Here is a 243793-nt window from a genome sequence, read left to right as displayed (position 1 = left end):
GTCTGTGTTTACCGAATGGTACCCATAATTGACAAATTTGCGTTTTTCCGTACAGATTTTCTTGTACGTCGTACACATCTTAAAATGCATAATAAACGTACTTTGTACGGCAAAAACGTACAGGTTGACAGGTATGCATTATCAAGGGCAGCGCGGTGGCTGAGTCAGCGTTGTCCCCAGGTAGGAAAGAGCTTATGAAAGCTTGGATGTCTCCATGTGCAACCGATACAGGGTGTCCCCTGCCCATTGCCAGGAGATAGCTGGAATGACTCCAGCACCCCGCAACCCTAGTGAGGATAAAGCGCTGCAGAAAATGGATGATATAACATTATTAATACATTATTATTTTGTTAATAGTAATAACTGTTGATCAATTGTCATTATCATTATTGATCCAAGATTCGATCTGTAACCTCAGTGGAATTGTTTAAATCTAGGCTTAAAACACACTTCTATTCTATAGCTTATGAATGAACTATATTTAATGTTGACAATATCTATGTTTTGTTTGTTAATGCTACATCCATTGCAACCTGGTCATGCTTTGGATTTGATTTTAATTATATATTACACTTCAATTGTTTTATATTTTATTTTGAATTGTTTTGTTTGTTAATGCATCCATTGCAGCCTGGTCATCCTGGAAGGGGGATATTACCTCATGTGCGGTCCCTTCTCAAGTTTTCTTCATTTTCCTCATGCTGGGATTTTTGAGTGTTTCCTTGCTCTCATGTAGAGTAGGTTTTCGATCATGGGATGGTGTAATAATAAATAGTCTGTAGTTAGCAATAGTCTGTGGTCTGCACAGCCTTTTGAGACTACATGTAATTAAGAGCTATACAAATAAACTTTACTTGACTTGATCCAACCAATGCTAACATCCATGGATGGATGGCTTGAACCCGCCTCAAAAATACATTGTGTAATATTTGACCACTAGGTGGCAATATATTGTCTAACGCAAATGAAAACCATTGACAAATGTATACAGGTTGCTTTGTTTTGGGTCATTTGCAGCGCCTCCGTTTGAATCTAGCCAAGTAATAAAATAGGACTGAAATAAAATATTATCTACCATAAAAATATGATACAATCCGTTCTAAAGTTAACCAGGGAAATTTGGACGGAACCTGTTTTTTTTTTAGTTGCCAATTTCCTGGGACTGTTTTCTGGCATGTACGCAGTCGCATAGTGGGGTCCTTGCAAAAGCTCGGCGGGTCTCCCGGGTAGTAATATCTAAAGTCAAGATTTTTGAAGAAATATTTTTTCAAACCGAGGTCTTTCTTACTGCTTGACTGATTTTCGATCTACAATGAATCTTGAACTACTAGGTAACTAAAGGAAATGCTTACTTTTTTGTGTGATCTGTCTTCGGAATGGCTGTTGTTGTTGTCAGCTAGCTTAGCACGTAAAGGTGTTGCTAAAGCTAGTGTCAGAAATCCCGAGTTTTTAGATATTTTACCCAAATAATCGACGTAACTGATTTGAACTTAAAATGCAACAATAATCGTGATATGTAACGTTAGAATGCATAGTGGTATGCTGTATTAGTTTCGTTAATCTAATGCTATTAGTGGTTGGTTAGTTGGATCCCTTACAGTGACAATATAAAATTGTGAAAGTTATCAAAACGTGTTTCAAACACAGTTGTTAATATAGAGACTCACTGCTGGTTTAAAAAAATATATTAGTACATTGTAAATTGTGACCATGTTCCCTGTTAAATAAATCCAGTGATATAGAAATTATTTAGTTTGTTTCGTGTATCCACCGGTCCAGGCCTTTATCACAAAATGTCTCAAAGGACTGCACAGATTACAATTACTCCATTCCCTGATCTTTAACCAAAATGCATACTTACTTTTTTCTCTCCTCGCTAGAATCTTTTGGGCAGAATTATCCCGAGGTAAGCAAACAGACTGGAATGAAATGTTGCGTCTGTGTTTATAACTACACACTGACTCCCATCTTGTTTACATTTGCTAGGAGGCAGATGGAACATTGGACTGCATTAGCATGGCTCTCACCTGCACCTTCAACCGCTGGGGAACACTCCTGGCGGTAGGCTGCAACGATGGGCGAATTGTCATCTGGGACTTTCTGACACGTGGAATTGCAAAAATTATCAGCGCTCATATTCACCCTGTCTGCTCCTTATGGTGAGACCTGCAACCGGACCCTCGTTTTTCTCAATTTGTTTAATGGCAACATTGTGGAAAAGTCGTAGAGCTGCTGCAACATTAGCTACCCTGCTGAATAAAATAGATGGTCAATGGTGAAGTTATGGTATATTGGAGAATGACAATACTGTATGTGGTCAGCAGCTATGTCAAGTCAAGTCATGTTTATTTGTATAGCCCTTAATCACAATGAGTCTCAAAGGGCTGCACAAACCACAGATTATTGCAAACCACAGACTATTGTGACACCATCCCCTGATCTAAAACCTACATGAGGGCAAATAATACACAGATATTGTCAACATAAAATATAGGTTATTCATATGCTATAGACCAGTAGTGTGTTTTAAGCTTAGATTTAAACATTTCCACTGAGGTTGCAGATCGAATCTCAGGGGGAAGAGCATTCCACAGCACCGGGGCCCGACTGGAGAATGCTCTCGAACCTGCGGCTCTCTTCTTGGCTCTTGGGATCACGAGTAGACCAACATTTTCAGAGCGAAGGCTCCGGACCAGACCATAGGGGAAATTAAATCGGAATTACAAGTTTGCCGATGCAGTGGGCCGCAACCTTTTCTGTACCACAGACTATTTAACAGTTGACTACAGTGGGACCTCACTACTTTGCGGTTCCACGTTCGCGGGTTCAGAGCTTCGCGGGTCTAAAAAAAAATAATGATAAAATAAAATAATTGATAATAATAAATAAATTAAGCATTTCTTAAGGGGCGTCGCTACTTCGTGAATTTTCACTTTTCGCGGGTGGTTTTGGTCCTCATTAACCTGGTCTAAAAAAATAATAATAAAATTAAAAAAAAAAAAAAAAAAAATATTTATATATATATATATATATATATATATAGATGTATATATCTCATCTCATTAGCCGTAGCGCTTATCCTCATTAGGGTCGCGGGGAAAAACAAAAATATATATACATATATATATTTTTGAAAGCATTTTTGAAGGGGCGTCGCTACTTCACGGATTTTCACTTTTCGCTGGTCGTTTTGGTCCCCATTAACCGCGATAACCGAGGGATTACTGTATATTCTTGCAGCCCGGTCCAGTAATACCTTTAGTAATAATAACATGATAAACACAAATCAAGTGTGTAATCGCTCAACCACAACAGATCAAAATGTCATGGGAACAGGCATTCAATTTTCTTTCATCATACCACTATTTTACTTACCTTACCACATTGTACAACGCTGTTTTGGCAGAACTCTACAGAACTTTACAACGTGGCACCGTGAGTCAAAGTAGTTTGACAAGGAGAAAAAAATCTATAGGGTTCATACGGGTGCTTGAAATACAGGAAATGGCTAAATTTTAATGTTCTCAAAGTTAAATTGCCTGAAATCCTTGCCATGTTTCTCGGCACTCGGGCTCTACTCACAAAGCATTGAAGGAAGAAAAATAAGGAAGTCTGCTTAAAAATGACACTGACATGGCAGCATCCATTGCAGTAGTTTGTCATGGGAAGCATCATTGCCCTCTACAGGTGCATTAGGACAGGTGCATCAGACCAAGATGCTGGTGTTGTGCCTAATTCTGACTCCCCCGCAGAAACCCACTCTCTTCCACATGAATGTGCACTCGGTTTTTCCTATGCTTCTCAGTGCTGTGCTTCGGGCAGTACGAGTTTCTCAATTGTAGTTTGTATTATGTGTACCGTATTTTCCGCACTATAAGGCGCACCTAAAAGCATTTATTTTTTTTAAAAGCTGACCATGCGCCTTATAATACAGTGCGCCTTATATATGCATCAATATTAAGTCGCAAAGTCTTGCAACTAAGGCGAGCAGCCGCCGACTAGATTTTCCCCCGAAGGCAAAGTAGTCCGCGGTGTATGCTGGGATTTATATACCGGCGTTTAATTTCTTAACCAATGTGTCAATCATCATTTGAATCAGTCACTATTGGCTAAAGTTATTAGGAGGTAAAGGGGGCGGATCCTTTTTATCATTTTCAGGCTCGCATAGGCTAAAGGGGCGAAACAAAGCCTGCAATTGGCCGAAAAAGATGAATGTGAATCCCACGTTGGGTTGCACTACGGCATAGAGAAAACATTTTTTTACTATTCTGTATTTGTAAATATTTTACTCTCCTGGATTTACTACACTCACGGTTGTAAGAAGACCATGGTTACGTATCATTATTGAACGTGATGGCTGCAAGAGAACTTAGGTGAGCTATGCGGCTTTATATTTTCCTGGTATCTTGTTTTGGAACGATCTTGATGTTTCTGTGATGAGTCTATTTTTAAACTAAATTCAATTCAAAGTGTTTATTGTCATATGCACAGTAAAGAACCCCGTTTCCCTGTACAATAAAATTCTTACTTTGCTGTACACACAATTGCCAGAAAAAAAAAATGGAAACTAAGAAATGTTTGGCATTTCTTGAATCCCAAGACTTTAACCTTCCGAATGATATTTGCATTTGAGTGATTGGTGACATCGTACAGACACTGTTTCCGTACATGTCTGAGACACGTATTTGCTTCTTGGAAAGCTTTCGGAATGTTAAGGGGGCAATAAGTTTGACTGAACTATCTGACTGTTTTGTCGACGTTCCCATTGTAGCGCCTTATAATCCGGTGCGCCTTATGTATGGAAAATATAGGACCAAAAACTATTTTTTGGGGGTGCGCCCTATAACCTGGTGCGCCTTGTAGTGCAGAAAATGCTGTAATTAAAGAATATATGTTGGCATGATTAAAACAAGGGCGGCACTGCGGCTGGATGGTTAGCTTGGATGGTGCTCGATTCCAGCTACCGCTGCCTCCTGTGCGGAATTTGCATGTTTTGCCCGTGCCTGTATATGTTTCCTCTGGTCAAAATCATGCATATTGGGTTAATGGGCCAGTCCAAATTGTCCCTAGGTGTGAATAAGCAAGTGTGAATTGTCTGTGTCATGCGACTGGCAGAAAATGGGTGGATGGATGATTAAAACAAAAAAGCAATCATAGTCTTCATAATGAGTTTATTAGGACATATTAATGTGAATGCTTCCTGGCGGGCCAAAGGTGGTATTGGAGCTGTAAATACTGCAGCTGCTAGTAGAGGAGAAAAATTCACTTGGTGAGCTGCTATTTCCGGCGTGGATCAATCGTTCTGCAGTTTGAAGTCATTGAGTGTCTGCCGTGGTGAAGATAATAGGAATGTTTGATACAACATGAACCAAACAGAGATGAAATGAAATTGCAGCGAACACTAATAAAATGGGGCACAGAAACTCTGTTTCATTTTCTATGCCCCATGGCGCTGCTGGTATAATTTTTGGCTTGGGATTTTTCAGGTTTTTTTTTTTTTTTTTTTGTGGGTAGCGCTCCCTCACCTCAAACAGCAGGGCTATGGTTTGATTTTAATGGTACTGGAGAAATTGAGCAGTCAGCCTTTAAAGTGCTTAAAAAGTGCTTGAATTTATCCATGAAAAAGGTGTATGAATCCTGAATCTAATGCCTTTTCATTTATCATCTACAATCATAGTGTCCTGGTGGTGTCCGGACTCAATTCCCATTGTACAAAATGCTTAGCAAATGTGGTCAGCGATAATTGTTGACTGATCACTCACTGCTCAATTATGGTGATATATCACATTAGAACCTCGGTATTACACGCAGCCTAACATTGAGAGTCTTAATGGAAAAAACAAGCCTGTATACACTAATAAATACGTATATGCAGGGTTGGGTAGGGCAACTTTAACTTGATTAATTTCAATTACTTTTGGATTACTTCAATACCAAATATGATAATAAATGACTAAATAAACTAAATATGAATAAAATTACTAAATTTTGTGCAGGCTTGGGGAGTAACGGAATACATGGAACGGCAAAAATGATGTTGGCAAGCTGTTTGGATTTATTTTCATTTTGTTTGTCAACCCTGCGTATATGCATAACATATGGCCTGGTACTGGTCTGCTGACCGCTGCTAATGTACCAATTTTAAAACTTTATCTTCAAAAACACCAAATTCCCCCCAAAAATATGTTTCTTGGGGATTTTATTGCGAAATAAAACTTAGGAAAAAATATTTTCAGTTGGAGCCGAGATGGCCACAAGCTGGTGAGCGCTTCTACAGACAACATTGTGTCGCAGTGGGACGTGCTAACAGGTGACTGTGACCAGCGGTTTCGCTTTCCCTCACCTATCCTCAAGCTTCAGTGTCACCCCAGAGACATGTAAGTTTTTAATTTAATGTTTGAGAACCACCGAAACAGCTAAAGGTGAATTATTCTGAAACAATCTCAACAGCCATACATACTCAGATGCCACAAACACAAGTTAAACATCTGCATTTCTTTTTTAGGGACAAAGTGCTTGTCTGTCCAATGAAATCTGCCCCTGTGCTGCTCACGCTTTCGGACTCCAAGCATGTAGTCCTGCCAGTAGACGATGACTCTGATCTCAATGTGGTGGCAGCGTTTGATAGGCGGGGCGAGTACGTCTACACTGGCAACGCCAAAGGAAAGGTCAGCTTGTAGAGTCATGTTGGCGAGTGGATTTGTTTAATTGGCTATCGACGTGTGTGTTGAGAAGAACATATTTGTGTTGTGCAGATTCTGGTTTTGAACACAAACACTCAGGAGCTAGTGGCGTCATTCCGAGTGACCACAGGCACCAGCAACACCACAGCGATCAAATCTATTGAATTTGCACGCAAAGGCAGGTGAGAGGAAGCCCAACTGTAAGTCAAAACGTGTTTTTTTTTATTAATAAACTTTAGTGTTGTGTTTTCTTTCACTAAAGAAAAATGGTTTTATTTTTCATATTTTTCCAAAATATTGATCAATTACACTTTCTACCCCTTAAAATTCAAACCAAAAATAAATCACAAGCTGCTTGTTACAACAAATTACAACAAGAAAAACAGAATATACAGCTATATGAAAAAGGTTTTGGCATCCCTGATCATGTTCAAGATTTTCCTTTATAGATCATTTGTTGTTTCATCAAGTTCAGTTAAATGTACCCTATACAGACACATATTTGAGAAATTCAATGAAGTTTATGGGATTTACTTAAACAGAAGTAGACAGCTGCGTACATTTGGGCTTGTTGTTTTATTGATTTTAATTTGTTGTAGTTGCTTCCTCATCAACACGGCGGACCGCATCATCAGAGTTTACGATGGCAGGGAAATTCTTACTTGTGGCCGTGATGGCGAGCCTGAACCTATGCAGAAGCTCCAAGACCTGGTCAACAGGTACCCCTTGAACGTCACAAACCTGACCGTCAGAAGCCCTCAGGTAACTGAACGCCACGTTATTGTGTCTTACTACCTTTTTGATTTGGCCCCATCATCCAGGACCCCTTGGAAGCGCTGCTGCTTCTCTGGAGATGGTGAGTACATTGTTGCAGGTTCGGCCCGCCAACACGCCCTGTACATCTGGGAGAAGAGCATCGGCAACCTGGTGAAGATCCTGCACGGCACTCGAGGGGAGCTTTTGCTGGATGTGGCTGTAAGGACTTATTGGCGGTTTTGTTGCGGTTCACTCATTTTGGTCATGTTACATTTATGTTTTCCAAATGTACAGTGGCATCCTGTGCGACCCATTATTGCGTCCATCTCAAGTGGCGTGGTATCGATCTGGGCCCAAAACCAAGTGGTTAGTAGTATATTGTGCATATATTGACATTTTTCAGAAATGCATTTAGGTAACTGGTCCATTTATTCGGTCCCAAATACTATTTTAATTGATCTTTGATAAAGTAATAAACCCGACAAACATTGATTCACTAAAACTTAAATTCCATTTTCTACGGTGCACTTGAACATAATTATGAAGTCATTTTTGCTGCATTTCCAGGGATGAAAGAAGGGATGTCCCAATACATTGTTTTCACTTTGGACACAGATATTCAGACGAGATATTATCTGATCCAATTTAGCTCCATTTTTTTTTAGATATATGAATTGGTCACACTACAGTTTTAATATTAACATTGCAATTCTTGCATTCTGTTTAACATTGTGAATGTGTATTTTAAAAAAAAATATACCTGCCCTCAATTTCACTATATAGCAAGAGTTTCAAATTTATAATTTTTAAAGTGGAGAGTTCATCAAGTTTATAATCTCAAAATGGCCCCTTGACTCAGTAGTCCTCCACTACAAAAGGTGGTCCTTTTTCTATTTTGGCCTGTTTAAATACCAATCTAGAAATTTTATAGCAAAAAACAAAGATAAACAGGAATGACACAATGTAATCAGATCACCATATATAATTCAGATTTTCTTACAATACTCAACAGCTGTGACTGTAAAATTGTCCCACTTAAGTCCATTTAGTTTTTGTGATGATAGTTAAGAATTATACATCTCAAGTATTTCTATACAACTGTTACGCTCCTTTTAAGTCTAATTTATGCTCTCTTTTCACTCGCAGGAAAATTGGAGCGCTTTTGCTCCAGACTTCAAAGAGCTGGACGAGAATGTTGAATATGAGGAGCGAGAGTCTGAGTTTGACATTGAAGATGAGGACAAGAGTGAACCTGAGCAGACAGGTACAACAGTATTTTGTAGGAAAAAGACCTGTTAAACAGTATTTCACCCATTTTAAGTTTTATACATCAGATCAAATTACATTACTTTAGAGTTGTGTAAAGTCAATTGAAATCAATTATAAGTTTCTGATGTAAAAATAGCACAAGTGGCACAATAACTTGTTATTTTCCTACCGATAACTGCTTTTAGAGCTTGTAGAGCTCGAAACACTTTTTTTTCCAACAAATTAAAAACATACACAAGGTGCTACTCAATTATTCTGTCACTATATTTTGTATGTTTAAGGTTTGTATAAGTATGTTTAAGGATTGTTTAAGTAACCTGTATTTTGTACTAAAAATTAAACATTTCATAAAATAATATGCGCTATAAAGATAAGGTTGAGTTTAACTTACTTATGGAAGATGCGCTTCAAGAGGTCCTCCTGCGTCGTAAAGTGGCCCGAAAAAGCGTCCTGACCATTTTCTCAACCGCATCAAGCTTTCTCATTCCACTTTCATTTCAAAAGAAACGGATCGCCTCTTTACACTTTACACCAACCATATTGAATGAATACACGAGATATTAAATAATAAAACTGTCAAAGTTCTTTGCGGGCTGGAGATGCAGTATAGAATGTTTACACATGAACTAGGAAGAGGAAGCGGATTTTTTTCCTTTGGGTGGATGTTGGGTGACCTCTCACAGCGCCACACGCCGGTAGCGGCTGAAAGAAGCACTACAGTAATGTCCTGTACTCGGAAAAATGTGCACGCAATACAAAATCCAATTTACAGCAATGTCCGGATATTTTTCGACATTCTGATTATTTATTTTTTTGTATCTACTGTTTTACATACAGTGCTCCGGAAAGTATTCACAGCGCTTCCCTTTTTCCACATTTTGTTATGTTACAGCCTCATTCCAAATTGTATTAATTTAATCTCTTATCTCAAAATTATACACAAAATACTCCATTATGACAATGTGAAAAAGTTTTTTTGAATTTATTAAAAATAGAAAACTAAGAAATGACATTTACATAAGTATTCACAGCCTTTGCCATGAAGCTCAAAATTGAGCTCAGGTGCATCTTTTTTCCACTGATCATCCTTGAGATCTTTTTACAGCTTAATTTGAGTCCACCTGCAGTAAATTCAGTTGATTGGACATGATTTGGAAAGGCACACACCTGTCTATAAGGTCCCACAGTTGACTGTGCATGTCAGAGCACAAACTACCTCTGTAGACCTGTGAGACAGGATTGTCTTGAGGCACAAATCTGGGGAAGGATACAGAAAAATTTCTGCTGCTTTGAAGGTCCCAATGAGCACAGTGGCCTCCATTATTCGTAAATGGAAGACATTTGGAACCACCAGGACTCTTCCTAGAGCTAGCCGGCCTTCTAAACTGAGCGATGGGGGAAGAAGGGCCTTAGTCAGGGAGGTGACCAATACCCGATGGTCACTCTGTCAGAGCTCCAGCGTTCCTCTGAGGAGAGAGGAGAGCCTTCCAGAAGGACAACCATCTCTGCAGCAATCCACCAATCAGGCCTGTATGGTAGAGTGGCCAGACGAAAGCCACTCCTTAGTAAAAGGAACATGGAAGCCCGTCTGGAATTTGCCAAAAAGCACCTGAATGACTCTCAGACCATGAGAAACAAAATTCTCTGGTCTGATGAGACAAAGATTGAACTCTTTGGTGTGAATGCCAGGCGCCATGTTTGGAGGAAACCAGGCACCGCTCATCACCAGGCCAATACCATCCCTACAGTGAAGCATGGTGGTGGCAGCATCATGCTGTGGGGATGTTTTTCATCAGCAGGAACTGGCAGACTAGTCAGGATAGAAGGAAAAATGAATGCAGCAATATATAGAGATATCCTGGATGAAAACCTGCTCCAGAGCGCTCTTGACCTCAGGCTGGGGCGAAGGTTCATTTTTCAGCAGGACAACGACCCAAAGCACACAGCCAAGATCTCAAAAGATTGGCTTCAGAACCACTCCGTGAATGTTCTGAAGTGGCCCAGCCAGAGTCCAGACTTGAATCCGATCGACCATCTCTGGAGAGATCTGAAAATGGCTGTGCACAAACGTCTCCCATCCAACCTGATTGAGTTTGAGACTTATTGCATAGAACATAGGGCAAAACTGCCTAAAGATAGGTGTGCTAAACTTGTGGGATCATATTCAAAATGACTTGAGGCTGTATTTGCTGCCAAAGGTGGATCAACAAAGTATTAAGCAAAGGCTGTGAATACTTATGTAAATGTGATTTCTTAGTTTTCTATTTTTAATAAATTCAAAAAAAGTAAAAAAAAAAAAACTTTTCACATTGTCATAATGGAGTATTTTGTGTAGAATTTTGACATAAGAGATTAAATTAATACAATTTGGAATGAGGCTGTAACATAACAAAATGTGGAAAAAGTGAAGCGCTGTGAATACTTTCCGGATGCACTGTAAGTCGGGGAGCGTCTGTATATGCGAAGCCAAACGACGTGTTCCCCGAGGTCACACACTTAAAATAACATTTTATAGTTTTGGTAAATATGTCTGAAAAATGTTGGGCATCGACTTGGCAGCTGACAACATGATGATTGCCTATCGTTCTCCCACAGCAAACTTGCGCGTCGATTTGCACGGGTGGTAATGAATGGGACATTTGCTTCACACCATTTGGCCAGATGAGGAAGTCGATTGTTTCATTTTCAGTAAAATTGAGACTTTGCCTACTATTTGCAAATATAAATCTATCCAGATGGGCAGATTACTTTATATATTTTTAGTGAGACAGATAAAGCACATGTCATCCAGTGACGGACCTTGCGGTATGTATAAGCCCTAAAATGATAGTGGTACAAGCAAGGGTATATTCCCCAATTTTATTTGACCTATTTTCCATATGAGTAAAGGATTAGATCGGCTTTGGTTGATTAACATTCATGTACTGTATATGGAGAAGAAGCCTTAACCTTTAGCATGTTCACAGGTGGAGACGCGGCTGAAGACGAGGAGGTGGATGTCACCACAGTAGACCCCATCGTGGCGTTTTGCAGCAGGTGGGGAAAGACGTCTGGAGTGTTGATAGGTCCAACAGTTTCAGCATCTTACCACACATGGCGCGCTTGTAGTATGTTCATGGACAATGACAATGGCAAAATGCAGAAATCTGCCAAGTCTCAGTAACTGAATTTAAAGCCTTATAGTATAGCCGCTGTAAATTACTTTCATACCCTGGTGTCTATTCCATACAGTGACGAAGAGCTGGAGGACTACAAGGCACTCTTATACCTTCCAATTGCCCCTGAGGTAGAAGACCCAGAGGAGAATCCATTCGGACCCCCGCCCGAGTCCACAACACAGACGGGGCCAACTGAGGAGATCCAGGCAGGCAGCGACAAGAAGCAGCGGCTACCGTCTTCTGACGGAGCTCAGGCCAAGAAGAAAGCACGCACTACCAACATCGAACTGCAGGGGGTGCCGGTTGATGGTGAGACGGTTGCCTTCAAGATGCGTTAATTGCCAAAAAACAGCTTTTGCAGTATGCAGAAGTCTGAATTTTAGTGTGTGTGGATACATGCTTACAAATATTGTCATGTATTCTATACATAGCAATTGCTTGTTATTCAAAATTACACTGTCCATAGGTCAGGGGTGTCAAACTCATTTTAACCCGGGGACCACATGGTAGAAAAAAACATTCTCATGGGGGTTGAACTATAAATGAATGGCAAAAAGGTGGGCCCTAATTGGAAGGCTAGGGGTCTTTTCAGAGTCTCACAATTATTTATGATTCAGGATATTAGATTTTAATACAAATTGATTATTGTTCCCTTCACTAAGATTTAATCTCTTGTAGTGTTTATCAACTCTGAATTAAAAAACATCAAAAATCAAAATAACAATTGAAATCATTTCCATAGAGTTTATCAAGGAAACTCATGAAGGGTGCAAAGTGACAAAAATAGTGTACAATCATAAATTCTAATGATAAAGGATTTAAAACTCAGTTTTTTTGAATAATAAAAACGTTTACCTGATTATTTGGACTTTGCTGTTAGATTTCATCTATTTTAGAATGAACCTAAAGCTTCCTTGAACTTCTGCAAAGACGCCCAGGTGCTCTTTTTGACAGTGCGCCATTACTTTAAGTGAAATGACTTTGGAATTTGGTACCTCAAAGTTCTCCGATGATTAAGGGTGGTCAGCAAATACTGCTAAAGTGGGCGCTTTGGGAGTGGTGCCAGGGTTTGGTGACATACAGTGGACATATTTTAAACTGCAAGTCCTTGTTCGACGTGATGCAGCTAATTTCTCTAGTGCGTGTCTCAGCATATTCACGCGGGCCACATTTGGCCATGTTTGACCCACTTTAAGTAACAATTATACTTGCCTAAAATTCTTTCATGAGATAAATGAACACTTTTTGAGGCAAGCATACATGACTTTTCCTTCAAAAAGTAAGTGTGAAAGAAGAGAAACTAAAGAACTTTATAAATGTGTTTTCACGGACATTTGAGTGGCAACACTTTAGTTTCTTGAAACAGATCCACCTCTTAAAACTGTCTTGCCTTACTGATTCGACACTCGATTACTTACACAGGGTTTGAAGAAGTTTTTATGGTGCTTACCAAAACAATCACAATTTCCAGTCAAGTATTTTGAATCCTCACATGAAGTTATTCCTTTCTATCTTATTTAGAAGTGCACCCCCTGCTGGGTGTGAAAGGTGATGGAAAGTCAAAGAAGAAGACTGCAGGCAGGCCTAAAGGTTCCAAAGGTAAAGACAAAGACTTCTCCTTCAGGCCCAAGCCCTACAGGGGGGGCGAGCGGGCGTCTTTCGCCATGGATGTCCTGGGCAACTCTGGCCCGGGAGGCGGCGGAGGAGTAGGAGGGATGAAGGGCAGGGCAGAGGGGGGCCTGTCTGTAGGTAAGCGTGTCCTTGTCTCTGATGCTGACAGGGTGCACTCTACTGCTTTACTAAGCTTTGCTGATTGACAGCTCAATCTGTCTCCTTTGTGCTGCTTCCCTCCCAGTTCAGAAAGTAGTCTGCCCTCTTTAATGCAGTTGTTCTCAAACTGGGGTCCAATACAAAAAAAACAAAGAGCAAAAATTGTACATTTGAAAATGTGTCCACACATAATATTTTTATGGGCAGATGTGGACACACAGAGAACAACCCTTCAAGGAGAAGTATCCTCCAACACAACGGCAATGCATTTTCTTACCCAGATAAGTCATTTTGATTCTCACATGAAAATTAGACGCTTGATTGATAAAAACCATATCCTTCCCAGACCAAGTAAGCTTTTGCCTTTTTGCGCCTTTTGTTTTCAAATACCAGCAATGCATTCGGAACTTTTAAATATTCAAAGAAACTCGCTGTTTTTTTTCCCAGTTACTGTACGTCCCAGGTCTTTGATGTTGAAACACTTCTTTTAAACAGTATTTTTAAATTGGCTTCACTTGATGCTAAATGTACTATTGTACAATATTGAGAAAACAAGCTTACAGTGAAGTCTTCACTCTCAGAGGGGAAAAGGGGCCTCTTTGTATTGCAGGATTCTGCTGAAATTACGGATGGGTGATTAGATATTGGCTGAACTTTCCTAAAAATAATTGAGCCTGATTTGTCTCCTTGAAGTGCCACTAGATGGCACTGTGTTATCTGGTTTTAGTTTGGGCTAGTGATACACGGCACAGCATGGCGGCAGGAGGCCGGACCAACATGGTGCCAATCCAGGGTGGATTCCATGGTGACACATTTCTTATGATTTTTTAAAAATTAAAATTAACATAGGTATGATAGTTCATGTACTTTTGCCTCGTATTCAAGTTAATGTTTTTTTTAAGTGGATGAAAGGTTTTTTGTACCGCTAGAAGGCACTAAACATTACACACTGTCCCTATAATTGTTCAAAAAGAATTAGGGACTTACAAAAAAATACAGAAAGAAAGGAATAAAATATGCTTTTAGATGTTTTGGTAGCAACATTATTTTAAATGAAACGGAAAAGTGTATTAAAACTGTGTTTCTAATTCATTCACTTTTAACTTATAAAATCATTTTATTCTGGTAAAGATCAAATTTTTGTATCTAGAAAATTCAAGTTCAATCTTATACTTTGGACCTCAGAAGTTTGAAAACTCTGTCTAGTATAAAGGCCCGTTGTGGTTGAGGGGTGTCCCGAAACAACTTTTTTATTTCTGAAAAGCACCAATTGTAGCCAAACAGATATCTGTGGGCAAAGTGCATATTGTTGTTTGGCATTTCTTTTCTAATTCAAATTGAGCACAACCCAGTTTGAATTTTGTTCTAATTCCGGTTCCCCGGGTGGATTCATATGGTTTGATTTTAGTTCTGCTCTTCTTAATTTTAGGTTATCCCTTGATAACCCAATAAGCTTATTTCTTCAGAATAACCGTTGTTTTGATCATGTAGTCTCGGCCTACTTCATCAAATGGTGCTGGATCAAATAGCAGGAATGGAAACTGGAATTTGCCACTCGTATATGAGCTCTAATATAAGAGCCAGTATCCGAGATCTGGGATGAAATCTGATAAAATACAGTTAGGTTTTTTTGGGCTCATATTGGACAGACATACATGATGGATCGGGACACCCCTACATTGGGACACTGGACACTTTATTTGTAACACATGCATGGTTTCATTACATCAAATATGTGCAAACCTGTTCATAAAACATTCAATTCATTTCTGTAATTTAACTATGTTCATCGGATTCCAAATCTAGCGGGCGTGTTTGGTTGAGTGTTTGCAAAATTTGACCACTGTGTAGAAATGAAGTGTCCAGGTGTATGTAATGGATTGCCCACATTTACAGGCTTGTGGTCCCCAACCTTTTCTGTGCCACGACCTGGACCAAGGTGGCATTAAATGTTTGTACTGTATTTAAATTAATAATAGCAATAACTATGATTTCAATAATAACACCGACCTCATTGATGACTATGATGAGCGTAAATACACTGTGTAATCATTTGCAATGTTTGGATGCCCTCATAACATCACACATCCCAGGATATGGACATGGCTGAGCCAGATCAATTCAACAGACTCTGGTCGCTAGATGAAAGCACAAGGAAGGTAGCACAAGTAAGAACTACAGACGCTCCCCTACTTACCGACCATTCGACTTACATAAAACGATAGATGCGATCATTTTTGGGGGATGTCGAAAAGTATCCAGACATTGCTGTCAGTTAGATTTTGTATAGTGTGAACCTTTTTCCGAGTACAGGACGTTACTGTAGTGCTTCTTTCCGTCGCTACCAGCGTGAGGTGGCGCTGTGAGAGCTCACCCAGCATCCATCCCGAAGGAGAAATCCGGCTTTTACTTCCTAGTTAGTGTGTAAAAATACAGTACTACGTGTACTGTATCTTTAGCGTGCTAAAAACTTTGACGTTTTTATTGTTTAATATCTCGTGGATCCATTCAATATGGTTGATGTAAAGTATAAAGAAGAGGCGAGCCGTTTCTTTTGAAATGAAAGTGGAATAAAAAATCTTGATGCGGTTGAGAAAATGGTCGGAACGCTTTTTTTCGGACACTTTTTACCACAAAGGAAGATCTCTTGAAGCGCATCTTCCAAAAGAAAGTTCAACTCAACTTGATTATCTTTATAGAGCATATTATTTTATGAAACGTTTTTTTGTAGTACAAAACACTACAGTTTATATATACAAGGGTTAAACATACTTATATAAACCTTTGACATACAAAATATAGCACTGAAGCAACTTACGGACAAATTCAACTTACAAGCGATCGTCCGGAACCTATTTCTTTCGTAAGTAGTGCAGCGCCTGTACCTGAATGGCGTGTCCGCCTGACTCGCCACCACCTGTGCCAAATGAGAGGGGTAAATGCAGGGTCATCCGCTGAGAACCACACTTCCGTGATGTTTAGCTCCATTAATCCCTGAACATCTCCTGGTGGCAGAGCAACTGCAGGGACGTCTTCCTCTGCCCCTCTTCCCCCCACGACCTGTCGTTCCTTCCCAGCCCCAGCCAGAAGCTGGCTCTTTCCACTTCTGCCAGGTCCCTGATTGCCCTATTAATTTTTGCTCAAATCATTCCAATCTTCCTGAGGAGGCATTGCATGTATCTTCTAACAAACCCCCAGCAGTCAACCTCAACAGGGTAAATAGATGTTGCCCAACCGGGTTCTTGACACTCTCCTACTACCTCTGTGTATTTACCCCTCTTTCATATGCAGCATCCTCTCTCAGGAAGTGATTTGCTAGCTTTGAGTGTAGCTTGAAATAAAGGCGGCAAAGGCCCCCAGAGTTATAAGTCCCATTAAGTTATGGGAATCATAGAAATATGCACTCCTAATTATTTACAAAGTTTCTATCACACATCCGTGCACCCCTGCCTCGTCTGTACCATGTGAAAGAGTTTCCTCAATAGTAGGTGATATTATCTGGGAAAAAAACGCCTAGGTCCAAAAACTTTGGAAAAAATATTGTTTTTGAATGAAAATGAATGAGCACTTTATCTCCCTTTTCCTCTTTGCATAAGCACAGAGTAACACTGAACAACTCACGATACACTCTTACTCTGTTACTCTCTTAATGCACTCTTCAAATAGATTTTTTGAGATTCAGATTTCAGAGTGTATTTTAAACAAGATTGTTTTTTAATTTTCTGTCCACATAATGGCGTAGTCAAAGTAATGAATCATCTCGAAGCCCCTATGTGTGTGTGGAGCATTTCCCTCGAGGGCTTCACTGCTCTATTCGGTTTCAGTTTACCATCACAATTGTGTGGTGTCCGTGCAATGCTTTTCTTGTTAACGTAGGGATTACATGTAACCTCCAAATGCTTTGATCGCTCCTTTTTGCCAAATGTTTTTATTGGCCACCTGTTTGTTTTGAAGACACATCCAGTATCCACAACATGATTTAATGAGTTAGTTGCCCATCCTCCACCCTGATTGACTATAAGTGCAGAAAATTGGTTTGATTCATCTCTTGCTGTATCTTGTCGGTGGGGATCTTTGTTTCCAATGTACAAACAGCACTGATTTTAATTCAAGTAGCCGCCTTGCTGGTTCAAGTTCAGTGTGACTGTAGCGGTGTTATTAAAAATATAAGCAAAAAAAAATGGGCACTTATTTTTCTTTCTGTGCGACCCAGTACCGGTCCGCGGCTCAGTGGTTGGGGATCACTGGTTTTCATGCAATATGTGTCCAGCCTGTGGTTTTATAATTCTTAAAAAACGATGATAGACCTTATTGATATAAATTATGACTGGCTGCTCCTGTTCTTGCTTGGCCCTCCTGCTCCCGCCTTGCTCCTTGCCTTGTTTCGCGTGCTGCTCACTTTTAGTGCTTTTTGTCCTCTACAGTAGACTAACTCCATCCTTATCACGTTTTCTCCCCTACATTTTGGCAACAATTGATCCTTTTTATGCAGTAATGTGTGCTTGTGTTTTAGTGCTTTGGTGTGCACTGATGTATCATCAAACAATGTCGATAATGCCCATGTTTTGCCAATTTTGTATTTCCAACTATTAACTTCTACAGAAATAAATTAACAAAAATATATTTGAGCGATTATTTGGAAATCAAGGAACATTTAAAACGATGTTTTTTTTTAACTTTCAATAATACATGCATCAGTCACCACATTAATTGTAAAGATGAAAAAAAAATAGTTTTGTTAACTACGATTCTTTAACGGGGCATTTATAAATGTGCTCACTGGTTTGCACTGTAGCAAATGAAACATTTTAGCAGTTTTTGTAAAATAATAAATATTGACACGTTGATGAATTATCAAGCTTCAAATAAGTCATTAGAATAAAAATAAATTGGTTTTGCCTTATCACCCAAACAATTATATAACAGACAAAAATGGTCACTCCCAGCCAGGACTTCAGGATTACATCAAATAGTGTGCATTAATACACTTGAGAGCTGCTATCATTCAGACCATGGGTGTTAACATTCATGAAAACTACAGTACTTTGAAAGTCTGACTGTTGAACTGGTGCCTGAAACGTGTCATTTTCTTTTTGAAGGGACATTGGTGACTCAGGCGTACAAGCAACAAGACATGGGAAGCATGGACTGAAAGGACAAGACGAGGAGTCATGCAAAATCCAGCTGTCATGTAAAGACTGTGAGCAAGTCAAAATGTGTTCTTTCTACTTATTACACATGTGTGAAACTCCCACATATTGGACCCACCAACAACAGTAGAGTTGACATGTCCACTGTACGGTTTGTGTTGTATAGATTTTTTTTCATTTTGTGTATATGTGAGGGAAAGCGGGTGTCAGGGTTGAATGAATTGTAGGCTTGCCTTGTTTTTATACATATTAAAACATTTTCAAATCATAAATGATTAGGGGCCAAGTATTCAGATTATTTGTTTATTTATTTATAGCCCTGTATCACAAGGAGTTTCAAAGGGCTGCACAGACCACAGATTATTGCAAACCGTCCCGCATGACTGAACAGTTACTTTATACGTTATACTGTATCAATAATCACGCAACACGAAAGTCTTTTTTTATTTAATAAGTTAACCGCTCTTGGAGGCCCCCCTAGTGGTTGCAGAGCCCTGAGCAGCCGCTCAGTTCGCTAATGCTTCGGGGCGGCTCTGCTTGCTAATGTTCTCTAAGATCAAGCATTTTATTTAAAAGAATAAACGTGTATACATACATTATCTTTTTTTGATCCTTCATAGTCTGTGTTGCTGGGGGTAAATAGGTACTGCGTTTTGTCTGAGGGTTTATTGCAGCATAATAAAGACGTAATGCAATCATTTAAAGGGGAGCAGTTGACTGAGGTCAATAAGTATATGTGCAGTAAAGTAACCATATAAAATTTAAATAATCATTTTTTTCTAGGGATTTGTTACCACACATAAGTAAAAAAGTGACGAAAACATTTCGAATGGAATTCATCCAACTCATGGGCAAACACAATTCATCGATCATATGATCAACTCGACGTTTCTACTTCAGGATTACGGCAGAAAAAACTCCTAACATCCGTCTGTGTACTATACGGTGGCCTATCAGAGTCGGGTAAGGCGGGGTTATCATCCAGGTGACGCCGATTTGCCAGTACACTTGTCAATCAAAGTAAGTCAAGTTACCTAAGTTTTATTTTGAAGAAAGAGCGGAAGCGTCTTGTTTCCGCGTTTTACGAGTTGCCATAATTAGGGTATGTACATGAAATGTTTGCATTAAATGTAACATTATGACTAATAATTACTTGCTTAGATCCTACATGGACGTAAATTTGATGTATCTTAATCATTTATCAATAGTGCTGTTTAAAGTCTACCCAGGTTACCAGTACGTCAAGGTATTATGTTTTTTACTTTGAAAACTTAGACGGAAGTACTTGTGTACTAGCAAGCGCGAGTCGGCGGATTGACGCCAATGGGGATATGTGAATGAGCTGCTAAGTAACTCAACTAGTTGGAAGACTTGGAAGCGGCCGCCTCGCCAGCGTGCGAACTCCCCGGGCGCGACCCTCAAACCTGGGCCAGCAACGTTGGCCGCGATGGAGCTTGACAAAATGGACGAAAACGACTGGCGGTATCACGGCGAGGGCAACAAGAGCTTGGTTCTATCCCACGTACAGGTGAGTCGGCTAAGCTAACGCAGTGAAAAGAGTTAGTCTGAACCCCGTCAACCTCTTGACACCTATTTCACCTTGATTCGGCCTCGACTTGTCCGGGATAGTTGTCTTAAAATATCCCGGGGGAAGTGTTTTGAAAGCTGATGGCGAAGGTGTCACGCGCTGGAAAATTTCCAATTAGCGTCCTGTTTTGCTAGCTTGGCTACAATCAATGAGCAAATGTGTGAATTAGTGGTAACGTTACAAAATACAATTTGTACGTACTGGCCCAAGAGGGGAGAGGGGGTAATTTGGGAGAGCATCCCGAAGGTGTTTCAATTCTTGTTCGTTGCAGTCTTAACCAGCCAGTGCCAAATCAATGTGAAACTGAGGGCGCGTTCACGGGCACTCATCCGCTCCCGCCCATCTCTTAAAGACGGTGAACCTTTCCGAACATGTTAATGTTGAGCAACAAGTGGTGACGGCAGGAAATCGTGTCCTCACTCCCCCCAAGGCGCCACACTCTCTTGCTTTGTTTTTTGTTTGTTCGCTTGATGGCTGTCTTACTTATCTGAACAGAAAGAGCAGGGCTCCGGTTTCTTTTCACCCCACACCCTTATGAACGACAAGTACTGTACTTTCTAAATCAAACTTGACAAACTCCGGTTCGCGGGCCACTTGCGATCCGACAGACTTTCTCATCCGGCCCACCAAACGACTAAGTACTACTAAATAAAACATGTTTTTTTTTTATTCTAGCGTTGTCCCCATTGTCCATGCACAGCTACTGTGAATTACTACAAAACTAAACATCAAATGTAGTGCTTAAAAAAAGGGTCTTCATATTATTTTGCTTTCGTTCTGAAAAAGAAACACTATAGAAATGCTACAAAAATACCACTACAGTAATACTATAATACCAAAACAGTACTACAAAAATATTACGACAGAGATATTAAAAAAATGCTACGATGGAAATAATCAAAACAGAAATACTAAAATATACCACTACAGTAACACTATAAGACAAAAACAACACTATAACATATTATGACATCTATATTACAAAAATACCACTACAGGAATTTAAAGACAGGAATACTACAAAATACAACTACTGTAATACTACAAGTATTTGTATACAAATATACGTACGAAAATTCTATTGTGGAAAAATTACATTAATACTACAGAAATATTAGCAAATACTACTATGGAAATACTAAAAAAATATGAATGGAGAAATGCAAAAAATACCTCCTAAAATAAAACTACAATACAGCTACAAAAATACTACAAATCTATAATCTGCCTGCAACGAAATGTCGATACACCTGACCCGTTGTAGCAAGTCGATGCAGCCGCAGCCAACAGAGGGCGCCGCCATTATACCAATTAGGTATGTCTCGGCCGAGGCGCGAACCAGCGACCTCCCAGTCTCAAATAGCCTAGATGGTAGTGTGCCCGCTTTGAGACTGGGAGGTCGCTGGTTCGCGCCTCGACCGAGACATACCTAATTGGTATAATGGCGGCGCCCTCTGGCTGCGGCTGCATCGACTCGCTACAACGGGTCAGATGTATCGACATTTCGTTCTGTGTACATTGTTACAAAGAATGACAATACAAAGGAAATTATTATTATTATTATTATTATAAATACTCCAATTATATAAAAAAAACCAATTAGAATCACTAAAAAATTAAATATCAAATTCAGTGCTTAAAACGGGGACCTAATATATATTTGTTCTTAAATTGTGAGCACTTCAAAACCAATTTGATGAGACCATTCATATTAAAAACAAATATGAAAAGGAATATACCATGTATATTTATTGTTAAAAAAAAGTAAACGTCTCAGTATCGTCCCCACTGCCATTTTTTTTTACCCAATGTGAATTGGCCGGTCCAAATTGTCCCTAGGTGTGAATGAGCGAATGAGTTGTCTGTCCCTGTGTGCCCTGCGATTGGCTGGCAACCAGTTCAGGGTGTCCCCTGCCCACTGCCTGATGATTGCTGGGATGGGCTCCAGCCCCCCCGCGACCCTAATGAGGATAAGCGGTACGGCTGATGAGATGAGGTGACCCCCCCCCCCCATCAAAATCGTTTCCTACAGTTGTTCTAAACCAGGGGTTTCAAACTCATTTAGTTCGGGGGGAAGCATGATAGAAAAAAAAAACTTTTTCACTGGGGCAGGAATTGTGAATGAATGGCATAAAAAGTGTACCCAAGCTTTAGGACTCAGTAGACTCACGATTAAATTGTAATTCATGGACGTAGATTTGATTATGAAAGATTTATTGATGGTTTTTTTTTTTTTCAATGTTTTTTTTTCCCCTTTTACTAGTCTAGTCAAGTCATTTTTATTTGTATAGCCCTTAATCACAAAGAGTCTCAAAGGGCTTCACAGGTTATTACACAGACTATTTTTTCAGACTATTATTACACTATTCCCTGATCTGGAACCAACATGAGGGCAAGGAAAAACTCAAAAACCTCAACATGAGGAAAATGAAGAAACCTTGAGAAGGGACTGCACATGTGGTATCCCCCTTCCAGGATTACCAGGATTACTAAAATGTAATATTTTATCAACTGTTCATCTAAATCTAATCTATTAACAACCCCTTTTAACATGAATCTCTTGAAATGAAGGCCCTTCCATAATATCAAATTGGCAATGCAGAAGGTTCACAAACTGATTATGACTAAGGTACTGAGCTTTTCTACATAATTATGTCAGATAGAGTTGCTTGTTCTTTTTGATTGAAAACATATTTGTGAGAGAAAAGAATGGCTGAAGTGGAACAAAACACAAAATCGGTCCTGGTGTTTTTGGCTTACCTGCCTTAATAATTATGTGTGTACTAGAAGCCCGAATTTTCAGCAGACATGTTGTCCAATTGTATTTGCCAAGGAGAATAGTGTATGCAAGGTGTGTCCCCCAAACATTCAAAACTGGTGCCAAAAGCATTTGCCTCAAAATTGCAAAGAATGTTTGGCCTCAATTAAGTGGAAGCACTATTTGTGATAAGAGAACTTGCCAATGTTGACATGTAGACAGATATAACAAATCCCATGAATAATATTCGTACCTGTTAAACAGTTTGTCAGTCTATAATGCAAACAAAAGAAGGAACAAAACAGCATTGTCAAATACTATTTCCCTGACTTGTATAATCATAAAAGCCTGTTGGGGGAATTCAATTTTTTTCATTCAATTTAGAGTCTAACTTTATGAACATGAATGGAACTTTTCTGAACATGGCTTTCCGTGAAATGATTCATTGTAAAATGAAGTTCTACCTGCACATTAGTGGGTGCAAGCGGCAGCGGGCACACAAGTCAGACTCTTGTAACATTTGATGACACGACAGATGCAAAATATGAAGTTGGTTTTGATAACCAAGGTTAAGCAGAAAAAACACGTTTAACATACTTGGCTCAAAGGAAGAAACTCACACAGTTACATGTAAGATGCAGCCTTTGTCTTTAAGTTTCAGTTCTACTGAAGTGACCATATATTGCCCTGCTCCGTCCCCCGCCGTCCCTTGTTTTGGAGACAGATATTAGCTCTTATTATAACACTATATTAGATAGATAGATAGATACTTTATTCATTCCCTAAGGGAAATTCACATTTCCAGCAGCATCCCTGAGCTGAGAACAGTACAATAATAAAGCCAAAAGAATACAATATACAAATACCCAGTGTGACGTGCAAATGCCCACTGTAGCGTGTTATATAGAGTAACTAAATAGTGCTACACAGAATACATATTGCATTAAGATTCGGTAATATCCAATGTAGGTGGTGTGGTTTAATGTGGGCCTTTACTCTGCCGGGTGGAGTTAAAGAGCCTCATGGCATGAGGAAGAAAAGATCTCTTCAGTCTGTCCGTAGTACAAGACAGTGACAGCAGTCTGTCGCTGAAACTGCTCTTCTGTCTGGAGATAATGCTGTGTAGTGGATGCGATGGATTGTCCATGATTGACCTCAGCTTTTAATCATGTTAGTTGTGTTGAAATTGTAATTTATTTACTGTAAAATGTTTTATAGAACTATTAAAGTTTTATCTGAATTTATAATAGATGTTCTTTGTTTATTTTTGGTTTATTAAAAATGTCTTACGCCAATTTTAAGCTTCTTCAGCAAATGAATATCGGCTCCAAATATCGTTTTTTAGCCTCTTTGTAATACTAATAATCAGTATCGGCCCTAAAAACCCTATGTCAGTCGAATATTACTTTAAAGCAACATTGTCCATCTTTTGTGACAACTGTGCTGACATATTTCTGACACACCGTGATTAATTATCATCAGGTACGTATTGATTGTGTCTTCTCTGTTGGCCAATGCCATTGTCACAATCTTTTTTTTTCAAGGACCTTTTTTCGTAATGTTTGCAATTTTCTTAGAATAAGACTGTTATTACTATTCTTTTTTTTACTTTTCTCCTAGATTTATATAATATTTAAAATTAGTTTAGTTTAATCACTAAGTAACCCTTGAACAAAAAAAATCCCTTTTGTTTAAGTGCACTTTCTTATAAACTTTATAAACTTTAATCTTATAAACTTTATTTCACTTCTCAAATATCACTGTGTCCTTTTATACAATATAGTTAACTGAAGTTGTTAGATTGTACAAACAATCCTTTGTAAAGGTAAACCGTACATGATCATGGTGCCAAAACTTTTTTATGCTTGACTGTAAATGCACTGGGAATTGATGAAATGCTTAAGGGCCAATTCTCTTTTTTGGTGTCAAGTGTTAATATTTCTAACCAGTGATGAGCTTGACACTTTTTTTTGTGTTTATGTCCTTTCTTGCAGCTCTCTAAAGTACTTCGACTGCTCAAATATCCTGCAGATGATTCAGAAAACCCACCCCAGGTAAACTTTACTTTTCGTACTCTCATTTATTTTTCAACTTTCCATGGAACGTGAAGTGTCACACATACCGTATGTAATCGGGCATGTGGGAGTTTGAATTGAAAGGGTTTACAAACAAAAAGTTATCCAAATGTGGGGAAGCTGGTTTGCACATAAACACGTCTTTATTCTTGATTATGCATGCAAATATTGGTTCTCCGGCTTGGGAACTAGAATTGCATTTTATTAAGAGGTGATTACCTTTAAATGGCCTAATATTAATAATTCCTGGCTCAGCTGTGCTTTCGCAAAAGGTTACATGAGTTCATTGAGAAGCTAAAGATTACCATTTGTCTGCATGTGACGACGCTAAAACCTACCCCACCCAATGCCAATTTGCATACTTGTGCCCTTGTTTCCTACGTGTGTGTAATATGGTTGTGCATGTGTGTGTTCTAGACTGCAGAGCAGGCCTTCAGGCAGATCCAGAACATTGTTGACTTCAGCTCCTACGTGATGAACAGCCTACTGGGTGACAAGTTCATCCACAGCGGGGTAGGACTCGCACTCGGATGTTCATATTTACTTCCTTGCACACTCCCACTCGCTTACACCTTTTATACTCCTGCACACACAAAACATTTACAATACAACAAATAGGGAATTGCATTACAAGCATTTACCAACAATAATGGACATGACATCGACATATTTTCAAACTTTCGGGTATTCGGTTTAGAGATCAGGTTACGGATCATTAAGATTGGGTTTATATTGGTTTTAAAACGTTGGGTTCAGTTTGCTCATATTGTAGTCCATCATATGGCCCCCTAAAAATGTGGTCTATAAATCAATACTAGGGCTGCAACTAATGATTATTTCAATAGTCGACTAGTCCCCGACTATTGAAGCGATTAGTCGAATAATCAATAACCAGATAACTATTAATTTTTTCATACATTTTGCATGAGGTTGATTTTATTATGTGAAAAAAAAGTTAACAAACACGAGAAAATAGTACAGTGAAAATGCATCTTTATGAACATACTGCAGATTCATACATAAATTAAGTCAAACCCAAAACCAATTAGGCGCAGTGCTTGGTAAAGAGACATAAATACCTCGATAAACCTCTATCCATTTTTTTACAGACGGCAAGTAAATCATAATTAAAAATAAGTTTTTTATTATCCCTGTCAACATAGAACATAGTTCATTATCAGCAGTAGAACAGTAATTAAAATAAATATATGTGTTTTATGAAGTACATTCAGTGGTCAAAAGAACAAAAGAACTTGATTCTTTAGCAGTTTTGAATCAAATTGTTCCAACGACTGACATTTGTCTTTCAGGCTGGACGTATTTAATTTCAAATATGTTTGTCAGGCACAGTCTAGCATCATGCTTAAGCTTTCTTTTATAGTGAAATATACACATATAAAATGTACAATTAGAGGTAAGATCTTAAGCCCGAGCCAGAAGCCAAATTTCCGCTCAAGTTCGGGCCTAAAATGTCAATCATTACTTGAGTTTCGCGTCAGACCGGACTTTAGTCACTGTCTTTTTAAAAATTTTTGAAATTTCCAAGCATGTCACGTTTCTGGTATACTTCATTGTTTATTTTTCTTTGTGGAGGACTCCTGTAGCAAAGGAGCCCTTATCCACGTGCTTGGTGCGTGTTCCTTAATTGTTTTTATTTGATTTTCTCTGTGGAAGATCTGCGTAGTGGACTCCTTCCCCCTTTTGCACAACACATCCCTCGTCCACACGCTTGGCGCGTTTCCGGTGTAGTTCTTAGTTTATTTTTCTTTGTGGTAGATCAGCAGAGCGGATTCTGTCCCCTTTTTCGCAGCCCATTCTACGTTCGCACGCTTGGCTCAGCGCGTCCACCAGTTGGCGCGCCCCTGTCTGCGGTTTGTGTTGCACAAAAGGGGGACGGAATCTATCGTGTAGATCCTAAACCAATAACAATTACATGTAGATCATTTATTTTAAAAAAACTTGATGAGAGAGAAGCATTCCTTCTCCCACAAAAAATGAAAATTCGTTTGTTCCGGAAGAGTTTCCTCAAATCAAGTTAATTTGTCGGGCTCAGGCTGGGTCGAGCTTTAATACCCACCGGCCCGATCGGGCCGGGCTGGACTTTTATAGGCCCAATCTTACGTTTATCCAAAACTGATTTGCTTGAATTTTACTTAAAACTTACCGGGGCAAGTGAGAATCAACTGTCCGACTTGTTTTGAAATGTAGGCGCGTCATTGAGCTACTGCTATGATATGCAAGGTCTGTGGTACGCGTAATTGTTGTTGTTAATGCCATTACTGGAGGGTTTATGTTACTGCTAGAGACAGAGACACTATTGCGCATGTGAGACTCTCAGTAGAGATTATATACATGTATAGATGCCTCAGTCTTTTAGAAAAGTGTCTCTGCCGACAATAGTCGACAATAAATTCCATTGTTGACCATTTCTATTTTCGATTCTGCATAGACTAATTGTTGTAGCCCTAATCAATACGAAATATTGAAACTGAATTTGTCTGAGTCGCAAAACCTTTTACACCACAGTCACACTACGAGCTCCTGTAGTGTCTTGATGAACTTGTGTCTTAAATAAGCTTTGTTTTAAAAAAAAGGGGCTCATGGAAGTACAAGAGATGGCAATGTTCTCATTTTCAAGCCAGTCAGCTGACGTCCTTGGTGGATGAAACACAATATTGTTTCTTCTATTAGCTGCGAAAGGGGCCACACATTACAGATAAGAGCCTGTCGTCATGTTGACCCCATGTGGGTCCTCATCACGTATCATGGTGATGATGTCACTACCAGGGTTCGTACGGGTGCTTAAAATCCTTGCAGTGTTTTCAAGGTTTGAACAGTTTTTATTTTCTGGGTGAAGTGGTTGTAAATGCCTAAAGTTTTTGCCAAGTTTCTTGGTAGTCTGAGTCGATATACTGCACTTTAAATTAAGAAATATAACAAGTCTACTTAAAAATGACACCGACATGCCTGCTCACGGGGCTTCGCTTTGCCAATGCATTTCTTCTTCCCTCGTGATTAACGGCAGTTGGTATTAGTTTGCATGACATTGTCCTATGAAGTGTCATCTCGTCCTACGCGTTGTTCCCAGGTGCATGCTACACCCAAACAGGGCAAGATGAAATGTGTATTGGTGCAATGATTAAAATTCAAATATGTACATTTATCATAGGCCATGCAAAAAAATTAAGAAAGCCTTTGCCAGTGGTAAATTGTGATGGGAAGACCTTCCTGCAACTGAAAATGTAAGCTACATATTACTGTCATTTTTACCCAACACTTATATGAGGAAAGACATGTCTCAAAAATATTTACACACCTATCCACGATTTACTCGATATCTAAAAATCAATTGTCTCAGTAAATAGACCGCAAGGTTTAAAATCGCTTATGCAAACTGCAGATATTTTTGTATATCTGCAAAATACAGGATTCCCATCGGATTTTGTCTTTTAATGCTTCGATAGCGTTATCCATTCGGCCTCTGGTGCTGTGGAATGCTCTTCCCCCTGAGATTCGAACTGCAACCTCAGTGGAACTGTTTAAATCCAGGCTTAAAACACACTTCTATTCTATAGCATATGAATAACCTATATTTTATGTTGACAATATCTGTGTATTATTTATTATTGCAAAATCCATTGCAGCCTGGTTATCCTGGAAGGGGGATGGCCTCATGTGCGATCCCTTTTCAAGGTTTCTTCATTTTCCTCATGTTGAGGTTTTGGAGTTTTTCCTTTCCCTCATGTAGGTTTTAGATCAGGGGGTGGCGTAATAATAGTGTTGTTTACAATAATCTGTGGTCTGTGCAGCCCTTTGAGACTCTTGGTGATTAAGGACTATACAAATAAACATGACTTGACTACTGGAGAAATTGGAAAATTGGCATTGAAAGTCCTTAAAATTGCTTGAATCCGCCAGGAAAATGGTGTACCGACCCTGTACTACATTTGTTTTTTAGCCATTGCAGGCCTTAAAAAAGCTGTGCTGCTTTAAATTGGCAGCACATTGAAAGTAGGAAGGTGTTTAACAACAAATGTAATGAGACTAATGCTGATGAGTAATATTCCAATTAAAAAAATAAGATAACCATATTTTCCGCACTATAAGACGCACCACATTTTAAGGCGAACCCCCCAAAAATAGTCTTTTGTGATGTATTTTTCTTGTATAGGACTTGAAGAAATGAAACTACAGTAAAAGTGTTCTAATTAGACTAAAAATAGCTAATGTTGTGCCGATGCTGTACAAATAAGATATACTATCGTTGAGTAAACAGACCAAATCACCGATATGAGTTTTAAATTTAATTAAATTTAATACTCAAATTAGTGATTTGGTAAATTTCAGTTTTAAATATCTGTACCTCTACTATGACAGGATGCTGGTTCCTCTTTGATGGTTTACAGGAGGTTATTGCATACTTGTCAACCTCAACCAATTGCTCCTCCTATTCATGATTGCAATTACCCTTTTTAAGCGATAATAAACCTTACAAGCACAATGCGGCACCTATTTACTCACAGCAGGACACAGTATGTAAAACAAAAAAAAAGTTATTTTAGTTTTATTTTTTTTTCAAAACTAACTTTTCTAATTTTTAGAGTATTATTTTTAAAATTATTTAAAACGATTTGTCGCTATTACTTTGCAATAATACTTAAATAAAAGAAACTCCCAAGAAGATTCCTCTTCATTTTTTATTAAGGAGCCCAGTTTTAGTCATCTATGATTTGTCATGTATCATCATTGTTCCTTTTTTTGTAGTATGAGGCGACAAAAAAATTCCGATGGAAATGTAAAAGATATATATTGATACAAAGTAAAGATGTTAAATTAAAATGAAAGCTGACCCTAACACTGATTACGAATGAACACAGTTGTTCTTGTCCTTCTAGGAAGTAGTCAAATTGCCACTGGAATTTGTGCGTCAGTTGTCAATCAAAGTTCAGCATCAACGGCCCGGTAAGATGCAAATTCTGTGAACATTATGGAAATTTTGCACGGACGAGACTGTGGAGTGTGTGTGTGTGTGTGTGTTCATTAGTGTGGCGCTGTGACAAAGTGATGGACATCTACAGCGGCTGTGCTTTGTGTCTGCCCAACTTGACTTGGCCCATCCTCCTGCCGCACTCGCACACACCTCCGCTCTGTGTGGAAATCAAGGTCAGTGCTCAAAAAAACAAAAACAACCTCATCATATGCTTGAGTGTGGTATCTGATGCATATATTTCCCCTCAACCCTAAAATTTATGGAGAATTAAATGCAAAAAGTTCAGTATTTTCCAGGCTACAAGTCTCTCCGGACAATACGTTGCACCAGCCAATAAATGCATAATTAGGTTGGACAAAACATGCAAGTCACATCTAGAGTCACATTTTTGGGGGAATATCATTTGATAAAACCCGACACCAAAAACATACTTGTCATCTTGAAAGGCAATTGAAAATAAAAATAAAATGGAGATCGAGTTAGTAGTATACGTTATACTTATGTTTATATTCAGGACAAGCTCGAATACGGTACGTATACGGTACCGATGTAACAGTTATTCAGACATCTAGCATAAAAAATATGCTTACCAAACTATCAGCGTAATTCCACGTAACGAAATCCAATTAAATCCTTCATCCTTGGAGTCACTTTTACTGGTAAACAACTCCTCCAACTCTGAACGATAAGCAGCTTTCGTCGTCCAGTCCGGAAAATGTCCACCCAAAACAGGGCAAGGTTGAAATTGTCAACACAGGCCTAGAGCACCCGCTTGCGGTTTAGTGTGAAAATAAGATGTGAAAATCGCATCCCCGGCCAAATAATGTTTTTCGATGAATATAGATAGATAGTTTGTTTTTTCTTTCTTATGAGGCCTGTATGAGGCTTTTCATTTTTTGCCAATTTTTTTTGTTTTCGTCCAAGATGTTTTTTGTGTTTTGCCGACCGTAAGGTAAATGCAGTTTTGTGGCGACTAAGTATCATGTAAAGTGAAGTGGTTTGTGTGCCTAATCAATACAGTTGTGGAATAAAATGGCACTATTATTTTTAAAATTATAATTTGACAGTCCTGAAGTTATCTGTAAAAAATACTTATACAGTATTTTTATTTGTTAAACCTACCTGAGCCTGCAAATTGGGTTTCTTTTAATACATAGATAAATAAATTCAGGTTTCTATCTAAGATTTAGAATTGTAAAACAACTTGAGCGCAAGATTTAAAGGCACACCGTAATAATTGACAACTAGTTGTCGTTGTATCGAATAGTACAACCAAAACTGGGTACTACAAAGCACAAGGAAGAATACGGTCTACGGATACTCAGTGACCATACGGCACTCTTTTTTTTGCCTTGATTTTCACAGTTTTGTGTGTATTTTTCCAGGCTTAAAACACACTTCTATTCTATTGCATATGAATAACTTATATTTTATGTTGACAATATCTGTGTATTATTTAATATTGCAACATCCATTGAAGTCTGGTCATCCTGGAAGGGGGATGACCTCATGTGCGGTCCATTCTCGAGGTTTCTTCATTTTCCTCATGTTAAGGTTTTTGAGCTTTTCCTTGCCCTCATGTAGGTTTTTAGATCAGGGGATGGCGTAATAATAGTGTTGTTTACAATAATCTGTGGTCTGTACAGCCCTTTGAGATTCTTGGTGATTAAGGACTATACAAATAAACATGACTTGACTATTATTCAAATTGATATTGTCTTTCTAATGATTAAATTTAGGTGTTTTTTTACCACTAGGAGGCGCTAAATAATATACATTCTCTTTTAAGCAGCTCCAAGGTTGCTCAAGAGATAAATTGTCTTTAAAATACAACTTGAGAATAGCTGATATTAGTTACTAAGCTAATATTAAGCTAAAAGAATAATTCAAAATAATAACTTATAAGGTAAAATACAAAACATATTGGAATTATTTTGTATTGTATTTTATTATCTTATTTTAAGTATGGTTGAACTATGTTTGTTTATTATAAACCTGATTTTTTTTTTTTTTTTGCCTCCACTGTTGAAACTAAATGTTAAAGATAATTGTCAGAGAGTGTAGCACTTGATGTGCCCAGATTTGCCAATATAAAACAAAACGTTCCCAATCCTAAGAGAAAGTCCAAGATTGCGCAACAAGGTGTGTCGCTCATATTTTAATGTTGTCCTTTTTTAGACTTGGAATGTTCCACGACCGGGAACGCCCAGTTTTAAGCATCAAGCTTAGAAGAAGGAAGTGACTAAAACAAAAACCCATCCCAGGTTCATATAGGTTGTAATTTATATCACTGATATTTTAAAAGCAACTAGTATTTAGATGGATTAACAACTATGGGGTTTTCAGGACCAATAGTGATACCGATTATTAGCATTAAGAGGATGCCAATAACTGATAATTGAAGCCAATCATACTTTGCTGTAAAAGCTCAAAAATTAGTGTAATATTTTTTTTAATAATGCAGGAAGAAACAAAGATCATTGGTTATAAATTCAAATAAAACTTTAACAGCTCTTTTCAGGAGTAAATTTAGATCTAAACACAACTAACGCAACTAATCTTTCACTCAAACCCAAAACTAACAGTGCAAGATATAAAATTGGGTATAGCAGCAACTCGGATTAAGGTACATAAAAACTTGAACAGCTCCCTGATTTTTCGACAATGAAAAAATATGTTAATACAAACAAAACTTAACTTAAAACCAAAAGTGCAGCGAACTTTCAACTGAGCTCGCAAATTGAAAAGTGTTTTAGAGCCTGATTGGCAAACCAATTTTATGGTAACCGCTAATGACTCAGCCTTCAACTTTAGCGTGCTATTTATGCTCTCACTTAATCAGAAACACACACATGCTTGATTGATTCTCCCTGCTTTAATATCTTCGCTCCCGGTTGCTTATCCAATCAGAAGGCGTAGGGTGTGTAGCCTCGGAGACAGAGGGAGGAAAGAGGGAGAGCAGCTCGGCTGCATCCGAGCCTAAATAATCGGACGGTAATAAAAAAAATACATGCAGATACCGATATCAGTCGAATTCCCTAATAATGGTGCCTATAATTGTTTGACCAAATCACTATTAAATTCTAGTAAGAGGACCTCAATGTTAAATAATGTTTACCTGTCTTGTCTGTGCATTTCAGCCCAAATGTGGCTTCTTGCCGTCCGCCAAGCACATCAGCAGAGACATCAAGAGCAAAGTGTGTCGCTTCTGCATGCACCAACACTACAAGGTAAAGGCCAAAACAACACAAATGACCCAAACTAATTCCAACATAAACGTTTGTGTCCATCAACTCATGCAGGTGGCCAGCGGGCGCTGGAAGAGGCGCAGCTTGTACTGTCCACTCGACTTGTTCTCAGGGTGAGAACTGGCATTGAATTATGACGACCGTATTTTCCGAACTACAAGTCAGTTTTTTTCCATAGTTTGGCCGAGGGTGCAACTTATACTCAGCACAAAATACGTCACTCGCGCAAACGTCACTAAAATGACTTTGTATCTCATTTTTAGGGCTAACTTAATCGAATAAGAGATAGATAATTTGCACCTTGTATAGAAATCACATGTGAGAAAGTTGAAAGTATTTACTTTGACAAAATGACACCACCTTTTCTTACAAATCTTGGACACTATTTAGAAGACAAGGCGTCAATTGGTCAAAGTAAATATTTTCAACTTTCTCAAAAGGGATTTCTATAGAAGGTGCAAATGCTCTGTGCTTTACTGTTTTCTAACATTCCCCCAGAAAATGAGACGTATGCGCGCTCCTACTAGGGGGGGACATTTCTTGCGGGGGCACCATTTTCTGCAACATTTTCAAAACATCTGAACAAAAATGTCACCGAAAGGAAAATCACATTCTGCAGATTACAAGCTGCAAATTGTAAAATATGCAGCCGAAAAGCAGAAAGAGGAGTTGACTATGAGTCTGATGTAAGTACGTAGAAGGAGAAGCCTTAAGTGGCGTTTTTTTTACTGTGATAGTGACACAGAAATAAAATGTCATTGGATTTAGTGGAGTGAAAATTAGTTTGGTGAGCATATTCTTTATGCTAGAGTTATCTGAGTAACTCTTCATATGTTACTTCATTGCTGAAATCAACTGGCCTGTCAATCTTGTAAATTTCGTATACTGTACGAACATATTCAGCCCGTTGTTTTTTTTTTTTTAATTGCCTTTTAAGATGACATGTATATTTTTGGTTCAGGGATTTATCAAATAAATTTCCCCACAAAATTTGACTTATAATCCAGGTGCGATTTGTATGTTTTTTTTCTTCTTATTGTGCCTTTTTTTGGCCCATGTTACTTATACTCTAGAGCAGGGGTCGGGAACCTTTTTGACTCAAAGAGCCATAAAAGCAAAATATATTAATTTTATTTTGGGAAAGAGCCACACCATATATTATGAGACAAATTTACTAAATTGCTAAACCCACGCCCCAGACAAAAGCTTAGTCTTCAGCACATTTATTTTTGATGATTTGATAAAAATTATGAAAAGAGAATAATGCCACAGCCCTTGTCCCAAAATCAACAAACATACCACTTTACACTTGTCTCTTTCTTGCAATTACTCAAGATCGGTTAAACTCATTTTGACCCTTTTTTTCATACATATTGGTTTCAAAACCAGATGCAAGCAGTTATTTTGTATAAACGTCACAACATTCTGCAAACAGGGACCCCGATGTGCTTACCTTTGGCGCAGACTGCGTAGGCCGAGAGATGGGAGGAAGTGCTTGCACTTTTTGCATAGCTCCACCCATCACTCCCACTCACCCAATCAAATAACTTTAAGTTCTCTGCCGGTGTTTTGGCGTATTTACAGTTTGTTCTGTGGATTCATCATAAGGTATCTGAACACTGAACACAGATTATATAGTGAGCTTTTATTTAAAGGATTCTTTAGCGTTGTACAGCCAAAACGATTTTTTTTAATTCTGCGAAGTACTGCTTTGTAACTTTTGTTTGGCTTTGCGTGTATCTGAACAGGATTAATGGCTCAAGTTTTGAACGAGATGGAGAAAATTTGCATGCAATCAAATTTGTCTCTGAGCCACAGGTACTCATAGAAAGAGCCATATATGCCTCGCGAGCCATAGGTTTCCGACCCCTGCTCTAAAGTGACTTATAGTCAGGAAAATAGGATTGATAGCTGATGCCTCGGCTTGTTCACGCAGAAGCAGACAAAGGATGTTCTTTGCTATCCGACAGCTCATTGAAGAACCTCAGAACAACTTCAAAATCTTCAAGGTGTGTGTCATGGTTTATTCAGTCAACCTGATTAGTTTGCTTTTATTTGTTGTGTTAAAGCAGTGGTTTTCAACTGGTCTGACTTGAGGGACCACCGACCGAAATCAAGAAAAATATTTCCACTCCTCAAATGTATTGAATAAAAGGATAGTATAGTTTAAACCTGAGATAGTAAAATATATTCATATTTTTATATGACCAGCAAAACCAAAACGATTTCAAGTAATAATGTTCCCTTTAATGTTCAAATAGCTGCATTTTGAATTAAATCCATCTCATATAATCAATACTGCAGACATTATGCATCAAAAAGGAGAGAAAACATCATTTTTGAACTTGCAAGGAGAAAAGGAGAGGACCCAAACCTCAGATAAAAAAATTCCAACCTGTTCTAAAAGCCCTGCCCCAAGCCCTGCCTTTTTATTAAACTTCTTAGTTACTAAAACTGATCTGCTCTAAGAGGTTTGCTTATCAAAGAACAGCAATAAACAACAATGCCAAATAGTCAGATGCACAGGAGTAGTCCTAACCCTAAAGTAAAATAAAAGTGCTAGTGAGCTTAAGGCTACTACTTGGGTAATACAACTGTCATACATTAAACAGGTAGCAGCAGTAGCAATAATATAATGGTAAAAAATGAACAATGTAAAAAATAAAATGGATAAAATAATACAAGCAGGATGTGTGTGCAAGTCCATATTCTTCGTTTTATCGGGTGTGGAGAGAGTTCAGCAGTCTCACTGCTTGGTGGATGAAGCTGTTGGTGAGACAAGTAGTGCGGGAGTGGAGGCTTCTGCATCTCTTTCCAGAGGGTAGGAGGATGAACAGACTGTGTACATGGTGGGTTTCATCATTCGCAGTAGAGATGTCTTTGCAGGTTAGACTGGTGCTATTGATGTCTTGCAGGGAGGGGAGTGATGTACCAATTATTCTCTCTGCGGTTCTCACAATGCATTGTAGGGCTTTCCTGTTTTAGTCAGTGCAGTTACCACCCCAAACAGTTAGGCAGCATTTACTGTATTTGTCATCTACATGCATGATATTATTGAATTTATTTACTATTCAAGAACTAGTTTCTGGGTGGATTAAAGTCCCCTTAAATTTTAATTTAAAGATTTTTACCAAGCAGTGAATTGAACACATTTCTTATTTGAGTTGTTTCATTTCAGGGTGGCCAGTGTATATATGCCAGCAAAGAGGGCATTGGCTGCGGCGAGGATTCATCAGACCTCAACTCTCTGCTCCACCACCTCCGTCCTTACTTTCGTTATGCCAACAACCGCATTAACGGTCACATGAGCAGCAAAACCGTCCTCAGCGACTTCATCCAGGTAAGCGCCGTTTACGTCCGTCCAATGGGGGACACCGTGCCTAATGCTCTTAAATTACGCCACGCAGGTACTGGTTAACACCCTACTAAACGGCGGCGGGGACGGCGGTGGGGTGCTGACCGACCGACGAGATGAGTGTCGGAGTTTCTGCGAGGCCAGTCTCTTCAACAGGGATAGAAGCCGTCACGGTTAGACCAGACAATGCCCCTTCTGTTTGATTGTTCAGGGGTGGGCAACTACCGTATTTTCCGCACTATAGGGCGCACCCCCAAAAAATAGTTTTTGGTCCTATATCTTCCATAGATAAGGCGCACCTGATTATAAGGCGCTACAATGGGAACGTCGACAAAACAGTCAGATGATTCAGTCAAACTGATTACCCCCTTAACATTCCCAAAGCTTGCAAAGAAGCAAATACGTGTCGTAGACACGTGCGGATGCGGTGTTCGTACGATGTCACTTAAATGCGTCATTTCAAATATCATTCGGAAGGTTAAAGTCTTGGAATTCAAGAAATGCCAACCATTCCTTAGTTTCTATTTTCTTTTTCGCTCGTAACTTTACTGTGCATATGACAATAAACACTTGGAATTTAGTTTAATTCACTCAACTCATCACAGCAACATCAAGATTGTTCTAAAACAAGATACCGGGAAAATATAAAGCCGCATAACTCACCTAAGTTCTCACGTTCAATAATGATACGCAATCATGGTCTTCTTACAACTGTGAGTGTAGTAAATCCAGGAGAGTAAAATGTTTACTAATACAGACTAATAAAACATGTTTCTTTATGGCCTAGCTTTGCAAGCTTGCTATTCAGTCATCTTTTTCGGCCAATTGCAGGGTTTGTTTTGGCCCTCTAGCGTATCCGAGGCTCCGAATAACTTCAGCCAATAGCGATCGATTTAACGGATGATTGGCACATCTTTTTCGGCCAATTGCAGGGTTTGTTTTGGCCCTCTAGCGTATCCAAGGCTCTGAATAACTTCAGCCAATAGCGATCGATTTAACGGATGATTGACACATCTTTTTCGGCCAATTGCAGGGTTTGTTTTGGCCCTCTAGCCAATCCGAGGCTCCGAACAGCTTTAGCCAATAGCGATCGATTCAAATGATGATTGACACATTGGTTAGCCAATGAAACGCCGGTATATAAATCACAGCATACACCGCGGACTACTCCACGTTCGGGGGAAAATCGAGTCGGCGGCTGTTGCGTAAGTTGCGAGACCTTGCGAATTTAATATTGAGCCATATATAAGGCGCACTGTATTATAAGGCGCATGGTCAGCTTTTGAAAAAAATTAAGACTTTTAAGTGCGCCTTATAGTGCGGAAAATACGGTAATTTGGAGCCGCGGGCCACATTGGGTTAAAAAAAAAAAAAATTGGTCCATTTTTATATTTAAGATTAAAAATACATGCAGACATCTCAAAGTTATATTTCCATATACATGTTTTAAATAGATGAGTTTCATAAAATAGGTTATAAAACTCTTAACAATTAAAGCAAAATAATATGTTAGGTTCCTGTTTAAAGCACTTCATTTGAAATTTTGAAGTTTGAAGTTTTATAGAATTATTGTGGTTGTATCTGTATTATCTTGTAGTATTTTTGCAGTAGTATTAATGTAGTATTTACATAGCAGAATTTTCTTGGAGTAATTTTGTAGTATTTTTGTAGTACTTTAATTTTATTTTTCTAGGTTTTTATCTCATAGTAATATTTACATATACCTGGAGATGGATTGGCGCCACCAGGCTGTAATTGCCCAAGACTATTCACAGGAAATGGTGCCCCTACGACCTCAGGGGTTTAGGGATCCAACCAACCATATCTGGAGTATTTTTGTAGTATTACGGTTGGTGTATTTTGTGGTATTTTTGTGGTAATATTTATGTTGTAGCCTTTTTGTAGTATTTCTGTCGTAAAATGTCTTTAGTAGTATTTTTTATTATAGTATATAATAATAGTATATTTGTAGTATTTCTGTAAAACATTTTCTCAGTTCATAGTAGTATTTTTGTAGAATTTACGTAGTATAATTTTCTTTTGTATTTGTGTAGTATTTACATAGCAGTATTTTTTTGTAGTGTTTTGTAGTACAGTGGTTGTTCTACCTACAAATGTCTTTACATACAAAATTATCAGGTTATTAAGTACCTGAAAGGTAAAATATTGCCTCTAGTTACAAAGGCGTTTCAGGATACAACGTCAAAAATACATTACAGTACGCGTTGCCATTCACCGCTACCACAGTTCTACCTAACAACTGGTGCGAATGCGTGAATCCTAGCATCCTCATCGTGTCCCCTTCCCAGCATGCTCTCTGTGTCCGATTCCCGCCCTGTAAACGGTCTACTGTATTATACCACTACTGGCCATGGAAACAAAGTAAGAGATAATAAAGGTATGAAAACAGGAGGAGTTCAGAGACAATAAAGAGGAGGATGCAGCCATCATTCCATCAGCCCAAGTTAAAGACATTTTGGCAAAACTTCATGAAGTCTAAAAATTCATGGAAAGAAATAACCCAGAAAAACTTTTGACAATTTTTTTTTTTTTTTTTTTTTTTTTTTTTTTTGACAAGTTGGGTTCGTTATGATGACGTTTGCCTCGCGCATTTCCAGAGGATCAGCAAAAGCTGGCAAGCAGACGTCAATTGGATCATTTTTTTAAGAAACCACTGCTGAGGACCAGTAAACAAAGAGGCCAGTTAAAAGGTCTTTTATTTTAAGTTTGTTTTACAACATGTGCCTCTCGTTTTATGTTTATTGTGCAGGAATCTATTTTTAATATGTCTTTGTTTCATGTGCTGATGCTACTTATGAACTTAATTGGTTCTGAGAGTAGCTTTGTAACCTGAGGGGAGGGAGAGGCACCTTTTAAATGTAAATGTGCTAATCCATTCGAAGCCTGCAAAAGTATGCTCTTTAAAAAAAAAAAAAAAAAAAAGATCATAAAACAAATACATGTTGAAAATTAGATGCTGCACAATAAATGTGAAACGAGAGGGACGTAATGTAAATAAACAAAAAATAAAGGAAATAATAAAAATATTCATCTACCTTCGACTTGGCCTCTTGACTATCCTTCGGAAACGTGCGAAGCAGATGTCATCATAATGAGCCGTAGCCCGAATTGTCAAAAGTTTTTCTGGGTGACCTCTTTCCTCTAATTCCAAAACATTGTGGAATTTTGCCAAAGTATATTTGATACGTGCTGTTGAAATGATGGCTTAGTCCTCATCGATGTTGACACAAACACTTCCCTTTTTCATACATTTCTTCTTATCCTTTGCTTTGTTTTGATGGCCATACATAGTCCCTTGCTCTCTTTCTCCTTGCCCACTTTTCTTCTCGTCTTTAGTGGGGTCAATTGCGAATACTAGCCCTTTGCAGTAGTGACACACAGTAGAAGCTGGAAGGGGAAACTTAAAGCATGTCAGGATTCACGCCTACGCATCGGGTTGTCTGGTGGAACTCTGGGAGCGGCAAATAGCAGCGTGTACTGTACTGTATTTTAGACTTTGTATCCAAAAAACACCTTTGTAACTAGAGGCAAATATTTTCCCTTTCATGTACTTTGTAACCTGAAACTTCCGTATGTAAAGACATTTATAAGTAGAGGTTACAGTCCCATCCCTAAGGTTTTAGAATTAAAACATTTTCCCTTGTACTGCCCCCAGTTTTTAACTGTTGGCCGGCCTGACACAGCTTAAGCCGACTTTGTTTTGCACCCCTGTGTTATTTGGTTGGCCCCGTATAGCAACACTTAAGGTTAATTTCAGCAGTACAATATACTAGACACTGACTCAAGAATGAAGTGTCTTTGTGAATGCATGGCATCATGTGAATGTTGCCGAGCAACGGAATGTATGCAACAAAAGCAAGTTTGTGTCTTCATCTGTGCCGTGAATGAGGCTGACTAAATGCCTGTAATATATTTTACTCAGGACGACACTGACCCATTTTAATGTCAGGTGTTTTTTTTTTTAAACTGTAGGAGTCATTGCCAGTTAATTTAAGCTATTTTACCTCCTATTTGAAGGCCTACAGAAAAAAATGTTTTGTAGCTTTATTGGTATGGGACATATCGAGAAGGCTTGTACCCTCACCCTTCATTAGACAGTAAGTATGTTTCTAGCTTTTACCATTGTTAAGAAAACAAGAGTTGATAATACCCGTTTCTAAGAAAACTCGGATAAACAGCTTTTTGTTAAAGGATGCATTTTAAGCATAACTTTCACTTCTGTGAATTTTTCTTCTTTTACATTTTGTTGCAAGAACACTTAACTTATGCATGAACTTTGTTATAATTTTTATTGTCAGATTTTGGTCACCGTGGCAATTGCGTTCCCTCAGGGAAGCACAAAACATCATCCCTCCTGACCAGACTAAGACTTTGTCATATACGTATTTTTTATTAATTGCCCATTTTGTCTATGCTAGGGGTCGGCAACTCTAAATGTTCCATGAGCCATATTGGACCAAAACAATAAAAAACAAATTTGTCTGGATCTGCAAAAAATTCAAAGCTTTATGTATTGTAAGCCTTATATTCTCTATTAGCTTTATTAGCCTACTATCAAAATGACAAAGTTTAATGCAGCGCATCCTGTGGAGAATGTTGTGACTATCGTGACTATTCTATTGAATTATACCTCCTCATGTCACTACAATACTAATAAATTACAGTATATTTCATTTCTTCGATCAAATTAAAAAAATGCAATATACAAATCCAATTTTTGATGTCATTTTCATTGTGGGCATTCGAAAAAACAAAACAAAATGAAATGTGCATAACAAGCCTCTTATCTGGGCAACAAAAAGAGTTCGATAAAACATACAATCCATGTATAAAAACGAAATGGCAGCCTTTTGATACAGTAAAGTAAATAAAGTCACATTGTTGCAGTTTAAGTGTGATTTCTGTGCCAATGTCAAAAAACAAGTCAGTGAATGGGTAATATAGTGACAAAAATCAGAAATCACTTAAAAAACTTTGTTACTAAAGAAGTGCTTATGACAGCATTGTGCTCTTACCTGTTTAATGTGACTTCTGTGTAAAAATTAAGAGTGCAATTTCAAATTGTGATGCTCCTACTTTAAAAGGGGCGGAGCTTGCACTCTTCTTGTCTCTAACAGGAAAGACTGGCGAGAGAATTTCAAGCAAAGGAACTGATTTACCTTTTGTCTTATAGTTGCGTAGTAAAACCTGGAGTTAATGTAATAATTATTCTAGACATTTATAGGGCATTGGAAAATTGTAGTTTGTGACATGTTTGCTGCGGCTGCATCGACTCGCTACAACGGGTCAGGTGCAATCGACATTTCGTTCTGTGTACATTGTTACACAGAATGACAATACAAGGAAATTATTATTATTATTATTATTATTATGTTTGCCCACTCACAAAAAACATATTAAAAGAGTAATGTATTTCCCTCCCTTTTTTCCAATTTGTAAACATTTATGGAAAAATTCCAGGGAGCCATTCCGCACCGCTCAAGGCTCCTGATGTCTTGCCATTCTCACCAGACCGCTTCAGTATGCCTACTTGCTGAGTAGTGGGTCTGCCTACACACACTCATTCTTAGGAAAAAGGAAGTGGGGGCCGCCTCGATGTGTGGACAAAGATCTGCCATCCAACAGTGATTTATCATACAGAAATCATTTCCAGAACCTTGATATTTACTGATGAGCAGCGCCAAGCCCTCTGTAATAGTTTTTTTTTTAAACAGACAAAAAATACACATATATATATATATATATATATATATATATACACATGTATATATATATATATATATATATATATATATACATGTATATAAAACATTTTGGCACTCAGGGTCAATGCTTCTGAAAATATATTCATACCTTGTGGCACTGAAAGAGTTAAAGCTCCGGTTGTCGGCCCGACTGAACACTCCAAACATAATCGCGTCACGTTTCCGATGTTAATTGTGTACGTTTGTTCAGGTTCTCAAGGTCTGCCCAGCGACAGCGTCCTATCCCGCATCCTCCATACTCAAATGTTGGACAACTTGAACATTGAAGGCCTTTATCCTCTTTATCGGCGTGTGGAGCAACATCTGCGTGAATTTCCCAAAGAAAGGTAAAGAACTTCTGCTGTGACTAATTCCGTGGCTGCTTATTTTTTGTGATGCGAGAGTGTTTTTGTTATTTTTGTCTACCAATTGATCCCTCGTGTGAGTGAGCGCAAGATTATTAGAGCATCACATCTCAAATTTTGAAAAAACCTTTTATTTTGGGCCCAGGAGAGGATCACCATCGTTTAAACTGTTTAACATACTTTGATACTGTGAAAGGAAAAAAACAGAATTGTATCTGAGAGTTTTTCTGTATTGTTTGTAAAAGTGTTTCTGTAAACTCCGAAAAGGTCATTGTTTTCATATTAGCAAAATAGTTGACATGAGTGTTTTTACAGTTTGAAAGCGCATTGTAGTAGTGTCGGTACTGTATGTAGTACTGTATGAGTAAAAATTATTTTTTAAGTAACGTGTTTTCAAAGTAAGTGATAACGTTAAGCAGTTTATGCAGGGGCGTTACCAGGGGGCTGCTGCTTACCCACAGACAAGCTCTGCCCACTCAAAGAAAAGTGGATGTAGTACTGACTGCATTTATGCTGCGCATTTGCTTTCTCATTCATATTATGTATGTCAAAGGACACTAGTGTAGACCCTCCTTACACCTACGGCACACAGTGTGTGTATGTGTGTGTCAGTCCCCAAGGAGCAGCCCCTCCCAGCATTTCCGTTTGTGGTAGTGATGGGAATAACAGTTGTACTAGAAACACTACAAAATAAATACTAAAATAAAAATATGAAAAAATGAATAATGTAATATATTTAAGTATGACATGATTTATTTACACATTCATTTATTTTTAAGGCATATATTTGCAGGTATTCCTTTATTTATACACTTGACAGTATTGGTCCCTCCTTACGTATTAATAGTTACGGTAGTGTGTTTTTATCCTTTGAGATTGGTAAGAGAAAGGAATATCAGCACTGTAAAAATTATGATCGTTGGTTAGGACGAGAGGGTTATATTAGTGAGCGCAGGGGAAAAAACCACTGTCTGCCATTACCTGAGAAGCAATTTGGCATTGTGAACATGTTTAACACTTTCTGTGGGTCATCATCATTTCCTGTGTACCCCACCCCCGATAGAAGCCGGCTCCAAGTGGACGGACCTTACAACGCGGCCTTCCTAGAGCGTCTACAAAAGTGTCCCACGGAGGACGATGGTTCCCTCGACTACGCCATGTCCAAGGTGAGACCATCCGGATACTCTGCTTGCATCGCCACCTGACTCACTTACGTGTGATGCGTTCAGGTGCATCAGTATAGAGTCGCCATGACGGCCAAGGACTGCTCTATTATGGTCGCTCTCGTGCCCAACAGCGACGAAGACCAAGACGACCAACAAGATGTGTGAGTTAGACTGCTCTCATGCAAACACAACACACCACTGCTTCTTAACCCATCGACAGGCCGGCAATCTGTTGAGAAAGAAAATTTGTGTCTTCTCAATCACAAACAGCCCTAAACAAGATTACCCAAAAACTATAAAGCTGGTGTAGCTCATCAATAAAGTGCTCTAGTAATCAGCTGAAGAAGCTATTCTCCATATACATTGTTTGCCTACACTCACGAGAGTCTAGTGAATCTACCCGTGTAAAATATTTACTCCAAAACACCCGATAATGCAGACGGGGAAAAAAAACGCCTAAAAGCATTTCTGCATCGTTTAACATTCCTTGTTGTAGTCTGTCAGTTTTTTCCTCATAATTCATTTTTACAGGTAAACAAACTTCGTCAGAGCTAAGGGCCATGTTGGAAATCCTCCTACATTGATTACATTGACAACACACTCGACATATTGCAAGGTTTTGTTTTATGCCCCTTAGCCTGCAACAGCCTTTGAGGGCGTATATTGGAAAAAACAGACATGCATTACCGTATTTTCCGCACTATAAGGCGCACCGGGTTATAGGGCGCACCCCGAAAAAAATCGTTTTTGGTCCTATTTTTGACATACATAAGACGCACCGGATTATAAGGCGCTACAATGGGAACGTCGACAAAACAGTCAGATAGTTCAGTCAAACTTATTACCCCCTTAACATTCCCAAAGCTTGCAAAGACGCAAATACGTGTCGAGAACACATGCGGATGCAGTGTCCGTACAATGTCACTCAAATGCATCGTTCCATCATTCGGAAGGTTAAAGTCTTGGGATTCAAGAAATGCCACACATTCCTTAGTTTCTATTTTCTTTTTTGCTCGCAACTTTACTGTGCATATGACAATAAACACTTGGAATTTAGTTGAATTTAAAAATAGACACTCCATTCCATCCATTATCTGCACCGCTTATCACAGAAACATCGAGTTCAGTCTGAAACAAGATACAGGGACAATAGAAAACCCGGAGTAGCTCACTGAAGTCGTTGTGTTCATAAAAATGTGCAGCCAATGTCCTCTTATATCCGTGAGTGCAGTAAATCCAGGAGAATAACATATTTACAAATACAGAATAGAAAAAAATGCTTTCTGTGTGCTGTCAGCCACGTGCTATACGCATTCATCTTTTTCGGTCAATTGCAGGCTTTGTTTTGCCGTTCAAGCTAATGCCAGCCTGTAAATGATAAAAAGGATCCGCCTCTTGACTTCCGAATAACTTTAGCCAATAGTGATCGATTCAACTGATGATTGACACATCTTTTTTGGCCAATTGCAGCCTTTGTTTTGCTGTTTAAGCCAATGCCAGCCTGTAAATGATAAAAAGGATCCGCCCATTGACCTCTGAATAACTTTAGCCTATAGTGATCGATTCAAATGATGATTGACACATTGGTTAGCCAATGAAACCGCCGGTAAATAAATCCCAGCATACACCGTGTACTACTTGGCGTTCGGGGGAAAATCTAGTCGGCGGCTGCAAGTTAGTTGGAAAACTTAATGTTGATCCATAAATAAGGTGCACTGTATTATAAGGCGCATGGTCAGCTTTTGAAAAAAATAAAGGCTTTTAGGTGCGCCTTATAGTGCGGAAAATACGGTACTTTAGCTCCAAATACCTTTAGCCAGTAGTTACCGATTCAGATGATGTTTGACGTAATGGTTAGCCAATGAAATTCTAAAAATCAAGATATGTATCTCTACTGGGTGTATTCAAATCAGACCCCAAGTAAACGTGTGTAATTCCACCTTTTAGAATTGTCTTTTTGGACGGTCTTTTTTTGGAGTCTCCAAATAGCCAGTTTTGGAAACGCCTATACATACCCGGAGAAAAATGTGTAAAATATCAATGTTTAGTTTTTCAGATAGTGATCAACATTGACTTGGAACCAGGTAAGGCTTCAGGCTTTTGTCCCAGCTATTTTCCAGTTAAGATGGCCAAGCTACACCTAACTGCAGGCATGTGATTTAAAAAAAAAAAAAAAAAAAAAATCAGGCGAGGATAACAATCTCCTATTTTGTGTGCCTAACATAGATTTTAAGTAGCACTTGCAATGATTATTTCATCCACCCACCCATCCATCCATTATCTGCACGGCTTATCCTCAGTAGGGTCGCGGGGGTGCTGGAGCCCATCCCAGCCATCCTCAGGCAGTGGGCAGGGGACAAAGACAGACAACTCACTCGCTCATTCACACCTAGGGACAACTTGGACTGACCAATTAACCTGACATGCATGATTTTGGAATGTGGGAAGAAACCGAAGTGCCCGCAGGAAACCCACGCAAGCACGGGGAGAATATGCAAACTCCATACAGGAGGTTCGATCTCATGACCTCAGAACTGTGCCGCACACGCGCTAACCAATGCGCCGCCGTGCTGCCCATGATTATTTCAGTTGGGAAAAAAACATCAGAGTGTTACCTTTCAAAAGAGACTAAAAGCTTACAGATTCTCCAAAACTCAACATTCAATTTACTTTTTATACATCTTGAATTTGGATTTTAGGCAATTTTACACAATCGTCAAGGTTACTCGAGATTTGGTTCAGGCCTAAAATATCGATGTGTCTCTCGCTGGCTTTTTGAAAAAAAGAAAAAAAAACAATTAATCACCTGTTATCGTTTCTTGATTCTTTATCTTTGTGTTGTGCAGTGCCATTAACACGATGGATTCGGTACTCCTTCACCCCCTTCTATACCCCTTTTTGAGAAATGCAGTCCGCGTCGTAGGACCCTCGGCCGCGCTAGAGCTGCATGAATCTGATTCCCCACCGCACCACACAACATAAAGAACAATGTCGGGTGGATATTTATTCATCCACTTGTCGCATGGTGGAGGGTCTAGGCGATTAAAAAAACAATTAAAAAAAGGCACAGAGAGAGAGAAGCCCGTCCCAGTCCTCACAATTATAAAAATTCGGGTTTGCATCGGGCTCAGTCCCTCAAAGCAAGTCAATTGGTCGGGCTTGGGCTGGGTCAGGCTTTGATACCTGTGGGCCTGGGTTGGGCTGAATTTTTTGCCCGATCTTACCTCTATTGTTAATATAGTACAATGAAGTTTAAAAAGGTATTAACCAAAAACAACTTCTTTATGAAGTAACTTACAGTCAAAATAAAGAATACACAAAGATACTTGGTGTATAAAACAGTGAATTTAAAAACAGACCGAAGAAAACCAGATTTCTTCTGCCTGCCTCGACTTTGACACACGTGATCTAAGGACAATCCATGACTTCAAAGTCCAATATTCTCGTACAACAATGTCAATACGTTGTGCTACCCGAAAAGCTATTTTTTGAATGATTCAGATCATGCATCAAACTTGTGACCCATGAGCCAAATGTGGCTCCAATCATTTTAGGTGGCCCACAAGTCAATGCGGAGAGAAGCACAAGACAAAAATGAGCCGCCCCGCATCAAACAATGAGTTTTTTATATGTCCACTGGATGTCCCTGAAGCCCACTGTGTCTGATTTTACTGACTACCATTAATGAACTACAGATCATTGAGGAAACCGATCCCGATGTTATTAAGTAAAAGACAGACTTGTTGTTTAAGGCCTTACAAAAAAATACAATTTACATTTACTCAAATATATATCACAAAACATTCCAGTAATTTAGTCCCAAAACTGACCCATTTAGCTGTGACGTCATTTAAGGAACACAAAACTTTCAAAAAAGTGAATACCATTACCACATCATGTGAGGCCAGCTTCCAAACAATTAGAGATTTTAGTGAAGAACAATTGCATACCGCATATTTCTGCTTCGTGTTAGGCGATTATGGCTTTTCATTTGTGTTGTCAGTATGATTTTATCCGGCTAGTTCCCTGTTTGTGCGAGGCTGCCAAAGGCTTTCCTGTTTTGTTTGCTCCTGGTTGGCGCTAGTTGGCTGCCCACCGTGTGTTTGCTTGGCTGATTCGCCTGCGTTAACGCCGGCTTTGCAGTGTTCCTTGGTTTGTTTATTCCTGAGCATTTGTCGCTATAGCTCTTGACTCTTTTCGCCGTCGATTTTTATTCGGCCGGTCTTGGGTTTTTACGCGGCGGTTGCCTTTCCTTGATTTGCCCCTGCTGCTGTTGGTGGCTCACTCTGTTCTTTTTGACTGTTAGCCCCTTTTTGGCTGCTTGATGTAAAAGACAAGACATGCTGTCTTCAAAATATAGTATCTTGGAAAATAACGGTAATATATCGGTGGAATATATATGTTTAGATTTTGATGCCAAACCATATACTATTCCTCACATTTTGACTGTTATAGAATTAAAATTATCTTTTAACAACTACCAATGTTGAACTTGTCCCTTACTTTTTGTGGACAGGTTGTGCAATCAGCGCCGCCTTCGGGACTTCCTGTCCTCCAGACGGCCCACCTTCTCCTACTCTGTGTCCATCTTGGACCTGGACCCCAAGCCCCTGGACAGCATCCCCCTGCAGCTGGCCCTGGACCACAAGATCGTGTCGTGCTACACCAGGACTGTGGCAACCGCCTGTGAGCGAGACGATCGCTCGGTTCTCTTTAGGCCCATCTGAGCCTTCGCTTCCTTTTTGGATGACTTTTGCAAATGGGGACTGGTTTCGGAGTTGTGCCCCTAAACGGTGGGTGGTGAATTTTGGGTGTCGCCAAGGGAATGCTGCTTATGTGGGTAGTGCCAAGAGAGCCTATAGATGCATCTTTTGCAGAGATGCTGAGGACCTGAAACACATTTTTTAGTTTGACTAACGTGACCCTGCCTGTGTGTCTGTGTGTAAAATCCCCTTTCACCAAGAGATCCTTCAAACTCACAAATGGTTTAGAAGTAAGATCGAGCCTAAAAAAAAAAAACAACCCGAACCAGTCCGAGCCTGACCAATTGACTTGATTTGCAGGACTGAGCTGGAAGCAAACCTTTAACATCAAATTTCTTAGTCAGGACTCGAGAGGAGAGCAGATTTGTGATAACTACTTAAAGCCTTTCTTTTGTAACGAAATGTAAGTTAAGCACGACTGTACAAACATTTACATCTTTAACATTTCCGGACTGAGAGTTTACATCAACCGTCAACCATCATTGACGGATATTTACAAGAATTGGAAGAAACATTTTAAGGCTGTCCGTCTATTTGGCGAGTTAAAAATTGAGCCATAAGCCAAAGCAGGAGTACATCCTTAAGACAGAGACGGAGAGCAATTGAGTGAGTAGCAATGGTGGGTGGAGAAACCTGACTGGCTTATATTCGGGAGGGGTTAGGTTCTTTTTAGTCTGGAAAATACTGTGTATTTTGAGGGGAAAATATTTTAATCATGCACAATTACTATGTTACTTTAATCAAATTCGTTCATTTTAAAGGCTTTAAAAGTGTTTAGCAACAATTTTCTCTCCCTTATGAATTGTGAAAACAACTTGATTAATCTTGGATGCACAAATTGTGTGACATACAGGACATTTTGGCTTTAAACTCTGTAGTGAGAATCAACCCCTTTTACTGGGAGGTGTTCCGTTCTGCCTTTGTTAGGAAAAACAACAAAAATACTGCAAGCGAGATGGCAAAAATGCTGACTTTTTCAGGTGGTTACTGTGATGTCACTTATTGGTATTTGCCCGTATGCTCATTTTCCGGATGTATGTGCGTGCGTGTGTCTGGTGTGGTGCAAAATCAGGATGAATTCTCTACTAAATTAAGGTTGCCTCACTTATTGTATGGATGAATGGATAACACAATATCTAAAATGGTTTTAGAAAATGGGATGCATGGACCTCAGAGGTGGACCACTCCTATGTTTGTGTTTGGGCAGCGGGTCTTAAACTATTTACAAATGGAAAAAAGGCTGCTTATTCGCCGTTTTGTATGTAAATTATTTATTTTTCTAGGTTTTTGACCAATGAACTCTGCTGTCACAATTTATACTGGAGCAAGATATTAAATACTTTGAAACACAATAGAGCTTTGGGTCTTTTTTTCCTCCATGTGTTATTTACCCTCTATTTTGTCACCCATAGCAAGTTGTATGGTCGTCTACTTTTCTTTCAGTGTGTATTTAGTGCCTCCAGCAAACTAGTTCTAAAAAATAGCTCAGTGATGTGTCAGTGATTTTCTAGGATATGTGCTTATTTTAACCACAGTTCTAACAGTTACAACCTGGTAATAACTGAGTGTTCTGTCCTCTGTATATATGCAAATAGACTTTAACAGTACGGTAAACACCTTTGGCTCATCAAAACTGAAAACTGTTTTGGTCCATAGGTTTGATTTGAAAACAATTTAAAAATGAACAGAAAAAGCATTCTTACTAATATCAAGCCATCCGTCCATCATCTGCACCGTTTATCCTCAGTAGGGTCGCGCGGGATGCTGGAGCCCATCTGGCAGTGGACACCCTAAACCGGTTACCAGCCAGTTGCAGGGCACACGGAGACGGACAACTCACTCGCTTGTTCACACCTAGGGACAAATTGGACTAGCCAATTAACCTGACATGAATGTTTTTAGACTGTGGGGGGAAACCGGAGTGCCCGGAGGAAACCCACGCAAGCACGGGGGGAACATGCAAACTCCACACAGGAAGGTTTGATCCCATGACCTCAGAACTGTGCTGCACACGCGCTAACCACTGCGCTGCCCCTCTTACTAATTTTATATATTTATATATAAAATTATATTTTTTTAATTGGAGTCTATCATACATAATATAAATTATAGTACTCCTTAGTGCACTTCTGCACACTTATTAAATGCCCATTTACTCTGTGTTGCGTAACAAAACCTCCAGTTCCCTTTAATATGGAGAACTATTTTATCTTCAAAGTCTCATTGTTTGTACATGATTCAGATTGAATCGTTTCTTGTACATGATTCAATTGTTTGTTTGTTTGTACATGATTCAAATTGAATCGTTTCTCCGGCGCCGTCACGAATGGCAGCCACTCCAGCAGCTCCCGTGTTATTTTCGATTGTTCTCAGTTATTTTCGATTGTTCTCAGCTTAGGGATGCTGCTGGAAAAGTGAATTTTCCTTCGGGGATGAATAAAGTATCTATCTATCTATCTATCTATTTGCTTGAATAAGCCATCAAGCAAGTTTGACAAACAGCTGTTCCAACACAAATACCAAAACATTGGAAAAATTAATATAGAAGGGATTACATTCGGACGATGATTCGTATGATAAAAAATGAGTGCAGATGTTTCTGGACTGAAACAGGCGTTTCGGACCCTGATTTGATGTGTTTCTACTTCCTGGTTTACATCTGCCTTAACAAAACTTGTATTCTCTTAAATGACTGGTGACATCCTAAGTCTCTTAAAAGACCAGTGCTATCAAACTAGGGTTTTTACAGCCTAAGACAAGTTATTCAAAACATTTTAAGGCTTTTTTGTAATCAAATTTAAGACTAAATTGACGAAAAAACAATTGAAACAAACAACTATTTCTTGCACACAACACATCATGCCTCGTACACATTATTTATTCTGGTCACTCCATGTTGCCACGAAAGTAAATCGTAGAATTAATAAAAAATACAATTGATAAATGTTACAAAATATTTTTCAAAAAAACATCCCAACTAAAAACGAATACCAGCACAAATAACATAGTATATTATTTTCACGTCCTCAGGTTTTATTCAAGATGTAGGGCGCACCATATCAGTCAGTGCACCGTGTCTCTTATGCAAAGTGGCAGTCAGAGACCAGCTCAGGGGCCTTAGGGTGCCTGCTCCCAAGAATGGCAGGTCACAGTTCCAAGCCTTGGCCGAGGCAAGCCTTACAACATTTTGAGGTGAAATATTTTTTGTGAGATCGTAAACATTTCCAACTAAACGCGACTTCTCTGTGTCAACAGACACTTTTAATTGTCTCTTGTTTGATTGCCACTATAATCCTGCTTGCGTGGAAGATGACGCCTGATGTCACACGCAACGCATTGTTAGCGGAAGAACTCATGGATGCTACACGCCAGCGTTTCTAGAAATCTGAAAGTTATTGTGCGACCGTAATTGTCCCCCCAAATATGAATTAAACCCAAAACCTCGCTTTCCTTCCATTGAATGCTTTCTGTGTTTCCGTCCGCCATGGTGTGTTGATTTCTACGCTATGCGGAAGAACCTAGAAACCGAGCAGCCGCCAGCGAATTGAAGATAGATGAATCGAAAGTTTGCAAGTTGGAGGAAGCTAAAAAGCGAACTCCAACAAGTTTTTATCCATGTGTTTTACTTTGCAATGAATACTTAAACCACAACCAAACCCAGTTTTGCTCCTTGTTTTTTTTTTTTTAAATGCGCACACTTGTCTATGTGGTTGTGCGGCACTCTCGCCCAATGAGTCCGAAAAAGAACCCGCCACGGCGAGTGCGCTTCATGAGCCCAAAAATACGATAACAGTAATATGTTGATATTTTAGAAATGCATTTAATACTGATAGCTCTTTGCGCTAATCCGTCACAAAAAAGTAGCTCTCACCTTTAAAATGGTTGGCGACCCCTGCACTACACCATACAGCGATATCTAGTGGTCAAGTGATACACACTGTCCCTTTAAAAATCACAGTAGTTGTGAAACTCCTCTATTCGCATAAATGTATTATATTGCATCTGGTGGCCAAGTAAATCACACTGAACAACTTTTACAATGACAAGTTTAATCGTAAATACGGTATGCTTTAAACAAATATACTCCAATTACTTTTCTTGATTCCCCCAAGAAACTACAAAAATTGTACGAGTTTTAGGAGCCGATGGATGGCCTTGCGTTTAATCAGTAATGAGTCCCACAGCTCTGATGACCTCCTCCAAGGCAGCTTCTCGGCCAAGCAGCCTTACCAAGCTGTCGAATGCCTTGTCTGCGCCGCCAATCGCCAGAGATGGGAAAAGCTGCAAAACTGTTTGAAAAAAAATAAAAATAAATCATGAATGGATGCTATCAAGTTTCTTCCATGCGTAGAGAGGAGCATCTGACCTCTGTCTGGGATCTTTGTGAGCAGGTTCAGTTTTGGTGTCACTACGCCTTCCTTGGACACATCCACAGACCAGTTCAGCAAGAAGGTGCAACTGAAAAATAAGGAAGAAAAATGATTAGCACCATCAAAATATGGGTGCCCTCTTTGATATTTCCTTCTGTTTTCTTTTACCCTGGAAGACGAGGATGATGAAGAGTCAGCAATGGACTATTGCAACTCTCTGTAGCATGCACCACACCTTCATATTTGGCCTAAAACCAACACACGCGAGTAATTATTACTGCACACAACTTAGATAAAATATATAATACAAGGAATAATATATAGATCAGGGATCTCCAAAATGGAGCTCGTGTGGACAAGGGTGCCCCCTAAGGACAGTTGAGGTGCCCGCGGACCTGTTTTGAAAATAGCTCATCAGTGCTGGGTCATTGTGATTTTTTTTTATTGGTTGACAGAGTCTATTTAATCCTCATTCAAATAATGAACCTGGTAATAACAGCGTAACAACCTAGTAATAACATGATCAAATGTTATTTTAGAAATTCAAATATATAAATTCCAGTTCGTGGGCTTCAGGGAATAAATACATTTATTCAAGTATTGAGATTGGGCAGCACGGCAGAGCAGTGGTTAGCGCGTGTGCGGCACAGTTCTGAGGTCATGAGACCGAACCTCCTGTGTGGAGTTTGCATGTTCTCCCCGTGCTTGCGTGGGTTTCCTCCGGGCACTCCGGTTTCCTCCCACATTCCAAAAACATGCATGTCAGGTGAATTGGCTTGTCTAAATTGTTCCTAGATGTGAATGAGCGAGTGAATTGTCTGTCCCTGTGGGCCCTAAGTTTGCTGGCAACCAGTTCAGGGTGTCCCCTGCCCACTGCCTCAAGATAGCTGGGGTGGGCTCCAGCACCCCCGTAACCCTACTGAGAATAAGGATAATAGATGGATGGATGGAATTATTGAGATTTATTTTTAAGCATTAACGGAATAGAATAAGAATCTAATCAATTATCAAACAAATGTATCCATTCAACTTATTATTGATTTATTTTACAGGAAATACAACAAACTAATTTCCAATTCATAGTCCTTATAAAGCAAATTAGCAAAAATGTGCTGTTTTTTTAGCTAGCTATCTGGCAACCTTTTTAGCTTTGTTGCTAGCTATCGTGCTACCCTTTCAGCTATTTAGCAAGGTACAGTATCTAGCAAGCTTTTTTAATTTTTTGCGAGATATCTAACTAATACTTTACATTTTTTGCTAGTTATCAAGCTAAATTTTGTTTTCCTTTCTAGCTAGCTATCTAGCTTATTTTTTTGCTTTCTATGTGGCTATTTAGTTATTGTTTTATTCTCTTAGCTAGCTATCTAGCCCTCTTTATGTTTTTTACCTGTTTACATTTCTAGCTAATTATCAAGCTACCTTTTCAGCTATTTGGCCATCCATCTAGTTGAGTTGCTGTTTAAGAAATGCATAGCAAACTGGGTGCCATTTGTGCTAATTGGTAACAAAATGGTAGCTCTCAGCTTGAAAAGGTTGAAAAGCCCTGCTATAGATTTTGAACTAAAACCTACCTATGCCCCTAAAAAATCTGCTAAGTCTTTAACTTGTACAATTAATATGCTGCTGTTGGTAAACAATTAGGGGTGGGTGGATCGATCCAAATATTAATATTATATTATATTAAGCAGGAACTTAGATCGGATCGATACAATTGCCCTGGGATCGATCCTTTGCTTCTCTACCAATTTCCTCAAAGCACCGCTTTTGTACACAAATAGTGTATTTTTTTTATACTGTTGAAGTTTATAATGTAGTTATTGTTGGTGGAGACAAACCTTGTCTCGTCACGTGTTCGAGTATTTGGATGAAGAAAACAAAACTGAAGAGAGCAGTTCAGTTGAGGACTTTAATGACAAAGTTCTAAAATAAAAATAAAACAGTGTATTCTGTGCCTATGACCAGCACAAAGTCCTCCCTTAAAAAGCAACGAAAAATGGCTCGCCACTTTTTAATAGGAAAGAGGAAAGGGGTGTGAATTTGACAAAACGGAAAATGAAAGTTAACCAAGCAAAGTAAGGAAGTCACATCTTCACAAGAGACCTTTTGTTAAAACTGGACCCAGCTGGATTTTGAAAGTTGTATTAACAGATTCAAGGACTTACAAGAACACCTCAAAGAAACACAGAAGAAAATAAAAGGATACATTGAACAAATAAGGTAGCAAGTAAATACTTATGTATGTATGTAAACTAAATGAGCATTTATAACAACTGAATTCATAAATTAATCAAAGTTATCATTTAATGATTAAATAAATAATGATTAAATAATAAAACTAATGTAACTCGAAAACCCATGAAATTATCAATACATATTCAGTGATACATTTGAATAATCAAACATCTATCCATCCATTATCTGCACCGCTTATCCTTAGTAAGGTTGCGAGGGTGCCAGAGCCAATACTAGCTATCTTCAGGCAGTGGGTAGAAGACACCCTGAACTGGGACACAGGGACAGAGAACTCACTCGCTCATTCACACATAGACAATTTGGACCGTTCAATTACAGGCACAGTGAGAACATGCAAACTCTGCACAGGGAGGCTGATAGCTGGATTTGAACTCATGACCTCAGAACTATGCTGTGGATGCACTAACCACTCATCTGCCGTGCTGCCTCATCTAACTAATTATTAAATACTAATTATTCCCCAAAAAAAAAAAAAAAAAAATAGTCCCGAAAATCTTTGTGTTTTTATCATAATTCTAAACTCAACCAGCAAAGGGTTCAATCATTCAATGATGATGACATTTCCAGTAGTAGTATTAGTAGCATATTTCTAGTATTTCCATTGCAATTTGTGTAGTACTCTTGCGGTATTTCTATAATTGTATTTTCGCAGTAATGTCATAGTAGAATTTTTGTAGTATATCAGTAGTACTTTTTAGCTTAAAGTTTTCCATCAAATCTGGTGTGATAGTTTGTTGAAGTATAAAGCGGCCCTGGCCTCTGCAAAATCAGCCTACCTTTCGAAGGTGATTGCGTCACAAAAGAACAATCCCAAGGTCCTTTTCGACACTGTAGCATCGCTCACAAGGCAACAGACTATCCCAGATAGCCCCACTCATTCTGCCCACGACACAATGGTCTTCTTTACTAAGAAGATCCAAAGCATACAGGAAGAAATTGCTAAAGACAGTACAGGTATTAATTCAACACATACTAAAGCACTCAAATCTATAGATGCACGACATGGTGGCTGTCCAGGGATTTTGTCCCGTTTTAGTGAACTGTCACTCGATAATCTTAAACAGATGGTGAATACGGCCAAACCGACGACTTGCCAGTTCGACCCACTTCCAGGTTCACTTATTAAAGGTCTCTTTGGCGTTCTTGCACCTTCAGTTCTAAATATTTTAAACATATCACTCTCCTCAGGTGTAGTTCCAGCTGCTTTTAAGTCCGCCGTCATTAAACCCACACTGAAACGACCCAACCTTGATCCAGAAAACTTATGTAATTATAGACCTGTGTCAAACCTACCGTTTCTTTCTAAAATACTTGAAAAAGTAGTGGCACAGCAGCTGAATGATTTCATGTCCGAGAACAATCTCTTTGAATCAATGCAATCAGGATTCAGGGCTAACCACTCTACTGAGACAGCACTGATTAAGGTAACGAATGATCTCCTACGGGCAATGGACTCTGGCGCATCATCACTTTTGCTGCTGCTGGACCTTAGTGCTGCATTTGACACAGTGGACCATAATATCTTGCTAGAACGGTTGGAAAAATGGATTGGTCTCTCAGGAAACGTCCTCTTATGGTTCAGATCCTACCTCTCAGATAGGACACACTGCGTTAAATATGGCGAATTGACATCTGAGCCATTTAGTGATACTTGTGGTATTCCGCAGGGTTCAGTGCTTGGCCCCCTTCTCTTCAGCATTTATATGCTTCCACTAGGTGATATTATTCGTAAGTATAATATCAGTTTCCAATGCTACGCAGATGACACTCAACTCTATCTCCCGATGGAGGAATCTGCCACACTAAACTGTGGAAATTTGGAGGCCTGCCTCACTGAGTTAAAAGAGTGGATGTCACTCAATTTCCTGCGTCTTAACTCTGAAAAGATTGAAATGTTAGTTATTGGTCCATCTAAGTCCCGTGACTTATTCTCTAAAACCGCTGTGAACATAGACAATTGCCACATCACACAGAGCGACTCACTTAAAAATTTAGGTGTCATTTTCGACCCCGATCTGTCCTTTCAAACACATGTGAAGAAAATTACTAGAAACGCTTTCTTCCATCTCCGTAACATTGCTAAAATTCGTCCTATACTTTCTCAGTCAAATGCGGAAATCATAATTCACGCGTTTGTTACCTCCCGTCTCGACTACTGCAATGCACTACTTTCCGGTCTTCCGATGACCAGACTCAAGAGTCTTCAGCTGGTACAAAATGCTGCAGCGAGGCTTTTAACAAGGACAAAAAAGTACGATCACATCACCCCAATTTTGGCTAACCTGCATTGGCTCCCTGTTAGCCTAAGATGCGAATTTAAGGTTCTCCTATTACTATACAAAATCATACATGGACTTTCCCCCTCATATCTTTCAGATCTGATTTCCCCCTATGTCCCGGCCCGAAGCCTTCGTTCCGAGAGCGCCGGTCTCCTGGTGATCCCAAGAGCCAAGAAGTGTTCCGCTGGTTCGAGAGCGTTCTCCATCCGGGCACCGGTGTTGTGGAATGATCTTCCCCCTGAGATCCGATCTGCAACCTCAGTGGAAATGTTTAAATCTAAGCTTAAAACTCACTTCTACTCTATAGCATACGAATAACCTAAACTTCTTATATGTACCTGTAATAACTTGTGAAGCCCTTAAAGACTATTTGTGATTAAGGGCTATACAAATAAAAATGACTTGACTTTTTAGTAATACTGTATTTTGTAATTTGTTTTAGTATTTCTGTAGTTAAGTTTCTGTAGTTGCACTCATCACTACTAACCCTAAACCGTTGCAAATTTTGACCAAAACATTCTGAAAATCTTTTTAAATTAGAAAATATAAATCATGGTTTTGGTAATCATGAAAACCAGTACTATTTGTTTTGACACACGTTTGATGGGTTAACGTGATCTGGTATGTGTTAAGTGCTAGTCACCAGGAGAGGGCGACCCAAGCTAGTTTGAGGGCAGTCAAATGGCAGAAAGGGGAAAAACGTAACTATGTTTGAATGGACGTTGAGGGGTGATAGAATGATCTACATCACATTAAACATGATGTATTAAGGGTGGGCAACTATTTGTCGGGGGCCGGATTGGGTCCAACAAAAATTTAGCTAAGAAGCTGATCCTAGAAACCTATCCAATTATTTCACTTTTGTAGTATTTCACCAGTTGGATTTTTGTAGTAAAGTTTTTTGCATGTAGTTTTATTTTTGTAGTATATTTGTAGAATTTCCATTGTAAATAATAAATGGTCTGCATTTACATAAAGGTTTTCATAGAGGTATTTTAGTAGTGTTGCCATAGTAGCATTTTTGTAGTATACTGTATTTGTATTTTTGTAGTATTTCTGTCGCAAATTTTCTATGGTTGTATTTTGGTATTATGTATTACTGTTGTGGTATTATGTAGGGTTTCTGAAGAAGTATATTTAAATAATTCCAGTTGTATTTTTGTACCATTTCTGTGGTACTTATTCTGTACTAGTATTTTATATTATAGTATTGATGTAGTAATATTTTTGTACTAAGTACTATAAATATTGTATTGGTTCCCTGTTTTAAGCACTAAATATAATATTTAGTTTTGTAGTCATTTTGCAGTAGTATATTTGTTGTATACACACAACAGGGACAAAGTTGGCATCAATATAAAAAGTATAAGTAGTACATTATATATTATTATATATATTTTAATTATATTTTGATCGTTTTTGTCCGGCACGCCAGATGAAAAAGCCTGGTGGACTGCATGGGCCAGCAAGCAGTAGTCTGCCCACCCCTGTATTAAGGTAACTTTAACCACCCAGGTCTGAACTTTGTGGGTATTTTTTTTAAATAGTTTAAAATATTGAAAGGTGAAATTATGGCTACTGTACTGTCAACAAAACAAGCAGCTTGTTTTTCCTGCATATTAAACAATGTGGCTTCTGCACTAATGCAGGGGTCTTCAATGTGGCGCCCCCTTCAGACAGCTGAGGTACCCGCAGACCTGTTCTGAAAATAGCTCACCAGTGCTAGGTCATTGGGATTTTCCTTTTTTTTTTTTTTTGGTTGACCACTCAGTTACCCTGCTTCCAATAATTAACCTGGTAATATCATAGTAAAAACATAGTGTTAACATGACAAGTTATTATTTTAGAAATGGCGTGCTCCTTTGGCCCGTCTAACTTAAGACACATGGTCGCTTTCCATTATCCCTGGTTGACTTTTGCTGTTTCCACTCCACCAGTTTTTCCTTTTCTTTATCACTCACAAGCACAGCCACTCCTTCTCTAGCATGTTGACCCGTAACTCCAGACTTGCTACCATACATAATTCCAAGCATTAATTTACCCTTTCCTTTCATCTTTGTTTCACTCAAGGCTAACACATCAACCTTCCTTTTAGTCATCATCCTTCCGATCTCCTCTTTCTTCCACTCAGTTGCTTTACTTCCACATCCTCTCACATTTAGTGACCCTATTACTAGGGTTTGCGAGACCTTTCTTTGTCTTGCTGTCTCTTAGGGAGTAGAGATAGAGAGGAGAGGATCCCCAGTCCCCTCGCTCCCTCCACTTTAGTTGCCTCTTACGACACGCAGCGGACCACCTTGGGAGAATTCTCTTACCTCTCACGAGAAGAGGGCCCCTCACCACAAGGTCTATTTCTCGAGTGACAAGATTGGATTGATTGAGAAGTGAAATTGTGAGGGACATAACTGGAGTAGTAGTGGAACTGATCAAGCGTGTGGATAAGAGAGTACTTGGAAGGTTTGGACACATGGAGAGGATGGATGAGGAGCGAATGTTGAAGAGGATCTACAGAGCAGAAGTAAATGGAAGGAGACCAAGAGGAAGGTCCCGATTGACGTGGATGGATGGTGTCATGAGTGCACTGCAGGAAAAAGGTCTAAATATAGTGGAAGCTAGAGCTCTTGTTGGTGATAGGAATGAGCGGAGAGGTGTTGTAAAAGGATAGTTGGATGTTTGGACGCGTTCTAAGGGATGGGCAGGGCACCTGTATGATGTGGCAGGGGTAAACCAGTGAAAGCTGTCGGGCCATGCTGTTGAACAAAAAAGTGTGTTGTGTCACCCTGACCCGAGTGACATGGCCGCTTTCTTTTGTCCCCTTTTATCTGGAGGGACAAAAGCATGACCAACTTAGGTGGAGCGTCGTGCCGTCGCGACCAGTCCGGGACGTCAGGCAGGTGAGCCCGTGACGGAGCTCTGCGCCCGACTGCCTTCCTTATCCCGCCGTGCCTGACGCCCACGCTGTGACAGGTTCCAGATGTCAGTTAGGCGACCATGGGGCAGACTGTCCGAGCCCAACTGCTGCCATAACCTCACCGCGCAGAACAATAGGGGCACTGCCGCTCAAAGGGTTTGGGCATCAGCTAAGCGATCCCATGTACCCATTCCCTGCTACAGCCAGATCCCAGTCCTATTTTAATCACTCAACCACAACCATTTAAACCAACAGGTTCCCATCCCTAAGTTACTCCGACGACGACAGCGGTTTAAAGACTGACCGTAAAACGTAAAAATCTGCATTTTCAGATGGACATATTGTATTTATCGGAAAATATTTATGACACAACATTCCATACTTTTTTTTAGCTTACTTATTATACAGTTATTAGCTATATCACACAGACAAAAGTAAGAGTTAAATCTAAGACTTGTAGACAAAATTTGAGACCTTTTCAATGACTTAATTAGTGTTTATCAAATTTAAGACTTTTTCAAGTTTTTAAGACCTTGACTGTAAAACTAAACAACCAATCCCAGTGGAAACGTGTTCTCTCTGAGATTACACCAGCAGTTTCCTGTCTCTGATTGGTCAAATAGGGAAGAACAACCAATTTTCAAATTGAAAGGAGCCATTTAGCACTCTCCTGTTAGTTTCATTTACATTTTCTTCTGTTTACTGACACCACAGTGAGTATTTGGCTTTCCTGTGAACTCTGACCTCTTTTCAGACCCAAATTCTGCGACTCTTTCCGTTTATTTTTCTCCGTCTCTCACTCTTTTTTTCTCTGTCTCTATTGCACTCTCTCTCCTTGCTTGCATGAATGCTGTTGCACTAAACTCGCTCACTTGCAAAATCCCGACCAGATATTCGCACAAAATTTTTTGACAAGACTCACACTCTGAACTAACGCACAACAGACCCACACACATACTTCAAGAGGATTCCACATCGGGAGGAGGAAAAGCAAGTACAAGAGGAGGAATTTGCCCAACAAAGATCCAGTAAGTACCACTTCCTATCCGTCTGACATTTGCTCCGCCCCCCACTCACTTTTCTTGCATTTCACCTGATATCGTATTTGGACAACTCATCATGTTAAAGATGCCGAGAAAATATCTCATTGTTGGAAGTCGTCATCAGCGTTTATGTAACATTTTTCCCTTTGAGCAGGCAAGCACCATATTTGGTCATCGGAGCCAAAATGGACGCCAGCAGGCCTCACTTGAAGCCAGCAGACCTTGAAGCCACTTGGACGTAGACGCATGAAATTTAGTTAACAGACTTTAATGTGAAGGAGCCTGCAAAATGACAGAAGTAATCCGCCAAAGTTTAAAGTACTCCAATCTATTTGTTTCTCCAAGCTTAGAAATCGAAATGCTTACGTAAGATTGTTTTTCAACACTACATTTAGGAGACATAATCAGCAGACCCACCAAAAAGTCTGAATAAGCCAAAGACTTTGAACTTGGTTAAAAGTAGCTCTATTACAGTTGTTTATTTAAATCAGGGGTCTCCAACATGCAGCTCACATCCCAGGTAGCGCACTAAGACACCCTGAGGAGCACCTTAACTGGTTCTGAAAATACAATATAATGTGGGCCAAGCCAAAATGTTGAGAATGAAAAAGGACTGTAGCCCCCAAACTGAAAGAGTTGGTGAAACGTATCTATATATATATGTATATACAGTGAAGAAAAAAAGTATTTAAACACCCTGCTATTTTGCTATTTCTTCCACTTAGTAATCATGGTGGGGTCTGAAATTTTCATCATAGGTGCATGTCCCCTGTGAGAAAGATAAACTAAAAAGAAAAATCCAGAAATCACAATGCATCATTTTTTAACGATTAATATGTGTGATGTAGCTGCAAATAAGTATTTGAACACCTGAGAAAATGAATGTTAATATTTGATACAGTGGCTTGTGTTTGCAGAGGTCAAAGTTTCCTGTAGTCTTTCGCCAGGTTTGTACCTTCTGCAGGAAGGATCTCGGCCCACTCCTCCACACATATCTTCTCTAGATCAGTCAGATTTCTGGGCTGTCACTGAGAAACATGGAGTTTTTCGATTGGGTTCAGGCCTGGAGACTGGCCGGGCCAAGCTAGAACCTTGATATGCTTCTTATGGAGCCACAACTTGGTTTTCCTGTCTGTGTTCTTAGGAATGTTGTGGTGTTGGAAGACCCAGCCAAGACCCATCTTCTATGCTCTGACTTAGGGAAGGAGGTTGTTCCCCAAAATCTCACAATACACGGCCCCAGTCATCCTCTCTTTAATGCAGTGCACTCGTCCTGTCCCATGTGCAGAAAAACACCCCAAAGCACCCAATGCTTCACATTAGGGATGGTGTTCTTCAGATTGTACCCTTCATTCTTCTTCCTCCAAACGTGCTTAGTGGAATTATGACCCCCAAAATTCTATTTTGGTCTTTTCTGACCACAAAACTTTCTCCCATTACTCCTCTGTATCATCCAAATGGTCATATGCAAACTTAAGATGGGCCTTGACATATCCTGGTTTAAACAGAGGAACATTTCATGCCATGCACGATTTCAAACCATGATGTCTTACTGTTTAACCAACAGAAACTTTGGAAACGGTGGTCCCTGCTCTTTTTAGGTCATTGACAAACTCCTGTCGTGTAGTACCGGGCTGATTCCTCACCTTTCTTAGAATCATTGAGACCCCACGAGGTGATATCTTGCAAGGAGCTCCACTCAGATTGAGATTGACCGTCATGTTTAGCTTCTTCTATTTTCTAATGATTGCTACAACAGTGGACCTTTTTTCACCCAGCTGCTTGGGAATTGTTCAGAAGCCCTTTCCAGCATGTGGAGGTGTACAATTTTGACTCTGGTGTCTTTGGACAGCTCTTAGGTCTTCGTCATGTTACAAGTTAAAGTCTTACTGATAGTATGGGGTGGACAGGTGTCGTTATGCAGCTAACGACCTCAAATAGGTTCATCTGATTCAGGATGATAAAAAAAATAAAATCAAATCAGGATGGAGGGCAGGTGGACCTCCAATGGGCGGACTAACTGGTCTTTCAGAGTTTTAGATGATACACAGGTGTTCAAATACTTATTTGCAACTGTATCACACAAATAAATTGTTAAAAATCATGCATTGTAATTTCTGGATTTGTCTTTTTAGTTTCTCTCTCTCACAGTGGACATGCACCTACAATGAAAATATCAGAGCCTTCCATGATTTCTAAGTGGGAGAAATAGCAAAATAGCAGGGTGGTCAAATACTTTATATATTATATATCTCCATCCATCCATCCATTATCTTCCGCTTATCCGTGGTCGAGTCGCGGGGGCAGCAGCCTTAAATGGGAAGCCCAGACGTTCCTATCCCCAGCCACCTCCTCCAGCTCATCCGACGGGACCCCGAAGCGTTCCCAAGCCAGCCGAGAGACATAGTCTCTCCAACGTGTCCTGGGACTCCCCCGGGGCCTCCTGCCGGTGGGACATGCCCGGAACACCTCCCGAGGGAGGCGTCCAGGAGGCATCCTTATCTGATGCCCGAGCCACCTCAACTGGCTCCTCTCAACGTGGAGGAGCAGTGGCTCTACACAGAGTCCCTCCCAGGTGACTGAGCTTCTCACCTTATCTCTAAGGGAGAACCCAGCCACCCTGCGGAGGAAACTCATTTCGGCCACTTGTATCCGGGATCGTGTTCTTTCGATCATGACCCAAAGTTCATAACCATAGGCGAGGGTAGAAACGTAGATCGACCGGTAGATCGAGAGCTTTGCCTTTCAGCTCCCTCTTCACCACGACGGACCGGTACAGGGTCCGAATGACGGCAGACGCTGCACCGACCCGTCTGTCGATCTCCCGTTCCATCCTACCCTCATTCGTGAACAAAACCCCAAGATACTTGAACTCCTCCGCTTGGGGCAAGACCTCCTCCCCGACCCGGAGGGAGCATACCAACCTCTTCCGACTGAGTACCATGGCCTCGGATTTGGAGGTGCTGATCCTCATCCCGGCCGCTTCACATTCGGCTGCGAATCGCTCCAGCGAGAGCTGAAGATCACGGCATGAGGAAGCCAACAGTACCACGTCATCTGCAAAAAGCAGTGACGCAATGCTGAGGCCCCCAAACTGGACTCCATCCCCACCAAGGCTGCGCCTAGAAATTCTGTCCATAAAAGTTATGAACAGAATCGGTGACAAAGGGCAGCCCTGGCGGAGCCCGACCCTCACCGGGAACGAATCCGACTTACTGCCGGCAATGCGGACCAAATTCTGGTACCGGGCATACAGGGACCGAACAGCCCGGATAAGACTGTGCGGTACCCCATACTCCCGAAGCACCCCCCATAGGGCCTCCCGAGGAACACGGTCGAATGCCTTCTCCAAGTCCACAAAACACATGTAGACCGGACAGGCAAACTCCCATGCACCATCAAAGACCCTGCAGAGTGTATAGAGCTGGTTCAGTGTTCCACGGCCAGGACGAAAACCACACTGTTCCTCCTGAATCAGAGATTCGACTTCCTGGCGGACCCTCCTCTCCAGTACCCCTGAATAGACCTTACCAGGGAGGCTGAGAAGTGCGATTCCCCTGTAGTTGGAATACACTCTCCGGTCCCCCTTCTAAAAGACAGGAACCACCACCCCAGTCTGCCAGTCCAGAGGCACTGTCCCCGATGTCCACGCGATGTTGCAGAGGCGTGTCAACCATGACACGCCCACAACATCCAGAGCCTTAATGAACTCTGGGCGGATCTCATCGACCCCCGGGGCCTTGCTACAGAGGAGTTTTTTGACCACCTCGGTGACTTCAACCCCAGAGATACGAGAACCCAACCCAGAGTCCTCAGGCTCTGCTTCCTCAGAGGAGGACGTGTCGGTGGGATTAAGAAGGTCTTTGAAGTACTCCGCCCACCGATTCACAACGTCCCGGGTCGAGGTCAGCAGCGCCCCATCGGCACTATACACAGTGTCGACGGCACACCGCTTCCCCCCCAAGACGCCGGATGGTGGACCAGAATTTCCTCGAAGCCGTTCGGAAGTCGGCTTCCATGGCCTCGCCAAACTCCTCCCGTGCCCGAGTTTTGGACTCGGCAACCGCCGAAGCTGCATTCTGCCTGGCCAGCCGATACCTATTAGCTGCTTCCTGAGTCCCACAGGCCAGGAAGGCCCGATAAGACTCCTTCTTCAGCTTGACGGCATCCCTCACCGCCGGTGACCACCAACGGGTCTGAGGGTTTCCGCCACGGCAGGCACCGACTACCTTACGGCCACAGCTCCGATCAGCCGCTTCGACAATGGAGGCGCGGAACATGGTCCACTCGGACTCAATGTCCCCCGCCTCCCTCGGGACATGGGCAAAGTTCTGCCGGAGGTGTGAATTGAAACTTCTTCCGATAGTAGATTCTGCCAGCCGTTCCCAACAGACCCTCACAAGACGCTTGGGTTTGCCAGGTCGGGGCGGCATCTTCCCCCACCATCGAAGCCAACTCACCACCAGGTGGTGATCAGTTGACAGCTCCGCCCCTCTCTTCACCCGAGTGTCCACTACATGCGGCCGCAGGTCCGACGAAACGACGACAAAGTATATTAATCGGAAAATATTAAGAATGTTTGTCGTGTTTGTTCAACTACAGAAACCATATCATTTTCCATTATCAAACATTTTGAAAAAGCGCCAAGGAGCCAATAGACCCGGATTGCGCTCCAGAGCTACCTATTACTGACCCCTGGTTTAGCCAATCAGAATGCAGAACAGAATGCATGATGAAAAGTAAGCACGATACAGAAACGGATTATTGTATTTTTCTTTAAGACAACACTGATATTCTTAATTGAAAATTGGCCATGAAATGAAGAATCGACCTCATGGATTTTGCCTATGACGGGTTCTTTTTTAAACGTAACCTTGGCAAAGTAGTTTTAGACTAGCCTGGCTGGATCTAGTTTCTCCAATAACTAATCTGATTGTTAAGAGATAGGTAAAATAGATACATGAGATGGACAGGACAACAAAATCGGTAAAAGATGCATTTTTGCTCATAAATGTGGGTGGAGCATGGCAGCAAATTTCGAGTACTAAATCCACTTTCGAAGGGTTTGGCGGGGAATCAAGCCCAGATGAGACAAGAGTTTTCCAACCATTAGTTAAAGTGTAAATACATGTCTTTTGAATCGTGAATTATACATTGTTAGATGATTATCGTTGCAAACTCATTTGTGCTTTTTTGTCCTTTAGTGGTAAGTGTTTTGATTAAAATACATGTAAAAGGTCGTAAACTTTCAAATGAAGGCCACTCATATGATTGTCTGGCTTTCATTAGCGTGCACACACTACAGAGCTGTTTGGTTTCAGTGTTGGAGCGCCATGTGAGCCTGTATATCCAGGATCTTCATGGAAAAACGATTTTCCACAGTCCCCCCACCCCCCTTTTTCTTCTATGTGAGCCCACGCAATGCTCAAAACATTAGGTACTCACTTTCCTTTTTGAATCTTAGGAAAAAGAATTAACCCTTCCTTTGACATGACAGCACAGTTTTGTCTGGGAAGTGAGGGACTTTCACTTATCCACATGGGGGCAGCAAAAACGATATTTAAGACCACAATCAACTACAGTACAAATATCATCGGGGCTCAATTCTTTTAGGCATGCAACACTATATGAGATATGTCCTGAATGCATCGAATGCAGTGTTTCCCAACCTTTTTCTAGCCATGGCACATTTTTTTCATTCAAATATCTCCAGGCACACAGTGTGTCAAAAATGTTTCAAAATGAATTCCTGGCACAATTTTAACGGTTTTGTTTTTTTAGCTTGAATCATTGTGATAACTTAAATGACAGAATAAAGTTATTATTTGTGGTCACTGTCGTTCAGGGGGGTAATACAAGTGATTTATTTTGGTAATTCGCTGTGAGTTTGTTTTTGTTATAATGTGACGTTTAATTTCAAAACTTTAGTAGACACTCAAATAAGGAGAAAACATACATTTTAAATATTAAACTTGCAAGGAGAAACAAGGTGAGGAGCCTTCAGATAGGAAAATTCCATTCCCCGTTTCTATGAGTATTTAAAAAAACTGCTATGTTTTATGATAGTTCATGTATTTTGGCTCATTATTGTTGTTTATTTAATCACTAGGAGGCACTATTAAAAAAGAGGTCGGGATTCTTTTTGAATCACTTTTCTTTTTGGGAGAGCCACGCTATATAGTTTAGGACACGAATTCAACAAAATCGCCAAACCCGAACTCCAGAAGAACGCTAAATTATCAGCACATTTTATTTCACTGTGTGACATTTGATGACTTGATAAAATAGATTAAATAATAATAATGACAGAACTTGTATCCCATATCAACAAATCTACGAAAGCCATCCCATATATTTTAGGAAATTTAGCAAAACCGCCAAACCCGCTTTCAAAACAAGGAGTAATTATTCAGTGCATTTTTTCACTGTGTGACGTTAGGTGACTTATCAAAATTTGCGAAATGATAAAATGCCAGAGACTGTGACCCATATCAACAAATACACCACTTTAAACTAGTCTCCCTCACAACAATTACTTAAGATTGTTGAGGGTCATTTTGACCTTTATTTTTTTTCCCGGAAGTAATGATTTTCAAAACAAGATGCAAGCAGACTTCTTTTGAAAAAGTGTTACAAAAACTACAAACGAAAAGAATACGGTTGCATTCCCTTCAGTGCGTTTGAGAGAGAGGGAAACGTACTGTGTGTGCATAGCTCCGCCCACCCCTACCGTTTCCCCAATCAGCTTTGTATTCGGATGTCGATTTTGGATCTTTACAGTTTGTTTGTGGGTTTTCATCTTAAGGTTAAAAAAATCATTCGATAAACTTCCATATAAAGTATTCCATTGCGATGTACAATCAAAACGGGGTCTGTTAGTGTGACACCATGACTGTAAACTGTAGTTAAAACTTGTCCTAAATATACTGGACTAAACTTCTTATGTTATCAGCATTGCTTGAATGGAGCTTGTCAAAATTCAAACGATTCGGAGGATCTTTGGATGAGTAGCACTTGATCTCCGAGCCATATGTACTCATGAAAAGAGCGATATCTCGGTCGTTAGCCATAGCTTCCGGACCTCTGATACATACCTGTCAACCTCCACGGTTCCATGCCCTTACAAAGTGTCGTATTTTCCCTTACAAAATACAAAATAATCTTACACGATATATTTTTTTTCCAAACGTGTTTATTTATGTAATTTAACATGTTATATTAACATGTTATATTGTACATGTGTTTCATTATATCGTTCTGTACATATTCTTAATAATAAAGTAAAAAAATCAGGAACAATTGTTATCAGCGTAGCTAAAATATCCATTGATAAATCTTTAAATTTAAATTTGTAAATAAATATTTTTTGGGAGGAAAAAATTAGTTGGCATTTCTAATTTGTAAACCAAACCACAATGTCAACCATTGATGCTTGTATTTTAAACTTCAATCAGACTATTTAACAAGGACAGAAAATACAAACCTTTGCAGCCTTGTGACTGGGAAACATGTTTTTTATAAGCCTTGTGAAGTGATCGGCAACTGTGACGTATGTTGTGCTCTGCGATGAAATGGCAAAACATCACTTCTGCAGCTGTTGAGGAGTCTTCCGGTGTTGTGCCTAATTTCGACTCCCCTGCAAAATCCTCCCCCCCTGGAGTGAACGCGCATTCTGCTGCGCTTCCGACAATAGCCTTATTGTTTTAATAAGCTTATTATATATAATACGATCGCTATTGTCGGAAGCGCAGCAGAATGCGCGTTCACGCAAGGGGCAAAGGATTTTGCAGGGGAGTCGAAATTAAGCACTCCAGCGGCAGACGCATGCGCACAGTAGCATCAAACGCTCGCTTCGTTTGCAACGAAAAAAAACGATACCGAGATAGAGGCTACCGCGGCGAACTTGTTTGACTTGATTCATTTGCCGTTTCGTGATAGTCGGTGTACCCATAATTGACAAATTTGTGTTTTTCCGTGCAGATTTTCTTGTACGTCGTACACATCTTAAAATGCATGATAAACGTACTTTGTACGGCAAAAACGTACAGGTTGACAGGTATGTTGATATAAAGGAGACGTACAGCCAAAACAGTCTGTTAGTGTAACACAGTGAGTGTAAACTGTAGTTGAAACTGTGCCCTATATATTTTGGACCAGACAATTGGCATACTTAGCTGTTTTTGGCTTTGCATACACCAAAATTGGAAAGTCAGACAAATTTGATCTCCGGGCCAGATATACTTGTGAAAAGAAACCAGATCTGGCTCGTGACCCATAAGTCCTTGACCCCTGCTTTAAAAGAAAAAAAAGAACATAGTTCTAACTTGCACACACCTACAAAGCATGGTTGGAACAGGGAAGTGCGTCTATGTCACTGTATACAGACTAAACTATAAGGTGTGTGAAACGACGGATCCTCTGATAATGACAAGGACCGCAGACTACCCATTAAACAAGCAGACACACACACAGGCACACACACAAAAGGTTACTACAGTATATGATGGCCAGCAGCAGTCTGTTGCGTTCAGGTGCTGCAGGTACAAAAGTAAAAAAAAATTAGGTTTCTTTTCCGTCAGTTTGGGGGAATACCAGAAACGGTTGTGTGTGTTTCTGTATGTTAAGGTATGAGGACAGGACTGCTGCTGGCGACTCTGTGGCTGCTTCTGGTTTTCAGCCTGACGGACGGGCAGAATGGTCAAGATAAGACCCCCAAGATGTTTGGCAGAACGAGACGGATGAAGAGGAAACGGGACGGGAAAGGTACGCTGTTTTTTACTTAGCAAAAATGTAACAAAAAATACTCAGAGATATGAGTTCTGAATTCAACAAAAGGGATAGCAAGTGTAAGGAGGCGTTAAATCACTCAAGGTTTATTCTTTAATCTCAAACAGGACAACAACATCTCATATAATTTCAATGTCACATTGGCTATTCCATGCCTACAAATATATATATATATATATATATATATATATATATATATATATATATATATATATATATATATATATATATAGATACATAATGTATGTATGTATGTATGCAGTGTCTGAAATTACGTCTGCCCGGACGGCGGGGGCTTGCATCTTTTAAGTCTAGCGTACAACTTACACAACGTCTCTGCCCGGGTGGCCGAAAACCTTTTCAAGAAAGGAAAAAAAAAAATCTTTTGTTTTTATTTTTATTTATTTATTTATTTTTTTTTTTTTCAAATCAAACGTTTGCTTTATTCCGATTTTGAAATCTTCGTTCGGTTTGGAAAATTGTGAATTTCGGTTCGTTTGGCAATTTGCAAACTGAGCGTCATAAGGTCGCGCATTTGCATATCATTTTCCAAAGTAGATGCACAAAGAACACAAAAAAAATGGATAAGTGGTTAGGAATCAAGCCTAAAACACCTCAGTCCCAGAAGAAAGATTCGAAAGAAGCTAACAAAATTTATGACGCTACAAAACGTAGACGTACATTAAAAGCATAGTGGAAAGAGGATTTCACGTGGCTTATAGCACACGACACAATGCAAAAATTGCATGAATGAAGATGAGTAAATACAGGTACATACTGATGGCAGATGGAAAAACAGCGATGTCATATACATGCAATGAATGTTACAAGTAGATTTATAATAAACTTAATTATAAAGTGTTGTTGTGTTATATATTCTGATTAGATAGATAGATAGATAGATAGATAGATAGATAGATAGATAGATAGATAGATAGATAGTTAGATAGATAGATAGATAGATAGATACTTTATTCATCCCCGGAGGGAAATTCACATTTCCAGCAGCATCCCTGAGCTGAGAACAGTACAATAATAAAGCCAAAAGAATACAATATACAAATACCCAGTGTGACGTGCAAATGCCCACTGTAGCGTGTTATATAGAGTAACTAAATAGTGCTACACAGAATACATATTGCAGTAAGATTCGGTAATATCCAATGTAGGTGGTGTGGTTTAATGTGGGCCTTTACTCTGCTGGGTGGAGTTAAAGAGCCTCATGGCATGAGGAAGAAAGGATCTCTTCAGTCTGTCCGTAGTACAAGACAGTGACAGCAGTCTGTCGCTGAAACTGCTCTTCTGTCTGGAGATAATGCTGTGTAGTGGATGCGATGGATTGTCCATGATTGAGCTCAGCTTTTTCAGTGCTCGTCTCTCAGCTACTGTTGTTAGGCTGTCCAGCTCTTTGCCCACAACAGAGCTCGCTTTCCTAGCCAGTTTATTGAGACGAGAGGCATCCTTCTTCTTGACGCTGCCTCCCCAACTCGCTGCCGCATAGAAGAGGGCGCTTGCCACTACTGTCTCATAGAATATTTTCAGGAGCTTTTTGCAGATGTTGAAGGAGGCCAGCCTTCTGAGGAAGTAAAGTCGGCTTTGCCCTTTCCTACATAGAGCTTCTGTGTTGGCAGTCCAGTCCAGTTTGTTGTCCAGTTGCACACCCAGGTATTTGTAGGTCTGGACAAATTCTACACATTCTCCCTTGATGGTTACAGGAACCGGGTGAGTTCTGGTTCTCCTGAAGTCCACCACCATCTCTCTGGTCTTGGTGGTGTTTAGGTGCAGGTGGTTTGCGTCGCTCCATTGGAAAAAGTCCTGAATCAATGTCCTGTACTCCTCCTCCTGCCCGTTTCTGATACATCCCACGATTGCAGTGTCGTCGGCAAACTTTTGCACATGGCAGGACTCAGAGTTGTACTTAAAGTCCGATGTATATAGAGTGAATAGGAACGGAGAGAGAACAGTCCCCTGCGGAGATCCTGTGCTGCTAACCACGGTGTCCGATGTACAGCCCCCCTGTTTCACATACTGGGGTCTGCCTGTCAGGTAGTCAGTAATCCATTCTACAAGGTGTGAGCTAACTCCCATCTCTGTCAGTTTCCTACTCAGTAGCAGAGGCTGTATGGTATTGAAGGCACTGGAGAAGTCCAAAAATGTAATCCTCACAGCCCTATCAATCCTTAATACTTTGCAACAATTCGTTTTTTTTGCAATTAGTCGTCTTATTGTGTTTCAAGTTGGGAAAAATGGGGAAGGCAACTTTATGGCTGGGCAGGCAACTTTTCAGAGTTGTCTGCCCTGGTGTCCGCTAACCTTTTGTCATAAGTTTCATACACTGATGTATGTATGTATGTATGTATGTATGTATGTATGTATGTATGTATGTATGTATGTATGTATGTATGTATGTATGTGTGTATGTGTGTATGTGTGTATGTGTGTATGTGTGTGTGTGTGTGTGTGTGTGTGTATGTATGTATGTATAGGTGAAAAGCAGGAGACCTGATGACTTGACAGACTTGAAATCCTAAATATTAAATTATAAAATGTTTGGTCTATTTTGGTGAAACTTTTTTGTAAACATTTGACAGTTTTGGTGTTCACAAAGTCATCAGAATATTGAACAAAAACAATATATCTATAATAGAGCTGGGTAGAAAAAAATAGATTATTTACAGAGTTGCCAAATATTGAAAATTGTACATCGGAATCAATAAAGAGAAGTTTTAGATTTGTTATTTTTTCCCCGGTAGGAATTGAAAGCACCATTTTCTACTTTGAAAATGTAATTTTAGACAGTTTTATCACTTAAAATAATGAGGTAGGGATCGTTTATACATTTATAGTACACATTTAGTATGAATGGAACGGTATCATATTTATTACACTCAACGTATTTATATAAAAGAACGAATCAACATTTGCGATAAAAAAATGACTGTAGCGTGGTTTTCTTTCAATTTTCGTAGCTTTCATAGAAAATTTGTATTTAATTATTTGCTATAAACTGGCTGTAGTAAATTACAAAACATTTTTAGTATTTGGTAGCTCTTTATTTACATTTATTTAATTTTCCTTTATGTCTGTACTTGCCCAAGACACACCACAGGTAGTGGTGCCCTAAAAATCCAGGCGGTTAGGTGATCTGATTACATACAGTATATGATAATCCTCAATGTACAACGCACATTTTTGTCATTTCTGGTTGCGGCTCAAACGCAATGGTGAGCTCATACACCGTTTTGGAATCTGTGTAAGAGTAAGACTAAGAGTAAATTTCGAGAACCTATCATCCTCTTACCATGTAAATTGTTGGGTTGAATTGCTGTTATCTCAAAAAGTCCCATCCAAAACATCTTTAAGATTTTGAAAAGTGAAAGTAAAAAAAAAAAAAAAAAGAACAATTCAAAACGTTGAAAAGACGACGTTTTAATGGCTAAATTTGGACTGCATTAGACGAGGTAAACACAATGACTACATGCCTGTCCACTTATGTATATTCCATGTATTTTATACTTTTTTTGTCCATTTCAACTTCTGTATGACGTATAACCATTTCTATTAAGGACAAAAAAAAGAACAATTGTTTATTTTGGTTAGACTGATAATGTCTTGCCCATATTGACTCTAGTCCTGATCGTCTCGGTCACTGGAAGCAGATGATGTCATCGCAGATGCTAATATTGTTCTTGGATTCTTCATTGTCTGACTTGCTGTGAGTAAATAGGTGCCGCGTTGTGTTTTTAAGGTATATTATCGCTTAATAAGGGGAATAACAATCATTAATAAGGGGATACATTGGCTGAGGTTGACAGGTATGAGACTATTTTTGGACTTAATTTGTTCCATGTTGAATGGGCTAAACACAACCTATTTCTAGACTTGCATTTTTCTAAAACAGACCAGTACGCAGTTAGCTGATATTACTACGTCCAAATGACATCATATGCTAGGTGGGTCTCCACCACGGGATGCGGGGTTTCTGAATGAAAGGGGGCCAATGATACGGGGAGATGAATCAGTCTCCAGTGAGGAACGTCACGAGAACCTCATAAACCGAGTGGTTGCCAAAACGGTATGAAGTTTTGGGCGTTTTCTGCTTTTTGCAGGTCAGGCCGGGGTCAGATCAGGGCGCTTAAAACCAGCTCGGAGCAGAAACATTACCCAAAGTCCCCGCATTCCGCCAGAGACTTTTCATGGGAATGTGGTTTTGCTGGAGTCCTACAGAAACGGACCAGGGCATCACTCAGGCTACAACGTTCTAAATGGTAGGCCTCTGACAGGAAAAGAGCACTTTAATTAGCTGTACGCATGCTAAATTGCTGGACTTGAGCTAGGGGGCTAGCTAGCCTCTAACTTCAGGTTGTCTAATACATTCTTGTCAACTTATTGATTTTTGTCATATTTCATAAAATTGTTTTCGATAAAAACTATTTCCATATATCTTATACAATACAATAGTACAATTTTCATTCACCATCCTATTTTTTGCCTCCTGAGCAGATTTCCCAGCTTTTAAACATGCTGTGCCTTTAAGAGACAGTTTGAGTAGGTCACTACTGTTAGCCACATGCATTGTATCTTGACATGTTCAGTCGGGACACAAGTGCCACGGCATGTTTCATGCACTTTGCTTGAAAGCTTTTGTTGTGTGCAACTTCATATCATAGTCCTGTGTTAGTTCTCATCTCATCTCATCAGCTGCACCGCTTAACCTCAGTAGGGTCGCGGGGGTGCTGGAGCCCATCGCAGCAATCATCGGGCAGTGGGCAGGGGACACCCTGAACTGGTTGCCAGCCAATCGCAGGGCACACGGGGACAGACAACTCACTCGCTCAGTCACACCTAGGGACAATTTGGACCGGCCAATTCACCTGAAATGCATGTCTTTGGAATGTGGGAGGAAACTGGAGTGCCCGGAGGAAACCCACGCAAGCACGGGGAGAACATACAAACTCCGCAGAGTAAGGCCGGGAGCTGGATTTGAACCCACGCAGGAGGTTCCCACGACCTCAGAACTGTGCCGCACGCGCGCTAACCACTGCGCCGCCGTGCTGCCCCCTGTGTTAGTTATTTTCTTGAAAAAAAAAAAACGTTCCTACTTTGATAGGTTTAATGTGTCACTCTGGATTTGTTGTTATTCAGCACACCCTAGTGGACATTCAGTGTAAAATGCTCTTGCAGTATTTTGTGGTATATAAGGCTCACCGGGTTATAAAGCGCAAATTAAAATTTCTTACCAAATTAGGGTTTTTAGGTGCGCCTTAAAGTCTCAAAAATACGGTACTAAAATGTTTTTGGCAGTGTAGTGCAAGTGCTGTGATTTTGCATTGATGTTGCTCTTTTTCAAAACGTACCCATAGGTACACGTACCCCATTTTGAAAACCACTGAGGTAGACTTGCAAATAACAGCAGGCACATGTCACAGAAGATGACAGGGTAAGCCGAACAAGAGGAAAGCCTCCTAAAAACCACTTGCACATTGTGCTTAGTTCGCAACAAAGCAGCCAAGAAGTGTAAGATTAGCAGCATCAATGACAAAGGGCCCACACTTTAAAAAAAAAACTCCTTGCTGTTGGTTGCCGACTGACTCAGCAACCCCTACATGCCCGTACACAGAGTCTACTGCTTTTCTGTTGAAAGGCGGACTTAAGCACAGGGCAGAGATGATTGCGGCTTTGTCATCATGCTTGAAAAGAAGACAAGATACCGTCAATTTCAGACGACAGAGTGCACCTGATAAAAGCCGCATGACGAAATTTAAGAACGGAACTCAATTTTGTCGACGCTTTAGGCTGCAGAATGCCAACTGAGCTGTGCTCCCCGCAGACCTGTACTCCTTTTCAGCTGCACCGTGTTTACCTTCTGCTAAGTGCCAGGGCAACTATACTGTGGAGAATATAGCCAGATTGAAATACAGACGTGTCTTTTTAAGTTGTCATTGCTGTTAGTGGACCAATTTTTTTTTGCTAGTCTGCGTTCCACGACGATTAAAGAAAACTTCAGCGACCTGACATTGATGCCAACGATACAGAAAGAGAAGTGTAGCATTTTTAACTTCCTGCTGTATAAATTGAGGACTTGAATTATTGCTGAAAAAGTTTAAATATCATAGTACAGTAAATATTCAATAAAGTACTATTAAACCTCCTGTTATGTATAATATGAATAATGTTGGGAAAAAAAATCTACTAATTTCTCTTGGTGTCATAAATGTTTCCAGACGTCAAAGTAATGTGCATGCGTTGTGGAAAACAGTAGCACGCCATTTTCTTCAATGCCACCACGGGAAAAAAATGCATAGGTCTCAATGTATTTAAAACCGCAGTGTTCAAAATTTATCAAAAAAGGAGCAGTTTGTAGCCCGGAATTAACGGTACATCAATTAGACAGACGACACCATATGGCTGTATTATCTTATCAGCGAAAAATGCTGGCTGGTGTTTGGTGTTGTGAAGATCAACTTGGCAAGATTAACACAAGCCAGGCTGCTAAATATTTATATTAACACCCTGTATTTGAATACGATACCTAGAGAGAGCGACATGATTGTCCGCCATCTTGCTGCTACAGGTGCCCACAAAAACAAAAACCTTGTGAAAGACTGGGGGGAAAAAATAACAAAATTAATGCGCTTTTGTTACTTTAAGGCTCTGTAGTATTTATATTTCCTTGTGCTTTGTAGCACTCCTTTTTGGTTGCACTACACAAAACAGCTACATCTAAATAATAGAAACCGCCCTGTTAAAAAACTAATTCAAAAAGAGATTTTTGTCAAGGTAGACTAAATATCAGGCCTAGTGTAAAACTTGTAGATGACACTCAACTGAAAACGATTTGAGAACAAATTACGCTTTTGATGTCAGTTTTATGAAAGAAATGAAAAACCAGAGGTGCCATGTTTTATCTCGTTGCATACAGTGTTCACTATGTTATTATCAATGACAAAAGACAATTCTAATTGTAAGATAATTAATTCTCTCTCTCTCTCTCTCTCTCTCTCTCTCTCTCTCTCTCTCTCTCTCTCTCTCTCTCTCTCTCTCTCTCTCTCTCTCTCTCTCTCTCTCTCTCTCTCTCTCTCTCTCTATATATATATATATATATTTATATATATATATATATATATATATATATATATATATATAAATATATATATATATGTGTGACTGGCTGGCAACCAGTTCAAGGTGTCCCCTGCCCATTGCCTGAAGATAGCTGGGATGGGCTCCAGCACCCCGCAACCCTACGAAGCGGTGCAGATAATTGATATATATATCTCATTATCTCTCATTAGCTGCACTGCTTATCCTCAGTAGGGTCGCGGGGGTGCTGGAGCCCATCCCAGCAATCATCGGGCAGTGGGATGTGTGTGTGTGTATATATATATATATATATATATATATATATATATATATATATATATATATATATATATATATATATATATATATAATATATAAAATGGTAAACAAGAAAAAGTGCTACAGATAAAAAGTGTTGAATTTGTGCCACTCTTCTCCCCAGTGTCTCAACATTCATAAAGCTGGGTAGATTTTTCTTTACATAATACATATTTTTTTTTAGCTCGTATTCATTTTATCCATCAAGATACTTCTTAGTTACGTGTATTAAATTTTGAGTTTTTCAATGCATATTATCAAATTCAGTGCTTATAAAAAGGACGTACTAAATGACATTGGATTATTTCCTTCATCCATTATCTGCACCACTCATCCACAATAGGGTTGCGGGGATGCTGGAGCCCATCCCAGGTATCTTCATGCAGTGAGCAGGGGACACCTTTAACTAGTTGCCAGCCAGTCGCAGGGAACACATAGAGACAGAACTCACTCACTCATTACAACCTAGGGACTCTTTGTACAAGCCAATTAACCTGACATGCATGTTTTTGAAACATGGGAGAGCCCAGAGGACACCCAAGCATGCACAGTAAGAACATGCAAACTCTGCACAGGAAGGCTGGTAGCTGGATTTGCACCCATGACCTCAGAACTTTGCCGCGGACATGTTTATCACTCAGCTGCCGTGCCACCCTTTGGATTTGTTTATAATTCAGTGTTTCAAAATAAATTTGATGAAATGGTCCATTTATAGATTAAAAAAAATATATATATATATTAAGAACATGTTTATTTATTCATAAATGCATTACATGGCTGCCATTATGAAAACGATTGTGTTTGGTGTTTTTTTTGTATGATGGAATGTTTACAGTAAAAGTAATGCTTATAAAGTGAGATATTGGTTAACCCTACCAGGAAATCCATGTCTAACAATTCAATGTGTCAATGTGACGGACTAAGATCACTCATATAAGTTAAAAATGGTAAAATCCTTCACTTTCTGTCTACCATTATTTAGAAGATAATGCGACAAAATTAGATCACTAACATAAGTGAAAAATGGTAAAAGTTTTTTTGACCATTGTTTTGGGAAATGTGAATGAATAAATGGCTACTTCCCTTTGTCATTACTTAAACCTAACGTACTGTATACTCTTACCAGTCGTATTAACTTGTCATATCAATGCTGCTTTTTTTTTTATAAACACAATCAGTATAATGCAGAACGGAGGTCACTATTTTTAACAATATTTTCTGTTTTTCATGTGGCTCCCTCGAAAAAATAATTGCCCACCGCCGATCTTAAGGAATGCCCTCAAGCTATACCAAGATCAGTAGCTCCTCTAATGACAACAATTGTGCCCTTGTGTAGGTAAGCAGGGTCAATGCGTGTTCCAAGGCATGACCATGTTCAACCAAGCCGTTTGGTCTCCTTCCCCGTGTATCACGTGCTTATGCACGGATGGTCGAGTAGTTTGCGACAAGCTGTCCTGTCCTGCTGTGCCATGCAGCTTCCCGCTCGTGCCCACCACCGTTGCCGGAGAGTGCTGCCCTGCCTGCGTGGACTCAGGTACCAAAACATAACAACGAGTCCATAGTGCAACTTGCGATGCCAGAACTGGTCTTGCTTTTGCTTTGATGATGTGTGTGTACTACATTTGGGGCTGGAGCACATTTGAGTCAATATAAAAGAAATATTGGCATACAGCACTGGCGTGGGTGACATGGTCAGTACGTGTGCATTCTGGGGTAAAAATAGAAGCATAATGAAACTATCCAAAAATTAACATCATCAATTGTTTGTATAATGAACGTCTTATTATAAATAGCATGCATGGCAAGCTGGTGCAAATTGTATCATATTTGCAAGTAATCTTATTGTTCCTTGGCCTATTGTAGTGACCAGCTTTGAGCATATTAATTGTAATAGACTTGTAAGAGGTGGACAATGTTGGCGTGGATCTTGGCATTGGATTGGACTAATTTCATACCGTGCATACATGCATGATATGGTTGCCACTAAATGTTCATGTATAATGTACGTATACATGTGATGTGGGATTGGTTTGTCTGTCCACCAAACTAACACATAACTTTCTACCTGTCCGTATTTTCCCTGCCTCTCTATCCTGCTATATTTTTCGGTCTTCCGAAATGTTCTTCCCTTCCCGCCTCCTCCTTCTCTCCTTTCCTGTGATTGGCTGTTCGTCCCCTCGACTAAGATCCCAACCTCAGCCTTGAACTTTCTGGTGACTCCCCAGTGCCCCGTAACCATGACAACCACCATTCCATCATCAGCACCACTTCACTGCTCAGCCAAGAGGAAATTCAGCGCATCCTTTGGCTGGATGAGGAGATGCAGATGCAGGAAGAGGAGCAATTGAGGAAGCAGGAGGAACTAAAGAAAAAGAAGCAAAGAAAGGAGCAGGAGGAGAGGCAGCTGAGAATAGTTGAGGAGGGGACGAGAAGGAAAGAAGAGGAAGAGAGGAAGAAGATGGAGGAAGAAGAAAGGAGGAGAAAAGTGCAAGAAGAGCATAGGAGGAGAAAAATGGAGGAAAGGAGGCGGGAGGAGGAGAAAAAAGCATGGGAGAGAGAGAAAAGGTTGAGGGAAGAAATCTTGCGGGAGGAAGAAGAGGAAGAAGTTTGGCTGAGAGGGGATGTTTTCCAAATGTTACCCAAAGAAAACGAGGAGCCTGAAAAATCGCATCTCCTCCCCTTGCCTATTCCGAGACCTCCTGCAGCCAAAGAAGATCAAGTGAGGGAAGAGGACAAAAAACATGAGGCTGTACAGAAGGAACGAGGCCTTCCTCGCGGATGCAAGCTTTCCGACGACACACTGAATTGTGACAATGCCAATTTATCGTACTTCCCTCCTCTCCTAATGCCACAACTTAAGTCTCTCAGCCTGGAAGGTGAGTGATACATTTTCTCATTCATTACAATACTTTGACGGAAACGCACAGCAAGTCGATAACAACAAATATTTAATATCTATACTTTGCATTAAGGTCATGCAATGAATTTGACATTCTAGGTACATTTGTCTGAAAAATACATAACAACAATAACAAACTTAAAGCTGAGGATCTCAAAAAAATTATTAAATTAGACGATGTAGGAAAATAATTGTGTTTTGAGAATGATACTCTAGTGATTTAGGGTAGATGTCCTGGATAGGTGATATAAATGCCATAGCTTCCCCCAGAAATCTTTGTCATATGTTCTACTGCGGCCCCCAACCTGTGTGACTTTTGAAAGGGCTATTTTGACACCATGTCAACATTCCCCATTGATAGCAATATTTAGTGTATTTGCATTGAATTCTGTTAAGGCGTGGTTGTTCATAATGGACCCATGTGGGGGAGGCAGAAGCTGAGGGCAAAACAAGAATGGAACTCATTTAACTAATAACAAAGTAGCTAACAAAGAAGTGGGCACAAAGCACCAAAAAAAATGTCCAGACAAGAAACCATAAACAAAAAACAAACCTGACATAGTACAAACTCAAAATAAGGAAGGAAACTAGAAACGGAAACTGCAATGAGCAGAGTAACAAGGAAACAAAAAATGACAAAACAACTCAAAATGAACCGACCAAGTATAGTGTTCAAAAATGTCCGTTTTGAAGGATTCCGGACAATTTGGCACAGGTGTGTAGTGATTGGACACACCTGTGCCCAGTTCAAACGCCATTCGGGGCCCTCTAGTGTTAGGAGGCATACTATGTCTCAGACCCTAAAAGAATTCCACCAAAAAGGATATTACTCCTTTCACATTGTTCCTATCAAGGCAATGTTTATTACTGGATTGGAAGTCCCCAAGGTACTTTTTCTTTTCTCTGTGTATTTTCTCAAGTATAAAATGTTCTGTATGAGACTTGGAAAGATCAAGTACACTTGAGAGGGTAGACCCAGGGTTGGGTAGGGTTACTTTAACTGGATTACTTTCAATTACTTTTGGATTACTCCAATACCAAATATGCTAAAAAAGAATAAAAGAAAATAAATATGAATACAATTATGACTCACAACACGTGGTAAGTTTTCTCTCCTGGCTTTGATCTCTTTGATCTCCGGCAAAACTAACAAAAAATGCGACAGAAACAAAATTAAAATAAATCCAAACAGCTTGCCGACATCATTTTTGCCGTTCCATGTATTTCGTTACTCCCCAAGCCTGCACAAAATTTTGTAATTTTATTCATATTTAGTTTCTTTTGTCTTTTATTAGCATATTTGGTATTGGAGTAATCCAAAAGTAATTCAAAGTAATCCAGTTAAAGTAACCCTACCCAACCCTGGGTAGACTACGCAATTTTTCCAAAAGTGGCAACCCTTAATCATGTTCTTCCAAAACTTGAAGCTGTTGCCCTCCTTGCTTGATGCATGTCTGATGCTGTTACCGTATTTTCCGCACTATAAGGCGCACCTAAAAGCCTTTATTTTTTTTCAAAAGCTGACCATGCGCCTTATAATACAGTGCACCTTATTTGTGGATCAATTTTAAAATTGCAAAGTTTTTCAACTAACTTGCAGCCGCCGACTAGATGTTCCCCCGAACGCCAAGTAGTACGCGGTGTATGCTGGGATTTATTTACCGGCGTTTCATTGGCTAACCAATGTGTCAATCATCATTTGAATCGATCACTATTGGCTAAAGTTATTCGGAGGTCAAGGGGCGGATCCTTTTTATCATTTACAGGCTGGCATTGGCTTAAACGGCGAAACAAAGCCTGCAATTGGCCGAAAAAGATGAATGTGTATAGCACGTGGCTGACGGCATAGAGAAAGCATTTTTTTCTATTCTGTATTTGTAAAAATTTTACTCTCCTGGATTTACTACCCTCATGGATAAAAGAGGACATTGGCTGCACATTATTATGAACACAACGACTTTGGTGAGCTACTCCGGGTTTTATATTGTCCCTGTATCTTGTTTCAGACTGAACTCGATGTTTCTGTGATAAGCGGTGCAGATAATGGATAAAATGGAGTGTCTATTTTTAAATTAAACTCAATTCCAAGTGTTTATTGTCATATGCACAGTAAAGTTGCGAGCGAAAAAGAAAATAGATACTAAGGAATGGTTGGCATTTCTTGAATCCCAAGACTTTAACGTTCCGAATGATGGAACGATGCATTTGAGTGACATCGTACGGACACCGCATCCGCAAATGTTCTCGACACGTATTTGCGTCTTAGCAAGCTTTCGGAATGTTAAGGGGGTAATACGTTGGACTGAACTATCTGACTGTTTTGTCGATGTTCCCATTGTAGCGCCTTATAATCCTGTGCGTCTTATGTTTGTCAAAAATAGGACCAAAAACTATTTTTTCGGGGTGCGCCCTATAACCCGGTGCGCCTTATAGTGCGGAAAATACGGTACTTTTTTATTGTGTGTATATTTTTGAGGACTGCACACCACCCAAAAATAGTATTTTGTCATAGTTTTCCCATAACTGTATGAAAGGTGCACTGGAAAATAAGGAGTATAGACTATAAACTACAGTAAAAGTTAGGGTTGCATATAAAATAAAAAGGACAGTATTTGTGCATTGATTGATCAGTCGAAATATATCACTTATCACAATTGCAGAATATTAGAGGCAACGGGAATCAAACCCGGGGAGGCAGCCCTGTCCTATCCACCAGTCGACAAGGATACTGACGACACAAGGCATTAGGTTTTATATCATAATCACAGTATTTTTAGTTAGCATGCCGAATTGTCGATGTTATTTTGTGGCTGGGCCGCGAGAATATTACCAAAAATTAAACTGGTCCGTGGTACAAAAAATGCTGGGGACCACTGAAATACAGAAGTGGATTGCCTATGTGCGAAGTCTTTACGAAGCGCGCACGATTAAAACTGATTGACAACAAGAGCATTGTGGGAAGTATTCTGTCGTTTCGAACTGATTAATGTGAAGGCATTGTGGGAATTCCGTTCTCCTGAAATATATAAATAGGCCCATGGCCGCACGTAATCAAAATATATGTCACTTAGTTCGAACTGAAAAAAGGGAAACAACTTTCTATCAACTCTAACGAATCTGGTATTCTGAATAGAAACCTTGTGATAATAATATAGGAACTAATGCTTTTTCATGTATTGTCTGTATCCCTAGTGTTTTAGTGGATAAGAACCGAGACACTCTATGCCGCGACCAGGGTTTTATTCCCATTGTGAACACACTATTTTGTTTATCAACAGTCTGAACGTTAATGGCTCAGTTATGCATTTTTTGGCTGGTGTGACTTATACTCCGGAGAGACTAATAGTTCAGAAAATATGGTATGCATGTATAAAGGTATTTTGGAGTATTGTAAGGTGATTAAATGCGAGTTATGAAGGTGATTGAGGTTTTGCAGTGCTGAGAAAAAAAAAAACACACACACTTGTCTGGAAATGTTGCCAAGGCTTTGCATTCATACATTTTTTTTTGCAGGCAACAACATCAGCAGCATCCAGGCGCAGACCTTTAATGGCATTCCCAACCTGGAATGGATCAACATGAGGAAGAACAAATTAACATCCACAGGGATCGATCATAGAGCTTTTAAAGTAAGACACGGCAGCAAATCCAACAAATGCCATTGCAGCCTTTCTATTAACCAACGACATATACAGGAGCAATTGTATGACCGTGTGTCTGCTAGGGTCTGAAAACGTTGCAGCGACTCTACTTGGACGGAAACCTTCTGGAGGTAGTTCCCTCCAACCTTCCGCCAAGCCTACAGGAGTTAAAAATCAATGAAAACCGATTGCAGAAAATCCACGCTAACACATTCCAAGGTGATGCCAACCACATCCAACTTAACAACAGAATAGCATGCTTCCTCCCAACAAAATACAAACACCTTCTTGTTATAAGCACACTTTGTTTAAGTATTGTGACATTGATGCCACGGCATGCGCGATGATGAGACATGCTAAACCAGAGTTGGCCAATTTAGCGCCCGCGGGGCACTTTTAATTATTGTTACTATCATCATTTATTGCTTTATGGTGGTGTCCATTGTTTGAAGTGTCCTTAAAAAGTCTAAAGTAGAATATTTTCTCTACTAAGTATGTATTAATAATGCCCAACTGAGTTCAAAGAGCTTTTATACTTTTTCCCTACTGCGCCTATCTAGTTTTATCTTACTTTTAGCACCACTTTTCCGTGAGGAGGGGGTGTGTAAAAGGATTTCCTGCTATTCCTTGTTTTTTTGTTTTGTTAATGTAGCCTAAAAATGGTAAAAGTAAGAAAAGGCATGCTTCAAATACATGAGGAATAAGCTGACTTAGGCACACCACCTTTAAGGATAGTCATTTGAGAAGCAACATCTAATTTTTTAGGAGGACCTTAAAATAATAATAATAATAATTCATATGTATAAGGCTTTACGTAACCAAACACCACTCCCCCCAATTCCAACACTAAATTCTGTGTGCCCAGCACGGAGGCGATGGATCTTTGGTATGACTACCAGAAGCCCACTGAGCAATTATTCAGGAATCTAAAACTAAAGTATTTTTAAATTGGGTTAAATACGTGTAATGTTAAGGAAACCGGCTTTGTTGAGATTATAAAATATTTATTTGAGAATATCAATCACTTTTTGCAGCAGGAATGTGTATTTATCCTATACCGGTCTGAAAAAAATTAGGTATTGAATATTCTTAGTCGTAATAGATCGGTTATGTATTGTACAGCATCTTAGCTGAATTTTACAGAGAGGTGTGAAATACAGTAACTAGTAGTACTGCAAAGTCTAACCAACAATTTCAACCTGTATGTAGGTCTTGGTGGTTTAGTGATTCTGGAACTAGAGGCTAACCTTCTAAGCGAGGTTGATGTAGACCCCGAGGCCTTCACCCCCCTGGTCCAGCTGTCCTACCTGCGACTGGGACGAAACCACTTCAGAACTATTCCACAAGGCCTGCCCGCCTTTCTTCTGGTACAGACTCATCTCCACATCATCTGATACCTTTTAACTATGTGACATTTTGATGGCTGTTTGGAAACTTTTGGGAAATTTATGCTACAGTGAAAAAAAGTTCCAACAGGCCACATCGAGATCTGCCAAACAAACTCAACTGACACCACTAAGTGTGGGACGATATGAATAACCAAACTCATTTGCGGTGTTATTTCTTTCATACCAAAAGAAACGTGCACCAAATATTGAAATACAATAAACGGAGATCTGAAAATGGTTCTGCTTCTATCAGGAGTTATACCTGGAGAACAACCTAATTGAGGAAATCCCAGCGGGCATCTTCAACCACAGCAACGACCTCAATGTGCTTTCCCTGAGACACAACAGGCTGGAGGAGAACAGGATCGCCCCCCTGGCCTGGATCCACCACAGGTCTGGCACTTTGAATCCTTCATACAATAATTTTTCAATTTTGAAAAAAAAAAAAAAAAAAAAAAAAAGCTCTTCAGAAAAATTCTGAAAATAATTCTCTTTCGACACAGATTAGGAATATAGCATATCTTTTAAAGATGATTTTTTTAATGATGATTTGATGTTCGGCATCTGGAAATCAAATATTCAGATTACTGTTCAGGGTATTCAAGGTCGAAAATACAACACTGATTTTACATCCTACGCTGAAGTCCCTTAAAACTAAGGTAAATACGGTATGGCAACCACTACGGTTTTACATCATATCCTGTAGTGAAAGGATGGATCAAATATTGTTAGCCTAATAAAATTAAAAAAAACTTATTAGTATTCGATGTTTTAAAATAATTTCGGGTAGATATAGCAGAACAGAGGCTTATGTCATACGATCTGTGTGAAATTCAGTACATTTTACAAAGTATCACCAAAATGTGGAACTATTAGTTGAAAGACAGGCAGACACACCAGTTGTTGACTTGCTGAACTCTAATTTTGAGTACCTCAACTACTTGGGTAACAATGTCGCACAGGTGCATTTTACATTTTACATTGGTAAGCTTGCTAATATGCTAATAGTAAGACAATCCATTCCCAAGTGCACGGGCGCCCACATCTTAATGAAGAATCCAGAATAATGGCACGCTAACAGTTGCTAAATTCAACAAGAAGACAAAGCGCTCAGACAGAGCCATAAGGAATTTACATCAAGCCTACTCGTAAGCTAGTATTTCAAATCTTTCGTTTCAAGAGCTTCAGCATCATGCATGAGTGACAGCTGACCTGTTGCTTTTGGCTGCCGTGCACGCCTGGGTGTTTTGTAAATCTGTGATGTCTACCAGTGTAAAAAGTCCTCCATCTTTAACCGTTTTTCCCTGCTGCAGGAGTCTGGAGTCCATTGACCTTTCTCACAACAGGCTGTACCTGGTACCTTCCTACCTGCCAAGGTCGCTAGTTCACCTTGTGCTTGTGGGAAATCACATTGAGAGAATACCTGGTGAGTGTGAGCACATGCTGTATGACACATCGCAAGTAATTGATCAGCCTTAGCCCTGACTAGAACAGACTAAAAGGAGGTAGAGTATCTTGGTTCTCGATGACCAATGTTATGCCTGCTTTTAATGCGTCCATCCCATTTTTTAAATTGTTATAAACTTTTCTACAGTGCTGAACTGAAGCTGTGTTGAACCAGGGAGACATGGAAACAGTCTGGATTATGGTTTTTAAAGACCAATATTGTGCACCCTAGTCAAAGATAATCGTCTCAATTGCAAGTCCCTGAAGGCCACAGTCCTGCACTTTCTGAACATTTTCCTCTTTCAACACACTTAAAAATCACGAAGATTGAAACACTAAACAAGGCTTAAGACCCAACATTGAAGCTACTATTTTAAGACCTTTTGGGGTGTTAAGCTCCAAAGCATGAATCCCTAACCCTGACTGGAAATCCAGACATTCTTAAGAAAGGAGGACTCGCTTAGAAGGTTAACCCCCGGAAAAAAAAAAAAATTCCAAAACCATAATGAAATTCTGTCTTCTGACCTAAACCTTTTTAACCATAAAATGAACCTTTAACTATGGCTTGAAATTAATGTTTGAAACCCTGACCTGAAACCACAATCCAGGCTTGAAACCCCCAAATAAGCCAGATGGGTAACTTAAAAACCATAATAAAACCCGAATACTCTTTTTTCAAATCTTCAACTTACCCCAACACTGTATTACAGCCCTATCATAGGTTGAAACCCTTGTTTAGCATACAACCAGTGGTAGAAAAGTAGATTTACAGCACTCTTTTTGAACCCTATCGCCGTCTTGGAACCCTGTAGTTTTGTGACCAGTAAAAATGATGATGGGAACCTAATAACGTCATAAATAAACTTCAGGGTTCGTGTTCGCTCACATGGAGCCAGGGCTGGAGTACCTATACCTCTCCTATAACAAGCTAGACGGGGAGGCCATTGAACCAGAGTCTTTCTTTGGCTCTTACCACACTATGGTAGAGCTGTGTCTTGACCACAACCAGCTGCTCACCGTGCCTTCTGGCATCAACGAGATGACTAACTTGCACTTCCTCAGGCTGAACAACAACAAGATCAGGTATAGTTGGGACCCATTCCATACTTTAAGACTTATTTTATATCTACCCCCACAAAAATGTTGGCTGTTTTCCAGGAGCATTCCTGACGAGAGCATCTGCGATCCAGAGCACAGAGGCGATTCAACATTGGTGGCCGTCAGACTGGAAAACAACATGATTGGCAAGGTTTCACCCACTGCCTTTTCCTGCGTGCGCTCGTCGTCAAGCGTGGTTATCAAACCCCAGAGAACAAAATGACTAAAACTTGTGTGTAACCTCGTTTGTTGTTTTTTATTAGCAAGTACAGACACCCAAATATTGACATTAAAACCAAACCCGTTTTGTGTGACTAGAGGATTACTGTTGCTTCTTTTAAATTGCTATTCAAAAGCCTGTTTTATACCCGAATGAAAAAGTACTGAAATTGTGAGTCCTATGCAAACAGACTGAAGTTTGGTCGCCCCTCTAACACGGCCACTGGGACACTTCTTGTCGTATTTTTTCAGTTTTAGCAAAGCTACTTCTGCGTTCATAATAGCTCCAATCAAATTCAACCTCACATACCCATCCTGGTGACATTCACTCTCAATATGAACACAAATGGGTCAGGAATAAACAGGGGGGAAACGGCTGAAGAGGTGAAACATGTAAAGTTTTTTTTTTGTCAGTTCCATTTTTATTTTAATAGTGTAGTATATTTGCACAACATGCTTAGAATAGTGATATTGGAATGGAACCAAAACCTCAAACATCTGCATGAAATTAAATGACAAACGTAAAAAAATAAATAATGCATTTTACTTATAATCGCTTTTGAAATTTTTCAAGAAATTCTTAAAAATACATTATGAACATTTTTGTGTCAACTTTAGAACAAAATTAGACGCTTTGTATACACTGTTATTTTCTATAGAGTACTGTTTAGAAGTCAAAGGTGTACATTAAGGATCGGTTCAGTAAAAACCTTCTTTTCAGTAAAACACATGTCCGATCGATAGTACAAATACCTTTGCACTCACCCCCACCTCATCATTAAGTTATGGCATTCTGTCATTTTTGATGGCTAAATACATGCTTAAGTATGTTATCAGTCTCTGCTTTTGGAGAAACTTGAGGTCTGTGTAAATTACAAGTTTTTCTTCTCAATAAATACATTCAACATTAAGTCTTTGACTTGCTCTCACCTGAACTTATTATCTTTGTATAGCTAACAAAGGGCCAGTTGGGCAATGATAGTCTTGTCTCTTGACCAGTGTTGAGCACGTTACTTAAAAAAAGCAATTCGTTACAATTACTCATTATTTTATCCTAACACCTTTATCTGAGTAAGTGAATTACTCTATAGTAAAAGTTACCAGGTAAAGTAACTATTTCTGTTACTTTAATAAAGTTGTATGTCAAAGAATTATAACATTTCTGAGTATTTAATTCAGTTGAATACAGAAAAAAAACTACAGGTACTTGATGCGTTGATCTACTACTCTTGACCACAAGTCATCGTCACGTGAGCCATATAGTTATTCTTTACGGTGTTTTTTGCCAATAAACATATTGCCAGCCACAACAAAACAAAAAAACTAGAAGAGAAGATGAGAGAGCATTTACCAGCATTCACAACTTTATCCTTACAAACACTAGATCAGGGGTCGGGAACAAACGGCTCCTGAGCCAGGTATGGCTCTTTTCATGAGTACATCAGGGGTAAAACTCACTATTTTAATGCATTTAGGCCTAGAGTGCAGTACTGTATCGTATTTTTTATCACTAGTGGCAGGTGTGCTGTAGCGCTTCTCTACATTTGAGGCTTGTTTGAAGGAAAGTCAGTAAGATTTCTTTTGTGTCACTTACCTAAAAGGATGCATTAGAATACGCAGAGAGTGTGACGTCCGCGTTCTATAGTTTTTTTGATATTGCGTATCGTGCACGCAAAATGACAAATGATAAACGACGCGCTTGAGGACTTTAAAGACGAATATTTGTAGATGTCGAAGATTTGCATTTATGAAATGGAATGGAGGACAAATAATGACTTGATTCCAAATCTTAACCATTAGATGCATAAGTGGGGTCAGAAATGACTCCATGGGATGTTATTCTTTGAATTCTTTATAAGTAAAAAAATATTTGTAATATTGTCATATTCCAGGTATTCCTCATTAAAACATGTTTATGACATGATGCCATAATTATTTTCACTTTTTCCCCCACTAATTGAAGAGTGTATGTACTGGCAGGTCGTGCATTCAAGGGTTTAAATACTGTGACCACGGCACAAAGCTGAAGGTAAATACCATCCGTATGATTTTTGTTTGGAGTATTTTGTGACACTTTTACAAAAGAACTCTGTTCGCACCTTGTTTTGAAACCAGCATTTACAAAAAAGAGGGTCAAAATGAGCATCATCGATCTTAAGTAACTGCGGTAAGGGCACTAATTGTAAGTGGAACATTTGTTGGTTTTCAGCAATACACAACTGAAATAGGAAAAAACAATTTCAAAATTTCCAATTATTGGGTTATTTAGAGGTGAACTGATCGAGAATAGGCAATCATCACATTTAGGGTTGCGCAATTATTTACAAATACTACGTAATCAGAGAGTGAAAGACCATGATCACGTCATTGTAAGAATTGCAAACTAAATCCTCTGTAATTGTCATGAATTTTTAACTGCAGTTGTGTTGAATGTTGTGTGAAGACAGCACACGTCTGCTCCACGGACCACCCCAACTGTTTGATTCCTCATCTAAAATCGAAGTGTAGACAGCTGGTGTCAAAATGTACCTGTCGTTATACGGGGTCGTTCCATAAGGTGCTATGCAAATGCCGCTAAAGTAGCGACAGAAAGTTGGCAGGATGCTTGATGCACTCTTTGCATCTGTTAGGAATTTCAACAAAATATTCGTTCAATATGACTTATATTCAAGGTTCATACACCTTTTCTATGCGCAAATTCAAGCAATTTTCAAGGACTTTCAAAGCCAATTTTTCATTTATTTGGTACGATTAAGAGAAGAAATTCGCTGTGAATTATGTATTTTCTAGATCCAAAAATATCTGATTTTCAATGTGATTTTTATACTTGCATGTGCATTTATCAAGACTTACGGTTTTTAGATTTTAAAGATTTTAAAATATATTTGTGAATCTGAACAATAGGTGTGTAAATATTTTTGAGACAAATCTCTCCCCCAATAGGTGTTGGGTAAAATGACACTAATATAGAGCTTACATTTTCAGTTGCAGGAAGTTCTTTCTATTACAATTTACCACTGGGAAACGGAGCCTTAATTCTTTGCATGTTTCATTATAAAAGTCCATAATTGATACCTAATCCTTGCACTAATTTGCAACAATTTTGGGCAATTACAAGCACCTTACCCACAATTCAAGCACGTTCCAGTCCTTGAAAACACAATAGTAAAATTCAAGCGTTTTAATGGATTTCAAGCACCCAAACAAACTGGGCTAGCTAACAGTCTAGCAGTTTAGCTAACAAAATGTATACGTTGTAGTTACTCATTATAGACAAGGATGGATCAAACAATAACAAGCACTGGGTGTGTTAACCAGCCTGGATTCTAGCACATACAAGAATACGTATTTTGTAAAGCACACTTTCAGGTCTCATTATTCCTATGATTCATTATTCCTATGATTTTAACATTATTTTAATTTCTTCCTGATTTACAGTATAAATTACATAATAAAATCACATTTCTGTTGCAAAAATATATAATCATGATTAATTCTTACAAGACAATATGTATTTAGTGACCTGAATACATCATAATCCTTTTTTAATGATCCTTCAGACATAATAATATTCATGGAAAACAACAAATTTGTTTAACCAAAAATTGTCCAAATCCTTTCAGCTTCTTTCATTAAGATGATTTATCCATCATTTTATTTTTGTCATTAATCAAGAGACCAGATGTCGGTGCAAAATCAACACAAGGCATTTGGAAACATCTGCTTTTACTCGACAATGATTTTTTTGACATATTACAGATGTTCACGTCCATATCTTGGAAAGTTCACCTTTTCAACAACACAGCGTATCAAGTCCTCAAAGCAGACAAATTATTTTCCCTTTGAGGGACGCAAATAAACAAACAAGGACAAACTTTTTTGCACAGTACCAATTTGATGTCTCACTTTACCCCACTTCTTTTTGGGGTTGTGTTGGCGTTTGGACTGTATTTGAAACAGGCCTTTTTTTAGTTTTACCATTTTTATGATACACCAACAAAAAACGCGGGAATGAGCATGAAATCACACAATTGATCTCCCCGATATTACTGTTTGTTTGGGTTCAGTGAGTTAAGTTTGTCTGCCACGCCATCCCGCACCTTCAGATCATCTTCATTCCTCCATTTCACTATACCCCCTGTCCGCCTCAGCTCCATGGGGAGTAGAGCTTTCAGCCGCTCTGACCCCCAGGTCTGGAACTCATTGCCGCCTGACCTCCGAAATTCTGCGACCCTGTCCACCTTCCAATCCGGACTCAAATCTCACCTCTTCAGACTTGCCTTTTCTTGACCATCTGCCTCACACACTGCCGCTTTTAACTCTAAGGTGTTTTATTTGCTATTTATTACTTGCTTTTTTTACTCTTGCTTTATTGTTGTGTCCTACTATATGTACAGCGACCTTGGGTGTCCCGAACGGCGCTTCGAAATAAAATGCACTATTATAATTATTATTGAAATTATACTATTTTGAGTTTTTTTTAAACATATACAGTATATCTTAGTAGTCATAAATAATAATTACTGAAAGTCGTTTTAGTTTTGCTGGAGATTGTGAGTTATTTATTTAACTGAACAAATTCTACCATGTCTGATTCAAACTGCACAATCCTTTAATACAACTGAGAAGTGGATTTTTTCCCCTTGATTTGGGTCATGGCTGGTAATTAAGGGTGAAGTCCTTAAAAAATTATATATTTTCTCTATTAAGTATGTGTTAACAATGCCCAACTAAATTTGAAGAGCCTTTTTCCCACTACCCTTATCTGCTTTTATTTACGAAGCGCATTACACTGAAGGGAAGTAGGCTGCGGTGTTGGGGGGGACAGAGTGGTATCACACGGGTGGTTTCGGTTTTAATTTATTCCAGGATGAAATCGGTGAAAGTAAGAAAAGGACCATTTCAAATACAGTACAAAGCCAACCCAAACACCCAAAAAGATTAAAAAAAGAAGTTTATTTAAGTGCGTCAAAGAATTTCACATACTTGCACGCACAACAAAACGAGCTGCAAGGAGGAATTCAGCCAGACAATGACGACAGCAAGTAGAAAATTTTGAAGCTACATACACCACCAAGGTGGCATGGTGGGTCCTTAAGTCGAGAACCACTGCTTTGATAAAAGAAGCACAAGACGTACTTAATGCACTCTTGATCTCCAGAAAACAAGGAGATGGAACTCCTACTCCGGTTTCCTTGGCAACGAAGAAACTTTGCATCCATTCAAAAATTTGCCAATGCTTCCTGTCTCCAAAACAGCCAGCAAGGCCAGACGGCAGACGCTGCATTTTTTTTCCTCCCGCTGAACTTGGAAAGTATGAGCGACTGCAAGAGACATGCAGACTCCAAGCTCCACCGGAAACTCGTTTCTCAAGTTGCAACGCCGCTGCTGTGGCAAAAATGTAGAATGAAAAGAATCAATGTTGTCATTGCGACACAGCTGAGAGCTTCTTTTGGGAGGGTATCGAAAACCAAATGTGTGAACCATGTCAAGATGTCAGCAGTTGGAAGAGAGCAAATTTAATTTGACGGTTGGCACTTCAACTCAAAGGTTCAGTGCTTATATTGTCAGAAAATTAAATATATTGCAGCCCTTGAAATGTCGATTAAAAGGCTCAAATGCAGGCATGTCAAACTCAGTTTTGCTCGAGGGCTGCACCCAGACTTTATATTCTCAAGTGGGCTGGTTCAGTAAAATATTTAAGGTTAGGTTTTTAGTACAATGGTTTATCATTCCGCCAACATCCGGGGCTTACCCCACATATTATAAACGCGGATGATAAGAGATATTTTCTAAGCACAACACATTTATTCAAAAACAATGGAAGAAATGGGTTCCATGTTTGGTATTGAATGTGTTAACAATCGGTTTTTATTTTAACAGTTGAATACATGAATCTTTAAACCAACTCACCATAAACATCACACACATAAACAAACACAAGTGGGAGCTGTAAATAAAAATATGCTTACCTCAATTGTCATTATAGTTTTAAATAAATCAACAACAAATACAAAATACTTTCAGCAGTGAACGGGCAATAACATCAGGCTGGGTGAACTGAAGCTAAGATAAGATGCCACAATATTATCTTTTAACATGAAATCAGAATGGACAACAGCTCTTTTGCACCTTTGCAGAAATGGGAAGGAGCGTTTGGTTTGTATTTACTAAAAAAAAATCATAGCTTTTGATATAATTGAGCTAAAGTGTTGCCTTGATCAGCAATTTACGACGGGCCAGATTAAATCACCAAACAGGCTGGATCCAGTCTGTGGGCCGTATGTTATCAACATTATGGAGCTCTTTACTTCGAGAACAGCTAATCGTCAATGAATTATGCCTAAGGACACTTTACAAACAATTATTGGCAATGTCATGATTTTAATGGGAATTCATGTAGTGTGGATTATTTTAATTTAAGGGATTTAGATATTCAAAGGGATGCTTTAGAGTCATAAAATACAGTACCATATATCACACAACTAACTGCTTTTTATGTCTTCATGTTTGTGACAAAGACGCTCTGACATGTGGAAACGTTTTCCTTTCCCGTAATAATAAAGTCAGAGCCATTGCCGGCAGATAAAGTGCTGCTCCTGAAGCATCTAAAGAAGAAAAGATACGAGAGCAGATTGAATTTGACCAAACTCACATCGGGCTCTTATTAGATACTGTTTGGAAAAATTGCATCCTTTAACCTCGGAATCTGGCATGAGGAAAAGTCATCTGAGGAAGCAAACTGCTAAGTGAGGCCTGAATTTGAAATACTTTGTCATCATATTCATGATTTGATTTGCATTCTATATGTTATAAACTGCAATTTATCACATCATCCATAAGGAGACACACTTCTGTAAATAACATCAGATTTCTTCAATTGTTGATTGCCATGTCATGAGTGTTCACACCTGGAAGAATTTCCCTTTAAAATTGTTCAATACATTTAAATTACACATAATCTCCAAGATCATTCAATATCATGACATACTTAATTTAAGGGTATTCCAAAACAGAACTTTTTTTCAATTACGCACATAATGTGTAGTGTTCCTCACCACGATTGTGCAAATATGTTGCAGAATATGCCACGTGCTGGGGGATTTGAACATTTTTGTCTCAAAGTTGACCCATCTGGCTTCTTTCATGTAGACCTATGACATCATTGTAGGAAGACTTTCAAAATGGTGAATCCCATTAAAAAAAAAAATCATATATATATATATATATATATATATATATATATATATATATATATATATACATATATATACATATATATACATATACATATATATACATATACGTATACATATATATACATATACAGTGGAACCTTGGTTTTCGAACGCCTCTCAGTTCGACCAAAAATTTTGAGAAATTCTTGCTTCGCTGTTCGGTCAAAAAATCGGAGTTCGAACGCCGGTACGCTAGGGTGCGATACTGAGCGGCGTACGGGTGTTTTAGCCCCTAATTATGCCTCCGAAGAAGGTCGGTGCAAGCAGGACAGGTGAAAAAAGACAAGTTGTTCGTCCAACTATTGCCTTTAAGAAAGACATAATAGCTAAATATGAAAGAGGTATACGAATTTCCGATCTTGCTAGTGAATACAGCATGGCTAAATCTACTATCAGTACGATAGTAAAGAATAAGGAGGCTGTGAAATCGAGTGTTGCGGCTAAGGAAGTTAGCGCTATAAGCAAGCAACTGCCGGAAGTTTTGGAAGAGGTTGAAAAACTTTTGATGATTTTTCTCTCCCTACCGTCCACCACAAAGGTAAGAAATCCTATTCCTAATCATTTTTTTAAATTTTTTACACGTTCATGTTAGCGTAATCTTTCGTACGGAAGATTAAGCTAACGCACGATTAGCCAGGGTTAGCTTCATGTTTATGCTCTTGCTAAAAATTCAGTATGGTGGAACGGATTAAAATGATTTTACATTACTTTTAATGGGAAAAACGATTTTCCGTGATCGACCAAATCGGTTTTCGGACAGGGTTCTGGATTGGATTATGGTCGAGAACCGAGGTTCCACTGTATATATAAATATATACATACATATATACTGTATATATAAAGGGAGTTCTGAAACAGACAGTGATTGTAGTGAACAGCATTTGCAAACTGCTCATTGCTGATTTGAGAAGTTGGGACTTTTCCTAAATTGTTGTCCGGCCTAACTGTTTTGTTGCGATCATCAAAAGCTGCATGGGCTAAGTTTACCTGCCACCGTTACAGTATGTTTTCCTTGTTTGGCTTCGCCTCCTTCTAGGTAGGGCATCGTGGCTTTTTGTTTGTGTTTTCCACCACGTGTGTCGCGGTTGGTATAATTTTGTCTGGCTTGCTCCCTGTTGGCGTCGAGGCTGCCGGGGGCTTTCCTGTTTTGTTTGCTCTAGGTTGGTGCTTCTTGGCTGCCCACTATGCATTTTTTGGCCAAATAACCTAGTGTTAGCGCCAATTTTTCCATGTCCGTTGGTTTAGTCCTGGACAGCTTGGCGTTTGTCGCAGTAGCCGTTACAGCTTTTTGTTGTGGGTTCCCGGTTAGCCCTGCTGATAACTGTGTGTTTTTTTTGGTCGGATAACTTCGCCTTTTTTTACCAAGGTTCTGGCTGACTTTTATTGATTGGTAGCGATTAGGTCCCTAGTGGTGGCTCTCTGTGTTTTCGCCAGTTAGCCCCTTTTTGTCAGCTCACCCTTTGTCGGACCATTATTGCATCCAACTAAGATCCGCGTAGGCATTCGCCACAAAAACTACCACAACTTGGCTTAAAACACTCGTAACCTCTACTACCAATCAACACGAAAAACAAGCTGGTGAATGGCTTGCGAGGGTGCTGGCATTCCTCTGATGAGGTCACAGCTCAGAATGACAAAAACAGGACAATGCTGTCTTCAAAAGGCATTACCTCAGAAAAAAAATTGGAATATACAAATATACAGATTTTATGTATTACTTCCTCACATTTTGCATGTTAAAGAATTTGGAAATACCTTTTTGCACAGAAAATCCGCACAAGGTTTTTGGCAGCCAATCTCCACTCATACCACACAGCAGCAGCTGCTTTGCTAATGTTGGGCCAGTCCTGTGCTGTTTTATTCAGTCATACGTCCTGTTTTGCTTATTTCAACTTATATATGTTGCGTGTTCATAGGATCTGTGTCTTAATTGGTTGAAATACAGTTGCAAATAGTTTTTTTTTCTACATTTGTTTATAGCACTGAAGAGTTAATTTTTTTATCTTTGACTTTATTGTTTTACATTTCAAGGGATTTTGTGATGTTCAACATTGAGTCGTTTTTTATTTTACTTTTTTTTCAATTTATTATTGATTCATAGCACAGAGGTAATGATTTTAATTTTTATTTTATTGTTTTGCATTTTCAGGGATTTTGTTATTTGACATTAAATGTGTTCAGCTAAAATTGTTTTGTTTCTTTCAAATTCTTTTTGTAAATAATAAATCTGCGACTATTTTAATTTATGTCTCAGGTGTTTTTTAGGGATCCCCTGAAAACATATGAAATTATTTTTTACAAAAATAAAATTGGTACATAATGTTTTATTATTATTTATAATATGTCATTACAACAACAACAAATGTTAGGAGCCGTTTGGCTGCCGGAAAAGACGGTTTTCCAAATTGAGCTGTCCTCTTTGGTGTGACCAGTAGGGGGCGCTGATGCTACACATACAGGATAATGACAAGCCACTGGAGCAGGTGTGTCGGCATCATTTTCAGTGACTTTTTTTTTCTTCATGTACTGCGTGGTCTATAGAGTCAGACTGCCAAGAAACATGGCATTGGCAACATTGTCATGCATTTTTAAGCACGTCACCCCCAATTCAAGCATTATCCTGACCTTGAAAACACATCATTAATATTCAAGCATTTTCAAAAACCCTGATAAATTGTAGTAAGCAGACTGGATAAAAACCACACTTACTTTTGTCCCTTTTTCGGCTTTCCGGCATTAACATAGTCGCTGTCTATATACAGTGGTACCTCTACTTATGAATTTAGTTTGTTTTGAGAGTTGCTTTGTAACCTGAAACATGTACAAATATAGAGACACTTTTTGAATGTAAATGCGCGAATCCATTCCAAGCCCCGAAAAAGTATGATTTTTTTTTTTTGATAAATCAAAAAAGACCACTAAAAGAACATACATACAATACATACAATACATATTAAAGTTAGATTAGGCACAATAAACATCAAACGATAATGTAAAAAAAAAAAAAAGAATAAAAGAAATAATCAACTGTTTCAATGACGTCTGCTTTAGCATGCTTTTGATAATCAGTCGGAAATGGACGAACCAGACGACATATAATCAGCGATAGCCCGACCTGTCAACACTTTTTCTGATTGATCGTTTGACTTTGTATCCTTTGCATCAAAAGCCAAAGCCGCAACATTATGTCATAGTGCCATCACGACTCCTGCTTTACAATGCAGTATTAATTATCCCAAAAGTTGCTTGAACTTTGGCAATCTTTTCACATTGTATTTAAGTGTCTAATAGAACTTATGTCAAGTGACCTGCCCACCCTGTACACTACAACCACCAACTGTTACGACTAATAACTACTTTCTCCTTTTAGCTTATTTTTGTCTTTTAAGTCTTCATTACGTGTTTATCCTGGAGTGCCATATGTCATATCGTTGCAAACAATGTTCATGTTGTTATCAATGACAATAAACACAACTCTAATCTAATGTACTGATAATCTGTCAAATCTGTGTGGTTTTTAGTGAGTATTTTTTTTCTCAAAACAAAGTTGTAACAATATTTGCAGTTTGCTTTTGTGAAGCATTAAATGTTTCCCTGAACTGGCAATAAAAACATTTCCTTGTAGTACTAATCCTATCTAGGTGCCGTAAAACCTTTACATTTCCTCTCAAGCAAAGTCTGTCAAAACGATTATCTGAAAATGCTTCACACTCCTGTCAAATCTTCCAGATGTCCCATTTTGAAAGATGTACGTTGTTATCTATCTTGGTCAGGTATATGTCACACTTTGGGCTGATCACAGTTGAGGCTTGCATTGAGTATCAGTTGATGCTACCACATCAGCTGCAACAACATCTGATACAAACCAGTACATGCATATAATTGATACTAGGGAATTCCAAAAGACATTAAATTGTTTGTCTGCAACTTGATTGATCTAACAAAAGCCCTTTCCACTACCTGCAAAGCATCTTGGTCCCGAGTTGCTTCAACGTATTGCCTACTTCCTGTCACCTCATTGTAAGATAGGGAGGGGACTTGTAAAAGAAAACATTCTTGGTCCACCAGAGTAAAGCAAGGCCTGCCAAATTCCAGAATAACTGGACTTGTCCTAATGTGAATTTAAGATGCACCACTTTTTACATCAAGCTAAAGATGCGGTTTACAAAAAGAAAGCATGGAATTGGTGCAATTCCAAGACAATATTTCACAAAATATAAGATATATTTTAATCATCTATATAAAAAAAAATTTGTTTTGTGTTTTTTTCCATTTGATTGCTTTCTTTCGCATCACACGATAACTCGTAATAATTACTCAAAGTTTAACAACTGAGTAAAGGAAAAAAATACAAACGTAGAAGAAAAAAATTGGCCACAAAAAACAAAATGTCAAACAACAAGAAGAGCATTGATTGGCAATAAGACTTTTTTTCTACAAGTCTTCAGCAGTGTTTCCCCTCTAACTTTGGTTCGGTTCACACTGCAGAGCTTAATTTTTGATGATTCCGTGAGATACTTTAAGTTTCAAATTAAATGTGACTTGTATGCAATTTTCTGTGATTATTTTGAGTCTGGGGCAGCACGGCAGCGGAGTGGTTAGCGCGCCCGGGGCACAGTTCAAAGCTTCCTGTGTGGAGTTTGTATGGTCTCCCCATGCTTGTATGGGTCTGTCTCAGTGTGCCCTGAGGTACAAAAAAAAATGTATTCCGTAAAAAAACAAAACATTGAGTTAAATACCAGGCAAAATATATAAACTATTATACCAATGTTAACTTTTGTTAAAAAATAACATAGGAAGTTTGTAATTGTATTTTTTTTTACAGCGTGGAATCCCCATTTAAGTCAGCGCCATTTATATCAGGCATCCTGTTGCCACGCTGTGAAGTGTATCGCTGGCCCTCGCTCGTACCAGATGAAACAGTGCTATCTATTCGTCAAATAGTACACAATGGGGTTTTAATTAAATCCAAAACCTCACTTTCCCTCTATTAGATGCTTTTCATGTTTTCCTCCGCCACAGCTGAGTCCTCCCGCCTCTTGATGACGTACTTAGTTCAACAGTAAATCTTCCAGTCGCAATAGTTGGGCTAGTCCTTTCATTTTCAGATTGCGGTTGCGTTATACAAATTTGGGCAAACAGATTGGTTGTGCGCACTGTTGGACTTATAGTACAGAGACGAACAATACACACAAACTCTGGCCCTCTCGCTAAAAAAGACTCGTATAGTTCTACCGGACATTTACATTTTATTTTCTGCTTCGGATCAAAAATACCTCAAGTGTATCCATCTGTATGTAGTATATGCCAGAGTTGTATCACCCATAAATAGTGTAAAGCTATGCTTTGAGCTAGGCACATCCGCAACAATGGCGGTCACTGTTGGAGCGAGGAGGAAACAAGCAGAGTATTTTGTTGAATTAAGTGAGTGACATGAATAAAATCATCATCTTATTTAGTGTCTAAACAAATGCTGAACATCTATTTGCATCATGGCATCACTCGTGCTTGAACCCCACTTCCTCAATTGGATTATTACGAACATGTATGTATGCAGGGTTATTCACTCATTTCCAGTCATACAACGATTCATTTGGATAACTCCAAAAATCGAAATTTCCAAATCCAATTGGGTTATTGTCACATGTAAATATACCCACCGTCTGTCGACAAGTCTATCAATGACCATCTGACTGGAATTTACGGGTATGTGCAGCTTCATTGGGTCGAAACTTGAGTTTTGTAATATAGGTAATAACTCAGTCGTCAATCGGTGTTGCCAAATGCCACACATTTTCCCAAGCAGAAGTGGAAGTTTCATGGAAATGGGTAAGTCGATCTGAACCATTTCTCCTGAGATGGTCTCAGAAACCTCGGAAAATATGACATACAGGCACCAACCCCCCTATCAAGAAGAAATCAGTGTGCTCCTCTCTTGCCTTTTGCTTCTTGCAAGCGCCAAACCGAGGACACATTTGCTCCGTCTAGCGATGCATAGGGGGTGTGCTTTAGGGGGTGGTGGTGGGGAACGTGCGGTTGGTTCGCTGTATTGCAGCTGAATTCAGCAGAAAAGAGGCACAGAATCAGGGGATTGGAAGTGGAATGGAGGTGCACATAAATCTTAGACAAAGAAACCTTTAAGGTGTACACTGCACAGTTGTACGTGGTTGAATCCCACCCATATTGCTGCTTTTCTGCATACAGTAAAAATAACATAACTTGTGATTTTTACGGCTTGGTGATTCAAGGAAAGGGTATAAGTCAAGGGCGTAGGATATGTTTTGGCATCGGTTAAGAATAAGCCAAAGCCCGAGACCTAGCCAGACCCAACCCAAATTCGGCCCGGGGCGGGCCTAAAATGTCTATCAGTATATTCGGGTCGGGCCAGGCTTTTTTCCCGCTGAAGTATTTATTCCTTTTCATTATCTACATATCATTGTTCTTTTTTGTCTCTCGGCATCGTTGTCATAATATGTTCAACCCATTTGTAACAATGATAGTAAAGGTGTATTCTAGTGTATTGTATTCCATTCCATCTCTCACTTTTCGTTTGACTAGATTCTTAAGGACGTACTGCTGTTGTGATTCATGGCCTAATTTTCAACCTGTCAAAATGACAGACGGCCTTAAAGTTTTTCTCCTCAACTCTTAAAAAAAATGTGTCAATGATGGAAAAATGGCGTTAAATGAAACCTTGCTGGACACAGGAAAATAAAAGAAGTCTTTATGCACTCTTGTTTACTTAGATTTCTTTTAAAAAGACAGGCTTTAAATTGTTATCACCTCTCCTCCCGAGTTCTCACAAAAAATATATAAAATTTTAGGTTTGCTTCAGGTTTAGACATGAAAACCAAGTTAATTGGTCGTGCTCGGGCTGGGTCATGGTTTAATACCCGACCGGGGTACAGGGTCAGGTCGGATTTTTTGGCCCGATCTTACCTCAAGTCGTAACAGCTCATTGTCTTCAAGTGATCACATCATATTGGTGGGGACAAAATGTATTTGCTAAATAATGGTGAGGACAGGTCACAATTGTCAATGGCAAAACTATGCCCCTGGAAATGATACTATGGATTAGAAGTCGACCGATTATCAGACTGTTCGATAATCTGCACCGATATTCTGTAATTTGATGATATCGGTAGCAGCATTTTGAAATATTTGACAGGCCGATTAGTACATTAAAAACTGTGTTTTAAGGCTCAGATGCAGCCGAGCCTTGCTCTCCCTCTCTTGTGCTCATTGATCATAGGACGCTACCAACCCTGCAGCCTTCTGACTGGATAAGCGATCAAGAGTGGAGCCACTGAAGCAGGAACAACAACGTTAAAGCGGCAGCACTGATTACTCGTCCCGACATGGTTGTGAATCAAGACCTCTGATAATATTGAGATTGAGTGTAGTAAAAAGTGTAGTTTACTTGTTTTAGGGAAGCAGGTTCAGGGGGAGACTGATCTATAAGCTCTTATCATAACATTAGTTTGTCAAACAAGCGTGTGTGTTTTTGATTGAGAGAGAGCATAAAAGCACACTAAAGTGAAAGGCTGAGTGACTAGCTGTTACCATAACATTAGTTCAGCAATATGTCTCCAAAACAGTGGTGCCCACACTTTTCAATTGCAATCTTCGATGAAATGTTGATGCACTTTTTGTTTTAAGTTAATTTAAGTCATGTTGGTGGTTTTGAAATTTTCATTTATTGATTGTAAAAAAAATCAGGGGGCTATTTTTATGTACCTTTATACAAGTTGAAACTAAGCCAAATTTGGATTCTTACACTGAGTTTTTGGTTGAAGTGAACAATTAGTCATGTTAGTTGTGTTGAAATTCAAATGTATTTACTGTAAAAAATAATTCTGAGAGCTTTTGAAGTTTTATTTAAATATATAACCAATATGTTTAGTTTCTTTATGCATCATTAAAAGGTTCTTATGCCAATTTTTAAGATCTTACAGCAAACGAATATCGGCTCAGTTTTGGCCTTCTCTTAATGCTATTAATCATTATCGGCCCTGACAGATCAACATCAGTCGATTCTTATTAGTGACGCACCAAATTTCCTTTTGAAAATTACCAAAAGTGCATTTTTGGTTTCAGTTTAACAGAAAAAATAAAACCGAAATAAGGCTTTCGAAAGAACAATGATGTAATCGCTTCTACAGTGAGGCCACTATGCAAAGCTGTCGCGACACAGCTGTTTATTTTGTCCTTATGCAAATGAGAAGAAAGGAGATGAAGGATCCTATCAAAACATGCTGTTATATGATTCCCGAATCCCTTGGGTGGATCTGCTTTTCTAACCCTTTAGATTTAATAAAATGAAAGGGCTCACTAGAGGGCTTTTGGGAGAGGGTGGAATGTCACTTTTAACTATACTCTCAATTAAAAGGTAATTTGCCCCAAACATATGTACTTTAAAAAGGGTAGAGCAGGATTGTGTAGTATGGCAGCTACAAGCTATTTATTTTTTATTATAACTAGGCATTTTACTCAAAGTACAATCAACTTGCTTGTGTTATTTGGATTTGAAAATTCTCAAGAGTGGTACTTCTTAGTTATCGATTGGATTTTCATTAAGTGCTTCAATGTATTTTTGTTGTTTTATGAGAATGTAACGAATGAAACACTTAAAACTATCGTCTTGTGGTATGTCAGTCAGTTAATTATCATTCCATCATTTTAGTAAATCCATGCAAAATAAGTATTTAATTTATTTTCCGTTTTGTATTTCATTGTCAGTTTTCGGTGCATCCCATATAGATAATCTTCTTAATCGATTGATTCCAGTTTTTGCTTCTTATTTCATTGATAAAGATATTCTGATGAAAAAAAACAACACCATCTTTTTTTTCCAAGATTATGCATATTATTCTTGCAAGTTTTTGTCGTTTTGTTGATCTTCCATGCAACGCGGCAGTTTTCTTCTGTTCAATAATATAATATAATATGTACATTCATTTTGCTTTTCTACATTAAACGTCATCAAATTTACCCACAATTTAAATCTCAACTGTATCAGTCATTCTGAGCCATTATTTTTAAAACTTTAAACAAATCATAGACATAATACTACCAACTATAAAACAGTTTGATGACAAAAAAAGCATTCTGTGCAAAAGGGTAACACAATGATAGCTGGTTTTAAATCAATTTTAACATAAACCTTATATACCATATTGTGAAAAAATATATAAATAAAGAACAGCTTTCAATAGCTTGTGCCTAAAAATACCGGTAATCAAGAAGATAGTAACACGTCTTACAAACCGACCAAGTCCAGCATTTAGTTAGTTGTGCAAATGCTTTAAACGTTTATACTTGCATATAAACCAAATGTAGAACTCTACAAAACAATACTGAAATCGGCTTAGGTGCGCACAAAGTAAAATGAACACAAGGAGGCGTAAAACAGGCATAGCCACACAAGCCACCTAATGACCAACGACAAAGTCCTTATGCTGCCCCTCCCACCCGATCTCTTCTTCCTGTTCAGTCAATTGACACTGTTCCAATTGTGTTTGAGAGACTACGTCTAATTTTATTGTTATTTAGTGTGTTTCATTGCCTTTTTTGTCCATGAATATGAAAATAATAGGTCCCAAGAAAGTTAATGAACAGACAACAAGGATAGAGTCAAAGGAGGAAAAGATTGCAAAAAAAAGAATGGTGTACGAGTTTATGCCATCTAAAGTGCTGCTTCAAGGTAGAGCAAGTGCTTTAAAATTGTTTTGTTTTAAACTTTTTCCCAATGATCTACACATTAAAAAAATTATCGTTGTTTGGGTACGTATTTATTTGGGTATGTAGCTATTTTAAAGCAGTTATACGGGGTTTAATGTATGCTTTTATGCAAGTATATACGATAATTAAGTGCATGAATCAAATGTTCACATTAAAGCATATTTTATTCAGGGTACATACACATTTTCCATGGCTGAATTCAAGCCCTTTTTAACCACCTACATAGCCAATTTTTGAATTTTTCAAGTACTATTGATAGAAAACGCAAACAAACCTTTATCTCCCCCATTTTTGGGTAAAGAGGTCAAGGCCTACACAATTTTATTGAAAACGATAAGCCAGTTTGGTTTTATTTCCAAACAATGCAAATTATTTCTGCGTTAGAATTACAGACATGTCACTAGCGAGATTTTTTTTGTTATCAGTTTCAAAGTGGTGGCGGCTGGAGCACCATACAGGCACTTTTACTTAAACGCGGTAACTGCTTGGCAAGGCTTCAAAAGGGACAGCTAACATTCACAGATGTAGTGATGACAGAAAAGTTCTGGTGTTGGGGTGAGAACACCACAGCTCCCAGAAGTGGGGGTGTTCGAAGAGTTTTTTTTCCCCCTTACATCGTTTTGCTTTTGAGACAAGAGGAGGGGATGCCATTCTGTGCACGAACTTTAGTTGCATCCCTCTCAGTGTAGTTGAGAAAGTGCATACACTGCTGTGCTTGCTGCTTGGGCTTTAATCGAGGACCAAAAGCCTCTAAAGGATAAGGTAGGAAAATAAACACTATGACTTTTTTCATTAATGGAAGTGTAGTTTGTACTAAATTTGATCGCAAGAGGAGCAGAAGTGGGCTGAAATTTAGAAGCTTTTATTTCCCAAGTGGTAAATACAATAAGTGCCAAGTGAATGCTTTCCAAAATTATGGGGAACTTGTACATACTTTAAAGGGGTGTTTCAGTGGGTTTTAAGCACATTTCGTAAAGGAAAGAAATAATTAGCAATGATAATACTAAGGTGGTTGTTGTGGGAATCCGAGCATATTCAAGCAGACTAGGCTACTAAGGCCAAATAAATTATGAGGGTCTACATGTTTTCCTATGAAATAAACCAAACCAATTTACACCCAATTAATAATCCCAATTATAGATTAAAAAAAAATAAAAAAAACAAAAAACAAAATCAGTTGTCAATAATCTATAATCTCTTTTGGTTAATTGACAAGAAAAAACAGGGGAGTCAGTGCTGGAATCGAAAATTGTGATTTTGTCCTCCATCCTCTAAAAAATCATGTGTTTTGCTATCACCTGCTGTAAATGGTGACACCATTAATGAGTAGCATACAAATGCAGGTATTTTAGAGACAATGTAGATTTCCTTTTTTTTTTTTTTAAAGTATTTTCAAGGTTTAATTACAGAGGGTGGAAAACTATGTGTTTTTAATTGAATTGTTGATTTTCTTTATGATGAACTTGAAACAGTATATAAAACAATCTAAATATAGTTAATAAATGTGGCCTGTCATTGGTTTTAAAAGCACCCAAGCTCTTATGAACTTCCCCCAAAAAAACTGAGTGCTCTGTTAAGATTACACCACACTATAGAAAACAAATATACATTGAGTGTTTATTATGTATATATATATATACCGTATTTTCAGCACTATAGGGCGCACCGGGTTATAGGGCGCACCCCCAAAAAATAGTTTTTGGTCCTATATCTTCCATAGATAAGGCGCACCGGATTATAAGGCGCTACAATGGGAACGTCGACAAAACAGTCAGATGATTAAGTCAAACTGATTACCCCCTTAACATTCCCAAAGCTTGCAAAGAAGCAAATACGTGTCGTAGACACGTGCGGATGCGGTGTCCGTACGATGTCACTTAAATGCGTCATTTTCAAATATCATTCGGAAGGTTGAAGTCTTGGGATTCAAGAAATGCCAAACATTTCTGTGTTTCCATTTTCTTTTTCGCTCACAACTTTACTGCAATAAACACTTGGAATTGAGTTTAATTCACTCAACTCATCACAGCAACATCAAGATCATTCTAAAACAAGATACCGGGAAAATATAAAGCCGCATAACTCACCTAAGTTCTCACGTTCAATAATGATACGCAATCATGGTCTTCTTACAACCGTGAGTGAAGTAAATCCAGGAGAGTAGAATATTTACAAATACAGACTAATGAAACATGTTTCTTTATGGCGTACTGTAGCAAGCTTGCTACGCCATTGCTAAACTCGGCCGATTGAAGGGTTTGTTTTGGGCATCTAGCCAATCCGAGGCTCCGAATAACTTCAGCCAATAGTGATCGATTCAAATGATGATTGACACATTGGTTAGCCAATGAAACGCCGGTATATAAATCCCAGCATACACCGCGGACTTGCTACGCCATTGCTAAACTCGGCCGATTGAAGGGTTTGTTTTGGGCATCTAGCCAATCCGAGGCTCCGAATAACTTCAGCCAATAGTGATCGATTCAAATGATGATTGACACATTGGTTAGCCAATGAAACGCCGGTATATAAATCCCAGCATACACCGCGGAATTGCTACGCCATTGCTAAACTCGGCCGATTGAAGGGTTTGTTTTGGGCATCTAGCCAATCCGAGGCTCCGAATAACTTCAGCCAATAGTGATCGATTCAAATGATGATTGACACATTGGTTAGCCAATGAAACGCCGGTATATAAATCCCAGCATACACCGCGGACTAATCCACGTTCGGGGTAAAATCGAGTCGGCGGCCGTTGAGTAATTTGCGAGACCTTGCGAATTTAATATTGAGCCATATATAAGACGTGTTATAAGGCGCATGGTCAGCTTTTGAAAAAAATTAAGACTTGTAGGTGCGCCTAATAGTGCGGAAAATACGGTATATACATCCATCCATTATCTGCTCTGCTTATCCTCAGTAGCGTCGCGGGGGTGCTGGAGCCCATCCCAGCTACCTTTGGGCAGTGGGCAGCGGACACCCAGAACCGGTTGCTTGCCAGTTGCAGGGCACACTGAGACAGACCCTGGGTGCCAGCTAGTCGCATATTATATATATATATATATATATATTATATATATTATATATATATATATATATATATATACACATATATAAATATATATACATATATATATACACATACATACACATATATACATATATATATATATATACATATACATACACATATATATACATATACATACATAAACATACACATATATACATACCGTATTTTCCGCACTATAAGGCGCACCTAAAAGCCTTTATTTTTTTCAAAAGCTGACCATGCGCCTTATAATACAGTGCGCCTTATTTATGGATCAACATTAAGTTTTCCAACTAACTTGCAGCCGCCGACTCGATTTTCCCCCGAACGCCAAGTAGTACGTGGTGGATGCTGGGATTTATTTACCGGCGTTTCATTGGCTAACCAATCTGTCAATCATCATTTGAATTGATCTTTATTGGCTAAAGTTATTCGGAGGTCAAGAGGCGGATCCTTTTTATCATTTACAGACTGCCATTGGCTCAAACGGCAAACAAAGCCTGCAATTGGCCGAAAAAGACGTGTCAATCATCATTTGAATCGATCACTATTGGCTAAAGTTATTCGGAGGTCAAGAGGCGGATCCTTTTTATCATTTACAGACTGCCATTGGCTCAAACGGCAAACAAAGCCTGCAATTGGCCAAAAAAGACGTGTCAATCATGAGTTGAATCGATCACTATTGGCTAAAGTTATTCGGAGGTCAAGAGGCGGATCCTTTTTATCATTTACAGACTGCCATTGGCTCAAACGGCAAACAAAGCCTGCAATTGGCCGAAAAAGACGTGTCAATCATCAGTTGAAACGATCACTATTGGCTAAAGTTATTCGGAGGTCAAGAGGCGGATCCTTTTTATAATTTACAGGCTGCCATTGGCTTGAACAGCGAAACAAAGCCTGCAATTGGCCGAAAATACGTATGCGTATAGCATGTGGCTGACGGCATAGAGAAAGCATTTTTTTCTATTCTGTATTTGTAAATATTGTATTCTCCTGGATTTACTACCCTCACGGATATAAGAGGACATTGCCTGCACATTATTATGAACACAACGACTTCGGTGAGCTACTCCGGCTTTCTATATTATCCCTGTATCTTGTTTCAGACTGAACTCGATGTTTCTGTGATAAGCGGTGCAGATAATGGATGGAATGCAGTGTCTATTTTTAAATTCAACTCAATTCCAAGTGTTTATTGTCATATGCACAGTAAAGTTGCGAGCGAAAAAGAAAATAGATACGAAGGAATGGTTATCATTTATTGAATCCCAAGACTTTAACCTTCCGAATGATGGAACGATGCATTTGAGTGACATCTTACGGACACCGCATCCGCACGTGTTCTCGACACGTATTTGCGTCTTTGCAAGCTTTGGGAATGTTAAGGGGGTAATCAGTTTGACTGAATCATCTGACTGTTTTGTCCACGTTCCCATTGTAGCGCCATATAATCCGGTGCGTCTTATGTATGTCAAAAATAGGACCAAAAACTATTTTTTCGGGGTGCGCCCTATAACCCGGTGCGCCTTATAGTGCGGAAAAAACAGTACACATATATGCATATATATACATATATATACATATACATATATATATAAACATATACATATACATATACAGGGATCAGAATGGAGATTTTCATTTTCAGCTGAAATAGCCAGGGTCCAGGAATAAAGCAGGGCGGAGCCGACCCAGACTCAGACTCAGTCGGATTTTGAATTTGTTTGCTACGCAAGAGAAAAAGTGAAAAAGTCGGAATGCCTTTGGGGTTCAAAAACAGCGGAAATCCGCGGAAAATTCTGATCCCTGCATATATATACATATATACACATATATACATATACATATATATACACACACACATATACATATATACATATATATACACATACATATATACATATATATACACATACATATATACATATATATACACATACATATATACATATATATACACATACATATATACATATATATACACATACATATATACATATATATACACATACATATATACATATATATACACATACATATATACATATATATACACATACATATATACATATATATACACATACATATATACATATATATACACATACATATATATATATATATATATATATATATATATAATTTACATATGCTACCCACTGCACTACAGAAACACATACATTATATTCATATATATATATATATATATTCATATATAGTTTGACAAGATCTTACATGGAATTTTACATAAATTTCTGGGTGGTTTCCACACATAAGATGGGTCATGTATTTTTGGGGAGAGTTATATCATGCTGGTGCTTAGGTTTTCAGTTATTGAAGCATGAAAAATGTTAAAGTAAGAAAAGGACTGTTTGAAATGCAGTCCTAACTCAAAACAGTGTGGCATTGCAAGTTTTATGCTGTATGACTTAAAATCAAGCAGTAAAGCGTGTACATAAACATGTGCCAAGTTTTGGATTTTTCAGACTTTTCAAGTTATTAGTGCAGAGTGTATGTGGCAGAAGTCAAATATTTTTGACTGGTCCATTGTCAGACTTAATGAAAACAAACAAAAATAGGTTCAATAAAATCCATACAAAAAATCACATCAGAGCAGCTGTTTCGAGTGGATTCTATGCTCTGTTTCTTCTTTAAGAATCATTTTCCTTGCTTGTTGGATGATTTTCTGTTCATGTCTTCAGCATTTTGATTTGAATGTTTCCAAGATTTAAAAGAGCTTCAACTTTTGAGGTTTGAGAATATGTGGCACTCGTTTCTTTTTATTGATTTGTCCTCTTTGAAGCCTCATGAAATAGTATACAGGCTGGACTGCAGGCTCAGTTTTTTGGACTGAATTCTTGTTCCCCTTTAGGACCAGATTTTCCCCTATTAAGCTGTTATGGTTCTGAGAGACACGGTTCTGCAAAGATTCTACAACACACTGTGCAGTCACAGCAGGGAAACAGAGGGTCGGCCTTTTGCCGCTGCTGCTGTAGAAGCAGGAGTAGCAGCAGCAGCGATACACATATGTGGCCATACCCAACAATCAGTTGGGTAAATAATCCATTTAGATTAGCACAGATAAAGCAAGCGGACAATATTAGTCTATCAGCAAGTGATGTCAGTGTTTCATACATGGGAGACATATAAATCACCACCACAGCAAGAGAGTAGGAGCATGGCAAACATTTGCTTTGGCCAGCTACACTGATTTCCAACTGAAGTCCTCAGACAAGCACGAAAACAATGAAATCTCCTTTCGCTTATGCAGTCCTGATGCCAAAGCATCACTTTTTATTTTTCCCGCATTACTCGGAAGTGTAGTATTCAAACTAAAGAGCGCAGTGGCGGCTAATACTGCTAATCAGTTGTCAAAAAACAAATTAAAATTTGCTGCCAAGGTTAACAAAGAGCAGGAGGAAAAATGCTTTATTTGTTCGTCCAACCGCATGCAGCCTTTTAAGTACAAAATAAACAAGTTGGCAAAAGCGCTGAATTTTGCTCCAAAACAGCCACACTACTTTTTGACGATCAGTTAAATTTTCAAGACTTGTTTGTTGTAACATAACAAAAATGCATTAAACTTTGACTTTACATCAAGACTATTAAATCAATCCAAATTTCAAGATTAGTAGCGTATTTTAAGGAACATCAGATTATTGGGTAATCCCCCAAAATAGTGTTTTGGCATATATTTTTTATACATACATAGGCGCACCAGATTATAGGGCATATTAAATTGAGACTATAGTAGAACTACTGTGTAACCGTTGGGCTCTTTAATCAATCATTAAGTATTGCTGATAAAATCGCAAAATATTGTTTTTAAAGGGAATCAATACTGGATCGTGGCGGTGAGGGTGCCTCCATTCTATCACTAGACCAGTAGGGGTACAGATGATATGCGAGAAAGCATTACAATATATCTCATTATCACACTTTTTTAACTCATGGTGCCAGAAACACTGATTTGCAAAGTGCATTTGCATACGTTAAACCACATGTGTCAAACTCCCGGCCCGCGGACCACGTCCGGCCCGCCGTGTAATCATATCCGGCCCGCAAGTCCGTTTTACATTATTGTTATTAATGTCCCGTCAATATGAACAACGCCGTCTCATCCCTGGACATCATATTCTGACGTTTTAGTCACTGTACCTATTCCTTAATATCACGTATACTATACTATATACCAGGGGTCGGGAACCAGATATGGCTCTTTCTATGAGTACCTATGGCTCAGATACAAATTTAATTGCATGCAAATTATCTCCATCTCGTTCAAAACTTGATCCATTGATCCTGTTCAGATACACGCAAAGCCAAACCAAAGCTGAATTACAGTACAGTACTTTTCAGAATATATAAGGCACGTGAAAAGCATTCAGTTTAAGTGTGTTCAACAAATGTTTATCCTGGTTGGCCCGCGACCTTAAGTGTGTTTTGAATTTTGGCCCCTTGTGCAATTTAGAGACTCGAGTTACTGGAGTGTTTAAGTAAAGTTTTGTTAGGAAACAGTTATGTACCAGAATTAATATTGTAGTCAGCCCTAGATTTGTTGTATTGTGTTAAGGCTATATAGTTTTCCTGACATGGTAGAAAATATAAACACATGTAACATTATTCATTTTATTAAGTTGAAACAGGAAAATAATCATTAATGTCAAAAATCAATCATGTCTACATGTTCATAAGTATTAGGAAGTGGTAAAATAACGTACCTCAATTGTTCATATCTTATTGAATTACAGGTATATTAGTCATACTCAATAAGGTACCAAAATAATCTGATGGCATCGTGTAATAAGTGGTTAGCACGTCTGCCTCAGAGTTCAGCAGCCCTGTGTTCAATTCCAGCTACCACCTACATTGTGGAGTTTGCATGTTCTCCCAATGCCTAAGTGGGTTTTCTCCGGGCACTCCCATTTCCTCCCACTTATGAAAAAACATGCGTGACAGGTCAAAGATTGTCCTTAAGAATGAGTGCTTCTGTCTTTGTGAGCCCTATGATTTCTGGAACCCAGGGTATCCCCTGCCCACTGCCCAAAGTCAGCTAGGATGGCCACCGACACATCAGCGTATTTTGTGATAAGCGTCTGGAAAATAAATATAGTGCTTTCAAATGCTTTGCCATCATTTGGCTAATGAGCAAATGATTAATTAGCACAGACAATTCACACGATTGAATTCTTATGGCCAGTGCGAGAATATATCAAAAGATTTCAAGGGATCATAAGGTTTTAGAATGGCGACCTGAAGTTAGCATCCTTACTAGTTGTAAATGTGGAAGCAAGACGAGTATAGTTTATTGATGCCCCCTAAAAATGAACTAACGTGTCATGTATTTTTTTGCAATTTTGTTATTCCAACTGTCAAAACCCATGCATTTCTTTTGGGTCACTAATGTTCAGTTCTATGCATCACAGTTAGAACCTATGAATGGTAGATTGACAGATGACAGAAATGGACATATTGTATTTTTCAATCACTTAAATGACCAATAGACAACAATTATTTAACTTGCATGTTTTGACTTTTAATCTGTGGTTTTGAGGATCTGACTGCTTGTTATTGCTTCCGTTGTACTGTATATATGGAGGTATGATCAGTAACTTGTATGGAGTTGCATTTGTGAGATGAAAACATTTAAATAGCAGATGTCAAGATTATGTGGTTCAAATTGGGCTATTGCCATGTTATGAAGCACATAAACTTACATTCATTTCTGGTTGTATGGTTATTAAATGTAAGTGGAGTTTCAGAACAAATAAACAGAGGAAGAGTATTTTAACTGGTTTCTGTCTCCCTAATTTCCTGCCCTCCACTATTAGAAAGACTAATTTGTCCTGTTTTTCCCAGCTTAACTAATATAGGACTAATTGATTGTCCGGTCGCATCATGAGGGTGGTCCTTCTGCTCTCTCTGCTGACAATGGGCAGCAGCCGCAACTACCAGCGTGTTGACGTCATGGAGATAATGAAAAACTATGATGTCATGATGGCTGATCCCATGGACGACAATGACGACGATAACCATTTTGATGATCGCTACGATAGCTGTCCAGTGGGCTGCCATTGTTCGCCCAGAGTGGTGCAGTGCTCTGATCAAGGTAACAACAGTCGGTCATAATGACGTCACTGAAAGTATGAATGGCTAGCTCTATGAACGGATAGAGAGAATAAAAGCTACAATGGAGGATGTGGAGGGACATCCATTTGCTTTGATGCAAAATCTAAATTGGTCTGTTGTGGTAAAAGAAAAAAGAAAAGAAAAGGGAAAACTCAATTTACCAATCAATCTACAATACAGTACACAGCTGTTGATTGTAACCATCAATACAAGCAACCAAAACAGTAATGAAGTTAAATTAAGTGGCTGGAAAGATGTAAGACTGGAAGGGAGAAGTAATTGTAATAAAATAATAAAAAGGGGATGGAACGACATACGGAAGGATGGGCAGACCTATGAAAAGAGACATTACTTTATTTAGTCAGTTTCATTATAAATTTTCATCATACGATGCAAGAAAGCTTTTTTCTCATGAAAACGTATCACTGACCACACATCTGTGTTAAATAAATGCTTACTCATTGCTTAAAAACAACTGTTAGGTGCCATTTGCAGCAATTATAAGACATTTCGGGTAATCTTAACTGGTGCAAAACACTTGATATGATTGCGTCCGCAGGTCTGATCAGCGTACCAGAGAGAATCCCAAGTGACATCTTGATGATTGACCTCCAAAACAATGACATCACCGAGATCAACGAAGATGACTTTAAAGGCATGGACAAGCTTTATGTAAGAGTAACACACTAAAAACAACCAGGATTGACACTGACAAAAAAGCTCCGTCTCATTTAAGTCTTGTTTGAAGGAAAACTAATGTATGCAGAGCCATTTGGAAATTGCTTCTCAAGCTTAATGTATTTTTTGTGGTCACTCTTTATCTGCAATGCTAGAATATTCAGCAAAATTTTGGTTCTAGTGATGGGAGTTGTCATAAAAAATATTTACATATTACATGATATTCATAGAATAAAATAAAATAGAACACTACATTTCCTCACTAGTAAGACAACTTATCCAAATTTCAGAACAACTACAACGGAATAGCACTAGCAAAATTATTTTAAAAAGTAATGTAAATGGTCTGCATTTATATAGCGCTTTTCAAGTCAATGAAGACCTCCCAAAGCATTTTACAATGTGCTTCACACTTTTCCCTTTTACACGATACCTAACCGATAGCAGCGTTAGCGATAGCTGCAGGTTTGATTCCCGGCTCCTCCGTGTCAAAACTGTCATCCTTGATATCAAATTATGGTTTAAGTATTAGCACACACTTTGTCCTTAAAGGAATGGTGTAAAACATCAGTTAATTTTACAAGGGATTGGCCTATCAATGATACCCCAAAATAATAATAAAAATAATAAATCAGCAAACCTTTATTCAATGTTAATAAATGCATGATTCATTGTCAATTGATAAAAGTAGGTGCACTTGAGAATAATTCCGACATTCTCTGGCTTCATAGACGCAATCTAAGGTAGTGTATCCCAACCTTTTTGGAGCCAAGGCACTCTTTTTCCATTAAAGATTCTTGAGGCATATTTAAAATCGAATTAAATTTATGTTCTTTTTTTAAAACTTAAATGATCCTGTTGCTAAATTGATAAAGGTTTATTTTTACTATAATTTGGGATTGGACTATATTTTCTGCCTGTTTTTGAAGTTTTATCCATCCATCTATCTATCAAACCTGGTCATATCCCTCGAAAGGGGTGTCCGACAGCAAGACAAACACATACAAAAAAAACAAAGAAAATAAAAAAGGGAAAAAGTAGCAAAAAACACACACAAAAGTTTTTGGGGACCATGGCCAACCCAAATGCCCAAACACCCAAACAAGTTAAGCACCTCAGCACCCAAGTAGGTCATGCTTTCGTCCCTCCAGTCCAGATGAAACGGGACACGAGAAAGCGGCCATGTTAATCGGGTCAGGGTGACACAACGCACTCTTCTGTTCAACAGCAGGGCCCGACAGCTTTCAATGGTTTACCCCTGCCGCATCATACAGGTGCCCTGCCCACCCCTTAGAAGACGTCTAAACATCCCACTATCCTTTTACAACACCTCTCCACTCATTCCTATCACCAACAAGAGCTCTAGCTTCCACTATATTTAGACCTTTTTCCCGCAGTGCACTCATAACACCATCCATCCATGTCAATCGTGGCCTTCCTCTTGGTCTCCTTCCATTTACTTCTGCTCTGTAGACCCTCTTCAACATTCGGTCCTTATCCATCCTCTTCATGTGTCCAAACCAACTGGGCAGTGAGCAGTGAACACCCTGAAATGGTAGCCAGCCAGTCGCAGGGCACACAGAGACAGACCACTCACTTGCTCATTCACACCTAGGGAGAATTTGGACCGGTCAATCAACCAGATATGCATGTTTTTGAAATGTGGGAGGAAACTGCAGTGCCTGGAGGAAACCCAGGCAAGCACAGGTTTGCGAAAGCGCAGTGCTGAGAAGCCTCAAAAAAAAAAAAAAAACGAGAACAAGAGTTTAGGTGAAGGGTAGCCAGATTTTGCAGGAGAGTCGAAATTAGGCACACCGGTGTTGTTGTCTGCTTCGGCATGTGCGTCGCTGCACGTTGTTGTAATTTCCTTTAAATTTCAGTCAAGGGTGGTCACAAAAGGGGGTGGAGAGAAAAAAAGACAGTATTGCGAATGTGAAAAATAAACACGAATGTGAAAAATATTTGCGATTAGACAAATATCATATTCGCAACAGACCAAACTCTGGGGACAGCATCCTGCTTCACATAGTCTGCCTCAGAGTTCAGTAATGGTAATATTGCACTGCAGGATGAATTCTTGCTGTATTATTTAATCCAGAATTCTGGAGGATGGCTTGCAATAGGCTTGTTGGTTCTTGCCGGACTCTGAACCATGACTATTTTGGACCAGTCACAAAGCGAAATTGTGTTTGGGGGCGGGATTAGCAACAGCGGTTGACTAAGTGCAGACGCTAACTTAAAACTGTTTTTAGAATGACTCACGGTTAGCTTGTGCGGAAAAAACAAACAAAAACAAAGATAGGTAAAACTAATCACTTTTAACTTAACTTAATCTTATCTGCTCAAAACAAGTCATGATTTGGTGTCACCATTTTAGTCTCATGCCGTCATTGGTCAAAGCAGCATTTGCTAGCATACACAATTTGCTGCATCATCCATTTAACTCCAAAAACGTGCCTTACATTGCCAAGCCAGTTTGAATTATACAATCACATGTCGTACAGAGCCCTACCCTGAGTGAAGTACAGTTTGATTTGACATCTGCCCGGTTAAGAACATGTGATTCTGAGTACTTTTAATAAAAGTCCAAAAAGGTTTGTGGAAAACCCGTTTTGTTAGTGATTTTTTTTCTGCGGTTAATTGCTAGACTAGTAAGGAAGTATAGCAATGCATACACGATCAAATTGTTTTCCATAGCAACAGGTATCAAGAAAACCAGAAAGCTTTTTAAAAAGTTAAGGTGGATTTGTCAGAACAAAAGCTAAATAGGTCACATTTCGTGTGGGAAAACAGCTGGTAATATTTCGGCCTTAATTCGTGCTGATTCTGTCAGTGCAGATGTGTTCTGTTTATGGAGCAACTCGAGTAATTAGTAGTTTCACTCATCCAGCTAAATAAAAAAAACGAACAAAAAAATGTGGGTAGAAGGCAGAAGTAGCCTTTCCCATTTTTTGTTTTCATTGGAGATGGCCTCAAAATCTAACCAAATAGATGGATAACAAATTGTCTGACAGACTGATTTTGATAATCTTGTGATATTTTAGTTTACTTTTGTGCGACTCAAATCAACTCATCCCACCTAATGCATACTGATAATTAATACAGGATCCAGCCACCTATAATCAGAAGTTCTACTATAAAAGTGAATCCTCTGTTGAGATCATTGTATGACCTCGCCAGAGGAATTCCATTTAACACAAATGGTCACCAAGTAACAATGCATAAATATTAAAAAGCAATGACACTTTGGAAACTCAGTTTCGGCTAATTCATCATAATAGCAGGGTGAAGTTACAGGTAACACAGGGGGGAAAATCCTTAAAACAGACAACCAACTAGGCCCTGCGACAAGGGCATCTCCAGTTTACTGCAAACGAATAATTAATTATACAGGGTGTTCCCAAAGCACATTTGACACAGAATATCTCGGAAACTGTTAAATACATAAAAACAGCATGTAAATTCAGAAAGCTTGCAATCTCCATTTTTACATAGAATGTTCAAAGATGTTCTATTTAAGCATCAATGGTGACGTGACACACAAACCGATATTCATTCATTCTTGCCAAACATGTTCCAGCGTCACATTGTCAATGGTTGCGACAGCTTTTGTCATTCGTGCCTTCAGCTGATACATGTCTCTTGGAATATGGGGCACATAGACCAATGCGTTCACAAATACCCACAAAAACAAATCACAGGGAGTGAGATCTGGGTGGCCAGGACATGAGCTTGTGACCATTCTGCCCAGAATGTCCAATACATCTTTCTGGAAGTGTTGTGTTAAGAGACTGTCCAACCCTGAGGCTCCAGTGTGGAGGCCCCCTAGCCTGCTGGAAAATGAAGACACCGGACTCTTTCTCACTCAATTTATCCAATAACAGCAGTCCAATTACTCCTTTTCTGGTCAAGTGAACACCATTAATGGGTCTGAAAAGAAATTTAAAATATCAATACCCTTACAAAAAACCTGATGTGGTTAGCTTTAAAGTAGCACAGCCTTTGTCTTACTACCATTTATATTTAATTTTATTGGGACTTTAAAAATGTTAAAAACTTTTGGAACACCCTGTATATTGCCTTTGAGGCCCTGACTGAAACACAACGGAATATAAGTGATTGAAATAAAAAAACTTCACTAAGGTCGCATCACTCTGACTTCGATACAACCTAGAAGACTGCAAACAATCAGTTTCACTTTAATCGCTCTAGGAGGTTACAAAGGGTGGAGAAAAGCTTGTAGAATCTAGTTTAGGATTTTAAATTTCAAACCTGAGATGTTTTGTTTTGATTGGTATATAATTGTGTTTTTCGCAGGGATTATTTTTGATCAACAACCGAATTTCAAAGATACACCCGCGGGCATTCAGGAACATGTACAAGCTGCGCCTTCTCTACCTTTCCTACAACCTCCTGACTGAGATTCCAGCCAATCTGCCGCCCAATATCATAGAGCTGCGCTTCCACGAAAACAAAATCAACAAAATCCAGAGGGACGCCTTTAGAGGTCTCACAAAGCTTCATGTGCTTGGTAAGGAACCATAATCTTTGTTTTATTTGTCGCACCTTTCACATTGGGTTTTCACACATCCACACTGTATCCCACAATCAGTTAAGCACATGTCAGGTCCAGCATATATCTAATTAAAAAAAACAACAACTAGGGATAGCAAAAATGGAAAAATCTTCCCTCTCTGCAGAACTAAGTTTTAAATTTGCATCACTTTATGGTACTGAAACAAGAAAACATTGCTCAATTTGTCCAACCCATACTTTGAAAATTGTTTTCAGATGAACTGGCAGATATCGTGAATGATACTACTTTACACAGCCCTCAAGTTTTTATAAAAGGCAAAAATTCAATTGCTGAACCTTCGATGAAATCTCAATTAGGTCTGCATAATTTTGGAAAAAAAACCTAATTGGGATTTTTCAGACCAGTATTGCAATTTCGCTGCGAATTTCCATTTGAAAAAGAAAATGTGCATTTTCTGTGCTAGTTTTGTTTTTTGTAAGTACTTAACCCTCCTGTTGACCTCAGATCAAAATGACACGCTGCTGTGTGGTTAAAAACCCATAAAAATCCCCTTGATTATATTTTATTTAACTTTAATTGTGATGATGTTTCCTAGAGTGGACCCAACAGTAGAAAATGAAATGTTGTTTTTATTCAAATGTCCAAGTAAGCTGTATAAAAAAAGGTCCTTAAAATGAGAATTATTGACATGCCTCAACCTAAAGAAAATAGTGTCCTCTTCTGGAGAGATTTGTTATGGTTGATTTCTGCGCACACGAGGCTCACATGTAGATGTGTGGCAGTGTGCTGCTTGGAAACTTTGCCCCGCCGTTATTGGCTAGTGCCATTAAAACTTGCCCTTGATTGGCCGGCGCCGTTAAATCCAAACTGACAATTCTGGAAAACGTGAAATAATAAATCCATGGGAAAAAAACGCAGTGTCTTGCGATTACACAATCGCACTATGCCACATCGCAATATCGATTAGATTTTGGTTAATCATGCAGCCCTAGTCTCAGTAACTTAGTTTTGCTGTGCCACAATGTCAGAAAATGCATAACAGGCTTATCTACCTTTTTCCTTGCATTGCACTAGGTTCCGACCTAGAAAAACTTGTGATTTACTTTTACTGAAATACTCATTTTTGTCCCGCTGAGTCAAAAGGCCACATTTATCTTGTCTGTAGAAAATCACACCATTTATTTCTAAAATTTAAATTAAAAAAAAAAGTTATTTATAAATGGAGTCAAGCTACGAGTAACCGTAATTGGTCAACTTTATCACCCTTTTAAAGCTTCATATCTTGATCTCATAAATGTGACTAGAGTGTATGTCTGTGTTAGTACAACAAGTCTGGGTTAATACCTTTCAAACAATAAAGCAATAGAAGGAAGTAAATTACTAGTCATAGCTCTTATATAATGCAGAAGGCTTCAGACATTTCCGGGTCATTTGAGTACTAATCTTAAATGTCTGTGGCGTTCATATGAGAAGTCTGGCATGGTCGAAAGGCAAAAATATGCCTCGGGTTATAATTCAATGAAAGCGTTTTTCCAAAAGATTTTCCAAGACGTTTTTTTGAAGAAGTTTGGGATGATAAATTGAAAAGGGAAAAAAATGAGCATAATCATAAAAGGATCAGCTGTATTTTAACAGACCTAAGTTACAACATCAAAAGCAGATGCACTCAGAATGTGTGTGTGTAGTCTCTTACCAACCTGGCAAGCCACCAAACAGTAAACTATCTGGCCAAGCAAAGAAAATCATGTAAAAATAATCTAAAAATATTAGAATATGGATTACGTTTTTGGTCTGACGGCCGCAAAGTTTGTTGCAACTTGAAAACACAAATTACTCTTAATATCTGAAGTAATTAACAGTGGTGTGCGTATCACGGAAGAAATAGTTACTACTTACAGGAACAAGTTACTTAATTTCAAAAGAAAATTACATGACCCAAGATTACCCCAAAAAGCAACATGTGACTGTTGCATATAACCGTTATACTTTTGAAAAACACTGTTTTTCCTTCTATTAAGTCTGTCAGCTGCTGGCATGTCATTGCAAAAAGAAAGCAGCACACAGAGTGAATCAATTTTTTTCTTATCTCATCATTACACTAAGTTCAGTCACTGTACCAAATTGTTGATGTTATTATTGGGCCAGGCCAAGAGAATATTGTTAGACATTAAACTAATCAGTTGTACAGCCGAAGTCCTTACGAAGACCCCGCAATTCTGAAATGATTGAAGAGAAAGGCATAGTGGAAAGTAATTCAACCATCCTGAAATATATAGATAAACCCATGGCTGCACATACAAAACGTTTGAAATGAAATGATCTGCATTTCTATAGCGCTTTTCAAGTCTATGACTTCCCAAAGCGCTTTACATTGTGCTTCACATTTCCCAATAGCGGCCGTGATCTGTGCAGCCATGTAAAGCGCTAACCTGCTTATTGGGGGTATTGGGGGGTTCAGTGTCTTACCCAAGGACACTTCGACATGTAACACGGACAAGCCGGGATTCGAACTGGGATCCCTTAATCCTAAAACGATCGCTCTACCTCCTGAGCCACTGACAATGACTAAAAATGGTGTGATAATGAGGTAAGACCTCATGCTTTTTTACGAGTCTACTGTATCCCTAGTGGTCTAGTGGATAAGATCTGTCACTTTCCCTCCCGCGGTCCGGGTTTAATTCCCGTTGCATCTAATGTTATGCAATTGTGAATAACCATCTATATCCCTAGCGGCCTGATGGGTACGATTCGCTACTCTTTTCATTGCTACCCGGTTTGTTTCCTGTTGCCATCAATATCATGCGATTGTGCACAGCGATAAAATTTATCGACTGACCAATAATTGCAGTAAAAATGCATTTCCGATTTTATCCCCATATAAGGCGCACCGGATTATAAAGCGGGCGTTCAAATTTCTAGGCAATTTGGGGATTTTCAGGTGTGCCTTGTAGTCTGGAAAATACGGTATATTACATGTAAGCTTGGACCTTGTCCACTTTATCATCATAAAATGCAATCATTAATACAAGGTGTTATAAAAGTAATCGTTTCCTTCCTCGCACCTGCACTTGTTGCCCTAAAACAGAACTGGGTGCCAACCCGCTGACCAACAGCGGCATCGAGCCAGGAGCCTTCAACGGGGTTGCTACGCTTTATGTGGGAATGTCCGAGAGCAGGCTGACAGCTGTACCCAAAGGTACCGCCTCACTTGTTGCCCCCGCCGCTTCTGATTCCAACTAATAAATGGTATATTTACATTTGCCTTGCTGTGTTGTTTTTATCCCCTCAGATTTGCCTTACTCTATGACAGAGCTCAACCTGGAGTACAACAAAATATTTAAAGTGGAAGTAGAAGACTTCATTAGATACAAAAACTTGCAAAGGTGAACACTTTTTTCCACAAAATATTTTTACAATGCAATAAATACACCAAATACCGAAGACCAAATACAAGAGAAATACAAATAAAAATGATTGACCTGTTACCTCTAAATTTCTCCATAGAAAATGTGTTACTGTTGGCATCGAAAACCTATTATTAACTCTTCAGTTAAACATTTTTCAAGCAGTAAAATGGAAAAAAAAATGAAAAAAAGAAACAAGAATGTTCAAAAAGGAAACCACTGACTATTCTGGCACAATGGTACAACTTTCGTGGATTATTTCTTAAACAAAATTAGAAATATTATTCAAAAAATACAGTCTATTTTACAAGTTTGCCATTTTAATGATCATTTCTCTCATTTTAAGACATTTTAAAAGTTTTTTACAGTGTACACTACTGTAAAATCATGCCTTATAGCCAATAAATATAGTCAAATACATTTTTAGTTGGGTTATGTTTATTAGACTGTTTCTGTAGTGCTGTGATTAGCACTTTCACCTTAAACGTGAAAAGTCCTCGGTTCGAGAGCGGGTGGAAACTTGTTGGCATGGAAGGATCCAACCGACTAACCAACCAATACATTAAGATATCAATGTTTTTATGACCTGGTCAAACTTTAAACTTTAAAGTGCTGACTGAAATTTGAGAATTAAACAAAGGCATGAGATTGAATTAAACAGTAATAACAGTGTGTATTATTTGACCACGACATGTCAATGTATGGTATAGTGCACCCGAAAATGAGTGCTAAAAAGAACAAGTTGGAATAGATTATTAGATCTTAAATAATAAATCGCAAATATTGTATATTTGTGGATCTGAAAAATATGTGTGTAAATATTTTTGAGACAAATCTCTTCCCATAGAGGTGTCGGGTAATATGTAGCTTACATTTTCAGTTGCAGGATTTTTAGCTTACAATTTACCACTGGGGAAACATTAACTAAAATGTTTGCATGGCCCATAACCAAATTCCATAAATGATAATTGATATGTAATCCTTGCATTATTACACATTTCATAGTATCCAGTTTAGAAGTAGCATGCACCTATACTCTTGGACGACCCATAGGGGGTGATGATGCTTTGTTAGACAATGTGGTACAAACTAATACCAGCTGCCAAGGGGAAAAAAGCAATATCAAGGCTAAGAGACCAGAGAGCATTGTCCGCGTCATTTTTAATCAGACCTGTTGTAAAACCTGGCAACAATGTCAAGCATTTACAAGAATTTCACCCAAAATCAAAACACTTTTCAATCCTTAACACTACAACATGAAAATTCAAGCATTTTCAAGGCTTTCAAGCACTTGTATCTCATTTTGGTGTGCGCAGGCTGAGCCTGAGCTTCAACCAAATTCGCTTCGTGGAAAACGGCAGCCTGGCCATGATGCCAAACATCCGCGAGATCCACCTGGACAACAATAGTCTCAAAAAGGTTCCCGCGGGACTCCGCTCCCTGCGCTACCTCCAGGTGACCCATCGGACATACACAGACAGAAACACATACAGTAAAGGTGGGGGTTGAGGTGGGTTCAACCAGAAAAACTGCTGGATTCTTAAGTAGCATCAGATATGTTATCACAGAATTTCCTCATTCATCAGTTTTATCATGTAGGCTGCATGTATTTGCAGTTTACAACTTTAAGACATATTCAATATACTGTAATTCCATAAAGCCCATGTTGGTAGCCCTAGATAATTTAGCCATGACAGAAAATAATTGAGAAGCATGGCTGTAAACCAAGAAGAGGCAGTTTTATGTATTTAAAACAGAACAGTAAATAAAAGGATATAATGTCCATTTAGTAGTTAACCACAAAGTCTGTAAGAAAAGTACTTAACATTTTTTAATAGTTTGAAATCAGAGTTTTAACAACTGACATTTGATCTTCAGACTGCAGGGATTTAATTTCAAGGACGTTTATCAGGCACAATCTGCCATAACACTCAAGCTCTCTTTTGAATCACAAATATACGCATTTAAAATGTACAATGCATATGATCAAAACCGTATTGGCTTGAATGTTACTTGAATCTTACAAAGGCGAGTAGGACTCCGGTTCGTTCAGCTGTCTGACGTGTTCTTTAAATGTTCGTGTGTCACTGATCTACCGCCATGATAAGCAATGTCTGCATTGCAAACCTTGCTAGTTTTTTTTTTTTTTTTTTTTTTTTTTTGCCATATCCAGTCTAAGGTGTTCCCAAACGTGAAGAGTTTTAGTACGCGTAGTTGATGTTGACGGCGCAATTTCTATATGTTTATGTTACACTCAAAACAGATGCTATTGCGCATGCGCAACTCTCAGCAGAGATTATATTCATGTGGAGATGCCTCGCATCTGGTAACCATTGTCAACAATAATATTAATTGTTGACTTTTTATATTATCGATTTTCCCCCACAATGTCGACTAATCGTTGCAGCTTTAAGAGACTAAGATAGCTGCAAACACAGACTACTGATACTAAGGGAATATCAACTTAATATAGAATAAATGGCAAACACATAATGGTTTTTCATTTGTTTTTTTGGTCGTTCTTGGAAACTTTCTTTCAACGACCCAGTCTAATAGTGTCTTGGAAATCTCTAGTGCTGTGCAATGAAACATTTCACTGCTCTGTGATGAATTTCCCATCCAAGTCAAGTCAAATTAATTTTTGTAACCCTTAATCATTAAAAGTCTCAAAGTGCTGCTCAGACCTTTATTGACAACATTACCCTATCTGAAACCTACATGAGAACATGGACAAACCTCAGCATGAAGAAAATTAAGAAACCCCAGGCACTAAAATGATTGCTACTATTTTCCTAAATCTCTCTCCTTCTGTCCAGGTGATTTTCCTCCATGCTAACAAAATCTCAAGTGTGGGCATCAACGACTTCTGCCCAGTCCGATTTGGCGAGAAAAAGACCTTGTACAACGGCATCAGCCTGTTTGCCAACCCTGTCAAGTACTGGGACATCCACCCTGCTACCTTCCGATGTGTGGGTGGACGACGGGGTGTTCAGCTTGGAAATTTCCGCAAGTGATGGACAGCCCGCAAGTTTGAACAGACGACGAGCCACAGTGTCCATCATGCATGGGAGTGAAGAATTATTTTGATTTAATCCAAGTTTTATAATTCGAAACACATTATGCATGGCCAAATTATCTACATAACAATTTCCATATATTAGGCCCACATCAAAATTTGCCAAGTATAGTAATAAATTGGGCTTCGACGTCACAGAATGACAATTGTTCAGTTAAACTAGCTCTACTTTTGGAAACTTTTCTACTTTGAAAATAAAGGCTTATTCGTCAATCACATAAAAGGTAGCTAATAGAAGGCTCTATGTATAAAGAGAATATCTAGATCGTATGTGACTGCATATTCGTGGAAATTGTGTCCACAAAAAAATAAACAATTAAGACATACAAATACAACATAAAAATAACCTAAACCCGAGAAACCTGTCATGCTGTACTTCTGGATTTGATTTTTGTTGTTTAAACAATGATGACGTGAAATATTCAGGCTGGAATTGTCAGTGGTATATAGATCTTAAACCCGAGAAACCTGTCATGCTGTACTTCTGGATTTGATTTTTGTTGTTTAAACAATGATGACGTGAAATATTCAGGCTGGAATTGTCAGTGGTATATAGATCTTGAATTGCTGGTCTTTGCCTCATAGAAGAGTTGCACTAACCACTAACCGCCACCACACGTTAATTGATAATCAAGTGTAATTCCAACATTGTCAATCTTTTAGAATTGTTAACAGATGTTCAGATTTAAAAAAATGTTGTTTTAAGCTTACCCCTACTCCATCCAGATGAACTTTAAAGCCACACTAAAGATAAGTGTTGAAGGCTTTTGCGGATTTGAACACATGTCGTTGAAATTATAAAATGGAGATGGGTGGCTGGTGACTTGCAATAAACACCCCCATGAATGGTGAACATTGGCATTTAAAGTGGTCAGATGGTAAAAACAATATAATAGATCCGAAGAACCAGGAAAGCCTCAAACTACAAATCTTAATTTATCGTAGAAAATATCAATGACATGATATAAGCCCCAGGTGTAATAAAAATAAGTTCAGAACAACATTTTTCATCTTAAGAAAATGCAGTATTTAAAATGTTTTGACCTTTTTTGGAATCAGAAATGCAGACAGAAACATACCTTTTCCTTATCGGCTGCCATGCTGTTCAACAAGCTTTGGGAAGTCATTGACTTGAAAAGCGCTATATAAATGCAGATCATTTCATTTCATTTCATACACAGAATGAAGTCATTTCCTTTATGGACGGAAGCTTTGGAGACCTCGCAGTGTCTATTCCTGCATTTGTATGGTGGCAATTGAGTGTCCCGCACCACAACTTTTACAATAATTGAAAATGAGAATCTAGAAAAGGAACTCTGGTTACTGTTAAAATTATTATTCACAGTTTCTTGCAAAGGGCAGCTTTCATTTTGAGCAGTTTATTACATGTTGGTTATAGCAAGCATCATTTCTGTACCATAATTACCCTGGCATGATTGTATTTTGTGGCATTTACAACAGCACCTCCAATTGGTGAAAGCAAGTAAAACCAGATACACCCTGGACTGCATTATAATAGTTCTAACTAAGTACAGTATTTTCTATTAAAAATATATTCAAAACGATTCTGTGACTATCCTCAAAACAACAAATATAATCTCACGTCTTTATACTCTTCTAAAAGTACATTCTATTCCTCTTTTATGTCATTGGAGGAATTAGGTAGTCAAGACCAACTGTTCCTTCCAGTGAAAGATTTAGGCCAGATCCAGTGCAATAATACATGACTCCAAAGCATTATATTTTTATTTGTTATTTTTGTCTCAAAATATTTGATGGCCATGTGTAGTACTTAAACAGATGTAATCCTTGTAAAGAAAGTAAAACAAAACAAAAAACATGATATTTTATTTGTTATTTTGTCTCAAAATATTTGATAGGCATGTGTAGTACTTAAACAGATGTAGTCCTTGTGAAGAAAGGAAAACAAAACAAAAAGCACAGCAGGGCTGTGAATGAATAAATTGTCCAAAATATCAGTTTTAATCGTAATAAATCATGTGTCACAAATTTGGATTAAAGGAATATTGGCACATGATCACAGGTATCCACTCCTTGAACAAAGCCATATTTATTGATTATTGAATACATCTTTAAATAAACTTGAAACACCTGCCTAATCTCTGTCATTGTTGTTATTGGAACATTATTCTGACAAAGGGTGTCAAAAAAAACCTGTGAACATTAATTGGCATGTTATTGGATCAAAACTGGATTGAGGGCATAAAGAAAACATTGTTAAGTGTACCTTTACAATACAGCTTACTCTTGCAAATCTTCTCCATAGAAGGACTTACTCACAAGCATCTAAATGTCTCTCTTATCTTCAGATTCAGATTCAGATGTACTTTATTGTCATTCTAGTACACGTGTATACAGAACGAAATGTCGATGCATCTGACCCCCACAGTTTCCTTGAATGTACAGATATAAATAAAGTTGTATTGTATTTTGGCTACGTATAGTATTTTACCATAGTGCCGATAGTGCAAGAAGAGTAGCTAACCAGATGTGCAAAATGGGCAGTCAGGTTAACAAGTCAGGTACACAGTAACATTAACACTGTAACAATAACGCTGTAATTACAATAGTGCAGAGAGCAATGTGCAAGGAGTGGCAAGCTATAAAAAACTGCCAGTAGTGCAAAAAGTCAGATTAGCAGCCGTTTAGATTTAAGTTAACTACTGTATATGTTAGATTGACCATTTAACAGTCTAATGGCCAGGGGGACTAGACTATTGCGGAGCCTGGTGGTCCTGCACCGCACACTGCAGTACCTCTTCCCAGAGGCTAGCAGAGTGAACAGTCCATGATGGGGGTGAGAGGGGTCCCCGGTAATGTTCTTAGCATGGGATAGGCAGCGCTTCTGGCCAATGTCCTGAATGGAGGGAAGTGTAGTCCCGATTATTTTCTCTGCTGTCCTCGTTACCCTCCTCACACTACCCCAGTCGGTAGCGCTGCAGCCTCCACACCACACAGAGATACAGCTGGTCAGGATACTCTCTATGGTGCCCCTGTAGAATGTGATGAGGGAGGGTGGGGGCAGGTGGGCTCTCCTCATCCTCCGCAGGAAGTACAGGCGCTGCTGTGCCCTCTTAACCAGTGATGCAGTGTTCACGGACCAGGTGAGTTTGTTTGTAATGTGCACCCCTAGGAACTTGATACTGCTGACAACCTCCACAGCCTTGTTGTTGATGCAAAGTGGGGCATGGTTGGGCTGGTTTTTCCTAAAGTCGACAATGATCTCTTTAGTTTTGTCAACATTCAGGACCAGGCTGTTGTCCCTGCACCAGCCCACCAACTGCTCCACCTCCTCTCTGTAGGCCAGGTCGTTGTCATCCCTGATGAGGCCCACCACTGTTGTGTCGTCAGCATACTTCACGATGTGGTTTGTGGCGGACCTAGGGACGCAGTCGTGTGTCATCAAGGTGAACAGCAAGGGGCTTAGGACGCAGCCTTGGGGGGAACCCGTGCTGAGGTAGATGACATCTGAACTGTTCTGACCTATCCGCACTGATTGGGGTCTGTCACAGAGGAAGTCCAGCAGCCAGTTCCGCAGGGGGGTGTTGAAACCCAGGAGTCTCATTTTGTCTACCAGATGTTGTGGGATGATGTTGTTGAATGCTGAACTGAAGTCCAGGAACAGCATCCGCACATGGGTGTTCTTCTCCTCTAGATGTGTCAGGCTCAGGTGAAGCGCAGAGGAGATGGCATCCCTGGTGGAGCGGTTTGTCCTGTAGGCAAACTGAAAGGGGTCGAATGAGGAGGGGAGACTGGAGGTGATGTGCTCTTTAACCAGTCTCTCAAAGCACTTCATTATGATGGACTTGTTAAAAATGGAAACATTTATTGACCTGACACCTTAACAATAAGACAACAATGCAACTATTAAAGTGGTGGTGTGCAATATTTGACCACTAATGATAGTTTTATCATACCACTTCACAAACTTATTCAAGTCAAGTCAAGTCATTTTTATTTGTATAGCCCTTAATCACAAACAGTCTCAAAGGGCTTATTCAAATCTTATTTTGCCTGACATAAGACTCATTTCAACAACCGACAGAACATGAAAGCCGTTGTGGATCCCCGCGAGAGACAACCGAAGACCAGGTAGGCTTGATTTATCTAAGAGACACTACAAAGAGGTACTAGTTTAAGTTGGCTAGAGAAAGGGTAGGCTGTATTCAAGTGAATAACTAAGCCAGTGGGAGAAACTACCTAAAAGGCCAGTAAATGCTTGCAAGAGTAAACAGAAGTTTGTAAGCTGCGGGAACCTGAATCACAGAATTGAACGACTTACACTTACATAACTACCAGTGAAAGACAAGTGACACTGAACGACTCAGCATGCTTATTTACGTGAAACAGTTATCAAAAACAACAGTGACTAGTGCCAAATCACAGGTCACAGTCCATTGGTTGACATAACATGACATGACATGGATAGCAGAGCAAAGGAGTGGAAAATTAAGGCCCAATCCCATTCCTCTCACTTGGCCCTGAGAACCCCCCAGTGAGGTCCCTCCATAGGGAAGTCCCCTCAGTGAGAGGAGTGCAAGTGAAGATTGTCGCTTAAGAAATTGCACGGCACTTGCAAGGTTCCACCCCAGTCCAGTAGATGGCCGTAATACTAATAGGCTGTAGACCTCACTGACGTATTGGCCTACGTAACATGTAAACAACTCGAGTCTCAACCTGTGGTGTGGCAGTTGGAGAATCCGTGCAACGTTAAAAATGCCCGCTACAGCTGTGTTATTACCGATTGCCTGGAAGCTCATCACCTTTTCCGTGTCTCCAATAAACGGAGGAGAAATGTGCTATACTGAAGACGGCTCCGGCGCTATGTAGCACTGATTTATCTTTACAAGTTACGTCCACTCATAAAAAAATGACCCGTTCAGTCAAATACAGTAAGTTCACATAACACCCTATGTTTGTGTAGCCATAAATGACAACCTACTTATTAGTATCTTAATGCCATTTTATGACATATAGTAGGGTTTTTCAATTTGTGACACGATGAAAAGTAAACAAACACAAGACGAGTCCACCGGACCCTTAAGCTGACATAACATCGTTACCAAACCTTCTCTGTAGCACCCAAACACCTTTGTTCATAAGTAATTTAATTCAAAAGAGTTGCCATTAGATATTTTTTTAAGAAAGATCATTTCAACATTTTTTCATGATGTATAAGTCACAGTAAAAGCTGTCTTTTTCTTTTTATGCCCACATTTATGTCTAAATTGTTTATCTTATCTATTGTGTTTCAGAGGGGGGTGACGCGAGAAAAGGCCGCGGGTGTGATCGTCCGACGACACCAGTAGCGCGGCGCGACGATAACACGCGGCGGGTGAAAGGCGGCGGACGTGCGCGGGACCCCCGTAACTGGGGAATCCCCCTCGGCCGACGACCCTAGCACGGCACGCCGTTCTCGTTTCCCGGCGCGCGGTTTCGGTGCGGCTTCCGCTTGCCGTCCCCCCCTAGCCCCACAGGTCCCCACGGGTCCCCCCAGCTACCCCTTTCCCCCGCGGCCGCCCGTCCGTCGGCCGGAGCCATCGAGGGACGTGTAGCGCGCGTGTGGGCCGCTAACAGCGGCCTCTGCGCCAAGCGCCCGACCCGCTTGGCTTGTCGCGGTGTCGTGCATATCGCGCCCGAAAGTACCCGTGCCGCGGGTTAGGGGCTTGCTCGCGGGAGCGACCGAATGGCACCCACGGTGCGGCGCAAATAAAAACCCTGTCGTGAATTTGTCTCCGACCGTCCCGGGCGGACGTAAAGTCGCCCAGCTGTACGGCTCTTAGCGGTGGATCACTCGGCTTGTGCGTCGATGAAGAACGCAGCTAGCTGCGAGAACTAATGTGATTTGCAGATAATGAGATGATATATATATATTTTTTTTGGAAGATTTTCACTTTTAGCTGGTGGTTTTGGTCCCCATTAACTGGGTCTAAAAAAATAATAATTAAAAAATATATATATATTTTCTTTTTTTTCTTTTTGAAGGGTCGTCGCTACTTCGCAGATTTTCACTTTTTGCGGGTGGTTTTGTTCCCCATAACCGGGTCTAAAAAATAAATAATTTAATAAAAACAAAAAAAAATTGGGTTTTTATTTTTTTGGGGGGAAGGTGCGTTGCTACTTCGCGGATTTTCACATATCGCGGGTGGTTTTGGTCCCCATTAACCGCGATAACCAAGGTCTTACTGTATATTCCTTTTACTTTATTGTTTTATTTTCAACACAAGGATACTGCTGGAAGTGTGAATTTCCCTAAGGGGGATGAATAAAGTATCTATCTATCTACTTTTGTTAGTTTACTTATTGTACAGTTATAAGCTCTATCACGCAGCTAAGACAGGATAAAATTAAGACATTCGAGAGTTAAATTTAGGAATTGAAGACTAAATTTAAAACATTTTCAATGCCTTACTATGCAGATATCAAATTTGAACTTTTTCAAGGTTTTAAGACCTTAAGGGGACCCTGAAACTTTCAAGGGCATAGTAGAAAGTGATTAGCAGTTTATGATTAAGTCATGTGACAATCGTATGGACGTTCTAGCCAATTACCGTAGGTAACCATTAATTCAGCGCTAGAGGCACCACAAAATATATTTAAGTTTTAAAAATTGAGGCACACACAGTAGGAAGGTGGTGGACAAACATGCCAACCTTTTGAGAGGTGTCTTAAGAATTGTAAAAAATATTATTTCTAGACCCAGGAGAATTCTATGTGATGTAATTATATTTTGTCCATGAATACCTATTAAATATTTCCAAATTGTCTGTCAGCTTCCTTTCAAAGCTTTGCCCCTGGTTGCCCTGCTTCCCGATGTGTGCTTTCATTTTTAAGCAAATAATCAATCATATTTCAGCCATTACTTGTTGTCAGGGTCCGAAATCTTTCCAGAAGCCTTTAGAATATTTTGTAAAAGCCTTCTGTAGCTTTGGTTTAGCCAATCAGATTTTGAGTTGGAAAAGTGAGGGTCTTTTGGAAGGCTTTAGGGATTGTCAGCAAGGGGATGGTAATATATTGAAGTTTAAAATCTATTCATTCATCCATTATCTGCACCGCTTATTCTCAACCAAAAACCTACTGTGCTACTAAATTCCACTCTACAGTGAACTTTTAACTAATTTAAACTTGTTTATACTGAGCAACTCCGAATTTCTAAAAAATATATAACAGAATATTAATTAAAATATTGACTTTCAGTGCAACAACAAATAAACTATGAAATACAAGAATTAACTTTGGATTTGTTAGGTTAAGACATTATCTCTGAAAAACACAGGAGACAAATTAGAATACTTACAGATGTACAAAAAATATGAAATGCAATTTTTTTTAACCTTTTATATACCCAAACAAATTTAAAGTAAACAACACAGAATCCCTGACAGAAAAACATGCATATTGACCAATCACAAGAGAAGAAAGCATCTTAAAAGTGACCGACTCTTCCTAGAGCCAGTTCGTTCGAGAACGAAGCATCACTTAAGGCCATTAATGAAGGCCTAGGCGTAAAATGCACGGCCCGCCACTGCCTTTACATTATTGGTGTCAGTAGCCTCTTCCCCATTATTAAAAATTAAGATAACTGAAAACTTTTTGGGGGGACCAGTTTCATAAAAGTAATACATAATGCTAACCTTATAGCCACAATATACAAATTCCAACCATGTTAATCAATTTCTTTTCAGTGAATTACTTTTCTCCATTTTCGGAAAGTGGTTGTGATTGGCATTGGGACAATGATTTGCAATTGCCGCCTGACGTTCTTAGAGACCAAAGAGTCACTGACAGGGATGTTGTGGTAGGTCTCATCAACAATGTCAAAGAGACAACTACAGTAACATTGGCAGGCCTGCTCAGTGGTGTAAAGACAACAATCTCCACCTGAATGTGGAGAGACTAAGCAGATTGTTGTTCAGGAGGGTGCACAGCGAGCATGGCCCACTCATGATCAACGGTGCTGCGGTAGAAAGAGTGAGCAGTACCAAGTGCTGGGTGTGTACTGTATATTAGCGAATACCTGTCCTGGAGCTATAACATCACAAACCTGGCCAAAAAGCCCATCAAGGCCTGTATTTTATCCACAAACTCAGAAGAGCAAGTGCCCTGACCCCCTTCATAATCTTATTCTAAAGAGGCTCCATTAAGAGCATCCTGACCAGCTGCATTACCGTGTGGCATGGCGCCTCCACGGTGTCCTGCTGAAAGGGCCTGCATCGCATAGTGAGAATGGCAGAAAAGGTCATTGGCATCCCCCTCCCACCCATCTCACAGCCTTTTTTTACCTGCTGCCGTCAGGGAAAGGAAGGCATTTTCTCAGAGCCATAACCAGCAGGCTAAAGGACAGCTTCTTCCATCAGCAGGGATCAGAATGGAGATTTTCATTTTCAGCTGAAATAGCCAGGGTCCAGGAATAAAGCAGGGCGGATTTTGAATTTGTTTGCTACGCAAGAGAAAAAGTGAAAAAGTCGGAATGCCTTTGGGGTTCAAAAACAGCGGAAATCCGCGGATCCGCGGAAAATTCTGATCCCTGCATCAGGCTGTCAGGACTCTTAACCCTTTTCCTTGCCATACCACGTTCTATAAAAGTTGAAGTTGAGGCTGACAACCTCAAAAGAAAAGATTGAAAGAATCTTGCACCGCGGTAGAAATTGACAAGGTCGAAGCTCTCCAGAGCAGCAGCCAAAAATCCCAACCGGTGGTGAACAATAGATACAGTTCTGCCTTGCAATGCAAGTGAAAGCTTCAAAGCAGCAACACAATGACCACTGGAGGACAAATGTTTGATCTTGGCACAGATGGGGAACATAGCTCTTTTTTTTTCTTTTTGGTGATCACATATATCATGAGGGGACAAAACAATGATTGCTTGATAATGGTGGGGGACACGACCACTCCGTCCATGCCAAAACTATGCCCTTGTCCAAAAACAAAGCTCACCTGAGAACACCGATTTTTGTGGACAAATTGTATGTGTCCTGTAGGTGTGAATCAGGTTTAAAATTACAAGTGTCGAATAACTCAACAATAAACAAAAATACAGAGGTTAGCACATTCGCCTGACACGCGAAAGGACCCTGGTTCGAGACTGGGTGGAGACATATGTTGCATAAGACACACTACAGGAAATGGTTCCCCCAACCAACCAACCAACCAACCTACAAATGTATAAGTGCAAAAAAAATTGGTATTTTTGTTGTTTGAAGGGACACAAGCTTTTAGATCAAGAAATAATGCAAATGTGAAAACCCAGTAACATGATTTTCAACATTAACAAGCAAAAGATAACAACTATCTTCTTTGCTTACTAACTCACTCTTCCTTCTTTGAGAACTTTGCAATGCTAAAATGTGAGCATGTAAATGAGGATCTCAGTGATGCTGTGGCGTGCATGATGTCACTTTCTCATCATGAAGCTTGTCATTGATTGCGGTTTGCTATTGAGGTAAAAACTAGGGCTGCAACAATGACTCAATAAAATTAATGATTAAAAGCGTTGATAAGGAATTAGTTTATCAATTCGTATTGTTGCGCAATTTATGCTTCACTGAGCACATCGTTATATAATGAAATTGTGAATATGCTTGATTGCTAATAAGATTTTCGAGAAGGTTTGTTCAAACCTCATTTTGTGTTTGCTGTTAAAAACGTAATATTGGAATATAATATTGTGAATGTGCTTAATTGCTGTTGAGATTGTCATGATTGTTTTCTGTTTTTAGTGTCAATAAATTTGTTCAAACCACAGACCAAAAATAATCGACTTTGGCCTGGACGGATCTATTGACACTAACAAAGATGTTATATAATGAAATTGTGAATATGATTGATTGCTATTAAGATTTTCGAGAAGGGTTGTTCAAACCTCACATTGTGCTTGCTGTTAAAAAAGTCATATTGAAATATAATATTGTGAATGTGCTTAATTGCTGTTGAGATTGTCATGATTGTTTTTCTGTTATTAGTGTCAATAAATTTGTTCAAACCAAAAAAAACATCGTGGAGCAAATGACGCCACACATAGCAAAAGTTGGCGATCAGAACAGAGTAAGGTGGAGTGCAAACTAAGGCGCTGTTTTCAAAGGCTTCGGTCGATTCAACTCAATGAAAAATGACAGACATGGAGAAAACAGTTTGACTGAAGTCCACTAAAGTGTGGGAGCACTCAACACTTCATAAAACAAAAAGGGCTATGGTACAGGAGCACCAAGATGGTGAGGCAGCGATCAAAACCATAACATGGTGTCACCGACTAGAATAAAGGAAGTGGAGGATCAGGGTACATTTTTTTGTTTTTATTCATTTGTTATTTGCGTTTTTAAGAGTGGAAACCTAACCTTCGTCTCTGTTAGCTAGCTGACGTAAGCGTTTTATTTCTAGCTTATCAAAGACTGCTCACGCATGTGTGTGTGAGATTCTTTTTGTTTTAGTTAAATTATCTTAAGCAGTCTTTAATCATGCTTTATATAAAACACTCAAAACGCTTATTTGTCCCAAAAAATTAAATACTTTAATTAATAAGTTAATAATAAGTCTTTTAAATCCGATTTATCGATTAATCGAAAAAAAATTATCGCCAGGTTATTCGATTATTAAAATAATCGTTAGGTGCGGCCCTAGTAAGAACATATGGTAGGAGTATGTTATAGCACAATTTACAAGGACACAATAATCACACAAACTTTGCCAGAAAAGTAAAACTTGATGCTTAATCCTAAACTTATCAACATCTTTGTGCGCAAGTTGAGCTTTTATATAAAGCACAATTAAATACTGCTTAAGCTTAATTCCTTTGGGCACATGTTTGATAATATTGTATTGTTGAGCTGATATTGTGTGTTTGTTTTGTAAATGAAATGAAATGATCTGCATTTATATAGCGCTTTTCAAGTCAATGACTTCCCAAAGCGCTTTACAATGTGCTCCACATTTCCCAATAGCGGCCTTGCAGCCATGTAAGGCGCTAACCTGCTTATTGGGGGTATTAGGGGTTCAGTGTCTTACCCAAGGACACTTCGACATGTAACACGGACGAGCCGGGATTCGAACTGGGATCCCTTGATACCAAGACGAGCGCTCTACCTCCTGAGCTACTGGGTGATTTGATTGAAATAAAAAAATATTTATATGGATTGGACATGGAGTCAGATAATGAATGTAAAAATTATAATTTTTCATCACACTGTCCAATTTAACATAAGCATACACAAAATAGGACTAAAACAATTTTGATATATGGGTATAACTTTCTTTTCTTTACTCATTCTCTCCCCCCATTTTGCCATTCATTCCACATCTCAGAGGACCTAACAATTTTAGGGTTTTCACTCTGACGACTATCAGGAGGAGAGAGTAGTGGTTTTAACTAGGCATTTGAATTGAATTGTCTTTATTGTCATTGATATCAACATTCTGAAACATGCAACCTGATTAGACATTCGGGGAAAATGTATACTCATATCTTCAAAAATAAAAACTCCATAACCTTTTTCTGATCAAATAATACATTAAGAGGGTTAGTGAAAAGTGGGGCCCATGATTGTAGTACAGCACACGCGCACAAAGTGTAATCCCAAACTCATGCCACCCTCTGCTGGCCACATAACTGCATAAATTTATCTCCACCCACTTTGCTTCGCGTCTGTGACATGAAGCAGATGAAGATGAATATCAAAACGTAGATAATAAATAGTCAAGTCGTGTACAATATAAGATTACCCAACATAATTTTAAATATGCTTATCTATTCATTTACATTGCTGAATTGAACAAAAAGGACAAAACGATGTCACCAGCAGATGTCGGTGTACACGCACACTAAAACCTCTGGTAGTCAGAGTTAATATTGGATAGTTGGCTGCTAATATTATTAAACCTTTTACTATGCCTGACAAGAGTAGAACAAAGATATAGACTAGACAGCAAAAAAAGGATTATCAATCAAGGATAAACTTTTGTTCTATAGGCCTACTATACAGTACTCAGATTGAAGGGGCTTTATTGATTGACTGGTCAGGGAAATTAAACCATGTACTCTGTTGTTCTTTTCCAGTATGCAAAGATAGTGTAAAACTAGATTTTAAATAATAGCAGTAAAAAATATGTGAAACAATTGCCTTAATACTTAGTAGGTGTCTCATTTAACTAACTTAGTAGGCTATCATCAGATCTGCATTTGTTTATAGTGTTTGACTGTGTAAAGTTTTTACAAGTAAATGGTTGCAACATAAGCTATTGCGTTCCCAATGTTTAGACCCTACGGAACAGAATTTTACCTTTCCTTTTCCTTACAAATATCATTATTAAAATTAATAATGATGTTTCAGAGGATTTTTAAACATTTGTGTGTTAAATTCCGGGTTATGTTCTGTCTCAAAAGGACAAAACTGATGTGTGATGTAAAGACCGTAGTGTTCTGTTTTTTTTTTTTTTTATAATGTGTTATGTGATGACTGCAGTGTTCTGATGTGACTCCCAGTTTGTGGCAGTACCACTCAAATCATGGAAGCATGTTTCCAACTGGCCTACAATAGAAATAAAAACAGAGTCCATACACCTTTTTCATAGATATCCATCCATCCATTATCTGCACCGCTTATCCTCAGTAGGGTCGCAGGGGTGCTGGAGCCCATCCCAGCCATCTTCGGGCAGTGGGCAGGGGACACAATGAACTGGTTTTCCAGCCAGTCGCAGGGCACACAGAGACGGACAACTCGCACGCTCATTCACACCTAGGGACAATTTGGACCGCCAATTAACCTGACATGCATGTTTTTGGAACGTGGGAGAAAGCCGGAGTGCCCGGAGGAAACCCACGCAAGCACGGGGAGAACATGCAAACTCCGCACAGGAAGCTTTGTAAGGTCTTTCAAAGCCAATTTTCCAATCATGTATTTCTGAGAGACACAAATATATATATATATATATATATATATATATATATATGAGTAAATTGTGAATATATTTGTTCTTTAGAGAACTCTTCTTCGCATTAGAATTTACCATTCGGAAACGCTGCATACATTTTCTGCAGGGTCCAAAAAAAATGTCCATGATTGATGCGTAAATGCCATGTTTATATGTGGCATGTACCTGTCTTCTTTGGCGCGACTCATAAGGGGTGATGACGCTACATAGGAAAATGCCACACCCAAAAAAAAAAAAAAAAAAAGCCAGTTGCCATTAATCATGAGGGAAGAAGAAAAGCATTGGCAAAGCGAAGCCACCAGAAAGTAGCGTCGGCGCTATTAGCAGCGTCGGCGCTATTTTGAAGCAGACTTGTTGAGAAACATGGCAACAAAATCAAGAATTTACAAGCACTTCAACCATAATTCAAGCACCTTTTAATCTTTGAAAACGCAACATTAGAATTCAAGAATTTTAAAGGATTGCAAAATATGTGCACTAAACTGCACAACCTTTTGGGAAAATAGATGTACAGAGGTTATAACTGCCAATAAACAACTCTTAAGTTAGTGACTCAAAACAAATCAAAGCTGTATTATTTTTGCCCTGTGTACACAAGTAGGATTGCTTTTGTCAACAAGCAAATGTCAAAAAGAATTAACAAAGAAAACCAGAAAACCAGACAACACTGGTAGCAAAAAAACCCTCTCATAGGCATGTGATCTTTTGAGAGCTTCCATTTTGTTTCCCAAATAATGACATTTGTCCGCACAATAAATTATCCTCGATTCAGAAGCAAACTAGCCTGTAGTAAGAAAAGCAAGGTGCATATTTATTTCATTGTCCGTTATTTCAAAGCCATAAGTGAAATGAAGACTTGTTAAGTGTGGCTTTTGGGGCAGTAAAAGAAAAGCTGCAGGAAACATATGGAAGAGATCTACCTCTTGGCCAGACCCCCCTCCTGCCACGTCTCACACCGCAAACGTGCACACAGACACATATACAGACACATATGCAGACACGCACAAACAGGCTACAGAAACATGTCATTGAGGACATGTTGGCAACCAAACACCTCAAGAGAGGTAAACAAAGTAATAAGATCTTACCAAAAAAAGAGCAGCAAAAAAAAAAACGAAAAAGACTGATGCCCCCGATAGGAATGTAGGCGCCTTGCATGGCTGCCTCTGGCCATTAGTATGTGAGTGTGCGTGAATGGGTGAGTGTGAAGCACATTGTAAAGTACTTTGGGAGGTCTTAAGTGACTTGAAAAGCCTATATATATGCAGACCATTTACCAAAGACAAAGGTACATTTTAGGCTACTGTTTACTTAGTCACTTTGAATCTCTGTAGATTGTATTTTTCCTTGTCTTGTGCATTCGTTTTCAGTTGCACTTCACAATGCAGCAACATCTTGTGGTCAAATATAACACACTCTCCCTTTAAAGGTCATAGTAGCAATACAAGAAGTAAAAGATATACAGTTATTTGTCCTTTTTATGCAGGGGTAGTGTTTCAGAAAGGAGCAACGGAGACAGGGCTGTTGATGATATGTTACAACTTATTATGCATTTAAAATTAAAGTCGCTGTAACTTTAAATGAACGTACACACAAACATTTTAGTGTACATTTTTTTATTACCCTTCTCGGTTTTTATTCATTATTTTATTTTGCCCTTTTTGCTGTACTCGCAACACTTTCACTTTGTAAATGTCTTTTGAAAAAAACCTATCCAAAGAGATTTGTCTGTGCCTCCCCTTCAAAATGTTACAGAAATGAGTATGGCAATTGTCATCATAAAGAGCTGTAGCACAACCAGTGAGCAGTCTTGAGCGACCTCTAGTCGCAGCCTCTGGAAATACTCTTAACATGGATTTTCCGTCTTATGTGGGGCAAAACTTTAGTTGCAAATAATCTTGTGTATCAAAATTATTGAGTGTACAGTGCTTGTTTATAGAGGTTTGGCTATATTCGATTGTACTTTAAAAGCAAAGAATAAGCCATGCGTACAGACTCAAGCATTTGATTAACAAATAAAAGTACTGTATTTAAAAAAAATGACATTTTACAAATAATCTCTGTATTTTCTATTTATCATTTTAAAAATAATCTTTCCGCCATATTGCACTATTGATTCAAAACAGTATCGGGATTTCAGGACACTATCCACTTTGTTTTTGTTTGTTTTTACATCAGAAGATATGTTGTCTGCATTGTCTAGATGTTATCGAAAAACAAAAATGTGGCGTAAAAACGTTAATGTGAAAGGACATTCCAAACAACTAATAAAAGTACTGTACCTTAAACGTTTTTGATAATTAGCTTTTGTCCTGTAAAATTATCATCTTAATCATCAGAGCCGCTGTGTCCTGACTTCGCTCTGCAGCGTTTTTCTTCTTCTGAAATCTGCAGTGCAGGCGTATAATTTGACAAAACAAGAACTTAGTGATAGTCAGTTGTAGCTCTTTTTTTGGGGTGCAAGAAGATTCTTATACAGTATACACCAGCATTCAAGGTCAGACAGTATCCTTTCAAGTGAAAAAGGGGAAAGGCACAGCCAATACATTGGTCCTATCCATCAGCGCTTAACAAGAGAATGAGATTTTAATCATTTCTGTGCTGCTAGTTGAACAAGATGATGATCTTCGATCGATAATCGATCTTTTTTCAATTAATTTTTGGTGGGGACCAAACCTTAACTGCTCGCTATTTGGGGAAATACATCACTTCCATCATTGCCAAATCTACGCCCTTTAACCGCATCATTACGCACAGGTACAGAAGAGGTTGAGTGACTGTTTAGCCTAGAAGTGGGCAAACTACGACCAGTGGGCCACACGCAGCCTGCCACGCTTTTTCATCTGGCCAGTGAATCAAAAATTGTTAAAATACAATGAAAATACATATATATACATACATACATATATATATATACATACATACATATATATACATACATATATAAATACATACATACATACATATATATACATACATATATAAATACATACATACATACATATATATACATACATATATAAATACATACACATATATTATATATATATATATATATATATATATATATAAGGTTAATAAAATAACACTAATACCACTAATCAAAATTTGTTGGTTTTTTTGTTCCAACTATGTCCCCATTGTTTACAGAAATACTCAAAAATAACTGCAGAACTAAATATCAAATTTAGTGCTTAAAAACAGGGACCAAATATATATTTTTTCTTCTATCCTGAAAATGGAAAAATACAATAGAGATAACACAAATCCTATAAAAGATATTACTGCAGTAATATTATCATAAAAAAATACTACTACAGAAATACTTCAACTGAAACACTATAAAAATACAACTACATTAGCTATACAAAACACTAGACTACAACAAAATCACTAACATGGACTACTATGGAAATACTACAAAATACTGCAGAAATATTAAATTAAAACTACTATGGAAATACTTTTACAGAAATACACGCAAAATACCACTACCATAATACTGTAATACAAAAGTACTACTACAGAAACATTACAACAGTGATACAGTAAGGGATAACAGTACTGTATATTGAAAACAAGTTGGTTTTTGTTATCTTAACAATAGAAAAATAAAAATGACAATCAACATGTCAAGTCAAATCACATTTATTTATATAGCCCTTAATCACAAAAATGTCTCAAAGGACTGCACAGGATTGCAATTACACAATTGCACAATTACCTGATCTTAAACCAGCATGCGGGCAAGGAACAACTCAAAAACCTCAGTGTGTGGAAAAAAGAGAAACCTTGAGAAAGGACCTCACATGTGGTAATCCCCCTTCCAGGATTGACCAGGGTGAATCACAATTAGCATTACTGTACACAGAATAGTAAACACTGAAACATGAAGCAATAGTGCAGACATATTTTTTTTCAAATTAATATGGGTAATAAACTGTACAAGCAAGTACAAAGACAAAAAACAGCTTTTCAAGATGTTAAATAAAAAATATGGATGCGGTTGTGTGCACACCTTGTTGCAGAGAGTCGCATCGTTGTGTCCGCGAAAAACCAATCATAGTAAAGCTCATTAAATAAGAGTTAGTACACATCTGCTATAATTTAAAGTTCTTTGAAAATAAATTACAGGTGTTCAACAAGGATTTCAACATTGTTTGTTTTATTTGTATTTTTTTTCTAACCGGAGCCTGGAGGTTTTGTGCTAAAACAGATCTAGGAACTACTCATAATTCTAAAAGCCCAAATTTAGTTTCAGTTTTTTATAAGAAAAAATAGCCACAGTATATAATGCCGATTCACTGTCAACATGAGGCTCTTGAGAGAGTGTTGTGACTTTGCACCTTTTGTAATTAAGGAAATGGCTGAATAACTGAGTCACCAAAGCAGAAAATGTTACTTCTTTGTCCAAAGCAAACACAGTATAAGAGTGTATCCTGTTTTCATAACAGAATAATGTCAGTAATGTAGCAAATATCGGAGGCAATTAAACATTGATTAATTATATAAATAACTGATTGTTAATTAACCGAAAGAGACAAGTTCGATATTCTAGAGCACCACAGTTCAAGAATACTTCGAACCCTATGTCAAAAACATGACAAGCAATGCGCAAGGACCACCTAACACCAACAATACTCTCCTGAAGGTTAGTTTATTTGGGGAGTTTGATTACTTTAGCAAACGGCCAGACTTGACATTTTGCGTTAACAGTCATGATAGGGACCCGAGTGTGAAGAAGTGTGTTGGAGGAGGAAGGTTGTTGCCCATGTGCACATGATTGCAGTGTGGAATATTACTATTATTATTATTATTATTATTGTAATTATTTTTGTTATCAATCTGTTCATTTTTTGCACTGCTCATCCTCACCTAGGGTCGCTAGGGTTCAGCCGTGTCTGGGCAGTAGGCAGGGAACACCCTGAACAGGTTGCGAGCCAGTCGCAGGGAACACAGACAAACAATCATTCACACGCTTACTCATACCAAGGGACAATTTGGACATGCCAATCAACTTGACATGCATGTTTTTGGAGTGTGGGAGGAGACCGGAGTGCCCAGACAAAGCCACAGTGGAGAGCATTCTAACATACTGCATTACGGTGTGGTATGCTGGGTGCACAGCAACAGATAGGAAAACGCTCCAGAGGGTCATCAAAACAGCCCAGAAAAATCGTCGGTTGCTCTCTGCCCAGTCTGGAGGACATTGCCAGCTCTAGCTATGTCAGCAGAGCAGAAAACATCATCAAAGACTTTTCTCACCCCGGCAACCACCTCTTTGACCTGCTGCCTTCCAAGCGCTACAGGTCACACAAAGCAAAAACAAACAGACTCAGAAACAGTTTCTTCCCCAGAGCAATTACCACCCTAAACACACACCGCACAAAAAACTGAAAACTCTTGCAAACACACTACCTTATACGAACGTAAAATGGTACTCATGTCTATGTTTCTTGCACAATGTTGACTGCACTATGTTTACTGCGCACCTTGCACAATTTTGACTATTTTTTTTGCACTATGTTGACTATTTTTGCACCAAATGCATATTGCACAAACCCTTAAGATACCAACCGTATGTAACATCCTACATGCCGTCATTTCTTTGTGTAAATATTGTGCAAATTATAACTATTACCTTACCCTCCCTGTTTTATAACCTTATCTTCTCTGTTCCTTATCTTCTTGGTTTCTTTACCTCACTGTGAATGTGTGAGACTAGAGTGTCATGCCCAATTTCGTTGTCACAATATGTTAACCCATTTAGTAACAATGACAATAAAGGTATATTCTATTCTATTCTATTCTAGTCTATAAAAACTCCACCAGGGGAGTCTGGTAGCTGAGATTGAACCTTGAACCTCTAAGGTCAGCCTCTGCCGCCGTTTCGAGTTTTTTTTTTTTAGCAATATTATTATTATCGAAAACGTACATGGCTGGACAATATTTTCAGACATTAAAATGATCCATGGAACAGAAAAGGTTGAGGACACCTGATTTAGGGCACAAGTCTCTTACAAACATTGACCTCAACTAGTTATCCATTTTCTTTGCGGGTGCTATGTTAGCTTTGTCCTGTTGTGTATTTTTTCCTTGTGTGTGTTCATTTTTGATCTCCCACCGTGGTCTGCTGCGTGTCGTAAGAGGCGATAAAAGCGGAGGGAGCGAAGGGACTGGGGATCCTCTCCTCTCTATTTCTACTCCCCAAGAGAAAGCAAGACAACGAGGGGGGCGTAAGACCCAAAGGTCTCATAAACCCTGGTTATAGGGTCACTAAATGTGAGAGGATGTGGAAGTAAAGCGACTGAGTGGAAGAAAGAGATCGGAAGCATGATGACTAAAAGGAAGGTTGATGTGTTAGCCTTGAGTGAAACAAAGATGAAAGGAAAGAGTGAATTACAGCTTGGAGTGATGTATGGTATAAAGTCTGGAGTGATAGGTGGACATGCTAGAGAAGGAGTGGCTCTGCTTGTGAGTGAGAAAGCAAAGGAAAAAACTGGTGGAGTGGAAAGAGATATCTTCGAGATTGATGTGGGTGTGATTAAAGTGGAGTGTAGAAGTATGGATGTTTAGAAGTGCATATGGACCTGATTCAAAAAGAAGTGCTGAGGAGAGAGAGGAGTTCTGGAAGGATTTGTCCGAATGTGTGGGAAGTGGAAAAGAAGGGTGAAAATACTAGGTGACCTGAATGCTAGAGTGGGTGATGGAACGGTTGAAAATGTGATTGGTAGATATGGAGTACCAGGAAGAAATGAGAGTGGGAAGAAATTGATTAAGTTATGTGTGGAAAATGAGTTGGTGATTACAAATACATTGATTGAAAAGAGGGACGTGAATAAGTATATTTTGGTCAGAGTGGATGGTGGTGAGATGGTGGACAGAGCACTGATGTATTGTGTAGTGGTTGGGAAAGGGATGTTAAGTAGATTGTTGGATGTGCATGTTTACAGAGGTGAAATGAGTGGTATGTCTGATCATTTTTATGTGGAAGGAAAACTGAGAATAGATGGATCGTGGAGAGCTAGTTATAAGAAGAATGTGAGGGAAGAGGTGAAAATGTCAGAGTTGAATAAGGCAGAAAAGATGAGAGACTTTAAAGATTGGATAGGTTAAGGGTATGAACTGATTAGCAGAAGGGAAGTAGTAAGTGTGGAAATGGAATGGAAGTGGTGTAAGGAGGCAGTGTTGAGGAGTGCAAAAGAAGTGTGTGGAATGAGAAAATTTGGTCGAGGTATTAGGAAAGGAAGTGAATGGTAGAATTATGAGGTCTCAGAGGCTGTGACAGAGGAGAGACGTGTCTTTGAAGAGTGGCTGCAAGATAAGAGTGGTGGTGCATATGAAAGGTATAAAGTGAAGAAAAGATTGGTAAAAGTGGTAGTGGAAGCAGCGAAAAGGAAGGCAAATGATGAATGGTGTCAAAAGATAGGAGTGAACTTTGAGGAAAGGAGAAAAGTGTTCTGGAAAGAAGTGAAAAGAGTAAGAAAGAGTGAGTCTGGAAAGGAAGGGAAAGTGAAAGATAAGGACGTAGATTGCTGGTTAGCGGTAGTGCAGTCAGGACGAGAAGGGCAGAGAATTTTGCGGAGTTGCTGAATGTGGAGGATGGGAGAGAAGTGAGAGTTGAGGTGATCAGTAGTATGGGGAGAATGCCCGTGTTGGGTAATTTAAATGTGAAGCATGTGGAAACATGGGAAGTGCAAGAGGCAGTGAAAGAAATTAAAGGGGAAGGCGCCTGTGTTGGATGGTTGTACTGCTGAATGCTTGAAGAAAGGTGGCACGGCTATGATTGACTGGTTAGTACGCTTGTTGAATGTATGCTTTTTAAGTGGTGTGGTTCCTGTTGATTAGTGTCGTGCATGTGTGGTGCCATTGTATCAGTGTAAAGGTGATAAGTATGAATGTAGCAATTCAAGAGGTATCAGTTTGTTGTCTGTGCCGGGTAAGCTGGATGGAAGAGTCTTGATTAAGAAAGCAAGAGGAAAAGTAGATATGGTGGTGATGGCGGGGCAGATTGATTTTAGGAAAGGAAGTGGATTTGTAGATCAAATGTTTGCAGTATGACAGGTGTGCGAGAAATATTTTGCAAAAGGTAAGGATGTTTGTTTGCCTTTCATGGACTTGAAAAAGGCGTATGACAGAGTTAATAGAGAGGCGTTGTTGGTCAAGTATGGAGTGGGTGGAAAGTTGTTGGAAGCATTGAAGAGTTTATGTGAACAACAGAGCATGTGTAGGAGTAGGGAGTGAGACAAGTTCCTGTGACTGGTCTGAGACAGGGGTATGTGATGTCACCATGGCTGTTTGATGTGTACATGAATGGTGTGGTGAGAGAGGTGAATGCAAGAGTATTTGGCAGAGGTGTAGAGATGATGGATAACAGTGGAACGGTGTGGCAGGTAAGTCAGTTGTTGTTTGCAGATGACACAGCGCTTGTGGCTGAAATTGAGAGGGTTGGTAATGGAGTTTGGAAGAGTGTGTGATAGGTGTAAGTTATGTGTGAATGTTGGGAAAAGTAAGGAAATGAAGTGATTACCTGAATGAGTTGGCATGGGGTTGGAAATACAGTGGAACCTCAGTTTTCGAACGCCTCTCAGTTTGAACAAATCGGAGTCCGACCAAAAATTTCAAGAAAGTCTTGCTTCGCTGTTCGTTTAAAAAATCGGAGTTCGAACGCCGTTAATGCGTGAGTGCGTACGCTAGGGTGCGATGCTGAGCGGCGTACAGGTGTAGAGCGCTCTTTTCGTGACATAATGTTATCGCGTGCGGACGTGCTTCGTTTTGCTTTCGCTTTAATATAGGTTTACGAAGTGTTTTAGCCCCCAATTATGCCTCCGAAGAAAGTCAGTGCAAGCAGCGAAGTTGCTACAGGTGAAAAAAGAAAAGTAGTGCGTACAACTATTGCATTTAAGAAAGAAATAATAGCAAAATATAAAGGTGGTGTGCGAGTGTCTGATCTTGCCTGTGCCTTCTGCTGACCACCACAAAGGTAAGAAATCCTATTCATAATTTTTTTCATTATCCTTTTTTTTTATTTTTACACGTTCATGTTAGCGTAATCTTTTGTACGGAAGATTACGATAACGCGAACATATGATTAGCCTGGGTTAGCTTTGTTTACGTTAAACATTCAAGGTAAAAATTCAGGGTGTTGGAACAGAGCCCAACATTCAGGGTGTTGGAACGGAGCCCCCTTTCCAATGAACCGCTCACCACTTGTTTTGGAGACCCGGGTGCTTAATGACTTGTAAACGACCTTATTTTTTTATTTATACACGTTCATGTTAGCGTAACCTTTCGTACGGAAGATAATGTGAACGTACGATTAGCCTGGGTTAGCTTTATGTTTACGTTAAACATTCAAGGTAAACATTCAGGGTGTTGGAACGGATTAAAACGATTTACATTATTTTTAATGGGAAAAATGATTTTGGTGATCGACCAAATCGGTTTTCGAACAGGGTTCTGGAACTGGTTATGGTCGAGAACAGAGGTTCCACTGTAAGGTTAAATGGACAGGTGCTGGAAGAGGTTAAAAGCTTTAGGTACTTGGGTTGTGATGTGTCTGCAGTCGGTGGAATGGAGTGCAAGGTATTGCACAGAGTGAATCACGGAAGCAAGGTTTTGGGTGCTCTGAGGAGAGTGATGAGTATGGATGTTAAGAGAGAACTGTATGAGAGTGTGATTGTGCCGACTGTGTTGTATGGTGCAGAGACTTGGATCCTGAATGCAGATTTGAGAAGAAAATTAAATGTTTTTGAGATGAAGTGTTTTAGGAGAGTGTTAGTGACAAGATTGGATAGATTGAGAAATAAAATTGTGAGAGACAGAACTAGAGTAATAGTGGAACTGAGCAAGCGTGTGGATAAGAGTTCTTGGTTTGTTTGGACACATGGAGAGAATGGATGAGGAGCAAATGTTGAAGAGGATCTACAGAGCAAAAGTAAATGGAAGGAGACCAAGGGGAAGGCCGCGATTGACGTGGATGGATGGTGTTATGAGTGCACCACAAGGAAGAGGTCTGAATGTAGTGGAAGCTAGAGCTCTTGTTGGTGATAGGAATGAGTGGAGAGGTGTTGTGAAAGGTTAATGGGATGTTTGGACGTGTTCCAAGGGATGGTCAGGGCACCTGTATGATGTGGCAGGGGTAAACCAGTGAAAGCTGTCGGGCCCTGCTGTTGAACAGAAGAGTGTGTTGTGTCACCCTGATCTGAGTGACATGGCCACTTTCTTGTGTCCTGTTTCATCTGGAGGGACGAAAGCATGACCAACTTAGGTGCCGAGGTGCTTAACCAGTTTGGGTGTTTTGGCCATGGTCAAATCTTTTGTGTGTTTTTTGCGACTTTTTTCCTTTTTCTTTTCTTTGTTTTTGTGTAGGTGTTTGTCTTGCTGTTGGTCACCCCTCTCGAGGGATAGGACCAGGGTCGATGTTAGCTTTGATATGTGATGTATGCCCGAAAAACATACCTGAAAAGAAAAGTGAAATACCTACGATATGAAAAAAATATTTCTTACCTAGCTGGGACCTTCCCCAATCAACCAACTTGCTACCTTTGTGATCTAATAAATAAATGGTCCAGCCAGTTTCTATTCTTTGGTCATCTCTTAAAAGGGAGAGTGGTACATTAAACTTCAGCCGTCTTGGGCAACAGAGTTAATATTCTGATGAGAGGGGACATCAAAGATGTTTCCCTTCCACCAATGCAGCCTAACTGAGGATTGAGGAAATACTTTTTCGAATTTTTCGATTCTTGAAACAATTGTCGGTCATGTAATTCTATTTGGACAGAGTTAAACACTTTGTCATTTTGTATTTTGTTCAGATCCATGTATCATTTAACTAAAATTTATGTTTGTGTCGTACAGGTAAGAAGTACCCAAAAATAAAGTTTGAACATATTTTGTTCACACTGTAGGCCTTTATTAGTATTTTGTAGGGGTGGTTGAAAGGTGAAATCCTAAACTAATACTATCTAAGAATCCGAAAAACTGAAGCAACACATTAAACGCATTTTTCTTAGGCAGTATAGCAGGGGATAAGGAATCATTAACAAGCCATGAAAATCCTATGTCACAGCATAATATTCAGTTGATTAAAGGCAGACTTGGTTTGAATTCCTAAAGCTTGCTGGAAAGTCAGCACTCAAATAATCCCTTTTTAAAAAGAGGGAAAAAAATTCCATCACCGATTGATTTTCATAAGCTCTCCAAAAGGTTAAGAACTAATGCAGATTGTTAGTTTTAGTGAATAACTTTTGGAGACTTTGATGAACCTATAAGGGGCGGGTGAAATCTGTCCTAGTGTAGAAATAATGGGGAAGTGTGTTATTCTAACCTGTGATTATCTTGATTAAGTGAAAGCCTGGAAGAAGCTTTTCGGGAGTTTGCATTTTCAGCGTGTTTTAAGTGAGCCTTAATCGTACAATCAGTGGGTGGCCAAGGGTTACCTCAAAAAACCCTTTATTTCATTTTTTTTCCCTGCAAAAATAATAATTAAGAAGTACAAGAAATATCTGCCAGTGAAACAAAAAAATGTTTATTATGTTTAGACTTTGTTCAGTTTTTTAAGTAGATTAAGAAAAAAGCAAAATATGCGCGAGATTTTCCCTTTTTTTTTTGCAGTGTAATCTGAAATAATATAAGTTGTCAAATTTATTGTACTACCTTACGAGCAGATAATAAGTATATAAAAATAAATATCTTCTGCCACTTACTGCTTTGAGACTCTTCGTGATTTAGGGCTATACAAATAAAAAAGACTTGACTTGACTACTGATGTGGATGAATGTTACAGTTACTTGGCTGATCACAGAAAGTAAAAGTATTGAACAATGGCATGCTATTTTATAAATATGAAATTAGGTAATTCCAGCACTGGACAAGGTCTCATGTCACACTAGTGCGCCCGGGAACACTGGTTGAAAAGCACCATCCTAGGCATGTTTGGCTTTTAGACCAAAATTTTCATTCTCAGTCATTTCACAGACTGGTTTGAGGATGTCTATGCTGTAGAGATAATAAATTCTGTGTAAACGCCACAAAGAAGTCAATGACCGAATGATGCAGCAAGTGTAATTTTATTTTTTGATTTACGTTATTTATATAATTATCGCAGGCATGCAAAAACAGTTAAATGCTGAAGGAAGCAAACCATGGTCTTGTTGCATCAGTAGTCGGTAACCGGCGGGCCTCGGACCAAAAGTTTGGTACTGGGCCGCACAGAAAGAAAGATTGTTGTTTTATTGACACATTTATATTTGGGACTGAGCTTGGACCGAAACATTATTGTGATTGGAATTAAATTCAGTGACGTGCGGGCACAGTTGCCTGCTGGGTGGTGCAACTGTCACATTGGAAACAAGGTTTCCCGTCCGCCAAATATACAGTGAAGAATGAATCTAGCCATACTTTTGCGCTTATAGACAACCAGCGTGGAGAATGGTCAACTATGTCATGCTAGAAAGTAAACAAGTTTGCCACCATTGAAAAACTTTAGGCAACGAAATTGGGGGATGCATGGATTTCATAATCAAGAGCCCGACACAGAGACCACATAACACCAACAAGCTTTTTGCAGGGTTGGTTCATTTGGCAAGTTTGTATTTTTAATTATCTTATTTTCCTGACTACTAACTGCAGTTTTCTTTTCATAGTTTTGGCCGAGGGTGCCCCTTTATACTCCAGTAAGGCTTTTGTGTGAAATTATTGACACTTTGTTAACAGGTACTTTGTTATTTCCCAACTAAACTGCAAGCGAGCGCTCTAGGCCCGTGTTAATAATTTCAACCTTGCCGTGTCCTGCCCAAAAATGTAATGTTGCTAACAAAAGATAAGGCACAGCCAATCATCGATTTATGTTGTTAATTTTTTATGGATTCAGAAATCGCTCTATTCAGGGAGATTACTTCTCCAACTCTTTTCTTTAAGAAAATTGGTCTAGCTTGCATGGCTAGAAAATGCAAAACCAGTGCTGGTCTATTTACCCGCAGGAAATGGGTTGAAGGCCCTTACTGCACGACTATGGTGAACGTGTATGAATAGTCAATATAAAAGCAGTTGACAGCTATATTTGGGGTTTCAACTGTTCTTTAGCTTGTCTTGATCAAAAAATATTCCTGTCAGCTGTGCTGAATTACACTGGTTCTTTGCAGTGTGTCACGCTGCGGACATCTCAGGGCTGCAGACTGTTTATCGTTAAAAACATTTCATGGCTGTTCGTCTGGAAGTCCTTATCGTAGCGTGAGAGGTATACAAAATTGTCTCTTTCCACCAGAGGTTTTAGGCTATTAAATTGGAAAACTTTTGTTACGAGTTTCCACTGGATTTTTTTTGTTTTGCCCTGTGCTGCATTTGTACAGTGTGGCATTAGCTGCCTATGCCGTATTTCTGAAATACGGCTGTATACTCATTTTACGTCATCGTTGGAGTGAATCGTATTTGAGTAAATGGAGTATTCGGTACATAATTGCATTTCAGCAATTTAGAATGTGACTATAATCCCTTCTGAAAAGAACTGAAGTTATTGATGTAGTATTAACGGTGTTCGCAGCACATAATATTCTGTCAACTACTCTAAATCTCATCTCATTAGCTGTACCGCTTATCCTTATTAGGGTCGCGGGGGGGCTGGAGCCTATCCCAGCCATCTCTGGGCAGAGGGCAGGGGACACCCTGAACTGGTTGCCAGCCAATACTATAAATCATTTTTGGTTAAATTGAATCAGAACTGAATGAATTGAAATGCATTTTAATTTGATCAGATCTTATTGATTTGTACACTTAAATAATTGACATTATATTGTAGTCAGAAGCAATTACTTCATTATGTAATGTATATGAATTGGACAGAATCATATTGCATCTTAATTTAAGTGCATTCAAGGCACCACTGTAAATGGTACATAATGTGTATAATGCGTGACCATATTTATCATTTAAGCCTGTGTGACAAAGACTATCATATTTATTCAGCATTAGTACAGTTGCTTGGTATTCATAAAAATGCTAAAAAGTTAGTATCATCTCAAATAAGCACAAAGTGTGAGCAAACGGTAAAATAGCTACTTTAGTTTAGTCATCAAAGTCAACAACGACACTAAAAATCAACGCTACACAAAGATTGGGCAAGCGACTTTGTGGAGCTTTTATCACCTTATAAATAACACTGGTCCACATTAAGCAAGTACTGAAATGTCTTTTTTATGCCAGCAAGTTAAATTGACAAAATAGTGGCTCAGGTGAAAAATTCATATTCATAGTAGCCAAGTTCAAACATGAGTTAAACTTTAGAAGAATTGCTCGCGCACCTAAATTACATCATTAGTGTTGTCAGGATCCATTATAATGATAACAATTAATCATATACAATCCAATAATGCATTATATCTTTTTGAATGGCATTGGGCAAATAGGAAAAACGGCTTTGACAGTCCCTAAAAGTGTGTGAATTTAGCCAGGAAAAAGGTGTACGAATCCTGTTTATTTTAAATGTACTTTACTGTTGAGATCAAATGCCAATCACCGTGATGAGCTGAATAAAAAAATCCTGTAAAATCACGTTATTTCAATACTGTCCAACCAAATGTGGTTTAAAACCCACACGCACGTGATTAATCTTACCCCTTTATAATTGTGTTGTTATGTCTTCTTTTGGTTAGGTCAAATCAGGCGTGTCCTGTGCGGTGAAGGAGGACTAATTATCTCTCCAGACAGTTCATTGCTCTTGAACTTTGTGGTTAACTCTGTTCCTCGCGTGTGGAGTTCTTGGAAGTAACCACGCTAATGCAATCAGGTTTGTTTTAATAGGCAAACATTTCTCCCAGCACTAATTGTGATGAGTACAAGGCTGCCATAGATGTCTGGAGGGGAAAATGGCTTTTTTTGTCTCATGTCTGGTGCTTTTGGAGAACAGTGTTAAAATCAAGATTTCTTTTTAAATATTCTTTAAAAAATGTACACAGATCTAATGAAAACGACTTGCACATTTGCATCATCAACTAGATTTATTCCCATGTGTTAAACACCTTATTCTTAAAACCAACATGAACTTTAAAATTTGTCATGGACTATTCACGCATACGACGTAGTTAAGCCACTATACCCAACAGGAACTTATGGACATTGGCTACCGGCATCGAAACAACATCACCGAAGAGATGAGGAGACCACCGGGTGCTCTGTGGATTGCTGCTCTGTAAAGAGACAAAGGCGACATAGGAAGAGCAAAAGCAAAAGCAGGGCTGCAGAACCGTGCCTACTGCTGCAGCTACGTATTGACTCACAAAACCCACCCCAACCGAGCCTGTCTAACACGACCACAAGATCCATTACACCCATGAAAAAGATAAGCTGGAGCTACAACTTATGGGAAACTGCTACATTCGTGACTTGTATTTTAATCATTAGGAGACCTGGCTCAATTCGAGGATTCCCGATATTAGCATGCAGCTAGCAGGCTGCTCTCTACATCACTTCTTGCACTGAAAGGAAAAGCCCAACAATTTTGTTGAAGAGAACTATTGTATAGTGACAAAAAAACATTCATTCATTCATTAAAAAAGTTTTTTTAAGAAACAACCAGAAAAACTAAACTAGTAAATATATATACTTAAATAATGGCAATTGATGAATGAATAAATAACTGCTGTGCTTCAGCTCACCCTTTTTGAGGTAGCATAATATAGAATGGACTACCCAGAAAAAATACTGCATAATGGCAATTACTTAGGACTATCAATTGAATAGTGAAATGTTCCAGTTGACTTTCCTGGTTGTGATGACATCTGGTTTTAATCGCATCTGTTTAACATATTTTCATGCGCATTAATGACTACATTTGAGTTTATCTAAAGTCAATCTCCTCTATATATGGCCTATTTTACCACTCAGCCACTAGCTGATTACACATTAATAAAAATGTGACATTTATTAGCAATGAACAATGTTTTGTCATAACAGTATTTCATCTGAATTGACTGTTATGAATTCTGCATAGAATGACTTCTTCCGTCCGTCAAATACACCTTTCACAAGTTATATTTTAAATGTTTACATCTTCTTTATCAGATGCTGTGTCCCCTAAATCTCAAATATATTACCATATTATGCCCACTGTAAGGCGCACCGAATTACAAGGCGCACCCCCCAAAATAACAGTTTTGTCATATATTTTTCATACATACAAAGATATGGTTTTACAGTTTTGTGCTTTTGTTTAGGGTGGAACTGTTAAAATCCAGTCTTTATACAACAATTCCCTGAAAAACGTACAAAAGGACCGACACCCAATAATACATTTAGTAATAAATAAAACTATTTCAGGCCAATAAAGTAACTACAATGCATGAATCGTTTTCCACAGAAACATCCCAATGACATGTGAGAGCAACACACCAATCCTTCCACAACTTCATTGCTGTTTAGCTGAATGTGCATGCAGCTGTTTTAGCAATCCCGTGCTTTTTCTCTGAAATCCCCCGGGGCTGAATTCCAAGACGGAATGCCACTATTTGAACAGAGTCCGAACAGAAGGAAAAGCCATCATAAGCGTGTATAGAAAGAATGAATTGTTCTTTCCCACGTGGGTTTTCTTCCAAAATATTTACAGTAAAACAGAACAGTCACTTGATTCACTTGAGTCGACAAGTAGCAAAACATTTTAATTTTGTTACTTGTTCTCATGTCATGGCATTAAAAAACACATGAAGAAGATTAGAACCACATTCTGTCTATTCCCACACAAGAATTACAGCAGATACCCTGACACCTACACGGGACACATGATTTAGAACTAAAAGTGAGGAATCCGATGAAAATGTCACTCACTGACACATTTTAAGGTACTATAATAATAGTACGAACACACAATGCAGTGCTTCCCCTATAATTTTGTAAGACCCTGGTGGGTGGACAGTCTAGAGTGGCCCGGGGGCAATCTCCCCTGGAAGAAAATTAGGTACATTTTAAATTCAAACGCATCGATCAGCTTGGTAAACTACATGGGAGTTAATAGCAAAAACAACAACAAAACATCTGATTGCACTAAAAATAACAAGTGTTGTTCCGATGCCGATCCTGTACTATTTTAAGGTATCCTATTGGCGGGTAAACAGTAACAATACTAACAATAATATTCATATCAGTGATTCGGTAAAATACATTTAAATATATACTACCGCTGCTTTTTGTGACTGCTGCCGGTTCCTCTTCGATGGGTACAGGTGGGATGGAAAAAAACTGGGAATTTCTGTATCAATTCAATTCAAGTAAATTCTTGGTAGTGTCAATCGAAATAGATATGTTTTGCCTGGAAATGTCATGATCATTGAATAATTGGATCCTCTCCTCCTTGAGGTAGTTTATATTTATGAACAACACAAGACCTTTTTTTAATGAGACAACTACATGGCAAACAGTATACACAGTTCAAATCAATTCATATTCATAGAAATAACTCTCTTACAATTGCTCGCTCGTGTTGATTTTTTTTTTTCAGGTGTATATGTAACTGTGTAGCAGACCACCTTAACACACAAATTACATCTGGCAGTGTCCTTTTATGCAGTTTACTTCTGGTGGAGATGGGGACATAGATTTGGCCCCATCTTCTGCCTTGCAGGCAGGGTGCAGCAGCGGGCCAAGGGAGTGTTGCTAAAAAAAGAGTGCCTGTCAGTCACAAACTAAGACTTAGGAGAGTTGTTGAGGGCTTTGGTTGAGAGAGAGAGAAGGGCTGCGCATCTTGGGGAAAACACGCCGCTCAACAATGTTATGACATAATACCCAGCCATCTAATCATAGTGCAGCCGGGGTGGGACAAACACAGTGCGCACTTTAATAATACAAGTTCATGAGACTGGCAAGACCAATTGAACCTTGGTAATCCGCCAGAATCTTCCTATGATATGGGAAACACTGTAATGCATAGTTTACAATTGAACATATAAAATGCCCTAAAACCTTTTTCCTTTTGCATCAAAGCCTATGAGGGCAATAATATGATTGGTTCCACACCCAAGTGCCTCCGAATGCCCCTCCCGTAAAAATATAATCTTCATAAAGATTTCATCTGTCATAAATTTTCAAATAACATGAATGTCAAGCCTACACTTTGTTGTTTGCAAAATGTATTTATCTTGTATTCCTATGTTTATCCAATGCCAAGCAGAGAATAAACATTTTTGATATTTGCAAGGCATATTATAAAATGTAGTGCATGAAAGGGGGACTTAAAATATCTAGTCAATATAAATAACTTGCTTTATGTTTTATGTGAGTTTTGTGAAATTTCCCATTGTTAGACAAACATGAAATGATACGTAACATTTACATTATGCACCGAAATGTATTTTTTATTCATTTTATTTTGACAAAACCAAATATTGAAAATTGGAAAAGTTGGGTGAACAAAGACTGGAATAAATTTAAAGATAAATAAACATCATAAATCATTTGGCATTCCCCTACTCAAATAGGCAAACTATAAAATGACACAAACTAACTGGGCTGTGGTATAGAAAGGTTGGGGAACCACTGAAATACAGTATTGTATTACTGACTTGCAAAGTCTTTACTAAGCGCAGGAGATTTTGAACTGAGTGAAGAGAAAGGCAATGTGGGAAGTAATTTGGTTGTGCAGAACTAAATAAATGCATGGCCGCACACATTCAACGTTTGTCACTTACAATCCTTAGTTTGAGCTCGGGAAAAGTAAAAAACATTCCCATTCGTTAGCATGTCCCCCTCACAGTTCAATGATACCTGCTGTGGGTTTTCTGCAGGGACTCCGGTTTTCTTCCACATTCCCAAAACATGCATGGCAGATTGATTGGTACTCAAAATTGCCCCTTGGTATGAATGTGTGTGACTGGTTGTATGTCTATCTTTCCTCTTTGATTGGCTAGGAATCCCATGACAGTCCCCTGCTCACTGCCCGCAGATAGCTGGGATGGGCTCCACCACCCCTGCGACCCTCGTGAGGATAAGCGGTTCAGGAAAATGTATGAAGGAAAAATAAATAACTGGCATATTACTGCCTGCTGATTGAAATTATTTAAATAAATTCTCCTGAAATAAAGAATAGAAACTTTTAGTGACTGTTAGTGAAAAAGTTTCTATTGTATATTTGTTAAGAACGGTAATTTAATTGAATTATCTCTATGGTGTAAACATGTTAACATCAGCCAAAGTCCAAGTAGCAGCTACCAAAAATAAAATAGATCCAAAGAAAAGTACAGAAAAAAAAATCCACTTCAAAAGAATTGGAGCTATTAAAACAATGAGTGTGCCAAGAGCCTTTCACAGCTATTGACTTGCGGTAACAAGGTTCCTTAAGGTCCTGTTGGAATCAATTTTGATTTGGCAAAGCAAAGAAACTGGTTGTGCTTCCGTGCATTTTCTCTTCTTTTTTTTTGCAATGAATCAATGGTTCCTTTCTATCTTGACAAGTTGCAGCAAACAGGAAAAATAGCAAGGATGAGTTAAATAGCTAAAAGCTTGACTACAACGCATGTGACGCAATCTAGTATCAAAACGAGAAATTGTAAAAATACTGTATACCTGTATGTATGAACATTCACGAAACATGAGCATCCACTGCTACAGGTGTGTGATCAGTCATGGGCACATTTTTAGTTTTTGAACCGAGAAAGTAGGCCAACGAGGATACACCTAGGCGACAAAACAATGAGAATAATAATAAAAACGGGTTGATAAAAGTCAATATATTTAAACTGTAATCACACCACCCAAAAACAGGAGGAAATGGGGGCCGAATGCAATGAAAAGGTGGCACAGCGCGTCAGCCCCACATTTCAGAGGTCCTAGGTTCAAGTGCAAAGTTAGTATGTTCTCCCCGTGCCTGCGTAGGTTTCCTCCATGCACAATGGTTTACTCCCACATTCCAAAGACATGCTGATGACTCAAAATTTCCCCTAGTTATAAGTGAGTGTGTGATTGGTGGTATGTCTCTGTGTGCCCTGCGACCAAATCAGGGTGTCCCCTTCCTACTGGCCACTGCCCAAAGACAGCAGGGATGGGCTACAGCACCCCCGCGCGAACCTACTGAAAATAAGCTGTGGAGAAAATGAATTGATGGAATGCAATGAAAATGTATGTTCCAGACCAACATTTAGGAGATGAAGAAGGTGACAGCCAATTATTTTGAAAGAATAGCGATAGAGCAGCTCACAGAGTGAAAGCGAAAAAACAACAAACTGAGCGAAAACACAAATTATAACACCAGCATACCCAGTGAAATAGTCGTAGACAGGAGAGGCCCTACTTCTTCAGTCTTTGACATATTTTGGAAACAGAGTATTGCAAACTTTGCCGTCAACGTGTGCCAAACCATGACGGGCAACACGACAAAGTGATTCATTTAAAACAATATCACCCGGTACAATATGCGGGATTAAAAACAATTGGCAATCCAACTGAACTAAAAGGAAAGAAGATGCACCTTGCACATAATTTTCAGTGAATGTCTGCTTTTGAACCAAGTGTATTAAACACGTTTTATCTACTTGATTATGGTTAAAAAACACAAACTTGGTGTATTTGATTTACACTGGGTCCTTCCTGAATTATCGCTATGGGACACCCAATCCACCCTGCGAGGAAACTAATTTCAGCCACTTGTATCTGGGGTTTTTTGTTCTTTCTGTAATGACCCAGGATAAAGTTAAGATAATGGATGGAATATTTATTCTTAAATGATTTACTTTCTTACTAAATGTTTAGATTTTATAAAATATATGTATTTGAGGGCAGCATGGCGGCGCAGTGGTTAACGCGTGCGGCACAGTTCTAAGGTCTTGGGAACCAGGGCTCTCAAATTAAATTTGAATGTGGGCTGCCAAAGCTAGGGTCTGGGTGAGTTTGCGCTGCATTGAGTTTTTCACAATAAAAGCTATGGTAAAATATTCCAATGTTCTCAAATAACACCGAATATGAGAAAAACGAAAAAAAGTATCCATATTTAATAAGAAAATATACACACAAAAAAAATATTAAATTTAATAACAAAATATACAAAAGAATTCAGTACGAAAACAAAATTTCAGAAAATAAGAAAGACGCAAGAAACCAAATATGTGAGTCAAAAAATCTAAATCAGAACATCAATGGAACATTGAATATATACTGTGCCAGTCTGATGCTGAAATTATAATTATAAAATGTCCTTGCTACCTCCAATTTCGATTATTGTACAGTACTATTCTCCGTTCTTTCGTCTTTCTTTCTCAAGTCTAGCATCAAATGTCTGCAGCTAATAAAAAATGCTGCAGCAAACCTTTTAACTACAACAAGAAAGTTTAAACACATTACCCCAATTTTGGCTAACCTGGACTGGCTCCCCTTTAGTTCAAGTTGTGATTTTGAGGTTATGTTGGTATTATACAAAATTATGCATGAGTCTTTATTACTTTTTTTAGTAAGTTCAACTAGGTCCCTTTGACTATTATGTGTAATTTTAGAGAGTTTCAACATTTGATCATTCTGGCCCTCAGTATATCTGTTTGACTCTGACACCATTGCCTTATAATATGTGCTGGAAGAAAAGTAAAATATTTGGACAATCTTTCTGTGCTAGTAAGCAAACCTAAAGGTAGGGTGTGTCGTTTGAGGCGTTTTTAAAAAGTCGAAAGTGGAATATACTCTCTGCTAAATGTTAACAAAGCCCAAATTAGTTTGAAAAGCCTTTATAATTTTTTTTCCCAGCATGCATATCTGCTTTTATCTTACTTTTAGCAATGCTGTTCAGGACGCACAACATATTAGCAAACAGGAAAAGGGGGGAGGGGGAATCATTTAATGCTTGTCCCTGCAGTTTTTAAAAAAAATTGAGTTAAACCCTGTTTAATGTCCTAAAAAGGTTTGCATACAATTCTTAAGGCCAACATTTCCTCATTGCGAACCGAAAAGTGTAGCAGTAAAATAGTAAAGGTAAGAAAAACCCTTGTAGAATCTTTGTGTGTTACCGATGTATCACAATGATACACAAGGTCAGCTTTACAAACTTAGCAAGTAGTCTATTTATTGGCTAATATGTTCCCAAACTTTACAAGTTTTGGTACGCGAACTTCATGTTGACGCAGTCATTTCTGTATGCTTATGTTACTGCTTGAGACAGACTACTGAGCATGAGCGATTATATTAATGTAGAGCAGTGCTTTTCAACCTTATTTGAGCCAAGGCACATTTTTTTAATTGAAAAAAAATACTGCGGTACATCACCAGTCTGTGCTATTGCATCTTTGGTAAAAGTAAATCCAATTTATATTGTTTTTACTAGACCGCACTGGCACACAAATTGGATAATTTCCCTTGGCACAGTACGAAAATTAATAACTGTGCACAGTGGTTGAAAAACATGTAGAGATGCCTCTCTGTTGAAAAAGAACGAGTCCGGCGACAATAGTTAAGAATTGGACTATTTCTATTATCGATTTTTGTCGACTATGTTGACCAATTGTTCCAACCCCATGTTCAAGATTGTCTTTAATGTCATTACATAAAAATGCCAATAAACTTTTCTTTGCAACCTCAGTGTATGGATCTTGTTAAAAGTTTAAAAAACATTGACTCTTCATTACAACATTTGCAATTATGAGTATATATGGTACCAGAAGAAACAAACTATACTTACTTACTATCACTTTAAATTGAGATGGGGTCGGGAAAGGGTTAAAAAAAAAAAAAAAAAAAAAAAAAAAAAAGTCTTTCAGCGCTCTGCTTGAGCCTTTAAATAGAGTTGTATGACACAGCGCTGCGAGGTGCTTGAAACGCAGCGCATCTGCTGTCCCAAATTAAAAACGTATGGCGAGTAACATGATGGTGCTTGTATTGATGTGCATGCTGGTGGCCCCGTGGCTGGCTGCGGGCATGCTTCCTGGCTCCCATGGGAACACTAATCTGGCCGGGAGGGCCACACCAGGAGGGCAACTCAGCAGCTTCTTCAGCAACTCCTTCAAATCAACGCGTGCTCGAGTAAGAACAGATTAACCACCTTCTTATGTGCTGTACTTAAATATTTATTAATTTTTAAAAATCCTGACCCGGATGAGTTTTCGACATGCTTGATATTTTTATGAAATGATGCACAGGCAACACGGTGGGAAAAAAATAGCCAGACTAGTAACGAAATGGCACAAGAAATGTGCCTTACCTGGAGGGCTGGGGGTATTTACAGAGGCTCAAAATCAAATTATGATTCAGGTAATAAACTTTGATTCTAGAACGATGATTGTTTTTTCCCCTCAATTTTAAAAGCGAAAAAGAAATCATACACACAAATTTTGAAATACAATAAATATCTAAATGCTTGTCTTAGTGATAAAATGATAGTCTAACTGCATTTTATTATTTTATTGTTTACCTGAATATGGGAACTTTGTTGTTAGATTTCATATCTATTATAAAAGAAGCTAAAGCGTCTTTCAAGACACCCAGGTGGTATTTTTTTAAAATTTGTATTCAATACATTATTATTTTTTTTTTTTCCATATTGCCTTAAAACGCACGTCCGTGACTTTAATTCTAAGTAGAATATCAAAGGGATGGGATTCCTCAATGTTCTCTGGTAGATTGATGATAGTCAGCAAATACAAATTTGGCAACATCTAGCGGACACATTTAAAACCGGAAGTCAGTGTTTGAAGCAATGCAGCTCATTTTTCTCTTAAGTTCTTTTAGCATTGTGTCAGAGGCCACATAAATTTCAGAGGCTCACGATGATTGCATTTTTCCCCTTAACTTTGGAAGAGACAAAATACCATACAAACACTTATTGAAATGATTCGATTAAAAAATTTATATTTTTTCTGCTGGTTATTCTTTTGAGAAAAACCTTACCTGAATATGGGAACTTTGTTGTTAGATTTCATGTCTATCGTATAAAAGAGATCAAGCTTCCGTAAACTTCTGAAAAGACACCCAGGGTAGTATTTTTTTCCCCGTATTGCCTTAAACAGCGCTCTGTATTTGCCACTAGTTTTAAAACTAATACCTCGCTAATACATGAAGAAAAAATATACATGCAAACATCTATGTGTACATGTTACATTTCATTTTATTTTTCTTTGACAAGTTGACAAAAAATACAACTGAAACAAATCCCCCCAAAAACATTTTTTGCACGTAATACTTCGTGACCCATACACATTATCTAGCACAGCTTTTAGCCATGGTGAAGATCGTTCGTCAGACAGCCACTTCTCATTAAATGTACACAGTCCATTTGTCCAAACGTCTCAGTCCAAAGTGTATGTATATTGTAGGTAGACCTAAGGCATGCGTCAGCTCTGAAAGGCCCGACTGAAAGCACATTACCGTTTTGATAGTTCCGTTATTGTGAACACGCGATGTAACCACGAAAGTGGTGAATTATTAAAAAAATACAATTGATAAATGTTGATAAAAAATACATTAAGACTTTCCAAAATTGGATTTAAGACAAATTAAGATTAAGGCCTTATTTTTAGAATAATGAATTCAAAACCTTTTAGAACTTTTCAAGGATCCGCGGGAACCCTGATAATTAGATCAATTTCTTTGAATTTCTTTAAAGCACTCAGAATAAAGGCAAACTAATATGTTAAGTCCCGGTTTTCATGATAATAGGCATTGCTCCCCCCTTTCTTTTTCATTTATTTTCTTTTTCTCTTTTTTTCCTTTTTTCTGGGAAAGGGAAAAAAGGAGGGGAGGGGAAGGTAAAAGGATAATATGCATTGCATTGAACAACTCCAAATGCAAAAGGTCTAGCTCAGAAGGTTTGTTTTGCTTGTGTAATTTGATAAATATCTAAATAAATACATTATTATAAAAACAACAAGTACATAAAATTGTAGCCAGCTATTTGAATGTTGGCAGTACAAATACTCCTTATGAAAATCATTTTCTTTTCATGGAGTGGGGAAACACATAGTGACACTCACCACGAGAGAAACCAAAATAACAAAAAATGATTTAGTATTTTATTTACTAGTTCATATATTATCCTTATATAATTAGTATTTTTTGGGCGTGCTGAATTAAAAAGCCTGGCGAGCCTATGGCAACCAGGCCGTAGTTTGCCCACCCCTGCATTAAACAGATTTTAACTTGAGTCGTGCAAACATGCATGTGTGTCAAATGTGCAAAGATTTTAATGATAACCCCACAAATCAAATAACACCCATATTTTCCAGACTATGAGGTGCACCCAAAACCCCAAATTGGCCAGAAATTCGAACATGCGCCCTATAATCCAGTACGCCTTATCTGCTGACAAAATTGGAAAAGTGTTACCATATTATGGCAATTATTGATCAGTTGATACATTTTTTGCTGACCACAATTGCATAATGGTGGCAATGAGTATCGAACCGGACAACAATGGTTAAAGGCACCAAATCCTTATTAACAGGCCACTAGGGATTGTTTTGTTCACAATTGCATCGAATGCAAAGGGAACCATGATCATATACGGTATGCAAACATACTTAACATTCTTCCCCGGAATTTTGACTCACTAAGTCTGAAAAGATGGCAAAAAGAATGCTACTTTGAACGGTATTAGTTCTCAACATCATCTGAAAACTTTGTTGCTTTCTTGGTGGGACACAAAAATTGAGTTAAACCCTGTTTAATGTCCTAAAAAGGTTTGCATACAATTCTTAAACCCAACATTTCCTCATTGCGAACCGAAAAAAAAGACTAGAGAGTCTTTACAAACACCAGAGAAACCCTCACATAAACACAAAGAGCCAATTGGCAATGTATCCAGGCCCTCAAAAGAAAGTCCGCTGTGCTGTGAAAAATCTAGCAAGTCCATTTTTCAATGTAATCTTCATTGAACCCCTCGGGAACTTTTTAAGTCACGGAACGGATGGACAGATGGACTGAACAGCCAGTTTTCCCATCTGTTCTTAAACATTAAATCAATTTAGTTGCCGGTGAAAATAGATACTGACTTCGAGTCCTACTGTGAACTTCAGTTATTATGCATCTTTTACTGTATTGAACTGCATTACTTTTTACTATTTTAAGGCTAGGTTTTGTTTCTGAAGGTAGAGCATGTGATGATGTTATCCAGGAATAAAAGCCAAAAATGTGCTTGAACTCTACATTTCCATCAAAGACTAAGACCTCTTTTCCACAATAGAGGTTCCGAACTGTAAGTCAACACACTGCTAGGTCGGCAACAGCAGCAGACGGCCTGCATTGTTTTTTCCAGGAGCCAAACAGGAATTTTTTTCTATTGTTTTGGTTCTACAACTCTCACATCAAAAGGATGCAAACACATGCCATGTGTAGCACATTGTGTGGTTAATTTGTATTTTTCCTTGTTAATATTAAATGCAATTTGATATTTATCAGTGATTTCTGTACGTTCATTTGCAATTTTTTGCTTTGCTTGTGCATTTATCAAGACAAGGGATTTTTAAATCTCAAATATATTTGTGGAGTTTAAACAATACGTGTGAAACGGGAGCATTGAAAAAAAAAACCCAACAACAACAACGACGACGACAAAAAATAGTTAAACAATGCTGAGCAAGAGTAAGTGTAAGTGTAAGTTTATAGCTCTCTGGTTGTGTAAGCCAAATACCAGACGTTTCCAAAGTCATAAAATACAATACACTAAACATAGTAGCGGCTTGTGGGTTACTCTAATTATAGAAGTAAAAAATAGTAATCAAATTTTCACGAGCACAGAAATTTTTGATTTTCCACGGCACATTGTAAAAGGTAAAACTGATAAAATTATAAAACTTAAAAAAAAAAATTTGCTCAAATAAACTATTTTCCTGATTAAAAAAAAATAAATATAGACTTAAAATTATTTTGGAGGGGTAAAATGAGTCACTGCAAAATTATCTGCCATTTTCTTGCATATTTTTTTGTTTTATTTAATTTTTCGTAACTTGATAACCACAATAAATATCACGATCACAAGTGCATAAATACCCCCTGCCAACAATGACCTTTTTTTTTTATTAAATACAAAGAGGCACAAGGCCATAATATTGACCATGGAAAGAAACAAGTTAAGCAAATGAGTATACAAATGTTAAGCACCTCAAGTGCCTTTTTAGCTTGAAAGCGCAATATAAATGCATTTCACTATTTAGCATAAAATGGATTAAGAGAGCCATTGAAATCAGGATATGTGGGAACACAAAACTCAACAGAGATCGGGGGGCCTACCGCCTCCCAAAAAACTGGAGTGCAGTCTCATTTGGGTTGGCAAACCTGCTTAAACCAAATGAACCGTTTTAAAACACATCACAAGCTGTCAGTGTCACACACTCTGAGGAAGACTGCACTGAAAGCTGAAACAGTTAGCAAGGTTTCCTAGAAAATGTTTGGGGTTTTCTCTGAAAAGAAATCCAAATGTAATTTACGTGGAACTATTTTGCTCTGAAAAGTGAAATGACAGAGCAAACATCAGGGTTCTATAAAAGCTGCCGGGTAGAAGGAGGGTTATTGTTGAAAATGGGCACAAGAAAGTCTAACGATAATGCGCCAAGAAAGGCTAAAAACGTGAACGTAATAAAGTATATGTTTATGTAGCAGCTGTGGCTCAAATGGAACCGAATGTTGTCCACTTACAAATGACCCCACTATCTCAAGTAATGTGTTCTTGAACAGGGCACTTAATGCACCTGTCCCCCCCAGTGCCACTCACTCTTATAAATGTAAATTCACTCAAGTGTTAAAAACTTTCAGCGCAATGAAAAGACGCTATCAGTAAATGACTTTTTGTTGTGTGATGGGTTTTACTTTAAAATGTGTTTTTATGCATGGTGGTGTAGGGTTAAAATGGATCAAATTCCTCATACACCTTTTCTCTTTTTTTATGAAAGGATATGCACTAAAATACTATATATATAATAATTTTTTCAGATGTCATCACTATCTTTGTCTTATTTATTTTTTTCAACATTACTTGACATGGAATTGTCTCAAGGTACAAGTGTGTGCCCACGGCAAATGTGGAAAGAAACGTGAAACTTTATCTTGGTTAGTTTATAGTAAAGTATCTATCTGAAGATGTTTTGACTCATCATGAAGGGTTACAACAGTTAAAAAACAAGGCTTCGTTATAACTTCCCCATCCCAAAGTTGTTGTATGAACTGATAAAGCCTTCCTGATCCAGTGGCATTTGGTAAAATAACCTAGTAACGAAATATTTAGAATGACAATATCAAGACACAATCTAGAACAATGTTGTAAGTTTTTCCTAATCTCATATTATTGCTGATGATAGTATTAGAAGACATTTTGTTGTAAAAGATAATAATAACAGAGCTTCAGCGGTGTGAAGCAGATCCGATGATAACAATGTTATTGTTATAATTGTCATCATGGAACAACCATGTTCTTTTTCCAAGATTCTTCTTGGATTGGATGGAGTCAGAGCTTAAGAATTACCCAAATGACACAAGCATATCATTATTATGAAAAAAATTGCTTTAAATCAACAAAACTTTGTCCAATTGCAATCAAATCTGAAAGTTTAGTGATGATACAGAAAAAAGTGGTTGATCATACTTGTTCACAAATATGGCTTAAAAAATAACCTGAACTGTATATTCAATTACCTGTACACACAAGTTTTACTTTCATAATGTGTTTGATTAATCCTGCAGAGAGCGCTGTCCATGGCTGACGAACCCGACAACATCCCAGCGGGTGGAGATGCTTCAGGTAAGTCAAAGAACAAGCCAACTTGATTTAGAAAATTTGTACTGATGGAGTGGGAATTCAAATGACTGTTTGGGTTTGCCTAGTTGAAACAATTCAACAATTCTAGCTTATTACACTTTACTGATTAATCGTGAAATCAGCTGATACGTGCCACTAATACTTTTATCAATTAGGTTGTCCAAGGTTATTTATACTACAGTACAGTGGTTTGACACAAAAGTAAATCATAATTTCCCATTGTGTTCCAATGTTCTGCATTTGTGTTCTAATGTAAATCAGAGTGAGTGTTAATTTTCCACAGATCCCAACATAGGAAAGATTTCAACAATTACCACATTCAAAATATTAGACATCAGCCTCTGCTGCAATATTTTAAATACATGCCAGAAAATTGCTTTCAACGCTACTTCTTAACAAAGGATGGCCACATCTTGTGATATGCTTGGGTATCTCAAAGAGAGCAAAAATCCCAGGACTAAGTGAGGTTCAGTGCTGACATCACTGTTTACTGGATTAAAACTTTACAGACCTGCCCACTTGCCTGCTGTGCGTCTGCCTCACCGGTTCAGTGTACTGCGAGGAAGTGAGCCCGGACATGACTGCCGTTCCCACCCTGCCAAAAGAGACAGCCTACCTGTACGCCCGCTTTAACAAAATTAAAAAGATAAATACCAAGGATTTTTCTGACATTGGTAAGTAGTACCGAAACACAACACCAAATTATTCAGAAATAATTTAGACTCTCACAATTCGACTTAAATACATGACTTTGGAACCTTTTTTTTTTTTTTTTTTTGGGGCGGCAATATTTCAGCATGCAAGGTTTCCCCAATTTGGTGTCAAAGGAGGTTCTTCTAATCAATGGAGGTCTTTATTAATAGGATATGTACACAAATGCCATTTATGAAGTTAAAGCGAAGTCAAAGAAAAATGAAATTGTACTTTTTTTGTACTCTGATAATCAGTGCCGACATTCAGCATATTGGCAAGTATCCCCCTTACCCCTTTTTTTCAAATCTATCTGAAGACTAATAAACAATTGAAAAATTATAATTTTGTCTCAGGTGAAACAGAGTGTGCATCAGTTTTGTAAAGCCTAACTCCTTTATTGTCCCACTTATCCAAGTACTGTATCGGATTGTCACTTTTTTGTCAATGTCACCCCATCCACCAACAAATGCAGTGGAGGAAACTGCAAAATTCATATTATAGTCAAGTCTAGTCAAGTCATGTTTATTTGTAACTCTGCTTTTCACAATGTTCATCAGATTGAATAATATTTTCAAATAAATAACCTAAAACTGCATTAAGACCCCGCTGGACTTCTAGTTGAGAGCCAAGAACACAGGTTAACAACAAATAGCTGCTAATTTTCTACACTGAATTTGTCTGTATTTTCACTTGAATAAATAATGTTTCTTTTACCACTGAGCGTTCTGATTGAGTGAGATGAATACCAGCAACATTTTGCTGGGGAGCAGGCGAAGGGTATCAGATATATTTACCACAGATAAGTACAGTCGCATTCTGCGCTGGACTTGTGGCTCAACTTGATACACACTAATCGTTTCAAAGAAATGTGACCATGGTACTTAAAATGAAAATAAGTATTTCTGTAAGTGCTCTCTATACAAATAAATGTGGTGTGATTAGTTTAAAATAAAAAATAATTACGTGAAACAATGCTTTTAGGGTTCAGAAAAACACACTTTCCTGGTATTTGGATTATGTGAATTTTTTTTTTAACTACACTGCGACTGAATATCAGTATAATTTTCAGTTATCAGCCACCATGACCAGTAATTATTGATAAAAATTGATTGATTGAGCTCTAGCGTTTTGTTTTCTTTTCATCACACAACAGTAACACTGAAGAGGATCGACCTAACAGGGAACCTCATCTCTGAGATTGAGGACGGGGCATTTTCCAGACTGCCGTTATTGGAAGAACTGTCTTTGGCGGATAATAGGCTGGTCAGGCTACCGTCACTCCCTTCCAAACTGATGTCCTTCAATGCCAACAACAACCTTCTGAAGACCAAGGGTGTCAAGGCTACTCTTTTCAAAGTATATCTCACTCACAAAAGCACTGTATTTATGTAACAATAATTATTTTGTTGGCTTTGTGAGTGTATAATTCGGCAAGTTGTACTTTTTTTTGTATTTGTCATACAAACAATTAAGACAATGTTAATTGAAACAATTCATTATCCTAATCCAATAGAAACTCACTGGTCTGGTCAACTTGTACCTGGCTGATAACCAGATGGAGGCTGTTCCACAGATCCCAGAAAAAGTTCGGACCTTACATCTACAAGTACGTACTTTACTGTATATCTTTAAAAAAAGTAAATCGTTCCATTGTTTGCTCACCTCATTTGGAAATTAACCTCATCCTCTGAATGAAGAATTTAGATCCCACGATTCAAGTTTCTCTTAGCTATAACAAGAACTCCAAAGTAGTGTACAAATGCTGATCATAAATAAATGCACTATGAATATCATTGGAAAAAAATAGCTATTTTGTTGATCTCCTGTCCGTTAAAAGGTTAATGCCCCATGAATACAGCCCCATGTTGCTGACAACATGAAATGTTTTTTTTTCATTGGAGTTCATTTTTAGTAGGGTTACAACCCAAAAGGACCAAATCCTTGGATCAGCTTCCAAAGCTTGACAGTATACCAGATAAGTCACTGTTACTGTGTATGTCCAGTATTGCTTTAACAACAAACAAAACCTATGCACAAGAGAACGTATATAGTACAGTTGTGGTATCAAACTTTTTCTTATTGCATCTGTATTGCGTAGATACATTTTTTGTCTTTGCTAATACAAATATACTTATACTGAAGCGAGTTCAACATGAACTATACCTTATTATACTATTCATTATTCTTGAATGTGCCAATTATGTTAGCATATGAGTAATTTTATCATGAATAAGCCTGCTTCAAAATATTTTTGTACAGCGTCAAAAGAGTTTCTTCATCTCTCAACTTGTTTTGAAACATTTATTAATGAAAAAAAATGACACAACACAATCTTAAGTAACTGAGAGGGAGAAATATTTTAACGTATATGATCAGGGGTGGCGAAAATACGGCTCTAGAGCGGCATGAGGCTCTTGGCCAATAAGAATGCGGCTCTTTGGCTCATCATATTTTCTATATACTGTAGCTCTTGAACACACTTGAATCCATCGGAGTTAATAACAAATAGTAAATAATATTTTGGAATTAATTTGGCAGATTTGTTGTTTTTATGCTGCTTCGGACACATAACTGACAAATTGTGTTTCACTTTGAATACAATTTCTTTGAACCATTTTTTATGTGACATTTTCATTTTGCCCTAGTGTAGTTTGGAAAAAACACCTGACCTAACATGCTTGTGTGAATATTTTAATATTCCATTAATTTAAATTTTACAGGTTATATGTGTGCATCTGAAGTGTGTTCAGTAGATGTGTGTGCTAGAGAGAGAAAGAGAATTAGATGGTGAGAAACAGTGCGTGTTTGTGATGAGATATGAGAGAGGTGCCTTTGTGTGGAGGGGTTATGTGACCCCCAGGGTAGTTGCTGTGTTAACTCTGGCTGAGGTGCATTTGATGTGTGTATTGAGGGTGGACACTTTCCTTGTAATCAACACAAGAACAATACTTGTTATATTGCGAGAAGAGGAGTGTGTTATGGGAAATAATATGTTTTTAATTGTGTGCGTTTGTGTGTGTCTGTCATGGCAGGTCAGTGCGTGGTGTGGCTCTTTGACTCTCACAGTTAAAAAATTCGGCTCTTTGTGTCAAACTTGTTCGCCACCCCTGATATATATATAAATATATAAACTTCTCCATGATCTGCTACCTTATCATGGCGGAGGAGTGTCCCAATGATCCTAGGAGCCTATGTTGTTGGGGGCTTTAAGCCCCTGGTAGGGCCCCCTACGGCAAACAGGTTTTAGGTGAGGGGCCAGACAAAACGCAGATCAGAAGACCCCTTATGAAGAGAAAAAACATTGGTCCACAATTTCCCTCGCCTGGACGCGGGTTACCGGGGCCCCCTTCTGGAGCCAGGCCTGGATGTGGGGTCCTCTGGCGAGCGCCTGGTGGCCAGGCCTTTGCTCAAGGGGTCCGGCCTGGCAAAGCCCGAAGGGACGACGTGGGTCCCTCATCCCATGTGCTCACCACCTGTGGGAGGGGCCAAACGGATGGGGTGCGTAGAGAGCTGGTGCTTGTGCTTAAGCAACAAATAGCAGTTCAGAGTACCCACCCTTTTTGGAATCCTTGGAGGGTGTGCTTGAGAGCGCGCCCCCTGGGGACTCCCTCGTACTGCTGGAAGACCAACGCTCACGTGGGCAATGACAGTGAGACCTGGAGGGGCGTGATCTGGAAAAACAGCCCCCCTTACCAAAACCCGAGTGGTGTATCATTATTGAACTTCTGTGCCCGCCATGGTTTGTCCATAATGAACACCATGTTCAGACATAAGGGTGTCTATATGTGCACTTGGCACCAGGACACCCTAGGCCATAGTTCCATGATCGACTTTGCAGTTGTTTTATATCGGACCTGCGGCCGAACGTTCTGGACACTCGGGTGAAGAGAGGGGCGGAGCTGTCAACTAATCACCACCTGGTGGTGAATTGGCTACGATGGTGGGGGGGCGATACCGGTCCGACCCGGCAGACCTAAGCGTGTTCTGAATATCTGTTGAGAACAGCTAGCAGAATCTCCTGTTAGAAGAAGTTTCAATTCACACCTCCGGCAGAACTTTGCCCATGTCCCGAGGGAGGCGGGGGACATAGAGTCCAAGTGGACCATGTTCTGCGCCTCCATCGTCGGCTGATCGGAGCTGTGGCCGTAAAGTAGTCGGTGCCTGCCGCGGCTGCAACCCTCATACCCATTTGTGATCACTGGCGGAGGCCAAGGAAGGCGAGTTCTAAACGGCTTCGAGAAAATTCTGGTCCACCATTCGGCGTTTTAGGGCCATCGACACTGTGTATAGTGGCGATAGGGCGTTGCTGACCTCGACTCGGGACTTTGTGAATCGGTGGACAGAGTACTTCAAGGACGTCATCAATCCCACAGACACGTCTTCCTCTGGGGAAGCAGAGCCAGAGGACTCTGAGGTGGGCTCTCATATTTCTGGAGTTGAAGTCACTGAGGTGGTCAAAAAGCTCCTCAGTGGCAAGACCCCAGGAGTCGATGAGATCCGCCTGGAGTTCATTAAGGCTATGGATGTTGTGGGTGTATCATGGTTTACGAGCCTCTGCAACATCGCGTGGACATCAAGAGATTGACAGGTTTTATTGACGGGTTTCGCTGCAGCGTCTGCCGTCATTCGGACCCTGTGCCGGTTCGTCGTGGTGAAGAGGGAGCTGAGCCGAAAAGCAAAGTTCTCGATCTACCGGTTGGTCAGCGTTCCCACCTTCACCTATGGTCATGAACTGTGGGTTATCACTGAAAGAACACAATCCCGGATATAAGTGGCTGAAATGAGTTTCCTCCGCAGGGTGTCTGGGCTTTCCCTTAGAGATGAGGTAAGAAGCTCAGTCATTCGAGTGGGACTCTGTGTAGAGCCACTGCTCCTCCGCATTGAGAGGAGCCAGTTGAGGTGCCTCGGGCATCTGATAAGGATGACTCCTGGACGCCTCCCTCAGGAGGTGTTCCGGGCATGTCACACAGGCAGGAGGCCCCGGGGACGACCCAGGACACGCTAGAGAGACTATGTCGAGGCCGGCCTGGGAACGCCTCGGGATTTCGAGGAAGTGGCTGGGGATAGGGACGTCTGGGCTTCCCTGGTAAGGCTGATGCCCCCGCGACCTGACCCAGGATAAGCGGAAGACAATGGATATATATTATATATGCTTTCATGGCCCCTTGCGTCAAAAACGTTCCCAACCCCTGCTCCAAGTCAATATTATCCGAGGGACTTTTCCCCAAACTTGCAATTCGCATTCCAACAATTGATGTTCAATTCCAACGAAAATTGCAAATTTGCAGGTGAAGATTTCTGATGACATGCCTATAATTACTCAGCACACGGGACCAGACTGAATGACTTTTGGACATTATTTTTTGACAAAAATGCATAGATTACAAGAAACCTCAGATTTTGCAGAATCAAATACTTTCTCTTTTAAGTTACTTTGTGTCTTTGGTCTGTTACAGCCTTAGTTTCACTAGTAGAACTCTTTTCATGTCATCATCAGAACAACAACATCACAGAAGTCAACATCGACACCTTCTGCAGGTCCAACGACACCTACTACCTTCGACCCTGCCTCAGTGAAGTCCGCTTGGATGGCAATCCTGTGGTACTGTCAAAGTACTCCGACAGCTTCACGTGTATGAAAGTACTGCCAATCGGACGGTACCGATGAAGAACCAACGACATTTACATAATCCTATTCAATCGAATTACTGAAGAATTTAGCTCATTGTTTTCTCATTGGGGGATACTAAAATATTCTGGATTCGGGGGGGAACTGGCATTCACGTGACAATAAAAGTGTGAATTGGTCAAGGCCAAGTAAAGTTAAAGGTTGTTTTTAATTCATTTAATCTGCAATATCAATTATTCAAATGCAAAACTGTATCGTAGAAAAACACTTCAGAGCTGAACTGGTAATTAGTTTACATACCGTGAATTAAAGCCACCAAGAACATTTCACAATCTCCATGGACTGCCATTGTAATGTTGCACCTCAAAAACAACCTATTAATCCAAAAGGTGCTGTAAAAACCATTAAAACGATTTCACATGACAAGTAATTGAATTAATAGTGAAAGAAAATATCATCAGCCTTCTATTAGAACAGACATTATTGATTTTCAAACTCAACCTGAATTTAATAAATGTATGAAATGTAGCCCCAGTACATCTCCTTCAGTAGTACATTTTGTGTAATAAAAATGATTACCAATGTAAAATAGTGGTTGTACAGTTACATGCACATGGCTTAAGATATGTGAATAAAGTTGAAATTTTTCTGTGTTTGGAATTACTCAGCCTTCAAAAAATGTACAATGCCAAGTTTTCTGTTCTAGGCAACGAATGAGTTATAACATATATTTTATGTTGGAATTAGCACCAGTTATTCCATTTGCTCCAAAATAGTGGTGTACATGAAAAACATACAAGGATCCCATTCCAGGCTATTTGGGGAGATAGGAAAGGGATGTTTACTGTGCTGAAGAATTTTAAAATGTTTATCTATTCTGTGCTCTCAATTGTTCAGATCCTCTCAAAGTCCTGGAAACTGATATTTTATACATCAAATGATCATCTGAGTTGTTTCCTGAAGTAAAGCCATACGTTTACACATTGCTTAAATTCCAGTTCATTGTAATGGTTTACAAAGTTAGTCGTCAAATACCATATGAACCAGTGTAAATATTGTACCTTGTCTTATAACTGCAGTAGAACAATAGCTGTCAGTGTTGTTTACCATTAACAACATCCACAAATAAAAATTGCACGCAAGGGCTCATAAATGTTTGTGGTCTGTAGTCGTTAAGAGTGTGACCAGCATTCGTGCCGAGAAATTCCAGCTGTTGTTAATTTGCAATGCAAAAGGCAAACTATGTAAATCATTTTTGTGCTTTCCCTTGCCCTACACCCAAACATTGATTCATGGTTACCATTTTGTGCATTACAGCATAATACAATAATCTAACACTGCTGAAAAAAATACAAGTAGGGTAAATAAATCAGAAAACAACACTGCCACGTACGGAACATTTGAGTAAATTCTGTATCTGTTTTCCAAATTGGCAAAGATTTCAACTCTTCAAGTAAACTGTGGCTTCTACTACTTGATTAAATCTAGACTTTTTACGAAGGCAAGACAGACCGATAATTGTAAAATACACATAAAATGTGTTTTCATTAGAAAAGTATTTTGGCAGAAACAGGTTAGTACATCTGCCCCACATTTCAGTGGTTGTAAGTTCATGCCTAGGCTCCAATTTCCAGTAAAGAGCTAGCGTGAATCAAATATGTCCATATGAGTGATTGGTTAATTGTCTATTTGTGTCTAGTGATTTGTATCGATAAGCCCTGGGAGGAACTTGACTATCGCCCAAAGATTGCAATGCGGGCATGAACGGTCGGAGAATTGTTCTTTTTGTTTCCCTGTATATCAAACTATCCATCACACATTTACACCAAGCAATAGAAAAAAAAACCTTTCCCATGATTGGTCTGTCAAAGACTCATAATATGACCAAATACAACCAAAGCGAACTGCAAAACTATGGGAGTTGGCCCTTCTTTGTCGTATACAAACCAATAAAACAAATGCCAATGTAATGCTGCAGTGTATTGTATCATAGTACATCTGATATCTGGGGTATCAATCAGGCTCTTAAGAGGGTGTCATTGCTAAAAGGTAGACAAGACAACATGGAGATCTCAACATTAGGAATAGACAATTTTGCAGCCTCAAAGACTCATTTGTCTTAGTAGTTCCTAAGGATTAAAGCTTATGCAAGTCGGCACTTCAGCAGGATAAAGGAAACAGAATAGAAACCAGTGTGAATTTGATGGTGGTCATCCCACCACTTACCTGAAAGTGCAAAAAGGTGCAACGCCGTTCGTTTATCCTGTCTGAGAAAGTCCTGAGTGTCCTAAAGAGTAGCAGGAGATCTCTGCTTTCCTCCACCCTGAAAATAAATTTAAACTTAGCAACAACAAATAAAAAGTCAATGATCTGTCAATTTCATAACCAACTGACTTTTCAGTCAATCTCAGATCCCCAGGACATTTTTAAACCAAACACTGTAAGCCATTGATGTTAAGAGCCATTATCTGCAATCTTAACATTCAACAAAGTTTAAACAAAAACATTAACAGGACTCCTTCTCAATGGTGTGAAAAGGTTTGAACTGACCAACGATCTCATGACGTAACAATATTTTGCGTGCATAAAACTGATCTTCTGTAATTCAATCCAACAAATACTTTTTTCAAATCATTAACTTTGTAAGAACATATATATGTTCGTCCAATGCCAACACTGTTTTGTATTATTTTGTCTGTCTTGGCCACAGCACTTGTTTTTTGTCAGCGGTTCAAATGACGCAAACATCCAGTTTGCAGAGCGAGGTTAGGTTTAACCCAAAATTTAGGTGAAATTTCAAATTTAAGCAACTGTCATGCGTCGTTGAATCTTGGTAGTTAGTGGCATTATCTACATCAATATGGATTTGCAAATAAAAAGCTTATGAATATTAATGATTGGGTGCAGAGTTTGGTCACATTATTGAACTTGGCTCATTAATTATAGAAGACAAAGTGTGAAGGGCAGAACGGCGGATAAGTGGTTGGCGTGTCCGTGACACAGTTCTGAGGTCATGGGATCTAGTCCAGCAAACAGCCTACCTTAACGAAGTTAGCATGTTCTCCCCGTGCTTGCGTGGGTTTCCTCCCACATTCCAAAAACATGCAAGTCAGGTCTATTGGCCAGTCCAGATTGTCCCTAGGTGTAAATGAGTGAGCGAGTTGTCTGTCAATGTGTGCCCTGTGACTGGCTGGCAACCAGTTCATTGTGTCTCCTGCCCACTGCCCGGAGATAGCTGGGATGGGCCCAAGCACCCCCGCGATCCAACTGATAAACGCTGCAGATAATGGATGGATGGATGGACAAAGTGTGAACATGTTGGAGGTCTGGCAAGTTTTTAAGACTAAAACTTACTAATAAAAACTGCATTTATTCGTGTATGATGTGAAATGTTTTTTTTTTTTTACCTTAAACAAAAAAGAACTCAAACCTTGATATAGATACAAACAGTGATATAGATGACAGATGGGAAGGCTTTCGATTTTATCTCATTACCAAACTATTTTTATTCACAGTACCATAGACGAATGTTATAGAATGGAGAAACAAAGTTATCTTGAAACATAAGTTAATGCAAAAAAGCACAATGGGAAAAACAACAATTTGGTGCATATAACAATGAACAGACTTTGAAGGAAATTAAATAAATGCATTGTAAAATGTATAGTTTACATTGTCAATACATGTTTTTAATCATGGTCGTATTCAACATTTGTCACTTACAAAGCTTAGTTTAAGCAGAGAAAAAGTGACAAAAAATACCGATTTTGAATAAAAAAAATTTGGTGTGAGTGTTAAACACAAGCACACGTTTAAAAAAAAAAAAAAGTCATATTTTGGGTTGGTTAACAGAAGGTAAACACTGTGTGTAGGGTGAAAGAGGAGACATTACATGAACAAATGGCACATGCCATGTAAAAAAAGCCAGAAATACACAATTAAGTCATGCAGTAGAGGTGATAATCGCTAGTGGCACAGTTCAGTAAATATTATGTTATTTATTCCACTGTGAGACGTTTGAACAGTTGATAAAATCTACGAAATAAAAAAATTGCCGGAGCCTGTGTCCCTTATAAACATAAATATACCACTTAAATCTTGTCTCCCTGTGCAGTTACTTAGAGGTGTTCAGGCTCATTTAGACTTTCATTGTCGTCCTGGTTTCTAAACAAGGTACGAGCAAAGTTCTTCTGTAAAAATGTCCCAAAATACTGCAAACGAGAGTACCAACATGTTTACCTTCAGTGCAAATGGCGCTGGGTGAGGGGGATAAGGAGTGCGGGCACCCTGTGTATTGCTCCGCCCATCCCTACCACTCACCCAATAATATTGCTCTAAGTGCTTTGCTATATCTTTTGGTTGTGTAAAATTTGTTTGGTAGCTTTTCATCATAAAGTGTCTCAACAATGAACATAGATTGTGTTAATGAGCTTTCATATAAAGGATTATTTAGCGTTTTACAACCAAAACAGGGTCTGTTGGTGTGACACCTTCACTGTAAACTGTATTTAAAATGGTGTCTTATTTACGCTGGACTGAACCCTACTGCAATAAGTAATGTATCGGCATTGCGTATGCAACAATCGGCTCCGCATATAAATATACAGTAAATAATTGAGCTAGTTTCATTTTATCTCAGAGGCCATGTACTCATGAAAAGAGCCATATATGTCTTTTGAACCATAGGTTGCGGAACGCAGCCGTAGGGGATTATGACCGAAGCACAAAGGCTATGCTGAAAAAAAACAATAAAAAGAAAAAAAAAACACTCAGCAGTTGGCACACAGTGAATCATAGCAAAGTAGCATACTATAAAAATGATTTGTTTACACTCATTTGGCCAAGTCTGAAAAAATGAATTTTCCAGAAGCCTGAAGGGCTTGACTGCAGCTGAGTGAAGTTTCCACGGATTGTTGTTCAACTGTACGGAGATGATGGAAACTTAATGGACAGCGAAAGAGTGAAGGAGAAAGTGCTATTTAAGTGTGTTGCTTTCACCAACATCATGAATAATTGGCTTTGACACACTGCTTCTTCAGCAAAGCAGAAGCAACTGTCTGTCAATGCGGGCAAAAATTGAATTTATGAAATGTACGTTTTTGCCAGGTTGTCTCGTGTGTAGTTCACTCTGCTCTTTCAAGTGGTTTTCAAATACAAACTGAGATGACCAATTTTAGTGGCAGACTTGAATTATTTAGGTATGAAGTGTAAAATAACTTTAAAATTAAATAGAGACATGACAAAATTGTTCCATTACAAGTAGCATACTGTACACCACTTAAAATAACTTTTTCACGACATGCACTGGAAGACAGCTTGATGGAAGTTCAAAGTTAGACACCCTCGTGAGGTTATTTCAAGCTCCCCATTTGCGGCAACACGTTAGACACAGCAACCTATCGAGGTGGACTGGGAAAATAAAGTAAGTAAAACTAACACATCTATTAAAGTTGAATAAACAATCACCTGTATGTGAACATTCCTGCTTTTTAAAAGAGAAAACTGCTCGTAGTTTGTTAATAAGTCTTATGTTCTCAAACCACAATATATATTTTAATTTCAAGCTTTATAGTTACTCGGCCACACTTTGTTTCAAATTGAAACGACTGAACACAGAAACTACTTGCTGTTCAGTTTGTTGTGATTAATAGCCATCTCACATCATTACTATAAATGGTCGGTTGAGAAGTAAATCATACACTCACACATGCATAACTAGAATAGAATATAATTTACTTTTAGTGTCATTCTTTGTAACAATGCACACAGAACGAAATGTCGATACACCTGACCCGTACAGTTAAACTGTAGCAAGCCGATGCAGCCACACTCAAACAGGGCGCAGCCATTTTAGTCATTAGGTGACCAAACCCCCCATTACAACCCTTAATGCTGAGCGCCAAGCAGGGAGGCAATGAGTACCAATGTTGTAAGTCTTAGGTATGACTCGGCCAAGGCTTGAACCAGCGACCTCCCAGTCTCAGAGCGGGCGCCCTACCATCTAGGCCACCGAGCTGGTATATAAAGACAGTCATACCCATGCACAAACATGACTAAACTCTCTCAATATACTGCTATCCTCTCATACGTACTACATTAAGTTTTGATGTTAAATGGAGAAACAAAGGCAGAAACAGCAGGCAGAGGTGCTCAAAAATAAGGATTGTATGTATTGACAAAACCAATGTAACAAACAAACAAGAGGGCACATACATACATCTATGATTTATTCATCTTTCAGGATGCCCGTGGTTGTCCTTTTTAGGATTTTTATTTATGTTTCAAGATGTTCTGTAAATTTCACCATGATCGAAAAATTTGAGCTGGCCTCGTCATATGCAAAACGCTTCTTCGCAGACCGAGTTGCCATTTAACTATGACGTTAGATATTGGTTGTGGTGTAAACCAGCAATGCTTAACTCACTTTTCAGGCGAGGAAAGTATTGAACCGGCGCCTTACCTTTGCGCATGAACAAACAAGTCTTTATTGTAAAACCTACGCACAAGTAATTTGGATATTAATACTAAAAAAATGACCATAGATGTCTTGTGGGTCGGGAGATTATGTTGCATTTAATGTTTTGCGATTGAGGTCAGTAATATTTTCTACTGATCAATCATTGCGCAATTACAGTAATATACCGTAGGACTTTGAGTATAACAAACACCTAATATTCTCTGGTAAATTATTATGTGTTCCTTTTGTCTGTCTCCGTTCTGGTCCGGTCCCTCTGATAGAATGAACCAGCCAAGATATGAACTCAGCGGATGATCCCAACACGATTTGGGGAGAGCTGGAGGACGCAGTTTGGCAAGCGCCCAGTGAGGTAACCTTCCCTGCCCATTCGAAACCACGGCCCCGCCCGTCGTGGCCATTGCTGTGCCTCGAATGGGATCCCCAGGAAGATTTGAAGCCGACCTGTCTGACTCCCCTGCCGGCCTGTCCGACTCCCCTGCCGGCCTGTCCGACTCCCCTGCTGTTCGCCTGTCTGATTTCCCCTGCTGCTCGCCTGTCTGATTTCCCCTGCTGCTCGCCTGTCTGACTCTCCTGCTTGTCGGTCTGACTCTCCTGCTTACCTGTCGGACTCCCCTTCTGATCGCCCGCCGGACTCCCCTGCTGATCGCCCGCCGGACTCCCCTGATGATCGCCCGCCCGACTCCCCTGATGATCGCCCGCCCGACTCCCCTGATGATCGCCCGTCCGACTCCCCCTGATGATCGCCCGTCCGACTCCCCCTGATGATCGCCCGTCCGACTCCCCCTGATGATCGCCCGTCCGACTCCCCATGATGATCGCCCGTCCGACTCCCCATGATGATCGCCCGTCCGACTCCCCATGATGATCGCCCGTCCGACTCCCCCTGATGATCGCCCGTCCGACTCCCCTGATGATCGCCCGTCCGACTCCGCTGATGATCGCCTGTCCGACTCCGCTGATGATCGCCTGTCCGACTCCGCTGCCGATCGCCTGTCCAGCCCACCCTGCCGAGCGCCGAGTCCGATCCGTCCGACGCCGCCTACCTCTCCCTGTTCCTGCGTGTTCGGAGGAGGGAGTCGGGTTGCCCCGATCGGGAGCGTCGACCCATTCCGGGGTGCGAGGTAATTATTTTCTTTTTGGGACCTCAGGAGCTGTCCCTTAAAGGGGGGGCTCTGTCATGTCCAGCATGGTCGCCGTGGCGACCGGCTGGCCCTGCCCCCTGGGCACCGGCTGGGGCAGATCGTCTAATGTGTGTGTGGGCTTCTTAAGGGTGGGTTGTGGGTATTGCGGGTTGCTGGTTCATTGCATTTTCTGTTCCGTTTTGCTCTGTCCTGTTTTGTTTGATTCGGAGGAAACCTGTGTTTGCACGTTTTGAGTAAAAGCCTGTTTTGTGAGTATCCCTAGTCTTAGTTCCTGTTTGCCTGTAAGCCTGTTTTTGTTTGGTTTTGTCCCTGAGTGTTGGACAACTTTTATTTTGCTAAATAAAAGTACTGATTGTTAACGCGAATGAGTTCATCCTTCCTGCCTTCTGCCTCCATTCTGGTCCGGTCCCTCTGACACCTTTTTTAAATGGAACATTGAAAAACAATGGTTTTTAAGGTAGGGTGGACCCCTATGTGTATACAAGATAGTAGATAAACTAAAATAAAAGCATAAATGTTAAAAAATATATAATAGGCACATGAACTGCAACAAGTCCATGTTGTCCCTTGCCCACTGCCCGAAGTCAGCTGCAATGGGCATATATCGTTGCTCATTTTATGTATATTTTTTCTTGAAAAGGAAAAATTAAAACTATAGTATATGACTAGACTATTTTCCCATATTCATAAAAATAACTACTAAAAAAATAAGAATTTTAAATATTTAACGTTAAGTAGACTGGCAATGAGAAAGCTAATGTTAATTGTTAAATTTTCTTATTTTAAAAATGCTTTTGAAAATCGTAAATTTAGAAAAAAATACTTGAAATTAGCAAAAAAATGTATTTGGAAATTGCTGTATGATTATTTTACTTATTACCTTTTTCCCTTAATTTTCTAAGTAGACTAAACTAGGCTGAACTGGAGTAGTGTAAAAATCTTGTATATTTTTTTCCCCTAAATGTTTAATAAACGGATGTTTGGGCTCTTCCTTATAATTTGCAGCCTGCTTTTTAAGAGCAATGTGAGGTGGCTCGGGCAGCTGGTTTGGCACCTTGGTGAGGTATTCCGGGCATGTTTTTTTCCCCTTTTATTTTGGGTTTCTTGCCTCCTGCGATTGCTTCCAGCTGGTCAGCAATGTCGAGAGTGTGGATAGGGAGGTCGCTTCTGCATGATATGGTGAGAAATGGGCTTGTGTCGCATACTCTTCCACCTTACTCTATGCTTTGTGGAGGATTAGGAATATTTTACCCTCATCATGAACACGTTTTGCTAGAGTAAAATTTGAGGGGAACGAGGAGTAATAGGTGTGAGCCTTTTTCTACCAGCTCAGTAGCCTAGATGGTAAGGCGCCCGCTTTGAGACTGAGAGGTCGCTGGTTCGCGCCTCGGCCGAGTCATACCTAAGACTTATAACATTGGTAAAATGGCGGCGCCCTCTGTTGGCTGCATCGGCTCGCTACAACGGGTCAGGTGTATCGACATTTCGTTCTGTGTACATTGTTACAAAGAATGACAATACAAAGGAAATTATTATTATTAATTATTATTATTATGACTGGCCTGGATGGATGGTTAAAAACTGCACATTTTAATGTTACAGTTTTCAGAAAGTTGTTATTATTTTTATTTATTTATTTATTTATTAATACATTTTAACAATTCTCAATGAAAAAACTACACCACTAGTAAGAGGTAATTTGTTACTGAAAAAAAGATTAAGATCATACCTGTCAACTTGTACGTTTTTGCCGTACGTGTATTATGCATTTTAAGACGTGTATGACGTACAAGAAAATCTGTACGGGAAAACGCAAATTTGTCAATTATGGGTACCATCCGGTAAACACAGACTATCACGAAACGGCAAATCAATCAAGTCAAATGAGTTCACCGCGGAAGCCTCTATCTCGGTATCGTTTTTTTCATTGCAAACGACGTGAGCGGTTTGATGCTACTGTGCGCATGCGTCTGCCGCCTGAGGATTCCCCATCATGCATCATTCCGAAAAAAAATATGGTGTAAGATTATTTTGTACGGGAAAATACGACAGTTTGTACGGGCATGGAGCCGTGGAGGTTGACAGGTATGTAAGATCCACTGTTTTTACCATACAAATATCTTAGTTTTTTTGTTTAAACACGGGCCAGCTAAATTTCCTCGATGCCAAAAGAAACATGTTCAGATAACATTAGTCCAGCTTTGATTGGCACAATTAGTTTTAAAATAAGGGCCCCTCCCCCAAACTCCCTGGCCACATCACAAAGACAGGCCACATCTGACTTGCTTCAACTTCAGGCTGTGATTCCACAGGGTTTAGAGCTACATTTGGCCCAGAACTTCCAAAGACACATCAGCATGCCCGCCACTAAAACAGAGGGTCTCTGCTTGTGAATAAATCCAGCTCAATGGGACAGCGAGAGTTAGAGTCTCAGTGTCACACTCATTAAACACAGTGGTTTTCCATGTGTTGCTTTCCAGAAAGGACCATCCTGATGTGACTGGAGAACACTGTGAGTTTCACACATCTGCTATGAGTTGCTGAATCTCTCGCGGGAGCTTGGAGACAGGCAACCTTGAGGTACACCTTGCGTTACAAACTCACAGCTCTCTTTGCAAACAGAAATCTGTCATCGCCTTTCAGTTCATTGAACCCAGGTGAGTAGGAAGTACATAATAACTTACCCGGAAAGGAAGTTGCTGAAAGTGTGCAAGCCAGTGGCACACATCACAACATTCAAACTGTTGATTGAGATTTCAGGCTTCTCACATCCCTGCAACACAAACATGCACAGATATAATGTGTGTCAGCTGTTCAACTGCTAGAATTTAGAAATCATTTTCCAACTAGGATGGTAAAAGGTTTTCATACCAGTGTTTATGTTTTGTAATACAAAACTGTCTGTTTCGTCCATGAATGAACATTGTCAAACAGTGTTAAGAGTTTGGTACCATTGCCGCCAGAAAGTTTTGTTTGTCTCAAGGTGATGGGTAAAAAACTCCTGTGTGTTTCCAAACTAAATGACAATACAGTGCATAGCAAAACAATTGCCCCTCCCTCCCAAACATCTTTGTCATATGGCCACATTTCAGAAGTCAAAATTAAAATACAGAAACTGAAAATATTTTCTAAGAATCAACAACATGTAAAAGAGACAAATTTGTGACGTGGAACCAAATTACTTCAATATTTTATATCGTTTACAAAAACAAAAACTGAAAAGTAGGTGTTGCCTGAACATTGACCCGCTGTTCTTTCAGCTTGGCCACCTGACTCCAAAAGTTCCCTAAAGACTTCTGAATGATCCAATGTCCACCTAAATGACAAACAATGACAAACAGGGTGCATTTGTGTGTCATTAAGTCTCAGTTTAAATGCATCTGAACAGACAGCATTATGAAGCATTTGGACAACACTATTAAAAGCAAAGACCACACACCAGGCAGGTCCAGGATATAATTGTGGAAAGGTTCAAAGAAGGAATAGGATACAAAAAAATAAAAAAATTGCAAAATTTACACGTCTCCCGAGGCACTGTGTCTTGCCTATTTGCCAATGAAGGAACTCTTATTCTCACTAAAATCCCATGGTGTTTATTAAAATATTTCTTTGGCCTCCATTAGTCCCAGCTAATGTGACTTTGTGGTTAACGTTAGTGACGGAGAAACATAATTCTTGTTAAGCACTAAATAAATCCTAAGCAGTTGTGTTCAAATGGTTCAGTGTTATGATGCATGTGACATGAAAATGTGGATGTCACGACACTGGTTTGTGAAACAACCAAATGAGTGTGAAGCAATTGTGTTGAGTGGTTTGAGCATTTGACACAGTTGAGTGCAGTGAGTAACTACTTGTGACATCTGATGCTTATATTCCGTTACACTGCATTTGACCTACAGTAGGTGATTACAATATTTTATTCAAAGACAATTATTGTCATAGAATCGACGCTTAACCATGGGTCGAAGCAACCCAATGAGAAAGAAAAGCAGGCCGATGAACGCTTTTATTTGAACTTTGTCCATTTCAGAAAAACCAAAACCTCAAACACTCAAGCTTGATTTACACACTCCCAACAGTTTAATGGGAAAGTTTAAAGCACATTAAAATTATTGTAACAGGTAATATAGTCCAACCCAAATGAATGGTTTTAAAGTTCAGCCAGTACCCACTGTCTCACACAGAGCAGAACCAAAAGTGGAACACAAGAAACCAGCAAAAAGCATTAAGATAATATGGCCAAAGGCGAATGAAGCAGAGGTATGGCACACCTTGCATAGAGACCGAATAAACGTATTGCAGGAAGGATTGCTAAACTTGCTCGGAGAGATCATATACCAGACCTGCAAAGACAGGTTTGGGAAAGTTGCACCCAAGCAGAGGACGACCACCAAGAAAATATGGAGGAGGGAGAAGGAGATCACCTAGCTTGTAAAATGACGCCAAACACTCAGTAGAAGCTGGAGAAAGGCAACCGGGAGGGAGAAAGAGGGGCTGAAAGTCCTAGGAGAGTAGGTCAGGCAAAGGCTATCTAGTCTTTGCAGAGCAGAACGTATCCACAAGCGTAGCAAACAGAAGCAGAAGGAGCCTGACAGCTTTTTAAGGCACCTTTCAAGCACGCCAGACAACTGTTGGAAGAGAAGAAGTCCGGAGACAATCAGAGAACAACTGGAACAGCATGTGAGATGGCGGTTCAGCAATCAGCTAAGAGATGTCTCACTTGGAACACCAGGATACGTGCGTCACCCTGCGCCACAAACAGCCAAATTTAACACCAGACCCCCTAAGCTTGGCGAGATCAGGCAAGTCGTGAAAAAGGCAAGGACCTTGTTCACACAGTTTTGGTCCAAAGGTAACCGCAGGAGGAGGAAGGAGATGGTGGTGGCAGAGGTTGCAAGGAGAGAAGAGGAGAGCTACAACATCAAGGCAGTGTCACAGAGCCAACAAGGAAGCTGGACAACTTGGGAGGGCGTTATTAACCGGAAAAATCAACTGAGCTGACCTGTGGAAACTGCCACAGACAAGAATCAGCTTCCTCATTCGTGCAACGTATGACACACTGTCCACGCAACCTTCACCATTGGTTGGGAATGAGGAATTCTGCACACTCTGCCTTACTAATAATGCAAGCCTCCATCATATCTAGTCAGGCTGCAAGGCAGCATGATCAAGTCCTGGGGAAACAGGCTGAGGTGCTGGAGGAGCGCAGACAAGGTAGCAAGAATTTACCACCAAGGAGCCACCAGCTTTGTCAAGAAAGAGGGAGAACAAAGAACCGCTAGGTTGAGAGAAACACCAAGGCCCTTCTACAGAAAAGACAAAAACAAGATCAAGTGACATCTCTCAAACAACTCTGATCTGCAAGAGGACTCTGCATTGTAGATATTAATATCCAATTCGTTTTTTGTTTTTTTTTAATTTTTCATAATAGGATGCTGCATTCCATAATTCTTAATAATAATTAAAGAAATAATTAAAAAAAACATCCAATTTTGAAACTTTGGTGAAGTGCTTTATTTGTCGATATAAATTTTTGTGCAACTAAAGGTTTAATGCGTGTCCATATGACAAGCATTGTGCAGCTACTTGGGAAAAGAAGCAGAGAACTGCTGTCTGCCGTGTGATAGTGTTTAAAAAAAATTGGGTTCGTATATTGTAGTTATTCCGTACTAATTCACAACTATATTTCCGTGGTTTACGTACAAATCGTCGTGGAAGTTGTTCTAATTCTCTACAAATTATTCATGGTGCTAGCATTTGTGAACACTTAGGTGAACAAATCGTTTCAAAGAACTGAATCGAATCATTCAATGACCTAAAATGAACGATTTTTCCTATCATTATTTGAAGGACGACAGAGTCTGTTAAAAAATCCTCTGAAATTCAAGTCAAGCTTATCTATAATGACCTTAGAAGAGTCAATACCCCTTCCTCTGACCTTCATTTTGGCAGGAACATCAATGTTTTTCTAACAAAGAACAATACATTTTTAATTTATGTTGAACATTTTTTTAGCAAGGTATTTAGTGTTATATTGAATATGAATATTATGTCATATTGTTATATTTCTTTTATCAAGACACCTATCCAGTCCTTTAAGACGGGGCGGCAGTAGCTCAGGAGGTAGAGCGATCGTTTTAGGATTAAGGGATCCCAGTTCGAATCCCGGCTTGTCCGTGTTACATGTCGAAGTGTCCTTGGGTAAGACATTGAACCCCCAATAAGCAGGTTAGCGCCTTACATGGCTGCACAGATCACGGCCGCTATTGGGAAATGTGAAGCACAATGTAAAGCGCTTTGGGAAGTCATTGACTTGAAAAGCGCTATATAAATGCAGATCATTTCATTTCATTTCATTTCATTTGGTGATTAATGGCTATAAAAATAAATGTGACTTGACTTGATCATTCAGTTACTGATTCCACCAAAAAGATAAAATAGTAATTTATCGACCAAAGTTAATAATTACATTACGACCATGGGGCTAAAAAATTATTTTGAAAAATTTACTGAGGCTTCATTTTGATAGACAGATTTTTTATTTTCAAGCAACAAAAAAGGCTGAGAAGAGGACATTTTAAGAATTTCTAATGCTAATGGTATCTAAATAATGGATTATTTACATATTATTATTACATATTATTACAATAATCTCTTTTCTCTTCAAAGTCTCTATATACGCTACGCTACAGTGGGTATTAGCACGTTACATTGGGTATTTGTATATTGTATTCCTTTTACTTTCAGACCATTGCCGAAGACCTTGTGGTCAACAAGTACAAGATTGGGGGCGACATAGCCAACCGCTTTGCGGCTGCTTGTGGAGGCAGCCAAGGCCGGAGTGTCTGTGCTCAGCCTATGTGACAAAGGTGATGCCTACATAATGACTGAAACTGGAAAGGTATTCAAGAAGGAGAAAGACGTGAAGAAAGGCATCGCCTTTCCCACCAGTGTCTCCGTGAATAACTGTGTATGCCACTTCTCCCCTTTGAAGAGTGACCCAGACTACGTGCTTAAAGATGGAGATCTAGTTAAAATTGATCTTGGTGTTCATGTTGATGGATTTATCGCGAACGTTGCTCACAGCTTAGTGGTGGGAGCTACTAAGAAGAATCCTGTCACGGGACGCAAAGCCGATGTCATCACAGCTGCCCACCTTTGCGCAGAAGCCGCGATGCGCCTTGTTAAACCTGGTAACAAGAACACTCATGGTGCAGAGGACCACTGCCCACTTCCCTCACCCCGCACAGTGCACGTTGCTAATCAAAGACAAAGATACAGGCTTAACAACACTCCATGTATTTAACCCAATCTTTGGGAAGAAGAGCCACGTCGCCCCACCGGCTTTACCTCAGCCAATACTTCAGTCACTCATGCTACCGCTCATGGACCAGGATTATGCTAAAGTCTTACTTCTAGTTGATGAGCAGTTTAAGGTTTTAGCCTTCCCCTCTACAAAAAATGTCTTGCAGCAACTCCAGGAAATGGCTTCTTCTATATTTTTCTACCTGGTGGACTCCAGCCAGGGCAAATTGTCTGGATACAGGCTCCAAACGGATTTGTCAACTGAGCTCATCTGGGAGGTCGTTATCCCAACAGAGGTCCAGAAAATTGTCTCAGTTAAAGGGAAACGGCCAAACGAGCATGTGCACTCTCAGGGTCGTGTTATGGGAGATCGCAGTGTCCTCTATAAGTACTTGAACCCTAATCTGCTGGCGGTGGTGACCGAGAGCAAGGACACGCACCAGGAGCGGAGCTTCATCGGCATCTTGCTGATTGATGGCGTGACTGGTCGAATCATCCACGAGGCGGTTCAAAGGAAGGCCAGAGGACCGGTTCACGTCGTGCATTCTGAAAACTGGGTGGTGTACGAGTACTGGAGCACCAAGTCCCGCAGGAACGAGTTTTCGGTGATCGAGCTGTACGAGGGGATGGAGTTGTACAACAGCACCGTGTTCAGCTCACTGGATCTGCCGCACGCCCCGCAGGTGCTACAACAGTCTTACATCTTCCCTTCGTCCATCTCCACCATGGAAGCCACGCTGACCGAAAAAGGCATCACCAGCCGCCATCTCAGCTAAGTCAAATGATTCAGCAAAGCTAAAATTTGGTCTATTAAATATTAGATCGCTTGCTCCAAAAGCTTTACTTGTTGATAACATTATTCGTGATTATAAACTTAACTGTATGGGTCTTTGTGAAACCTGGTTACGCCCGGATGAGTATTGAGCGCTAAATTATGCTTCTCTCCCAGACTACGAGAGTAGCCATGTAGCACGCACGTCAAAAAAAGGTGGCGGTGTCGCGCTCATTTCTGAAAAAAAACGCTCAAATTTAATCCTCGTACCTCTAATAATTACAAGGCGTTTGAGGCTCTTGTGATGCGGTCCTCTCAATTGTCAATTTATGTAATAACTATCTATCGCGCACCTGGGCCGTACACAACTTTCTTAGACGAATTTGCTGAACTTTTGTCTGAACTAGTAACCTATGCAGACAAAATTATAATTATGGGGGACTTTAACATTCATATGAACTCCCCACTCAGTTCACTTACTATTGAGTTTAATTCTCTAATTGATGCATTTGGTTTTAATCAACTGGTTGATTTGCCAACCCATAAAGATGGGAACACGCTAGACTTGATTCTGACTCGAGGAGTTTTAACCTCAAACATCATGGTGTTACCGTGTACTACCGTTATCTCGGATCATTATTTAGTTACATTTGAGGTGCTAGCTAAAAGTAGTGTTAAAAAAGCTGAAGGATTTAGCGGACGCAATATAAGCACTGGCACAGTTTCTGAGCTCTTTGAACTACTTCCTGGAGCAGTTGCGTCCTTTCCTTCATACAATGGCCCGATAGACTCACTCATAAATGATCTCAATACCACCCTGACTAGTGTCCTGGATTCAATAGCGCCCATGAAGCTAAAATCACGTCCTAAAAGACGCACGCCTTGGTTTACTGATGAAACTAGAACCCTTAAACAAGAATGCAGGAAATTGGAAAGAAAATGGCGCACTACCAAGCTTGAGGTTTTCCATCAAACATGGTGTGACAGCTTGTTAAAGTATAAAGCGGCCCTTGCCTCTGCAAAATCGGCCTATCTTTCGAAGGTGATTGCGTCTCAAAAGAACAATCCCAAAGCACTTTTTGAAACTGTAGCATCGCTTACAAGGCAACAGACTACTGCAGATAGTTCGACGCACTCTGCTCATGACTTAATAGTCTTCTTTACTAAGAAGATTCAATGCATACAGGAAGAAATTGCTAAAGAAATTATTAATACCACACATACTAAAGGGCTGAAATCTACAGATGCACGACAGGGTGGCTGTCCTGGGAAATTGTCCCGTTTTAGTGAACTGTCACTTGATGATCTCAAACAGGTGGTGAATGCGGCCAAACCGACAACTTGCCAGTTCGACCCGCTCCCAGGTTCACTTATTAAAAGTCTTTTTGGCGTCCTTGGACCTTCAGTTCTAAATATTATAAACATATCACTCTCCTCAGGTGTAGTTCCAGCAGCTTTTAAGTCCGCCGTTATTAAACCCACACTGAAAAGACCCAACCTTGATCCAGAAATCTTAAGTAATTATAGACCTGTGTCAAACCTTCCTTTCCTCTCTAAAGTACTTGAAAAAGTAGTGGCACAGCAGCTAAACGTTTTCATATCCGAGAATAACCTTTTTGAATCCATACAATCAGGATTCAGGGCTAACCACTCTACTGAGACAGCTCCGATCAAGGTAACAAATGATCTCCTACTGGCAATGGATTCTGGCGCTTCATCACTTTTGCTGCTGCTGGATCTTAGTGCTGCTTTTGACACAGTGCGCCACAATTTCCTACTAGAACGGTTGGAAAAATGGATTGGTCTCTCAGGAACCGTCCTCTCGTGGTTCAGATCCTACCTCTCAGATAAGACGCACTGTGTTAAATATGGTGAAATGACATCTGAGCCCTTTAATGTTACCTGCGGTGTTCCGCAGGGTTCAGTGCTTGGCCCCCCTTCTTTTCAGTATTTACATGCTTCCATTAGGTGATATTATTCGCAAGTACAATATCAGCTTCCACTGCTACGCAGACGACACTCAACTATATCTTCCGTTGGAGGAATCTCACACACTAAACTGTGGAAATTTGGAGGCCTGCCTCATTGAGATAAAAGAGTGGATGTCACTCAATTTCTTGCGTCTTAACTCTGAAAAGACCGAAATGTTAGTCATTGGTCCATCTAAATGCCGTGATATATTCTCAAAAACTACTGTGAACATTGACAAATGTCACATCACACAGAGTGACTCAGTTAAAAATTTAGGTGTCATATTTGAACCTGATCTATCCTTTGAAATGCATGTAAAGAAAACTACTAGAACCGCTTTCTTCCATCTTCGTAACATTGCTAAAATCCGTTCAATACTGTCTCAGTCTGATGCGGAAATTATAATTCATGCGTTTGTCACCTCCCGTCTCGATTACTGTAATGCACTACTCTCTGGTCTCCCGAAGTCTAGAATCAAGTCACTTCAGCTGGTACAAAATGCCGCAGCGAGGCTTTTAACTAGGACAAAAAAGTACGATCACATAACACCGATTTTGGCTAACCTGCATTGGCTCCCAGTTAGCCATAGATGTGATTTCAAGGTTCTCTTAGTATTGTACAAAATCATACATGGACTTGCTCCCTCTTATCTTTCAGATCTGATTTGCCCCTACGTCCCGGTCCGAAGCCTACGATCTGAGAGTGCCGGTCTTCTGGTGATCCCAAGAGCAAAGAAGTGTTCAGCTGGTTCGAGAGCGTTCTCCATCCGGGCACCGGTGCTGTGGAATGCTCTTCCCCCTGAGATCCGATCTGCAACCTCAGTGGAAATGTTTAAATCTAAACTTAAAACTCACTTCTACTCCATAGCATATGAATAACCTACTCTTCTCGTCGGCTGAAAAAATAGTCTGTGTAATACAGTGTAATAATCTGTGAGGCCCTTTGAGACTCTTCGTGATTTAGGGCTATACAAATAAAAATGACTTGACTTGACTTCTCAGCGAAGGGGTGCTGCTGGAAATGTGAATTTCCCTGCGGGGATGAATAAAGTATCTATCTATCTATCTATTGGAGGTCGCTGGTTCGCGCCTCGACCGAGACATACCTAATTGGTATAATGGCGGCGCCCTCTGGCTGCGGCTGCATCGACTCGCTACAACGGGTCAGATGTATCGACATTTCGTTCTGTGTACATTGTTACAAAGAATGACAATACAAAGGAAGTTATTATTATTATTATTATATTACATATTTCACCCTGGAGTGCTATGTCTAATCTCGTTGCATACAATGTTTCACTACATTGATATCAATGACAATAAAAGTCAACTCTAATTCTAATTTCAAAATAATTACAGGAATTGTCAATTATTCCATCAGTTGATACACCTCTACTTAAAATCTCACCGTCAGCAAGAAGGATCAACACAAAAGCAAAGTTTCCTCTGAAAGCATTAAAACCTTCCCCTCTGCATCAATTTTTGTGAGTTACATTACTGAACAAACACTGAGGTTAGCCGGAGATCCATCATCATTACAGGGAAAAACACACACAATGAGTTATTGCCATTTTAAAAAGAGCAATGGCAATATAAATATTGGTTTGCTTTGCGTGTGACATAACTCAGCCGTTTAATGAAAACGGGCTTAAAATTTGTCACAAGTAGGTTTATTATAGAAGGATTCCATGAACCAGCTGTTTTCCTTGTTAATACAGTACCTACACTGAAAAACTTGGAATACAAAAATGGTGCTTAAGTGATACTTTTGTATCATTTACAGGAATACAGTACTTATTTTTTATTAGCATAGTAAACTGGTAAACTCATTCTAAATGGAAATACAGGATGGTAGTCTTCCTGCTGGGCATTTCTGCCTGACGCGCCTCCTCCGGCGCCTTTGGAATGCTTGTGTGCCCTGAACACTCGGGCCTGACTGGGTCATCAGCTGGGGACCACCGGTCATTGATGTTTCGCTCCTTTAACCCCAGGACATCTCCCGGTGGCGGAGCGATGGCTGGGAAATCTCCCTGCCATCCCCACTGATGCCCTAGGTGTTACTTAAAGGCCCCCAGTTCCTGTCATTCCTCCGCAGCCACAGCCAGAAGCTGCCCTTTTCCGCCTCTTCTGCCAGCTCTTTAGTTGCCCGCTCCTGTGCATCCAAGGTCTCTGAGCAAGCGGGAGGTTGAGGAGGCCACAAAACCCCTGCACCCCACCTCCACTGGGCATACTGTTGTTTTCCAGCCCGTTTCCCTGCACTCGGCTGCCAGGTCTTATATTTCGCCTGTTTCCTCTCGTATGCTGCCTCTATTCCCTTCTCCCAAGGGACAGTGAGCTCAACAAGGAGTCCGCCTTGCTGGCTACAGACCACAGGACAATGTCTGGCCGCAATGATGTTTCTGCGATCTCCCTGGGGAACTGCAACTGCCTTTTGAGGTCAACTTTCATTTTCCATTCGCTGGCGGGCAAGAGGAGCCTTTCAGAGTTTAGCGGGCGAGGGGCATTGGTGTTTTTGCGAACGTTGTCGCCAGCCCTTGCAAACTGGATGAGGTGATTTGATGGAGGAGCTGGCTGACTGTTTGCTTTCTTTCTGCAACCTTCGACTACCTCTGCCAGCTTCTTTAGGACGGCATCGTGCCACCACCTGTAGCGGCTTTGGGAAAGTGCCATCTTGCAGCTTGAGAGGATATGCTGAAGGCTGGCATTGATGGTACTACAGAGGGGGCACTAATGAGTATGAACCTCTGCCACCCCCTCTTGGCCACGCTACACACAAGCATCTCTTTTGAATGAACCGTAGGAAAAGCCCTTAAAGTGTTTGTTTTAAATAGATAAACGGCTCTTTTTGAGGGGTTTAGTGCGTGGCAGAGGTCTTTTTTTGTTTGTCACTAAATTATTCAAAAATATAATATAATTACGTTCAAAATCTTATAACAAGTTGTTAAGTTATCCTATGACTAAATTACAGTACACCTTTTTGACTTCACACACACCTGAGCCATATTCCCCTAGAGGGAGGTGGCTAGAGTCAAGAACACATTCCTGACTCTGAGAGATTGATACAGAGGAGGGGATTCCCAGGCCCTTCGCTCAACCAAACTGATGTGTTTGGAGTCATTAGGTGACCAAACCCCCCCATTCCAACCCCTAATGCCGAGCACCAAGCAGGGAGGCAATGACTCGGCCGAGGCTTTAACCAGCGACCTCCCAGTCTCGGAGCGTGCGCCCTACCCCCAAGCCCACTAAGCTGAATTTTTTTTTTTGACTTCTAACTTATTTAAAAATGAAAAAATGTAAAGAGTACTGAAGGATGACGACAAAAAAAAAATCGGAATGATGCCACTTAAAGTCCTTAATCATGTCCTGTAATAGCATTTAAATAAGGTGGCGAAGTTCTGTAGTAAAATGTCAGTCCCCTGACACAAGGATTGTTGAATTGATCCCCGGCCATAGCAGTCGTGTTTAAATGTTCTTAGGCAAGGTGAGTGCACTCCACCCCCAATTTGCACCCTGCATAGTCACTGTTTTTTGAATGGATGTGTGAATGAATATGAATCATTGTAAAGTACTATGTGGTTTAGAAAGTGCAATATAAATGTCCATTAACCATTTTTATCATTAACCCTTAGCTCTGCTGATATTGCAGATTATTTGCTCAAAAGTGGGATTTTGAGTTATTTCCCAACATAAAGTGTCTAAAGATACACAAGATACAATTATCAATAAAACAAATGTAAGGCACTACTCACCTTGACTTTTGAGAGCTCGAATTCAACCTGGAACTCTAACTCTGAGGAATGTCCAGACACACACATCTTCTGTACAGATTCAGCGCCGGCTAAAAAGGACACAAATTTGAAACTTTCGGTTACTGCCTGTTGCAAATAATTTTATACAAGTATTATACTAATGAAATTGAGAGAGGAAATTGATTCAGGACTTTGTCCAATGGAGCAACGCAAACCACCTGCACCTGAACAGCACCAAGACCAGGGAGATGGTGGTGGACATCAGGAGAACTAGAACTCACCCGTTTCCTGTAACCATCAAAGGAGAATGTGTAGAATTTGTCCAGACCTACAAATACCTGGGTGTGCAGCTGGACAACAAACTGGACTGGACTGCCAACACAGAAGCTCTATGTTGGAAAGGTCAAAGCCGACTTTACTTCCTTAGAAGGCTGGCGTCCTTCAACGTTTGCAAAAAGCTCCTGAAAATACTCTATGAGACTGTTGTGGCAAGCGCCCTCTTCTATGCGTCAGCGTGTTGGGGAGGCAGCGTCAAGAAGAAGGATGTCTCTTGTCTCAATAAACTGGTGAGGAAAGCGAGCTCTGTTGTGGGCACAGAGCTGGACAGCCTGACAACAGTAGGTGAGAGACGGGCACTGGAAAAGCTGCGTTCAATCATGGACAATTCATCACATCCACTACACAGCACTATATCCAGACAGAAGAGCAGCTTCAGCGACAGACTGCTGTCACAGTCTTGTACCACGGACAGACTGAAGAGATTTTTTCTTCCTCATGCCATGAGGCTCCTTAACTCCACCCGGCGGAGTAAAAGCCCACATTAAACCACACCCCCTTCATTGCATATTACTGTATTTTATTGCAATATGTATTCTGTGTAGCACTATCTAGATACTGTATACAACACGCTACAGTGGGTATTAGGACATCACATTGGGTATTTGTATATTGTATTCTTTTTGCTTTATTATTGTATTGTTCTCAGCACAGGGATGCTGCTGGAAATGTGAATTTCCCTGCGGGGATGAATAAAGTATCTATCTATCTAATGAAGTCAATAGCACCTTGATTTCATGCATTTATTTAAAAGACATCACGCACATCAAGGGTACATCCTGACCCCCACAATAACCACTTTCCCCCTATACAATCTGTCTCGGATGTATGTTGCCTCCAAAGCACTTGAATCTTACATAATTAGGGTCATTTTCAGCATTTAACAAGAGTTTGATAATAAGCTGATCTTTAAAATAGGTCTTAATGGAAGTAGATATCACAAACAGGTCGGATAGAAGTTAGGTTTTTGGGGGTGAACCCCTGTATTAAACAGTTTGGACGAGGAATAACACAACAAATTATTTAAAGTAATCTGCTATTAAAATCATTATAATAATTACGATGAGTTATTGTTAAAATCATTGTGGTGGTTATTTTTTATGATTGGTATTATGGTAGTCCTTAAAAAAGCAGTTTTAAATTCTAAGCTCTAACCCATCAATAGAAAATGGGTAGTGTGACTTGACGGGTAAAACAAGTGCTAGGGTTCAGCAGTTTTTTATTACAAATAAAATGATGGAAACAAATAAAAACAGAGTAACCTGGGATCGTGCGTACAGAACAATGCTGTGATGGGGTCACAAGTGCACTTTCAAAACGGCTAAAAGTCATGTACATACCAAGATAGCATAACACAGAAGTTAATGGAAAATTACCAAGGCACCAGACTGAAACGTGCAGGCCTCCCTCCTAACAGTAAATCTGAACACCACTTAGAACAATGTAGAGATTATATAAGTATGAAAATGGATATATTGTAGCAACAAGTAAAAAAAAAACAGAAGGACATGAATACATTCGAATATATGGATAACTTAAAGTGCCTTAATAACCAGTAAATTATTACTTGATTAAAGAATTGATGTGATGATTTACAATGAATCAAAATGATAACTGGAAAAACTAATTTAATTATAACAATGGGTTGTAACATATTTCAATATTATAACACTGGCAACCTGAGCATATGTCTGGGCAGCACTACAGAAAAGAGATGTTATTTTTCATTTTCCTAGTGTGACTTACTGCTTTGCAACGTGCGAGCAGTGCAACTTTTCAAATTGATGCCATTGATGCAGCACTGAAGCTTCAGATCCTCCTTCAGCTGTTCCACGTGACCCCTCAGATTAGACAGAACCACATGGGCACTTTTGCTAGGCTTGTTCCCACACGCCAGCGACCTATCAGAACATATGTTGGCTGTCAAAAGATGAATGTGTGTGCCTAGGAGTTTACTTAAGCTTCTTTTGATAAGTGGTCATTTCTTTAAATAGTATCGGTAAAGAATTTAAAACTTTAGTTAGAGATCCCCAAAAACCCATAACAAAGCAAAACAGTACATAATATTTCTTCATTAATTTTAATCCCACTTTGCCTTTTTTCACAATCATTTGTCAAAGTTAGCGTTAATACAAGTTAAATCCCAAATATAATGCTGTAAGTCACATGGGATGTAAATCGAAATCGCTTACAATGGTGCCATCTGCTGCAGAGACGGCATCTAGTTAATGAGTGTAGTGAGAGTGATGGTTTTCGGCTGGCTGCTAAAATTGTCGAAGGTGACATTGTTTGGTCTATTTTTAAAGGTACCACTACGCTCCTTTGAATTCCCTTGTGGTCATCACGGATTTTCTCTTCAGCTCAAACATGAAAGGTTTAATGACCTCAGAAATACTTTATTAAACAAACATATTTATTAATCAAATTGTGGGTGTAGCCACCCATTTTCTGTGCCAGATACCCTCACCTGGGCCCTACGGGGGCCTAATTGTTTAGGTTATTTTTGATTCGTCATTTTAAAAATCGCCAATTTAATCATTTGCTTACTCGTGGATTTTAGAATTTAATTTTAACTATTCAAAACTACAAGCTTATCCACAGAGAAAAATTATTTTTTGCACGAGTTATGAGTATGATGTTTGAGTTAAAAGTGTTTTAAAATATGGTTGTCATCCGAACACTTTGTGCAGTTTATTTTTTCAAATGAAATAAAATCACTATTATCATTATTGATTGTCCTTAATGTCCTACACAGAGGAAAATAGATAAATTTTCTGTTGTAATGGTTTGGGATTATGTTGGACTCAGCAGTGCCAGCTTCAATTACTGACATGTCAATGGGTTATCAGGGATCGGGATGTGAAATGTTCCAATGGTTTATTATTGTGTATGAAAGCTTTATCAATAAATAAATAAAACTCACAATGCATCACATAATGGTTGGCTGGGATACCAAGTGAATACTTCCTGGTAGCTTTGATGCTGGCTCTGCAGTTCTGCCACTTCTGCTTGCAAACGCAGGATGCTTTCCTCCAAAGCAATCACTTCCTCTTCATTCTCATCATTCATTCTTTCCTCCATTCTGATGGAACAATCCAGAAAAAAATATATAATAGTGTAGAAGAATAAAAGTTTTGATTAAAAGAAGTAATCACTCCTTCATTCAATTTTAGAACCCAACAGAGCGGACATTGAGCAGTGGACAAAGGACAATCTCGACTGATCGCCAGTCAATTATAGGGCACACATGCATGTTTTTGGAATGTAGAAGACTAGAGTGTCTAGAGAAAACCCTTGCTGGCAGAGGGAGAACATGCAAACTCAGCATGGGGATTTTCAGAAGCTGGAATTAAACCCTTGACCGGCGATCTGTAACGCCATGCTAACTAGTGTGCCCCCCATTAGAATAATATTTATTTAATGAAATTATAATGATTTTTATGCCAAAAATGTTGACGCAGAAAAGAGTAATAATTTATACAAGTGTTCTATGTAAGAGGGTCTGAGTTGATGACATTATTCATTGTGATTCAAAGATTTGGTTTCACTATATTCATTAAATTCTAGATACGAGCGCAGAGAGTACAAATAATGTTGGCCCTGATAACACACCCCTCTTTTTAAACTCTTCTTATTTTTCTTGTTCGAATTTCACTGATCCTTCAGCTTTTCTGTACCAAGGACTGGTTTAATGTCTGACAATATTCTCTGGGCCCAGCCCAATAATAATAGTATTAATAATGATAATGATAACAATAATAATAAGGCTAAATCCACTGTGTACAGTATTCACTTGACCAATACGGATAGTCTTAGAAATTCCCCATTTCACTTAACTGACTTCAGCACATATTTAAGCAATAAACAAACTAAAGGCTAAATCTCAATAATAATAATAATAATAACATCATGCAAACAATTTCACTGGCACATTTCACTGCTCCATTGAATCAGTCACTTCTATTCCCGCTTCCAATTACGGTGCTCCAATTGAGCTAAAAATAAGCCTTGTGCAGTGATATATCAGCACTGCCAGAGGACTCACAGTGCTGATATAGCCGTTGTTTGAAATGGAACTTTGTCTCCATCTTGCGGTGGAATGTTTTTACGATTTTATTTTTTTTAAAGGGAAAACCGTAGTTCATAATAATAATAATAATAATAATAATAATTTCCTTGTATTGTCATTCTGTGTAACAATGTACACAGAACGAAATGTCGATTGCACCTGACCCGTTGTAGCGAGCCGATGCAGCCTCATGTGACCCAACCATAACACCATAGTGGGTTGAAGAAACCCATATTGGATTAATGACTACAGACTCATTACGGCAAAACCGGAGTACTTGACAGGTATGGGTTCATTGTGTTTAATGGAGATCACAACCCCTTGAGATATCCAAAAATCCAAGTAGGGGCCTCCATACCCCATTTTAACATGCGCCGACGTCCCCCGGTTGCAGCAATAGTCAACCAGAGATAATGGAACGCAGCCGCGTGGGTACTGTCCATTTTAGCTGTGGAGAACAAAAAAATAGCCGCCGCTCATAACACAAATTTGCTCTCTTAGCCATTGCTCTTAACAATATGCGATCAGGAATAATGGATTGCGGCCACAAGACAGCAGTTCACTTTTTGGTGGACAGCGGAACAGCTGTTAGGCTCAACAAAAAAGTTGCACTTACTCTTTCCATGCTTTTTCCTTGCATTTAAAGCATATTGGATTTTTATTAAAATGCAGCTAAGTGGGCATTAGAGGGATAATATTATTTCAACTCCTTTTGGTTTTGCTGGTCCCGCAACCCTACTAAGGATAAGCGGTGCAGATAATGGATGGATGGATGATTTTGCTTTATAAAAATGTGAATATTGTACCATATCTGGTTTAATCTGCCTTTCATTCAATACATTTGAGAAGTGTTCCTTTTTTTCCCTTGGCTTCGGTCACAGCATTGTAATGACCTGATCTCTGATCTTTCTAAAAAGAAAATCCCAGCTTGCAACTACGAAAACAATTCAGCAGCACGTGTGCTTACAGGGGCCGAGGATAGCTGGTATGAGCTCCAGCACCCCCGCGACCCCGCTGAGGAGAGGGAAATCTCCAATCCCAAAATAATGTCCAGGCCATACTTAATGTACTTAGTGCCTGGTATTCAAATCAATATATTTTTTCCTGAATGGAAGTTAAGACCACGATGGGGCAGTAAACGTTACACACTGTTCTTTTAAGAACAACGAGGTAAGAAATTAAAAGTTGTTAATTATCCTGGCAAATTGAGACACCGTCACGTCGAGCCCCTTAACCCACAACATATGTTAACAGTCAAGGATCAACATTAAACACTTACTGACTATTTACATTTCAAAAAGCGTAAGTAGTATTAATTGGACAAAAAGAGTGACTTACTTAACCAGTTGCCTATTTGCTTAAACAATTCTGCTCAGTATTTGGAACATCGCGCCCTGCAGACCATACCACTTTTCCCAGCGTCATAGGGTACTTTGAAAATGATTTAGCAAGTCTTATTACATTTTCTGCTATTAAATAGCTTTATTTACATTTAATATTACACTTAAAGATATTTTTAAAAGAGATAATTTAATCATCTGTGCCAAAATGTCCAAAAAATGAAAATCATTCAAGATGCAAATTTATCAATCACCCTTAAAAAAAGCGTGTCGAATGACGCCAATGGTCGCACTGACGTTAAGTGATTGAATCTTGGATTATGTTCAATTCAACGTTTTTAGTAGTTATATTAGAATTTGAAAATAGTTAATATTATTTTGTAAATTAACGATTTATGTGTGGTAAAATATAATGTACAGGTACTGCGTTGTCGCGGAACTTTCTCGTGGAAGAACAAGCCGACTGTGTGGTCGGGCATTTATCAAGGTAACACTGCATGGATCAATGTGAGGTACAGTAAACCTTTCAGAAAAATCTCCCTTCACGTGAATTACTTAGCCCTTTTAATCATTTAAACCCTGAAAAACAAATTCGATTTTAATGTACTCTAGGTTTTCTGACCAAGGCATTGAACGTGGATTGTGGGATGGATAAAGACACACGTGCAATGCGAGTTTTGCCTCACATGAAACTTCGTATGCCTATTTATATCGATCAATTGTTTTCTCACCTTTTTTGAGCCGTGGCACAATTTTATCATAACAAAAAAATCTCTAGGCGCACTGTCCGTTGATAGTAATAAAATCTTATCCCTGGCATCGTCTTCGTGTTTTTTAAAGGATAAATCATAATGTTTCCTAAATTAACAGTATATTTTTGTGATCACCGTGGGTCTTACAAGTGTTTCATTTTGGCTAACAATTTTACTGTATTTTGGGATTCGACTTTCTTTTCAACCTGTTTTCTAACTAAAATATCATACATAATACTTATAGTGAGTAAAAAATATCTGCCAGTGCAACAAAACATGATTTTTGGGGGTAAAATAAGACGGTAATTAAAATCAGCAGAATTATGTGCAAGATTTTGGCTTTATTTGATTTGTTTGCTTATTTGTTACTAGATGTGTGGATATTTGACTGGGAGGTTCGGGTTCGCGCCCCGGCCGAGTCATTCCTAAGACTTAAAAAGTGGTCGGCGGCGCCCTCTCTTGGCTGCGGCTGCATCGGGTCAGATGCAATCGACATTTCGTTCTGTGTACATTGTTACACAGAATGACAATACAAGGAAATTATTATTATTATTATTATTATTTAGTGTATATACAAAGTGAAAAATAGTTATCAGCTGCCACCTTGTTATAGAGATTAATGTTACAGTCACTCGACCGATGGAAGAAAGCGAAGATACTGATTGATCATGGTATGCTTACAGAGGGTTATGAAACAGTCAGACTCTGGGAAGCGAATAGGCGATATTGTTTTTATTTAGGTTGGTGGGTTGTTTGGTTAGATCCCTTAACCCTCGGATTGTAGGAGCACCGTTTCCTGTGATGTGACTAAATGACCAAATTGATTGCTCAACCCTCCAGCCCATCTCCTCTCATTTTGCATTAGCTTGGCCAAACTTACAGATCACATTAGTGGCTAGTGTCCCAAACAAAACGTGGGCCAGGTTGTTGCACAGTGTATGCATTCCGACCTGATGTACTCCATTATCTGAGCCAAGCACCAGGCTGTACTTGCCCAAGACACACCAGAGGAAGTGCTACATATATGACCCTAGTGGTTAAGGGAAATACCGACCAACCCACCACTGTATATGCAAAATTTATACTGCACTTTAAATGAGCTGTATGAAATTCGGAACTGTTTTACTCTGCCCCCCTCTTCTGGCTTGTATTATCATTGCAGCCTTAGTCTGCGTGTTCTTGCTGTGTGTGCACATACGTGCATTTATTTAACACGCTCGTATAATTTTTTCCTATCTTTCTTTGGGTTAGGGTTAGTTTTTACACTCTACTGGAATTAGTTCTTTTCTTTCACCATTTTAATGTCACACGATTAGAAATTGAAAAAAAAACTCTGGCGCATGCATGATGTGAGTTTCCAGCAATCTTCCAAATTACGCAAAGGACACCTCAAATGACGCACCCCAATTTTAAACGTCAGATACAGTACATACAGTACGTCAATTCATTAAGTCTCCTGTACAGCAAGATGCCGCGTCTGTACGTGGGTGGCTTGAGCCACCTCGTCACCCAAAAGGATCTGAAAGATCGCTTCGGAAAATTTGGAATCGTGGAAGATGTGGAGCTCCGGACACGGCGAGATGATGAAGGTAAGAAGTGATCATTACAATTACTACCCCCTCCCTCCATTCAATAAAAAAAGAAATCAATCAAAGCCATATTATTACAGTTTTATGGGGGCATTACTTAATTTGTATAGGTTAGATAAAAGCTTGTAAGAATAATATTTGGACAACTCAAATCTATTATTCATTCATCATCCAGTAGCTTATCCTAACGATGGTTAAGGAGTCTTATTCTAATGAGAGTCAAGGCGGCGCTACAACCCATCCCAGCTGACTTTGGGCATAGGATCTTCCTGGACTGGATACCATTTTTACATTTCTCACCTGAGGCAAAATTAGACCCACCAACGGACCTGCCATGAATGTTTTTTAAAACCCAGTGCCTTTGCCTGACATCCATCCCCATACCATTAAGGACTTTGGGAATTTTGATGTTTTCTTTTGGCAGTCCTCTTTGTAAATCTCACCGGAACAGCACCAAGCAAAAGTTCAAGCATCACCACCTCGTCAAATGCAGATTCGTGACTCATCATTGAAGATAACCTTCATCCAGTCATTAACAGTCCATGATTGCCTCTACTTAGCCCATTGTAGTCCTGTTCTTTCCTGTTTAAGCATCAATGATGGTTTCCTTTTAGCTTTCCTATATAGCAGGGGTGGCGAACACGTTGCTCTAGAGCGGCATGCGTCTCTTGGCCAATAATAATGCAGCTCTTTGCCTCATCATATTTTCCATATACTGTGGCTCTTTGCCTTGTTACATTTTTATTATTTTTTTTGTATTTGGGGTGGACACTTTCCTTGAAATCAACACAAGAACAATACTTGTTGTATTGTTAGGAGAGGAGTGTGATAACATGTTTTTCTTTGTGTGTTTGTGTGTGTCAGTGCGTGGTGTGGGTCTTTGACTCTCACAGTTAAAAATTTCGGCTCTTTGTGTCAAACTTGTTCGCCACCCCTGCTATATACAAATACCATTCCCATTTCCTTTTTCCTTTTTGCACAGTTCGGTCACATACATTGACTCCAACTTCTTCCCGTTTCCTCTTCATTTGTGTTGTTGTGCATTTTCTGTTTTTAAGACATATGGCCTGTAGTTGTTTGTCCTGACGCCTTAATTTCTTCCCTGGCCTACCAGTACGCTTGACTTGAACAACTTTCCCATGCTGTTTGTACTTGGTCCAAATTTTTAGTACAGCTGAACAGCCCACATGTTTGCCTACCATATGAGTAGTTACCTTCTTCAGGAAGTGTGACGATACTGTCTTTGGTCTCAAGAGAGATCTCACTTTTTGATGCCATGATTCTTGTCAATCCACTTAGTCCAGGAGCGCTCCAAGGTGTGATAATGGCACCGTTTCTAACTGCTGACTTAAGAGCAGACACAATTTAAGCCATGCGCCCAATTAAGTAACTGAAATTGACTGGATGTGTCCTTCTTTTCTTCTCAAAATGCACTGATTCCACATTTTTTTCCTCAGAATTGAGTGATTCCATATTTATCTCCCTGCACTTGCACTATAAAAGTAACATTTGCTGACCATTGCAATGTTTTTTTTCTTAATTTAGTGTTTCTGAATGCCAATATGTTACACTTTGGAATGACCATACGATTGTTTCATGTTTCTATCTGAGTATTTTTCTACAGAATAAAATGTCTGAATGAGGGCTCTCCAAAACTGCTAATTTTATACTTCTTGCTAGGGGTTGTATAATATTGGCCTGATGAACTGAAACCTTTGTGAGTGATATATGTGCAAAAATGGGATGCGTAATACTTGTTCATGGCACTGTATATAAATACATTTTGATATGATTTGATGTAAACTCCACCCTGAGCTGCTGGTGGTTGGAATGAAATGCCGAACTACTGAACTTTTGGGCAGACATGCTCATCAGGTGTCAACCTTTCTACCATAGCATATTTTTAATGTATTGTTTTTTTTGGTTAATTTTATTTTAATTATACGTGTGTTCCTTGCTAGGTGTTCCCTACAAAACGTTTGCTTATATCAACCTCAACATTTCTAATCTAGACCTAAAAAAATGTAAGTACATTTAAATCAAATTATTACTTGCTTTTGAAAATTTTTAACATAGTATTTCTTTTGATTCTCAGGCATGACAGTTCTAAACAATTCTGCATGGAAAGGGGGTACGCTGCAGATCCAACCTGCCAAGGAGAGTTTCCTGCATAAGTAAGTGCATTTGTTTCACGTTTCAGGCTCAGGGTGGACTTACACTAGGGACATTTACTCCTGGCTATACAAAAGCCAGACATTTCCCCCTCCCTTGTCCCCCCTTCAGCCTGCACTCACTATACCAAACCGTGCCAGAAATAAGTTGCTTTCAAAATCTACGTCTTCATAATGATTCGCACAAGAAGTTATTATATGCAAGCAGTTATTTTGTCATCCCAGCTGCACTATGGAGAGTAAACTCAATAACATAAGGGCAAAAAAAAAAATCCAGTTCCGTTTACTCCCTATTTGCATTGCATGTTTGTGTGTGTATATACTATATCCATCCTTCCATTATCTGCACCGCGTATCCTCAGTAGGGTCGCGAGGGGTACTGGAGCCTATCCCAGTCATCTTTGAGCAGTGGGCAGGGCCTGAACTGGTTGTCAGTCAGTCACAGGGCACACAGAGACAGACAACTCACTCGCTCATTCACACCTAGGGGCAAATTTTGACCGACCAATTAACCTGAAATGCATGTTTTTGGAATGTGGGAGGAAACCGGAATGCTTGAAGGAAATCCACGCAAGCATGGGAAGAACATGCCAACTCCACACAGGAAGACTGGTAGCTAGATTGGATCCCATGTCCTCAGAACTGTGCCGCAGACGTGCTAATCACTCGGCCGCTGTGCCGTCCTATATCATATATATATATATATATATATATAATTAAAACTTTAATGCTTCATTTTACCGCCATATGTGAAAGTTGAGTGTTTTTATATAAAGCACAATAAAACACTGCTTAAGATGATTTGACTGAAATAAAAAGTATCTTACTTACTCACACGCACGCATGCAGTCATTAATCAGCTAAAAATCATACACTAACAACAGCTAGCTACCAGAGACTAAGGTTACATTTCCACCCTTAAAAACGCAAATAACAAACAAATGATGTAGTGAAGACAAATCAATGAACTAATTTGTTGCTAATGCTTTTAATAATTGATTTTATCATTCGTTTGTTGCAGCCCTAATATTTGAATACACACACATATTCTTATATATATATATATATATATATATATATATATACTGGACTGTCTCAGAAAATTAGAATATTGTGATAAAGTTCTTTATTTTCTGTAATGCAATTAAAAAAACAAAAATGTCATACATTCTGGATTCATTACACATCAACTGAACTATTTCAAGCCTTTTATTATTTTAATATTGCTGAATTTGGCTTACAGCTTAAGAAAACTCAAAAATCCTATCTCAAAATATTAGAATATCATGAAAAAGTATACAAGTAGGCTATTCAACTAATCACCTGAATCATCTAATTAACTCGAAACACCTTGCGAGGGTTTCCTGAGCCTTAAAAACACTCAGCTTGGTTCAGTAAACTAAATCACAAGTATGGGGAAGACTGCTGATCTGTCTGCTGTCCAGAGGACCATCATTGATACCCTCCATCAGGAGGGTAAGACACAAAAAGAAATTTCTCAAAGAGCAGGCTGTTCACAGAGTGCAGTTTCAAAGCATATCCACAAAAAGTCTGTTGGAAGGGAAAAATGTGGCCGGAAACGCTGCACAACCAAGAGAGATGACCGCAGCCTTAACAAAATTGTGAAGAAGAGCCTCTTCCAGAATTTGGGGGAGCTTCAAAGACAGTGGGCTGAAGCTGGAGTCCAGGTATCAAAAGCCACAGTTCACAGACGTGTCCGGGAAATGGGCTACAATAGCCGTATTCCCATGGTCAAGCCACTTCTGAACTCAAGACAACGGAAGAAGCGTCTGACTTGGGCTATGGAGAAGAAGCACTGGACAGTTGCATTTCATTTGGAAGTCAAGGCACCAGAGTCTGGAGAAAGGCTGGAGAGGAGCAAAATCCAAGTTGCTTGAAATCCAGTGTGAAGTTCCCACAGTCAGCAATGGTTTGGGGAGCCATGTCAGCTGCTGGTGTTGGTCCACTGTGTTTCATCAAGTCCAGAGTAAATGCAACTGTGTACCAAGAGATTTTAGAGCACTACATGCTTCCATCTGCTGAAAAGCTCTATGAAGATGAGGATTTCATTTTCCAGTATGATCTGGCACCTGCCCACAGTGCCAAAACCACCAGTAACTGGTGCACTGACCATGGCATCACTGTCCTTGATTGGCCTGCTAATTCCCCTAACCTGAACCCCATCGAGAATTTGTGGGGTATAGTTAAGAAGAAGATGAAAGACACCAGACCTACAAATGCAAATGAGCTGAAGGCCGCTATCGAAGCATCCTGGGCATCAATAACACCTCAGCAATGCCACAGGCCGATTGCCTCCATGCCACGCCGGATTGATGTAGTAATCCGTGCAAAAGGATTCCCAACCAAGTATTGAGTGCATCAATGGACATTTTCAAATGTTTGATTTAGTTTTGCTGTTATAAAATTATTTTTTTACTTGGTCTGAGGAAGTATTCCAATATTTTGAGATAGGATTTTTGAGTTTTTTTCAGCTGTAAGCCAAAATCAGCAATATTCAAATAATAAAAGGCTTGAAATAGTTCAGTTGATGTGTAATGAATCCAGAATGTATGACATTTTTGTTTTTTTAATTGCATTACAGAAAATAAAGAACTTTATCACAATATTCTAATTTTCTGAGACAGTCAAATTCCGTAAATTCCGGACTATAGAGCGCACCTGATAATAAGCCGCAGCCACCACATTTCAAGAGGAAAACCGATTTTGTACTTACACAAGCCGCACCTGTATATAAGCAGCATGCGCCCACATTAAAAAAATGTAACACAAAATTAACCCAGACCCGACTTTAAGTCTCACGATTGTAACTGAATATCCTTCATTAGAGTACACAGTCCAAAAATCACAGCGGGCTAAATGAACGTAAAATGATACCTGTACTTAAGGTTTGATGCAGACCGTCAGAGTCCGGTTCCCGTTGAAAGTAATCCAAAGAAAAAAGTGTATAATTCCAAAGGTAAGGGTGGGAAAGATATACTGGACTGTCTCAGAAAATTAGAATATTGTGATAAAGTTCTTTATTTTCTGTAATGCAATTAAAAAAACAAAAAAGTCATACATTCTGGATTCATTACACATCAACTGAACTATTTCAAGCCTTTTATTATTTTAATATTGCTGAATTTGGCTTACAGCTTAAGAAAACTCAAAAATCCTATCTCAAAATATTAGAATATCATGAAAAAGTATACAAGTAGGCTATTCAACTAATCACCTGAATCATCTAATTAACTCGAAACACCTTGCGAGGGTTTCCTGAGCCTTAAAAACATTCAGCTTGGTTCAGTAAACTAAATCACAAGTATGGGGAAGACTGCTGATCTGACTGCTGTTCAGAGGACCATCATTGATACCCTCCATCAGGAGGGTAAGACACAAAAAGAAATTTCTCAAAGAGCAGGCTGTTCACAGAGTGCAGTTTCAAAGCATATCCACAAAAAGTCTGTTGGAAGGGAAAAATGTGGCCGGAAACGCTGCACAACCAAGAGAGATTGACCGCAGCCTTAACAAAATTGTGAAGAAGAGCCGCTTACAGAATTTGAGGGAGCTTCAAAGACAGTGGGCTGAAGCTGGAGTCCAGGTATCAAAAGCCACAGTTCACAGACGTGTCCGGGGAATGGGCTACAATAGCCGTATTCCCATGGTCAAGCCACTTCTGAACTCAAGACAACGGAAGAAGCGTCTGACTTGGGCTATGGAGAAGAAGCACTGGACAGTTGCAGAGTGGTCCAAAGTCCTCTTTTCAGACGAAAGCAAGTTTTGCATTTCATTTGAAAGTCAAGGCGCCAGAGTCTGGAGAAAGGCTGGAGAAGAGCAAAATCCAAGTTGCTTGAAATCCAGTGTGAAGTTCCCACAGTCAGCAATGGTTTGGGGAGCCATGTCAGCTGCTGGTGTTGGTCCACTGTGTTTCATCAAGTCCAGAGTAAATGCAACTGTGTACCAAGAGATTTTAGAGCACTACATGCTTCCATCTGCTGAAAAGCTCTATGGAGATGAGGATTTCATTTTCCAGCATGATCTGACACCTGCCCACAGTGCCAAAACCACCAGTAACTGGTGCACTGACCATGGCATCACTGTCCTTGATTGGCCTGCTAATTCCCCTGACCTGAACCCCATCGAGAATTTGTGGGGTATAGTTAAGAAGAAGATGAAAGACATCAGACCTACAAATGCAAATGAGCTGAAGGCCGCTATCGAAGCATCCTGGGCATCAATAACACCTCAGCAATGCCACAGGCTGATTGCCTCCATGCCACGCCGGATTGATGCAGTAATTCGTGCAAAAGGATTCCCAGCCAAGTACTGAGTGCATCAATGGACATTTTCAAATGTTTGATTTAGTTTTGCTGTTATAAAATTATTTTTTTTACTTGGTCTGAGGAAGTATTCTAATATTTTGAGATAGGATTTTTGAGTTTTTTTCAGCTGTAAGCCAAAATCAGCAATATTTAAATAATAAAAGGCTTGAAATAGTTCAGTTGATGTGTAATGAATCCAGAATGTATGACATTTTTGTTTTTTTAATTGCATTACAGAAAATAAAGAACTTTATCACAATATTCTAATTTTCTGAGACAGTCCAGTATATCTACTATTGTCCGCCGTGTCCACAAACACTCACCTTTACCGGTCCTCACTTCCCGTCAGCCCGCGTTTGTTACGCCCCTTCTTTTTAATTCGCCCGTCCAAAACATATCAGAATAAGTGTCCAAAATAAATACAAATAAATACCTTACAAAAATATACAGTTGCGAATACAAAGTCCATGGTTACACATATTTACAAAGAAAGACGGTACACCGAGAGAGTTTTCAAAGCTTTAATAATAATAATATAACTTCCATCCGGGCAGTTAATGGTAGCAACACGCTAGCAACACGCTCGCAACACAGTAAACAGGTCTGTTAAAAAATCATACCGTACTTGTAAAAATCACGGTAAACCGTCCTCATCTTCCTCCTTAGAAATGAAGCCATCAAAGTCGTCTTCCTCAGTGTCGAAAAGAAACAGTGTCATATAGACGTCGTCCCACGCTCCCGCAGCCTCACTCGCGCTGTCACTGTCGCTGGTGTGCCCTCCTCTCCGTCACGGCTTTTCAGAACCCGTTGGTGATGGTGGATTTTTTTTATGCTGCCCCACGCTGTCAGAATCCACTGGCAGACTTGCGAAAAAGTTGCCTTTCGCATGCGGCCAGTTTTAGTGAAAGATTTCTCGCCGCTAGTCAAGCCAAGAAGTTGCAGTCTTCCTCGGCGCATATATTCCACCGGTCTAAATCTTACTTTTTGTACTCGATCGCCGCTGGGGGCCGTTAGAAAAATTACATAAATTGGCCGCATCACTGAATAAACTGCAGGGTTGAAAGTTTGGGGAAAAAGTAGCGGCTTATAGTTCGGAATTTACAGTGTGTGTGTATATATACTGTATATATATATATATATATATATATATATATATATCGTGGATGCTCCAGTGTCTGAGGGCATGCATGGAATATCATACCGTGTACTGGTATACTTTTCCCAAGCATGCCTAACATGGTCGTAGTGTGAGCGCAACCTTAGATTCTGATTGTTTTTACAGTGTTCATGTTGCCGTTTTAGGCTGGCTCAGGAGAGGCAAATGGAACAGCAGCTGCTCCATCAGACTGCAGAAGACAAAGACCAAAATACGTGCAAGCTACGGGAATCTTTTAGCCAGGCTGGTGTGGACAACTTCACTATGAAGGCAGCTGTGCCAGGCACAGAAATACCAGGACGCAAGGTTTGTTAACCTATTGATGATGTATAAATTGACAAAGGACTTGACAATTTTTTTCATCATTGGTGGGAGCATAACATTGTGTGAATTATGGAGGTTAGTTTTGTAATTCGATTTAAAGTTTTTATTGTCGTATGCACAGTAAATAACAAAGTTTCCCTGCATAATGAAATTCTTACTTTGCTGTCCACACCGTTGATGGCGTAAAAAAAAAGAAACTAAGAAACTATACAGTTCATGTATACATAAAATAATATTACGAATATTACAAATATAAAATTACAGCATTAATTCAAGAGGAGTTAACGCAATAAGATAAAAATAAAGATAAAACCTAGTTAAAAAGTGACTCTAGTGCAAGAATATTCCAAGTATGGTCCAGTTTAAAGTATCTGTAGTGTGCTGAACAAGTCTGTATTGTATTGTTCGATCAGCCGCCGTTAAAGAGTCCGATGGCAGAGAGGTAAAAATAGTTCTTTATACAGGTTGTCCTGAATTTCACTCTCCTGTGTCTCTGTCCTGAGAGCAAACAGTCTATGTTGTGGGTGGGTAGAGTCCCTAATGATGGAAGCAGTCCTCCTGTGGACTGTGGTGGTATATGCTCTGCAGGGAGGGCAGTGGAGTCCTGGTGATCATCTGAGCGTTCTCAACCACTCTCTGCAGGCGTTTTCTGTCCATGGCTGTGATGCTGCCGTACCAAGTAGTGGTGCAGCTGGTTAGGAGGCTCTCCACGATGCAGCTATTGAAGTTGCTGAGGATTTTGCTTTAAATTCCAGACTTCCTCAGCCTCCTAAGGAAGTACAGTTGCTGTTGAGCTTTCCTGACCAGCTGTGTGCGGTTGAGGGTCATCATGAGGTCCCCGGATAAATAGTGGCTGATAATGGTTCTTCCTCATGTCCACTATCGTCTCCTTTGTGTTGTCCGTATTGAGGGTGTGGTTGTTGCATTGCACCATGTTACCAGACTCACCACCTCCCTCCTGTAGGCCGCTTTGTCCCCCGCAGTGATGCAACCTATTACTGCTGTGTTGTCGGCGAACTTCAGGATGATGTTTTCCTTGTCGGTGCTGACGCTGTTGTGCGCAAAGAGGGTGGAGAGGATTGGGCTGAGGATACATCCCTGCGGAGTTCCTATGTTAGTGGTGATGCTGGCTGATATCCTCTTTCTAATTCTGACAGACTGGGGTTTGCCAGTTAGAAAGTCCAGGAGCCAGTCGCAGAGGGTGTGGTGCGAACAGATTTTGGCTAGTTTGTGGGTGAGTTTATCGCGGTTCACAGTGTTGAGGGTGGAGCTGTAATCTACAACCAGCATCCTGATGTAGTAGTCTTTGTTTTCCAGGTGGGAAAGGGAATGAACAGCTGTAATGGCATCGGAGGTGGATTTGTTGGTGTTATAGGCATACTTCAGGGAATCCAGGTTGTCTGGGATGCTGCTCTGGATGTGGGGTAGAACTACATCTTCAAAGCACTTCATTATAATTGGAGTGAGTGCTACCGGTCTGTCGTTGTTCAGGCCGGTGGGTGGGGTCTTCTTAGAGAGGGGGACAATGGTTATGGTCTTGAAACAGGAGGTAACTGACTGAGGGAAAGGTTAAAAATGGAGGTAAAAACATTTGCCAGCTCATTGGCACATGCTCTGGGAGCACTACCAGAGAGGTTTTATTGCCCTCTTACCCCGTGAAAACACCCCCTGCACCCCAAAAGTATTTACCTTATCTAAACTTTGTTTTAATTTCATTCTTGCAGTTTTTAATAATGTAAATTCACAAAGTTAAACAAAATCACAATGTTAAAATCAGAGCTCTGGTGCTCTTAATTTATATTTCTTATAAGATAACCCTACAAGAGAGCTTCACTAATATATTTAAGTTTGATTTTGTCTTTATTTTAATGGAAACCTAAACTGTAAGACTTAATAATATAAATTATATATTGTTCTATATTGTGAAAGGAATAAAGGGTTTGCTTGTGTCTTTTTAAATACATTCCACAATGATCTAGAAATTTAACTTGCAAAAAATTCTATATTCCAGTAAATTATAGCAGTAATTATAAGGGAAGAAAATCTGTTCTTAACGGGTTGTTGGGTTGTGTTTGAGAGCCATTATGTTTATTGTCTTACTATGCGATTGCCTCTTTTACCTATTCAGGACTGGGTGGTCAGTAAATTTGGTCGTGTGCTGCCAGTCATGCAGCTGCGCTGTCAGAAAGGCACCAAAGCTCGTACTGTCAAGTACGACCCATCCAAATACTGCCACAATATTCGCCGCCTAGGGCAGCCCGAATCAGCCGCTGACTCTTTTACTCCCGTGGCTCATCTCACTTGGCAATTAGACGCTGGTGAGGATGACATCAGCAAAAAGAGGCGAGGAGAGTTTCCACCATATCGGCCACCGAAATCCAAGAGAAATCGACCAATTGCAGTCAAACTCAACAAAGACATGAACAATGCTAGGTAACACAACTGTGAATGACCTCCCAATGATGAGCTGCTCGATTATATATTTGTTTTATTGACCATTTCTTCTTTTTCAGACATGCGCAGAGTATTGTCACTGCCGAGTCAGAATATCATTGCTTGTCGAACGGAATCCGCCTGGCAAGAAACGAGCTTCCGGAAAGGACAAATGATGAGACATGGAAGGACTTGGTGCTCAATTCATCAGGGCAGGAAGTTGAGGAGGACAACCTGGAAGTGGTGGGACAAGATTATTTGGTCAAGCCTGTAGGATCCTGGCGAAAGTATGGGGGTAAAACAAGAATTTTTTTCCTTCCTTCACGAAGCTAAAGTTGTACTACTTAGATATCACAGCTTTAACATAAGTGATTTAACATGATTATTTTGACATTTTGAGATTTGTTGGAACCATTATTGAATGAATTGACAACAAATGGAGATTTTGTATTTCAGGTTTTCAATTATTTTTGTTATGCTTTCTTGGAAGGTAAACATGTGCATGTTACATTATTATTTGAAATTATAAAAAAATATATATAAATCATCTTTGAAGAAATAAATACTTTTCGAAAAAAATATAAACCAACATAATCATGCAGCAATAGAAATCGCATACCTATCAACTTGCAAGTGAAGAATGAACCAAGAAATATGCTGAAATAGCTGTGTTATTTATTTGGTAAATCAAATAAACTTGTTTAGTCTGTCTTGCTTTGAGTAAATGGGTGCCACGTTGTGTATTTATGTTTTATTCTTGTTTGAAAAGGGAAATTGCAATCATTTATAAGTTAAGTCAATTGGCTGAAGTTTACAGATGTGAAATCGATGCATACAAAATTCTCTACAAGTAAAAAGGTCGGTCTTACATTAACCCCTTAACGTTCCTGTCCAATTCCCCTAAAATCCCTATCCAAGACATAACCAAAGTAAATTGAATCCTGTTTTTGAACTGTTTGAGGTTTGTTTTCGCCTCTTAAGAAAGGTTAGACTCTGAGGTTTTGTCCCAAATTCAAATAATCCCTGCAAGTGCAACTAAAATTGAGTAATCTGTGGTAGAACACACAGAAATATAAGGTTTTTATTCTCGCCTGATTTTTTTTTCGCTATCACATGCCTACAAATGAGAGTAGGATAGGAAACTTAGAATGAAGTACACAACGAAAATCTTATATATTTATGTTTGAAATTTTATTGGCTAACCAATGTGTCAATCCTAATTTGGATCGACCTACTGGAGGCGATATCCGTTTAATCAAAAAGGACCGTGAAAAATGGCCATTTTCACGGACATTCAAAGAATTCCTTGACGGCCCGGGGACATAATGGTGATTTCAAATCATAGTTATAGCTTGTGTGTATCTTGTTTCCGACTGATCGTGATATTTTTGTGATAGGTATATTTTGAAATGGTCATCATATCTCGAATCCCAAGAGTTAAACCTTTCAAATTATATGTGGCATGATGGTGAATGGTGACATCTTACAGACACGTATCGTTTATCAATGAAATGATCTGAAATGATCTGCATTTATATAGCGCTTTTCAAGTCAATGACTTCCCAAAGCGCTTTACATTGTGCTTCACATTTCCCAATAGCGGCCGTGATCTGTGCAGCCATGTAAGGCGCTAACCTGCTTATTGGGGGTATTGGGGTTTCAGTGTCTTACCCAAGGACACTTCGGCATGTAACACGGACAAGCCGGGATTCGAACTGGGATCCCTTAATCCTAAAACGATCGCTCTACCTCCTGAGCTACTGCCGCCCCGATCAAAGGTCCAGCCAACTGATGGTGAGCCGTTAAGGGGTTAAAGGCAAATATGTTTAAATGAGATCAACTCAAGGTATTATGAGCTTGAAGGTATATCAAAATCAATTTAAATTAATTCAGCACTTTTCACAAAAAAACATGCGATTCAAATTACTGTATATAAACATTAAGTGTGCAATAAAAAATACACCCCGTTTCTCCTCACTTAACATCCCAGACTATCATATACAACCACACACTCAGTTCTGGACAAAACCTCAGTGTTGTCTTTCAAAAGAGACCAAAATAGGCCCATATTCTCCAAATGGTTAAAAAACAGCATTCAGTTTACTTTGGGTACGGCTTGGATTGGAATTTTAGGCAAATTTTACAGGAACATTAAGAGGTTAACAATGCTCATCCACACTTAGAGAGATGGCAGTAGACTGCCGCAGGAAATACTTTAAAGCCCTGCTGCTATTAACTAGCAAGCTACACCTTACCAATGCAGTTAAAAGTGACGCAACTTTTCTGGCAATTCCAGACACACCACTGCAATACCAAGATATGTACCATTCTGATTCTGCCGATACGGATGAACTCTTCACTTCAAAGGAGAACCCACTTCCACTTCCAAAGATCATCTCAGGAGATGGGGCAGGAGCAGTGAAAAAGAAAAGAGAAGAACAGGAGGAAGAGGATTTTGATGTAAAGGAAATCCACACCAAGAAACTTTCTTATCCTATAAAGGAGGATACCTTGGAAAAAACAATCAGAACAACAAAGGGGAAAAAAGGAGGAAACAAAAAAAGTCTTCTTTGTATGAAGGAAGAAGCAAGTGTTGTGAAGGAAATATCCAATTCCGAGACTCCATCGCTTCCTCCTTCGAAAAACATCTTCGAAGAAAAGATGGGAAAATCGAAGAGGAAAACAGGAGAGCAAGGAGAGAGGAGAAAAGTGGGAGCACTTTCCAACGAGGACGAGATGATTGATAAGCAAGAGGAGGACTCAATTGACGCAAAGGAAATCCCCACTTTTAGTAACCCCCCGCTTCCTTCTTGTCGAAGCATTTCAAATAACAAACCAGGCAAAGTGAAGAGGAAAATCAAAGGAGAAATAAAGATGAAGAGGACCAATGCCGTTTCTGAAAATGAGCAGGATGAAAAAGAAGAAGAGGGGGATTCTGCTGATTCGAATTATAAGGGCATGTTCTCCAACGTCACCCACCTAGAAATTTCCCTTGACGATCTCAGGAAGGAGGAATCCCAACAAACCTTGGTGAACAAAGCGCCACTAGTTGCCAAAGTCTCCCCGAGATGCGTCCCCAAGAAAGGAACCTTACCAGAGGACATTCTGGCCTCTCTCCTGGGGAGTTACAGCTGCAAAGATAAAAACAAATCTAAAACGGAGAAGGGGAGCGCCCTCTCAGCCTTTCGGGGCACAGCAACGCTACCAGACTTTTGGGGCCCGGCAACTCTCGGCGAGGAGGTGGTCACGAAAACTGATGCACCTGAGAAGGAGGAGACGGCCGAGTCGCATGTGTCTTCGTCTTTGACCTCTGAGGAAGAGGAGACGACAGCAATAGTGGTGCGTCCCAGGCTGAGTGCTATAGAGCAAAAAAGACAGCAGAGGAAGGACAACAGGCGGAGACTTTTTGCCATCCAACAGAGGCTGAAGGAGGCTGATGAGCACAAGAAGTTCATCCAGGGGGCACTGGCTAATGTGGTTAGTATAACTTGACATCATCATCCCAAAACTTTACACTTTCGTTTAATTCTTTTTCTTGTTATAGTCTCATTTTACTTTTGTGAAACTCAAATTTTTAATATGTGTTTATTTTCATTCTATTTTTATTATGTATTGACTTTCTTGTAAAACTAAAAAAATATTTTATATTTGAATTGGCATGTGATTTGTGTTATCTCTCTTAGTGGTCAGCAACCACCGTGCCACAGACCAGTACAAGGCTGTGGGTCTTTCGGTTCCAGGCGGCAAAGAGAGGAATAAAATTTACCTTAGCTCTAGCTTATAGCACAGTTCTCTTTTTCAGCTAAAAGAACCCTCAAAAATTTGGTTGCGCTTTAAACTGAGGTTTACGGCAGTATATCAATGTAATTGACCAATGACTGATCAGGTGCCAAATATCGCTGACGTCATTTGGTCAGCATAGTTTGCGAAGGGAATCCAACAACAGTGAACGCGTCGAGTCCTATCCTCTATTTATTGAAGTCGACGACAAGGGAAAAATTGTGATTTTGAAATGATTTGATCCTATCATCACATTACTTTTACTTTTGTTGAAACATTATGGGAAAGAGTTCAGCAAAAACAACGTTTTACAGCGTGGTACGGTGAGTACAAATAATGTGATGATAAGATAAATTTGAATGCCTTTTCTTTTGTCATATAGATCCCCAATGATCTAGTGTTTACACAGGGGATTTAGGCTTCTTAATATTTGTATTATTTGTATTGTTATTATTACAAATGTTAATATTGGGCGTTATTATTGATCACATAGTACAGAAAAGCAGAAAAAGTTGCCGCCCACTGTTATCTCTGGTTAAGAAAAGGATGCCATCCCTGATGTATACTGTTAATATATACGGTATCATATATATGTGTGTGCGTGCGTGCGTGCGCATGTATATATATACACTGTAAAATTTGTACTATAAGGCGCAAATGATTATAAGCCTCTCCCAGTACGTTTTTTAAAGGAGAAAACATTTTGTACATACACAAAGCCGCAGACTATAAGCCAAATGTGCTCACATTGAAACAGGAGATATTAACAAAGAAAGATGGTACACAGAAAGAGCTTTAATGGTACCTTAACGTTCCAACAGCCCGCCGGTGGGCCGCTGGACTTTTAATCAACAAATATGTGTCCGTACGATGTCACCAGTCATTGAATTACGTCATGCCAAACGTCATTATGAATGCTTAAACTCATGGGATTTAAGATTTGAAGACCATTTCAAAATATACTCACCAAAGAAACGTCACGATCAGTCGGAAACAAGATTCCCCGAAAACTATAAAGCTGGCGTACCTCAACAATATGTTCCCTGGCCGTCTTCAACTTCTTTGAATGTCCTTGAACATGGCTTCTTTACATTAAAGACAACGCATGGAATCCAACCGCTTAAAATATTTACTACAAAACACATGATAATGCTGACAGACAATTAGAAATCCACCTTAAATATTTCTGCTTCGTTGGACATTGCTTCTTGTAATCTGTTTATTCCGCCATATTATTTCCATTTACAAATAAACAGACACGTACAATGATTCCTAATATGGTAGTTAGCACTCCCCTTTCTATTGACACATTTTCCATGATGAGGGTCTGTTCATGCTAGATGTTTTCATGCACAAAGCGCAGAGTTAGATTAAACTCGTGTCTTCCCCGACAGATATATTCCACGTGTCTTATTCTCACTTTCACTGCTCGGGCGCGTAAACTGTCCATATCATTGCACAAGAGAAAGCTTGGTAAGAAGTCGCGGCTTATAATTGGGATTTTACGGTGTGTGTCTGTGTGTGAGTGTGTGTGTGTATGTATATAATATATATATATATATATATATATATATATACATAATTCTTAATAATATTGCATCATTTTGCACCAATGCATATGTTGACTATTTCTTTTGCACTATGATGACTTTTGCACCAAATGCAAAATTGCACAACCCTAACGATACCAACTGTATTACGATAGCAACTGTATGTAACATTCTACATGCCGACATTTCTTGTGTAAATATCATGTAAATTATAACTATAGCCTTATCCTCCTTGTTTTATAACCTTATCTCCTCTGTTCCTTTATCTTGGTGGCTTTTTACCTTATTGTGAATGTGTGATACTGGAGTGTCATGCCCAATTTCGTTGTCACAATATGTTAACCCATTTTGTAACAATGACAATAAAGGTATATTTTATTCTATTCTATTGTCATTAAGAATACTGTGCCTACAAGAACTGGAAAACACATCGTCTTTGATTCGGATAATGATGACGAGTTCCATGACAATCCATCTGAGGAAGATAACAAGGCAGTAAACGAGAGTGTCCCTTCAAGAAATGAGGTAAACTTAAACCTTTTTTTTTACCTTTAAAGCATATCTGCTTCAAGTCTTTTCCTTTCAGGGAAGCAGCCTGGCGTCTGGTCCTAAACTTTTTGGTGGCAGCGAGGACGAAGATGATGGTGATGAAGAGGAAGAGAGTGCCAGGTTTAACATAAGGCCTCAATTTGAAGGAGAAGCTGGAAAAAAGGTGCAGAATTAGAAATCCAATGTTCCCTCTCTATCTCATTCATCCATCCATCCATTATCTGCACTGCTTATCTCAGCAACCGCAAATAGTTTGTACTATGCAAATTTTTGTGTTCATCGCAAATTTCTGCGTCACTTTGATATTGCCCACACACTCAAACCCATCTGAGAACTTCATTCCGTTTCCTGTGGGCTGATTGAAATGAATTGTTTACAACAGTGATCAACCGGCCAAGGAATAACACCGGATCTTATGCCACACAGAAAGAAAAATAAGTTCCAGTTATTTTGCCTATCATTGTTTGATTTACTCTGCTTTGATCACACAGAAAGTAAATTGGGCGTTTGAATTCAGGTCAGCGTAGTGAGCGCACTGAGATCGTTTTGAAAAGTAAATCATGCCCTCACACATGCACAACAATACGCTCATACAGAGACAGTCATACCCATGCACACACTACTCTCACACAAATACTACAAGACTCATGAACAGGTTACTATACTCTCTTACACAGAACACTATGCTCTTATTTACAAACATACTCTCTCACATATTACTAAACTCTCATACGCCAACAACTGTACTTCTCTAACACATACCACTAAACTCGTACACACTACTATGCTGTCACACATATTACTATACTCCCACGTATTCGACAATACTCTTCCACATATACTACTATGCTGGGAGCAACTCCAGTTGAGCACCTAACTGTAACAACATATACACACTGATCAGTGTGAAACGCCCTGGTTACAAAAGAACCTAAAGTAAAACAACAGTGAGGTTCGGTGATCATTACACTAGGCGTGGAAAAAAAAATCTATAGTGATAGGAATTTAATGGTGTTTGAGAAAAATAATAGTGTCTGAATCTATCGTAGTGTATGTGTTTAGGAGTATAGTAATATGCGAGGAAAACCATAGTAATGTGTGCAAGATTAGTAGTATTTGTGCATGGGTATGACTGTGTCTCTATGAGAGAATAGTTGTGAATGTGGTAGTATGATGTAATTTGTGGAACCAATTATGATTTACTTCTCAAATTGCCTTTCATTTAGTTGCCTGTCTGGGCGTACAACTGTCATGTTAGAAAATTAAATGGAAATGTCCTGGAGTAATAAGCGGGAGTTTGCGTGGATCATTTGTGTCTGCATGAAAATATCCCAAGAAATTTACTTACTACAGGTGACTATGGAACAGACTCAATGTGAAAATCTAAGTAATAATGCGTATATATATATATGTCTTCTTGACTTAACACAAAAGCTCGGCATTAAGGGTTGGAATTGGGGGGTTTGGTCACCTAACGACTCCCAACACAGCAGTTGGGTCTAAAATGGCTGCGGCTGCATCGGCTCGCTACAGTTTAACTGTACGGGTAAGGTGTATCGACATTTCGTTCTGTGCGCATGGTTACAAAGAATGACAATAAAAGTAAATTATATTCTTCCTAAACCATGTGTTATATGTACAATGCAAATTTAGCTGATGGAGCTGCAGTCTCGTTTTGGTATGGATGAGCGTTTCCGAATGGACTCCCGCTTCTTGGAGGATGAAAATAAAGAGACAGGTTAGAACATCTGAATGTCATATTGAATATTGACCCCTTATTACATTGAGATTTTTTTAGGAGTCGTATTCTCACAAGTTAGGGACTTTTTTTTTTCTGACCAATTTTCATCAAAATCTTTTACCTTTTCCCTCTCAAAGTAGGATTTGTTTTTGTTATTTTTGTTCTGCTTTTTAGTCCTTAGTTTTTAATTGCCAGCTTTTAGAATTAAATTGAATTAACCTTTTGTTTTTCATGCATATTTTTAGGTCAATTTTTTTTTCTTTATTTTTCTTTTTACCTTATTGAAATCAATTTTTTTTTTCAAAATTAAGGGATTATTTTTCCTCATCATTCTCAAGCTTTTGTCAGTGTCCTTTGTGGAGGATAATGTACTTTTGCTGTTATCTATGACGACTGCAGGGGACAAGATCATCGCGGTGGATAATGAGGACTCACTGCTGGAGGAAAAAAAGAGAAACTTGTCCATCCTCCAGGAGCTTCTGGGACCTCAACCCGGCAGTGGAAACACCTCCACAAAGACCAAAACCTTCAGGTTAGCAGTTTTTATGCCATCCATCTATTTTTTAACTTTATCTATAGTTGGATGTTGAGGGCATCAACTATAGCAGGACAGACAGATTTTCTTCTCACCCCCTTATTCTTACCGTCTGCCCTGGCAGGACACGTTTTCCCGGGCCAGTCTTGAGACATTCCCTCTGATAAAAATTGTTTTACCAATGTACAACTTTGGTTTGACCAGCTGACTTAATGATTTTAAATTATAGTTTTCAGCTTTATCTCTTGTTTGTGTGTTTTTACAAAAGCTAAGAGCGAGTCATTCTGCCAAACCAGAATTTATTGCAGCATCCACACGTTGTTTACCGCTGTAGACGTCTTTGTTTTTCCGTAGCGCTTGGCTCTGCTTGGTTTCATCCGATAAACCAATCCCACTCCAAACACAATATGGCTTTACATTGGTTAGAGATTCTGGCAAGATTCACACTGTGCTGCGAACTATCAAGTGAGAACTGAAGGCCAAATGATTTAAGAAGCCAAAAGTACCACATCATCTCCAAAAAGCAATGCAGGAGAGATGCAATGCAGCATCTACAAAACTGGACTCTATCCTGGCCGCGACAAAAAACTGACTGCCTCTCCTGAATTCAAGATCGGACTTCCTAATGGTCCCTCTTTTCCAGTACCCTGTATCTCTATCTTATTTAAATCTTTCTAAACTACTTTATAAAAGCCGACTTTGATTGTTCGTATGTGTCATGTAGGCTCCAAAACGGCTGTACCGATTTTCGGGAAAATGTACAGAGTTTTGCTTTAGGCTTCCACAATTGTCTTTAGCTAGGTTTCGTCTCAAAGCACCCCCAATAGATCTCGACGAAATCAATAAACATCTGCTTTCGTGGTGTCTCTAATGCCCTCTGATGGCCAAACTGGGGACTGCAGCTTCTGACCACCAACCACTACAAGCAGCCAAATCAAATCTTCTATCAGAACCAACACCTTGATTCATACAATTGTTTTCCAGGCACACATTTCAACAAACCACGGCCCGCAACACCGGGATGTTCTGCTTGTATAATTTTAAAAACTGCATCAGGGTTTAAATAATAGCTTTATTTGTAGTTGTTTTCTTTTTCGAGAACAAAAGAACCGCAGCTCTCTGCCATAGGAGAGGTGAAAAACGTCAATCCAGATGTTTTCCTTTTGGCTCATGTGTTTCATAATCTCAACGGACGCATACAAAATCTCCTGATTAGCCTACGTTGACGAGTCCCCAAAAAACAATTACATGCAGGTCGTTCTTTTCACTACAACTTGGGCTATGTTTTGTCCTTCCTTTTTTTCTCAAGAATGAAGGTTTAAGGCCAAACCAATAATCCCCCCACAATATAAATTGTGCATTTTCTGTGATATGATTAATTTTTTGGGTTCTTTTTTTGGTGTCAAATAAAACAAGATTTGGTGATTATTTTACTCTGATCTGAGACTGACGGGCATGCTTCCATCAATAAATTAATTAATTAATTAATTAATTTTTTTTTTTGGCAGGGATATGTCTGCGCTGCACTATGACCCGACCAGAGAAGAACACGCTGCTTTTGAAACCAAAGTAGACTGCAAGAAGGACAGGTAGCAAACGACAAAGATGTCCTAACGAAATTACTTGTGAATGTGTTTTTTAAGCCATGGGTCTTAAACTCACAGTAGTGAAAGTTTTACATCGGTGCTCTCGTGCAAGTTTAATATGCGTGCTATTTGGTTAGGCAGGGCTCGGAACTGGGAACAATTCACTCCTAAATAGAGTGTGTGTTCGGGATTAATAAACAACAAAAATTATCTAGTAAAATGTGAGTACTGTTAGAAATGTGTTTTAAGCGGGCTATTTGAAAGTCAGTGTACTTGGCTGATGTTGAAACCATAAGACTCAGCGAATAAGACTAAGAAAGGAACAGACACACAGAGGGAGAGGCTGAGAATGAGAGACCAAGAGAAAGAGACTGACTGATTTTGATAAAGGTAGTGACAGATTGGTACAGATGGAAACAGAGAGAGCGAAAGACAAAGAGGGTGAAAGAATGAAAGACCCAGAGACAAGAGAGAAACGGGGAGCAAGGGAGAGACAGAAAGGAAAGGACTGAGGAAGAGTGAGACATAGAGAGATAGAGACAGAAAGACTCAGGGAGACAGACAGAGAGAGAGAGAGACCACAAGCACATGGTGTTCTGACTAATAAGATTTTTTAATGTTCCCTATTATTAATTGGTAACTTATTACTGATTCATTTACTCCAGCTCGGTGGTCTTAGGGATGGCACCAGCCCCGAGACTGAGAGGTCACAGGTTAACGCCTTGACTGAGTCGATTCTGAACTGAATGAAGGGTAAAGCATTGTTGGAAGTAATTTGGTTATTCTTACCTGAATATACTGAAATGCATTGTGGGAAGTAATTCGCTCATCCTGAAAGATGTAAACGCATGGCCTCACATATTCAAAACGTTTGTAACTTACAATGCTTAGTTTAAGCTGAGAAAATGTGGAACAAAATTCTCTAACATATATTTGGTCACGTGACTAAAACAGTCTGATAATGAGACATGGCTTAATGCCTTTTCATGTGTTGTCTGTATACCTAGTGGTCTAGTGGATACAATCTTCCTGCCGCGATCTGGGTTCGATTCACGTTGCATTCAATATTATGCTCTGGTGAACAACCATCCATGTCCCTGCTGATTGTTACAGGATTCGGTGGTTATGATTTGGTGCTATTGCTACTTGGTTAAATCCCCATTTCCACCATTGTTATTTAATTGTTGTCTGTGATAAAATGAATCAACTGATCAATTGCGCGAATGCATAAATAACGCTTTTCCAATTTCTTCTGCATTTAAGGCGCACCAGATTACAAGGTGCACGTTCAAATTTTTGGCCAATTTTAGGTTTTTGGTTGCGCATCATAGTCCAGTAAATACGTTAATTTTATCTTACCCTTAATATAATCATCCCTTTCTGTTATATGGTTATCATCATTGCACTCATTGCATTCCGAAACAAATCTGTTCGTTTTTCAGCAGCAAGGCAGAAAAGCGAAAGAAGCGGCAGCAAGCCCAGATCCTTCCTGAGGTTTCCAGAGAGTTCTTCTATGATGTGTCTGGTGACCTGAAGGCCATGTTTGGAACCGCCGCGACGCAGCAGACCGTTGACCAACCCAAGACCAACTGGGACCAAGAGGAAGAAGAAGAAGACCGGAAGGATGAAAAGATGAACGAAGAGCAGCCCACACAGGAACAGTCTGGGTTCATGTTCTCCTTCTTCGGCGACAATGTCCAGGCAGAAAGTGAACAAAAAGGTGTGTTCTACTTGCCACTATGGCAAAAAAATGTTAAGGAATTTTCCATCTCAGGTTGCTGCCGCATTGTTCTGTAGGTACCCCTGGTGTCAATCAATCAATCAATCCAAATATATTGAACTTTTGCACATGACATCACGTTTTTTTTTCCTAGCAGAATGAGGGCCAGGACAGATGGCAATAGCACCTTAGCTGTTAGCACTTGAATTAGCATTTAGGTGTAAACAAATCTCAATATTGACGACAGAAAAATATAACTATTACTTTTTACAATGTTGATTCAAGGCTGTGCGGTGGGCTGTGCAAACTGGCAAGGTTCTAAGCCCGATTTGCCATTTTATTGTACAGGGTGGCCACAAAGTCACGCACCAATGTTAATTAAAGAAGTTATAGGTCTGCCGTCTCCAAGTAAATCAAACTGTGGTATCAAATTAAAAAATAAATATTTACCTACCTACCTGGCCACAAAGTCACGCATCAATGTTAATATTTCTTTTTTAATTTGATGCCACAGTTTGATTTACCTGGAGACGGCAGACCTATAACTTCTTTAATTAACATTGGTGCGTGACTTTGTAGCCACCCTGTATTCCTTTTGTTGAAAATATAAGACGGCGATGTTTATCTGCAATCAAACGGAGGGACTGGTGTTTTGCCAAGACACAAACACTGGCAGCCCTCAAAGTGTTCCAGGATTTGGATTGAGCGTTTTTAATAGGTATGTTTATAGTATTTTCGAACAATTTTAAATTAAGTGGGTACAAGTCAAGTCAGGCACTCATTACACCTATGAATAAGTTAGCCACAGCTAAATTGCTAATGTTGGTGTCTTACTGTTACCATTTCTTACCAATTGATGGATACTTAAACGAAATGCTTTTATTTCGATTAACCAGCGATTCAAAACAGTAATCTTCGGAATATCACATAGTGAAAACTGATATGTGCCCTACTATGAAGCTTATTATGCCGAAAATGAACTGTCAAAGGCAGCACGGCATCGCAGTGGTTAGCGCGTGTGCGGCACAGTTATTAGCTCGAACATTCCTGTGTGGAGTTTGCATGATCTCCCTGTGCTTGCGTGGGTTTCCTCCAGGCACTCCGGTTTCCTCCCACATTCCCAAAACATGCATGTCAGGTTAATTGGCCGGTCCAAATTGTCCCTAGGTGTGAATGGGCGAGCAAATGGTCTGTCCCTGTGTGCCCTGCGACTGGCTGGCAACCAGTTCAGGCTGTCCCCTGCCCACTTCCCGAAGATAGCTGGGATAGACTTCAGCACCCCTGCAGCCGTACTGAGGATAAACGGTGCAGATAATTGATGGATGGATGACCTGTCAAATTATCAACGTATAAAACGGGCGATGAACGTTTAGGAAATAAACCGTCATTTCCCCATTGTAATTATTTTCAACATGCTCAAAAGTGAATTATATACAAGGTGCAAATGCCCTGTGTTTAACTGTTCCATTACATTCCCCAAAAATTAAGTCGTTTTAGAAATTATTCCCGTGAGGGGGACATTTTACGCCTGGAGTGCATTTTTTGGCACAACACCAATAAGAACTGGTAGGCATCCAGTCTTTTATGAGCTTTTAGATCAGTACAGGTGAATAGGAATACGCTCCATTTACAATATAATGGTACAGATCGTGTGGACTGAAGTCAGGCAAGACTGGACGATTCGTTTAGATGTGTGAATTTGTCAGGAGAAAAAATGCATGGGTCGGTAGCTATCATTGCTAATGCTATCCTCAGTTACTCTAAATAGCGGTCTTTGTGGTTTCTGACAAGGCGAGCCACCTCATTTGACAGTTGCACAATATTTTAAAAAAAGAATGGAAACAAGGCCCAAATCCTTTTATCCGTGTTTCTTTTTTATTTATTTTATTTTTTTTCTATTTTGTTTTTGGTTTGTTTTGTTTTATTAAACACACTTTAATTAAGTGTTCAGTATATTGCTTAAAGATTAAAAATGGGCAATTTTATGATAGAAATTACTATTATTTTCCAGGCGCATATAACCTGTTAAGAATCTGCTGCTCGCTGCTACAGATAGTCATAGAGTCCCTGATCGTAGTTTGGACAAACCCGGACATAAAATGTTAAAATAATTGTGTTATTCATGTTTGGAGGGGTTATAGTCGAAACATACTTTGTTTTCAAGGTCTGATTTGTTTTTAAATAACATTTTTTTACCCTTTTTATGGAGATTTAAAAAAAAAAAAACATTGATTTTTATTTTTATTTTTTTCGGGGTGGTGTGAAGGTATTTGCAAATTTATATATATTCTTAATTTTTGTTTCATCGAGTAATGTAAAAAGATAATTTTCGTCCTTGCTGTTGAAATAAAAGAAAATATTTTGGAGCCTCTCAATCTTTTTTGTAATTACTATACTATTTTGACTTTTGTCTAATCTGAAGTGGTACTTTGTTCTGGTTTCATTTAAATCGAATAATAATTAGAATTATTTATTTTTCAAGAATACAAGGTGGAAAGCATTCTGGCTGCAAAGGTGTCACCGTGGCAACAAGACCCCCGCCTTCAAGACAGTAGTGAGGAGGAAGAAGATGATGACGATGAAAAACCGCAAGTGGAAGAAGACACTGTGCTGCCCCAAAACAAAATGTGAGAAAGAAACTTAAAGCTCACTTTGCTTACTGTCATTCAGAACCATAACAGTGTTCAAATGTTCATGTTTTTCACCTTATTCTCCAACATGACACATCAGTCTTGGCCAATGTTCCCTCTAATTTTCCACGGGTCTGAGCGTTCACACAAAGTCTGTGAGCAACGCTTGAAACAACAGTGAGCAACCATAATCCCAAGTGTGGCAAGATAATTACTTATCAAACATGTCCAAAACTTGACATCAAGTTACATTTTGCTGAGTTTCCGGCAAGGCAAAATTATTTTTCTCTTTTGAATGATTGACTCATGTACTATTACAAAGATTGTACGGCCTACAAACGTCGTTTGTTCTTACAATTCTTTCACAAGATATCCATTTCTTTTTATTTTCTGACATATTTTGTCACATAATATTAACATTTTTGGGGGCTTATTTAGTCGGTTGTAAGATACAGAACTGTACTTAATCACATTTTTTAGTGGAAGTACAATGTTGGCAACAAGATTCACTTGATATAATTGGAAATTATTTGAATGCAACACAGACTTTTTCTTCTTTTTTCCGTGTTTTTTTTCTACCTTTTTTTTTTAATTCCTTTAAAAAAAATCTCATTGTGTTTATTTTTTCCGAGCTGTTACTTTTTTCTTTTTGTTCTCTATTTACTTTTTTCCTACATTTTTCTTTTCTTTTTTTCTGGCTTTTTTCTAAATTTTTCCTTCTTTTTTTTCTCTTCCTTTTGTTTCTTTTTTTCTCAGCTTTTCACTACTTTTTCCATTTTGGAATTTTTTTCTTTTTTGATCTATTTCCCCCTCCTTTTAAGTCATTTTGTGCATAATTTTACATAATATTTGGTCATGTTGGGATTAAAGATGCAAAAACAACCTGAAGAGCCGTTTAGGACCCAAAAGAGCCGGTTCCTTTTAGTGAGCCGAGCCGAAGAAGCCGGTTCCCGACAAATCTACTAACTTTACTCAACTCCGTTCTACTTCGACTAGACTTCAAAATACCGCATTTAGGACACAACGTCAGGGGAACCCGTGTATTTTTACCTTCATGCACTGTAACTTTGACTTAAGTCGCTTCTTAATTAATAATTTTGAGCCTTCATTTTTGTGCGCTGGCTAGATTTTCTTGTGCGCTGAGAATGTGCGAGCAGTGCGCAATTGCGCACGCGCGCAGCTTAGAGGGAACACTGGTCCTGGCCTATCCAGGGGTGGCCATCCCGGTCCTCAAGAGCCGCATGCATAATTTTGGAGTTTTTCTGCTCCAATAAAAGTGGTTTCAAGCTCCTGAATCATTATCATGCTCCCATACAGCTTGCTAACAAAAATAAATGCATCCCCTGAGCAGAGAAACAAAATAAAAATTTGAAATATTAACTCTTCAGTGCTATAAAAACTTTCAAATAATAGTTAACTATTTACAATTCAACTTCTAACCAACGTTGACAACACGGAAACTCTGAAAAATACAAAAGTATAAATTAAAATGTGTATAAAAAAACAAAATATAATTTGTCTGTACTGAATTTTGGCGTTTAGGAACACACAGTGCTAAGCTTTGAAGAACTGATTCAGAGTCTTCTATCAGTGATTTAAAACGCACAATGTATCGAGCCTTTGATATCATTAAAATGAGTTCAAATGAGGTTAATTTTTCTCTGACTTTTTTTTTTTTCCTCCGTTTTGCAATCCCTCTTTAACCATTCCTGTGCTACGACTGTTGTGTCAAACAGGTTGCGTCCCGGGGACGCACGTTGATTTGAGACTATGCGTCCCCAGCAAAAATGATGCGTCTAGGACGCAGGGACGCGGGCAAACAAGAACACTGGGACCTCGCTACTTCGCGGTTCGACGTTCGCGGGCTCAGAGCTTCGCGGGCCTAAAAAAAATTAATAATAAAATAATTTATTTATTTATTTATTTTGGGTGAAGGGGCGCCGCTACTTCGCGGATTTTCACTTTTCGCGGGTGGTTTTGGTCCCCATTAACCGCGATAACCGAGGTCCCACTGTATGTATATATACACATTCACCACCAACTTTATTAGGTACATCTGTCCATTTACTCGTTGACACGTGACTTCTAAACGGCCAATCACGTGGCGGCAACTTGCTGCATGTAGACATGGTCAAGACAATCTCCTGCGGTTCAAACCGACCATCAGTATGGTGGCATGGTTGTTGGTGACTGAAGGGCTGGTCTGAGTATATCAGTAACTGCTGATCTACTGGGATTTTCACACACAGCCATCGAGAATGGTCTGAAAAATAAAAAAATTCTAGTGAGCGGCAGTTCTGTGGGTACAAACGCCTTGTTGATGCAAGAGGCCAGAGGAGAATGGCTCGAATGATAGAAAGGCAACAGTGACTCTGATAACCACACATTACAACCATGGTAGGCAGAAGAGAATCCCTGAATGCACAGTATGTCAAACTTTGAGGTAGATGTACTATATATACTTTTTGGGGGTTTTTTATGTTTGTTTTTTTGCAAGTTACAGACCCTGTCGAGGACCAACTATACACTGGTGGCCCACCAGTTTTTATATTGTATGGGGAACACTGGTAGTTTTTTTTTTCTATGAAAATTTGGACACCCCTACAGAATTGCATGACTACAATATCAAGTACAACAGAGTAAAGGAGAATAATAATATAATATGCACACTGAGACGCAGACCATTTTTGCCACATTTCCAAACAAACCAGAATAAAAGTGATGATGGACTTGTTTGTTTGCAGAGAGCAACCCATTGGATCCACAAAGGAGTTGTTCTTCTTCCACCCTGATGACAGCAGATTGATAGGTAGTGTGTTTGTGTATGGATGTGGGCTAGTGCATTGTGTGTGAAAGAGAAATAGTCCTTCCTCTCCATTTTGCTGTTCAATTTTTGTGTCCTTTGTGCATGGAGAATTTTTTTTCACTACTAAGTTCCCCGGATAAATACGTACTTCGCAGAATTACAGCGTCACTTCATATGCGCCAGTGCAATCAAACTATTTAGAGACTTGCCTTCTATTTGCTGGGTGCTGATTGGCAGTTGTGAAGCAACATCCCTCTTTTCTAGTTTTTCTCCCGCTATATGTGCCCGCGCTATCATTGACTACATTTACTGTATTTTCAGGACTATAAGTCGAAGTTTTTTCATAGTTTGGCTGGTGGTGCAACATATACACCAGTGAGACCTATCTGTAAAAGAATCATTTTTATTTTATTATAAAAGCGTCATTTTGCCAAGGTCAATATTATCAAAATACTCAAAAGTGATTTTTATACAAGGTGTAGTAGTTAGTTTATTCCCTAACCCTAACCAATAATCTTCACATAAAAATCATCGAAATTGTCTCGTTGTCTCGGCTCAGTGAGAATTTAAAAATTTAGCAACATTCAGAATATAAAACGAAAACCAGAAATTACAATTATTAAAGATTTGCACAGCACTTCGGTAAAAACTGTTTGTAAACCTTTTATTACCCCTGAATGACTTCAAGCGTCTACCGCTTCGTAATAGATGAAAATGATCGTTACCAGGATGACTCTCATCCTTAAGAATATTTGAGGTACGTTTCAAAACTCTATCATTATATATAGATTCCAGGGATGGCAGACCGGTGCCCACAATCTTTTCCGCTGTGCGGATTACAGAATTGAACTTCGACAGATCTTTCTTTGTGATTCGACCAAACCAAACAATAATAGAATTTGCTAAAACACTTTCAATAATCGCACGATAAAAATTGACTAGGATTTCCTGATGAACATCGTAGGAGTTCAAAGTTCTTTGGCGTGCCCTCTTTAGAATTTTCTCTGAGTTCAGTGCCCAGCTTAGATCTTCTGAAATAAAATAAAATAAATAAAAATAAAAATTTTAAAAAAATGTATTACTGTTGTAATATATTTCCCAAAACTGAGATACAAAGTCGTTTTAGTAACATTTGAACGAGTGATGTTTGCTAGGCGGCATTTGATGTGGGCAGACGTCTTTTTTTTTAATTTAAAATTGCCTATCAAGATGACATGGATGTTTTTGGAGTTGGATTTTATCAAATACCGTATTTTCCGCACTATAAGGCGCACCTAAAAGTCTTAATTTTTTTCAAAAGCTGACCATGCGCCTTATAATACAGTGCGCCTTATTTTTGGAACAAAATTAATTCGCAAAGTCTTGCAACTAACTTGCTGCCGCCGACTAGATTTTCCCCCGAACGCCAAGTAGTCCGCGGTGTATGCTGGGATTTATTTACCGGCGTTTCATTGGCTAACCAATGTGTCAATCATCATTTGAATCGATCACTATTGGCTGAAGTTATTCGGAGCCTCGGATTGGCCAGAGCGCCAAAACAAACCCTGCAATTGGCCGAAAAAGATGTATCAATCATCCGTTGAATCGATCGCTATTGGCTGAAGTTATTCAGAGCCTCGGATTGGCTAGAGGGCCAAAACAAACCCTGCAATTGGCCGAAAAAGATGTGTCAATCATCCGTTAAATCGATCGCTATTGGCTGAAGTTATTCGGAGCCTCTGATTGGCTAGATGGCCAAAACAAACCCTGCAATTGGCCGAGTTTAGCAATGGCGTAGCAAGCTTAGTAAGCTTGCTAAAGTACACCATAAAGAAACATGTTTTATTAGTCTGTATTTGCAAATAATTTACTCTCCTGGATTTACTTCACTCACGGTTGTAAAAAGACCATGATTGCGTATCATTATTGAACGTGAGAACTTAGGTGAGCTATGCGGCTTTATATTTTCCCGGTATCTTGTTTTAGAACGATCTTGATGTTGCTGTGATGAGTTGAGTGAATTAAACTCAATTCCAAGTGTTTATTGTCATATGCACAGTAAAGTTGCGAGCGAAAAAGAAAATATAAACTTAGAAATGTTTGGCATTTCTTGAATCCCAAGACTTTAACCTTCCGAATGATATTTGAAATGATGCATTTGAGTGACATCGTACGGACACCGCATCCGCACGTGTCTACGACACGTATTTGCTTCTTTGCAAGCTTTGGGAATGTTAAGGGGGTAATCAGTTGGACTGAATCATCTGACTGTTTTGTCGACGTTCCCATTGTAGCGCCTTATAATCCGGTGCGCCTTATCTATGGAAGATATAGGACCAAAAACTATTTTTTGGGGGTGCGCCCTATAGTGAGGAAAATACAATACATTTTTCCCAAAATGCGACTTGTACTCCAGGTCTGACTTGTATATGTTTTTTTCCATGTCAATTATGCATTTTTGTGTTTTTGAGTGCAATGTATACTCCGGATCGATTTATAGTCCTGAAAATGAGGTACATGCAAGGAATAATCTGTTTGCGAGCAGTCCGATTGGGTGGGCAAGCATGAGCAATTTCATGACATAAATAGAAACAATTTCTGCATATAACTTTCGAGATTAAATAAAAGATGCTTTTATGTAATTCAGCAAAATTAACAAAGTACTGTGCTTCTTTGCTCCTCGCTCTATTCGTACGGCCTTTCTTTTTACGAGTTGTGCTGGTTAGTTACTAGCTAGAAGCATGGACTTGGGTGGGTGGATACCACTGCGGCATTTTTTACTATGTGGGCAGAAAATTAAATGCAAATAAAAGAAAACACATGAGGATTTTTAGAAAGTAAGCTGGAGTTTTTATTTATCATATGTTACTGTACTACAAGTATAAAGTGCTTTGCGTCATACAGGCATGAAAATGTCTCACATTTTGGGGAAATTCACTGTTTTGAAGTCAAAAAGTGTGACCTACGTGAATTCTGCGAATCCAAGGAGAAAATGTTTTGGGGGGGGTAGAGGTGGTTGATAAAACTCATTCATTTTTCACACGCAAGACAGTAGAAGTGCCAGATGTATTTTTGGGGATAATCTTAGTCTAGTTGTTGGCCTGTTCACGAGCAAACTAAGCTTTGGAAAATAAATCCCTACTGTTACTGAGCCGAGACAAATTTAACCTCCTTATATTCACGCGACTTGGGGCTAAATTCAGCCAAGATAGTAAACTTAGGAATAATTTGTTGGGTTGTACAGCGTATCTGAACATATCTCCTCCACACCCATCTCACCTTTTTAACAACTGACTTATTTTCATTCCTGGTCATAAAAATATACCTGAAGAAGTTAACTAAGAAAAATTGAGTTGCATGTCATACTTGAATCCTGGCGGCAGACAACCGATATTTGGAGCCGATATTCATTTACTGTAAAAATATAAAAGTTGGCGGAAGAAATTTTGAATAATGCAAAAAGAAACAAATGATATTTTGTTATAAATTCAAATAGAACTTTAATAGGTCTCCGAAACCTTTTATAGCAAATAAATTAAAATGTCAACACAACTAACATGACTTATCTTTCTCTTAAACCAAAAACTAACAGTGCAGGAAATAAAATGAGGCTTAGCACCAACCCATATAAAGGTAAATAAAAGCTTAAATAGCTCCCTAAAACTTTTTACAATAGATAGATAAAAATGTAAATACATCCAACATGAATTAAATCGAAATCAAAACAAAAAGTCAATCAAATTTTAAACGAGGCGAATTGAATGTGTGGGCACTCTAGTTTTTGAGCCAGATTGACGAACTAATGTTATGGTAACTGCTAATCACTTAGCATTCCACTTTATCGTGCTTTTTTATTTATTTATTTATTTTGGGTGAAGGGGCGCCGCTACTTTGCGGATTTTCACTTTTCGCGGGTGGTTTTGGTCCCCCATTAACCTCTCTTTCAATTACAAACACACGCTTGACTGACGAACTAATGTTTTGATAAGAGCTTTTTTAGTAGTCTCCACCTAAAAGTACTTCCCTTGAAGAAATTAACTGCACTTTTTGTTGTATCTTTTAATCACGCACATGCTCAATTACCACGGACGTTTTTAAACTCAACATTATTGGCAGTCTTGACTCACAGGCATGTTTAGACTAAGGAGTTGGCAGAGCTGCTACTGTTTACTCCACACGTTGTTTTCCCTCCTTCAGTGGCTCCGCCCCTGGTGGCTTATCCAATCGGGAGGCGCAGAGTGGGTAGCATTTGAGGCAGAAGGCAGAAAAGAGGGAGAAAAAAGCCTTGGCTGTATCTGTACTTAAAAAGTCGGCCTGTTGAATAAATTAAAATGCTCATACCCAATGCCAACCTCCACGGCTCCATGCCCATACAAACTATCGTATTTTCCCTTACAAAATACTGTATAAAATAATCTTACACCATATTTTTTTTTTTTACTGAATGATGCTTGATGGGGAAATCCCCAGGCAGCAGACGCATGCGCACAGTAGCATCAAACCGCTCGCTTTGTTTCCTCTGAAAAGAATTGATCTAAGTTTTGTACAAATCCGGTATACTTGATTGATTTGCCGTTTCGTGATAGTCAGTGTTTACCGGATGGTACCCATAATTGACAAATTTGCGTTTTTCCGTACAGATTTTCTTTTATGTCGTACACGTCTTAAAATGCATAATAAACGTACAGGTTGACTGGTATGCATACCAATGTAATTTAGAATTCAGAAATATCGGTGCTGATAATTGACCCGCCCGATAATTGGTCAACTTTTGGTTTCTTCAGTATTTCCAGTTGTTGTTTGCATGATGTCTAACTTTTGGATGCTGTCGCCCGTCAGAAGGTCCCAAGTTGTTCTGTTGCTCATCCCAGCCGGAGGATGAAATAGATGATTGGGAGGAGACCCGGATGGAGCTCAAAAAGGTGAACTCGATCTACTTTACGACAATACAGAGTCCATGCTAAAAAACTATTTTTTTGGTTGGGGGTTATATTTAGGAGTACCGCCAAAAACACATAGATGCCCGCCGTGATTTGAAATTAGCAAGAAAGACTTCAACACCTTCAACATAACACAAGAATCAAGGATGGTGATGCCACGTCATGTCTCATTATGTGTAGTATTTTGGCATTTTTCCATGTTTGCTTTTCCATACACCGTTGCGACTTAACTATTTACTCAATTGTTTTTTCTCTGTATGTTTAACCATCTTGGATGACAAGTAGAATTGTGGATTTTCAGTTTAATATTGTAAGCTGGCTTTCAGGAATTTTTCAAGATTGGATTAAAAAGTATCTCTCCTAATGTTTCAACTGATGCTTTTTCAATATACCTAAATCATAGAGTCCTTTATACTTTATATATTTTTATATTTTCTTGTAACCTAAACACTGTTAAAATAAATTCAAGTTACCGTATTTTCCGCACTATAAGGCGCACCTAAAAGTCTTGATTTTTTTTTCAAAAGCTGACCATGCGCCTTATAATACAGTGCGCCTTATGTGGATCAATATTAAGTCACAAAGTCTTGCAACTAATGCAAAGCAGCCGCCGACTAGATTTTCCCCCGAATGCAAAGTAGTCCGCAGTGTATGCTGGGATTTATATACCGGCGTTTCATTGGCTAACCAATGTGTCAATCATCATTTGAATCGATCACTATTGGCTTAAGTTATTCGGAGGTAAAGGGGGGCGGATCCTTTTTATCATTTACAGGCTCGCATAGGCTAAAGGGGCAAAACAGAGCCTGCAATTGGCCGAAAAAGATGTGTCAATCATCAGTTGAATCGATCACTATTGGCTAAAGTTATTCGGAGGTAAAGAGAGCGGATCCTTTTTATCATTTACAGGCTAGCATAGGCTAAAGGGGCAAAACAAAGCCTGCAATTGGCCGAAAAAGATGAATGTGAATAGCATGTTGGTTTGACGGCATAGAGAAAACAGTATTTTACTATTCTGTACTGTATTTGTAAATATTTTACTCTCCTGGATTTACTACACTCACGGATATAAGAGGACCATGGTTGCACATTATTATTGAACACGACGACTTCGGTGAGCTACTCCGGCTATATACTTTCCCAGTAACTTGTTTCAGAGTGATAGCGATGTTTCTGTAATGGGTCTTTTTTAAATTAAACTCAATTCCAAGTGTTTATTGTCATATGCACAGTAAAGTTGCGAGCGAAAAAGAAAATAGATACTAAGGAATGGTTGGCATTTCTTGAATCCCAAGACTTTAACCTTCCGAATGATATTTGGAACGATGCATTTGAGTGACATCGTACGGACACCGCATCCGCATGTGTCTACGACACGTATTTGCTTCTTTGCAAGCTTCTTTGCAAGCTTTCGGAATGTTAAGGGGGTAATAAGTTTGACTGAACTTGATCTGACTGTTTTGTCGACGTTCCCATTGTAGCACTTTATAATCCGGTGCGCCTTATGTGTGGAAGATATAGGACCAAAAACTATTTTTTGGGGGTGCGCCCTATAATGCGGAAAATGCGGTATATTAAAGGTTTTCAGTGTTTACGTTTCGAGGTTTTTTTTTTTAATTGAAGTTTTGACTAATAAAATTCTGACCAGATTTTAAGGCCTAATGTTTTAAAATTATTAAGTAATTATTAAATGCAAAATACACATCAGACAAAAAAAATTGTCTCTATATTTTTGGAATAATCAAACTTAGTTGTCATAATTTTATAAATTATTTTTAAAGTGTTTAAAGGAACAGTGTGTATTACTTGACCACTAGGTGTCACTGTGTTGTGTAGTGCAACTGAAAATCAAAAGGAACTTTGAAGTATACAACCTGCAGAGAATCATATTTTCTGATAAGTTTATTCTGTTTGTAATATTGGGCACCTGCAAAGGATATTTCATAGGATGCCAGTTAATTATTTTGACTATTATTTAGCACTGTTGTTTGTTGTTTTGGCTATCAAATCATTGTTGCTATGAGCCGATCATGTTGCTGTTTTTGAATTCCACACCCATTAGGCAATGCAATAAAAAAATGGTTCAAAGGACATCCTTTAGAACAGTTTGGACTTTCTCATCTGAAGACTTCTCTTCCTGTTCTCACAAGTACAAAATACGTTGATGTCTTCTCTCCTTATTTTGTGTCTATACTAAAGATTTAACTGAACAAAGACCATAAACCACCATTTTTTTCTAATAAAGAATTCCCTAGTCTTGAACCGGCTTTTTGATTACCCGTCACAGCAAGACAATTATGTCTGCTCCCTCAGGCTTATGTTATGTAAAATAAGTGCAAATTTCCTAAGCTATTATTTTTGAAAATGCATGTTTTATACTAAAGTTCCCAAATTTTTGCTAATTTTTATCAGTTTTTTTAACAAAGCTTTTATTTTCTACTGGGAGGTTCTAAATATTGCTCACTATCCCTTAACTATATTTGAATAAAGGAGTAAATATCTTTATTGCAATAACAGTCACATAAAATGTTTGTTTTTTTCCTCACTGTTTGTGATTTATAAAAAAGAAAACTGTTACCCGTGTATTGGCACTGTTTTCCAAAAGTTTTAGTTTCCGTTAAAAACAACTCATCTATAAAAATGTGTGACTTTATCCACAAATACAACCATGTTATTATTTAGGCTTTAAGAAAGTAATTTGTCAAACACTTACTAATTTTACAGTGGAGGTGTTTTATGCGAAACGTTTTCTCATTGATCTTAAGAAAAAGGAAAAACTTCTTGGTAAATTCAGCAAGTGATTATCTTTACAAAACCCATTGTACACAATATAACTAGTTGCACATGTTCTCATTGCAAAGTAATGTTCCCAAACTGCTGAATATTTTGCTCTTATATTTTATTTTACAATAAATGTTTCAAAAAAAAAATCAAAATTTAAATTGATCTTAAGTATCACATGGCAGATAGTTGTGCTCATTATTTTCCAATGTTTGTAGTAATGTATTTTACCTTATTTACTATAAATAAACATTGCCTAAAGGGACACTGTGTAATACTTGGCCACCGAAAACGAGCTCTACAGAACACTAGAAAGGATATAAACTAGAGACTCAAATTGACAAAACAACTTTTTTTTTGCTTTTAGGGGTACCCATAGCCACAAGATGGCAGACAATCATGTCAACTCCAACTAAGTGAGCCTAATGTTATGTAAAATAAGTACAAATTTCTTGACCCACAAATATTTTTAATGCACATTTGTATGATGTATCATGTAATTTTGCTTATTATTTAAATAAATATTTTTAAATAACGTTTTTTTTTCACCAGTAAGAGGTGCTAAATAGTACACAAGGTACTTTTAAAACTAGCAAAACTTTTCAGATAAATGATAATTAGCTGAGGTTGAAAGATATACAGAGGTGTGTAGTAGCAAGTTACATTTACTCCGTTACAATTACTTGAGTAAAATTTGGGACATTTTGTACTTTTATTTTTATTTGAGTAGATTTGTGAAAAGAAACTACTTTCTCTGCTACATTAGGCTACATAAAACCTGTTACTTCAATCCTTTCCATGTAAGTACACATCTGTCTGTTAGTCTCTGCTAAGTTGCATTCATTCTGTCAGATACCACATTTCTTTTATTTAGATTTGACCAGTGACCCAAACAACCACCAGGTGACACTTGTGAGCCGGGTTGGGATTTCTTTTTTCTTTTTTTTTTTAACTGCACTCTATGTGCAGTGTATATAGCGGTAATACGTATATGTAATGTGTATATATACATATACAGTGGGACTTCGCGGTTCCACGTTCGCGGCTTCAGAGCTTCGCAGGTCCAAAAAATAATAACAAAATAAAAATAAAAATTTAAGCATTTTTGAAGGGGCGTCGCTACTTCGCGGATTTTCACTTTTCGCAGGTGGTTTTGGTCCCCCATTAACCGTGATAACCGAGGGATTATTGTATGTATATATTGTATATATGTACATATATATGATATAGAAATTTGGATGTAGTAATGTGGGCAGTCTGGGCAGCACATATGTTGTCCCATTCACAGGGATCAGAATGGAGATTTTCATTTTCAGCTGAAATAGCCACCGTCCAGGAATAAACCAGGGCGGAGTACCAGGAGGAACCCCACACAGGCATGGGGAGAACATGCAAACTCCGCACAGGGAGGCTGCGGTAACTAGAATTGACCTCCGCACCATGAGGCTGCACGCTAACCACTCAGGCTCGGTTCCATCTGTACAATCAATCAATTCAACATATTTTTTCCATAAAGACATGAACTTTTGCATAGTTACCAGGTAAGATAGGAAAATCGTTTGTTTCAATGATTTCTCTGTAGGAGTATAGTTGACCAAACATATCAAATTAAAATAAACCAGTATAACAATGTTATCAAGCCACTGTCGAACCAAAGGGGATTTATGTTAGAATAAATGTCCTGATTGTTCAATATACAGTATTTATGCAAAAACAAATTGTGTTTCCAAACAAGAGACCAAGGGAGAAAACCCTGTCTGTAGAAGGAAGACATTTTTGGTGGGACAATCAATACTGTAATAACAAGCTAAAAAGAATGGTATGCCACATAGTTTGGACAGATTATGGAAGGGAATGGTGTATCATAAGAAGTTGGGATTTTTTGGTAAAGTGTAATACCTAATTGATTTTCAGGAATTTGCAATCTTCCTTTTGCGGACTCATTACCAATACTCGATTTTCAACATGATGAGTTATATTTTTCCTTCCCAGATTGCAAAGTAGCCTATTAATCTCTGATAATAATAATAAACAGATTGGGAGGCGTATGTTAAATGAGAAAACCCCTTCTGCCTTAGACAGAATGAATCTTCCTCTAAAACGGGGGTCGGCAACCTATGGCACACGTGCCAGCAGTGGCACGCAAGCGCACGGCAAAGTAATAATGATTTTTTTTAAATGCGCATTTTTACCTGAAGTTTAGACATTTTCATTGCACGCTTTCATTGTTCAGCGGCTTTACGGTGAGCGTGTGTCTGCGCAGTGCCTTGCGGAGGAGGAGAGATCTGTGTTTTAAACCCTCCTACAGAAACACCGGGGCGCGATAAATGAACGAATCACGACAGCCAAATCATGACGGCTCCTCGAGCGGAAAAATCTCGTTCTTTCCAGCCAGCGTGGACAGACGAATGGGGCATTGTGCAAAAAATGATCGTGCTGTTTGTGCATTATGCCTCGAGAGCGTTGTACCTGGCACGTCAAGTGTTAGACATCATTACGAGACGAAACATGAACATGAATTCAAGGACGAGTCTGAAAAGGCGGATACATTAAAACGCGCTGTGTCCAGGTGCGGTTCGTGCCTAAATACAACTCCCCTGCAAAATGCCCCCCACCCCCCCTCGCATGAACGCGCATTCTGCTGCGCTTCCGACAAAAGCGATCCCATTCTATATAATAAGTTTATTAAAAAAATGAAGCGAGCTAATCAAAACAATTAAGCGATCGTAGTCTAACGCGTTTAAAGCGCGATCGTGTTCTACAAACTGCGTTTATTAACGCGGATGCAAAAGTCACCAACACTGGAGACAAATCAATGTACGCTATGATATCCACGATCACAACTAATATTACACAAATAGCCTTTATTTGATGTACTATAATAGCCATATGTAATGTATTTTATTGTGAATGAAACCCTGGTTGCATTGTATCCCGCGGTGTAAACAAATTGTTGTTTTTTTTCATTTAAAATCGGACTTCCCTGCCTATACTCTTTGCAAAGTAAGACACACTTTAAACCTACTGTGTTTTTTTGGCTTTGGGATCCAACTACAGAGGAAGACCTCCACTTTGTGATGTGTTAATAGGTGTTCGACAAATCTAGTTCGTTTTATTACTATTATTATTGTTATTATTAATAGTAATATTATGAGAATCGTTCTAAAGCTCTTCAAAATCACTGTGCTGACACATTTGTCACAGAAGGTTACACTAGAAGTCACAAGTCTATATCTTAAACAGGGTCCATATTAGCAGGGGAGTCAGATTTTGGCAGGTAAAATGCCTGCCAAAAAATGAACAAGAATAGCTGAGGATAAAATTGGTCAGTTATACGATTTCAATGTATATCCATGTTGTATATTTGGACTGGTGTAAAATTACAGCTCTGTTGGATATAAAAAGATTATTGTGCGAGTCATTAATATTGGTGTGGCACACTGATTTACAAGGAAATTTGAAAGTGGCACTCCACACCGAAAAACGTTGCTAACCCCTGCTCTAAAATAATATTTTTTTACCAAAACCAAATTTTTGAAGCGATTTCTACTTCATCAACTATTGCGTTGTGTTCTACTTCCGCTTAATACTAATTTGGTTTCAAAAGACTTAACCGGAAGTTGTATTTGCATTCTTGTTAACTTGATGGCACTTAACTTTTCGCATTAGAACCAAACAGGTGGTCCTGTCTCATTCATTTACACGGAGTTTAATCGTCCAACATGAGCGCGTTTGTCTTTCTTTTACTCATTTTTGTTGGGTCCTCGGAACTCCGCAAGCATTCCCGACCTCCTCCGCCGCCGCCCACCGCCAGGGAGGTGCACCTAGGTCCAGACAAAGATGTCGCGGCGGTCCAGAGCTTGGCGGTGCTCGTAGCGAACCGAGAAGTTGCTCCGCGGAGACGAGAAGACCTGAGCGGGTATTTCACGACCCCATGGGCCGCTGGGAGCGGGCTCCGGGTAAATGAGTCGTCGCCCTCCGGGCCACCGAAGCCGCGTCTTTTTTTCCTAGTCGCCGACGGCTCGTATTGGGCGTACGCGCTGATGCTGCTGGCCCTGGTCCTCTTTTCGGTGGGCATGGTTGGAAACCTTGCGCTCATGTGCACCGTATGGAACAACGCCTATTTGCAGAGCGCCTGGAATTGCATCCTGGCCGGTTTGGCTCTTCTGGATTTTCTGGTTCTCTTTTTATGCTTACCGGTGGTCGTCTTCCATGAGCTGACCTTCAGGCGCCTGTTTGGAGACGTGTCTTGCCCCTTGGTGCCTTTCATGGAGGTATTGAGTTCAATTCTATGCACTAAGGTCCTCAATCTCAATTTACCCGGGTGCCGCTGGAAACGGAGTCGGATTTTTCCACAATAAAAAAATCTCAAAAACATTCCAATGTTCTCAAAGCCTTTATGGGGCCCTAACCAAAATTAGATTTGGGCATAACATGCACAAATGTCTTCATTTCTAACACAAAATAAGATGAAACAAAAATAAATAAACACATTGAAAACGATTAAGGTAATCAATCAATCAGGAATAAATAAATAAAATGATAACATACATGAGATATGAACGAATGAGGAAACCACACAGGCTATAGTTGAATAGAAATGCATTATTTGTGTTTGTTAAAACTTATTTATGATGGGAGGGTCCTCACAGATCGAGTTGCCATTTTGGCCTTGGCTCAAAACACTTCTGTGCGTTTTAGGGTTTCCTTCCCTTTGTGGTCCTGAAAAGCCCTAATCTGGCTAATGAGGGTTAGTGCCTTTGTCATGCTAACAAGCCTAATCAAAACTCCCCATTAATGATCTTAACTTGGCTTCTTAACAGGGATGGGTGAGAGCAAGAGGGATAATGGGTGTCTGCATTAGTCTCGT

The 243793-nt window shown here is 39.2% G+C and overlaps 8 protein-coding genes and 1 pseudogene across 21 annotated transcripts in view; 8 read left to right on the top strand and 1 right to left on the bottom strand.

Annotated features, from left to right (window-relative positions):
• The first annotated feature begins 1100 nt into the window (after positions 1-1100).
• Positions 1101-19058, top strand: rbbp5 (retinoblastoma binding protein 5). 2 transcript variants are annotated; one of them, XM_088337555.1, is made up of 14 exons: positions 1101-1331; positions 1881-1906; positions 1987-2159; positions 6237-6377; positions 6506-6668; positions 6756-6865; positions 7283-7402; positions 7505-7658; positions 7734-7805; positions 8586-8703; positions 11675-11744; positions 11940-12175; positions 13388-13615; positions 18736-19058. In XM_088337555.1, exons 1-14 carry the CDS (start codon positions 1313-1315, stop codon positions 18786-18788), a joined length of 1683 nt encoding a protein of 560 aa, XP_088193681.1. In that variant the 5' UTR covers positions 1101-1312; the 3' UTR covers positions 18789-19058. The 2 variants fall into 2 exon arrangements, with proteins under 2 accessions (XP_088193681.1, XP_088193682.1); XM_088337556.1 differs by having other exon boundaries at positions 1108-1331; positions 13388-13465.
• Positions 19059-19427: 369 nt separating this feature from the next.
• Positions 19428-50211, top strand: ippk (inositol 1,3,4,5,6-pentakisphosphate 2-kinase). 2 transcript variants are annotated; one of them, XM_088337558.1, is made up of 14 exons: positions 19428-20314; positions 25127-25186; positions 25625-25720; positions 30103-30169; positions 30252-30370; positions 33338-33427; positions 33500-33558; positions 35382-35454; positions 36624-36785; positions 36853-36973; positions 42777-42912; positions 43997-44096; positions 44160-44257; positions 48613-50211. In XM_088337558.1, the coding sequence occupies exons 1-14, from the start codon at positions 20234-20236 to the stop codon at positions 48821-48823; spliced, it is 1473 nt and encodes a 490-aa protein (XP_088193684.1). In that variant the 5' UTR covers positions 19428-20233; the 3' UTR covers positions 48824-50211. The 2 variants fall into 2 exon arrangements, with proteins under 2 accessions (XP_088193684.1, XP_088193683.1); XM_088337557.1 differs by having other exon boundaries at positions 19444-20314; positions 43994-44096.
• A 2680-nt stretch (positions 50212-52891) lies between these two features.
• On the bottom strand, positions 52892-201668 carry cenpp (centromere protein P). Of its 5 annotated transcripts, none has more exons than XM_088337549.1 (9): positions 201578-201668; positions 199094-199252; positions 197917-198071; positions 195835-195923; positions 184723-184811; positions 176645-176741; positions 53398-53477; positions 53226-53317; positions 52892-53148 (listed from the first exon to the last, which is right to left on the bottom strand). In XM_088337549.1, exons 2-9 carry the CDS (start codon positions 199249-199251, stop codon positions 53021-53023), a joined length of 888 nt encoding a protein of 295 aa, XP_088193675.1. In that variant the 5' UTR covers position 199252; positions 201578-201668; the 3' UTR covers positions 52892-53020. The 5 variants fall into 5 exon arrangements, with proteins under 5 accessions (XP_088193675.1, XP_088193676.1, XP_088193674.1 ...); XM_088337550.1 differs by lacking the exon at positions 201578-201668 and adding an exon at positions 201519-201550; XM_088337548.1 differs by lacking the exon at positions 201578-201668 and adding an exon at positions 200598-200679.
• Positions 61370-89505, top strand: ecm2 (extracellular matrix protein 2, female organ and adipocyte specific). 3 transcript variants are annotated; one of them, XM_088337539.1, is made up of 12 exons: positions 61370-61700; positions 70341-70478; positions 74612-74770; positions 79240-79437; positions 80129-80779; positions 84316-84431; positions 84527-84662; positions 85653-85810; positions 86085-86224; positions 87145-87257; positions 88147-88360; positions 88436-89505. In XM_088337539.1, the coding sequence occupies exons 2-12, from the start codon at positions 70343-70345 to the stop codon at positions 88596-88598; spliced, it is 2184 nt and encodes a 727-aa protein (XP_088193665.1). In that variant the 5' UTR covers positions 61370-61700; positions 70341-70342; the 3' UTR covers positions 88599-89505. The 3 variants fall into 3 exon arrangements, with proteins under 3 accessions (XP_088193665.1, XP_088193664.1, XP_088193666.1); XM_088337538.1 differs by having other exon boundaries at positions 80090-80779; XM_088337540.1 differs by lacking the exon at positions 74612-74770 and having other exon boundaries at positions 61371-61700; positions 80090-80779.
• On the top strand, positions 96210-128493 carry aspn (asporin (LRR class 1)). 2 transcript variants are annotated; one of them, XM_088337547.1, is made up of 8 exons: positions 96210-96370; positions 114485-114734; positions 115314-115426; positions 119750-119963; positions 123055-123165; positions 123259-123352; positions 124690-124828; positions 126190-128493. In XM_088337547.1, the coding sequence occupies exons 2-8, from the start codon at positions 114524-114526 to the stop codon at positions 126385-126387; spliced, it is 1080 nt and encodes a 359-aa protein (XP_088193673.1). In that variant the 5' UTR covers positions 96210-96370; positions 114485-114523; the 3' UTR covers positions 126388-128493. The 2 variants fall into 2 exon arrangements, with proteins under 2 accessions (XP_088193673.1, XP_088193672.1); XM_088337546.1 differs by lacking the exon at positions 96210-96370 and adding an exon at positions 106220-106335.
• LOC148363601 (5.8S ribosomal RNA) lies at positions 132245-132380 on the top strand (annotated as a pseudogene).
• Positions 162155-175153, top strand: ogna (osteoglycin, paralog a). Its single transcript, XM_088337554.1, has 6 exons — positions 162155-162374; positions 168021-168078; positions 168606-168770; positions 169943-170145; positions 170303-170395; positions 174287-175153. Exons 1-6 carry the CDS (start codon positions 162204-162206, stop codon positions 174455-174457), a joined length of 861 nt encoding a protein of 286 aa, XP_088193680.1. The 5' UTR covers positions 162155-162203; the 3' UTR covers positions 174458-175153.
• A 218-nt stretch (positions 201669-201886) lies between the features above and the next one.
• nol8 (nucleolar protein 8) lies at positions 201887-238404 on the top strand. 5 transcript variants are annotated; one of them, XM_088337544.1, is made up of 18 exons: positions 201887-202066; positions 203796-203920; positions 205882-205944; positions 206016-206094; positions 211716-211875; positions 214022-214326; positions 214407-214621; positions 216623-217803; positions 220056-220181; positions 220243-220368; positions 221859-221943; positions 222346-222478; positions 223990-224070; positions 225510-225787; positions 228270-228414; positions 231162-231226; positions 236042-236124; positions 236200-238404. In XM_088337544.1, the coding sequence occupies exons 2-18, from the start codon at positions 203800-203802 to the stop codon at positions 236272-236274; spliced, it is 3321 nt and encodes a 1106-aa protein (XP_088193670.1). In that variant the 5' UTR covers positions 201887-202066; positions 203796-203799; the 3' UTR covers positions 236275-238404. The 5 variants fall into 5 exon arrangements, with proteins under 5 accessions (XP_088193670.1, XP_088193668.1, XP_088193669.1 ...); XM_088337542.1 differs by having other exon boundaries at positions 201887-202091; positions 203800-203920; XM_088337543.1 differs by having other exon boundaries at positions 201887-202091.
• A 4176-nt stretch (positions 238405-242580) lies between these two features.
• gpr37l1a (G protein-coupled receptor 37 like 1a) overlaps positions 242581-243793 on the top strand; it is an 11440-nt gene continuing 10227 nt past the window's right edge. Inside the window, exon 1 of the mRNA XM_088337536.1 lies at positions 242581-243197. Within this exon, the coding sequence (XP_088193662.1) occupies positions 242646-243197 (552 nt within the window). The 5' untranslated portion in view covers positions 242581-242645. The remainder of the gene's footprint in view (positions 243198-243793) is intronic.

The sequence above is a fragment of the Urocampus carinirostris genome, chromosome 6, assembly GCF_059441175.1.
Source record: "Urocampus carinirostris isolate Australia breed hairy pipefish chromosome 6, RoL_Ucar_1.0, whole genome shotgun sequence".
NCBI lineage: Eukaryota > Metazoa > Chordata > Actinopteri > Syngnathiformes > Syngnathidae > Urocampus > Urocampus carinirostris.
The sequence above is the reverse complement of the archived record's forward strand: the minus strand, read 5'-3'. Positions and strand labels throughout refer to the sequence as shown.

Bases quoted from the DNA above. Each gene is read 5' to 3' on its own strand.
- aspn (XM_088337547.1), top strand. From the start codon at position 114,524: ATGAGGGTGGTCCTTCTGCTCTCTCTGCTGACAATGGGCAGCAGCCGC. The intron at 114,735-115,313 runs GTAACAACAGTC...TTGCGTCCGCAG, and splicing joins GGTGCAGTGCTCTGATCAAG to GTCTGATCAGCGTACCAGAG. The intron at 123,166-123,258 runs GTACCGCCTCAC...TTATCCCCTCAG, and splicing joins GCTGACAGCTGTACCCAAAG to ATTTGCCTTACTCTATGACA.
- ecm2 (XM_088337538.1), top strand. From the start codon at position 70,343: ATGAGGACAGGACTGCTGCTGGCGACTCTGTGGCTGCTTCTGGTTTTC. The intron at 74,771-79,239 runs GTAGGCCTCTGA...GCCCTTGTGTAG, and splicing joins AGGCTACAACGTTCTAAATG to GTAAGCAGGGTCAATGCGTG. The intron at 84,663-85,652 runs GTGATGCCAACC...ACCTGTATGTAG, and splicing joins CCACGCTAACACATTCCAAG to GTCTTGGTGGTTTAGTGATT.
- cenpp (XM_088337548.1), bottom strand. The intron at 195,924-197,916 runs GTAAGTCACACT...TGTCCTTTTTAG, and splicing joins TGCTCGCACGTTGCAAAGCA to CCGGCGCTGAATCTGTACAG. The intron at 53,318-53,397 runs GTAAAAGAAAAC...CTTATTTTTCAG, and splicing joins CATCATCCTCGTCTTCCAGG to TTGCACCTTCTTGCTGAACT.
- ogna (XM_088337554.1), top strand. From the start codon at position 162,204: ATGGCGAGTAACATGATGGTGCTTGTATTGATGTGCATGCTGGTGGCC. The intron at 162,375-168,020 runs GTAAGAACAGAT...TTAATCCTGCAG, and splicing joins TCAAATCAACGCGTGCTCGA to AGAGCGCTGTCCATGGCTGA. The intron at 170,146-170,302 runs GTATATCTCACT...CTAATCCAATAG, and splicing joins TCAAGGCTACTCTTTTCAAA to AAACTCACTGGTCTGGTCAA.
- nol8 (XM_088337542.1), top strand. The intron at 214,327-214,406 runs GTAACACAACTG...CTTCTTTTTCAG, and splicing joins AAAGACATGAACAATGCTAG to ACATGCGCAGAGTATTGTCA. The intron at 231,227-236,041 runs GTAGTGTGTTTG...GTCGCCCGTCAG, and splicing joins TGATGACAGCAGATTGATAG to AAGGTCCCAAGTTGTTCTGT.
- ippk (XM_088337557.1), top strand. From the start codon at position 20,234: ATGGAGCTTGACAAAATGGACGAAAACGACTGGCGGTATCACGGCGAG. The intron at 20,315-25,126 runs GTGAGTCGGCTA...CCTTTCTTGCAG, and splicing joins TGGTTCTATCCCACGTACAG to CTCTCTAAAGTACTTCGACT. The intron at 36,786-36,852 runs GTAAGCGCCGTT...TACGCCACGCAG, and splicing joins TCCTCAGCGACTTCATCCAG to GTACTGGTTAACACCCTACT.
- rbbp5 (XM_088337555.1), top strand. The intron at 1,907-1,986 runs GTAAGCAAACAG...TACATTTGCTAG, and splicing joins TTGGGCAGAATTATCCCGAG to GAGGCAGATGGAACATTGGA. The intron at 7,403-7,504 runs GTACCCCTTGAA...CCCATCATCCAG, and splicing joins CTCCAAGACCTGGTCAACAG to GACCCCTTGGAAGCGCTGCT.